The 232655-nt window shown below is 38.1% G+C and overlaps 18 protein-coding genes, 3 long non-coding RNA genes and 2 pseudogenes across 47 annotated transcripts; 9 read left to right on the top strand and 14 right to left on the bottom strand.

Moving 5' to 3' along the window:
• The first annotated feature begins 317 nt into the window (after positions 1–317).
• Positions 318–20266, top strand: LOC122820926 (FH2 domain-containing protein 1-like). 2 transcript variants are annotated; one of them, XM_044098639.1, is made up of 15 exons: positions 318–471; positions 8304–8704; positions 9288–9452; positions 9534–9595; positions 11552–11654; positions 11775–11860; positions 12721–12821; positions 13654–13724; positions 14816–14923; positions 15102–15172; positions 15748–15865; positions 16483–16647; positions 17171–17263; positions 17701–19191; positions 19225–20266. In XM_044098639.1, the coding sequence occupies exons 2-15, from the start codon at positions 8414–8416 to the stop codon at positions 19726–19728; spliced, it is 3429 nt and encodes a 1142-aa protein (XP_043954574.1). In that variant the 5' UTR covers positions 318–471; positions 8304–8413; the 3' UTR covers positions 19729–20266. The 2 variants fall into 2 exon arrangements, with proteins under 2 accessions (XP_043954574.1, XP_043954573.1); XM_044098638.1 differs by having other exon boundaries at positions 17701–20266.
• A 1562-nt stretch (positions 20267–21828) lies between these two features.
• LOC122820966 (E3 ubiquitin/ISG15 ligase TRIM25-like) lies at positions 21829–25245 on the bottom strand. Of its 5 annotated transcripts, XM_044098727.1 has the most exons (4): positions 25059–25245; positions 24346–24449; positions 24022–24113; positions 21829–23742 (listed from the first exon to the last, which is right to left on the bottom strand). In XM_044098727.1, exon 4 carries the CDS (start codon positions 23680–23682, stop codon positions 21985–21987), a length of 1698 nt encoding a protein of 565 aa, XP_043954662.1. In that variant the 5' UTR covers positions 23683–23742; positions 24022–24113; positions 24346–24449; positions 25059–25245; the 3' UTR covers positions 21829–21984. The 5 variants fall into 5 exon arrangements, with proteins under 5 accessions (XP_043954662.1, XP_043954663.1, XP_043954661.1 ...); XM_044098728.1 differs by lacking the exon at positions 24022–24113; XM_044098726.1 differs by lacking the exons at positions 24022–24113; positions 24346–24449 and having other exon boundaries at positions 25045–25245.
• Positions 25246–26431: 1186 nt separating this feature from the next.
• On the bottom strand, positions 26432–29492 carry LOC122820978 (tripartite motif-containing protein 16-like). The gene is made up of 2 exons (XM_044098748.1): positions 29331–29492; positions 26432–28178 (listed from the first exon to the last, which is right to left on the bottom strand). The coding sequence occupies exon 2, from the start codon at positions 28104–28106 to the stop codon at positions 26442–26444; it is 1665 nt and encodes a 554-aa protein (XP_043954683.1). The 5' UTR covers positions 28107–28178; positions 29331–29492; the 3' UTR covers positions 26432–26441.
• Positions 29493–36322: 6830 nt separating this feature from the next.
• LOC122821026 (coronin-2B-like) lies at positions 36323–41789 on the top strand. The gene is made up of 13 exons (XM_044098850.1): positions 36323–36532; positions 36718–36834; positions 37003–37152; positions 37227–37427; positions 37510–37626; positions 38708–38812; positions 39074–39170; positions 39598–39713; positions 39780–39870; positions 39962–40098; positions 40611–40778; positions 40863–40931; positions 41481–41789. The coding sequence occupies exons 1-13, from the start codon at positions 36332–36334 to the stop codon at positions 41541–41543; spliced, it is 1632 nt and encodes a 543-aa protein (XP_043954785.1). The 5' UTR covers positions 36323–36331; the 3' UTR covers positions 41544–41789.
• Positions 41790–41958: 169 nt separating this feature from the next.
• On the bottom strand, positions 41959–49466 carry LOC122821053 (acidic leucine-rich nuclear phosphoprotein 32 family member D-like). Of its 2 annotated transcripts, none has more exons than XM_044098890.1 (7): positions 49311–49466; positions 46774–46923; positions 46123–46245; positions 44993–45170; positions 44824–44912; positions 44675–44753; positions 41959–44228 (listed from the first exon to the last, which is right to left on the bottom strand). In XM_044098890.1, exons 1-7 carry the CDS (start codon positions 49362–49364, stop codon positions 44149–44151), a joined length of 753 nt encoding a protein of 250 aa, XP_043954825.1. In that variant the 5' UTR covers positions 49365–49466; the 3' UTR covers positions 41959–44148. The 2 variants fall into 2 exon arrangements, with proteins under 2 accessions (XP_043954825.1, XP_043954824.1); XM_044098889.1 differs by having other exon boundaries at positions 42992–44228; positions 44675–44756.
• Positions 49467–50551: 1085 nt separating this feature from the next.
• LOC122821023 (endophilin-A1-like) lies at positions 50552–77202 on the bottom strand. 10 transcript variants are annotated; one of them, XM_044098837.1, is made up of 13 exons: positions 72495–72613; positions 71470–71612; positions 64645–64789; positions 62529–62635; positions 62404–62417; positions 61724–61792; positions 60766–60838; positions 60530–60673; positions 59628–59761; positions 59383–59541; positions 58475–58578; positions 58264–58394; positions 50552–57524 (listed from the first exon to the last, which is right to left on the bottom strand). In XM_044098837.1, the coding sequence occupies exons 4-13, from the start codon at positions 62545–62547 to the stop codon at positions 57328–57330; spliced, it is 1044 nt and encodes a 347-aa protein (XP_043954772.1). In that variant the 5' UTR covers positions 62548–62635; positions 64645–64789; positions 71470–71612; positions 72495–72613; the 3' UTR covers positions 50552–57327. The 10 variants fall into 10 exon arrangements, with proteins under 10 accessions (XP_043954772.1, XP_043954771.1, XP_043954769.1 ...); XM_044098836.1 differs by having other exon boundaries at positions 71470–71647; XM_044098834.1 differs by having other exon boundaries at positions 71470–71679.
• Positions 77203–84967: 7765 nt separating this feature from the next.
• LOC122821034 (gastrula zinc finger protein XlCGF7.1-like) lies at positions 84968–100272 on the bottom strand. 5 transcript variants are annotated; one of them, XM_044098866.1, is made up of 5 exons: positions 100212–100272; positions 99733–99781; positions 98796–99142; positions 98486–98711; positions 84968–85292 (listed from the first exon to the last, which is right to left on the bottom strand). In XM_044098866.1, exons 2-5 carry the CDS (start codon positions 99772–99774, stop codon positions 85092–85094), a joined length of 816 nt encoding a protein of 271 aa, XP_043954801.1. In that variant the 5' UTR covers positions 99775–99781; positions 100212–100272; the 3' UTR covers positions 84968–85091. The 5 variants fall into 5 exon arrangements, with proteins under 5 accessions (XP_043954801.1, XP_043954799.1, XP_043954798.1 ...); XM_044098864.1 differs by having other exon boundaries at positions 84970–85292; positions 98486–99142; XM_044098868.1 differs by lacking the exons at positions 98486–98711; positions 98796–99142; positions 99733–99781; positions 100212–100272 and adding exons at positions 85391–85949; positions 86550–86598; positions 87038–87121 and having other exon boundaries at positions 84980–85222.
• Positions 95812–96694, bottom strand: LOC122821098. Its single transcript, XR_006368907.1, has 2 exons — positions 96377–96694; positions 95812–96118 (listed from the first exon to the last, which is right to left on the bottom strand). It is a non-coding gene; the product is annotated as an uncharacterized LOC122821098 (long non-coding RNA).
• A 4839-nt stretch (positions 100273–105111) lies between the features above and the next one.
• LOC122821069 (butyrophilin subfamily 1 member A1-like) lies at positions 105112–109603 on the bottom strand. The gene is made up of 5 exons (XM_044098935.1): positions 109541–109603; positions 107162–107524; positions 106992–107078; positions 106793–106899; positions 105112–105987 (listed from the first exon to the last, which is right to left on the bottom strand). Exons 1-4 carry the CDS (start codon positions 109593–109595, stop codon positions 106796–106798), a joined length of 609 nt encoding a protein of 202 aa, XP_043954870.1. The 5' UTR covers positions 109596–109603; the 3' UTR covers positions 105112–105987; positions 106793–106795.
• Positions 109604–110023: 420 nt separating this feature from the next.
• On the bottom strand, positions 110024–113709 carry LOC122820955 (tripartite motif-containing protein 16-like). 2 transcript variants are annotated; one of them, XM_044098705.1, is made up of 2 exons: positions 113610–113709; positions 110024–113390 (listed from the first exon to the last, which is right to left on the bottom strand). In XM_044098705.1, exon 2 carries the CDS (start codon positions 113124–113126, stop codon positions 111513–111515), a length of 1614 nt encoding a protein of 537 aa, XP_043954640.1. In that variant the 5' UTR covers positions 113127–113390; positions 113610–113709; the 3' UTR covers positions 110024–111512. The 2 variants fall into 2 exon arrangements, with proteins under 2 accessions (XP_043954640.1, XP_043954639.1); XM_044098704.1 differs by having other exon boundaries at positions 110178–113388; positions 113572–113702.
• A 259-nt stretch (positions 113710–113968) lies between these two features.
• Positions 113969–116941, top strand: LOC122820710 (proline-rich protein 2-like). The gene is made up of 3 exons (XM_044098280.1): positions 113969–114010; positions 116305–116755; positions 116814–116941. The coding sequence occupies exons 1-3, from the start codon at positions 113969–113971 to the stop codon at positions 116939–116941; spliced, it is 621 nt and encodes a 206-aa protein (XP_043954215.1).
• Positions 116942–119107: 2166 nt separating this feature from the next.
• On the bottom strand, positions 119108–142811 carry LOC122820996 (tripartite motif-containing protein 16-like protein). Of its 2 annotated transcripts, XM_044098782.1 has the most exons (3): positions 142729–142811; positions 140063–141514; positions 119108–119632 (listed from the first exon to the last, which is right to left on the bottom strand). In XM_044098782.1, the coding sequence occupies exons 2-3, from the start codon at positions 141312–141314 to the stop codon at positions 119439–119441; spliced, it is 1446 nt and encodes a 481-aa protein (XP_043954717.1). In that variant the 5' UTR covers positions 141315–141514; positions 142729–142811; the 3' UTR covers positions 119108–119438. The 2 variants fall into 2 exon arrangements, with proteins under 2 accessions (XP_043954717.1, XP_043954716.1); XM_044098781.1 differs by lacking the exon at positions 119108–119632 and having other exon boundaries at positions 139473–141514; positions 142729–142806.
• Positions 120672–128634, top strand: LOC122821088. 2 transcript variants are annotated; one of them, XR_006368894.1, is made up of 7 exons: positions 120672–121620; positions 121692–121867; positions 121943–122098; positions 123332–123957; positions 126637–126704; positions 126775–126822; positions 127319–128634. It is a non-coding gene; the product is annotated as an uncharacterized LOC122821088 (long non-coding RNA). The 2 variants fall into 2 exon arrangements; XR_006368895.1 differs by lacking the exon at positions 123332–123957.
• Positions 122111–123573, bottom strand: LOC122821093. Its single transcript, XR_006368901.1, has 3 exons — positions 123507–123573; positions 123338–123424; positions 122111–123245 (listed from the first exon to the last, which is right to left on the bottom strand). It is a non-coding gene; the product is annotated as an uncharacterized LOC122821093 (long non-coding RNA).
• Positions 130989–133935, bottom strand: LOC122820964 (tripartite motif-containing protein 16-like). The gene is made up of 2 exons (XM_044098722.1): positions 133833–133935; positions 130989–133518 (listed from the first exon to the last, which is right to left on the bottom strand). The coding sequence occupies exon 2, from the start codon at positions 133379–133381 to the stop codon at positions 131624–131626; it is 1758 nt and encodes a 585-aa protein (XP_043954657.1). The 5' UTR covers positions 133382–133518; positions 133833–133935; the 3' UTR covers positions 130989–131623.
• LOC122820979 (tripartite motif-containing protein 16-like) lies at positions 135422–138015 on the bottom strand. The gene is made up of 2 exons (XM_044098749.1): positions 137913–138015; positions 135422–137598 (listed from the first exon to the last, which is right to left on the bottom strand). The coding sequence occupies exon 2, from the start codon at positions 137459–137461 to the stop codon at positions 135797–135799; it is 1665 nt and encodes a 554-aa protein (XP_043954684.1). The 5' UTR covers positions 137462–137598; positions 137913–138015; the 3' UTR covers positions 135422–135796.
• A 1890-nt stretch (positions 142812–144701) lies between the features above and the next one.
• On the bottom strand, positions 144702–148654 carry LOC122821043 (myelin-oligodendrocyte glycoprotein-like). The gene is made up of 6 exons (XM_044098877.1): positions 148453–148654; positions 147076–147438; positions 146906–146992; positions 146706–146808; positions 146441–146621; positions 144702–146295 (listed from the first exon to the last, which is right to left on the bottom strand). The coding sequence occupies exons 1-5, from the start codon at positions 148547–148549 to the stop codon at positions 146474–146476; spliced, it is 798 nt and encodes a 265-aa protein (XP_043954812.1). The 5' UTR covers positions 148550–148654; the 3' UTR covers positions 144702–146295; positions 146441–146473.
• Positions 148655–150134: 1480 nt separating this feature from the next.
• LOC122821047 (Fc receptor-like protein 5) lies at positions 150135–161567 on the top strand. The gene is made up of 7 exons (XM_044098882.1): positions 150135–150226; positions 153435–153604; positions 154070–154327; positions 155512–155757; positions 156269–156382; positions 159274–159345; positions 161150–161567. Exons 2-7 carry the CDS (start codon positions 153574–153576, stop codon positions 161200–161202), a joined length of 774 nt encoding a protein of 257 aa, XP_043954817.1. The 5' UTR covers positions 150135–150226; positions 153435–153573; the 3' UTR covers positions 161203–161567.
• Positions 161568–167605: 6038 nt separating this feature from the next.
• LOC122820711 lies at positions 167606–168323 on the top strand (annotated as a pseudogene).
• Positions 168324–168965: 642 nt separating this feature from the next.
• LOC122820982 (tripartite motif-containing protein 16-like) lies at positions 168966–177501 on the top strand. Of its 2 annotated transcripts, none has more exons than XM_044098752.1 (3): positions 168966–169153; positions 173686–173741; positions 173960–177501. In XM_044098752.1, the coding sequence occupies exon 3, from the start codon at positions 174239–174241 to the stop codon at positions 175889–175891; it is 1653 nt and encodes a 550-aa protein (XP_043954687.1). In that variant the 5' UTR covers positions 168966–169153; positions 173686–173741; positions 173960–174238; the 3' UTR covers positions 175892–177501. The 2 variants fall into 2 exon arrangements, with proteins under 2 accessions (XP_043954687.1, XP_043954686.1); XM_044098751.1 differs by lacking the exon at positions 168966–169153 and adding an exon at positions 171928–173359.
• Positions 177502–193782: 16281 nt separating this feature from the next.
• Positions 193783–205232, bottom strand: LOC122821060 (myelin-oligodendrocyte glycoprotein-like). Of its 3 annotated transcripts, XM_044098917.1 has the most exons (7): positions 205064–205232; positions 201031–201065; positions 200733–200923; positions 200588–200626; positions 199019–199126; positions 198504–198581; positions 193783–197661 (listed from the first exon to the last, which is right to left on the bottom strand). In XM_044098917.1, exons 2-7 carry the CDS (start codon positions 201048–201050, stop codon positions 197585–197587), a joined length of 513 nt encoding a protein of 170 aa, XP_043954852.1. In that variant the 5' UTR covers positions 201051–201065; positions 205064–205232; the 3' UTR covers positions 193783–197584. The 3 variants fall into 3 exon arrangements, with proteins under 3 accessions (XP_043954852.1, XP_043954850.1, XP_043954851.1); XM_044098915.1 differs by having other exon boundaries at positions 200733–201065; XM_044098916.1 differs by lacking the exon at positions 205064–205232 and having other exon boundaries at positions 201031–201432.
• Positions 205233–215151: 9919 nt separating this feature from the next.
• LOC122821055 lies at positions 215152–223628 on the top strand. 2 transcript variants are annotated; one of them, XM_044098893.1, is made up of 5 exons: positions 215152–215219; positions 219531–219788; positions 219883–220134; positions 221333–221458; positions 222655–223628. In XM_044098893.1, the coding sequence occupies exons 1-5, from the start codon at positions 215189–215191 to the stop codon at positions 222702–222704; spliced, it is 717 nt and encodes a 238-aa protein (XP_043954828.1). In that variant the 5' UTR covers positions 215152–215188; the 3' UTR covers positions 222705–223628. The 2 variants fall into 2 exon arrangements, with proteins under 2 accessions (XP_043954828.1, XP_043954827.1); XM_044098892.1 differs by having other exon boundaries at positions 221333–221473; positions 222655–223616.
• Positions 223629–227336: 3708 nt separating this feature from the next.
• LOC122821049 lies at positions 227337–228177 on the top strand (annotated as a pseudogene).
• The last annotated feature ends 4478 nt before the right edge of the window (positions 228178–232655 follow it).

Here is a 232655-nt window from a genome sequence, read left to right on the forward strand (position 1 = left end):
CTTCTAGAAGTATTTTTACTGCACTCTACTTTTGAGTTTTACTTTAGTAATGCATACTTTCTTAATTTAGTTCCTAAAATACTAATATTTGCATTTTCTTCATTAACTGTTGTGTTTAACCGCTAAATGCTTTATTTTCTTCACTTTTTGTTGATTATAAACACATTTGTTTTTTGTTTAAACTTATCTGGACCGAACACACACGGGTGGCCGGGTCTGATAGAGCTAGACTCTAGCTCTATCTATCTCTAGCTGCTAGAGAGAGAGCGGGAGAGAGCGGGGGTTCCCTCCGCCTGAGCCAGCGCGCATGCGTGATTCCGTCGCTGTCAGCTTTTCTCCCCACGCGCTGGCAGGTCGGAATCAGACGGTTGGAGACTTTGGCAGCAAAACACAGACCGTGGACCCGGGAATCGGTATTTTTCCCTGTTTCTGGCTCGTTTGAAGGGTTAAAACCAGGAGACATTCATTCCGGTAGGTTTATTTTGTGTTTTAACGTCTGTTAACATTTGATATGTTATTTAAAAACATTGATGTTTGGTGACACTGAGGAAATGTGCAGGTGTATAACTTTATATTTGATCAATTGCTAGCTTATTTGACAACAATAACCGTAATTTATTAAACATATACTTTATGTTTTTAAACACTTTCGAGTTTGTATTTTAGTTTAACTTTAATTAAAAAAAATAATAATCAGCTTCTTTTTGTATTTTCACTTTATCTTCACTTCCTATCAGTTTTGTGTTGCATGTTATTGTGATGATATAATTATAGCGCATCTACATACATTATTACAGTTTAATGACAGAGGCGTCTTTAGGGTCCTGAACCTCTGGGGCCCGAGCCCAGCCTGGACATAATATTCAGTTTATTTAATGCTGAAATAGTAGCTGTACTATGTTTTGTTTGGGATTTTTCATGTGAGTTCAACAAAAATTAGTACAATCTTTTTTTCTTTGCTGTATTATTAGCAGGTTGGTTACAATAATAAAATTGTAAAACTTTGACATTGAGGACAAATAAATTAGATTCTGACAATAGTTTGTATGGAGCTAAATTGGGGCCTTAAAGGTTCTTTCAAAAAAGAAAGAAGGAATCTGAAAAATACATTTTGAAACTTAAAATCAACTATTTAGTCTGAAAAGCGGTTTGAATTTCCGAGATCTAATTGTTTAAGCTTTAAAGCACCTATTGTTTAAACCAATAAACGTTTGGCAAAGGAGGTTGTAATCTTTCAAAGTAGAAGTCTTTATCTATCCATCCATTCATCCATACATTCATCCATCCATCCAGACTAATCATTGATGGATTGTTGCTCCAGTGATAGACCAAATCATTCTTATAGAAAGTGTTCCTGCCATCCCATGGTCACCAGTTTGTGCCCAGTTCTCCTCCCAGTCCTCCCAGTAAGCTCCTTGCCTGGCTCAGCGCTCCAGCTTGACCCCCTGACCCTCCTGTGGCCGCGGCGACAACACTTAAGGGGGGAGGAGGGGGGGATGACATTTTAGAAATGGGATGCTGTTTGGGGGTGTCTGTCCCCGTTGCCACGGTAACCCCAGAGACCAGCGGATGCTCAGCCAGCTCCTTTTGCTTGGCAGTAATCATCTTGTTTCCCTCCATCGCAGAACAGAGCTGAGAAAACAACTTAGCAGGGATTTGCTTTCATTTAGCTGTTTTTCTATTATCAGAGTCCCATGATGCCGTTCAGCAGGCGGCTTGGATGTTTGCCTGGTTTCCGTCCAGTTGGGGGGTCCAGGTCCAACCCAGAGCTTCTTAAACACATGCCTTTGGTGCTGGTTGGCTGTGAAACGAGGCAGATGCTTTCTCCTCCTCCTCAGGGAGTTTACCTGCTGCTGTGGAAGTTTGGATGTTTGTCAGAAAGTTTGCTGCTTGCAGCAGAACTCCATGTTGATGTTTTCCTTCTTTATGGAAGTGAGAGAACGTCATTCTTAATTTATGGTGTGTCTTTGGATGGTTTTCTCTGTTTGGACTCTTTCTTCACCAATAAATAAAATGTGGATGTTTGTTTGTGGAAATAATCGCACTGCTGATGAAAATAATAATTAGGTGTTAAACTTTGGTGATAAGTTGTTTTAATAAATCACAGGTTGGTTTGTCTCCTCACCTTCTCGGCCCATTCAGTCGATATTAGTTGGTACTTTAGTTGGTTTTTGGATGGTAAAATGTCATTTATTCACAAATTGTTTTGTAAGTAGATAGATTTATGATTGTTATTGTTGTTGGCATTTATTAATTATATTAATCTGAAATGGATTTATTTCATTGCCAGCAGGTGCAGAGTGAATTTTTGGTTTTGTGTTTCCTGTTTGTATTGTCGGATTTTTATTTTTTTAGATATTCTCTCTTTATTTGTATAAATGTTGTGGATGAATATATCAAGTATTTCTTGGTTGATTCTGTTAACGTTATTTGATGCATTTGATGCCAATCTGACACAAATGATCATCTGTTTGTGTTTTTCTGGTTGATCATGTTTTACTGTAGATTCTGTAGTATTTACAGATAATTTGTGAATGGTCTCATAAATAGTCATGAGCAACAGCTGTATAAATACTTGTCTGTATTTCTTTTAGGGCTGCAACTATTGATTATTATAGTAATTGATTATCCACATTTAAAAAATTGTCACTTTCTACATATTATTACAGAATTAGAACCAGGTGAAGCAAAAATTGATAAAAGACAATTTTATCAATTTTTTGAGTTCTGGGTTGAACACATTTATAGACCAAGAAGTTTTTTAATCTTATGCAAAATATTCATATTTTCTGTATAGTTTTGTCTTCAATACTGCTCTGATTCTGCAATAGTGGCTAATGAACTACACTGTAAATGCATCAGGATTAACCAAAAGACTATTTTTCATTTGACGATTCTCAATTTGTCCTGCTAAAAACAATCAAAGGCAAACAAAGTTAAAATGACTTAACTACGCTAATGTTGTTAATTAATACAAACAATAAATACAAAACAAGGAAACTACAACACGTGTATCATAAAATGTTTAAGAAGTAATTAAAACTGGTGACCAGAAAACATGCAAGTGAATTTTTTGCAGGTTTCTGGAAAAAATAAATCATATTTACATCTGCACATGATAAAAAAAATCAGTGTTATGAATTCAATGTCTAAAATGTCTTCTTCACCATTAGTTTATGTTTTTATATTTAAATATTTCCACCAATCAAGGAAGTTTGTGATTAATTTCTGGGCTTTAAATCCGTCCCTTCACATCTCTGAACCGTTTCTGCAGCGCTCCGATTCCCCGTTTGGAAATCTGTCACAAACAGTGTGGGAGCAGTAATCTGTCAGAGCGCTCAGCAACAAACAGCCGCCATAAAAACCTAGAGAAAATTTTAAAAGATGTTAAAGATCGCTATGACTCAGTGTCTGAAAAAAAAACACTTTTTTTGCATCCCTTCCTACAAACATCCTAAAAATGTTGAGAAAAATGTAAAATTGAAAATAATTATTGGTTCAAAGCGTGAAAATGTAGTAAAACAAAACCAAAAAGCAGTTATTGACATTTATTGTAAGAAATTGGAAGAAAATGTTCAGTCAGGGGATTAATTTACAGAAGAACTGAACGTTCCCGTTTGTAAAATCTTGTAAAAACGGTTCATTTATCATTCATTTGTTGGATAAAAGATTTGTCTTTTATCTGAATTGTTTCTATTCATCTGCAGGTTAGGAATACATTAAAGATTTAACAAAACCACCAATAACAACATATTCCTCCCAAAAATGTGTTCCAGATTAAAAATTTTTAATCATATTGCATCAATTTATTATTGGAAACATGAATTATTATGTTATTTTTGTTTTTTAATTCAGAGCTGAGGTTCACCAACACTTTGACCGGCTGTTTTTAGAACAGCGTGTAACTTTTCCTCACACATTTTACAACAATTATTAACTTTTCTTTCATGCATATAAGCTGCAACGCCTTGCAGAGAAGTGTTACAACCGAGCAGAGATCATGTTTGACTTCAGATAATAGAATAAAGCTGTTTACATAAAACTCTCCCTCTGATCCGTTTGAGTTTTTCACTTTTAATTTATCAGCAGCACAGAGAAACCTTGAGTTCTCATCATTTCCAGATGAGCTGCTTGTATTTTAATAACGTCCCACAGATCAGATTGTCTCTCTGACTGCGTTACGGTGGATCACATAATGACTTGTGTGCTTTTCTTCGTCCTCCTTTGTGCCAAACAGAAGAAGTCAGATTCATTTTTAGTGTCAATATTTGTCCTCGTTTTGTTTCTCAAACAGGTTTTTATGAACCGTGTTTGTTTTGCCGTACACTTTCACATCCCTGAGGAGTGGTGACCAAATTCAGAGCTCACATTGTTATCCTTTTATTCAGCTAACGTTGCAGCTGCATGAACAAATACAGGATTTAACCTCTACCAGCCTCTAACATGGCATATTAGGGGCACTCAGATAAAAACAGAGTTAATATAGAAAAACAAGAAAATTTCTGAGCTTGAAAAGTTGAAAATTGGCTAGAAAAATTAATCTACATTTTCTAGAAAAAAATATGGAATTTCTTTCCAAAAATGTTTAATTTCTGAGCTTCAAAATGCTAGTAAATAAGTAAAAAATCAAAGGTCAAAAATTTGCCAGGAAAAAAATCTAAAATTTTGATGTTATTATCAGAAATTGTTAATAAAAACCTAAGAAACATTTGAGTTTAAAAAGTTGAAAATTTGCCAGAAAAAAATAAATCAATTTGAGGTTAATCCCAAAGATTCTTGAGCTTCTTGAGTTTCTAAAGTGAAAAATGAAGGTTTTTTTTTTAAGTAAATCACTTTAAGCTGCCTTGTTGCTCTAAAATAAACTTGATTTCTGCGACACAAAACGAGTTTGGACTTTTAAACTCCAGTTAAATTTTATTCTCTCTGCATATTATTTACCAACACTCTGTGAGTGCGCCCAGTCGATGTTCATGTGACGAAGAGGAGGAGGAGGAGGAGGAAGGGGTCGGTCACTCATTCACCCATCCTGCCTCCTTCGCCATCGAGGTCGCTGCTGCAGGAATGCGGAGCGAGTGACGGACGGATGCGTGGATCATAACTGGGTCGGGTGAAGTGAGGTTTTGTTTTCTGAATGAGCGCAGTGTGGCCCAGTGGATTTCCCAGCATGCCTCTGGGGCTGAGGCCACCAGCACTGGGTTGTAACCAGTTTGTGAAACAGAGCTGCAGAAATTTGAATCTTTGACATTTAGATCAGGAGTCTGAGGCGTTTGGATAGATATCGTTTTTCACTTGTGATCTTTTGTTCTAAATCTTTTGGTATTTTGGTGTCATATTATGTCTGTAATATTTGGGTTCATGTCTTTTTGTTTCAGTACATTTTTTATTCCTTCCTTTGGTCTTGAGTTCATTTATTTTATGTTTTTGTGTCTCTGTGGTTGTTGTGCATCATATTGTGCTGGTTTATTTATCTACTTTTTCCTTTTTCCCCACATGATACTTTAGTAGCTTTGTTTTTATTTTCATGTCTCCGATTATTTTAGTAATCAATCAATTGATTATTCTGAGAATTAATTGATTAATCAACTAAAAATAACTTGGCACATTCTAAAGGCCTTTTATTTAACCACATAAGATTTTTTCTTAACAGTTTTTTGTGTACGTCTCTTTGCAGTAACATGCACTAATGGTGGCTTGTGAATGTTTATGTTATATTTTGTTTTCTTATGTTTTGTGGGGTTTTCTGTTTATATCTTTTGTGCTTTTGTTGCATTTTTCCCTAACCCTTTCAATATTTTGTGTTTATTTGGATGTTGACTAAAATAAAAGCAACTCTGGATGGTAATAGTAGTTGTGAGGCTGCAGAAAATTATCAAAATGATGTTTCTGAAAATGTGTACGTAGTTTAATCTAAATGCGGTTCAACAAAGCATTAGAGATGTAAAATTTATTGATATTTGTCATTATCTTCCATATCAGACATGCATGCTTGGCTAATAAGTATTGTATTTAAAACATATGATGTTATAACTTTCAATTAGTTGTTTTATTCCCACATTTCTAAGCTTGTATTTGTTGATTCTGATGTTGTTTCGTAACTGAACTCCCCATCATGGCTGGAACCTTGTTTATTTTCATAATTTGAGGCCAAAACTGATGATTTTCCCGGGTCGGCGTCGGCGCTGCCCAGCTGTAAACCTTTATTCTGCTTCCCTTTGAAGACAGGCGGATGAAAGATGTGAGGAAAAAGACGGAGGCAGCTGTGATGTTAGCGTAGCTTTCACACACACACACACACACACACACACAATCACACACACGCTAACTGTGACCCTGTTTTTGTTGTGCGCCACATAAACAAACTGTCATTGTTTGCTACGCGGTCTGTTTCCACGGCAATCAGCGGGGCAATGACCTGCAACCAGAGCAACACATGGCATCCCTGGCATCTCCTGCACTCTGGACCACCAGCATTATCATACAGAATATCAGTCAGTGATGGTTAACTGATAACATTTCATAGTGATGGAAGTGAAACTATCAGAGGGGAAAGTTCAGGTTGAGCCGTTTGGAGGTGAACTTGGTGAGGCTCATGTCCATTAATGTGTTGAAGGTAGAAATGGAGACGGTTGTTGTGGCAGAGGAAGTGTTTTTGTGTTTTTGATCCGCTGCCAAAAACACAAAGAAATGAGCCATTTTATAAAAAAGAAACAACACCACTTTGTAGTCTGAAATAAAATGTGATTTTAAGCTATTTTTTCACTTTTCTGAAAAGAAAACGATATGAAGTGAAAAATTAGTTGCATCCTAATATCTGGGAAAATAAACTGTTTATTATAATTAAAAACAATTACCATCATGTTTAAATCCCAACAGGAAGTAGTGCTTTTAATTTACTGATTGGTTTTAGTTTTGCGCTACACTGCCCCCTAGGGGTTTGGCATGTTTAAAACAACTTTCAGGGTCGGATTTGTATGGATGAAAACTTTTGTGAAAACTACTCCATGTGACGATACCATTTTCTTTTTTTAGAAAACATTTTCAGATAGTAACTGTTATCTTTACATTTTTTTCTTATTTCCAGGTAAAGATTGACTCACAGCTGTGGTGAAAATGGTCAATTAGAGGACAGAGAATTAGTGAAAAAGTAACCAAAGTCCAAAAATAACACTTTGTTAGGTTCAGGAAGGAATGCGGATGTTAAAATAACAGCAGGAGAAAGCAGCAGCAGTTGGGTCGGGTCGCTGGTTCTCACACACTGGGTGGTTCCGGTTGTTAGCACGATTGAGCAGAAAATTTGATGGAAGGATTCAGGCAATCAGAGATGTGAGATTAGCTTATGTAACGTCGCTGTCGTCTTTAATTCACCAGCAGGAAGTGGAAATATTTGTTGACGTGAATCCAGAACTTCACACGGTGATTTCCTCCCTTAGTGAGCATTAAATTATTAAACCCTGCTGGACGTTGGCCATATTTGGACTTCCTGTCACAACTCTGCAGCCGTTTGGTGGAGTCAACAAGGCAGCTGTTACTGCTGAGATCAGGTCTTCATTAACCTTTGAGCAGCAGGAGGTTTGATGAGAAAAACCTCAAATCAGAGGAGAAAAGGAGTTTTCACCAGTAGAAAAACAAGATTTAAAAAGAAAATAATTAAAGCTGCAAAAATACAAGTTTAATTTGGTTAAATTTAACTACATGATTACAAAGAGACGTTCATATGAAAAAAAAATCATCCGTCTTTTTGTAGATTCTGTCTTCATATCCTGACTGCTACATTTTTTATTTATAGTGATTTTTTAATATTTACTGGTTTAAAATGGGAAAATACAGAATATTCTGGGGATTTGAGTCCAGAATGACTGAAAACCTGCAGACAAAATGTCTAGAAACTCTAGTGTTTGTTGTGTCAGTTTCATTGGTCATCACCAGTTTAACAGGATTAAAAAAGAAATCAATAATATAAAACTGAGATAACATTGTTCTAGTAGATTCATCCAAACAGTAATAAAGTTTCTAAACGTAGCAGCGTGAAATTTAAAACGGGCTACATGAGACCAAACCACCAAACTAAAAACTTTTATCATCCAGCTTTTACTAGAAAGATAACAACGATAAATCATTCAAATTGAAATGATTACATTTGCTTTAATTTATCATGTGATTAGTTGATTAGTTGATTAGTTGATTAATTGATTATTGCGACAGTATTGCTAACACAAATTCAGTCAGACGTCTTCAACATCCAAGGTTCAATGACGTTGTTTTCTACGTGTTTATTTTTGTTTCTCTTCAACTTTTCTTTCCAGACAACTGATCTTCACCCGCTGATGTTTCGAATGATTCTTCTCCACTGTTACCATGGTTACCCGTGATCCTGGTGACCCTTCAGTCTGCTCCCGTCCAATCAGACGTGGCGATGCACGTCATGGGCAGCGTCTCCCCGGCCAACGACATCCAGGGGTTTTCCTTCCAGGAGGACGCAGCCGTCGCTGAGGCCATGTCTCCGCCGTCCGCGCTCAGATTTTCACACAACACTAAAAATGGAGCCCAACTCGTAGAAAACCTTCCTCCTGCTGCTCCTCCTCCTCCTCCTGCTCCTCCTCCTCCACCGCCGCCTCCTCCTCTGCTGCCTGCAGATAATCCAGGTGGGATGAAGAAGAAGAAGAGGGTGAGGAGTTTCTTCTGGAAAACGATTCCAGCGGAGCAGGTAGACTGTAAAACACAATCAGTGGACTTTACTTCAAAATTTACACAAACTTATACTGTGCAACATGTAAAAACAAATTAAGTTGTTCAGTTTATGTATTACAAACCTAAAATAATGAGAGAAGTTGTTTTTTGTACATAAACTAAATAGCAAAGACATCTTGATGAGTTATATTTGTAGCTTTTATAAAAATATGTTTTTTTTATTTGTTAAAATTATCTCCATGTTGTGACAGTTTGTTATAAGACAGATAATTTCTGAAAAGATCGATCTCCTTGACTCTGGGCTACTATTCCTGTCTGAAGAAATACACAAAAACAACCAATCAGATCCACTAGGTGCTGTCAATCATCCTCATGTACTTGCTACTAAATGTGCTAATGGCTAATACCATTACAGGAGAACCGTTTATCTGCTGTCAACCACTAACCTTTTATAATCTAAATCCTCACCACGTTCAAAAATTAAACTTTTTACCAAACATTTTTTATCCATCAGTTGACGGCGCCTGTTAAAGATGAGTGCAAACAATAAGCTGATAAGAACTCATGCTTGAGAACAAACAGTTGAATCTTTGCTTCAGGTCAAAGGTCACGCCAACCTCTGGACTCAGGGTCCAGTCCAGCAGGAGTTCCAGATTGATGTCCAGAAAATCGAGGAGCTTTTCACGCAGAGCGACGGCCCGCCGGTTTCCACGCCGACCAGAGGAGGAAAGACCCGACTGTCGTTCAGGGAGGCCAAAGACGAGGTTCTGGTTCTGGTTCTGGTTCTGATGCCTGTTGGTCGACACTTTGGACCCGGACTCTGACCATCTCTTTGTTTACACCAGGTCTCCATCCTCGACTCGAAGCGAGGGCTGAACATCGCAATCTTCCTCAAACAGTTCAAAAGGTAAATAAATGGAAATATTTATTTTTAATTAGTGGAGAAACTCAATTATAAATTATAATCAGGTTGTCAGGTTCTGTAACAAATAGTTCTCAAGTTCTAGGAACTTTGTAATTGACAGCCATCTTGGTAGGCAGTTGCTATGGAGTTGCTATGACAACAGTAAACAGGCTAAATTAATTGATACAATGACGCCATTTTGAACATTTGAACATTTAGTACCAAAGAGATAATTCAAAGTCCTTCCTGGCCCTTTTGCCTGTTTTTCCTGTCTAAGCTGAGAGATTAATATTTATTGAAACTTAATTTTGGTTGCAGAGCCTTTATAATCCGTTTTAGTCACTGTTGTTTCAGTTGTTTTCTTTATTTTCTTAATTTTAAATGTTTTCAACTTCCAGTGTTAAATGTTCTTCAGAAGTGAAAGTTTGTTGTAATTAATTGACCTGTCTGCACCAGCGCTAAAGGCTTTTATACAAATAATTTCTTGATTTTAATCAACTCCTGGGGCCTTTAAGGTAAATAAATAAATCCAACAAAAACACCTTTCAGATCATTTAAAGCTTCAAGTCTTTGATGGTAAGGAAATAAAACCATTAAACTGTCTTTAATACATGTGTGTTTTTTCTGTAGGGGAAAAAACAGTTAGTTTGTGAGTTGGAGTCATGCACTGAGCTGAAGCTGGTATATTTATGATCTCTGTCCAGGGTGACTGGGACTCAGGAGGAGCGTGACGCGTCTCCTCACGCTACTCCTGAGGTGTTGTGGGTAAAAGCAGAGGCCATGATGCTTCTCTGCTATGCAGGAATGCAAACAGGTTGAACGTTAACGACACGTCAGAGATTTGGTTCAAACTGAAACAAAAGTCACAGAATGAGACCAGTTATCACAGCGAGGGATGAAATACAAAAACAAAGACTCTAAATGTTTCTTCCTAAATTTATTTGGAGGCCAGGATTACAACAGAAAGAGAAAACCACAAAAAAACTACAAATGCATCCAACAGGAGACATAAAACTAACCAGCATTTGCTAACTTATGCTAGCTAATCCTGTCGCAATAAGAAATAAATCCATTAATCAGAAAAAAATTAAAACAAGCTCAATAATTTCCATTTGCACAATTTATAGTTTTTCTCTTTCTTCTCTCTCTGGATGATAAAAGTTGCCAATCTGGTGATTTGGTCTCAACCAGCCTTTAGTTTGAAGGATAATTTTGTTTACAGAGACTTCATAATTTATTTTATTTGTTGCTCATTTTGGAAATTTAAAATGTTCCTTCCAATTTAAATGTATTGATCTTTGGAATCAATTCTGAGTTATTTTTGCATTATTATACTGTTGTCATGAAAATGGTCTAAAACAATAAAATTACTGCGATAAAATATAATTTATCAGTAACTTCTGGGACAATTTAGCATCCAGAAACTTTATCAAAACATTAATTTTCACATTTTTTTTGTTAGAAAGCAGAACAACTTCAAAACTTACAGAACAGCTGCAGATTCTTCCACTTTTATTAACCTTAAACTCTTCTCTTATAAAACATCAATTACAGTAGTTAAATATGTTTGTGTTGTAATTTTGGCTGAGAATGAAACATTTCCTCAAAAACAAATCTTTAATTTTCGTTTCTTTAGCTTCATGTCCAGGTTGTTGGTTTGGACCTGGAGGAAAACGGGTCACAGCGTGTTCTGATCGTCTTTATGATGCTTAGAAAACACCAGAACATATGAGGGAGGCGCTCTGACCAATAATTATTTTACACTGATATAAATAGTCATATTAAACTGTGCAAAAGTTTTAATTCATTTCTTCTATTTGACTCCAGATGAACTTGTTTTAGATCTGAGTTTGGTTTATTTTTATTTTTTTACGACTGATTAACACTGACCCAAGTGTCATTTTAACACATTTGGAGTGTAATTTAGCTGTTGATTAGATAAAGCATTTTCCCCTGCAGGTCCAATCAGACGCTGGTGGATGAGATTCGCCATGGCAACAGCGAATCATTTGGGGCGGAGCCTCTGAGAGAGCTGCTGAAGCTGCTTCCAGAAAAAGACGAGGTGAAATATTTCATCTGACGTCTGAAACACAAACCTGCTCACTTACAGAGAGAAATATGATTGTTTTATTTATTCATAAGAGTTTTGTTTTGATTAAACTCTGTTTCTGTTCCTCTGAAGGTGAAGAAGCTGACGGCGTACCGAGGCGACGTCTCCAAGCTCTCATTGGCCGATTCCTTCATTTATCTGCTGACTCACCTGCCCAGGTGAGCTCACTGCTTTATCAACACATTTCACAAACTCAGAACCAGCAAAACCTTTTAGCTAAACATGCTAACATTCAGAATTAATCTGTCAAGCTTACACGCACCTTTAAATAAGATGTTTTTTAAAGTTGATGTTAGTAATCAGATTAGACAATAAAAACTGTTTCAGTCAGCAAACTAATCACAAAACACCAAAACATTACCAAGCATTTTTAGTCAAATATGTTAGCTCACTTAAAATAAAACAAAACAAATTAATAAGCAACTTTTCAGCAAGATAGAGAAGTTTGTCTTAAGTGAATAATTCCTTAATGATGAAAAAGTACTAGTTCACTTCCAACATGGGAAAATGTCTTATTATATGTGAAAATAATACTTTTTCTGCAATTTTGAGAAATTATTGACTTCAAACAAGCTCCTTGCTGAAAGGTTATTTGTAAGTTACTGTGATCTTTTTTCAAGTGTGCTAAGATATTTACACTAGAAACTAAAATAAAGTGTTTGTGTTTTTGCAGTGTAAAAAGCCGAACTGAAAAGAAAATCTGAATTACTTTAAAAAGTTGCCAAGAAATAGACAGAAATATTTAAAAAAAAGCAGTAAAGTGAAAATGAAAGCAGATTCACGTACAGATATAAATAAAATCAAATAAACAAGATTTAAATTCTGCTGCTGAAAACGTTGATGCTGGTGTTACAACCAGCTCACATTCTTCTGTTTCTTTCATTATTATGACGCCATCAATCCATCCATCAATATAAATATACATTATTATCAATATATAATGTCATATTTGACATTATAATGTGAAATGTACCTTTAAATATCTGTAAGTATCCATGTCTCTGATATCCGATTGTAGTTACTCGGTCCGCATCGAGTCCATGCTGTTAAAGGAGGAGTTTCCTGCTTCCTGCGACGCCATGAAGAGAGATTTTAAAATCCTTCGCTCTGCAACCAAAGGTAGCAAACATTTTACTCTGAAATACCTGAAATATTTAAATTCTGTTGGTTTGATTTATTCTGTCTTTAACTTTTAACATTATAGAAGAAAAACATGATAGTTTATTCTACTTTTCCTGAACTCTAATGGCATCATGTTCCTTCAGTTATTTATGTTTAGAAGAATTTTACACATAAAACACATAAAAACTGTGCATAATTGTTCAGCTAGTGGAGAATTATTAATATTTTTAGAGTTTTTCTGAAACTAAAAATCTGATTTTATTTCACTTGAATTCAGATGTCAAAGAGTTAATAATTTGCAGAAACACTTTTTGCTGCAGTTGCAAGAAATAATTTTCAATTTAAGCACCATTCATCATCCTGAACTCTTTTATGATCTGTTACAGAAAATTAGGATTTTAAAGGATTAAAATGACGGATAATTAGACAGATTAATAAATCATGACAATAATTTTCAAAGTGGCAGTGCAGGGTACATTTTAAAGATTCCCTTTGAATGTTTTCCTTCCACTAAACTTTCTGCAGTGATTTTTGTGTTTTTATGAGTGAATGCCACAAAAAATGTGAATCTGAAGACAGATATTTGACAGCTGACGACTCAGTTTCTACTAAAGATAAAACAGCAGAGCGACGCTGAAGAAGCTCACCTGATGTCTTCAGATTCTGTGCAGATGTGCAGAGCGATACGTCATCCTAACACGTTGATTATTTTTAGAAGTGTGTGTGTGAATCTCTGCCTGAGCTGCTAACAAAGCGCTGCCACTGTTAGCTCTCTCTCTCTCTCTTTAACGACACATTTCCTCCCTCCTTTCGTTTTCCTCCCATCCAGAGTTAATGTGCTGTACGGAGCTCCACGCTGTTCTGCACTTGGTGCTGCAGGCCGGAAACATCCTCAATGCTGTGAGTGTCGAATAAAAAACTATTTATAATTAATTAGAAAACCAGCTACAGATTGTTGACTCTGTCTGGCTAATGTCACAGAAAACAGTTTAAAACTGGTTTTTGTTCAGTTTCCATCTCTGGTGCAGAAAACTGCGACATCAGAAAGCTCCCTGCAGCTCAGGATTTTTTTTTATAAGGAACAGATGTTCACTTATTTCCAGGATCATCAGGGAGTGCTAGACTCAAACCGTATCATTATCCCTTATTGTTCACATTGTCAAACTGGAAACTTCGCCTTCACATGCTGTACAAATTACACAGAGGCAGCAGAAACCTTTCATGTTCTGCCTTTAAAACATTTAAATATGTTTATAATCTTTACCTTCAGCCTTTCTCTCATGCGAACTGCTCATATTTCTGACCAAAACCTATTTTATGCAGTTCTTATTTGGTATTACAAGGCTTTAAAACCAAATCTGTTGATATGTGAAGTTGACAGACGAGGGACGTCAAATTACCATAACAATGCAGCGACAGCAAACCACAAACAATAACGGACTGAAATAGACAGCGACAAAAAAAGAGACATGGACTGACAGCAGGAAAATCTGTGTGAAAAAATTCATAAAACATAGAAAACAAAAAGAGCATCAAACCCTTCAAACGTCATCCAGTTTGACACAATAAAACTTCAAATCTGAGTGTTTAACTTAAAGTAGTGCATTATTGTGAAGCTAAATGTATTTTTAAAATATATCTTTAGTGATATTTAGTGACATTTCTGTGTTTTTGCAGTTTGAATTCTAAAGTTCTTCCAGTGAGAGAACAGACTTTAAAATACTTTATTTAGTTTATAAATCACTGAAAGGATCTGCTGCTGTTGCTCTGGTTCTGGTTCTGCTCTGCATCCAGAACCAGAACTGAACTTGGAGAAGCAGCATTCAGCTTCTATGCACCACAAATCTGGAACCAATTTCCAGAAAACTGTTTTAAATTGGGGCTGAAAACCCGTGTTAACTGGATCATCATTAGTTTTAGTCTGGATGATACCAGTGGTGAGGTTTGGGCTGGAAGCTGCTCCAGTTGTTGCTAACTGCTGTGTTCTGCAGGGAGGTTCTGCAGGAAACGCCGTGGGCTTCAAGCTGTCCTCCCTCCTGTCGCTTGCAGACACCAAGTCCAACAAACCGGGGATGAACCTGCTGCACTTCGTGGCTCTGGTCAGTGAAGATGAGGGATAAACACAAACCAACTTCAAACATGTTCTTTTAACTCAAACATTACGATTTTCTCTTCAACTTAAAATCTAAACTTTTTTTCTGTTTTGTTCTAAATATTGCTTATTGTTTCTTTCTGACCAGAGTTCAGGTAAAGTTGAGATTTTAATTTTTTCTTCAGGAAGCTCAGAAAAAAGACCAAAAGCTGCTGGAGTTTCCTCTGAAACTGAGTCACATCCAGGCTGCATCCAGGTGAGTCGGCGCTTCAAAGGGTCTCAAATACAGCTGAGGGTCAGGACTTACACTGCAAAAACACAAAATCTGACCAAGTGCTGTTGTTTCGTTTCTAGTGCAAATATCTTAATACACTTGCAGATATAGGAGTTTGTTTTAGGTCAATAAATCCTTAATATTGATGAACAAGTACTAGTTCTATTGTCAAGTGACCTGTAACTTGTCCAGGTTACAAATAATCTGCCCAAGGATCTGAAAGGATCTTTTCATTAATATTTTAGGGACTTGTTGATTTAAAACAAGCTGCTACATCTTGTTGAAAAGTTACCTGTAAGTTTGTTTTGTTTTATTTTAAGTGAACTAAAATATTTGCACTAGAACATAAACTAAAAATACTTAATTTTGTGTTTTTTCAGTGCATAAATAAAAGATATAGATCAAAAACGTTTTTACAATATCTTATAAGACGGCGCCCCCTGCTGACTTTGGTTGGCAAAGTTTTTTCTACAAAGCCAAATCACGTTCCTCAAATTAAACTGAAATAATTGCATTGAAATAGGAAAAACCTATTCATATTGTGTCTCTTTTGTTAGGATCTCCATGGAAACGCTGGATGCTGAACTGCAGCTGCTGACGTCTCGCACGCGCTCAGTAGAGGAGAGCATCCAGAAAGACACAGAGCTGCTGCAGCAGCTGGACAGTTTCCTCCAGGTAAAACAAAGTTTCACATCATTTTTCAGGTCGATTCATTTCTGCATTTATTTTCACTCAATGACTCAGAATGCAGGTAAAACTAGCTGTAAACATATCACAAAAAAATCTATTTAATAGTTGTAATTAATTGATAAGCACCATAAAAATTCAAACTTGGCTTTTTGAAACACTTTCCTTCCTTCTTATTCCATTTTCCATATTTTAGCAGCTCAAGACTCAGATTTGGTTTTATGGATTAGAAATAAAAAAACAACAACAAATAGAGCAATGGGAACAAGGAGAAGAAAACATTTTTGAATAACTAAAGTTAATCAAGACTTTTTTAGAGAAAGATGCTCATGTCTGACAGGATTATAGGATTAGTCAAAGTAAGATAATTGATAACACTTTATTTTAAGGGGTGTGCATAAGACTGACATGAAGGAGTCTTCATGAACGGCCACAACTTTTATTGCAAAGTTGCATTAAAACTTGCAGTTAAGGTTCATTAAAAGTGTCATGTAACCCCTTCAAATAAAGTGTTACTAAATAATAAAATAAAATCCATGAAACTAGAACCATTAAACATCCTGCAGTAGAACCAGCCTGTAACGGTTTGTGTCGTTGCGTCTCAGAGCGCCACGGCGTCGTTGTGCTCGCTGCGCGGCGGCCAGCAGCAGCTGAAGAAGGAAGGCAGAGAGCTGATCGACTTCTTCTGCGAGGACAGAGACTCGTTCAGGCTGGACGACTGTTTCAGCATCTTCCAGACCTTCTGCACCAAGTTCACAAACGCTGCCAAGGTTTGTTCAAAAATTCTGTAAAACATAAGGGACGAAATTCAAGGGTTCATTCACACCAGCCATGTTTAGTCCGCTTTAATCAAACTCCAGTCCATTTGGGTAGAAAGTCCGGTCCGTTTGGGGAGGAATGAGCACGCAATCAACGAACAAATCAAACTAAAAGCCTTGGGTCTCAGTTTGGTTGAAGTGAACTCTGGTTTGGTTTGAATGCGTATGTGAACAACAAACAGATCAGTGATCGCTTCAAAAGCAGAAAGTGGACTACAATGCAGGGCATTCTGGGTAAATAGATCAGACATTTTGATCTTATTGCATCATTTGAAGAGTAAAGTCGAAGTTAAGTTATACCAGTTAATGTTAAGGACAAAATATTTTCTCATTTATGTGGAAAAAAGATCAAATGAAAATCAAATGAAGTTGGTTTTATAACCTGTTTTCTAAGTTTACGTTTGTCAGAACTTAGAGAGTCAGTTTGGGAACAGAGGAAACAGTTTGGTAAGAAGTGTTTTTCTGGCTCTTAAAGGAGAACAAGGAGAGAGAGGCGAAGGAGGCGGCTCGCCGTCAGCGGATGCACGAGGAGGAGCTGAAGAGACACTCATGGTCCGGAGGAGAGGAGGTAACAGAATCCCACTCTGGATTAAGATTATAAATACAATCCCAGTTCTCTGATTAGCACTTACTTTGTGTCTCACTGACTCCTAGATTGTTTTTCTGACAAATTATCCCTAACTTGCACACGAGGTCATGACTCATTAGATTTATGGGACAGAAATCTGACAACAGGAAAGAGAGGAAAAACTTTGATTGTCCAGTTGGTCAAAGTGGTGGACATTTTAGCTTAGCACCCAGTGGTACAGTTGTATATAGGCTTCTGTGAGAAGTGAAAAGATGTTTTTAAATGACCACTAAGTCCTGTAGTCATGGGACAAGGGTCTTGGCTCCTGCTGACGTAGACGTAAACAGGGCCAGCCAATCAGGAGGAGTGAGACACAAAACCAAACCCACGGACTTCCTGACCAGGTATTATGTTTCTCTTGTGTCATTGTGTTGTAGGTGACCGGAGCCCTCGGGTGGCGCTGCAGAAGTGAAACCGACATGTCAGCAGCAGCAAAGGATGATGTTGGACTTTTACTAGACCTTCTGAACCCAAAGTCACAGTCTCGCTCCTCTCTGAATACCAGGCACGTCGCTCGAGGACATTCGGGAAACTTCCAGCGAAGCCGAAACTCTCCATCCAGCTTGCCATCTCTCGTTGCAGAGCGGAAACTTAGCGCAATGTTGGAGAAATCCAACGACCTCAGAGTTCCTCGGCAGGGAGGAAAGGAAGACACGAAGAAACTTTTCCCACCAACCTCCTCTAAACTTGAGCCTGGAGGTTCAGGAATCTCCCCTACGAAAGTTTTAACCCACTCAGAGACCCCCATCAGAAGGAACCCAGAAAACATCAATGAAGCACGTAAAGATGAAGTTCCAGTCAAATCTACCTCTGATTCAAAGCAACAGTCTGAGCTCAACAACAGTGGGAATAACTCACCCGTTCCCAGTTTCAGCAGTGAAGAAAAACTCCCCAACAGTCCGACTGAGTCTCGTTTGAGGAATGAAACAGCTGATCAGACTGTCTGTAGCACCACTGCTGCTAAAGGAAACATGTCTGTGCTTTTAGAGAGATGCACCCTGGTGCCTGAGCTGAAGGTGTTTGACCGTACCACCACCACCCAGATGGGCGATGGCGACTCGTTGACCGCAGGTCAAGAAGAACAGGGAGCAGACAAACCTCAGAATAATTCCCAGGAGACTGAGAAGAACATCGAGGAACAAGAAGTCAAGGTGATTGTCTGGTGTGTGACAGGTGTGTGTGAAGCAGCCGGTGAAAACACACTTCTACACACAGGGAAGGATCAACAAGGAGGGAAGACTCAGGGAGAAAAGCAGCAAACTTCCTCTGCATTGTCCACTAATGAGAGTTCAGAAGCTCAGGCTGATGGTCAAACCACAGAGTCCGTCCCAATCAGCAGCCAACCAGTGCCTGTCTCCCGCCCTAATGACCCTGGATTACCTCCAATAATCCCTGCATCACCCAATCCAGAACCCACTCTGACTGCAGAGGCACCTGAAACAGCTAAAATGATGAACTCCACCGATCAGAGGACAGATGTGGCACCTGGCTCAGAGGAAACATCTGATAATACGAGCATAAACAAGAAGACTTTGAGGCAAAGGACAGTAGAAAGTTCTTCAACTGGTGGGAAAACAAAACCTGAAACTTCAACCAAAAACTCCACCAAGAAGTCCCTGAACTCCAGAACTGGAAATACTGGAGTGAAACCATCAAACACAACCTCTGCAGGCGGCAGATCGATCCGCACTCTCACCAGCTCCGAGAACCAGAACATGAGGCGAATTGTACCAATCACAAGGATCAACCTAGGTTCTTTGTCCAGAGATAAAAAACCTGAAAAGCCTCCAGCGAACACCCGCAGCTCCTCCAGAAACACTAGTCTGAACATCCCCTCCCCCCGACAAGGAGAGAAACCCAGAACTGCTCCAGCGTCCCAACGATCAGGCGCCACTAAGACCCCAGAGTCCAGAGAGCAGAACCAGGATCCAGAGGGCAGGCCATCCGTCCGGAAACCCCTAAAGAAACCCAAAACCCAAGCAGACGAGAAAATGTGTCTCTCCAAGCTTCGAGCTCTCAATCAGGTTGGAGGGGGCAGCTTCAGTGCTCCTGTCACGCCTCTACACAAATCCAGAATCCCGTCATCATCAGCGCTTCCGGGTTTCACCAGAAACACAGCATCTTCTTCTTTCAGAAGAACCAAACCTCCTCTGTCTCATTCCCCCAACACCGGTTCCCCTAAATCCTCCCCCAAGATCTCCTCATCCTCCTCCAGAGCCACAGATCTCCTGAACACCTCCTCCTCTTCCACTCTGAAGAAGTCTCAGAGCGCCAGATCCTCTGCGCTGTCACCGCTCCACAGCTCTCTGGCGCCCCCTAAAGGCCACAGGCGAAATGACAGCGGCAGCGACAAGTCAACCCATTCCAAAGACTGGAGCAAGGCCAGCAGACCGAGCTGGAGATAACAAGAGATGGGAACATAAACTCGTGGTTTTTGTTGTTCCTCTGATTCTGGAGGTCAAAGTGAACTGTGGAGCATTAAGGATTCTTCCTGAAACAAACATTGACCTTGCTGTTCAGAAATTGTTTCCTCCCTTCCTTCCTTCCAACATGTTGGAAGTAAAATGAAGAACCCTAAATATGTGTTCTTTCTACAATCACTACTAATGATGTACTTTAAAACCCCACAGGCGAAATATTCAGAGATGAAGAATAAGATGTTTTCTAACTGAGATATTTATGTAAACATGGCATTCATTGTTGAAGATTTATGAACTAAAACTGAAGATTTATGAACTACAACTAACTATAGAATTAGACTTTCTTGTCTTTTAAAGCTGATAGGCACCAAACAGTGTAAAGGGGAAAATATCCTATTGTCTCATTATGTTGATTAAAGTCAGTCCCAACATGTTTGCCTTTTAAACATGTTCATATGATCCTACATTTTAATGTCCGTTTCATTTTATCTCAATAAACGAGAAACTTTCTGTCTTCATTCAAGTGATTCAACATGCACGTTGGTGAAAACCTGAGTCTAAATATCTCCAGGTGGCAGAAATGTTCTTGTTGTGGAAGGATTTCTGTTAATGTACTCTTGCTACCCAGCAAGGGGAAGGACAGAGGAAGGAGAAACCCTGGCTGGCTCGCTGGCTTTTTAGCATCTATCATGGTTTAACTGATATTTAAGGGACATAATGTTACACTAAACCATTTAGAAGAATCCAGCCTTTAAATAAGTTAATTTCTTGGGTCAATCTTCAAAATGGGAAGAAAACATGTCATTTAAGCAATGCGTGTCAAAAATAAGAAAATATCTGCTTACTGAAGCTTTGCCAAACGTTTTTTAAGTACCTGAAACTGAGACCAGTTTGGACCCACATTAGCTGTGTTTCCATTAACCATAAAATCTAGCAAATTGAAATTACAAAATACATTTCCTTAATGGAAACACGTTTATTTCAAAAACTCATTCTTTTGATAAAAACTGTTTACGCTAGGATGAGGTAGAGAAAGTTTCATAGATCAGTTACAGAACTGCAGTGAGGAGTGACATCACGTCGTCACCAAATCAGAACCTCTAAACACGACTCTGAATTCTTCTGAACATGAACGACACATAAATGTCCTGAACAGAAATGTTCCTCTGCAGCCAGATGTGAAAGACGGCTGTGGATGAATTAACCAAACTGCGGTGGCACAGTTGGTAGAGCTGCACCAAGAAGGTCCTGGGTTTGAATCCCTCTCTGAGGTCTTTCTGCATGGAGTTTGCATGTTCTCCCTGTGAATCCCGGGGTTCTCTCTGCTCTTGCTTCCTCCCACAGTCCAAGAACATGACGGTCAGGTTAGTGGGTCTCTAAATCCTCGTTGGGTGTTTCTGTGTCGACCTGATTGGCGACATGTCAGGGTGTCCCCCACCTCTCACCTGCTGACCGATGGAAATGGACACCAGTCCCTAGTGGGGTTAACCAGGTGGACATGCTTAACCCCACTAGGGATAAACATGTTGGATTACAAATGGATTAATGTTACTACTTTCCTTCTGCTCAGTTGTGTGCAGCGCCATCTGGTGGCAGCACCTCCACAGTCTTGTCAGTTTATTGAGTTTATTGTCTATAGGAGGTCCAACACCCTTGTTAAATGAAGTCACCTAGATCACATCTAAAACAATGTTAAATTGACTTTTTGGACATATTTATGATTGTCATAACTTATTTAATGACTACTAAATAATAACGTTCCTTACATGTTGGATTTTATCTGTCAAGCCCAGATTAGTTATACTCTGGCTGATTCTTGAAGCTTCTAAATAACTGATCCAGAGAGCTTCATGAACATATTGACAAAAATATTATTTACCTAACAGTTTAAATCACAGGTAAACACTGGAATGAAATGGCTTCATGACCTCCTCCTTGTGTAGATCAGTTCTCCAGAGCATTAATGACCTGATTATTCTGTTCAGGTGGTGCAGCAGAGGCACATCAAAACGTTGCAGGACACCGACACTCCAGGACTGGAGTTTGACACCTCTGGTTTAAATGAAGACACAGTGTTCACGTGAATGAGCTTTATTGCTAAACCTTCAGTGTTAAACTTTACATGCAGTTGGCTATGAATCTTCTGAAAAGACTGAACAGAAAGTTTTCAGCTCTACTAGTACAACTGGTGTCCCAACTGAAAGGAACCAAAAGGAATACCCACAAAGCAACACCAGGATATTACTGTGGCTCAATAAACGAAGCGGTGTCTCCTTTGGACCTTTGGAACCTCAATCCAGGATAAATGGCCTGAGTGAATGTGGTCCAGACTCTGTAGAGGAGAGTCATGGTTCCGGAGACGCTGTAAAAAGACAGAATACCTGCACTGTGATCCAGGTACACTCCAACTCTGGAGGAAACTGGACCCAATGCTGGAGTTTCAACACTGTTGTGATAAAATGTGTAGCCGGTTTGAGTGCAGTTTAATGCCCAGGATATCTTGTTGAACCCAAATGCGTGTTTGGCCACTGTACCGCTTCTGTATGCTGCAGCAACACAAGCTCCACCTCCTCTCCACTCAACCTCCCAGTAATTTCGACCAAACAGACCCAGCTTGCTCATCACCTGAAAGTGATGACTCTGGTTCTCCTTCAGATACCGTGTATTGTGATACAACACGGGGAGTAGGATTTCTCTATACATCGTATTTAGATCCTGAGAGACAAAAACTGAGAACTTCAAGAAATCGGCTCGGCTCATTGCGTCTGGTTGAGCAAGTAAAACGTCCACATCAGAGACGATGCAAGAGATGGTCCTGCAGTCCTCAGTCAGGATGTCCTTTAGTTTGTCTCTAAGCTGTGACACAGCTGCTGTCACGTCCTCAAAGTGTCTCAGAGGACGGATGTTGATGCTGGATGAGCCTTTAGACTCACTGAGTGCTGGCAGTGAGGGGTAGTTGAGGAGAAACTGGGTGTGATCCTCTGTGTGTGAGAGCTGCTCCAGCTCAGCGTCTTTCCTCTTCAGCTCAGTGATCTCCTGCTCCAGCTTCTCCTGAACATCTTTGACTCGACTCACTTCAGTTTCCTGCTGGGATCTGATCTGCTGCTTCACATCAGAGCTTCTTTCCTGGAGGAGACGGATCAGCTCAGTGAAGATCTTCTCACTGTCCTCCACTGCTTTATCAGCAGAGACATTGATGGCCTCCACCTCCTGTTGAAGCAGCTTCACATCTTTCTCTTGGTCCTGGATTCTCTGATGGATTTGTTGTCGACTCTCCTGGAGCTTCTTATGCTTCTCAGCTCTCTCTGCTGCAGCTGGGACTGTTTCATGGTCTTTATGTCCATCCATTAAGCAGAGGTAACAGATACACTGCTGATCAGTACGACAGAAGATCTTCATCATCTCATCATGACGAGAGCAGATGTTCTCCTGGAGATTCTTGGAAGGATTCACCAGTTTGTGCTTTTTTAATGGTGGAGCATCATGGTGAGGTTGGAGGTGATTCTCACAGTAAGAAGCTGGACACGTTAAGCAGGACTTGACAGCTTTCAACTTCCTCCCAGTGCAGACATCACAGACCACATCTTCAGGTCCAGCATAGCAGTGATCAGCTACAGTTTTGTTGAGTCCAATATCCTTCAGCTGCAGCTGTTCCACTAAATCAGCCAACGCTGTGCTTTTTACGAGGACAGGCCTTGGGGTAAAGCTCTGTCTGCACTGAGGACAGGTATAGACTTTGTAGTGATCTTCTCTATCCCAGTGGACATTTATGCAGCTCATACAGTAGCTGTGTCCACAGGCGATAGTTACTGGACTTTTCAGTGGATCCAGACATATTGAGCAGGAGATGGCTTCCTGCTGCAGCTTCGCCTTGCTAGGTGTCTTCTTAGCCTTGTTAGGTGTCTTCTTAGCCTTGCTAGGTGTCTTCTTAGGCTTCATTGTGAGTGAAATCCGATCAAAATGTGGCTTAGCTTTAAATATCTTCTGTAACCTTCAGATCTGTGGAAAAACAATTACTGAAATGATAAATGATTCTTTGTTTCAGCAAAATGCTCTTTTTTTACGAGACTTCTTTTTTTGTTGCTCAACTGCCAAGACAAATAAACTAAATATTTCATTCGGACTAAGTGGAAAGTAGTTTTACACCATTTAAGTGTTTCTTTAAAAATAATAATCACATTGATTTATGGGTTTAAACTAAGCTTTTGCTACTGAACTGTTTTATAAACATGAGATGGTGCATTTTATGTTTTTAACAAAGTTTTGGCTGCAACTTACCCAGCAATGAGTGGATGCGAGACCAAAGTTCATGGCAGTTTTTCATATTCTTTGGTCAGACAAAAGAATCAGAAGTAACCTGACCTGTACAACTGGAATTGCAGATTGATATCATTTTAGGAACAATATGTATTTGCTCACTTGGTGACTTTTTTTGCAGGTTTATAGTACCTATAATGTAATTTAATTGTAAATGTCAGCAAAAAAAACCCTAAAAATAATAAACAGATTCTCATTCCTGCAAAGTTTTATAGAAATCCATATCAGCCTGGGGTCAGTTAACTTCTTCTCCACCTCTTAGAATACCTGTATTAATATTATTACCTGTTTTATATCGGAAAATCTTCTCCCTCCAACTCCTGGCACGTAATTCTAATGTCTGTCTTAACTTTTGTCCTGATTTGAGTTCCATATCTTCATTTTGGCACCTTCAGACCAAGATTACATCCCAACTAAATAGCATGAATAAATCTCAGAGAAAAGGGGAAAAAAAACGATTACTAACCATCTTAAAGTGGTAAAGTTCATAAAGAATTGTGAATATTTATTTTGTGTATTAAGGATTTAAGTTAACACTACATAAAAATTATTCATGTTGTCTCTATTAAACTATTTAAAACATTTCTGTGTCCATGGGACAAAAAGATGAAGGACCACAGAGGCTTGAAACCAAACAATTTAAATTCACAAAGACGAGATAACCATACCACTAAAGTTACCTCACCATAAGGCCATTCATTTTAATCTGAAACGGCTTACATTAATGATCATAAACCTAAAAGACTGGTAGGCTAACACGTTAATATGGAAACATGCAAAACATGGTTTTTAACCCAGCAATACGTACATATCTTTACACGTTTGTCATAAAACGGCATAAGTTACAAATTACGGTAACCCCCTTCCCCCCCCCCAAAAAAAAACAAACACTGCCCTAAATTCCCGCCTCATTTTGTTCACCATAACTCAAACACGTACTTTTTAAATCCTGTTTTAGTTGTAATAAGTCATTATATTTTCTACCTTGTCGGTTTTACCTGATAGAAGATAAGAACTGGGTTGTGAGCCGAGCGGTACCGGATCCGCAGCAGGACCTTGTTTGTCTAAATTAACGGAAAATGTCGAGAACTTGTTCGCTTCTCACCAGCATAGCCTGAGCAGCTCCATGGACGAAAAATTTCAATCTTCTACTTCCTCTACGTCATCGATCTTCTTCTGTCTCAAAACAAGCGAGTGGCGCGTTACCGCCACCTATGGACTGCGTTTAGGTACTACACCAATAATCGACAACTATTGTACAACTATATTCTATTAAAGGAAATATATTAAATTGAGAAAACCTACATCCCGTCAGTGACCCAATAGGCACCTTCCCGTAGTTTGGGAATCAAATATAGATTTAGCTAGCTTATTTAACTTGACGTGTTCTTAAAGTCATTTTATAAAAAGCAAGAAATTATATTTTCTCTTTCCACCTAAACATATTAAGAAAATGTGCTTAATTAGTCTTTGTACATTTGTTTCATACATCCCCTTTTTAAATGTGAAAATAAAATAACTTAAATATGGCCCGTTTTACAAAAGTTAGAAACATTTGATGTTTATAACTTTGGGTTTTAACTAATGGGTTTTTTTGGTACAATGATGCGAACAACGACAACTGTAAATGTGTGTTCTTTATATAAATCAATACTAAATGTTTTGAAACACTCAGATGTAGAGTAAGGTGTTGCATAACAGAGTGATACTTGAGTGATAAATATGACATTTAATATTGGAGATATGATCATATGGAATTACATTTTCTTGTTTCTTAAGAAAAACAAAGTAATGGGGAAATATCTGAGATGCAGGAATTAATCTGCTTCTGGCTAATCAGCCTGAAACATGTTGATTAACGTCAGTCCCTGAATTTGTCAGTAGGGGGTGCTGTTTGCTTCGTAAACATCTTCGTATAATACGGCAGTTTAATATCCGATTCATTTTGTCTCAATCAACAGAAAAAGTACCACCATGCAGAGCTTAGTGTCCTCCTGACAGTCATTAAAGGCAGAGAAAACATTATTATTTAATTTAATGTGTCTTTAAACCATTTAACAGTTTTATGAAAGAAAGTTTCTGAAATCAAGCTCAGTTTTCACTAGACCTGTACTCCTACACACAAACACTTCAACCAATGGAAGAACCTTTTACAGATTGGAATTTCATAAATAATAGTGCATGGCTTGCTAAATATTTACATGAATTTCCCCTCTGACTGTTGAGACTTGACACGTTTATAAAGATTACAGAGTTATAGTATTGATCTCTGAGCACTGAAGAAATTACAGAACAATTAACTCTCGGCAGCAATAATGGAGACTAAAGACAGTGAAACTAAAATACACATTTTAACAGACTGGACATCAGATCACTGCTGACTACTTAGGTTTAATGAATTCAGCAGAGGAGTCACCAAACAGGCAGATCCCAGCATGTAGCGGCTGAGTGAATGTTGTTTGGACTCTGTGGAGGAGAGTCATGGTTTCAGAGACGCTGTAGAAAGACAGAATACCTGCTTTCTGATCCAGGTACACTCCTATTCTGGAGGAAACTGGACCTGGTACTGGAGTTGGAATGCCTTTGTGATGAAATGTGTATTTGTCTGTGGTACAACATATTGTCCAAGATTTGTTATTGAGTCCAAATCCTCCTGCTCTGCTTATGTTCTTGTTTGAAACGGCGACATAAACTAACTCTCCGCTCCACTCCACCTCCCAATAACAACGTGTAGTCAGACTCTCGTTACTAAGGACCTGATAATAATCAGTGAATCTGTTTGGATGATCAGAATCAAACTGTTGTTGATCAATTAATGTTACTTTGGTCATTCCCTCAGATAATATCAAATTCCGATGTGCTGTGTTTGGATCCAGAGTGATTTCTTGTGAATATCTTAAGAATTCATCTCTTGTCTTTGGTTCTGGTTCTGACAATGGAACATCCACTTCATTGACTGTCACTGGGATGTTTGTCCATGGGTCTCTCAGGATTTTCTTTAGTTTATCTCTGAGCTCTGACACAGCTGCTGTCACGTCCTCAAAGTGTCTCAGAGGACGGATCTTGATGCTGGATGAGTGTGTAGACTCACTGAGTGCTGGCAGTGAGGGGTAGTTGAGGAGAAACTGGTTGTGATCCTCTGTGTGTGAGAGCTGCTCCAGCTCAGCGTCTTTCCTCTTCAGCTCAGTGATCTCCTGCTCCAGCTTCTCCTGAACATCTTTGACTCGATTCACCTCAGTTTCCTGTTGGGATCTGATCTGCTGCTTCACCTCAGATCTTCTTTCCTGGAGGAGACGGATCAGCTCAGTGAAGATATTCTCACTGTCCTCCACTGCTTTATCAGCAGAGACATTGATGGCCTCCACCTCCTGTTGAAGCAGCTTCACATCATTTTCTCGGTCCTGGATTCTCTGATGGATATGGTGGAGACTCACTTGGAGCTTCTTCTGCTTCTCAGCTCTTTCTGCTGCAGCTGGGACTGTTTCATGTCCTTTATGTTCATCCATAGTGCAGAGATAACAGATACACTGCTGATCAGTACGACAGAAGATCTTCATTGCCTCATCATGACGAGAGCAGATATTCTGCTGGAGCTTCTTGGAGGGATTCACCAACTTGTGTTTATCAAAAGCAGATTTATAATGAGGTTTGACATGTTCTTTGCAGTAAGACACCAAACAGACCAGGCAGGACTTGACAGCTTTCATTTTTCTCCAAGAGCAGACATCACAAGCCACATCTTCAGGTCCAGCGTAGCAGTGATCCGCTGGAGTTTTACTGAGTCCAGTCTCCTTCAGCTGCTCAACTAAAACAGCCAACATTGTGCTTTTTACCAGAATGGATCTCGGAGTGAAATTCTGTCTGCACTGAGGACAGATGTAGACTCTAGAGTGATCTTCTCCATTCCAGTAGAGATTTATGCATCTCATACAGTAGCTGTGTCCACAGGCGATAGTTACTGGTCGCTTCAGTGGGTTCAGACAGATTGAGCAGGAGATGGCTTCCTGCTGCAACTTTGTCTTGCTAGGTGTCTTTTTAACCTTCATTGGAGATGAAGTCGGCTCAAATCAAGCCGTGGTTTTAGGTTTAAATGTCTGTTGGTCAAAGTCTTCTGTAACCTAAAGATATGTAGATAAAACAAATTATTTGTTTTATCAAAACGCTCTAATTGTGACAACAAAACATCTAATTTCATTAAAGCCTTTTTTTCAAGTAAACTACCTAGAAAAAATTTACTGACTTGAAATGATAAAGTATATGGGCATGAATGCTTCATTTTTGCTAAGCAAAATGTTTTCTTACCATGAAAATGTTTTTTTTTTTTTATTGGTTTCCATTAAACTTTTGCCACTGTACCTGAGGTTTTATTTTTCAAAGTGCATTGTTTGGTTTTTGATTAAGGATTAGCTAACACCAAAGTTCAGGGCAATGATGAGTTTGTAATACAATGTGAGGTTCTTGGATGTAAGAAAAAAATCAAAAGTGATAAAAAAGTTGTAACCTGGCTTGGTACTTGAACAGGTGGACCTGCAGCCTGATATTGTTTGCTCATTTTGCAACTCTTTCATTATTTTATAGAGCCAACAAAGTAATTAAGTTTTAAATGACCACAAAAACCCAAAATCAGACTTTTTTTCCTGCAGAATCTGATACTAAACTTTACCTTTTGTCACTGTCAGGCCAAGACAACAATCCACCACCCTCCAAATAAACATTATAATATACATAAAAGTGATAAGAAAACGAAACCACTTAAGAATAGTAAAACTTCTAAAGATTCATAAATATTTAATTCGTGCAGAAAAAAAATCTAAGTTATTAACTACATAAAAATTTGCATTATCTCCATGAGTCTGAAACATTTCTCTGCCCAAGGCTTGAAACAAAACAATTTTAATTTTCAACGATGAACCACTCATTCCACATGAGTTACGTCACCATAGATATCCAGCCAATCACGTAGAGCCATTCAATTTCAAACTAAAAACGGTTTTAAGATTCAGAAACAAGGGTAGGCTAACTATCGCTACAATTAAAACTTTCAAAACGTGGTTTGTGAACCCAGAGAAAATTAAAACACCAAAACAATTTCTGCATTTCCTATACTCGTCCTCAAATATAAAAAGAGAATATAAATTAAAAATGACAATTAATGAAATACAGATAAGTTGATTATTTTCCGCCTCTTTTTGTTCAGAAACACTAACAAATGCGACTAACGTAAAATGTAAGCAGTAATAATTTCTCATTTTCCACTTTGTTGGTTTTACCTGATGAAACAGAACAACTGGGCTCTGAACCGAGCGGTACCGGATCCTCATCAAGGTCTTTTTTCCCCCCTAAATGATCGGATGATCGGAAAATGTCTAGAATTTGTTTTTATCTCAGCATCACAACAGTCTCAGCAACTCCACGGACGAAATTATTCAAAATTCCACTTCCGCTACGTCATCTGTCTTCTTGCTGTAAAACGAGTGGCGCGTTACCTCCACCTATGGACTGAGTTTAGGTACTGCACTAAGAAATCAATTATTATATAAATGTCTATTAAAGGAAATATCCTAAATTGAGAGAATATACATCCCGTCATTGACCCAACAGCCATTTTAACCGTTTAAATGTAACATTATTTAACTAACCTAAATGATTCAAAACCTGCCATTAAGGTCATTTTATAAAAACCCATTTCGGCCGCTTGTTTCCACGATCTCGTTCTTTCGGTCATGACCCAAAGCTCATGACCATAGATAAAGGTGGGAACGTACATTGACCGGTAAATCGAGAGCTTCACTTTTTGGCTCAGTCATTTTTAACAGTTTTGTATTGGTTGTTGGTGCTTTGAATGGTTTTGTATTGGTTGTTGGTGTTTTGAACAGTTTTGTATTGGTTGTTGGTGTTTTGAACAGTTTTGTATTGGTTGTTGGTGTTTTGAACAGTTTTGTATTGGTTGTTGGTGTTTTGAACAGTTTTGTATTGGTTGTTGGTGTTTTGAACAGTTTTGTATTGGTTGTTGGTGTTTTGAACATTTACATGGATCACTTACTGGGAATTATGTGCAGTTTTTACTGTTTAGATTTATTTACATTACATGAAGATAGCTTAGAGTATTCTGACTTTCACTGATCTATCATTAGCTGATAACAATCTGATCTCTAAAGCAAATTAACTCTTAACCTTCTCCTTAAACTATGTTTATTTTATGTTGCAATATAATTGATAGTTTGAGTCTCTTTGTTCCCTGTAGTTCAGAAGTGAGTGGAAATAAACAAACTGCAATAAAACAGGACGAGAAGAGCAGAAAAGCTGCGAGAAAAGAGATAAACAGCATCATTAAAGTACTGATATGTTTGTCACCACAAGTTCAACTGGAAAAAACTACAGTTTTGTGAACAAATGTGTAAGAATTGTTTTTATAGTATTTTGTTTTCAAATAATAAATTAAAAGTAGACTCTGCATCCAACTAAGAGTCATTTAGTGATGAAGTTATAGTTTGCAGCTGTTGCTATTATGTAAAATCTTCAAAAAGTCAAAATGCGTATCAATTTTCAACATGATTACTCTCTTCCTGGTAGGCTGCTGTGCAACAAACTAAACCCTTTGAAAACCTATTCCCTTCCTCACCTGTGGTGGCGCTGCAGCAAGAACTATTGATAAACAACGCTAAGACACCGAGTGCAACTTCCATCTTTGTGAAATGTAAACAGAAATAGATTGGCGTCAGATTTTAGTGTTGTATGATTTTTCTTTTGCTTTTGGTAACAAAAGAAAGACATTTCTCCCATTAGTGCTAAACTAGCGCGTTTGTTTTAGTTGTATGTAGAGGTTTTCATGTTGTCTCCTTCAGCTGCGCCACCACAGGCGAGGAGGGGAACTGGTTGCTCAAAGGGTTTGGTTTGTCAAAAATAAAGTAGGTTCAGATTTCCTCCAAATACTACTAAAAATACATTCTTTCCATAATGTTAATCCACTGTATCAACTGGACACCATCACCAACACCACAGTAAAAGTGTGAGCACTTTTATTGATAAATTGGTTGCTTTAATCTAATTTTTGTGCACATCTGCGAGCAGTTCACGGACGTCAGAATAGGGGGCGCCACATCTTAATATTTTGGCCCGTATGAGCGGTTTGATGAGGTGAGGGGGCACGCCGCGCCTGAGTGCGTCCTTCACCACGGGGCTGTTCATCATCATGGCCTCCTCCAGCTGGTTGGTCTCCATGGGGATCTCCTGGTCCAGCGACGACGGGAGGCCATCTTGTTCGAACAGGTCTGCCACCAAATCTTTCAGGTCTGTGTAGTTTGACCCGATCGTTTGAAGCCTTTTATGGACTCTCCTGAGGACGAGGTGCCGAGGCAGGTCCATTCTCAGTGCTTCACGGACGATCATGGAGTTTTCTGGAAACGCCCTGGGCGACACGTTGGACAATATTACGTCTTGGTTTCAGTGAATTTCAGCTGCTTGAGATAAACTTGTTGGGGTTTGTGTGTTTCCTACCGCTGTGTGATTTCTAAAGAGTCACAGCTCTTTCCAAAATGGACATTGGAGGTTTGGCTTGCATCCTGCATGTGAAGAAACAAATATTCTCCAACAGCAAAATTCAAACAAATGGTTTGGAGCTGGTATGGTGTGGAGTTTCCTCACCATTAAACGGATGCACATCAACGCTTGTGTCAGCTGGGAGGATTTTGGTAAAGGGCTTTGAGAGTTTGGTTGCATTGACGTACACAAACTAAAAGAGAGAACCTGGTGGATTATGTTGAAATAAATCAGCACAGAATGTTTTTACCACTCAAAAATACACAATTATATCATCAGCATAAAGAGGTAAGTCATGAATTCCTCTAGTTTCTCAAGTATTTTTACCACTCGGCTTTCAGGTGTTCACACTGTAAAAAACAACAACACAAATCTTAAGTATTTTCGGTCTAGTTTCAATTGCAAATATCTTAGTACACTTGAAACAAACTTAAAAGAAACTTTTTAGCAAGATATAGGAGATTGTTTTGAGTCAATAATTCTTCAATATTGATAAAATTTACAACTCCTGGCAGATTATTTCACTTATAACTTCACATTTTCCCATGTCATATGTGGGAAGTGAAGTAACGTGGGAAAACATTAATATGCCTTAATGTTTTCATCAATATTAAGAAATTATTGACTTACAAAAAGTTCCTATATCTATTAAAATGTTAATTGTAAATTAGTTTAGTCTTATTTAAAATTAGACCAATAACACTTGTGTTTTTTGCAGTGTGTATTTTAACACCTGACAGTAGATTCGGTTTACTAACAGAATAAAACCGCTACATTTGTTACATTTTCAGCTGATGTGCAAAACAAGCCAAAGTAATTGAAAAATATGTTCCCCTCCTCGCCTGCTGGGGGCGCTGCACCAAAAACCACAGAAGAAAATTACACGAAAACCTGTGAAGAAGACACTGAGCGGAACTTTCCTCTTTATTAAATATAAACAAAAATGGAATAGCGACAGATTTTGATGGTTGTAGGATTCCATTTTTGAAAACAAGAAGGATTTTATTTTTTTCTTTGGTGAAAGACTGCAAGTCATTTCCGAGCGCTGTCTCGCGTTTGTTTTGGTTGCATTTACCCAGAATGCCCTGCGCTATAGTTCACTTCCGGTTAATGTCTTGATCCACAAAGCTTCAGTTTCAACACTAATTTGTCTTGATTAGAAAATTAAATTTGGTTGAATATATAAAATATATCACCCTGTGATGTCACTGGCAGGCCAGAAGGTTTCAAAACTGATTTGAGATATATTTTTGTTTTACATATATGCAATTTTTTATATATATTCTTTTTTTTTGTTTTGGAAGTGAAGTCATTTTCAACATTAAAGGGAAGTAAAACCACATTTAAATTTCTCTTCATCTTTTTTTGACAATAAAAAAATGGCTTCATTGTAGTTTCATATTTCTTATTTGTAACTAAGAATCAAACGACTGTTTTAAAACTTCATCTACATCCTGTGTTAATTTGTGAATAGTCCAGCCACTTTTATAAGTGAAGACATCTATAAGTCAAATGCAAACTGTTTTTACTGAGGATTTAAAGTTGTTTTCATCTGTTACTAATTAACCAAAAAGGGCCTCATTATGATTCTGTACATAATTTAAATTCCGTTTATTTCAAGCCTTTTTATCTCCTTCAGTCTACAAATATTTTGAAAGCAACTTTATAGTTATTTTTTTTATTTTAGTCAATCTGGATGGTGGAATAATAAAATACTCAACTAAGAAACAAGTTAAAGCAAGAACCCGAAACTGGTTTCAAAACTGAGCTGAGCAGGAAAATATGAGTGCAATTTTACAGCAAAAATCCCCCAAAAATAAACTGTTAAATTAAATTTAAATTTCATTTTCCTTTCCTTACAGGCAGACCTCAAGTAAGAAAACACTTTAAAAAAAAAGTTACGACTCTAAAACGACTGCCTTTACTTTTAAATCTAACTGCAGCAGAGAAAAAAAAGCATTTATTTACTTTAATGACTATTTCAAACCACAAACAGGTGAATAAGTCTTCATTTAGTCAAAAATAAAACTCGTGAATATTTCTGTCATTTTCCACATTAAGCTCAAACTTTTCTGTGTGAAAACTCTGTGATTGTTTTGCAGGTTAACGTTCAGAATCATTCAGATTGTTTCCAGTTTTCCTACCTGATTTTAGTAGATTTAACATGAAAACAGCAAAATCTCCCAACAAACTGAAGCCAAGAGCTGCAGAAGCTGCAGAAGCAGAACCAGAACCAGAACCAGAACCGCTGTCAGCACCGCTGTGACTTCATAAGAATGTCAGAATGTCCTGAAGAATCCGCCCAGAAAAAACACAAACTGTTTTTATTTAAATCCAAAGCTCTTAATATCTCACTGTTTCAAATGCAATTTTAACAACAAAGAAAGAGAAAAAACACAAGAACTGCACGATATTAGAAGAACAGAAAAAATACAGATAAATAAATAATTAAATTACAATTAAATTGGAGAATAAACATTTTATGGCCTAAAATGCAATAAGAGCATTCCTCTAGTGAATGTTTGATTAAATACCTTTAACATCAACATGCGATTAACTGATTAATAATTATACAGCTAAAGGTGATTAATAGGAGGTTTTGTAAAGAGAATTACAGAATATGAACCAGGTGATTCTAAAACGATTAATTGATTATCTCAATAATCAATTTAACTCAATTGATCTTACTAATTATTTCAGCCCTAATAAGTTTACAAATAAGTTGTAAAAGTGTTTTAAAAAAAACAGATTAACAATAACAACCATGAAAGTAATAATGTACTGTACAAAAACAACAGTGTGCAGTTATTGGAGTATAGAAACATGATCTTTTATTAAAAAATATGCATATATATTGAATTTTTAAAAATATAACACAACGTTTTGTTTTGTCAAGATACTTTAATGAGAAGAAAAACTAAAATGTTTCCAATGAAGGAACTGAATAAATTGTTTTATAATGCAGAGAAATCAGATCAGATTCACCGAAAATGTAAATTATTTCACAGTAATTTGTTTGTCTCCCGCAGGTTCATGTTGACAGGCGTCAATTGGGTTTTCTTTGTGTTTGATGTGTGTGTGTGTGTGTGTGTGTGTGTGTGTGTGTGTGTGTGTGTGTGTGTGTGTGTGTGTGCGGCTGCAGTCGTATCAGATTGTAGCTGCTGTTTGTCGCTGAGCAGCCGAGCATAAACGGCTCAGCTAATGAGGAAGCAGAGGCCAGGCGTCATGGATCAGAAGAAGGAGAAGAAGAAGAAGAAGAAGAAGAAGAAGAGGGGAGTCTCCAGTAAGAGGTCAGGTTGGTCTATATTTAGATCCAGAATAAAAACGTTTCACCGACTTAAATTCATGTTAGTTTGGAGGAAGAGGAGCAGCAGGAACCTTCAACCGACTCAAGGTGAGACTTTATCCATCTTTTATGTCAGAGAAAGTTTGTAACTTTCAATAACTTTGTGTTATTATTGTCTTTATTTCCTGTTTTATAAAATTTTTACCAGTTATTACATTTTCTCCGCCCAGCCAGCTGATCTTTAGCAGCAAAAGTCAAAGGTCAGCGGAGGTTGTAGCACAAATATTTAAAAACATTTTGTACAAAAGGTTTTCAATTTGCAAGGTGAACTGATGGTGCGATTAAAAACATGAAGCATGAAAGAAGCTGATTTATTATTTATATAATAATAAATACCTATAACTGCGGCTGGATGCATTATTGATCAGGACCGATAATGAAGCCGCTGAGTTTCACACGGCAAGGTTCTGGGATTTTACTGAGGATCAAAATGGGAGAAAATTAGATTAAAAACTTCTTTTATTTTCATAAACTGCAGGTAAAACAAGTAAAGTAAGGAAGATGTAGAAAACAATAACAAATAAGAGCAAGGGAATTTTTTTAATGTGATACAGGAAGGAAGAATAAGAATAAAATGAAGGGAAAAACAATACAGATATCTTTAATTATATTATTAATAAAATAACAAACACTGCTACTAATGGAGAGGAAAAAAACAGAGAAAAATAATAATAAAGTAATAATTCTAGTAATAATATAGGAGGAAATGGCAGAATGACTGTGATAATTAAACAACGTCAAAGACAATCTGGTGACGGACTGCAAACCATCATTAAATCAGGAAAAACAACTTTATAATTAAATTTTTATTCCAAAATTAAAATGTCCAAATTCCAACTTCAAATTTCAAAAAATTTTCCCAGAAGAAAAAATTCCAACTGGGAGAATATTTATTTGGCTTGTATTATGGGAAACAAGCTACACTAGTTGCTAGTAGAAGTATTTTATTTTATTTTATCATCTCTATTAAGGAATTATTGCCTTAAACCAAGCTCCCAATTTTGTATTATTTCAAAATATTTGCCCTGGAAACTACTCAAGTACTTAATAAGATTTGGTATTATTGCAGTGTAATGTATAAAAGCAACATTTTTTTTAGCTTTAGATCATGTTATGATGTTATTTCCTCATCAAAAACAAAACTGGATTCTTTCACACATGTTTGAGAAATCTTTTAATCTCCATGGCAACCTGTACAAAACGCCTGGGAGGACCTAGCTCCGCCTTTGAGGCGCAGCTCCATTTTTCTAAAGATTTAAAGAGAAATTGTGCTATAAAATGGCACTATGTGCCTGGAAAACACATCATACTGCCCCTTTAAGGGTCCGCTCTGTAGTTGGTGTGAAACTCTCTAAACTTCCTGTTCTGTCACTTCCTGTCCTCCAGATGTCGTGGCGCTCGTCTTTCCGATGCTCAAAGTTTCGCTACGTCTTCGGGAAGCCAGCAACCAAGGAGCACAGCTACGATGGAGTGCCAATCACAAGAAGCGTCCATGACAACCACTACTGCTCAGCCAATCCCTGCTTCATCGCCGTGGTGACGGAGTGCGCCGGGGGCGGGGCCTTCCTAGTCCTACCCATTCAATGTGTATGTAGGTCAAACTTGGGTTACTTCCAACCAACACAACGATCATTTTACTGCTACTTATTAAACTGAAAAGGCCTTGAAGACCTTCTGTCTGTCTACTGTCCAAAGGAAACTAAACAAACTAAACTTTTAGTTAGAAATGTTTAAATAGGTATTTTAATTTAGCAAAGTAAAATGTCTTGCAGTTGGGGAGAGTAGACCCTCACTGTCCGAGGGTTTGTGGTCACAGCGGCCGAGTCCTGGACGTCAAATGGAATCCGTTTAACGATTATTGCATTGCCTCATGCTCTGAAGACTGCACCGTAAGCAGCCATGTTTTACTTTCTTTGTTCACATTTAAAGGTTCTTTGTCCAAAGGTCTTCTTTGGTTCAGACTTTATTTTATGGTTAAGCCTAAAATCAAGGTCAGGTCAACGTTAGTAGAAATTACAACATTTAGGATAAAACCAGGATTATGCGTCTGCATGCAGGTGAAGATTTGGGATATTCCAGTTTGTGGGGTCCAACAGAACCTCACCAAGGCCAGGAAGACTCTGACGGGTCACAGCAGGAGGGTGGCTATCATTGAATGGCATCCAACTGCTGAGAATCTGCTGATTAGCTCGGGCTACGACTACAAGGTCAGACGCCTCTCTAGTCAGTGACATTTCTCTACGGATAAAAGTTTATGTTAGTTTACAAACTTCTTCTCCAGGTTCTCCTCTGGGATGTGTCCCATTCCGGTTCTGTTATCAGACACCCGGTCCGAGTGGTCCTGATGCCCGTCCACCATCGCTACCCGTCCGAGGCGCTGCTGCTTTCCGTCAGCTTCAACATCGACGGCAGCAGACTGGCGGTCACGTCTAAAGACAGGCGGATTCGGGTTCTGGAGCCGCGGACCGGGAAGATCCTACAGGTTGTTTTTGTAAAGAGTGTTTTGTTTTGGATTGTAAATCAACTGGTGGAACTGGTAGTCATGTTACTGTTTGGTTTTACAGGTTTCCAACAACAAGACACACAGGGCTAACAAGGTTTTATACATCACAGGGCTGAAGATGCTCCTGTCCACTGGAAGCTCATCCTGGAACCACAGACAGATCATCCTCTGGGACCCAGTAAGACTTTATTTTAAAACCAGCAGATAGGATTAGTTTAGGGTTCAGCTGGGGGCCGAAATTGTAACATTATTTACATTTTCAGCTGCTGGAGTTCACTTTAACGCTGCACTGAGGCAAACCAGCCAAACCTTTTGAAAAACCTTTTCCCCTCCTCGCCTTTGGGGGCGCTGCACCAAGAACCACTGAAGGAAACAATTTGAAAACCTCTGAAGAAGAACCTGAGCGCAACTTCCCTCTTTACAAAATGTAAACAAAAATGGAAAAACGTCAGATTTTAGCGATTGGATGATTTTTCTTGTCTTCTGTAAAAACAAAAAAAAAAAAAAAAAACAAAAAAAAAAACGAGTCATCTCCCCCGCTAGCGCTAGCCCAGCGTGTTTGTTTTGGTTGAATTTACCCAGAATGCCCTGCGCTGTAGTCCACTTCCTGTTTTTCATGCTTCATATGCATTCAAACCGAACCGAACCTCACTTCAACCGAACCGAGGCTGAGGTTTGTAGGCAAACCAGATTCACTTTTTGGCCGATCTTCCCAAATAAACTAGAATCCAGAAAAACATCTTCCAGAACAACAACACTTTGTTTTTATTATTACATAGAAACTGTGGAGTACTCATTACTTTTACAAATTTAGAGAATACTTTGAAAATCCAGAGAATACTTGCTTATGCTTATTTAGCAACACAAAACAGAGATTAGAACAAATTTAGAATCCAGTAACTCTGAACAGGAATGGAGTACTTTTACCTATCTAGCAATCTAGATCTAGAGGTTCTAGTTTATATACTCTAGTTTCTTTTGCGCTTTCCTTTGGTTTGTTGTTTTGTTTGTATTTTCTTTTAATTCATGTACAGTACTTTGAATTGCCTTGTTGCTGAAAACGTGCTTTCTAAATAAAATGACCTTAGATTAAAATGAATTAGACAGGATTGGTGTTGATGAACCCCCAGTCATGCTGTAACTAGAAAGTGAACCCGTTTGTAATTCTAATACGATGCAAGATTCAGTCCAAAAAAGTTTAAACAACTGTTTCCAGTTGTTTAAACCTAAAACATCTTTTTGACCTTTTCTATGTGCAGGATGATTTATCAGAGCCTCTGTATGAAGAAGATCTGGACGGGTCAGCAGGAGTTCTCTTCCCGTTCTACGACCCTGATACACAGATGCTCTACTTGGCCGGAAAGGTTTTAAAAATGCCAATTAAATCCAGAATAATTAATGTAACATGTTGGATCTGAACACTAAAATGTTTTCCAAGTTCAATAAAGTATTATTTACCAATCATTGGTTCAGTGTAATTCCTGTGATGTTTACAAGGTTTTGGGTCTAAATTGGTAAACTAGAAGTACTTCTGATTGGTTTCTGATAGTATTTACCTCTAAATACTTTAGTATTAAAAGCAGCAGCAATGAGGTTTCTGCATGAATGTTGTTGTTGTGTTTTAGGGGGACGGGAACATCAGATACTACGAGCTGAGCTCTGAGAAACCCTACATCAGCTTCCTGATGGAGTACAGATCGCTGCTGCCACAGAAAGGACTGGGTTGGATTATCACACTCAGAACAACAGTATTTAAATCACTTAAAGTGGAGAAAACAAGTTCGGTTTGAGAAATGCTGATGATAAAGACGCCTACATAGATTTTGAATATAGTGGAAGTAAAAATGGGGGACAGACATCCTTAAAATTAGTTACACAGGACACACAGTTTTGGCAACACAAACCAAAAACAATGTCATATTGTATTGTGAAACACTAAACAATGAGTTAATATTGTAGGACTCATGCTAACTAACTTTGGTTTATCGTTAGCTTTAAAGTCATTTCAAGGGCCACAAATGGCCCCCAGGCCACATGGACACTTTCTGAAAAGTAACTTTTGATAAAGTTAAAGGAGTGATAACTAACAATGTAAAGAGCTCAGATGAAATCTGTTGGGAAACATTTCATATTTGTGTTGTGGTTTCAGGTGTGATGCCGAAACGCGGCCTGGATGTGAGGGTGTGTGAGATTTTCCGTTTTTATCGGCTGATTGCTGTCAAAGACCTGGTAGAGCCTCTGTCGATGATCATACCACGGAAACAGGTACCGATCATCCCGTCGTGTCGTTATTGGTAACAGCAGCTGATGAGGTGAGGTTTTCTGTTCCAGTCTGAGGTTTTCCATGAGGATTTGTATCCAATGACGGCTGGAAACCAGGCAGCTCTAACGGCTCAGGAGTGGCTGCTGGGCATCAACAGGGGTATTTAACCCTCACAAACATTACCGATGGTTCCAGATGGTTAGGGTTAGGGTTATGTCAGAGGGTAGCAGGGCTCTCTTCTCCTCTTCAGGTCCGGTGCTGATGTCCTTGAGGCCAGAGGCTCATGTGGAAAACCCGTACGCTGAAATTCCTGCGAATAAAAACCAGTTGAGGCAGCTGAGCACCGTCAGGTTCCAGACAAACACATACCTGGACTTTATGGAAAAGGTACGCTGATACGCTAATTATGAGAATAATAAGAGGAGAATAAAGTCGTATGAGGACAAAGAGAATAATGAGAATAAAAATAATACAATAATAAAGTCATAATATTACGAGAATAAAGTTGTATGAGAATATTACCAGAAAAAGGTCATAGTATTATGAGAATAAAGTTATAGTATTTTAAAAATAAAATAAACATTATCAGGATAAAGTTGTACTATTATTAATTTATTCTCGTAGAAAAAAAATCTTTATTTTTATCTATATTTGGTTGCGTTTTTGACCTGAATTCAAAGTCAAGTTAAACAGAAGCTGTAAAACAAGATGGCCGCCGGGGGGCGCTCACATCACCCTGAACCACGGAAACCAAGGGAAAAAATAAACATTTCCAAAAAGTTTTACCTTTAAGAACTCAAATATCTGATTAATTGATAAAACAACAATTGAGATGACTTTAATTTCTGGTTGTGTAAACGTCTCCACTTGGTTTTGTTTAAATGTTTTATTGTTTTCAGGCTTTCCTGGAGGAGCAGCTGGCCTATCAGGACGCCAAATACCCCGGAGAGCTGAGCGATCTGTCGGGCTGGCAGCCGGATGAGACGGAGAGTCCGCTGTGGTCGTACCGCTGCACGCCTCACTGCCGCGAACCGGCCGAGAAACCGCCGCCGACAACCGAGAGCGAGGTCCGACAGAACCGCAGATTCATAATTAAAGACAACATTCCTTAAACTCTCAGAATAAACTCACTGACAGACTCAATGCTTCAGCTCCTGCAGGCATTTTACAAACAACAAGACGAGATCAGAGGCTTGAAGGAGGAGCTGCATCAGAAAGAGGTCGGTTCAAAAACAGAAAATGTTTTTATAGTCTATAAAGACGGATGGAAACAAAAGACTTTTCACTTTAACATGTGGAAGTTTGTCTGCATTTTGTTTGACAGGTTTAGAAAATAATCATTTTTCTTGGTCAAAAATATTTGAAGGCCAACTCATTGTATGAAAAAACTAAATAAAAAGAAAGAATAAAAAAATGAATAAATATAAAAACAACATTTGGTTAACATTTATACCATATGCTGAGTAAATCTTACAAAACATAACAAAGGCAAACACATTTCTTTGTTATGGTTCCCATGACGTTTTGTTTCAGTGTTTATTGGTCGGCATTAAATTTAGAGAAGTTATTTATGGACAGAAATAGCTACTTTTGATTAATACTATATTAAACAGTATCAATTTATTAATAATTGATCTTTGATGATCTGAGTAATGACAAGAAGCTTTTTTATAGGTCCAGCAGCGATCTATACAAAGTTTAGGCACTTAAATATTAATAATAATAAAAACTGTATGAAATGATTCTGACTGGTCGTTTCCATCCTGCAGGTGAGAATCGCTAAACTGGAGCTGGATATAAAGAACCGGAGCAACCTGAGGGCGACCTTCTGATCCAATCACATTTATTCACACTGACTTTAACAACATGGAAGCTGTTTCACTTTTGCTCCGGAAACAAAGAACTGTTTAATTTATATGTATAAAAATTGTGAAAATAAGATTAAAACTTGATAATTAAATGAAACAAATAGGCAGAAAACATCAGTATTAATGTATGTTTGTACTAAATGTTATAAACTGGTGACTCTTCTCTCTGGAAGTGTTTTCTAGTGCAACAAAGTCACATCTTGGTGACAAATCCTGAAAATTTCCAATATTTTCACAGCATGTGCAAAGTACAAAGTTATTTACAGTAAAAATTAGAAACAATCTTTGAGTAAAGCTGGACAACTGAAGTCCACCTGAGAGAAATTATTAAATCTGGAAAAAATTCTCTGAAAAAAAACAAGAAATGCATAAAACAGTCAGATATTGAACTACTTTATTTTTGTGTGTGATGATTCAAACAATGAAATGAAAACTATTCAGCGTTCAATAGTATAGATAATTTTGACTGACATAATAAAAGCAAATGATGTAAAACATAAAACAAAAGACAGAAGCAATTGATGTAGATCCTAAATAATTAGCAGTTTGCTGAAAATAATGAGAAACTGCTAAATGTTGTGGCGGTTAAACTTGATAAACCAGTTTAATCAAATCAAATGTATTCATAACAATTAAATATTTAAAAAGTCGCTTTTACAGATTTTATTTAGTTGGACTTTGAATTCAAGTCAATTACCAGAAGAAACAATTCAAACAAAGGCAGCTTTTAGAAAATTATTTTCTGTAATTTGAAATTTATATTTAAGGAAAGTTAGAGAAGAAAAAGATCTAACAAAATTTAACTTAATATGAAAAAAAGATTTTTACCGATTTACCCATGTCGTTCAGCCCCAGGCCGAACTAATATTGTCGAGAGAAATGAATTAATTTCGTCTTAAAAACGTTGATTTGTTGCCCCCTTGTGGACAAACGTGTCACAACTAGAAGTTACAGAAAATTTATTTTGTAACTTCTTATAATCAACATGCAACATATGAAGGTCATTTCACATAGAAAAATAATTTCCACCAAAGAAATCTTCAATTGAAAGATACTTTATTGATCCCAAAGGGAAATTAAATGTTGTAACTCATTAATTCAGATTCTTCAGTTGTATTTTTGTAGAAAAAATAAAGGAATTTCTGAGTTTAAAAACTCAAAAATCTCTAATTTTAAGATTTTCACATGACAAATTTTTTACTTTTGAAACTCAGTCATTTTATGATTTTTTTCTAGAATTTTCTTTAGATTAACTTAAAAAATTTAGAATTTTGGGGATAAATTTCTGTTTCTCTGCAATTTACAACTTTTTGTGTAGAAATTTACCAATAAAAGATTAACCATACAAATCTTTTTATTAGGAACATTTTCATGTAAATTCAGAATGAAAACATGAAGAGACACCAGGAGGAAAATGTTAAGATTTTATTTACAGAGTCCTTTTGTATGATTTCTCATTTTTAACTTACAGAAAGTAATAAAAATAAAACAAGCAAACGACCTCATGGCTTCGATGCGAGTGACGGATCTCTCTGGAAACGAACGCCGAGGCAGAGAGAGAGAGAGATGGAGAGAGAGAGAGACAGAGAGAGGGAGAGAGAGAGAGAGAGAGAGAGAGAGAGAGAGAGAGAGAGAGAGAGAGAGAGAGAGAGAGAGAGAGAGAGAGAGAGAGAGGGAGAGAGAGAGAGAGAGAGATGGAGAGAGAGAGATGGAGAGAGAGAGAGAGAGAGATGGAGAGAGAGAGATGGAGAGAGGGAGAGAGAGAGAGACGGCGCCCTGAGGCAGCCATACAAAAGTAAACAAAACTTTCTCTGAAAAAATAGATTTTTTAAAAAGCTCTGCTGGCAAAAAAAAAAAAAACACAAACAAAACAAGACAGTTTGCCCTGAGCGCAGCTGGCTGCGGGGAACCGGGACGACAGATCGGGTCAAAGGTCAAAGGGGGGAAAAAAAAAAACGAGAGCCAAACCTCAACATACAATAACCTGCATCCACCGACCTGAATTTAATCATTTCACATATTATTATTTTACATCATTACACAAACGGCTTCTGATGGAATCGACCAACGAAACGTTAATTCAACTGAGGCTTTATTTTATGACTGCAGACGTTTCCAAGAGGAAAATATTAGATTTCATGTTTTCTGTGAAGACATTACGATCTTTGTGTTGCTATTGGTAAAATATAGTCGGATATATTTGGAGAAAGAAATTAAACTGGTAAAAATTAAATCTGGTCATTTTCCACCTTGAGCTCCTGAAAAAGTGACGATTGTATAAATATGACAAAAAATTAAAAAAAAGGGAGGAAAACCCATATTTTAAAAGGAAAGAAAATGTTTATAAATGTCTCCTAACTTTTGAGTTTTTATATTTTATTCCTGAGTTTATAAGAAATCTACAAAAAAACGTAGGAAGAATCTGAGGAGTTGAGCGGATTGTTGATAAAAGATACACGTGAAGCGTAGAGGAGGAAGTTATTTTGGTTCTGAAGGATTAACGGAGGGGAAGCAGCCCAGTGGGAGTGGAAGCAGAGCTGGTGTTGGCTGATGGGAACAGTGGGAGGGTTCACTCATCATCTTCATCATCATCTTCATCTTCAGGCTCTCTCTTCCTCTTCTGTCCCTTTTCTGGAGACGAATTCTCATCTGAGGAGGAAACAAGTCACTCATTGAATTTCACTATTTACTAACTCAGGGCATCTGCAGGTTTCAGAAAGTCAAATTTAAGACTTTCAAGAACTTTTTAATGCCAGTTTGAATAAAAGTGAAGGCTGACATTTTTTCCCCCAAATGCATAGAAGCTAGCTAGCTAGCTAGCAGGGACGTACTGTATTAGCAGCTAGTGAACCTAATGAAGATGTTTGTGTGCAACTAAAAGTTTTGCCTGACAGAAAAGAACCACAAGGAAAACACATAACTACATATGAGATTAAATATTTTTCCACAACAGAATTTAACAGCAGTGACTAATGGATTATTAGAGAGGGTTGAATATTTCAACCTTTCCATGGTTACAAAGGTTATTTAAGGCGTTTTAAAAAGAAAATCAGGTTTTTATCTCAGACTGGAGGTTAAACCACTCAGCTACTCACCATCATCTTCCTCGTCATCCTCTTCATCATCATCCTCGTCATCTTCCTCGCTGTCCACCTCTCCGTTCACCGCCCCGTCCTGCCAGAAACCAGCATGTTAATGTGGTGACCAACGTGATGAAGATGAGGAGAAGAAGCAGGAAGCTAACCTCATCATCACCGCTGTCGTCGTCGTCCACTTCCGCCACCACATCTTCATCATCGTCCTCTTCCTCCTCCCAGAACTCCTCTGACTCTCCTATTAGAGCGCAGAAGATTCAGATTAACGTCAAACACGGTGAACCGTTCGTTGAGCTTTGGCGCCGCCGCCGCACAGACCTTCATCATCGACGGCGTCGGCCTCGCCGTCCGAGTCGGACGCCTCGCAGTCGTCGGCGTCGTATCCGTCCAGGTAGGTGAGCTGAGGCAGCAGCGTGAAGATGGAGTCCCGGTAGTCGCCCAGGTTGGTCACCTCGCAGTTGAACAGATCCAAACTCTTCAGCTGAGAAAGTTTCTTCTGCAGCAGCAAAAAAAAGTAAAGACTTAAATAAAGCTGGCTTGTGAAAAATGAAACGTTGTTTAAATGACAGTACAGCTTTACTGCAGTCTGTTTCCATGCTGCCATGGAGCCACTGTTGGAATCCACATGCAGAAAATCCAGAATATCTACCTTCACTCATTGATCTGGAGATGAATAGATGTTTAACATTCTTATTCTAATTTAACTGAGTTGTGTTTATTTGATGCAGTGAGTCGTTAGCACAGAGCTATCAGGAAGTGTCAACAACTGGGATGTTTACATCAGTTTTGTTCAACTGGAGGTGAGGTGGGCTGCAGTCCATGATCCATTCTTGCGTTATTCCAGACTCCTCGTTTTTTTGTGGAAAGGTAATGAATTATATTCCACCCTCTACATGTTCTGGGTAACGTTTGTCAGAATCTTATTTTAAGCCACTGAAAACTTGGGCCATTATTATCTGCTATTTTCCTCTAAATCTCTCTGACCTCAGCGTGTTTTCTATGATAGATACTGTCAATATTGTTGGAGTACTTGAAACGCTGATTGGTCAGTTCCTAACAAGAGCCCTGGAATGATTGGGGGAGGATTGCTGGGGGCGGAGCCGGCGTCCTGTCAATTCAGATATTTAAGATAAAAGACTAGATTGTGTTTTCATTTAGTTAATATTATGACTATATTCCTGTAATTAAACAATTAAAAATAATTGCAGCCTGACCCTAATGCAAGTCACAGAAGAGATTTGAAAGTACTTTGTGTCATTTGTAATATTTTTTCTTAGAAAAGAAAGTGAGATAACCAAAAAAAAGTCAGATTATATGTTTAAGTCGTTACGTCAGAATGCTTCAATGTTCCAGTTAGAAGGTCGACTGTAAGCTAACACAGCCAGCAGGCCTCATGTCTGTCGGTAACCAACCAAACTGGAGGGGTCAGCGACTCATTTCTGACCTACCAGTGGCTCCAGCGTGCTGATGTCTTTGAACTTGTTGCCGCTCAAGTTGAGGTGCGTCAGATTGACGAGCCGCTCTGCCAGAACCTCCAGACCGCCTGATATCCTGTTATCACTCAACTCCAACTACAGACACAGAGGGGGGTAAAATTGAGTGTTTAGTGGGATTTAAAGCTGAACTCTGCAGTAGTAAAAAGTCTAAATGTTCTCATCATCACAACAAACCTCATAGATCAACAGCTCATTTAAAACTGCAGCGTGCAACTTTTATAATGTTTATGAGAATCTGTGAAAAAACGGATCTCCTGCAGCTCCTCTCAACAAACCAATCAAAACCAGAAGGAGGGGCTTAGTGCTGTCAATCATCCTTGTGTACGCTCCATTAAATGTGCAGTTAGCAGAGAAACAACTAGCATCAGCACTCACAACATTCTCTGCTGGCTGCGGCGTAACAGAGAGCATAAGTGATTGACAGCACTAAGACCCGCCTCCTGGCTCTGATTGGTTGTTTCCAGTAAGCACTGGGTGAAGGTGTTGTTTTCCACAGATCATCTGTCTCATGTTACGGTACAGTGACAGTTTCAGCACTTATAAAAGTTACACTCTGCAGAAACATCAGTTTATTGTTGCCAGGGGATTCTGAGTAGAGTTCACCTTTTTGAGCTTGTCCAGTTTGGGGATGTCCGCTACGCTGGTCAGGCCGACGTTGATGAGGCTGAGCAGCTCCAGGTTGGAGAACTCCTCTGTGATTCCTTCAATCTTTCCCTCACTGGAGCGGCAGTTGTCCAGGACCAGCTCCTGCACCTGAACGCATCATCAGAACCAAACCATCACTTTTCCGTTACACGTTACAGTTACGCATCCAAATTTAAATTAATCAAATATTATTCAGCTTCTTCAAAACTTCACAAACTCTGTTGCAAATGCTTCAATGTCACAATACGGTTTGTAGTGGTGATGCAGCAAAGGATTGAGGAGTTTAACTGACTAACTTTTTTACATGGTGGGTTGGGAATAGTATATTTAACATCAATAAATATCAGCCATGACTGGGATATTAATATCAGAACTGGCCACAAATTTCAAATCAGTGCATTCGAAATGTGTCTGTTTTGAATCCTGGAATCACTAAATTAATAATCTGTTTAGTTGATGCCTAAATAATAAAGTAATTAAAGCTCCTAAAAACTACAGAAACACCAGCAGACCTGTTTAAGTGTCTCCCAGCCCACAACAAATTAGCAGCTAGAGTGTGCTTCTTTGTGCATTTCTTATCATGTAAGGAGTGATCTGATCACTCAGCAGGACTTTATTTTCAGGTGTGGAGGGTTTTTATTCACATGTAAAGCTCTGCAACTCAACAGGGATGCATTTTAATTCCAGGGTTTCAATTTGAAAAGGGGAACATCCATCTCTTTTCAACGACTGTCTGACGCCTTGGTAACTCCCTGATACATCAATCACCAACCCCTCCAAGTGGTGCACATTCTAGACAGGCAAGCTACTTGCTAATTAATAATTTACACACCTATCATTGATTCCTCTGTGGACCAAGCTACAGCTAACTAAACCTGCCAGAGTGAAAATGAGTCTGTAATGGTTGTAAAATATATTTCACTACAATCTAAATGTAAAACACCCCTCATCAATTAGATACCGGAACAGAGTAGTTTTATAAATAAAATGGATCAGTTAGCAGTTTTATAAATATAAAGGATTCCTGAGTAGTTTTATAATTGGAAAGGTTTCCAGATCAGTTTTAGAATTGGAAAGGTTTCCAGATCAGTTTTAGAATTGGAAAGGTTTCCAGATCAGTTTTAGAATTGGAAAGGTTTTTAGAATTGGAGCGGGTCCTGATCAGTTTCAGAATTGGAGCGGGTCCCGACCAGGTCTTTATTGGAACCCAGCCTCCTTTCTGTTTGTAAACTCCCAACGCACGAGCGGCGTCACGTGGGTCTCATATCTGCTAACCGTCGCCTTGCTCTTTTTAACCTCCATAAACGCTAAAAAAAATAAACAACAACAATATTGTTCTTCTAAGTTTAATGTTAGACCTGAGAATTTTAACTAACATGAATAACATGTCGGGCAGAGCGCAATGAATTACCATTAAGCTACTTTAGCTTCAAGCTAGAGTTAGCGCGCACTTAACGGCATGTTACAGCCATGGGATCCGACTACTTTCTGACACAGCGTTGGTACAGGCAGCTATTAAAGTAACAGAACGTAAAAATACACAAAAAGGGCACAAAGTTCAGTGTAGGCAAACTCAAAAATTAATATTTTAAGCGTAACCTTCTATTTTAATTGTATTTAATGTAAAAAGATTAACATTCAAAACTCATTTCCTGCCGAGTTGAAAATGTAATACGTCGTAATGTTCAAACGACACATATTTATTGGTTTATAAACATATTTAATAACTTCCATGAATTGAAATAAAAAATGAAAAGCTATTTTAATAATTTGCGGTAATCATCACTTTATATTAACGCAGTCAAATACAGCTGCGTAGTAATGTAGTTCCAGATATTAGCTAGGCCCAAGACACAAACACGGATGTACGAGGCTGAAGTTTGTATCCGATTCAGAGCTATAGTAAAGGGGTACTTCACTAGTTCAGGATTTTGAATTATCAACATCGTTTATAATTGTACAAATACTCTTAAAAACTTTTGTTGTTGTTTTAATTTTGTGAAATTTTAAAAATTACAAAATATAATTATACATTTCTCTAACTTATGTCTGTTTTTAAGAATGCATATGTTCCCAAATCACCAACTTTAAAATATTATATTCAAAAAAATAAATATTCAGTTTAGAATAATAAAGTCCGGGTATCTAAGGAATTTATATTTTGATCCATAGTTCAATAAAGATAGCTCAAATTATCTAAACAACCCTTTACTAAAGTTTCGAAACAGACGCTAACTTCAGCGTCACCAGCACAAGTTTATACTCGCAGTAGATACATGATAGAGTGAACAACAGCAAATAAATTTACCTCCAAAAATTCAGAATTTATCTGTTATTTTAGAACAACTTTGATTTCAAGACATAAATAAATTAGTTTGCAGTTTGGTGAAGCTGCAGATCCAGCTGCCATGTGCTTCACCACCTCTCCTCCTCCCCCTCCCGCTGCCGGTTGAGTTCACACCGCAGTCAAATAGTTAAAAACCCGGGACTCTCACCTCCGCTGGAGACCGGTGTCTCAACTCTAAAGAAACCCTCTTCTTCATGTCCATTTTCCTCTACTTCTGACTCTCTGCGATGCAAAAACACTCGTTTCTACACGATCCTCTCTTCAGCATCAACACGCGGAAACAGAGTGAAGTTAGCTACAGCTAGCACAAAGAACTTCCAACGAAGACTACAACAATAAAAGTCTGAGGCGGTCCAGTAGACGCGCTGACCATTAACTTTACTTATTTTACATTCTAGCTCATAATTGAAAAATATATTAGCTTATTTCATATATAGGCAAAATAAAAGCCTCGTATTTATGAAATAATCTACAAAATATGTTTAGCGTTTTACATTTATTTTGAAAAAGCAAACAGTTTCCGGAAGTGCGCTGTTTTTGTATCATAAAGCGATACAGTAACACAACGTTTACATAGCGTGTGTGAAAGTGGGTCAAGGCGTTGTTGCTTTCAAGTGCCAACAGAAATGTGGCTATTTTAAACGACGAACAGCAAAATGAACACATGTAACTCGAGTTAGATGACTAGTTGGTGGGATGTTTAAGAAAATTATAGCAGAAATATTGCTTCAAGGCGTAAGTTAAAAAATAAGTTTCATGATTTTTACATTCTTTTCGAAACAGATTCCGGGCTTCTCTTGAAGCACCTGAACATATCACGTATAAAAACCGAGGGAAACTGCCTTCTGGCGTCTCTAGTGGATGTTTGTATATTAAAATCAAACAAAAATTAATTTTACAGTGAAAATAATCACACCTTTTAAACTTTACAAAGACACTCATAAAGTTTGAGATTAATCTAATACATTTTTCAGTAAAAAAACCCCAAAACAAACAAAAAAAGACAGTTTCTGAGTTTGAAAATTGTCATTTTTTATTTTTTTGGGGTCTGTTCTAGAAAAACTCAGTGATATTTCAGCAGAAATGTATTTCTTCTTCTAATGATTTTTATGAAATCTAATGACCTCAACATGCCGTCATATTTTACCCATTCTGGACTCAATTAACTCGCTGTTTTATTCATTTGCATTATTCACTCTAAAAAGCAAAATCTACCCTGATGTGACATTTTTTAAGTTCATTTGCTTTTGCTAGTTGTTCTGGAAAACAAGCATTAAAAAACGCATAAATCTTTACGCTATAACAAATACTTTTTTCTCTTTTATTCAGATTTTGAATAAAGACTCTGTATCTAAAATAAACCATAGACACATTATACACAGCTTTTGATTGTGGTTTTAGTTCTTTATTGTCATATCACTGTAGATCATCTTCACAACAAGCAGTTACACATACAGTGGTCTTAGAGTATATCACTGTCCAATACGAGGAGAGCAACAGTTAGAATCACAGCTATGGTTTCTTTCTCCACCCCACCCACAGACCCTGAAAATAACCACCTCCTCCTCTCCGCTACACCACAAACCCAAGTGATTACAACCATCAAAGTAATGTCACAGGTGCCTGACGAATAAACAGGACTCTGGAATAAATAAATCAATAAATAACCAAATGAATATGTACAATACTTAAATAAATAGTAATGAGTTGTGTATATATATTTACATACACACAAGTAGCTCACCAGAGAATGGCAGGTTCCACAGGCATAGAGCTATTTTATTTTTTATATCTCATTTTTAATACAGCCACAAGGCGTACAGCTTCATTATGTAACACAGCCACAGATCAGACCAAGGCCAAATTATTATGCCTCAGAAATCATAGTGCAAACATTTTCAGAAAGCAGGGCAGGTTCACAGGTTGAGCAACGTCAGTTTAGATCCAATATGGCCGCCACATGCATGACATGTGGTGACAGATGGAACTGTCCAACTGCATTTATGACTGTTGAAAATTTGCTAAAACACACACATAAAACTGTATCTATTTTCAAAAGTCGTAGATAAATGCAGAGAGAAAAAAACCTGTTGCTGTTGGTTGGCATTGCTAGCATTCAAAGTGGTCACTGAAGACGATTAGACTCTAATCTGACTTTTACTGGAAACCAGTTAAACTGGGACAGATGTTATTCTCAGACTGAGCCCCAAAAGTACTGTAAGACATACCTTTATCAAATCCTAAGTCGTTTTCACAGCATCTGCAAGATTTTCCAATATTTTGCCAGTTTTGTGAGATTCCAAATGGCTTAAGGAAGATTCTGACATTTTTTGTTTCATAAGATCCCAAAAAAGGGTCGCAAGATTTCTCAAAAGTTCTCAGAGATTCCATACATGTTCAGAGATCCTGACTTGTTTTTTGTTTTTTTTGGAAGATCCCATAAAGGTTTGGCAGGTTCCTGAAAACAATGAGGGTTCAAGAGGCAGATAAGAGAAATACTCTGCATCAGAAATGTGTAACTTCCACCTCCATTAGCCATGGAAACAAATATACTTCATGATCATAACCCGCTCTCAAAATGATCAGAACATGTGTAAAAATATAAATACAATTATTGTAATTTGTTGGTAAAACCGTAATAGTTTCAGGATCTCTAATAATTCAGTAATTGTTTATAAGAAGATTTAACCATGTCTTTTTATAAACAAATCTCTCCGCCACATTGATAAAAAAAAAAAAAATATTACACATAGAATCAGTTTCGTATACGTTTTCATCCAGTTGAACACAAACAAATCGGCCCCTGAGCGTTGTACTAAGCATGCCAAACCCATAGGGGGCAGTGTAACGCTAATCTAAAACCTGTCAGCTGATCAGATTGTTTCAAAACAATCACAACTTCGTGTTAGGAATTAAACATGGCGCCAGGAGGTTCATTTGTGTGGACAGATTTATGGGTTGAACTATATTTAAATAATGTATTAGAATATAAAGTTATTAAAATAAGACTGTTGATTGGGAATCGTGTCAAACGAGGTTCATATTGTTGGTTTTTTGTTAAATACGGAGTTACCCCAAATCTCCACTTTGGTGGGAGTTTTTATAATCATTTTAGTGATATTAAACAGAGTTTTTGTGTGGATAAAAGGCAAAAACACATAAAAATGTATTTGTTTGACCAGATACTGACCTACATGTGGTCTAGGCCTGAGACAAGACAAATAAATCATAAGTTTGAGTTTCATTTAAATGTTTATCAATGTAGAAAAACTGCAACAACTCTTGGGCAGTGACTAGGCCACTACTAAAGACTAATTACATTAATCCTTCTCAACGTTTGCTTGATCTAATAAAACATTTGTGGGATTTCATCACTCCTCTTAATCTTGCAAATCTTTGCCTGATGTCACAAGAAAACATGGAGGGTTTTGCAAAGCCTTTCTGGGATCTTACACAACCAAGTCAGATGAAAACTTTGCTTTTTCTTCTTTGGCTCTTTCGGGGCTCACAGTTCCTTTCTGTGAAGTAAATGGAACGCTGCACTAATTTTCGTCATGATGATGCAATTGAACTACAGAAGAAAAATGTCTGCTTTGGCGCCGTCGAAGCAGAAAGAGGCTAACTCCATTCAATAAAATCTTTTGATGCCCCCACAGAAAAACTAACACACCAAAGCAGATGAAAAAGTCTCAATTTAAACTCAAACTGAAAAAGCATTGCATTTTAATATCAATGCTCAGCTTTTTTCCTTTCCTAAATAGTTTGAAGGTCGTCCCAGATGAGTGTTTTTGCTAGCTTCCAACCGATGAAAGGTTGAGATGAAACCAGGTTTGGTTTAAGTGCTACGTTTTATCCTTCAGTCCAGACACTACGCTGAAAACTAAGCAGAGGCAAGTAAAGTCGCCGAGGTCTGACACTCACTTAAGTGAATAGTGAACATGGAGAATAACACTGTACAACAAGTTCCTCATTGAGGTTAGAATACGTCGCCATAGAGGGCAAATCAGCAAGGACAAAAAACAGAAACAGATAAAAGTAGGGCCAAATCAAATTAAGACATTTAACAGAAAATATAAAAGTCATAAAGCACTTTGTAGTTTAAATAGGAATGCTTAGACCTAAGTGGGATAAAAGCTTGCCCACGGAGCAATTATATAGCACTTTCTAAAATAAGCTAATTGCTCACAATGAAAGCTGAGACAGACGTCTCACCAGTTGTATTTTTACTGATTTTGTGTTTGGACAGCCATCCTTGACAGCACACATTAAGCGCTTCGGTTGCATGCAGCTCACAAACTTTCCACAGACAGAATCTGAAAATCAGATTTTTAGACACCGAAGTTCACGCAGTGAAAAAAAAAACCAAACAAAAAAACAACATAAAATAAAAAAGAAAAACACTGAACATACATTGTGCTCCAAACCTCCATCTTCTAAAACCTGCAACAATTAAAGAGTAGCTAGGATGTGGCAGAGAAAGTTCATTACTCTTATTTTGGTGTCGCACATTGGACTGTTAGCTAGAGATTGCTAACTAGCATGCAAGCTAGCTAGCCAATAGATAGATAGACTGTTAGCTAGGGACCACTAGCCAGCATGCAAGCTTGCTAGCTAAAAGATAGACTTATCTACAGATTGCTAGCGAGCTAGCACGCAAGCTAGCAGATAGATAGATAGATAGATAGATAGATAGATAGATAGATAGATAGATAGATAGATAGATAGATAGATAGATAGATAGATAGATAGATAGATAGATAGATAGATAGATAGATAGATAGATAGAGTTCTTATTGAAATGTTCAATTTTATTGTTGCATCATAATTTATTGCCATGGTGTTTATTGTTTATTTGACAGTAGATTTCTGTGGTTAGCTTGACACTGCAGTTTCATAATATTAGCATTCATGTCTAAAATACTCTAGTTTTCGTTTTTACAGTTTCACTATTCTCCAGCCAAAATAGTGTATGACATGTTAAATCCTTTCATCACTGGCGTGATTCTCATGTCATTCGAACATAAAGCACTAATGAGTAGGTTAACCACAAAGCCGAAGAACAATGCAAATATTCTGAAGACAAAAATCAGTAGTCTGTGTTGTTATTATTAAAACAACTGGAAATTTAGAGAGAAGTAATACTTGCAATATTTTTCAACTGAATTTAGCTGGATAGTGTATGAAGGGTACTCACTTGTTTGTTTTAAAACTCAATACAAAAGTCAATACAAAAACCATGATATTTTACTGGTATTGAAATCCTTACTAATGGAAATAAGTCCATGTATTCTAAAATGTTACCACAGACGTTAGATTACCTATTTAAAATAATTTAACTAATAAGACGTGACAAAAGCGAGCAGTGCTTATAAATGAAGCATGACCCTCTGACAATCTAATCCAACTTCACTTAATGTTACATGAGGTATTCAGTATTTAGCCAGTGTATACTGATGAGCTCTCTGCTCAATACTGTGTCATTACAGCACTAATATATGATGCTAACGGCTGCGTGTGATTAGCCACCCTTTACACAGTTAGCATTAGCTTTGCTAGCACAGATTCCTGCTGATATTGCTTGTTAAATGCAATTATTACCAGGATAAAAGAGTTTCTATTTGAAATTAAAAAAGTCTTGATGTAAATTTGGAGCTGTTTAAAAATAGCACTATGGTACAAGAGGAAGCCACAAGTACAACATTTAGCACTCTGGTTGTATTTTTTGCTAGCAAAACTCCTAGAAATGTAAAAATGCCTTTTCAGTTTTGCAAAATCAAAACTTTGAAACAGTTACGCCTCATCAGTATGTAAATTTCAACTGGCTTCTGGAACACATGCTAATCTTAAACCTCTAGGTCTTAAAAACATGTAGCTAGCATTAAGTCACAAACCGAACATCTCAGATGCTTCACCAAAGCATTTAAGTGAACTAAAGACTTTTTATGAATGTATTATTTTTATTACTACCAGTATAGCTTGACTGCTTGATAAACTGCTGCATTATTGAAGATCTATATGCAACAGTTACCAACTTAATCTCTTCCATGAAGTTGTAACAAACACCTTTAAACCCAATTAGAAAGAACGCGACTGATGCAGAAACTAAAACAAGTAGCTGCAGTACCAGTCCTGTCCTGTCTAATTCTACGTCAACTAGAAGAAATATGGACAATATTTACCACCAACAATGAAACTGTGGTTTTATGAACAAACCCAAACTATATTTTTTATATTTTCTGTTGAAAATTCTAGAACCAGAACAAAATTCTCGGAGCACCATTGAGGTTCTAGGATTTTCCCATCCAGCTGTTTCCGACCGGTGACGACATTCTGGCACGTTTAATGTTTTAATGTTTATGTTGACAAGTCAAAAATAACCTTCTGATGTTCTGTACCATTGATGATAGAAAACCTAATCCTATATTTTTAAATGAATATTGTTAAAGAATAATTTATTGATCCCAAGGGGAAATTAAATATGATATAAAGTTAAAAACATAATAAGTTTGGTTTAACCCAAATAACATTAGGAAACAAAAGATTAGCAATGGTTGCTATAGTACAGGAAATGGTCAGTGTATAAAATTAGAAAGGAAAACAAGATTTAATTATGTTGTGATGAAATTGTGTTTTTTTTTTTTCCCCACCAGGGGGTCTTTTTGTGGGCTCTAGTGTCCCTTTTTTCATAGCAGGCTGACAGGAAGGGGGAAGGAGAGGGAGGAAGACATGCGGCAAATGTCGTCGGGTCCAGGAATCGAACCCGCGACGGCCGCGTCAATGACTGAAGGCCTCCAAACATGGGGCGCGCTAACCTCTACGCCACCAGAGCACACCCTGTGTTTTGGTTTTTTTAAAGTATTGTTTATATTTTAGGCCAGAATTGGTCATTGACAGTTTTTAGAGTTCACTCGTTCAAATAAATCTCATTAATGCAGAAATCAAAGTCGAACTCCTTCAAGCGCCATTTTTTATATGATAGAGATGATCAGAAATTGCCTTTTTGTATTCCTAAGAGCTATATTAATTATTTTAATTTTACGTTAAAATCTGACTGATGGCAAACTGGTTGTTGGTGAAATTACTGAAAATTGTAATTTCTGCAGGCGATGAGTCTTCTGTAAACTATTTTGTTTCCTACTTCAACAGTTATGTGTCGTTTTAGGGAGGCAGTGATCAACATCCGAACTGAATGCATGTTGGAACAAAGTCCTGAACTTTAAACGTTAAGATTTCAGTGAGTCAGTCTCGCGTGCAAAGGCAGGGAACTAGACAAATCTGCAAGCAGCTCCACACTTTAAAATCCACAGATGTGATTCTAAAAGGACAGAAAAACAAAACCTCTCTGTAGCTCAGTGCAAATCTTTCTACAAATGGTTACCAGTTTATTTTAGCCGCTGTAGAACACGGCAATCCAACATGGCTGCTGTCTTCTAAAACTCCGCTAAAGTTTCCAACCAAGACAGATAAACTCAAAGATTAAACCTCGTATTCTCCCTGGAACTGGATCTCATCTCCTAAATCGTTGATGTGGCTGGTCATGCATTCAACCACTGAACTGAAAATCTACGCCGACTCCGAGAAAGGCAGAGTTAGTGAAATGAACACAGCTGTTGCTCTGTAGGTTACGGAGCCATGCTAAAAGGCAGAGCTAGTAAGACGGAGAGAACAAAAATGAAAACTTCTAGAAAAGCAGAAGAAGTCAAAGCAAAGATGAGGAAAAGCTGTCGGGTTGGTAACCGATGAGCAGGAATTTGTGCTGGCTTCGTCATAACGGAGTCCGGACATTTTGAAACACACATTCAGACATGCACGTACATAATACACTGTGCCTTGTTTGCAAGTCTCCAAAGCCTCGTTGGTGTCCAATGCTGCCAGGCTATGCACCATGCTTTAACAGACCAACATCTCTCCATCTTCTCGTCTCTTTCAGTCCTCCGTCGCTGCGCCGCTTACTCTATAGTCTCCTCCTCATCGTCTCTTTTTGAAAGTCCTGTGTTGTCCAGCGTCTTTCTCGGTTCGGTCCGTTGTAGTGAAAGCAGAATTGCACAGAAGCACAGAAGAAGAAGAAGTAGAAGGAGGGCGTGGTTTGTCGTTTCTGCAAATACAGGCTGTTTCACGGGTGTCCGGATTGGTCGAGAGGGAAGAACCGGGCGGCCGGCTGGACACTAGTGGGGCAGCGGCACCAGGATATCCACGTAGTTGATGGGGAAGAATCCCGACTGGCCGTTGATCATGCCCTCGTACCAGTTCTCGTCGATCTGATTGGTCAGAGTGATGATGTCGCCCTCCTTGAAGCCCAACTCGCCCTCGTTCTCTGGCTCGAAGTCGTAGAGCGCTCGACAGCAGGGCTGGTCCATCGGCGCTGAGAGACGACGACAAAACACAAGCTGGTCACTGGACCAGTCAAAGTCTGCTCCACCAATCAGAAATACACAGAGAAGCACTTTATATTCATGTAATCCATAATATTTTATACCGGAGGTCAGCAAGGTAACAGAAATTACACTCAAGTAAGAGTAGAAAATATTTCATAATAAAATTAGTCAAGCAAACGTAAAAAAAACCAGTAGTAAAAATACTCCCAAAAGTTACTCAGGTAAATGTATCCAGTTACTCAACTCTCGTCATTATAGCACAAAATATGTGTTGGAGTTTTGGTTCGTACTCTTTACTGACGTTAAAATTATTGTCAAGGTTTGTAAAAAAATATAAAAAGATAAATTTAACTAATGTCTGAATGTAAATGACAGTGTATAATTAGTAAAGCACATCTCTGATCCCACTGATTCTTTTTCAATAGACATAATTATGAGGTGATTGGATGAGTCTGCCACCTGCTGGTAGAAACTGGCAACTGCATCATATTTTCTTAAAATTGAAAGCTAGAAAACAGCCAGTTGGCAGAAAATGTGCCACTTTTCTCAAGGTTACTTCAACTAAATCAATAAACATTTAAGTATTCTCAATGTTAAAAGGCAAAAAATGGCAGATTTTTCTTTCTGTGCTTCATTTCTAACTCTTTTACCAGTTTTCAGGTTAATTTCCATTGGATTTAAGCCTCAGTGTGACTTTATTTCTCCGGTTGGACGCATGTTGGATACCTGGTGATTTCCCCGGGGATTTGGCCGAGTGGATCCCCCCGTTGTGGCTCTCGCTGGGGGGCAGGAGCTCCAGAGTCATCTTGGGTTTGGGTGTGTACTCCTTCCTGGGTTTACTGGACACTTCTTTTATCCTGGAGACGGGAAAAGACAAACGTTTCAGTGAAAACACGAAGATCTACGTTCTCTGGCTGACGTCTGGTCGGATCCAGACCTGTCCTCCATCTTGCTGGAGAGCTGCTGGAGGATTTCTGAGGAGCGGCTGTGGTATTCCAACTGGGCCTGGACCAGCGCCGCCAGCTGGCTCACCTGCTCTATCTGGAGCACACACACACACACACACACACACACACACACACACACACACACACACACACACACACACACACACACACACACACACACACACACACACACACACACACACACATAAACACAGGTTGTTATGGTTCTGCTCTGCAGGCCTGAGAGTCTTTTGTTTTCCTACTTCTCTGATTCGTGGAACTGACAGAAGAAGAAGAAACTGTCTACAAATAAAAAATATTCAAATATCTGATTACGTTTCTGTTTTTAGGAGAATTTTTTTTTAATGAGAGTCACAATTTGTTATTTTGATTATAAATAACAGAAAATATGAAAACCTAATCCCTAAAGAATAAAAATAAATAAATAGAGGAAAATACATAAAAAGTGCTAAAGATTTTTTTTTTATAAATTAGCTACAAATTAAAATCTAAAAACAAAAGTGTGAGAGTAAAATAAACGAATAAAATACTAATATATTAAAAGAAATAAAGTAACTAAGAGAAAAAATAAAATAAATCATATAAAATTTAAACAAATCAGGCAAAAATCTCAGAATTAATGAAGTAATAAAAGATGAACCAGAAATTGTTTTAAATTTAAACTTTAAAATATGCATGAAAGGAAGATAAAAAACTAAAAAGTCATAAAATATTAAAATGATTGCAGATAATATAAACACAGTGAAAATAACAGGAATTTTTCCATGAAACTGTTTAAAGCTGTTTGATTTTATTATTTATTAATTAGTATTTTCTGTTAGCCTGGATTGAAGCGTCTCCTAGCAACAGCAGGACAGGCTTCGGCCATGTTTCTTACGTCGCTCTCCAGCAGGTTGAACATGCTCTGCTCGGCGATCTCTTTGCTCTCGTCGAACTTCTCCAGCGCCTGCTTGATCTCGTCGTCCTGGACTTTCCCCTGACGTTTCTTCTTGTAGTCGAAGTCCAGACGCCGGCCCTCCATTTTCTTCAGATGATGCTGCAGCGATCAGACACAAGACGTTAGCCGGAGCCGGTTCTGGTCGCCGTTCGGCCCGTTCGGCGTCTCCTCAGCGGTCGGCCCACCTGGATCTCCTTCAGGTCTTTGTCGTGGAGGTTCTGCAGCGGGTCGATGAAGTTCTGCTTGACCTCCATGTCCAGAGCGTCCTTCACCTCGCCGAGCTCCCTCATGGCCTCGCCGGCGTCGATCAGCGCCAGGCCTGGACGAACAGAACCGAACAGAACAGAACCGTCAAGTCACAAGGACTCATGAGTAGAGTTGGGTAGTAACTAGTTACATTTACTTAAGTAACTTTTTTACTGCACTGCACATTTTACTTCTACTTGGGTAATTTTAGTGTGAAGTATTTCTACTCTTAAAACAAACATGTTTTCATAAAAATTCACCCTGCAGATCCTGCTGATTTGTGACGTTTCATTCTGGAAACAGATTATTTTTCAGACACCAACAAACATTAATTCATTACAAAAAAACAGCTGGGTGATTTTTAAAAGCTTCGTCTCTTCTTTTGTCTCAGTAGAAATGAAAATGGAGGAATAAAAACGTACAAAATCTGCACTTGTAATCAACTAAACTGTTTTATTTATTAATGGTTTATCTGTATTGATATTTAGTACATTTCCCAGAAGTCTTGTGGTTTTTGGAGCAGAACTTTGTAAACTAAAGTTCTGCTCCAAAGAACCAGCCACAGTTTTCATCTCCTCTGAACAAGACGGACTAGTTCAGTTTAAATAAAAACACTTTATTACGGGTGAACACAGACGGTCCTGGAGGCCCGGCATCCTGCATCCTGCATGGTTCAGTTTTCTCCCTGGTGGCACCAACAACCTTTTCAGCATGTCAGTGATCATTTGATCCAGGTGCGTTAAACCAGGGAGAGACTAAAATGGATGCCGGTCCTCCAGGACCCACTTTGGGCCCCCTGCCTTAAACCCAGTTCAGTAGATGGGAAGAGCTTCCTGCTTACCAAAGCAGGACTCTTCTCCCAGATCCCGCCCAAACTTCAGCATGGCGTCTCCCAGGATGGACTCGGCCTGCGGGTAGCCGGGCCCCTTCTCCTGGCCGCGGATCTTCGACATGGTGTTGATCATACTCAGCTTGGCTCTGGATGCTGCCGGCAAACACAGGCTCTGACTGTCAGCCATGTTTTCATACAGTGTGTGTGTGTGTGTGTGTGTGTGTGTGTGTGAGAGGGAACCACACCTGGATTGGGCTGGAGGTACTCTGTGGTTTTGGTCATGATGTCCAGCACCGCTCTGCTGGTGATGTCCACCTTCTGCAGGAGAAGAAGAGGAACAAACTAGAACATTCAGAACCAATTAGTACAAAAATAAGTGATTTTTATAAGTAAAAACATAAAACAAACTTAATTTTGGTGTCGCCATGGTAATAAACCAGGGTGTCCAAGTTGTGGCCTGTGGGCCTTTTGTGATCCAGAGAATAATTTTTTCTGGCCGCCAGTAAAAAAAAAAAAAATTTGTACATTTTTAAGAGAAAGTTTACACCTTTTTAAAAACCAATTACTGACATTAATATAAAACTGAGGATCTAAATTTAACTGAACATTTTTAGTTTTCAGTAGATTTATTCAGCTGCTGATGGTGAAGTAATATGGCCAGGAAAAAACTTTTTTAATTTATTTATTTTTCTTCATTTTGAAAATAAAGTCTTAATATTACACAACAAAGTCAAAATAAAACAAGTAATATTAGCAGAATAAAGTTATATTGCCAGAATGAAGTTCTATCTTACTAGAATGCAGAAATTTTATGAGAAATCCTCCACTAAAAGTAATTAAAAAAGTAAAATAAGGATTATTGATACTTTGGTATCGGTTTTACAAATTAGGGTATTTAAAATATTTAATATTTTAGCACATTAGAATCAAATTAGGACTTTTAAACGATTGTATAAACAACTGAGTTCATTTAAAGAAAAAATCATGTCAGTTTTTAAGTTTATCAAAGCTTATTGATCATTAATCAGAATCAGATCAGGATTTTTATTGATTGATGATCGGACAGAAAACTGCAGACTGTGCATCACTAAGATTAAGTTTTATTTTGTTTAAACTATTAAAATAGGCAATTCAAGCATCACAAACGCCTTGATTCAGAACTTTATAGATACTTTTAAACAGTTTATTGATATGATAAATGACCTTTTCCATTTCCTTGAAGTCATCGTCCAGCTTGGTTCCTTCGGCTCCTCCAACTTTCTCGCTGACTTTCTGTGACGACGGACGGAGAAAAACAGGAAAGACAGAAAGAGAGCGAGTTATTATTCTCATCCAGCGAACATTTTACAGCCAACAACCTTCTGCAGGAGATCTGAGAGCTAATGGACGGAAAACAGAGGAGAGCTGCTGCTGCCGAGGAGGAAGATGGAAAAATGAGCTGATGAGTCTGATTATTTATGCAGGAAACATAAAAACAAAAAAACGTTTTGATCTGATAAACATCAGATCAAATACATCTGTAATTATTATAAGATTTGTAACTTTTGACATATAGATAATATCCTGAACTCCTCTCTCCTCTGTAGCGACTCCAAATGTAAAATCTTCCCTTTAATTACTTCAAGACGTCTTCTTTTATCGCCATTTGTTCATTTAAAGTCATAAAAAGAGCAATTAACCCTCCTTCACTTAAGGCCAAGTGACTCATTAGTCATTTTCTTGTTTTGTTTCTAAGAAAATTAATTTCAAGGCGAATCCTTCAGTCTTTAAATGCCTCAGTGAGCAGCAGCAGCGTCTCTGTTTTCATCATTTCTGCTGCTGGACAGATGAATATATTCCAGATTTGAAGGTTTTCTAAATAAAAATCTACATCAGAATCTCACCTGCAGTAGATAACCTTTCAGTCGATTAAGTGTCACTTAATCAAATTGTCAGAGTTGGAACCAGATAAAACGTGATTTATAGTCTTATAACATTTTTATAATTTGCACACACATAATTTTCTAACCTTCAAACTGTTGCCACATGTTTTAAAGTTGTTTACATAGAAAGCTGAAGGTTACAGTCTGCAGAAACATCCATGTTGATAAACAGCAAACAGGTCAGAATAACAACCTGATGGAAAATAAAGGCAGATCAGAAATGTTATGGAATCAACCGGTTAGCTTAGCCAGTTAGCAAAAAAGTTGACCTGAAGCTGTAAAATAAAATGGTGGACGCTGGTCAAACTGGTTCGTTTGTGTAGAAAGTTTAGTGTGTTTGGGGAGATGTGAACAAAAAGTGAACCTACAAACTTCGGTCTCAGTTCGGTTGAAGTGAACTTTGACGTGGGTCGAATATATACAAGCAGAATGGAGACCGCGCCAAAAGCACGAAGTGGACTACAGCGCAGGGCATTCTGGGTAAATACAACCAAAATAAATGTGTCTAGCTAGCGAGAGAAATGGCACTTGATTTTTTCCCTAAGACAAAAATAAATAAATAAATCTAACAGCTGATAAAATCTGACTTTGTGAAGAAGGAAGTTGAGCTCAGTGTTTCTGTATCATTTCCTTTGGTGGTTCTTGGTGCAGCGCCCCCACAGGCGAGGAGGGGAACAGGTTTTTCAAAAGGTTTGGTTTGTTTGGTTTCGATGCAGTGAGAAAAAAAATCACACCAGCTGAAAATGTAACAAATGTTGCAGTTCTGGTCCCAAAAAAAAAAAAAAAAACAAACAAAAAAAAAAACACACCAAACTATAAAGTGTGAAAACACAAATCTCTGCAAACCTCGAAGAACTAAAGCAATATTGTAAAGACAAGTTTGACAAAGTCAGAAAGTGCAGTTGACTATTTGGTCAACAAATCAAGCATATAAAAACAACATAATAAATATAAATAAAATAGTCCATTCAATTAGTTATCTAAGCTGACAGAATCCACTCTAAGTGTTGTGAAGCTGTTTAATTCACATCTAAAGGTTACATAATGGCACCAGTAAGGCAGCTGGTTCAGGCCTCTTGGGTCACTGTGGGAGCAGGAAGCTGCAGAGCGACATTATTCCCTGCCATCGCCTCAGGCTGCAGAGTGGGCCATCAGCCGCCCACGCTCCGTTCACACACACTAACACCCAAAACGTTGGTAAACAAACACATAAAGGCCTCGCATGGCACCAGCAGCACCATGATCCGGCCCATAAATTACTGTAATGAGGCTACTTAGCAGAACAAAATATTTATATATCGATGGAGGGATGGGAGAAAAGTGTAGCCAGCTGGAGTTTAGGAGTTATGAATCGGTAACCCGTCCATGCATCCTGGGATTCCTGCAGGAGGGAGATTATAGCGTCTGGTTTTACAGGAGCTTTTGGGGCATCAATCCAACAAAGTCTAATTGTTTACTGGAATTATTGGAATGTGAAGAGAATTTTATGTAGCAAAATTCAAAAATTCAAAAGCTGGGCGTGCTGTGGTGGCGTAGGGGACAGCGTGACCCACATTTGGAGGCCTTCACTCCTCGATGCGGCGGTCGCGGGTTCGATTCCCGGACCCGGCCAACGTTTGCAGCATGTCTTCCCCCCTTTTCTGTCAGCCTACTTTCAAATATGGGACACTAGAGCCCACAAAAGACCCCCTGGTGAGGAAAAAAAATATAAAAAATTCAAAAGCTGTACACAGATATTTCAACTAGTGTGAATGTGAGTGTCTGGGATCTGAAGCAGCTGCATCCATCAAACAAACTCTCTAGACAGACATGAACAGCCTGCACAGCTGTGAGTGCAGGTGTTAGCGACGATGTGTTCAAAGACGCTCCGACGGAGGAAATATGTCACAGAAAACCACGGAACGTTTTTAAGATGAGGAGCTTCTCAGAATAAAAAAAGAAGTCAAATTTAAAATTAAAACAACGTGAGACCAAGGCGGGAATGAAAAGTGTGAAGGACCGACAGATGGGGATGCAGTTACCATAGAGACAAGGATGTGAAAGCTTTCTATTATGTTTCCAGGAAGCAAACACAGACAAACCTATAAGAGTTTTTTTGCCTGCTAGGGAGGAAACCTCAGCCTGGTCTCAGTGAGGTGTGTGTGTGTGTGTGTGTGTGTGTGTGTGTGTGTGTGCGTGTGTGTGTGTGTGTGAAAGTCTTACATAAGTCAGCCTATCTCAGCAGTTTCATCTTTACCATCCTTTGTTGGAGGGAAACCTAAAGTGTGTTTGACCTGTTTTTCCTGCCAATATTATACAACAGATGGTTCAGTTGTTTGGACCCTGGATCATGAGGAGAAGATAAGAGCTGCAGAGAGTAGACAACAGACAACAATCACATCAATGTGAACAATTAGGCAGAAAATAGTCATCAAGAAGTCGAGCAAACCGCTAATTAGAGTCGAGCTAACGACCAATGAGAGGTGGTGGTTAATCATAGTCAAACCAGCTAACAGCAGTTCATCAATTGAGTCAAATTTACAGTGAACCAGAGTTGTGCTAATGTCTAACTGGATTCACTTCTTACTTATCAGAGTCAAGAATCAAGCTAGCAGTAACTCAAGCTAACAGCTGATCAGACTTGAAAAGTCACCAACAGTCACTTTAAATCAAAAATAGTGAATCCTAAGGAGATTTTCTTTCATCCAATACAAGAAATGCAAACATTTATTTTCTCTATCATTCATCTTTATGATCCATAATTTGTTTTATGACAGTTTTCTCAGTGGTTCAGTCTAGAGAAAGATACTGTAGAAGTTCTGAAGGAAATGGGAATGTTGTGTCTGTTGGGTATTTGTTAGGATTTTTCCCCAGAGGGCTAACAACTCTGCAGTAGGTTGTTTATTTTACAGACATGATAACTCTTACAGCTTGTTAGCCGCCTGTCCAAGACTAAGGCATGGTGGCCAAACAATGTGCAGCACAAAACCCCCAAAACCAACGTAGAAAGGTTAGCAGGAGTTACATCACAAAAGAAGGTTAAATCTCAGCTGTAATGTGATAAAATGGCAGAAAGTTGTAGGAGCATGAAAAGTTAAACGGACTCTTTAACAGGCCCATCCGTTCTGCTTCTCTCCTCCTCCTCAGTCTCTCTCTCCCAACATTCAGGACTCTCGCTGCCTCTGCTGTTTTTTCTCCTCCATCTTCCCTCTGTGGCTCTCTTGTCCTTTTATTTCTCGTCTTACATCCACACTCGCTTTCTGCTGAGTCACAACCCGCCGAGGCCTGCAGGAAAATCAGCTTAATTACAACGCTGCCGTGACAAATGTCAGAGGTCGTGGCACCCTGACAGCAGCTGGAGGCCGCTGCTCTCCAAGGAGAACTGGACTATCAGGAGACGGAGAGCTTGGCAGCCGGAGTCGGTTCATCTTATCGGTCACCAGACGCCATCTTAGACGGTGGATACCAGAGGACTGATGGACAGTTTGACCAACGACGGATTAGTGTTTGAACGTTGGTGCAGGATTCTTTTGGATCAGAGCCCAGAATCGTCCTAATGAGACGCATTTCTGCATTTTAACTTTGGATTTGTGGTCCAGAATGTTTAATGAGTCAAAACTGCAGCGTCAGCAGCAAACTTTAGATTTCCAAGCCTTTATTTTAAGGTCTTGTTCTTATATTTTCCCCTTTACTGCAGGATCATTTATCTTTATTGGGTGTTTATTAAACATTTTTAATAAAAATCACTCGGCCTTCACTTATTAACATCCTAAACTCCACGATTATCTCCAAAGTTTGACGTAAAAATTTTGCTAAATTGTCCATTTTATGTCCTGTTGCAACACTGAATCGGATTTATAAAATCTTTACAGAAGGGATGTCCAAAGTGTGGTCCGGGGGCTGTTGGCAGCACTTTGGAGCAAATCTCCAGGCACTTTCATATTTAGGGTCACATTTTCACAGACAAAATCTTCTTAAAAGTGACGGATTATGCTTCCTTGAACGGGTTAGGATAATTGTTCATCACCTGTTTTTGCACAAACTCATTCTTAGATGATGAGATTTCAGTCTATTTTGTTCTTGTCACTTTGAATCCAGATAAGCTGCTGCTGGATTATTTACATATTTTAATGTGAGATTTAAGAGGTTAAATAAAATAAATCTGCAGAATGTCTCAACCTGACTGTAATTTCCATTAGTTTGTAGAAAAGGTAACAACATTTTTACTTTTTGGCCATCAATGGTTCTATATTTTATTTTTTTGTGCCTCTTCTGAATTAAAAAAAAAGAAACCACTTATGTTGGCTGCTAAAGTGTTGTAGTTTTAGTTAAAGCTTCAATCGTTTCCATTCGTCTTTTCCTTCCCCCTGTAATGATTTTATTGTCCATGATGCCGATTCCTTCGCCTGCTCCGTTTGTTTCCGCGGCAGCCGGGTCGCTTGCATCATCTCTCGGTTAGATACTCGACCAGAAACCCGAACAGAAACGGCTTTAATTAGCCGAGGAAACGTGACGACCCGACCCAGAGGAGGAGAGGCGGTTCGGCCGTAAACCACTGAAATGTTTCAGTGTTTAGACAAAGACAACGCAGGGAGGCTTTAAGGTTCAGGTTTTATGATGTGGAACTGAAAACATCAATAAAAACCTCCAGGAACAGAAAGAGAAACAACATAAACATCGAGCTTTTCCTCTTCACTCATGGAACATTTTTAGGATTTCAGGGTTTTATGTAAATTATTACAGAAATGTGACACATTCTGTGCGACTATGAGCTGTGATGATTAATGGTTGCCATTTATTTTGTCTTGGGAATCCTCAGCAGGAGGTTGAGAGGCTGGAAGGGGATGGAGAAAAGAAACGTGACAGAGAGACGAGGCAAAAACTGAGATTTAGATGAGAGAAAGAAAAGATCAGATCTGGTTCATTCAGAGATTTACACTTTATTATTAAAACAGATTAAACCATTAAATCTGTTAAATGGGACGCTTAGCCAATCCTGATCATGTAATCCACCATTGTTATTGCTTTGAGGTCAAAGGTCAGGTCAGAAGCTGAAATAATACTTCAGTTTTTCCACAAAGTCGTTTAGATCATCGTCTACATGAACACATGAGGGGAAAGTTTTCACTCTGTAAAAATTAAAAAAATAAGGTTTGGCCTTAAAAAATGCTGTTTCCATGGGAACGGAGGGCAAAAATTGTTAAAAACTTTTTCATTTTAAAGAAAAACATTCCCGTGTGGAAAGTAGAGAGATTTATTGCAAAAAACAGAGATTAATTTCCAAAAAATAAAAATTATCAAAATAAATTGGTGCACTAACATAAAATATAAAAAAAACATGCAAAAGTTCTTCATCATTGTTTAAAATACAGATTTATGAACTAATGAAAGAGTAGGAACAATTACTAAAGTAGAAAAGTTCATATAAAAACTCATTAAATTAAAAATGCAAAAATTAGTCTATTGTGATTCTTTTCCTTTGTTTTAATTTCCCAACAAAAATCAATTTTTAATGAAATCTGCATGTCATTAAAGATTAAAACATTTAATCTTTTTTTTTATTTTTTTACTTTAATAATTGTCAGAATGTTTCTGAAGTGTTGAGGATTATTCAGTGTGTTTAATCTCCTGCAGTGTGTAAACACACCAGCTCTTCAGCTGGTTACTCGTCATCCGCCCCCAGTTTAAACTGGGTTCACAGTGGAGGCGTACGACAGGAATGGAAAACTAAATTCTCACCGAAAGCTTCAAGAAATATCCGGAGAGAGTTTCAGGTTTGGAGAGGAGAAGCAGAGAGGATTTTATCTCTGTAATCAGAACCAGAACCGATCAACCAGATTGATCTGAAGGCGGCTTTAATCCAGACGTGACAGGAAAAGATGTAAAAAATAAAGAGACTGAGGAGCTGGGAGCAGAAACGAGGAGGAACCCTAACAGCAGCAGAACAGGTTGGAGAGAGTTTCTCTGAGACCTGTTTGGGTTCCTGCAGGAATCCGGACCAGCTGCACTGCAGCAGCTCCAACTGCTGCAGCAACATTAACTAAACATGAGAGCAGAGGGGAAACCTGCAGCAGCTCCTCAAGATAACATCACAACTGCAGGATGTAGGAAAAAACTTTAAAACCTGCAGAAACACCCAGATTCACTGAAACTAAACAGATACCACAGCAACGTTTTCTACTGTTTTATTATTCCAAAACTTATTTGCAGCAAATCCTCTGAAATTTTTTGACTTTTGAAACTTCCCAGATTTTTGTCAGCTGATCATAGAAAATTTGCATTGAACTCAATAATGTGCATTAGTGCCAAAAAGGTGGGAATCTGATGACTTTTTTGTGAACAGAATAATGTGTGACTTTTCATTGAGCTAATATTTGAAAATGACTCAATAATGTTTGAGTTTCAGTGATTAAATACAAAAATACCTGCTGCTCTTATGTTATTTCTGAAATAAAATGTAGTTATTGTGTGGAATATAACTTCCTTCTGTTCAAAGTTGATTCAAATGTCTTCTAAATGTGAAGCTAGCAGCAACAAGTGGAGGAGGGGGAGCACCGTTTCCTCTCTTAGGCATTAAAACTAATATAAACAACAGGAATGATATGAGAATGACTTCTGTATTTTAAAAACGGTAATGCTTATGTGACACAGCAGCTGATTCCTGTTTGAAACATGAATTATCTGTGGCTAATAGAGACGATTAAAGCGAAAGGAGAAGAAGAAAAGATGCAACAGAGCAGGAACAAAAACACTCAAAGCCTCCGGATCCATTTCTGCCCTCATTAGTATTCACACCATGAAGTCGGACATAAAGCGGCGCTGGAGTCACGACTCGCTGGCGGTAAAACAGAAACACATCCGACACAAAAACAACCAAATCCTGCAGCTTACGGAGCAACCAGATGGTCCAGAACCAAGACTTTTGATTTTTACAGTTCACATTTTTATCATAAAGCAAACAACGGCTAAATAAAAATAAAAATAAAAGTATTGTTATTTTAAGAAACCAAACTGAACACAACGCCAGTGTCCCAGCTTGACCAGACAGTGGCGCTGTTTTGTGTCAGTTTCACTGCGTAACCTCACTTTATGATGGAAAGTTTGGTTTTATCAACTGAAGCTATTTAACGTTCAACAAATAAATGCACTGACAGAGGTTAGTTTGTTCAGAACGATCAAGTTTGAACAAAGATTTTCCTAAAACACGACAAAAACGCCTCACAGGTCCAACAAACATCAACGGATCAGTTCAGGCAGTCGGATGTGATCAGAGGCTCATCGGTGCCGTTAGCCAGTCGTTGAGATTTAATTAGTTCAATTTATCAGTTTCCTCCGTTTTCAGCACCAGAACTTTCCTGCTGCGTGTTTCTGGTCCGCAGAACCAAACGCTTATTTTGTAGGAAACTGCGTGGCACAGCATTCATAGAAAACATGAATCCTGTTTAATTTACAGCACACATTTAATCATATTTTCTTATTTATTGATATTGTTTGATATGCTCATGAAAAAAACTGGAGAAATCTGTAAAATTAACATTTCCAATAATATTGCCAGTTTTTATTTTTAATTGTCGTTATTTGAAATCCAGTTTTTCATGATAAATATGATAAATGTGGTTATGTTATAATGTGATGCTGTTCAAAAACGTTTTAAGCTCCTACAGCTAGCTGTGAAGCTAACAGCAGATCTGTTCATTTTATTAAAATATCACAACACAAACAATCAAATGTTCTCCAAGCGTCCTTCCTGATGTGACCTTTGACCTCCGCCTAGCAGGAGTTTATCAGAAACAGTCGTCATCGTCTGTCAGCTGATGATAAACTCAACGTCTTTCGTCGTCGGAGTCGCACAGAGACAAGGTCAAAGGTCACGGTTCAGCTGGAACAGAAGGCGGTTCTTCCTCTGCCTCCCCGTCACGTGCGAAGCCCTCAAGGATGATTAATTATTGAGCTACAGAACGAGCCAAAACCGTCCCAGTGTGTGTGTGTGTGTGTGTGTGTGTTGGCATCACGCCTCCTCTCTGCTGACACGCGTGTGGTTGCCATGACAACACGGTCCATGGAGCCGGCAGGAATAGAGGGAGAATTAAACACGTTTACATTGTTAACGTCCTAAATGTCCAACTATAAATGTCATATTTAATTCTCCTCTAATAAAAATGTCAGTTTGTTAAGAAGAAAAACATAAATAGACAGAATGTAGAGTCATTTTATAGACTTTGGATAAATTTACTTAAAATCTGAATAAAATTACTGGATTTAGTTTAATTATTGATTATAAAGTTAATCATTTTGAGTCTGAACGAGCGATATCGGCAAAAAGTTATATTTCTTTAAATACCTCAATAACGATTTCAGACAATATTCTGCATTTTACTTTTGGCCACATCTGTGTGTTTTTTCTACTTTCCTTTTTAAACAGTGGCCAGAATAAAAAAAGATATTAATATGTAAATATATATATAAAATAATCACACAATACACTCAGTGTGTCAAAGAAATCAAAGTGTAAATAAGTATTAAATGAGTGTTTTTGTTTATAGCATTTATGTTCCCACAGCCAAAACCGACACAAATAGATTTTCATTAATAAATTACTCTTAATTATTAATGAATTAATAATTCATTAATAAATTTTTATCCAATTTATTGATTAGATAAAAATAAATCAATGAACCACTTCAATCTTTTTTAACAATATTTGAAATACGTTAAAAGATGCATAATTCCTTTTTTCAGTAAGATGGTGATTCATTTTTGGATCAGCAGATTAATGATTGGATATAAAAATGAACTTAATGTGAAATTTTTGCAGAATTTGAATCAGGTTAAGTTCTGGGTTGAACATATTTACAGACAAAGAATTTTTTTTTAACTGAAAAGTTAAATGTCTATAATCTTTTGTACAGTTTTGACTTAATTAGGATTTTGCTGAAGGAATTTGTTCTTTCATAATCAGATGAATCATAATTAACTGTTTCTGCCTTTTCACATGTAGAGAAAACTGAGCAGAAATTGGAAGTAAAAATCTACATTTCTAACTTTGACCTCATTTCCTCGTGGCTCTTTGTGCTTCTTCTGCGTTTCTACACCTGGACATCGATCTGTTCTCGCTCTCGGGTTTCATTCAGGTCGCCGGTGTCTCGTTTCCCGCTCCGTCGCCGTCGCCAACGCCGCCGCTCTGCCCTCGGCTGCGTGAGGAAACGCCGTCATGCTGGGACGTGGCCTACATTCAGTTTTAGTTTTCAGATTCCTCTGCTGTGTTCGGATTCCAGCACAAACGAATCCATTGATGTGAAAAGGAAGGAAAACACCGAGCAGCTCAGTTCTGATTGGACAAGCATTAATATTAAAAAACTGAGAATTTAAATGGAAATGCCAAATCCATAAATGATCCTATTGCTGTTAAAATGATTAAAATGTTGATTATTACAGTTTTAATAACTTTATCTAAAACTGCGTCATAATCAGTGAAATCTACTCACTTCACAGTAAAAGTTTAAAAAAATGAATAAAAATAGTGTTTTATATGCAGCTAATGTTTACATAAACTGCATAAAAACTATTTCCATTTAATGTTTGATAAACAGTTTTTAAAAACTGTTTATTCTGGATTTCCTTCCACAAATTTATTGGAGTTCTGGCCCATACAGAACTGGTGGAACTGGGTCAGGTTCTGGGGTCAGAGGTCAGGGGTCAGGTTAAACTCTGTCTAAAGGAAACATTTTTCCAAAATGTTACTCAAAAGTAGCAATGCTTGGTAATACAGTTAGTTACTCCAGTAAAAGTATAAAGTAAAACAATAAAAATACTCCTAAAAGTTATTAAATAAATGTAATTAACTAATTCTGGTTATGCTCTTTATTTTAATTAGGGAATTAATAGGAAAAGTCTGGAAATTGACCAAAACTACAAAAAACAAAACAAAACAAAAAAAAATCAAAGTAGGAGTCCAACAAAAACTGCTGATGTTGCTGAACTGAGGTAGAAACACGTATCAAAAGAATTGGAAATATTGGTCCTTATCAATAATTATTGATTTTCTTTTTGCTTTAAATATCTGAAATACTGACCAGATGTTGATGTGATGTTTCCTGTTTCATCCAGTTTTCTCTTCACACCGTTTAATTTGAATTTTTAAGAAGTTATGAGTCAAAATGGCCGAACTTTAAACTGCTACTCAACAAGTTGTTGCTAGGCAACCAAAGAATGAGTTAGTTGCTAGGTAACTAAAAAAAGAGTTAGTTTGTTGATTCTAGCTGGCTAAAGTCTTCCCTCTGCCTTCATCTCCCAGAATGCTGTGCGGTTCTGGATCAGAGTTCAGTGAAAACTCTATCGATTGATATTGATCTTGTGTCTATTGCAATATTGTTATTGATTTATTGTCCAGCCATAAAAGAGCTAAGGTTTAGCTAACTTGCAGCTCCAGCTCTTGTTTACGTTTATAAATTAATGTTTTTTTAATTATAATTACCTTTTAAAGATGGAGGACGTAATGTGGCGTTGTGTTTTTAATCAGGATAATCATGAGCCAGCCGTACGCCGTTCTGCGCTCGGTGTGCGAAACATGAATAAAGCATGTTAGCGAATCAGATCACAGCGGCCGACATCCGCAGGGATCATCATCATCATCATCATCATCATCATCATCAGAGAGATGACCAATCAGCTTCCAGAGCCGCCAGCCGCTCTCCCATAATGCCTTGTGTCAACTCCCTGATCTATTTCAGGCGACATCTCACCTCACTTCAAATATCTGATTCAAGCTTTGATTTTCTTTTTCTTTCATCTCAGCATCAAATCAGATCCTTGAACTGATCAGTGGGATTTCCTCTGCTTCTGAACGCAATAAAAATGTTTATGATTCAAAGTTACAAGTTTTTCTTTAAAATCTAAGTAAATAAACAGAAAAATATTATGATTACCACCTTAAAAATGAATATTTAGACTAAAAGAAGTTCTTTAAAGAGGCTTTAATCTAATATTTGTACCATTCAGAGAGTTTTATCTGTCAGACCAACACAAAGTTTCTTTATGTTGGTTTATGTTTCTTTAGCTAGCCGTCTTTCCTCTGCCTACATCTCAGTTCAGTGAAACTATTAAATATTTTATGTTTTTAAATCGATCAGATGTTTATTGCAGTAGATACTGTTATTGATTTATTACCCAGCCCGTTTATTAATGTATATTAATGAATGTTTGATGTTTAAACTATTAAAATATTAGCTAAATATCTGCATTTTTAGAAGGCAGGTTGGCTGTGGTTCCTAACTCCTGTGGGTACCGGGGGTCTCCTGTAGGTCTGGACTTTGACTAGACCATTCCAACACATGGATATGCTTTATTGTAAACTATCCTGTAACTTTTAGATGAATCTCTGCTCCAACACAGAGAACGTTCCACATGTCTGCTGAACTTTTCAGATTTTTATTTGTAAAATAAAAATGAAACTATTTTACTTCACAGTAAAAATATAGACCAGTTTGTGTTGGTTTATCACATAAAACCCAGTTAAGACACGGTGTGGCTCCAGAGGGATGAATAATTTAGCAAACAGAATGAAAACTAAAGTCACGCAGAGCAGACTGAGCAGGACGGTCCGTGCTGTCCTCTGCTGCTGTGCTTTTTATTTTTATGTTTTTGCTTCCTGCTCTGCTGCAGTGACCCAGTTTTCACCCTCAGGGATCAATAAACATCATCTCCTCTCTTTATCGGCGCCGCCGCCTGACAAACGCCACAGAGATGCGCAGGAATCCGTCCTGATGACAGCCAGACGGGAAACAAGAAGATTCCTCCTGGAGTTTATCTGTTCGCAGACAGAAAACATTTAATGATGCTGCAGAAGCTCAGATCACCATAAAGGTGGAATTAATAAGATTTTTATTCATTTTTGACTATTTTTAATGTTTCCTGAAGCCACAGTTGAAGTTTTTATGATGCCCCAGATTTTAAACTGCAGAAATGTTTCAGACGTTTTTGTCTGAAAAACAGCAGAGACCTTAGAGAAGCAATTGCTGCTGATCATCAACCTGGGAAGGTTTATGAAGATATTTTCAATCTTTGTGAAGTTAAAGTGAATTGAAGGCGAAACCTACAGCTTTGATACTTTTCAAGAAGTAGTTTTTAGAAAATAACTACTTCATTCCTCAAATATTACAACTGCATTCTCATAATATTATGACTTTATTCTCCACCTGAATTTAAAGTCCAAATAAACAGAAGCTTCAAAGCCAAACAAGATGGCCGCCCTGGGCGCAGTGACATCACTTTGAACTTTGGAGACCCAAAAAGTTCATTGATGGAAAAAATATCCAGATTTTCAAAAAATAGGGCATTGCTTGCTAGCAAACATCAAATCAACAATCAGGAGTTTTTATCGGCATGTAAACATCCAGACGAGAAGCTGGACTTTCCTCTGACGGGTTTCCAGAACCAACAGCAGCAAAGAGAAGAAGAAGAAGAAACCGGAGGACTAACGAGACGGAGACGGAGAGGACGCTGAGCGGAGGAGACAGGATGTCCGTCCGCGCTCCGGCTCCGTCTCCTAAACAGAACCAACAGGCAGCTGACAGGCAGAGCTGCGGGTCAGAGGTTCTGCTCATCAACAACCGGGTCTGCCGCTTCGCCTGGTTCTGATCGCACAAATACACAAACAGACGAGCTTCAGTCAGAGGTAAAGGCTTGGTTTGAAAGACGGAGAGATGATGAAAGAATGAAAAGAAGAAAGAGAAGATGAAAACATGGAGCGATGAATGAATGAGGAGCTCTAGAAATCACAGAGGAAGAGAGAAAAACAGAGAAATGTAATATCAAAGCTCCGTGTTCAGATTAATAACGAGACCTGCTGTAAAAAAAACCTGAAGAAACAAGATGACAAGAAACGACGGAGCGCAACAGAAACAAACATAAAGTCTATTAAATTTCTGCAAACAAAGAGACGACAAGAAACATCTGGAAAACAGGAAGGATCAGAGAGAAAACCAGGATTTAAACAATGTCACAGAGACGGAGGAAGAAAATATTACACTAGAGGTTTGATTATTAAAAACTGAGAGAAATCCACGTTCCCATTCTGCTCCCACCATCAGTACAATACAAAACCAATCTATTGATCATTTTTCTGATAAACTGATCCATAATTGAATAGCAAAAGATGCTTAATAAGAGATTTATTTTTTACAGAATTTGAATCAGCCGAGTTCTGGCAGAACAGATTTACAAACATTTATTTTATCATAAATGTGGAATGTTTGTTTTTTGACCAGTTTTTGGCTTTTCTTTAGACTTTGGTAACTTTTAATATTTCTTCTGGTTAACCCTTAAAGCCCAGCAGGACAAAATTAAATATTTCAGGCAACGCAAAAATAAACTCTAGCAAATAATCAGGATCTCAAGGGTAAATATTGACAAAACTGTGAAAAAATAATTTTAAAAAACTGAAAGAAAACCAGAGTTTTCAGCTAATATCTAAAAATGTTTTTTCTCTGCTTTATTAAACAAAACACACCAGACCCGACCTTTGCCCTCATTCTAACCACTTTCATAAACGCTCTACCAAACTTTAATCAAACACAAACAGCATCCAGGGTCTGTAGCTAGCACAATGTGGTCACATGGTTTCTGAAGCTCTCATTTGATTGGCTGATTGGCCACCATGACGACTCCTTCCCAGGAAGTAGCAGCTTAACTAAATACAGTTAAAAAAAATAAATAAATGACGGATGGATTTAAGTTAAAGAAACACTTAAAATTGTAAACAATAACAGTAAAAGATGGTGATAGAGAATAGCATGAATTAATAGGTTAAAAGAAAAAAATTGCATCAAATGGATGAATAAAGGGTACAAATAGATTAATTAAGAGATTTCTTCATATAGAAAGGTGAGAAGGAATGATGGAGTGATAATAGATGGGAGTTTGGATGATCTGAAACGAAATAAAAATCGAGACATGCTAATTAAGACTGATGAAGAAAGTAAAGAAAAAAAGGAAGGAGGGAAGATGGAGGGATGACGGCAGAAGAATGTGGAGGAGGATGGAGGGAATTCCCTGTTGCTTGAAGCAACAGCCAATCAGCTCTGCAGACTTCAGCACATAAACTGTTACATAATGTTACAGAAGGGGGTTCACCCTCATTTTAAGGCTAAAAACGCACAAAATATCGCGAGAATTGTTCAAACGTCTCAATAAAACAACAACCGATTGAGAATTTAATTTGAAAAATCTAAAAAAAGAAATATTATAAACTGAACATATGAGCAAATATATCTACAGAAATATCGCCAAGAAACACATCTTGGCTGTTATTGGATAAAATAAACATAGAAACTATATTTATAAAGAATTGGAGCGTTTTATGAATAATGAAGGAAATGAGATTCAGTGTTTACCTCGCAGCTCTTCAGGTTTCAGTAAATAAACTGACTTTCATCAAATTCTGGCGCATTAATGTGTAATTATTGCTTAAAGAGAGACCCAAACATGAAAAAGTAACACATAAATGAACATGTTGTCTTCTTACCTGGGTGGCTTTATGGAACTGCTTTTTCAACCCCGCAACAGACATCCTCTCTTCGGCTTCACAGGCAGAAATAAACAGCGGAAATAAAGATTTCAGGCTATTTCCGGCGGACTGGAGGCTTTAATTCGCGCTAAGAGGAGAAAGTGTCGGTAAATCCTTCAGGTAGCGGCGGATACAGTCCGATTTTCCCGAGGAAACTGGAGGAAAGAGGAGCCAGCGAGGATGATGATGGTCAGACCAAACCCAGCTGGATCTATTTTCAGGCGGACACAGATCGTCTAATAACAAGATGAGTCACTCCAACTGAAAATATGGGGCAGTTTCTGAAACGAGCAAGAAAATGAAAAACCTCAGTCATTATGAGTGGGATAACTTTGAACAAATTATTTAAATCGGATATTTTATAAAGTTTACATACTGTTAATTTTTATATGTGAATTTTTATTACTCAATTAATTTAAGATTGTTTGAAATAAATTCTTTAAAATGGGACTTTTAAAATTAAATATAACTTTAGGTATATTTTTCAAAATTAAAAGAATTATCATCATCATTATCATCATCATTATCATTATTATTACATGATAAAATATATTTTAAAACAAGGTTTAATGTACTCTATAATGCAGTGGTTCCCAAAGATTTTCTTCTAGGGCCTTCCTATGGATTACAATGAAACCCCAAAGAAGTGTAGAGGAAATAAAATTAAATTCCAAAATAAAGTAGTAACACGCAGTGATTTGGATAAGTAATCTGATTACTAATAGTAACATGTTAGATTACTTGTTACTGGAAAAAAGTGACCTGACGTCAGTTACTGACATCACTGCTGGGCACACACATTGTTCATCCGGACATAAACATAAACACATTTCACACTTTAGGTTGCGACAAAACACACTACAAACCATCCTTACAGTGAAACACTTTTGTGTAACTGTTTATTTCATTCATCCATACTGCTTCCCCCCCCTGATATGGCACACTTTGGGAACCACAGCTATAATGTCATAAATTAAAAGAAAAAGTCAAAATTTTCTTCTTTTTTTTCGGTGGCTATTATTCTCTTCATTATGTGTAAATAAGTAACAATTTTTGCATTTGTGATGTAATTAACTAATTATAATTAGTATAATAGTTCTAATTTGGTTAATGTTTCTTTTCTTCTGTATTATCTCGGATAAATTCATCCTATTAGAATACCAAATAAAGTCTCTGACTACTTCTCTGACTTTGTTTAAGTGATTTTTTTTTTCATCACACACTTACAAGAATTACCAATATGTTTATTTTTGTTTCACTTTAAACCGACATTGAATCTGAGACTGATCTGTTTTTTATTTTATTTTATTTTATTTTTTAAACACAAAAACATTTTAAATTTCTTTAAAAAAAGAAAAGAAAAAAAAATCTACTTAAAGTTTTGTAAACACACAGAAGTACTCTCTTTTGAACATAGACGATCTTTGGCAGGGAGGGAGCTGAACCGTTCTCTGTCACGTGAACACGCCGCCCTGAAGCAGCATCCACGCGCCGCCCTACAGAGCACGAGACGTTTACCTTTGATGTGGGATCTTAGACTTATAACTGTGACGTCCGTATAATGATTAAAACAGCTGTTTATAGAAAACAAAAGGTTAAAATAAAGAGAGAAGAAGAAGAAGAAGAGGAGCTGAGTTTAGTGTTTCAGCACCATGGACAGCTCAACAGGGGGTCTCATGGTGCTTTTAATTACGGCTGGGAAATTAGAGCGTCGATAAGAGAAAAATTAATAAAAATGAAAAAACTCGCTGAGAAGAAATAATTAAATATAGCACAATAACACCAACAACTCCTTTAAAATGAATTAATTGTAGATATCGTCAACAATCTGCCATTGAGTCGATCATTTATTGATTTATTTGAGACACACACATATATATATATATATGAACAAAAGATATATATATATATATATATATATATATATATATATATATATATATATATATATATATATATATATATATATATATATATATATATATATATATATATATATATATATATATATATATATGTATATAGTGTGAGTGATAATATATATATAGGAAATATCAAACTTAACTTTCACGAATCTGAATTTAAAAAAGTGAGATTATAATTTTTATATTTTTCAAAATAACTTAATGCTTGATTGTTTTGCACTGAAGCTTATCAATAGATATAAATTATATAAACTAGAAATAAATCTAGGGAAGTCCCCTTAAGTTAAATGTTATATGTTTTAAGGTAGGTAGTTTTGTAAAGACAATCATAGTGGGTTTTGGTGTTTAAATATTTACCATAATTTTATTTGTTTCTATTTGTTGCTGTTTTAAATGTACAAGATATGTTTGTACTGACAATGAATAGAATATAAAATCTTTTATTGACCTTCAGAGGGGAAATTCAGGCAACACCTTGCTTTTGTTGTTTTGTTTATCATGGTTAAATTGTGGTTTTCACCATTACATTCGGAAAAATCTTTACAAATATATGTTTAGCAAATATATGTTTCATTGTTATTTATTTTAAATTTAAATTTATTATTATCAATACAGCTGTTTTATACGACAGAAAACATCGGTCCGGTTTTTAAAATTTTTTTTTAGTAGCATCTGAACTGGATACAAATGTTGTACTTCCTTTGTTCCACCACCAGAGGGCGGAACTTCCCATCATTTTGAGCGAGGAGTTCCCCAAACATTCCTAAAGGTAAAGATATATCACAGATTTCAAAATAAAAATAAAAACTGGAGACCACGGAAAGCATAGAAAATAGCGCCCTCTTCATTTCCGGAGTGCAATGGTCAAATTTCCAAATAAGGTATGAGACTGCCATGTGGTCCGTCCTTTCTGTTTGCTGCAGCGAGGTCCTTCTCCCTGCTTTTGCTGAATGAATGAAGTTACTCTCTGTTTTGTGTTGATGGTTGATCTCAAAATCAGTAAAGCCAAACAGAACCGGACCGGACCTTGGTTCTGGTCTGGGAATGCCTCAGGATTCCCCAGAGGAGCTGGGGTTATTGTTGGATGACGGTTGGATGATGCATATACGATGGATGGATGGATGATGGATACTCTTGTGTCACTCCATTAGCTAACCTTGCTTGGTGTTTCATGAGCAACAGTCAGACCTGAAGCAGCATCAGGCAGCCATGCTGCTGTCACCTGGACAGGTGACCTGGCCAGGTGAGATGACGGTGGACTGACCTGAACCTTGTCTTCCAGTCAAATGTAACCTGGACTTGCAGTCCGGCTCCACCCAGATGTCGTTGCTCCTCTGTATCAGGGGTGCCCAAAGTTGGCCCTCGAAGGCTGGCATCCTGCACGTTTTAGTTCTCTCCCTGGAGGTAGTAACAACCTTTTGGTTTGTCAATGTTCTTCTTAGACCTTCTAACAAGCCATCATTGGATCCAGGTGCATTAAACCAGGGAGAGAACTAAAGCATGCAGGATGCCGGCCCTCCAGGACCGACTTTGGGCACCCCTGCTCTACATCCTCGGCTCCTCCTGTTAGTTGGGGGAGCCTTGGAGGCCCAAACAACAGAACAAGTCTGTGTGCTTCCTTGTGGTGTTGTTACCATGGCAACAGTGTCTTCCGGGTTCACCTGCATGGCTCCTGCATGCTCAAACACACCTCTGGGTTATTTTCAGCTGCAGGCAAACCGGACTGATGAGCCAATCGCTCTGCAAAGACTCAGTTCAGTGACCTGGTTCAGAGACTTGGTTCAGTGACTCAGTTCAGTGAGTCAGTTCAGAGGTTTAACCCTTTAGCTGCTGTGGTTCTAGTGAACCCTGTGACTAAGAGCTTCCTGCTGGGCGGAGTCTCTGGACTGGGAGACCTCCAGTCCTCTGCCAACAGGAAGTCTTCTCATGTCTGGTTCTGATTTGGTTTTGATCGGGTCCAGCTGAAGTCCGGTTCTGCAGCTGGAGGTTCTGTCTGTTAATCCATAATTGGTTTATTATGGATCAGATGTTCTGAAGGTTCTGTTCGCTCTGTCTCTGAGTGCTGCTGGGTCAGTTCCAGATTAATCTTAAGCTAAATGGATCTTTAATGGAACGAACAGAAAAGGTTCTGGAGAAACTGCGGACCAGGCTGATCAGAGAACTGGACTTCCTGTCAACAATTAATGTTACAGATCAGAACCCGGCCAGCGCCTGCATGGAGACAGATGATTGGACATCTCAGAGGTTGGACCCTGGTGGTCCAGAGAGACTTGTCCAGAAGATAAACACAGCCTGGACAGAAGAGTTTCAGCAGAAACGACCGATACAGGACACGCCACACCTCAGCGCCCTTATATGGCTCTTCCTGGGAGAGAACAGGGCGGGTCCTGTAGGACAGGGGGCGTGGTCACACCAACAGGGGGCGCGGTCACGTGGCCATGGTTTATCTATGGAGCCTGGAGGCTGCCTCCTTCACTGCTGTTTCCCTCCGTCTCTGATCCTCCGTCTCTCGGTTCTCTACGCTCCAGTTTTGATTCTGAACCAACAGGATGGACAAACTGCAGGTGAGACACAGAGCGGTACCAGCAGCTCAGAACCCGTCCAGAACCAGAACATTCATCAGGCTCAGTGAAGAGAGCTGCAGGTCTGCAGCCTTTAGCTGCCTGTGAAGTCCAGACTCTGGTCCAGGACAGGAGGATAGGGTAGGTCTGGACCTTTGGTTGTTTCTGGTTCCGGTCCAGTTCTATTGATTTTAATCTTGTCTGGTGTTTATGGGTTTATACCGAGTCAGAGGGGCAGAGCTTCCCCAGGTATGCAGGTAACGGCCTCTGGTTGCTAGGCAACGGAAAATACTGCAGAGGCTCTAAAGGTTACAGATAAAAACACAGTGAGTCCGACTTCCAGGCTGGTTCTGGTTCTCATTGCTTCTGGTTCTGATCGGTTCTCATTGCTCCTGGTTCTGTTTCCAGGTTGGAGTGGTTCTGCTGATGATGTTGGACCCAAGTTCTGCTCAGTTACCGAGACTGACCTGTCAGCCATGTCCAGAAGGTAAAGCACAGATGAAGATGATGATGATGATGATGATGATAATGACTCACGGTTCTGGTTCTGGTTCTGACCCGTAGGTTACTATGTGACCAGGAACTGCACGGTCCGGGACGGAGTCGGATACGGAACCAAATGTTCTCCCTGCACCGACTGTTCAGGTGAGACAAGCCGCTGCTGACCCATTGGTTCTGTTCCTGATCCTGGTTCTGATCCTGCTCATGGTTCTGGTCCTGACTCGGTTCTGTCTCCTTGGGTCCTCCAGAGTCTCTCCAGCAGACCGTGGTTCCGTGTTCTGCCTACACCGACTCTGTCTGCATGAACAGAACCACACTGGTACCAGCACTGGCCCAGATGGCAGGTAAGATCTGCACCATCAGGAAGGGGCTGACTGATCACCTCTGACCTCCTGTGACCTCTGACCTCCTGGTTCTCATGTCCTCAGGTTCTTCTGCCTCCCTCTGGATCGGACTCGGTGCTGCGTAAGTATCGCTCATGTTAGTGGTTCTGAAACCAACCGGTTCTGGTCCATTAGCAGCTCAGACCCAGCAGCTATCGGATCATCTAGCTTCAGTCTCACTGGATCAGTGGATCAGAACTTTGCATTGACACTGACCCTGGTTCTGGTCCTAGTTCTGGTCATGGTCCAGGTTCTGGTTCTGGTCCTAGTTCTGGTTCTGGTCCTGCTGTGGATCAGGATGGTTTCCACCAATCAGGTGGTTGGTGGTTCAGTCCTGGTCTCTGATTGGCCAGCTTGTTGCAGTATGGTTCTGCTTCTGTTTGTCTGAAGATCTCTGATTGGCTGAATGCTGCATCGGTCTGGCTTCTAATTGGCTGGGTTAGTGGGGTTGCCATGGTGTGGGTTGCCATGTTGCTAAAGCTTCCTCTGCCTGCAGGTCTTCATTGTTGCTTGTGGTCGTTCTCCTCCTGGGTCTGGTCTTCACCTGGAGGACCTGCAGGACCGAGGGCTTTGAGAAGCTCCTCCCCCTGAACACCAGTTCACCTGTGCAGAAGGCCCCGCCCCTTCACCAGCCCGTTCCAGTCTGACCAACAACAAAGCTCTTTTCAGCTCAGACGCTGCTGCAGCTACCTGCTGTGGCCCCGCCCCCTCAGTGGCCAGGTGTGGCAGTAGATAGGGTCAGGTAGAGCTAGGACAGGGTTAGGTTAGGGTTAGCCAGGTATGTGTCAGGTTAGCCAATCAGAAGTCAGAAAAACTGTGACATCACTTCCTGCAGCATTCAGGTGTGATTTTAGGACAGCTCAAATGTGTTACTCTGCTGGTTCTGACTCGGTTGGGCCCGGTCCAGACCAAATGGGAAGTGGCCACTGAAACAGGAAGTGAATCCTCAGAGGACATTGTCACAAGATGACATCATCACAGCTAGCTAGCTAACTAGCCAACAGATAGACTGTTAGAGCTAGAAATAACTAGCTAGCACGCAAGCTGACTAGTCAATAGAGCTTTGGAGCTGACGTCACTGCGTGTGACGTTTACGTCGCTCGGCGCCGTCTTGTATGGCCACAGACCAAAAAAAATTTTTTCCGGTGTTTTCATTGTGTTACTGACCGCAGTGAAGTTGTTTTCAAGTTGGATATTGGATATCGGTGCTCTGCGGAGTAAGGGGAGTTTAGTTCAAGGTTGATCTGATTTATGAACGCTGATTCTGGCCAGCTGTCCTCTATCACTCCCTCCTCAAGCGCTCGGAGATTCACATAGGGACCGTCCATTTCTGAACCAAACAATCCTGTAAATAAATGTCTTACGACCAACTGATACAAAAAAAGTGGTAATTCATGTTATTACACGACACACACTATCCTATATTAAAATTTTAAGTGACAGACCAGAAAGTAAGATAAAGTTTATTAGTGATTTTCTTGTGTGTGGTTTGATCACCTAAAATATACTTTAATATATATATAAAAAGTGATTTAAACAACCCATAAATCAGATGACAGCTGATAAAATACACACATTCCTGCTGTGAACACAAGCCGTCACGAATATCATTTCCACATCTTGTTTCCTTCATTTCTTCCAGTTCAAATTGATCCTTTATGGGCCACTTAGGTACAGGAGTTTATGCAGCACAGTCATGTATTAATACGATATGCATTCCCAGTTCAGGTTCCTGTTTGGATGAGAAAGGTTGGATGATTATGATGAATCAAATGGCTTCGACTCACATTAAGGCTGCTTCCCGTTTTTATTTCTTTCATTTCACAAACATTTCTAAAATTAGACAAATGGTCTCCAGAGTTGACCTGGAGAAAATCATTCATGCTTTCATGTCATCTCCTCTGGAATACTGTAATGCCCTTTTCAACTGCCTGGATAAATCCTCAATTTCACCTTTGCAATCAATACAGAAAGCAGCAGCCAGATTTCTCACCAAATCCAATAAATTATGTCGTATCTCTCCTGTTCCATTTTCACTCCACTGGCTTCCAGGTGATTTTCAGATTTGTTTTAAAGTACTTCTGCTGACATACAGAACATTAGAAGACCAGGCTCCTGATTATCTTTGTCAGATTTAAACAAAATATTCTGCTGTTCATGGTCTTCGTTCTCAAACTATGAATGTTTTGGTTGTTCCACCAACACGGTTAAAAACTAACTGGGGCCTTTCAGTCGGTGGCGGTGGAACAGTTTACCCTTGCAGCTCCGCTTTTTTGACTCTGGAGGTTTTTAAAAAGCAACTAAAACATTTTATTTTCCCAGACTTTTATCTTTTGATTTTACTGTGGTTCTTATGTTGGTTTTATGTTTTCTATTGTTTTAAGGCTGATTTCTATTGTGATTTATGATTTTATGTCTGTGACAGGCACTTTATAAATAAACTTTACTTAATTACTCAAAGGAAGAACAAAAGTGGAAAATAAAGCAAAAATAGAAAAATCTAAGGAACACCAAAAATGACAAAATTCCAAAACCAAACTCAAACAACCCCAGATCCTGACAGCATCTTTGTTTTTGCTACAACAAAAGGACGACATGACAATTTGTTTGCATGCTTGTTATTATTATTGATATAAATGTTACTGACAGCACCGACTGTTGTCGCCGTAGCGATAGAAGAAATGAGGAGAGAAAGAAGTTCCCTCACATTCCAGATGTTACTGCTGTCTTATGTGGATCAGGCTTTTTCTCCAGTGTGGATTCGCTGATGACGCGTCAGATGTGAGGAACGTTTGAATCTCTTCTCACACTGACTGCAGCTGTAAGGCTTTTCACCAGTGTGGATTCGCTGATGGCTGTCTAAATGACCCTTCTGAATGAAAGTCTTTCCACACTGGTCACAGAGATAGGGCTTTTCACCAGAGTGGATTCGCTGATGGGTGTTAAAAGAACACTTCTGCGTGAAAGTCTTTCCACATTGGTCACAGAGATAGGGCTTTTCACCAGTGTGGATTCGCTGATGGCTGTCTAAATGACCCTTCTGAATGAAAGTCTTTCCACACTGGTCACAGAGATAGCGCTTTTCACCAGTGTGGATTCGCTGATGATGCTTCAGGCCTGAGGAGTCTGTGAATGTCTTCTCACACTGACTGCAGCTGTAAGGCTTTTCACCAGTGTGGATTCGCTGATGGCTGTCTAAATGACCCTTCTGAATGAAAGTCTTTCCACACTGGTCACAGAGATAGCACTTTTCACCAGTGTGGATTCGCTGATGATGCTTCAGGCCTGAGGAGTCTGTGAATGTCTTCTCACACTGACTGCAGCTGTAAGGCTTTTCACCAGTGTGGATTCGCTGATGGCGGTCAAAATTACCCTTCTGAATGAAAGTCTTTCCACACTGGTCACAGAGATAGGGCTTCTCTCCAGTGTGAATGCGTTGATGAATTTTCAGATTCGTCTTCCATCTGAAATGTTTCAGACACGTGTCACAACGGTGTTGTTTCTGCAGCCTCTGGCTGGGCTGAACCTGCTGTCCATCACTGGGACCAACTGAGGCTTCATCATCATGTTCTCCTGGGTTTGTGCAGGTTTGGTTCTATGAAGGGAAGTACAGTAATTATAACCAACAGTAAATATGATACACAAACACTTTAATAGTCAACAGCTTTATTGCTTTCCAAAGATTAAAAGCATCCTAACACATCTCCCAGTTTAGTTTAATCAAATACAAAAGTATAAATTTGTCTTTCTCTCAGGTGGACTAGAGGTCTGGAACCTGTGGCCCCACGAGTGGCTCTTTGGACATTTTATAATGGCTCCTAATTATTTAGTTAAAAATGCAGAAAAACCAACTGACGGTCTTTTAATCTAGGCATAATGACTAAAATACATTTTAATAAAATGGTAAATGACTGAACTTATGTCGATCTTTTCCAATCATTTTGACCACTCAAAGCTCTTTACACTGGAGTCACATCCACCCATTCAAACTCTCACACATTTATACATCAGTAGGGGGTAAGTGCAATTCAGAAAACCCAAATGAAAATAAATGTCATGTTTTTGAGGTTTGGCATGAAGCCAGAGTACCCAGAGAAATCCCATTCATGCACAGAGGGAACATTCAAAGTAAAAGCAGAAAGAATATTAAAAACACAAAAGTAGCACTTAGTTCCCACAAGTTTTAATAACTAACCTCTTCCAGTGATGCCTTCTCTTCCTGGCAAAGTTTCTCCATTTCAGTCCTACGGAAAACAAACATTCATAAAATGTAAAATTGAATTTAGGATATTTGTGCAGCAGTGGCAGCAGTTCCAGATGTAGTTGAAATCAGATATTTATTAGAGACAACCTGATTTCACACATTATGATTTTAAAACCGTCTTAACTTCCTGCTTTATGTCAGCCTGGATTAAATACGTTCCCTAATTTATCTGAAAAGTTTTCATTTCTGTTTTTCATTTAGAAAGTTTTCATAAACTAACCATGAATTTAAACAGATGCTTTGTAAACTTCTAGCACTTTTAACAGAAATAAATGAGATTCATGAAACAGAGGGATGATTTCTGCTTCACATGTTGCAGTTTTAGTAATGACATGATTCTACATTTTGTAAAGTGAATTATTAAACATCAGTATGAATTATTACAAATATATGAGATAATGAAATAAGCCTTTACTTACAATTTCTTTGAGCTGCCTCTTCAGATTATCTTTGTCATAATATTTACATTTGACAGATGCTCTTATGGTTTCCATGGTAACATTGTTCAAAGGATTACAGCTCCATAAACATTTAACTCTCTATGTATTTTTAAAACTGAACAGACTTTATTCTTCTGTGCACCAGAAAGTTTCACTTTAATGTTAAATCTATTTTATTTAAACAGATCTGGAAACTTGTTATGATGCATAAAGTACTGTTTCCATGGAGACAGGTTGTTTGGATATTTTAGATCTTAATGTAACCATAGTTGTAACAAATGACTATATTTGTTATGTTTTGTTTTGTAAACGCCACGTCTTTTAAAACAAGCTGCATTCGTATGTGTGTGCCTCTGTGTTTATACGAGGAAAACAGAATTATTTATTCCCAACAGTCCTGCTGTCGGAGTGGCAGGAATATCACAACAACAATCACTAAATGTGGTGCAAATAGATCCTGAGATAAAATATGGCGGCCCGGTTCTTCTGGCCGTCGTTGCCCCGTTGGCCCCGACCCGGATCGCCACGGTAACAACCCGCAGCCCTTGGGGTTGCAACCCCCTGGACAACTAAGCTAATGTGATACTAAGACTGAAATAATTAAACTAAATGTAAAAGTTTAAGCGATTTATTGTAAATCATGAGAAACAAAAGTCAGACATTCCTGAGAAAGTCAATGTCAGGATACACTGCAAAAACACAAAATATTACCAATTTTATTTTTGTAAAGATAAAGGTAATTTTATTTCTATAGCACATTTTCAGCAACAATTTTCATCAGTGACCTTTGACCCTGTTAGCCTCAGGCTAGAGGTTCTGTTCATGTTAATCAGTAACAGCAGTTGATTCCTGATGGGGTCAAAGGTCAACATCTAGCTGTAGACACAGTTAGTTGAACCTTTATTCCTTGTTAAATTTCAGCCAAACAGGAAAAGATTTTCTGGGTTTGATTCTACAGTAAAAGTAATCTGATTACTCTAGTTTGAAGTATTTGAGAGAAAGAAAAAGAGCAGGAAGTGAAACGTTTGTTATTATAGTCAGAAATATTTCCTTCATATTAGAAATACGATGATCAAAGCTGTGGGGTCAAAGTTCATAGACCAGCAGAAGCTGTAGAGCCTACATTTCCCATGATGCACCTGGTGATGGTCAGGGTTTACTGGGTTTACTGGGTTTACTGGGTTTACTGGTTCTGTTCTGGAACTCAGTTCTTGTCTTGAGAGACCATGAACCGCGTGGTATTTATTATGTGTTTCTGCTTTGGTTTTATTGTTTTATTGAATATTTTATTTATTTATTGTGATCAAACATGTGAATGAAGTGAAGAACCGATTCGCTGTGGAACTGAAGCCACGCCCACTCTGTCCTGGATCTGCTCTCTGATTGGCTCACCGCTTCATTTCTAAAACTGTAGTAATGACTTTTATTGTTGATAAAACTGAAACTACCTGAATGTCTCTGATCAATAAAAACATTAAAAGTTTGATTTTTTCCCTTGTTTTCTTTATCAAATCAAGTAAATTAAAGTTTCATCAATATAATCTGAAATGTTCAGACAGAAACTGAAACATTTTTACAGATTTGTCCTGGTTTTCTGTTTTAAACTACTGAAAATCTAAAATAATCTTACCAGACCAAGGTGTTGGAGTGGCCTAGTCAAAGTCTAGTGCTGAAGCCTGACCTGAGTCTGAATTAAATCAGTTCAGCAAAGAGGGTCAAAGGTCATCAAACTGACGCTAGCGAGTCTGTGGTCGGGTTTAGGGCGTGAAAACTTTCCCTGGTCGGGTCAGCTGGGAGGGAAAGTTCTGTCCTTTAGTAACAGAAACCATCATGTGTGTTATAAACTTTATTTATCAAAACTCAAACTGATGGGATGTGAAAACCTTTCCACAACCTGAACAGAAAATAACTGCATAAACATTCTCAGTCAGAAATAATAGAAACCAAAATAAATCTTAAATGTGTCGTGTTTTTAGGAAGAATGCGCTGAGTCAAACTGCATCATCGTTATTGGTTTATTCGGCATCACCAAAATCCAGCATGGGCTCCATTATAACAATCAGCATCACCTGGACTCCTTGAGCCTGACGCTCCTTTATGATGTCACCACAGGTGGCCATTTGTAGTCTTTAATCATGCATAACATTAACACCACATCTCCCCTCCCTAGAATCAATGGGTGGACTGCCATTGATTCAACAGACCTTAGAGGATTATTCTGCCTCTATAGCTGGAAGGTCTGTTTCTACCTACAGCTAGAAAAAAAGCTACAATAAATAGAAATACATATTTAAACTTTCAGCATACCATTTACATCAATCATTTTATTTCCCTTAGCTACAAATTCAGTCTATCTGGTTTCACAACCTGTCTCCCAAACCTGGTTCTGGGAGTAGATGAATGTTCAGGAAAGCTCTGCTGTGAAGATTCCTCAGAACTCGGTTGAACTTGTTCTGCACCAACATCACCTTCCGGTACTTCTAGCTCTGTCGAAGGCTCCATGGTAACCAAATGACGACGATTTCGCCTAATCAATCCATGGGGTCCCTCCACAATGTATGACCGTGGAGTAGAATGACTGGTAATCACTGCTCCACTTGTGCCTTGATCTTTAATCCACACGCCTTGTCCTGGAGTAAGTTTACTAAGAACTCTTGCTCTGTGGCGTGCATCATATCTCTCTGCATCCTTTAACTTTCTCTCCTTTTCTTTTTGAGCAATGATCTTACTTTTTAGAAGAACTGGCCTCAACAAAGATGGAAGTGTTGGCACAGTCGTGCGAAGCCTTCTTCCTATAAGGAGCTCTGCTGGACTGGACCCATTCCAAAGTGGTGTTGCTCTATAGGCGAGTAAAGCTAGATATGGATCAACTGCTTTTTTCAACAAGTTCTTTATCGTTTTAACTGCACGCTCAGCTTCCCCGTTACTTTGTGGTTATCTTGGGCTACTTGTAATATGGCTAAATCCATATAACTTGGCAAATGTAGCAAAAGCAGCACAGGAAAACTGAGGACCATTATCTGTGATCATTACTTCTGGAATGTTGTGACGTGCAAACACAGATTTCAGGAGAGGAATCACATCTGCTGATCTTGTGGGACTTAGTTGAGCAATTTCCACAAATCTTGATGCATAATCCACAACCAGAATATAATTTTTCCCTTGCAAAGTAAACAGATCGGCCCCAAGTTTTTGCCATGGTCTGTCTGGATACTGTGATGGCATCAATGGCTCCGTGGGATTTTCTTTCTCTCTGTTGCAGGTGTGGCATTTTAGAACCAGTCCTTTCAGCTGCTGGCTCAGTCCAGGCCACCACACTGACTGCTGTGCTCGTTCTCGGCATTTCACCACTCCCTGATGTCCCTCATGAAATTTCATGAGCACATCATTTCTCATAGTTGAAGGAATAACAAGTCTTTCTCCTTTTATCAAAAGACCATCATTCACCGTAAGAAATGCCTTTTCAGCCCAATACAGTCTGAGTGCTGGTTCACTGTTGTAATGTGTAGGCCATCCTTCCTCACACAGCTGCATCACACGTGCACATATACTGTCCCTTTTCAGCTCCTGCCTCAGCTCTTCAAGGTAGCCAGTGCTTGCAGGCAAGTTTTGGATCACATTATCTACATAAATATTTGAATCTTCAACCAACTTTGTTTCAGTTGTTGATAAGTTTTCTAACATGGGGGCACGTGACAGTGTGTCAGCTGTCCACAGATGTTTCCCTGGCACATATGAGATGGAATAGGAATATCTCATGAGACGTATTCTAAAACGCTGAATATGTGGTGGAAGATCATCTAACATCTGGGAACTCAAAAGACTCAGAAGTGGTTTATGATCTGTCTCCATTTGGAAACGTTTGCCAACGAGATAATTACTGAATCTTTCACAAGCCCAAGTAAGACTCAAAGCTTCTTTTTCCACTTGTGCATATCTCTGCTCAGTCTGTGTTAGAGATCGTGACACGTATGCAACAGGTCTCCACTCCTGACCCCATTTTTGGAGCAGCACACTCCCCAGACCATAAGCTGACGCATCTGCTGAAACTTTACATTCCCGGTTTGTATCGTACATGGCTAACACTGGCGGGGATGAAAGCAACTCTTTCAGTTCTTGAAATGCTCTAGCTTGATCAACTCCCCATATTCAACAGTTTTTCTTTGACAAGAGATCCCTCAAAGGCTTGTCTCGCTCTGCCAACTGTGGAATAAACTTCCCCAGCTGGGTAACCATTCCTAGGAAACTTCTTAGTTCACTCACATGTCTTGGTTCTTTCATTTTTCTCACAGCTTCTGTTTTATTTGGATCAGGACTAACTCCATTAACAGAAATAATATGGCCCAAAAATGTTACACTCTGCTTTGAAAGATCACATTTATCAATGTTCAATGTAATACCGGCTTCTTGAATCTTTCCAAGAACGGTATACAGACGAGCATCATGCTCCTCCTGTGTCCTCCCCCACACCAACACATCATCCATGTGGCAAACTACACCATCTAATCCCTCCGTAACCTCTGTTACCATTCTGTTCTGGAAATGCTCAGGGGCAGAAGCAATACCGAAGGGTAGCCGTTTAAAATAATAACGACCAAAAGGTGTAATAAAAGTTGTATATTTTGCAGTATCTTCCGTTAAAGGGATCTGCCAGAACCCCATATTAGCATCTAATTTACTGAAAATGTTAGCTCCTGCTAGCTTACCGAGTGTTTCATCTACAGAGGGAAGAATATACTTCTCTCTGCAAACAGACTCATTCAGCTTTGTGAGGTCAACACATATGCGTACAGCCCCTGTCTTTTTAGGAACAACCACCATTCCTGAACACCAATCAGTTGGCTCTTCAACTCTGCTAATCACCCCCAAACTTTCCATACGGGCCAGTTCTTGCTAGACTTTGTCTATCAAAGGAAGTGGAATCCTTCTGGGCGTCTTTAATGAAAATGGTTGAGCTCCTGGTTTCAGTTTGATGGCATAAGGCTGTCTCACCTCTCCCAAGCCACTGCATAGCTTTGGATAGCTAGTTTTTAATGTTTCAGCAGTTATCTCGTTTAATCTAGCTACAAGCTCCAGCTTCTGAATGGCTGGTCTACCCAAAAGTGCAGTTTGCAGGTGTCTCATAATGTACACACTTTCTTGTATCTCTTTTTCTCCTTTTTTCATTACCATCTCAGCCACCCCCACAATATCCATTGCATTTCTCCCTGGTCCCAGCAGCTGCCTGGTGGCTTTTTTCAGAAGGGGGGGGCTCTTGTCTCTGACACGGGAGGCAGACGACAGGAGCAGCTACGATTGGCTGAGACGAACCAATCAGATGGAGGCTACCTGGAAGCACAGGGAAGATTTTATTATAACATCAATACAATACATAATTCTAGGGTGATGTCACACTTCCAGGAACTTTCTCACCGACAGCCATCTTGGTAGGCAGTTGCTACGACAACACTAAATCAATCAATCAATCAATCAATCAATCAAATTTTATTTGTATAGCACATTTCAGCAGCAAGGCATTTCAAAGTTCTTTACATCAAATCAAATAGAAACACAATGCAACAGAAAATCAATAATCAAAACACAACATCAAGTCAGGTTTTGTCAATAAATTTGTAATTGATTACGTTTCAAATACAATCCTAAACAAGTTGGTTTTTAGTCAAGTTTACATCCATGAAAGGTTTACCTGTTACACTCCTACTGTGTTATATGGAACAAAATACCTGTCACTATTTTTATTCCCACTCGCTCACAATCACACAGTTTAAAATGATGTAAACAAGCTTAGAACCAGCTCCTGCCTCCTTCCTAACTTATAAACAATATAAGTACTTTACAGATATTAATCTATCGCAATATTTGAGCAATACTAAGATAAATATCGGGTGATATATATTGTAGCTTTAACCTGCTAGTTAAGATATGTTTTTATTACATGTACTGACTCCACCGGTCAGCAGGATGCTAAAATACAATGTTAACAGGAGAAACTTGTGTTGCTAGAACAGTAAGGTTTTCATGTTAAAGTTTGACTATTTCCTTTAGCTTTCTATTAAAAACACATCATCCTATCAGCTCCACTTAGGGAGGCTCAGGAGACGATTTTAGGAGGATTTGTTTTGTTTCTGGATTCCTGATTCAGTTTTTAACATTGTGAGACCAAATTGATCAGCAGGTTACCTTGAACAAGAGTCCATGAAAAGCAGAAAGTAGAAATCCACAATGAAAACATCAACATCCCAACGCCTGACTGGAGACCTGAGCCAAAGACAAACTGGGCAGTTTGTCCAAATAAGTCCAGATCAGTCTTTGTTTTAGTGAGGAAGGCGTGACATTCGTAGGGGAGAGAAAGATTTTGTGATGAAACAGTGAAGTTTTGTATTGTGAGGGATTTATCCCTCTTTAACAGATGGTGTTTTATTTTGTGCTCTTTGTCTTATTTTTTGTTTGGGCCCAGCTTGTTTTTTTTGTTAAATTGTTGGTTGTAATTTTGTGTGTATTTGTTTGGGGATATTGTTTAACACCAAGGTTTTTTCTTTCCTACCTGGTAAGGTAATTGTCTCCACCCCTTAATCAGTTCAGGCACTTTTTTAAAAGCCAGGTGTATGTAATTAGGGGAGGGTGGCTCCCTCCTATTGTCTGAAATGTTGGTGAGGCTGGGGATTGTAAAGAGATCTCCAGAGTTATATAAAGAAACAATTTAGAGCTCTATGACGGCTGGATGTTGTATTTTTTTCATCGCAAACCAACATGTATCCAGACAATAGAAACAGTTAAAACTGTATTCATGTCTCTGTGGTTCGATACAAACAGCCAGAGAGATTTGAGGTTTTTCAGCAGATGCTCCACAGCAGCTGGGAAAAAAAAATCAGTCATCATTTTATTAAATAGCTGTTTGCATTTGATGAGTTCTAAAAATTAAATAATATGGAGGATCTTTTCACACTGATCAGTCTCTCATGGATTATGATTATCACCTCTGATCTCCTGTGACCTCTGACCTCCTGCTTCTCATGTCCTCAGGTTCTTCTGCCTCCCTCTGGATCGGACTCGGTGCTGCGTAAGTATCGCTCATGTTAGCGGTTCTGAAACCAACCAGTTCTGGTCCATTAGCAGCTCAGACCCAGCAGCTAGCGGATCATCAAGCTTCAGTCTCACTGGATCAGTGGATCAGAACCAGAACTTGGCATTGACACTGACCCTGGTTCTGGTCCTAGTTCTGGTCCAGGTTCTGGTTCTGGTCCTAGTTCTGGTCCAGGTTCTGGTTCTGGTCCTAGTTCTGGTTCAGGTTCTGGTCCTTCTGTGGATCAGGATGGTTTCCACCAATCAGGTGGTTGGTGGTTCAGTCCTGGTCTCTGATTGGCCAGCTTGTTGCAGTATGGTTCTGCTTCTGTTTTCTGAAGATCTCTGATTGGCTGAATGCTGCATCGGTCTGGCTTCTAATTGGCTGGGTTAGTGGGGTTGCCATGGTGTGGGTTGCCATGTTCTAAAGCTTCCTCTGCCTGCAGGTCTTCATTGTTGCTTGTGGTCGTTCTCCTCCTGGGTCTGGTCTTCACCTGGAGGACCTGCAGGACCGAGGGCTTTGTGAAGCTCCTCCCCCTGAACACCAGTTCACCTGTGCAGAAGGACCCACCCCTTCACCAGCCCGTTCCAGTCTGACCAGCATGACAAACAACAAAGCTCCTTTCAGCTCAGACGCTGCTGCAGCTACCTGCTGTGGCCCCGCCCCCTCAGTGCCCAGGTGTGGCAGTAGATAGGGTCAGGTAGAGTTAGGACAGGGTTAGGTTAGGGTTAGCCAGGTATGTGTCAGGTTAGCCAACCAGAAGTCAGAAAAACTCTGACATCACTTCCTGTAGCGGACAGGTGTGATTTTAGGACAGCTCAAATGTGTTACTCTGCTGGTTCTGACTGGGTTGGGCCCGGTCCAGACCAAATGGGAAGTGGCCCCTGAAACAGGAAGTGAATCCTCAGAGGACATCGTCACAAGATGACATCATCACAGCTAGCAAGCTGGAATGGACTGGCTTCATAACCTCCTCCTTGTGTAGATCAGTTCTCCACAGCCTTGCTAATGACCTAATTATTCTATTCAGGTGGTGCTGCGGCGACACATCTAAAAGTTGCAGGAAACCCCTGGTGTAAGAAAATGGGTGGATAAATAATTTTAATATTAAATATGATTTCTTGAAATTGTTCTACTAGACTGTATAGATGAAGCACACTCATCTTTATTACATTTGACTCCTTTTTTATTTAACTAATTTTATATTTTTAAAAAATATAAAAAAATGTTCATAAAATGTATTACCTCAGATGATCATCACATTTGTTACCTGTAATGTTCAATTGCATAAAATTCTAGGACAGGATCTGTTTCATCACATATTCACTTCTAACCTGAAATGTGTTAAATACAACAAATATTTCCTTAAAGTGTGACCTATTTCATAATATTTACCTTTATTGTTTACTCTGAAATGTTTAATTACACATTAAATGTTCTTTCATTTGGTTTGTTACATTAAATGTTTACTGCAAAATGTCTGATTATATAATTGTTTACTTTAATCACAAAATATTTATTTAAAAACATAATCTTTCATTACGTGCATGTTTATTACCTGAAATATTTTAAATATCAACGTTTTACTAGAAATGTGATTCATTTAATCACCTGTTTACATGCAACTTGAATCAAACGTTTTTCATAAATGTTTACCACATTAAACTATGAAATGAGAGAAAACAGCCACTTCCAACTGAACACATTTATTTCAACACAAATGGTTCCTGTTCCTCTTCAAAGTGTGCAGCCTTGCTGAGCTCTTCTCCAGGGGTTTCCTCCTCTTCTACAGCCTTCGCTGCTGTGTTTTCATTATTTACCTCTTCTTGGGTAAATAATTGGACTGATGGAGTTACAGTCTCTGTAACTTGTTGATCCATGATGGTCTTGCTCTATCACCTCTGTAACTGACGTGCATGTCGGTCCGATGTTGTGGTGTTTACCTTACAGTGACCCAGATTCAGTCTGGATTGAATCCATTTCATACGTCAGTTTGCCTTGAAGAGGACATATCAGAACACACGTCAGTATTATTACTGTAAATTTGATAACACTAGTAAAATAGTTTACTTCACAATAATGGAATAACCTTGATGTCCGGTGACAAAACTCAGATTATACTGCATAAAAACAAGCCAGACCTGAACAAGGTTGATCCACTTAAATGCACTCAATGTAACTGAACATGAGTCACCCGGACAAAATCATAGCAAAACATTATGACCAACACCAACAAAGCGAATTTAGACACTCACCAGAATGGACATGTCTGGGGTAAACTCGTAGATATCTTGGGTTGTTGGAGAACGTAACATCAGGACGTCTCAACGCTGATACCCGGGACTTTCGTCTCCATTTTGTTAGCTCCGTTAGCTTAGCCTCGTCGTTTCCAGGCAGGAAAACAGAAAAACGAAAGCCCGTTTTCCATCTTTTTATCGTTTCGGTCGTGTGATCGGACATTACATCCAATAACGCAGCAAGTTCGAACCATTGCTAATTAATTTTAAGTAACTTAGATTCAAAAATTCAAAATATCTGTGAGACAGTCGTTTTCTCGGTTATATTTATGGCCATACAAGATGGCGCTCAGATCCCTACGCCTAGAGCAGTGACGTCACGTTCCAAAGCTCTATAGCAACCCTGAACAGGACATGAGCAGTGGAAAATTGATGGATTGATAAAAACTTAATTTAATTTTTTTACAAACTAAAATTATAACCCTGTGCAATTATCAATTTATATTTTTTACTCTAAATGCCCCCCAAAAAATTCACATGCAAATGTTTTTAAAAAAATGTAATTTTTTAAATTTTATTTAATATTTTCAGGCTAATTTTTGAAAGCAAATTTCTGCAGGTGAATTTTTTGCAGTGAATTTAAAGTATAAAAAAAAAAAAAAAAAACATTGACAAAATTGCACAAGATAAAAATTTAGTGTCATAAATTCAATTTGTAAAAAAAAATCTGATTCCAATCAGGTTATATTTCTTCCAAAATTTTGAAGGATATGTTTAAAATTTCACTAAGCACTAAATGCAGACCAGAAAGTAAGATAAAGTTTTTTAGTGATTTTCTTGTGTGTGGTTTGATCACCTAAAATATACTTTAATATATATATAAAAAGTGATTTAAACAACCCATAAATCAGATGACAGCTGATAAAATACACACATTCCTGCTGTGAACACAAGCCGTCACAAATATCATTTCCACATCTTGTTTCCTTCATTTCTTCCAGTTCAAATTGATCCTTTATGGGCCACTTAGGTACAGGAGTTTATGCAGCACAGTCATGTATTAATACGATATGCATTCCCAGTTCAGGTTCCTGTTTGGATGAGAAAGGTTGGATGATTATGATGAATCAAATGGCTTCGACTCACATTAAGGCTGCTTCCCGTTTTTATTTCTTTCATTTCACAAACATTTCTAAAATTAGACTAATGGTCTCCAGAGTTGACCTGGAGAAAATCATTCATGCTTTCATGTCATCTCCTCTGGAATACTGTAATGCCCTTTTCAACTGCCTGGATAAATCCTCAATTTCACCTTTGCAATCAATACAGAACGCAGCAGCCAGATTTCTCACCAAATCCAATAAATTCTGTCGTGTCTCTCCTGTTCCATTTTCACTCCACTGGCTTCCAGGTGATTTTCAGATTTGTTTTAAAGAACTTCTGCTGACATACAGAACATTAGAAGACCAGGCTCCTGATTACCTTTGTCAGATTTAACTAAATATTCTGCTGTTCATGGTCTTCGTTCTCAAACTATGAATGTTTTGTTGTTCCACCAACACGGTTAAAAACTAACGGGGGCCTTTCAGTCGGTGGCGGTGGAACAGTTTACCCTTGCAGCTCCGCTTTTTTGACTCTGGAGGTTTTTAAAAAGCAACTAAAACATTTTATTTTCCCAGACTTTTATCTTTTGATTTTACTGTGGTTCTTATATTGGTTTTATGTTTTCTGTTGTTTTAAGGCTGATTTCTATTGTGATTTATGATTTTAGGTCTGTGACAGGCACTTTATAAATAAACTTTACTTAATTACTCCAAGGAAGGACAAAAGTGGAAAATAAGGCAAAAATAGAAAAATCTAAGGAACACCAAAAATGACAAAATTCCAAAACCAAACTCAAACAACCCCAGATCCTGACAGCATCTTTGTTTTTGCTACAACAAAAAGACGACATGACAATTTGTTTGCATGCTTGTTATTATTATTGATATAAATGTTACTGACAGCACCGACTGTTGTCGCCGTAGTGATAGAAGAAATGAGGAGAGAAAGAAGTTCCCTCACATTCCAGATGTTACTGCTGTCTTATGTGGATCAGGCTTTTTCTCCAGTGTGGATTCGCTGATGACGCTTCAGACATGAGGAACGTTTGAATCTCTTCTCACACTGATTGCAGCTGTAAGGCTTTTCACCAGTGTGGATTTGCTGATGACGCTTCAGGCCTGAGGAATCTGTGAATCTCTTCTCACACTGATTGCAGCTGTAAGGCTTTTCACCAGTGTGGATTCGCTGATGGCTGTCAAAATTATCCTTCCGAATGAATGTCTTTCCACATTGGTCACAGAGATAGCGCCTTTCACCAGAGTGGATTCGCTGATGGGTGTTAAAATGACCCTTTTGAATGAAAGTCTTTCCACATTGGTCACAGAGATAGCGCCTTTCACCAGTGTGGATTCGCTGATGGCACTTCAGATGTGTGGAACATTTGAATCTCTTCTCACACTGATTGCAGCTGTAAGGCTTTTCACCAGTGTGGATTCGCTGATGGCGGTCTAAATGACCCTTCTGAATGAAAGTCTTTCCACACTGGTCACAGAGATAGGGCTTCTCTCCAGTGTGAATGCGTTGATGAATTTTCAGATTCGTCTTCCCTCTGAAATGTTTCAGACACGTGTCACAACGGTGTTGTTTCTGCAGCCTCTGGCTGGGCTGAACCTGCTGTCCATCACTGGGACCAACTGAGGCTTCATCATCATGTTCTCCTGGGTTTGTGCAGGTTTGGTTCTATGAAGGGAAGTACAGTAATTATAACCAACAGTAAATATGATACACAAACACTTTGATAGTCAACAGCTTTATTGCTTTGCAAAGATTAAAAGCATCCTAACACATCTCCCAGTTTAGTTTAATCAAATGCAAAAGTATAAATTAGCCTTTCTCTCAGGTAGACTAGAGGTCTGGTACCTGTGGCCCCACGAGTGGCTCTTTGGACATTCTATAATGGCTCCTAATAATTTAGTTAAAAATGCAGAAAAACCAACTGACGGTCTTTTAATCTAGGCATAATACATTTTAATAAAATGGTAAATGACTGAACTTATTTAGATCTTTTCCAATCATTTTGACCACTCAAAGCGCTTTACACTGGAGTCACATCCACCCATTCAAACTCTCACACATTTATACATCAGTAGGGGAAAATGCAATTCAGAAAACCCAAATGAAAATAAATGTCATGTTTTTGAGGTTTGGCATGAAGCCAGAGTACCCAGAGAAATCCCATTCAGGCACAGAGAGAACATTCAAAGTAAAAGCAGAAAGAATATTAAAAACACAAAAGTAGCACTTAGTTCCCACAAGTTTTAATAACTAACCTCTTCCAGTGATGCTTTCTCTTCCTGGCAAAGTTTCTCCATTTCATTCCTACGTAAAACAAATATTCATAACATGTAAAATTGAATTTAGGATATTTGTGCAGCAGTGGCAGCAGTTCCAGATGTAGTTGAAACCAGATATTTATTAGAGACAACCTGATTTCACACATTAAGATTTTAAAACAGTCTTAACTTCCTGCTTTATGTCAGCCTGGATTAAATACGTTGTCTGAAAAGTTTTCATTTCTGTTTTTCATTTAGAAAGTTTTCATAAACTAACTATGAATTTAAACAGATGCTTTGTAAACTTCCAGCACTTTTAACAGAAATAAATGAGAATCATGAAACAGAGGGATGATTTCTGCTTCACATGTTGAAGTTTTAGTAATGACATGATTCTACATTTTGTAAAGTGAATTATTAAACATCAGTATGAATTATTACAAATATATGTGATAAAGAAATAAGCCTTTACTTACAATTTCTTTGAGCTGCCTCTTCAGATTATCTTTGTCATAATATTTACATTTGACAGATGCTGTTATGGTTTCCATGGTAACATTGTTGAAAGGATTACAGCTCCATAAACATTTAACTCTCTATGTATTTTTAAAACAAAACAGACTTTATTCTTCTGTGCACCAGAAAGTTTCACTTTAATGTTAAATCTATTTTATTTAAACAGATCTGGAAACTTGTTATGATGCATGCAGTACTGTTTCCATGGAGACAGGTTGTTTGGATATTTTAGATCTTAATGTAACCATAGTTGTAACAAATGACTATATTTGTTACGTTTTGTTGTGTAAATGTCACTTCTTTTAAAACAAGCTGCATTCGTATGTGTGTGCCTCTGTGTTTATACGAGGAAAACAGAATTATATATTCCCAACAGTCCCCCTGTCGGGGTGGCAGAAATATCACAACAATCACTAAATGTGGTGCAAATAGATCCTGAGATAAAATATGGCGGCTCATTCCTTCGCCCCCCCCCGACCTGGATCGCCATGGTAACGGCCCGCAGCCCTCAGGGTTGTAACTAAGCTAATGTGATACTAAGACTGAAGTAATTAAACTAAATGTAAAAGTTTAATCAATTTATTGTAAATCATGAGAAACAAAAGTCAGACATTCCTGAGAAAGTTGATGTCAGGATACACTACAAAAACACAAAATATTACCAATTTTATTTTTGTAAAGATAAAGGTAATTTTATTTCTATAGCACATTTTTAGCAACAAGGCAACACAAAGTGCTTTACAGGAATTAAAAGGAAATAAAAAATAAAAAAACAGACCAAGGGAAAGAGCAAAAAGAAGAAGAATCTAATGTATCTAATGTAATAAATCTTTTCAAAATTTTTAAAGTAGATGCTCCTTTTCAAGGTTGCAAGTATAAGTAAGTATCCTCTGGTCTAATTCCTTTGTTTATTTTGTAGTTCAAATATTTTAGTAAACTTGAAATATGAAAACTAACATACAAGTAACTTTTTAGCAAGATATAGAGGATTGTTTTGAGTCAATTATTCCTTAATATGGAAATATTGGCAGATTATTTAACTTGTAAAAGCCATTTTTCCCATAAGTTAATTTATCAGCCAATAGAACTAGAATAGATAGATAGACTGTTAGCTAGGGACCACTAGCCAGCACGCTAGATAGATAGATAGATAGATAGATGGATGGATGGATGGATGGATAGATGGATGGATGGATGGATGGATGGATGGATGGATGGATGGATGGATGGATGGATGGATAGATGGATGGATGGATGGAGGGATGGATGGATGGATGGATGGATGGATGGATGGATGGATGGATGGATGGATGGATGGATGGATGGATGGTTCTTGTTCCTCAGCAGACTGAAGAACCTGGGTGAACCTCTCTCTCTCCAGGCTGGTGGTCTCTGTTGGAGGTCAAAGGTCAAACTGGTACTTTCTTTTTGACATGTTGAGTCTCTATTATCAGTGACCTTTGACCCTGTTAGCCTCAGGCTAGAGGTTCTGTTCATGTTAATCAGTAACAGCAGTTGATTCCTGATGGGGTCAAAGGTCAACATCTAGCTGTAGACACAGTTAGTTGAACCTTTATTCCTTGTTAAATTTCAGCCAAACAGGAAAAGATTTTCTGGGTTTGATTCTACAGTAAAAGTAATCTGATTACTCTAGTTTGAAGTATTTGAGAGAAAGAAAAAGAGCAGGAAGTGAAACGTTTGTTATTATAGTCAGAAATATTTCCTTCATATTAGAAATACGATGATCAAAGCTATGGGGTCAAAGTTCATAGAGCAGCAGAAGCTGTAGAGCCTACATTTCCCATGATGCACCTGGTGATGGTCAGGGTTTACTGGGTTATTGGGTTTACTGGGTTTACTGGTTCTGTTCTGGAACTCAGTTCTTGTCTTGAGAGACCATGAACCACGTGATATTTATTATGTGTTTCTGCTTTGGTTTTATTGTTTTATTGATTATTTCATTTATTTATTGTGATCAAACATGTGAATGAAGTGAAGAACCGATTCGCTGTGGAACTGAAGCCACGCCCACTCTGTCCTGGATCTGCTCTCTGATTGGCTCACCGCTTCATTTCTAAAACTGTAGTAATGACTTTTATTGTTGATAAAACTGAAACTACCTGAATGTTTCTGATCAATAAAGACATTAAAAGTTAATTTTTTTTCCCCTGTTTTCTTTATCAAATCAAGTAAATTAAAGTTTCATCAATATAATCTGAAATGTTCAGACAGAAACTGAAACATTTTTACAGATTTGTCCTGGTTTTCTGTTTTAAACTATTGAAAATCTAAAATAATCTTACCAGACCAAGGTGTTGGAGTGGCCTAGTCAAAGTCTAGTGCTGAAGCCTGACCTGAGTCTGAATTAAATCAGTTCAGCAAAGAGGGTCAAAGGTCATCAAACTGACGCTAGCGAGTCTGTGGTCGGGTTTAGGGCGTGAAAACTTTCCCTGGTCGGGACAGCTGGGAGGGAAAGTTCTGTCCTTTAGTAACAGAAACCATCATGTGTGTTATAAACTTTATTTATCATAACTCAAACTGATGGGATGTGAAAACTTTTCCACAACCTGAACAGAAAGTAACTGCATAAACATTCTCAGTCAGAAATAATAGAAACCAAAATAAATCTTAAATGTTGGACAGAGAGAAGCTCCACGACCAGAACCAGCTGGAGTTCCCCAAGGCTCCATCCCAGGACTCCCCAGCTAACAACAGGCAGCTAACAGCAGGTAGCTAACAGCATGTAGCTAACAGCAGGTAGCTAGCAGAATGTAGCTAACAGCATGTAGCTAGCAGCAGAACCAGAACCAAACATGGAAAAGCAGCATTCAGCTTCTATTCACGACAATCTAGTAAACTGTTTAACAGCTGAAACACTGAGTTCCTTTTGATCCAGAATAACCGGATCATCATAAAATCTGGTCTGGATTTCAACACGTCTCTGTTTTTCTCTCTGTCAGTGGTTTGAACTTTGACTCTTCCGGTTTCCATGTGAGGCTCTTTGAGTGGCTGATAAACGGCCTCACTGAGCGACAATTAGCCCAGAACAACGACATACAGTGTTAACCTGAATTAATCTGAGTTAATCTGAGTTAATCTGAGTTAACCTGAATTAATTTGAATTAATCTAAGTTAACCTGAATTAATCTGAGTTTATCTGAGTTAATCTGAGTTAACCTGAATTAATTTGAATTAATCTAAGTTAACCTGAATTAATCTGAGTTAATCTGAGTTAATTTGATTTAATCCGATTTATTGTCCCTCACTCCGGTTGTCCAGTCGATCTCCAGAGTCTCTGCAACAACAGCAACCTACAGCAGGGGGCGGGGCCAGGCACACTTTACCAGGTTACCATGGAGACAAACAGGAAGCAACACAAGCCATTGCCATGGTGACAGTGTTGTTTTTACTGTCTGATCTAATCAAAAACCTGAGGCCCGGTTCTGTTCTGACCCGATACCAGCTCTGGTTTCAGCTGGCAGCGCCTCACATGCTTCTCCGGTTCTGGTTCAGAGTCCAGAACCGGAACAGAACAGACTGAATGGACTTGAGGACGGCTGCCAGTACACTCTCCTGCAGGGGCACATGTCCACTGGTCTGGGTCTGGTTCTGGTTCTGATCAGGTTCTACAGTCTGCTGCCTGTCGTCTCCATCTAACCCTTTAATGAGTTACAACATTTAATTTCCGTTTGGGATCAATAAATTTCTCTGGAACTGATTCAATTTGATTGGACCTGATCAGAACCGATGGGCTGCAGACTGACTCTGTCCTCAGTCCGGTTCCTTGAAGAGAAACAAATGAATTAAAACCAGCTGCGATGCTTCAAGAAAGATAATAATAATTTATTGAATAAACAAAATTAATTATTTTATTTTTATTCATTAATTTTGATAATAAACAGAAATACTTGTAGAATAGTTTACCGCATCAGTAAAGAAAAAATATATAAAACTGTTTAAAACCTATTTAAAGGTGTTTGATTTTAAAATGTGATGTTAATCTGCCAAATGAGCCAGAATATTGAATATGAACGTTATGTTTACTGTTGTGCTTCTAACTATTTTTGTTAAACACCGCCATCTAGTGGCCGTTCTTGGTAGTTGTCAAAACGCAGTAGAAAAGCAGCACAGTTGCCGCCACATGGCTTTTCCTAGGGTGACCAAACGTCCGTATTTCCCGGGACATGTCCGTGTTTCACGTCCTGAGGAAATGTCCTGTTTTTTGCAGGACCCGGTCCAACGTGTCGTGGTCTCAACCCCCCTGCCCCCGGTCAAACGTACAGTTTCACAGAAAAATTGATGTCAGTAAATTCTGTAAGATGTCGTTTCTGAGTCTGTGGAGTTTCTGCATATATTCTCTTCAGCTGTTTGGATAGTTGGTATCATTTGGCTGGCAAATGTAGTTAAATCTGTAAAACAAGTTGAGTTAAATGCAGGCTGGATTATTGCAGAATGAGTTAAATCTGTTCTCCATCAGAACTGGGTCAGCTGAGGTTCTGTTGGGTCCAGTTTAACTCAGAACCAGGCTGTGGTTTTGATTTTTCTGACCTAGAATGTCTAAACCTGAACATTTATCATCAAGTTGAAAAAGTAAAACATTCAAACTAAAGAGGTCAGAAATATAAAGTCAGTTCTTGTTTTTTTTCAGTCTGAGGCGTGGCTCTGATGTCGGACGTATCTGAGGCGTCGCAGCTTCAGCCGCTGCTCAATTCAGTTATTTTATCAGATTTAACAAGGAATATGTTTTCAAACCCTGAACTTTCACACAGAGAAACACAAACAAGTTTTGGTTTCTAAACAAAACTTCATGTTTTAAAAAACAAAACCCAATGTTCAATTAAAAAAACTCATTTATTCCCTTTAATAACTTTAGTTGTTCTTTTCATTAATGTCTTTATTCACAGTAATAAAAAACAAAACCCTCTACATTCAGTCAACATTTGATCAGAAATCAGCAAAACAAACATTTAAATCTTAGGCTGCGTTCACATTGCAGCCTGAAGTGACCCGATTCTCACTTTTTGTGTAGTGTGAAAGTGTCCCGCAGTAGAGGGCGCAATAGCGTCAGCGTTCTCAGTGTTCCACCAATGGCCATAAGAAGAAGAAGTGCTCAGCGTTTACTGAAGTAAACATGGATGTTAACAGCAGAGCACAGCTTTACATATTTGAAGTTGTTGTCTGACTGGAGCAGCAGATTAACAACTTAATCCTGATTACGGTCCGTCATGGTGGCTGTTATACTTCCTGTTTGCGCGTATCGGGACGCAGAATAGTGACGTTTGTCGAATATCGGTGACCTTCAGGTCAGGTGAACATGACCTTGACATTAGGTCACATCTGAAACGGAAACGTAACGGATAAGTGACCTGAGTCACATTCAAAAAGAATCCGACTTGTGCTGTTTAGATTGTTTTAAAAAGATCGGATGCAGGTCGCATTATGTCAAAAAACAAAACAAAAAACAATCGTCTTTGGGTCACTTCAGTCTGCAGTGTGAACGCAGCCTTAGTTCTGGAAAAACGTTAACAAACAAACCTGATCACAGTGATACTTGGTAAACATTTCACTCACTGAATTTTGAACAATTGCAACAATCAAACGTCAAACTTTGTTCCTGATCCGGATCCAAGCAGCCAAAGTTCTGGATTCTGGATTCAGGTTCTGGTCTGGGAACAGAACCGGTTCCTCTGCAGAACCGAGGAGTCTGTTGATCTGAAGGTTTGGGCGATGAAAAGCCTTCAACAGAACGAAGAGCAACAATAAGAACAAACCACAGAGTGAAGAGTTCAGCTTTAAATCTGAATGAAATGTTTCCATTTAGAGTCAAACTGCTTAAATATTTGCAGAAGAAACAGAAAAAAAACTGATTCCCAGAAAAAATTTAATTGAAAACTGGACTAAAACAACTAAAAACAATAATAAAATGAATTAGTTCACTGTCTCTTGAAGTAAATAATAACAGAAACCTGAAATGTACAACATATTGACTAAACATTATTATTAGTTCGTCTCCAGGCAGAAAACTCCAGAAAGCAGATTAATAACTTAATCCTAGTTAAGGATTAACTAACTAGGATTAAGTTATTAATCTGAGGTCAGCAGGTCAGCAGTCCTGACCTGCTGACCTCTGGAGGAAGGAAGTTCCTGCCGTCAGCATCAACACATGGCCGACTTGTGACAGAGTGACCAACCTGCTGATCAGCAGGCTGTTGGTTGTGTAAGACAGGAAGTACTGAGGCCTTAACTTGTGAAATAATAAAATGAGTTAATATTAAAATAAAATGTTTTGTTCTCAACTCAGAAAGCAAAGAGTGATTGACAGCGCTAAGACCCGCCTCCTGGCAATGACTGTTTCTAGTTAGCACTGAGAGAAAGCAGAGGAGATTTTTTCTTTTTTTTACAGATTACATGTCTCATAACAAATAGTGACGATTTAAAAAAATACGTAAACAATATATTCCGGCTGGATACGGAATATATTTTGGAGAATATATTATTTTCATGGAGAAAATAATATATTCTCAGAAGAAATTTGACTCACTTCCTATATTTGTCTGGATTTTCTTATGACGCAAATGGAAACCGGACCAAGACAAATGATGAAGAATGAAAAAACAAAAAGGCAAAGATGGAATCTGGTCCGTTGACCTGAAACAGAAACAGGAAAAGTCCAAATTAGTTAACGGAAAACATTCATGTTGACAAGTGATTCTGAAACGTTCTGGTTCCTGCAGACTCACCGATCGTCACGGTTTCCTCCTGTGGCGTCGGAGTGATGAGGTTTCTGTGAGGAACCGTCTCTATCGCCGTGGAAACAAAGTTTGGATCTGAAACAGCAACAATAACAGGACTGATTAGGAAAACTGCAACAGATCCGGATCAGAACCTGCAGCTTGGACCCGTTCCTCACCAACAACAAGCAGAAGTTCTGTGTCTATCCCGAGGCGTGGGATGAAACATCGGAACCTGCCGTGGTCCTGCAGGCTGACGTTCCTGATGGTCAGAGACACGTCTCCTCGCCTCAGGCCGTCCTGGGACAGAGACGTCCTCTGGATGTACGTGTCCATCATCATGTCTCGGTCCGTCTTCCTGAAGCGGTACACGAACACGTACTCCACACGCTTCTGAGGGCCGGACGGCTTCAGGTCCGGTCGGGACCACTCCACCGTCTTCCCCACGACGTCCCACTCAGGATCCACCTGACACGGGAGGACGACGTCATCTCCAGGAGCAGCTACGATTGGCTGAGATGAACCAATCAGATGGAGGCTACCTGGAAGCACAGGGAAGATTTTATTATAACATCAATACAATACATAATTCTAGGGTGATGTCACACTTCCAGGAACTTTGTCACCGACAGCCATCTTGGTAGGCAGTTGCTACGACAACACTAAATCAATCAATCAATCAATCAAATTTTATTTGTATAGCACATTTCAGCATCAAGGCATTTCAAAGATCTTTACATCAAATCAAATAGAAACACAATGCAACAGAAAATCAATAATCAAAACACATTAAGTCAGATTCCATCAATAAATTTGTAATTGATCACGTTTCAAATACAATCCTAAACAAGTTGGTTTTTAGTCAAGTTTACATCCATAAAAGGTTTACCTGTTACACTCCTACTGTGTTATATGGAACAAAATACCTGTCACTATTTTTATTCCCACTCGCTCACAATCACACAGTTTAAAATGATGTAAACAAGCTTAGAACCAGCTCCTGCCTCCTTCCTAACTTATAAACAATATAAGTACTTTACAGATATTAATCTATCGCAATATTTGAGTAATACTAAGATAAATATCGGTGATATATATTGTAGTACTTACCTGCTAGTTAAGACACGTTTTTATTACATGTACTGACTCCACCGGTCAGCAGGATGCTAAAATACAATGTTAACAGGAGAAACTTGTGTTGCTAGAACAGTAAGGTTTTCATGTTAAAGTTTGACTATTTCCTTTAGCTTTCCATTAAAAACACATCATCCTATCAGCTCCACTTAGGGAGGCTCAGGAGACGATTTTAGGAGGATTTGTTTTGTTTCTGGATTCCTGATTCAGTTTTTAACATTGTGAGACCAAATTGATCAACAGGTTACCTTGAACAAGAGTCCAGGAAAAGCAGAAAGTAGAAATCCACAATGAAAACATCAACATCCCAACGCCTGACTGGAGACCTGAGCCAAAGACAAACTGGGCAGTTTGTCCAAATAAGTCCAGATCAGTCTTTGTTTTAGTGAAGGTCATGAGAGGACGGCGTGACATTCGTAGGGGAGAGTCAGTCTTTTGTGATGAAACAGTGAAGTATTGTATCCAGACATTAGAAACAGTTACAACTGTATTTATGTCTCTGTGGTTTGATACAAACTGACAGAGAGATTTGAGGTTTTTCAGCAGATGCTCCACAGCAGCTGGGAAAACAAAATCAGTCAACTTATCTGGCCAAATATTTGTAAGCTGATACTTTTGCTATTTTTTACCTTCTAAAGTCCAAAAGCTAATTTATGATCTAGACTTGAGGTGTGCAAACATCATTCAAGAGATTTAAAAACATGTTTTTGTGGTCTAATAACACATCATCAGTGACAGTAAAGACAACAACAACAACAACAACAACACAAAATTACTCTGAGGTTTTCATTGTGTCTGTGGTTTCCTGACGGGTATTCCCCGATACTTTGTTTATTGTTGTTCTGTAAAGTACCTAAAGGCATCATCCTAGTAAAAGTAAAACTGCTGCAATCAAAATAAAATGTCGGATTTTGAACAATGAAACAAGTATTAGTGTTTAACATGAGTACTTAAATGTGAGATAGGATTTTATTATAATAATTTAAATCATTATGATAAAGGTCCATAGGAATGCGATTAAGAGTTACACCAGTCAGTGAAACATGTCATCAGCCTTCTAATGATTCACTGCTGATTCACTGTTGAGTAAAACTGTAAAATCCAATTAATGCGAAAAACACAAGAGTTATGAAACTATAAAAACACATAATCATAAATTAAACTCCACTTAAAAACAAATTTAAAGTTTTTTCTAAACTCAGTCCTCTGAACTTAACGTTTGTTTATCACCGCAGAAACATTTATTATTATAAAATTATATAATAATAAATGTTTATAATAATATTATTATTATTAATAATAATAATAATATTATTATTATTATTATTATTATTATTATTATTATTATTATTATTATTATTATTATTATTATTATTATTGTTGTTATTATTATTATTATTATTATTATTATTATTGAAACTCACCGTGAACCAGAGTGCAGTAAAAATCCACGATGAAAACATGAGCGACCAGGAACATGTTCAGACGAGACTGGACGGCTTCCGTGAGTTTACAGCAACTCACACCTACCCGGAAATTACGTCACCGCGGCCCAATGGCAACTCACAATACGGCGAAAAGTTCTGTAGAACTGTATAGTGCCATGTTTTTAAAATGTCCAAAGTAACAATAAAAATTTTCGAAAAAAAAAAATTTGTGAGTGGCAACTGTAATCAAAATACTGAAAACATGAACCTCAACATTTAAAGCAAGAAATGTTAAAACACATTTTTAAGTTCTATTGGTTTTGTTTTAAGGCTATATTTTTTTAAAACTAAAGAGGTCGAAGGTTGAAGCTGTGGATCTATAAGTTAAATATTTTTAATACAGTTTCAATCAGATTGATTCTCTGGATGGATTTTCTCAGTCATTCTGTGAGCAGATGGACAAGATGTAATGAAACACAATTTATTACACAAAAACCTTTTTATTAACAGAAAAAATACCCAGGTAGGTTGTAAATATAGCAAGTGTCAATAAAACAATTTAATGAATATTTTTCTATATTTTGTATGACAATAAAACATTCATGTGAAGTTAAATTCAGGAGAGGCAGAAGAAATATAACATAATATAAAATATAACAATATGAAACCAGTTAAAGTAGGAGGAGTTTGTCCTCTCTTTGTTTTTCACATCAACAAAACTAGGTAATAAAATGTATAGCTGACTAGCGCCCCCGTGTGGAGCGCTAGTTAAAATCTCTTATTAACAGCCTCTTTAATAGCATTTGTTTGATCATATGCTAAAACTAAAGTTGTTTTTAAGATTGTAGCCGTTATTTTATGTTGTAAACCTTTTAACATTATGCTTTGTGTGAATAGCTGTTACAATGAAACTATGATTTTATTGCAATGAAACCTTCATGTTCATCTGTAAAGTCTCATCCTTCATCAGGCGGGTTACGCTACAGTTTTTAATTCACAGAAGGTTAAAAAGAGAGACGATGGAGTTGATGCTAATGCTAACCTGCTTCTCCTGTTGTAAAAAAAAACCCTCATTGTTGCCATACTTTCTGACACATTAACACATTTATGCATCATCTGTCGGACTTCAGCCATGTTGGAGGATTTTAGATTTGACTTTCAGAGCCAGAAATCAGATTTGAACAGTTTAATCTGTAATAACTAGCAGTCAGTAATCTACTCCACTGTAATCTCTATATTTTATTTCTACGTTCTTGAATCTTGTAGATGTTTACATTAAAATGTAAAGAATAGCAATTCACCCATCCAGTGTTCAGAGATATAAATCAGTCATTTTTCCCTCTGATCGTTTATTGACAGGTTTATGCTAAAATTAATGGACTTTTCACCATAACAGCAAAGTGAAAACTCTACCATAAAAATGCTTTATGCCAAATAATATGACATATATGGAGTTCTAAAGTAGATATTAAAATAAATCAGAGCATTTTGTCTGCATTTACAAACAAAACAGCTGGAAAAAATGAGAAAAGCAGTAAATCAATATCATGTTTAAGATGCTTTAACAATCCACACTTTGCAGTTTGTTACATATTCAGACTAAAAGCAGGACAGTAAGAAGTGCAGGGAGATTCAGGAGGTACAATAAAAACACACTGAAAGCAGAGCAGAGAAAAAACACTAATGATCCAGATATAACAGTTATTAATGGTTCATTTAGAAATAATCAGAAACTCCAGCAGATTCTGGTGAAATCAGAAACAGAAGAGATAAATGTCATAATAATGCAGCTAAATGTGGAAAAAAAAAGAAATTAGAGATTCTCATCACACATCAAACATTAATAAAACCAACAAATATGAAAAGTAGCTCCACTAAAACAGCTGATCTCTCAGCAACAATAATGGAAACTAAAGGAACTGGGACTAAAATACACATTTTAACCAACTGGACCTCAGATCACTGCTGATTATTCTGGGTTAATGAACTCAGCAGAGGAGTCACCAGGACAGGACAGTGAGAAGTAAAGACCAACTCCAGCATGTAGAGGCCCAGTGAATCTGGTCTGGACTCTGTGGAGGAGAGTCATGGTACCAGAGACGCTGTAGAAACACAGAATACCTGCTCTGTGGTCCAGATACACTCCCAGTCTGGAGGAAACTGGACCTGGTGCTGCAGTGTTGTTGTGATAAAATGTGTAACTGTCTGTGTAACCATATAAAGACCAAGATCTGTCATTGAACCCAAAGGCTTCTTTTCTGTTGATGTTCTTGTATGAAACGGCTACATAAACTCCACTCCCAGTCTGCTCCACCTCCCAGTAACAACGACCAGTCAGACTCTCTCTGCTCAGGACTTGATAACAATCAATGAATCTGTCTGGATGATCTGGATAATCTTGTTGCTGGTTCGTTAATGTTACTTTTCTGTTCTGCTCAGATAATAACAGATATTTGTTTGCTGTGTTTGGATCCAGAGTGATTTCTTGTGAATATTTTAAGAATTCATCTCTTGTTTTTGGTTCTGACAGAAGAACATCAACTTCACTAATTGCCTGTTCGATGTTTCTCCATGTGTCTCTCAGGATTTTCTGTAGTTTGTCTCTGAGCTCTGACACAGCTGCTGTCACGTCCTCAAAGTGTCTCAGAGGACGGATGTTGATGCTGGATGAGTGTGTAGACTCACTGAGTGCTGGCAGTGAGGGGTAGTTGAGGAGAAACTGGGTGTGATCCTCTGTGTGTGAGAGCTGCTCCAGCTCAGCGTCTTTCCTCTTCAGCTCAGTGATCTCCTGCTCCAGCTTCTCCTGAACATCTTTGACTCGACTCACTTCAGTTTCCTGCTGGGATCTGATCTGCTGCTTCACCTCAAAGCTTCTTTTCCAGAGAAAACGGATCAGCTCAGTGAAGATCTTCTCACTGTCCTCCACTGCTTCATCAGCAGAGACATTGATGGCCTCCACCTCCTGTTGAAGCAGCTTCACATCTTTCTCTTCGTCCTGGATTCTCTGATGGATTTGTTGTCGACTCTCCTGGAGCTTCTTCTGCTTCTCAGCTCTTTCTGTTGCAGCTGGGACTGTTTCATAACCATCCATCAACATCTTCATCACCTCATCATGACGAGAGCAGATGTTCTCCATGAGAGTTTTGGAGGGATTCACCAGTTTGTGTTTTTTAAAAGCAGGAGATTCATAATGAGGCTGAAGATGTTTCTCACAGTAAGAAATTAAACAAACCAGACAGGACTTGACAGCTTTCATCTTCCTCCCACTGCAGACATCACAGCCCATATCTTCAGGTCCAGCATAGCAGTGATCAGCTGGAGCAGCTTGGAGTCCAGTCTTCTTCAGATCCTCCACTAAAGCAGCTAACATGATGTTTTTCTCCAGATCAGGTCTTGGTATGAACTCTTTCCTGCACTGAGGGCAGCTGTGGTTTCTCCTCTGATCTTCTCCATCCCAGTGGTTTTTAATGCAGTTTTTACAGTAACTGTGTCCACAAGGAATAGTCACCGGATCCTTCAGTAGATCCAAACAAATTGAACAAGAAAAGTTACTTCTGTTTAGTAGAACTATTCTCTGCTCCATTTCAGCTCTCAGTAATAGTGACTCTGAATTTCTCTTCAGTAGATCAGTAACGACTGCGTAGTTTCCTCTTCTGTAGAACAACAGCAGCTCTGAGCTCTGATCTAAACATTGTGTGTTGCTGCAGTGAATGAGGCCTGGAAGCTGAAAACTTCCAGGTCTGAACAGAGATGTGTTGGCAGGATGCAGCCTAGGAGGAGTTATCAAACCTCGGGAAACACTGTGAGGAATGTCTTCCACTGTGCCGGCTTGTTTTCTCAAGTTTCTCTGTGGAGAACAGAAATCAGAAAACAGATTACTTAGAAAATGCTTAAAGTGGAGAAGAGATTTCAGTTTTCACCTGTTTATGGCTATTTTGAAAATGTTGAATGCTGCTGAAGTAATGTTACTCCTTATAAAAAATAAGGGTTGGACTTGATGAATTAAGACTGATGAATATGAGACTTACCCCATAAAATGTTACATAATTAAATATTTCATGCTCGCCTGATTGACAGCAGATGTCAGTTTTCTAGCTGTATTTTCTTCCAGCTTGGTGAACTTAAGACCCTTGGGTTGACTCTCCTTTTCCTTTTGTCAGGTTCATCTACATTATACAGAAAAAGAAGAAGAAAGACAATTAATTGTAGATTTTACACTCAGAGCGGAGAACGGGGTAAACAAGACTTCATCCCAGTCTTCCAAACCCACACTCTGAAAAACGCTCTTCTGCATTACAGTTTTTTTTCTCAGAGTGATCCTTTGTTACAAGATTAGCAGCTGTTAACTAGGGGAGAGGCAAACAGAAAACCCAGCTGCCAACACTGTTACAAATCTTTTCTAATACAATAAAGTTTCTAGTCTTGATGCAGCTGTGGCCTCAGGCGCCGCTCCCATCTCTAAGGGTCGTAAAGCATGACCCTTGACCTTGCTAAGATATTACCAAAGCCAAAGATTTGAGAACAACAAACATGAAGCTACCGAGTTGCTTGTCAACAGATCAAGAAACTGACAGACTCCATGAATGAAAGGCTTATAACTGTTATTGAAAAGAAGGGTGGCAATATTGGTAACTGATTTATTTTTTAAATGTTTGTCAGTTTTGAATTGTATGCTTATTATTCTTTAACGGATGACAATGAACAAGAAAGATGGGAAAATGTTCCGTTTTAATTCAGTTGCATAATAATTCTGCACACTAATAGTTGCCCGATTGGCAGGAGAAAGTCCGAACTGGAGCTCCTCTTTCTTCTAAAAAGGTTTTAAAAGCCCTTTATTTCTATTAGATCTGCTCTGACTGGGGTAATAAAAACCTGATCCATCTGCATTAAGTTCAGTTTCAGCATTAAGTTAGATTTAATTTTATTATTAAATATTCTGTGACACTGAATCGAGCTGCACTGACCCCTGCTAAATCCGACTCATCTGTTGTATGAACTCTGCGTTGTGTAATGGGCAAAAAATAACCACACTGGCACAGCAAACTCAATAAATGTCACTAAAGTGGGAATTAAATACCCACACAGTGCTGCCCTAAACATAAAGCAGTTGGGGAACAATATATAACAACTTGTGAGTTTGACAAACATACTTTTTAGGACATTTTGAATGTTTTAATACACAAACAGATGACAGTTATGTGCGCTCACCTCTCCTCAGCGCGAACTGAGGGCAGCGAGCTCGAGCACACAGGATATGACGCGGAAACAGAAAACAAGAAAATAAAAGCTTCTCCGCCAAAATAAAATATAAATCAAAAACTAAGAAAAACAAATAGACATAGATGAGGATGGATTTGAGGTGAAATATCAACAGTTTTACACACTTGCTACAGAAGCATATCATCTTATAGGCCTTTAGAGGTGACTTTCGTTCCTATCCAGTTTTTCAACAGCAGTAAAACAGTTTTAGTGCACAGTATGCAATTAATGGAAATATTAAGAGGTTTCCTTAGTCCAAAGTTATTTATGTAAGTTATTCCTCACTAAAACATTCCATAGATCAGAATGAAGAGCCAGCTAAGATTCCAGAATTTACCCAAAAAGCCAGCTCTTTGAAATTAGCTCTATTAATTAACGATGATGATAAACCACCTCAGCAGAGCTGCAGCTGATTGTTGATCATGCAGAGGAGCCCCAACCAAACACTGAGTACATGAGCTGATAAACACATGATTGTATTAAAATCCTTTATTATTGATCCCAAACACTAAACATTGAAAGAGATTTTTTTTCTGTAACCTATAATCATCAAATTTATCAGATTTTCTTTTTTAAAAATAAACTCAGTTTTGGTTGAATGAATCTATTTAATAATACACATATATTTGAATTTAAATAATGAACAAAATTAAGTTTCTGACTGTAATCTGTTGTAGTACATTCGCATAAGTCAGCTTCGTGTTCTGTTGAAATTCTGGCGGGATCTTGGTAGCAAACCTGGACCCAGGTGGACAGCAGGTATTTGGCGCCATCTGGTGGCCAACTTTCAGGTTTCTCCGCAGTATTATCTCAGCCTTGTCTTCCAAGTATGAGTCCTCACACAGATATAAAACCCGGTAGATTCAGTGTCTGTTGGGTCTTTTTAGGACCATCTTGGACTCCAGCCGTCAGGAGACAGAAAACAAATCTCAGCCTGAAGCAACAAAAACTCTGATAACTCAGTTTGTTCTCATCTGAAAACCACGACTGATCCTGCTATTTGGAAATGTTTAAAAACTTCCTCTGAAGAATAACTTTTCTTACTGACATATGATAATAAAATGTAATAAAACACGAATGTTGTGTTCTGTGTTTTTCTGTGTATTTATTTCTAGTTTTCCTGTGTGTCTGAGTCTCTGTGTTGTCCTGTCTCCCCGTGATTAGTTCCCAGGTGTGTCTCGTTTCCTGATTACCTCATGTGTATTTAATGTCACCTGTGTCTCCGTGTGTTTGTCGGATCCTCGTCACGTCTCGTCCTCTGCTACTCCGTCGTCCTGCTCCCTGAGATCTGGTTTTTTGTCATTAAATTCATTATCTTACAATCAATCCGGTCCAGCTGCGTTTCTGCCTCACCTCCACCACCGCTAAACATGACAGAAGGATCCGACCACAAACGAGGTGAGGTAGCTACCTTTTTGGCTCAGTTGGACCGGGAGGTTTTTCGGGGGACTAGACTGGTCTTGGCACCCCCCGGATACGGTCCCCTCCGTTACCTCCGCCAGGGAGGCAGGCGACCTGAGCCGCCGGTGGACCCGGCCCCTGGTCGCTTCCCGAAGTCTGCCCGGAAGAAGCGGCGTGAGCCGCCGGTGGATCCGGCCCCTCGTCGCCTTCTGGGAACACCACCTCCGCTGTCAGCCCGGCAACAGCGACGTGAGCCGCCGGTGGACCCGGCCCCTCGTCGCCTTCCGGGAACACCGCCTCCTCTTCCTGCCCCGAGAAAGCGACTTGAGCCGCCGGTGGACCCGGCCCCTGGTCGCTTCACGGAGCCATTACTTCCCCCCGCCCGGCCCGGGCGGCTCGCCCCGCCCCGCAGCGGCCCGGCGGCTCGCTCGCACTTCCCCGCAGCGGCCCCGGCGGCTCGCCGCACTTCCCGCAGCCGGCCCGAGGCGGCTCGCGCTTCCCCGCCAGCCGGCCCGGCGGCTGCCGCCCTTCCCCGCAGCCGGCCCCGAGGCGGCTCGCCGCACTTCACCCGCAGCCGGCCCCGAGGCGGCTCGCCGCACTTCACCCGCAGCCCGGCCCAGCGGCCAGCGGACTTCCTCCGCCCGGCCCGGCGGCCAGCGGACTTCCTCCGCAGCCGGCCCCGAGGCTGCTCAACGGACTTCCTCCGCTCCTGCCCTCAGTAAGTCCCCAGTTTCCTAGTGCCAGTCCCCAGTTTCCTAGTGCCAGTCCCCAGCTTCCTAGTGCCAGTCCCCAGCTTCCTAGTGCCAGTCCCCAGCTTCCTAGTGCCAGTCCCCAGCTTCCTAGTGCCAGTCCCCAGCTTCCTAGTGCCAGTCCCCAGCTCCTTCCCAGTGCCAGTCCCGAGCTCCTTCCCAGTGCCAGTCCCGAGCTCCTTCCCAGTGCCAGTCCCGAGCTCCTTCCCAGTGCCAGTCCCGAGCTCCTTCCCAGTGCCAGTCCCGAGCTCCTTCCCAGTGCCAGTCCCGAGCTCCTTCCCAGTGCCAGTCCCGAGACTCCTAGTGCTTCCCCCGAGACTCCTAGTGCTTCCCCCGAGACTCCTAGTGCTTCCCCCGAGACTCCTAGTGCTTCCCCCGAGACTCCTAGTGCTTCCCCCGAGACTCCTAGTGCTTCCCCCGAGACTCCTAGTGCTTCCCCCGAGACTCCTAGTGCTTCCCCCGAGACTCCTAGTGCTTCCCCCGAGACTCCTAGTGCTTCCCCCGAGACTCCTAGTGCTTCCCGAGACTCCTAGTGCTTCCCCGAGACTCCTAGTGCTTCCCGAGACTCCTAGTGCTTCCCCGAGACTCCTAGTGCTTCCCGAGACTCCTAGTGCTTCCCGAGACTCCTAGTGCTTCCGCCGAGACTCCTCGTGCTTCCCCCGAGACTCCTAGTGCTTCCCCAGAGACTCCTAGTGCTTCCCCCGAGACTCCTAGTGCTTCCCCCGAGACTCCTAGTGCTTCCCCCGAGACTCCTAGTGCTTCCCCCGAGACTCCTAGTGCTTCCCCCGAGACTCCTAGTGCTCCTCGTCGCCGCCCCCGTGCGGCCCCAGAGACTCCTTGTGCTCCTCGTCGCCGCCCCCGTGCGGCCCCAGAGACTCCTTGTGCTCCTCGTCGCCTGCACGGCCCCAGAGACTCCTTGTGCTCCTCGCCGCCGCCCGTGCGGCCCCAGAGACTCCTTGTGCTCCTGCCGCCGCGTGCGCCCCAGAGACTCCTTGTGCTCCTCGCGCGACGGCCGCCCGGCCGCCTCGTGGTTCCCGCCTCCTGCGCGCGCGGGACGGCCGCCGGACAGCCTCCGTGGTTCCCGCCTCCTGCGCCGCGGACGGCCGCCGGACAGCCTCCGTGGTTCCCGCCTCCTGCGCCGCGGACGGCCGCCGGACAGCCTCCGTGGTTCCCGCCTCCTGCGCCGCGGACGGCCGCCGGACAGCCTCCGTGGTTCCCGCCTCCTGCGCCGCGGACGGCCGCCGGACATCCTCCGTGGTTCCCGCCTACTGCGCGAGCCTCCGTGGTTCCCGCCTCCTGCGCGCGGGCGGCGCGGACAGCCTCCGTGGTTCCCGCCTCCTGCGCGCGGGCGGCCGCGGACAGCCTCCGTGGTTCCCGCCTCCTGCGCCGCGGACGGCCTCCGGACAGCCTCCGTGGTTCCCGCCTCCTGCGCCGCGGACGGCCGCCGGACAGCCTCCGTGGTTCCCGCCTCCTGCGCCGAGGTCGGCCCCCTGACCTCCTCCGTGGTTCCCGCCTTCCTGTGTTTCCGCCCACCCAGTTGGGTTTGTTTTGTTTTTGTTTTTTGGACTTTGGACCCTAGTGTCTCCGCCTATTTGATAGGTTGTTTTTCGTTTTTTCCATAGACTCTGGCCCCCCGTCCAACTCCCCTCCACCCACCCTTGTTGTGTTTCAGTTTTTGGGCGTCTGGGAGCCGCCCGTTAAGGGGGGGGTACTGTTGTGTTCTGTGTTTTTCTGTGTATTTATTTCTAGTTTTCCTGTGTGTCTGAGTCTCTGTGTTGTCCTGTCTCCCCGTGATTAGTTCCCAGGTGTGTCTCGTTTCCTGATTACCTCATGTGTATTTAATGTCACCTGTGTCTCCGTGTGTTTGTCGGATCCTCGTCACGTCTACGTCTCGTTACTCCGTCGTCCTGCTCCCTGAGATCTGGTTTTTTGTCATTAAATTCATTATCTTACAATCAATCCGGTCCAGCTGCGTTTCTGCCTCACCTCCACCACCGCTAAACATGACAACGAAATTACAGACTCCTCATTATATATTCAAACAGTGAATCAACCTGATAAATGTACAAAAACAAACACAGAACCACAATCTGAGTCACAAAACGACTTTATTGACACACTTTGATCTTTTTCCAATAAAATAATGACTCATTGATAATGCTAATAATTACAGTTTACATTTGAACAACAACAACAAAATATGGTCTGACAAAGCAGTAAATATAAATGTCAATCAATCAGTTCAGTCAGTTGATTTAGCAAATTTCATCATTAACTTATGAACATTCTCTTAAAACACTTTCTATACACTATGTTCAATAAACATGGTTATTATTTTAGGTGAAGCTTGGTCAACTCCATGGCTGAACAGAAACAGGAGGGGGCAGCACCTAAACAAACTCCAACATCAACAAGATGACACATTTCTCAGCAGTGAGGAAAAGACAACAATGATGGAGACAAAAGGAACTGAAACCAACTGGACCTCAGGTCACTAATGACTGTTCAGGTTTAATCAGCTTAGCAGAGGATCCATTATAAACACAGATCCCAGCATGTAGAGGCTGAGTGAATCTGGTCTGGACTCTATGGAGGAGAGTCATGGTTTCACAGACGCTGTAGAAACACAGAATACCTGCTCTGTGGTCCAGATACACTCCCACTCTGGAGGAAACTGGACCTGGTACTGGAGTTTTCCAGAGATGCCCATCACAGCAGCTGTTCATGCAGGGCCGACCCAAGGTAATATGGAGCCTTAGACAGAACCCCCCACCCCCAGAACCCATCCTACTAAGAACCTCAGCATCACTAACATGTTTAAATATCAATAAGGTGAATCTGTGAGAGGGAGAGCAGGTTTATTGGCCGAGTTTAAAATCAATTACTGATTATTGGTTATTTGCTGTGATGTATTTGTGAACAAACCCAATTCAAACACAAAGATTACATCATATTGTAGCCATAGTAACAACAATCAAACTATCAAGATGATTCTTTAAACTTTTACAAAGTAAACATCCTAATTAAATCCTAAATGTACTTTTCCATTTACATTTTGCATTAAACAAAATGTAATAACAATGTTATTCTCTATAAATAATGCTACAGGTTTAGATCTATGGTCTGTGTTACAATTAAACCATTTCTAGGGACCCCTGAGTGTCTGGAGGCCCCTGAATGGCCCCTACCAGCAGCTACTGAGTTTTCTTTATCTTGATATTCCAATCTTATAATTCTAGGTCTTAGAGGTTTAACATCAAACTATTTTAAATAGAGTTAACCCCTTTGAGCTTTTGGGATCTATAAATCAGTCTGCAGCCAAGTTGTTCTAGAGCAGTGGTCTCCAACCTTTTTAGTACAGCGGACCGGCTCAACCCTTTGTAAATTTCCTGTGCGTTCTAGGGGGGGTGGGGGATGGGGGGGGGGGGGGGGGGAGGTGCGTGTGCTGGTGCAAGACGCAACCCACAGCATCCGGTTTAGGATTTTCAAAATAAAAGCTCCTCCAGACTCAATACATAGAACAGACATATTTAATTATTTCTTGCGCGGCCCGGTACCAATTGGTCCACGGACCGGTACCGGTCTGCGGCCCGGTGGTTGGGGACCACTGTTCTAGAGGTTAAATAGATATTATTAGGGCTTAATTAGCAAAATGGCAGCAATTTTGCTTATTTCATAACTTTAAAACAGAAACTTTCTCTCCTCTGGTTTGTTTAACAGCTACAGTCTCAGATCAACTCAGACCTCCAGGACTGTCAGCAGCAGAAACAGAAACTTTATACTGTTGGGGAAAATATACAACATTTGCTTTACATTGTTTCATTGGCTGTCTGCTTGACCTCATATTCATCTTTGTCTCAGAGACATTATGTCCTGATGTCTGTTCTAATGACCAAGAGTTGCTCAACGTTCCTCCTACATCTGTTGTCTGCACAACCTTTTCTTTGAGAAGTTAAAGCTGTTCCACAATCTATTTCCAAATAAGGTATTGATCATCTCTGCTCTCCTGTTAGTTCCCTTTCCGAGAGTCAGAACTAAACATGGTGAAGCAGCTTTTAATTTTTATGCTCAAACTTCCTGCTCACTGCAAGACTACTCCTACCTTGAGTTTATTTAAAACAAGATTAAAAACCTTCTTATTTGACATTGCCTATTCTTAAATGTTTGTTTTTAACTATATTCAAAACTGTAATGTTTATTTTGTTCATTTTTAATCTGCTTGATCATTAGCAAAAATAAATTCGTCTAATTCTTTATAGGCTCCAACATCAGTGATGTTTAATTATAGTTACACCTTTTACACCATTTCAAGTTCAATGTCAAAATCACATTTATAACTTCTTTGGCTTCTTTGATTTAGTATTCATTTATAATTTTATGATAACCATAACTTATTAGTTACTCTTAATGTGAGTTATTACAAGAAAAGAAACCATGTATAATCCATGATTCTAATTATTTGATACAAAGTTACAGTTACTTGTTTTACTTGTAAGAGAACCCACCAATTGTTAGGATTCAAGTTGGTGTGAGTGCTCCCCTGACAGACGATCTTCGTGGGATAGTTTCCGGCAGGCTGGCGCACCTGCAGCGGATTCCCGCAATCGGCTGCAGGATTCTTAAGAAGCGGTGGAGCAGCTATTCATCGCTCGATGGTCCCACTTGTTGGTCAGAGTCAACCCCAAGTTCTTGTCATGTCCATGAGTGATCAAGTTAATCTTGTTTCTGTCATTTCACAGATCTCGATCAGTTGTCTGGATCAAGCCAGGAACCACGCCCATCACAGCGCGCAGCAGCGACTGCTCTTTGTCACCAGGACTCTACCGCCTGCCGATCGTGCCCCTGTCACTCTCTCAGAACCTCTGTGCCTCTTGGATCCTTTCCCCTTCCTCAGCAACCCTGCATCAGACGAACTGTAAGCGACACTCTCCATTTCCCTGTCAAGATTCTCTCCACCCGGTTCTCACTAACCTCTCCCCTCTCCAAGCAGAACCTGACCCGCCCAACCGCTGCCGATTCGAGAGTCAATCTGGATTGAGTTTCATTCAGCATTTATTGTAAATGAATAATTTGAATCAAGACTTTCCGGCCTTTGTGGTAGAACCTGCATATGGGTGAAAAACCTCAAATCCAACATGACACCAATGTAAGTATAAATGCAAGTATTCTTACAATAAACCAATATTAATATAAGTATTTTACTTTGAATCTTATCCAATTACTCAAAATGTCAAAATGTTCTTTATACCTTTCATGCTTTGAAATAAGGAACAGTTTAAACTATTTTAATAAATCTGCAGGCTGGGAACTTACTTCCTTTTTTTTTCAGGAAACCTGCTCTTCCTGTTTTATGACTCGCTCTGTCTGACTATGATTTCTTATAATTGGATAGAAAAAAAACAAATAATTAAAGCAAAGTTTGCAGGAGACATAAACAACACACACAACCAGATTGATTTTATGGAAGTTTAAGTCTACTGCTGGGTCTAGATGTCACTTGTGTGATTAATTTTAAAGATAACTTTAATTATTTTTTATTGTTGAACTTAAATCTTCAGCATGGGGAAGTAGGAGGATCTCAGTTTTCTTGACACCGTGCTAAGATCTGACTTAGCAGGTTGCTGGTTGTGTAAGACAGGAAGTACTGAGGCCTTTACTGGCAAAATAATAAAATGAGTTAATATTAAAATAAAATGTTTTGTTCTCAACTCAGAAAGCAAGGAGGGTGATTGACAGCACTAAGACCCGCCTCCTGGCAATGACTGGTTGTTTCTAGTTAGCACTGAGCGAAAGCAGCAAAAGAGACCCGTCAGAAAACCACAGACACACTGAAAACCTCAGTCATTTTGTGTTGTCATTTTTTACAGATTACATGTCTCATAACCCAAAGTGAAAAAAATATGTAAGAAATATATTTTTATAAAAGTTACATACTGCAGCTTTAATAGGAGAAAGGTTGAGTGGTTAAAAAAAAGAGAGAATTTGTTTACACTGGATATTTAAAGTCTCCTGTGATGAACTGACGTGTCCACTGTTCACATTCCTTTCACTATAAGTGATTATAGACTTCTCCATCTTGTGGTTTTCTTTAAATTAAATTAATACATCAGGTAAGTTTACCTGAAGACGGAAAATTTAAAGATTTCATGGAGAAAATAATATATTCTCAGAAGAAATTTGACTCACTTCCTATATTTGTCTGGATTTTCTTATGACGCAAATGGAAACCGGACCAAGACAAATGATGAAGAATGAAAAAACAAAAAGGCAAAGATGGAATCTGGTCCGTTGACCTGAAACAGAAACAGGAAAAGTCCAAATTAGTTAACTGAAAACATTCATGTTGACAAGTGATTCTGAAACGTTCTGGTTCCTGCAGACTCACCGATCGTCACGGTTTCCTCCTGTGGCGTCGGAGTGATGAGGTTTCTGTGAGGAACCGTCTCTATCGTCATGGAAACAAAGTTTGGATCTGAAACAGCAACAATAACAGGACTGATTAGGAAAACTGCAACAGATCCGGATCAGAACCTGCAGCTTGGACCTGCTCTCACCAACAACAAGCAGAAGTTCTGTGTCTATCCCGAGGCGTGGATGAAACATCGGAACCTGCCGTGGTCCTGCAGGCTGGATCGCCTTGATGGTCAGAGACACGCTCTCGCCTCAGGCCGCCCTGGGACAGAGACGCCCTACGTGTCCATCATCATGTCTCGGTCCGTCTTCCTGAAGCGGTACACGAACACGTACTCCACACGCTTCTGAGGGCCGGACGGCTTCAGGTCCGGTCGGGACCACACCACCGTCTTCCCCACGACGTCCCACTCAGGATCCACCTGACACGGGAGGACGACGTCATCTCCAGGAGCAGCTACGATTGGCTGAGACGAACCAATCAGATGGAGGCTACCTGGAAGCACAGGGAGGATTTTATTATAACATCAATACAATACATAATTCTAGGGTGATGTCACACTTCCAGGAACTTTGTCACCGACAGCCATCTTGGTAGGCAGTTGCTACGACAACACTAAATCAATCAATCAATCAATCAAATTTTATTTGTATAGCACATTTCAGCATCAAGGCATTTCAAAGATCTTTACATCAAATCAAATAGAAACATAATGCAACAGAAAATCAATAATCAAAACACGTTAAGTCAAGTTCCATCAATAAATTTGTAATTGATTACGTTTCAAATACAATCCTAAACAGGTTGGTTTTTACTCAAGTTTACATCCATGAAAGGTTTACCTGTTACACTCCTACTGTGTTACACAAATATTCTAGCCTCAGGAGACAATTTAGAGCATCTTCTCTCAACAGTCACTTCAGAGATTAGTAAGTTAAAGATATGGTTTGACCATAACAAATTATCCCTAAATTTGGACAAGACGAAATTCATGGTCTTTGGGAACTGTTATAAAAATACTGAAATCCAAGTTCAAATAGAGGATGTAACTCTAGAAAGGGTTTTTGCTAATAAGTTCCTCGGTTTAATAATAGATGACAAAATCAGTTGGAAACCTCATATTCAACATTTACAGAGTAAACTCAGTAGAAGTATATCCATATTGGCTAGAGCTAGACATGTATTGAATGCTAAATCACTTCATATTCTATATAACTCTCTGATTTTACCATATCTATCATATTGCTGTGAAGTGTGGGGAGTTAATTACAAGAGCTCTTTACATCCGGTAACCGTCCTACAGAAACGAGCCATTAGAATCATCCATAATGTCGGTTATTATGAGCATACAAACCCGCTCTTCATAATATCCAGAATTCTCAAATTTGACGAGCTTGTAGAATTTAAAATGGCTCAATTTATGTTCAAGGTATCTAAAAAGTTGTTACCTGAGCACATACAGAGCACGTTTTCTGAAAGAGAAGGGGGGTATAACTTAAGGGGTCACTCAAACTTCAAGATCCGCAATTTTAGAACAACAAGAAAAAGCTTCTGTATTTCAATTAAAGGTGTAAAGTTATGGAATAAGTTACATGAAGATTTAAAACAAAGCAATAGTTTAACACAATTCAAAAGAAAGTACAAAGAGGTAATTTTCAATAGATACACACATGGGGACAGAAAGCAATAAGGTGTGTATTGAAGATAACAACTTGGTGTAAGGGTTTAGAAAGATAAACCAGCATAAAATGGGAAAATGTATAGGTAAATATTAGTAACTGTTACTTCTGACTGCCACTTTGATTTTGATTTTTTTTTAATGACAGTAGGACTCTAAAGTCTCAAGTGTTTAGGGGTAGGAGTTTATAAGTTCTCACTTCTTCCTACCCCATTTTGAGCATGATATGTTAACTGAAACTAAAAATCTGTATTTTCTCTTCTTTCTTATGCACTTCTTGCTACTGTGCACTATTTTATTTTTATATTTGTATCATGTTCGAATAAATTTCATTTCATTCATTTCATTATATGGAACAAAATACCTGTCACTATTTTTATTCCCACTTGCAGTCACACAGTTTAAAATGATGTAAACAAGCTTAGAACCAGCTCCTGCCTCCTTCCTAACTTATAAACAATAGAAGTACTTTACAGATATTAATCTATCACAATATTTGAGCAATACTAAGATAAATATCGGTGATATATATTGTAGCTTTAACCTGCTAGTTAAGATATGTTTTTATTACATGTACTGACTCCGCCGGTCAGCAGGATGCTAAAATACAATGTTAACAGGAGAAACTTGTGTTGCTAGAACAGTAAGGTTTTCATGTTAAAGTTTGACTATTTCCTTTTGCTTTCCATTAAAACACATCATCCTATCAGCTCCACTTAGGGAGGCTCAGGAGACGATTTTAGGAGGATTTGTTTTGTTTCTGGATTCCTGATTCAGTTTTTAATATTGTGAGACCAAATTGATTAGCAGGTTACCTTGAACAAGAGTCCAGGAAAAGCAGAAAGTAGAAATCCACAATGAAAACATCAACATCCCAACGCCTGACTGGAGACATGAGCCAAAGACAAACTGGGCAGTTTGTCCAAATAAGTGCAGATCAGTCTTTGTTTTAGTGAAGGTCATGAGAGGAAGGCGTGACATTCGTATGGGAGAGTCATGTAGGAAGATTTTGTGATGAAACAGTGAAGTTTTGTATCCAGACAATAGAAACAGTTACAACTGTATTTATGTCTCTGTGGTTCGATACAAACTGACAGAGAGATTTGAGGTTTTTCAGCAGATGCTGAACATAAATTCGGTTGTACCGCCTTTACGTTCCAGATATAACTGTAAAATGCCATGTTTTTAAAATGTTCTAAGTAACATTTTTTGAAAGAAAAAAAAATATCTCAAATTGCAAAATGACTAGACGTTTTAGCGATTTAAGATATCTCTAATTACATTCTGACTAGTTGAAATGACGTCAGATTTACCATTGAGTTGTATGGAGTATGGCAAGCCGTTTTAACATAAATTCGGTTTCGTCCGACTATCCGTAATTACATTCTAGATATCTAAAATTGCATCATTTGTTGTTGACAAACAAACTGTTGTTTGCCAACAACAAATGATGATAACTCTCCAGAGGCTGAGTACCAACAGACAACATTTGGAGGAAGAGCAGGTCATTCATTTCAAGAACAATATACGCATTTTAGTTTTATAACTTATTTCTGATGTTGACTTTAACAATCTCTGTGCTGTACACTTCTAGATTGGCGATCTCTGTGGTCCCAGCAAGACGAAGAGTATGAAGAGTCTTTTTTAGCAAACCAAGAAAATGTGAGTTAACATTTTAGTTATCATCACTTGTTGTTGTTGTTGTTACTCACATTTTTTTTTTTTATACTAGGAAAGGAGAAGACAGTTTTACAAGGCCTGGGAGGAAAGACACATAAAAGTAAGAACTATAACATTGTTAGGATGATAATGGTTTATAGATTACCTAAAGGCTTTAGTTCTCATGTTTTAGGCAATTGAAGAATGCCAGCAACGACTGGCGGTATATAAAGAACCGTCAAGTGACCGATTTATCACCACTGTCCAAGAAGAAGAAATCATAGTTTGAGTCAAAAACAGTTAAACTACTAGAAAAGTGTCTTTCCTGGGATGTCGTTTAGTTAAGCTGCCATAGAAATTGTCTGTCTTTTACCAGTGAATGTGCATTGGGTAATTTGTTGCATAATTGCATACTTTTACATACTATTTACAATGATCATGCTTAGTCATGGTTCGTCTTCAAAATGTTTATTGATTAATATTTACTAATAAGAAATGTAATATTATCATTGAGAAGGAACAAAGACAGACATTTGACACATTTTCTTCCATGTCTTTAAGAGTACAAACTGGATACTTTATTACAAAGGTCATAATTTCAACATTTTGTCTTTCAGAAGGAGAATGCAGTCCCATTACCCTTGGAATGATACTGGAGTTTGCTTCCGGAGCATCCATGGTACCTCCACTGGGCTTTCCCCATCGTCCACAAATTGAATTCCTCCATGAGGCTAACAGATTCTTCCCAGAAGCAAATACTTGCCTGATAGTACTCTGCCTTCCTGTACACCCAGACTATGAGTCTTTCACAAAGTACATGACAGACGGGGTGCTGCAGGGACCTACCTTTGGTGTTGCATAATCAGCTAATAATTGTAGTAAGCATTTCTTTTAAAAAAGAGTTGGAATGTTTTGAAAAGTTAAGTGTTTTAAAGCAAGTTATAGTAAAGGTAATGTAATGGCCGAACTTGGAAAATATTTGAATGTAAATACAATATTTGCTTCTCTTTTTTTGCAAAGAATAGATGTCTTTTTAACCACTTTTTGCTTTCACAATTTAAAGGTGGATGTTTGAGCCACACTGCAAAAACAAAAGGTCTACTCTGGTAATGAACACTGCTCATTTGGATTAACAACAAAATCCAATTCTAAAGAAGCTCAAAGGGTCCAAAAGATGCATTTGACCTGGGGGTTGGGAGATACTAGTTATTTGTACATGAACATTTTCAAAAGTAGTTTTTATTTTTCTGTCCCTCTCCAGAATGTGTAATTAATTTGTCATGCTTTTAAACACCTTAACATTTATAATTAAATCTGAAAGGTTACCTACTCATGTCAATTCTGAGTTTTATTTGTAGTAATTGTAGCTTTAGAACAATGCATTTGATCAAGTGTTCTGTGACATGTACTTGAATCAATAAAGCATTTGCAGTTTCTACACAACAGCCCTGGTATTTCTCCTTCAGATCTGAAATATGATTGACTGCAAGATTAAATGACTGAGGTTGGTGCTGACTGAGCCTGGTCCGAGGTGGTTCTACAACTACACTAGGAACCTCTTCAGCATCAGCGGTTGGTAGTGGCCAAAGGCCATGCTGTTGCAGAGTCTCTGGTGCCCTGGGATTTTCACCAAACACGTTGTTAGTTGCTGTGCTGTTTGCCAACATCTGTTCAGTGCAGATTTGTGTTGGTGTTTTATTGTTTTCTGTACGCAAGGATTGATGGTTCCATGACTTTCTGAATTGTTCCAGTCGGCTTTGAATCTCAGGAAGAAAAACCATGTGAAGAGAAAGTTTGTTTGCTGGGATCCAAGACATAATGTTTGCTTTATACATCTGTTTTTATCTGTTTGTCTATATCTGGAGGAGAAGCAGCATTTAGCATCTATGCACCAAAAATCTGGAACAAACTTCCAAAAAACTGTAAAACAGCTGAAACACTGACTTCCTTTAAATCTCAACTAAAAACCCACTTGTTTAGAGTTGTATTCAAAACGTAATCAATTGCAAATTTATTGACGGAATCTGACTATGTTGTGTTTTTATTATTGATTCTATGTTGCATTGTGTTTTTGTGTTTGATTTGATGTAAAGCACTTTGAAATGCCTTGATGCTGAAATGTGCTATACAAATAAAGTTTGATTGATTGATTGATCTGTCTATCCTTTGCAGGTGTCCCTGTGTCTTCTAAAGGTGACACTATGCATTTCACACAATGTATAAATTTATTTTGATATACATAATTTCCTGTTGCAAATGCATGAACATAAAGCTTTAAACTTTTATAGACGCTGGAAAGCAATTTAAAGTGTGAATCAGACATGAACCGGGGTTCGCTTTTATTTTCAGAGGAGCTAAAGGATGGGTGTAGTGCCGTGTAGTATGTCAAAATCAAGAGCTGGCTGGCTTTACTATAATTTCCAAAAAGGCAGATAGCTTTATCACAGTATAAAAACTACATGTGGTTATTACTTGAACTTGCCCGGGCTGCAGAATATTAATATTAATACAATAAAATCGCGCTCTCCGCATATCCCATTCTGAAGAGCTTTTTCTATATTGTGGCATTTTCTTACAATTTTGTACAAAACTGTCAGCACCATTGAATTTGTTCAGGCAAAATACAGCCAAAGAGGGGCTTAAACAATTCAGATATCTAAAATTGTAATTCTGACTAGTCATAATTACTTTCGAGATATCTTACATTATAATTACGGATGTGTGACCCTTCCAATGACGAATCCGGTGACGTCATTTGAGATATCTTGAAAGGAATTTTGACTAGTCAAAATGTAATTGAAGATATCTTGAATTATTATTCTTCCTAGTCAGAATGTAAATAGAGATATCTTAAATTGCCATTCCGGATAGTCAAAATGTAGTTTTGTCTAGTCAAAATGCTATTTTAGATATCTAGAATGTAATTACGAATAGTCAGACGAAACCGAATTTATGCTAAAACGTCTTGCCATAATTCAGCCGCTTTTCCCCGAACGCGGAAGCTGAGGTGCAGAGCCCACTAAAGCATTTCTTATTTGGTAAGTTTTCTGTTAGTTTCGGTTCTAATGTTTTAATTCAGAGGCAAAAACCAACAATAATTGCAGATTCAAATCCGCTTTAAATTGACCTAATTTATCTAATTTACCTTTCAACTTATCTTTATACTAGCTAATTAATTTAGATAATTAAAAAAATGATAAATATAAAGGTAAATGTAAAATTTTCAAATCTTAATTTTTAGATCTAAATGATTTACTTCTACATATTTTTATTATTAAAAATAATAAGTTTAATTTGCATATTTTCCTAGAACGTTTTTTTCAGAGTACTTCACAGTTAAAAAACAAACAAACAAACAAACAAACAAACAAACAAACAAACAAACAAAAAACACCTGTTGAATCTTTTTCCTGTCTGACAATAAAGCTGACCTCACTGTAACCAAATCTACATACTGGTGTAAATAAAGTTCATTTATTAATTTACATATAAAGGACAGAATTCACACTGAAAACATGAACAATAATGTGTCAGCAAGAAATGTTAAAACCTTTTTTTTTTTCTTTTTTTTTTAGCGTTAAGCTCTGATCTTTTAAACTAAAAAGGTCAAACGTTGAAGCTGTGGATCTATAAGACAAATATTTTCAGCACATTTTCAGTCAGAGTAAAAACCTTTACATTAACAGAAAAATATCCAGGTAAGTTGTAAGTATAACAAGAGTCAAACAACAACTTAATTAATATTTTTCTACATTTTGTATGACAATAAAAGATTCCTGTCAAGAGAGAAATATAAGCATGAATCATTTACAGAGAATGCAATACATACTAACAATATGAAACCATTTAGAGTGGGAGGAATTTTTACTCTCTATTTTTCATATGTAATAAAAATGCATAATTAACTAGCACCCCTATGGTTCTAAAAATAATCAAGAAACTGTGAAACAGAAGCCAAGTCAAATTTATTTGTACAGCAAGAGTCAGCAACAAGGTGCCTCAAAATACTTTACATCATAAAAAAACAACAGAAATACAAAGTCCTGAAACACACAGAAGATTTATTTAGAATGTTTCCAAAGCAACTCTAAACATGTGGGTTTTAAGTCTGTACAGGAAGTCAGTGTTTCTGCTGTTTACAGTTTTCTGGAAGTTTGTTCCAGATTTGTGGTGCATAGATGCTAAATGCTGCTTCTCCATGTTTGGTTCTGGTTCTGGGGATGCAGAGCAGAACCAGAACCAGAAGACCTGAGAGTTCTGGAAGGTTGATACAACAACAGATCTTTAATGTATTGTGGTGCTAAGCTGTTCAGTGATTTATAAACTAACAACAATATATTAAGGTCTATTCTTTGAGCTACAGGAAGCCAATGGAGGGTGATGTGCTCTAACTTCCTGCTTTTAGTCAGAACTCCAACAGCAGCATTCTGGATCAGCTGCAGCTGGTGGATGGATTTTTTAGGCAGACCAAAGAAAACGCTGTTGCAGTAATCAATGAGACTGAATATAAACACATGGATGAGTTTCTCTAATGCTGAGACATATGAATCAATATATTTTGATGACGTTAAAATGTGTTCAGTTTTACAAGAAAATCAATATATTAGAGACTTCTCCTCAGTCTAACAATGTCCTGACTGATGATGTTGAGGAAAAGTGGCATTTCCATCAACAACAACATTTGGTCTGAGAAGCAACCAGTGTAAATAGGTTAGGTGAATAAAAATCCTCCTTAGCAGTGATTGCCTCCGTAGCTAAACAGAAACAGGAAGGGGCAGCACCCAAACAAACTACAACATCAACAAAACAACAAACAAAATGATAAATTTCTCAGCAGTGAGGAAATTACAACAATGATGGAGATAAAAGAAACTTAAACTAAAATACACATTTAAACCAACTGGACCTCAGATCACTAACAACTATTTCAGGTCAATGAACTCAGTAGTGTCTCCATGAGAGTAAGGCTCAACTCCAGCATGTAGCGGCTGAGTGAATCTGGTCTGGACTCTGTGGAGGAGAGTCATGGTTTCACAGACGCTGTAGAAACACAGAATACCTGCTCTGTGGTCCAGATAAACTCCTATTCTGGAGGAAACTGGACCTGATACTGGAGTTTGAACTTTGTTGTGATAAAGTTGATTTCTTTTCTTCTCTGTAGTACAGTATAATGACCAAGATTTGTCATTGGAACCAAATGCTTCTGCTCTGCTGATGTCCTTGTATGAAACTGCTACAACAACTCCTCCTCCTCTCCACTCCACCTCCCAGTAACAACGTTCAGTCAGACTCTCTCTGCTCAGGACCTGAAATCTATTAGTGAATCTGTCTGGATGATCAGGATAAGACTGTTGTTGGTTTTGAAGTGTTGCTTTTCTATTTCCCTCAGATAATAACAGCTTCTTGTGTGCTGTGTTTGAATCTAGAGTGATTTTTTGGAAATATTTTAAGAATTCAGCTCTGGTCTTTGGTTCATTTGTGAGGTGGAGATTGAGAAAGAAGGGCATGCCCAAGGTATAGCCTGACTTTCGTGCGATGGGAGGTAAGAAGTGTTCAGCTGTGGACTTTGGTTCTGACAGAAGAACATCAACTTCACTAATTGCCAGTTCGATGTTTCTCCATGTTTCTTTCAGAACATCCTGTAGTTTCTCTCTGAGCTCTGACACAGCTGCTGTCACGTCCTCAAAGTGTCTCAGAGGACGGATGTTGATGCTGGATGAGTGTGTAGACTCACTGAGTGCTGGCAGTGAGGGGTAGTTGAGGAGAAACTGGTTGTGATCCTCTGTGTGTGAGAGCTGCTCCAGCTCAGCGTCTTTCCTCTTCAGCTCAGTGATCTCCTGCTCCAGCTTCTCCTGAACATCTTTGACTCGACTCACTTCAGTTTCCTGCTGGGATCTGATCTGTTGCTTCACATCAGAGCTTCTTTCCTGGAGGAGATGGATCAGTTCAGTGAAGATCTTCTCACTGTCCTCCACTGCTTCATCAGCAGAGACATTGATGGCCTCCACCTCCTGTTGAAGCAGCTTCACATCTTTCTCTTGGTCCTGGATTCTCTGATGGATTTGTTGTCGACTCTCCTGGAGCTTCTTCTGCTTCTCAGCTCTTTCTGCTGCAGCTGGGACTGTTTCGTGGTCTTTATGTCCATCCATTAAGCAGAGATAACAGATACACTGCTGATCAGTACGACAGAAGATCTTCATCACCTCATCATGATGAAAGCAGATGTTTTGGTGGAGGTTCTTGGAGGGATTCACCAACTTGTGTTTTTTAAAAGCAGGAGATTCATAATGAGGCTGAAGATGATTCTCACAGTAAGAAATTAAACAAACCAGACAGGACTTGACAGCTTTCATCTTCCTCCCAGTGCAGACATCACAGACCACATCTTCAGGTCCAGCATAGCAGTGATCAGCTGGAGCAGCTTGGAGTCCAGTCTTCTCCAGATCCTCCACTAATGAAGCCAAAATGATGTTCTTTCCAAGGACAGGTTTCGGTATGAACTCTTTCCTGCACTGAGGGCAGCTGTGGATTCTCCTCTCATCTTCTCCATCCCAGTGGTCTTTAATACAGTTCATACAGTAGCTGTGTCCACAGGGAATAGTCACCGGATCCTTCAGTAGATCCAAACAGATGGAGCAGGACACCTTATCTCGGTTTAGTTGAACTACTCTTTGCTCCATTTCAGCTCTCAGTAATAATAACTCTGTGAGTTTCTCCTATGTAGAACTGGGGCAGGTCTGAGCTCTGATTTACAAAACATGTGTTACTGCAGTGAGCAGGCCTGGAAGTTGATAGCCTCAGCGGTAAACTTCCAGATCTAAATGGGAGGGAACAAAGACGTGTTGACAGGAGATTTTTATAGAGCTCTGTTTCCAGGGAGAGCTTCGAGGTTTGTCTTAGACTAAGTTGGCATTTTTAAGCCCTCTCTGTTTTCTCTGGTTTATATGGAGAATCACAGAGATTTGCTACAGAAATCAGACAGTGGTTTGATTGAAGAGATTGAACCTTTTAGCTTATTTTGGTTGCTTTACAAATTTTGATTGCTGCTGAAATACTGCTTGACATTATTCACACTTATGTATATAAGATTTAGCCAATAAAATGTCAGCTAGCTAACTATTCCATGCTTACCTCATTGGTAACAATTGTTGGTTCTCTAGTTGTGTTTTCGTCCAGCTTGGTGAGCTTTAGACTCTTGAGTTGACTGTCCTCCTCCTTTGTATCTACCCAGTGTAAAGTTGCATGAGCTCCTCTTCGAGGTCTCAACCAGAAGTAGGCGTGGCTTCCAGTTCAGAGTCCCTCCCTGCTGATCAAGTCCTTACCCAGCACAGACTTTGGAGTTTGCTTCATGAAGTGTATTGCATTGAACAAAATAGACGTTGACTCTTAATAATACTAAGATCAAAAAGTCAACATGGAAATATTTTTGAATAAACAGAGTTGGTTAAAAACAAATAAAACAGATTTTTGGTAACCTAAAAATAAAGTAAAATATGCTACAGTTTGCACTCAGACACTTCATCTTATTCCTCATCTTCACATCTCTCATAATTCTTCTTGGTTTTGTTTTCATCAGTACAATCATTGTCTTTCACAGAAATTTCAGGAGGAAATGAAAAGTTATTATTGTACTGAGTGAGAACCTTAAATAATATTCTTCGTCTGCCACATGTGTTTGTTGCTTTCAAAGAGAAAACTGACTGCTTTAACCTCAGAAACAGACATAAAAAACATCAAGTTCTCGATCTCCTAGAAGATCTGCATAGAAAAGAGTCCAGGTTGCAGCTCCAGAACGTTTTCAAACCGTCTCTCTGGAAGATTGGCAGGAGAATGTCTGGACTGGAGCTCCTCTTTCATCTAAAAAAGTTTTTCAAGTCCTTTGTTTCTAGAAGATCTGCTCTATTTGAATTTAAACAATAAACAGAATTAACTTCCTTAATGTAGTCTTTTGTAAAACACTTGTATTGAGTTAGCGTTACATTCTGATGCTGAATAGTTGGGTCCAGACAGAATTTGGTAGGGATCTTTATAACAACCCTGGACCCATTTGGACAGCAGGTGTTTAGTTTTAACCCGTTTCATAGGTATGCAGAAAAATGTGAACTTTTAGTATGAAGTAGATAAAAGTCTTTCTAAATTGTAAATAGTTTGTAGAAAGAGTAATGCCTATTATGTGCCAATCTGTTCAAATGTAGTTTGGGGTTATTCTAGCTGGGGAAATCATTTTTTATTTTTGTTTAATCCATCTTTTAAAACAAAACTTCAACTGCGTTCATGATTTCTCCTTCTGAGGAACAGTGTGGTGTTTGGCGCCATCTGGTGGCCAACTTTCAGGTTTCTCCGCAGTATTATTTCAGCCTTGTCTTCCAAGTATATGAGTCCTCACACAGATATAAAACCCGGTAGATTCAGTGTCTGTTGGGTCTTTTTAGGACCATCTTGGACTCCAGCCGTCAGGAGACAGAAAACAAATCTCAGCCTGAAGCAACAAAAACTCTGATAACTCTCTTTGTTCTCATCTGAAAACCACGACTGATCCTGCTATTTGGAAATGTTTAAAAATTTCCTCTGAAGAATAACTTTTCTTACTGACATGTGATAATAAAATGTAATAAAACACGAAATTACAGACTCCTCATTATATATTCAAACAGTGAATCAACCTGATAAATGTACAAAAACAAACACAGAACCACAATCTGAGTCACAAAACGCCTTTATTGACACAGTTTGATCTTTGTCCAATAAAATAATGACTCATTGATAATGCTAATAATTACAGTTTACATTTGAACAACAACAACAAAATATGGTCTGACAAAGCAGTAAATATAAATGTCAATCAATCAGTTCAGTCAATCGATTGAGCAAATTTCATCATTAACTTATGAACATTCTCTTAAAACACTTTCTATACACTATGTTCAATAAACATGGATATTATTTTAGGTGAAACTTGGTCAACTCCATGGCTGAACAGAAACAGGAGGGGGCAGCACCTAAACAAACTCCAACATCAACAAAACAACAAAATGACACAAAATGATAAATAAGTTGGTTAAAATACAGATTTTAACCAACTGGATCACTAACAACTATTTCAGGTTAATGAACTCAGTAGTGTCTCCATGAGAGTAAGGCTCAACTCCAGCATATAGAGGCTCAGTGAATCTGGTCCAGACTCTGTGGAGGAGAGTCATGGTTTCAGAGACGCTGTAGAAACACAGAATACCTGCTCTGTGGTCCAGATACACTCCTATTCTGGAGGAAACTGGACCTGGTATTGGAATTTTAACTCTGTTGTGATAAAGTCGATTTCTTTTCTTCTCTGTAGTACAATATAATGACCAAGATTTGTCATTGGAACCAAATGCTTCTGCTCTGCTGATGTCCTTGTATGAAACTGCAACAACAACTCCTCCTCCTCTCCACTCCACCTCCCAGTAACAACGTTCAGTCAGACTCTCTCTGCTCAGGACCTGAAAACTGTTAGTGAATCTGTCTGGATGATCAGGATAAGACTGTTGTTGGTTTTTTAGTGTTGCTTTTCTATTTCCCTCAGATAATAACAGCTTCTTGTGAGCTGTGTTTGAATCTAGAGTGATTTCTTGGAAATATTTTAAGAATCCGTCTCTGGTCTTTGGTTCTGGTTCTGACAGTGGAACATCCACTTTAGTAATTGCCAGTTCAATGTTTGTCCATGTTTCTCTCAGGATGTCCTGCATTATGTCTCTGAGCTCTGACACAGCTGCTGTCACGTCCTCAAAGTGTCTCAGAGGACGGATGTTGATGCTGGATGAGTGTGTAGACTCACTGAGTGCTGGCAGTGAGGGGTAGTTGAGGAGAAACTGGTTGTGATCCTCTGTGTGTGAGAGCTGCTCCAGCTCAGCGTCTTTCCTCTTCAGCTCAGTGATCTCCTGCTCCAGCTTCTCCTGAACATCTTTGACTCGACTCACTTCAGTTTCCTGCTGGGATCTGATCTGCTGCTTCACATCAGAGCTTCTTTCCTGGAGGAGACGGATCAGCTCAGTGAAGAGCTTCTCACTGTCCTCCACTGCTTCATCAGCAGAGACATTGATGGCCTCCACCTCCTGTTGAAGCAGCTTCACATCTTTCTCTTGGTCCTGGATTCTCTGATGGATTTGTTGTCGACTCTCCTGGAGCTCCTTCTGCTTTTCAGCCATTTCTGCCTCAGCTGGGACTGTTTCATGGTCTTTATGTTCATTCATCAAGCAGAGATAACAGATACACTGCTGATCAGTACGACAGAAGATCTTCATCACCTCATCATGATGAAAGCAGATGTTTTGGTGGAGGTTCTTGGAGGGATTCACCAACTTGTGTTTTTTAAAAGCAGGAGATTCATAATGAGGCTGAAGATGATTCTCACAGTAAGAAATTAAACAAACCAGACAGGACTTGACAGCTTTCATCTTCCTCCCAGTGCAGACATCACAGGCCATATCTTCAGGTCCAGCATAGCAGTGATCAGCTGGAGCAGCTTGGAGTCCAGTCTTCTTCAGACCCTCCACTAAAGAAGTCAAAACGATGTTCTTTTCAAGGACAGGTTTCTGTTTGAACTCTTTCCTGCACTGAGGGCAGCTGTAGATTTTCCTTTGATCTTTTCCATCCCAGTGTTGTTTAATACAGTTCATACAGTAGCTGTGTCCACAGGGAATAGTCACCGGATCCTCCAGTAGATCCAAACAGATGGAGCAGGACACCTTATCTCGGTTTAGTCGAACTACTCTTTGCTCCATTTCAGCTCTCAGTAATAATAACTCTGTGAGTTTCTCCTATGTAGAACTGGGTCAGGTCTGAGCTCTGATTTACAAAACATGTGTTACTGCAGTGAGCAGGCCTGGAAGTTGATAGCCTCAGCGGTAAACTTCCAGATCTAAATGGGAGGGAACAAAGACGTGTTGACAGGAGATTTTTATAGAGCTCTGTTTCCAGGGAGAGCTTCGAGGTTTGTCTTAGACTAAGTTGGCATTTTTAAGCCCTCTCTGTTTTCTCTGGTTTATATGGAGAATCACAGAGATTTGCTACAGAAATCAGACAGTGGTTTGATTGAAGAGATTGAACCTTTTAGCTTATTTTGGTTGCTTTACAAATTTTGATTGCTGCTGAAATACTGCTTGACATTATTCACACTTATGAATATAAGATTTAGCCAATAAAATGTCAGCTAGCTAACTATTCCATGCTTACCTCATTGGTAACAATTGTTGGTTCTCTAGTTGTGTTTTCGTCCAGCTTGGTGAGCTTTAGACTCTTGAGTTGACTGTCCTCCTCCTTTGTATCTACCCAGTGTAAAGTTGCATGAGCTCCTCTTCGAGGTCTCAACCAGAAGTAGGCGTGGCTTCCAGTTCAGAGTCCCTCCCTGCTGATCAAGTCCTTACCCAGCACAGACTTCGGAGTTTGCTTCATGAAGTGTATTGCATTGAACAAAATAGACGTTGACTCTTAATAATACTAAGATCAAAAAGTCAACATGGAAATATTTTTGAATAAACAGAGTTGGATAAAAACAAATAAAACAGATTTTTGGTAACCTAAAAATAAAGTAAAATAGGCTACAGTTTGCACTCAGACACTTCATCTTATTCCTCATCTTCACATCTCTCATAATTCTTCTTGGTTTGGTTTTCATCAGTACAATCATTGTCTTTCACAGAAATTTCAGGAGGAAATGAAAAGTTGTTATTGTACTGAGTGAGAACCTTAAATAAGATTCTTCATCTGCCACATGTGTTTGTTGCTTTCAAAGAGAAAACTGACTGCTTTAACCTCAGAAACAGACATAAAAAACATCAAGTTCTCGATCTCCTAGAAGATCTGCATAGAAAAGAGTCCAGGTTGCAGCTCCAGAACGTTTTCAAACCGTCTCTCTGGAAGATTGGAAGGAGAAAGACTGGACTGGAGCTCCTCTTTCATCTAAAAAAGTTTTTCAAGTCCTTTGTTTCTAGAAGATCTGCTCTATTTGAATTTAAACAACAAACAGAATTAACTTTCTTAATGTAGTCTTTTGTAAAACACTTGTATTGAGTTAGCGTTACATTCTGATGCTGAATAGTTGGGTCCAGACAGAATTTGGTAGGGATCTTTATAACAACCCTGGACCCATTTGGACAGCAGGTGTTTAGTTTTAACCCGTTTCATAGGTATGCAGAAAAATGTGAACTTTTAGTATGAAGTAGATAAAAGTCTTTCTAAATTGTAAATAGTTTGTAGAAAGAGTAATGCCTATTATGTGCCAATCTGTTCAAATGTAGTTTGGGGTTATCCTAGCTGGGGAAATCATTTTTTATTTTTGTTTAATCCATATTTTAAAAACAAAACTTTAACTGCGTTCATGAATTCTCCTTCTGAGGAACAGTGTGGTATTTGGCGCCATCTGGTGGCCAACTTTCAGGTTTCTCCGCAGTATTATTTCAGCCTTGTCTTCCAAGTATATGAGTCCTCACACAGATATAAAACCCGGTAGATTCAGTGTCTGTTGGGTCTTTTTAGGACCATCTTGGACTCCAGCCGTCAGGAGACAGAAAACAAATCTCAGCCTGAAGCAACAAAAACTCTGATAACTCTCTTTGTTCTCATCTGAAAACCACGACTGATCCTGCTATTTGGAAATGTTTAAAAACTTCCTCTGAAGAATAACTGACATATGATAATAAAATGTAATAAAACACGAAATTACAGACTCCTCATTATATATTCAAACAGTGAATCAACCTGATCAATGTACAAAAACAAACACAGAACCACAATCTGAGTCACAAAACGACTTTATTGACACACTTTGATCTTTGTCCAATAAAATAATGACTCATTGATAATGCTAATAATTACAGTTTACATTTGAACAACAACAACAAAATATGATCTGACAAAGCAGTAAATATAAATGTCAATCAATCAGTTCAGTCAGTCGATTGAGCAAATTTTATCATTAACTTATGAACATTCTCTTAAAACACTTTCTATACACTATGTTCAATAAACATGGATATTATTTTAGGTGAAGCTTGGTCAACTCCATGGCTGAACAGAAACAGGAGGGGGCAGCACCTAAACAAACTCCAACATTAACAAGATGACACATTTCTCAGCAGTGAGGAAAAGACAACAATGATGGAGACAAAAGAAACTGAAACCAACTGGACCTCAGGTCACTAATGACTGTTCAGGTTTAATCAGCTTAGCAGAGGATCCATTATAAACACAGATCCCAGCATGTAGAGGCCGAGTGAATCTGGTCTGGACTCTGTGGAGGAGAGTCATGGTTTCACAGACGCTGTAGAAACACAGAATACCTGCTCTGTGGTCCAGATACACTCCCACTCTGGAGGAAACTGGACCTGGTACTGGAGTTTCAATGTCATCAATAAAAAATGTGCTACCATCTTTGGTGCAATATAAAGACCAAGACTTGTCATTGAATCCAAACCCTTCTGATCTTCTGATGTTCTTGTATGAAACTGCTACTCCAGCTCCTCTCCCAGTCCACTCAACCTCCCAGTAACAACGTCCAGTCAGACTCTCTCTGCTCAGGACCTGCTTATAATCAGTGAATCTGTCTGGATGATCTGGATAAAACTGTTGCTGCATCATTCTTATTACTTTTCGGTTCCCCTCAGATAGAAACAGATTCCTATTTGCTGTGTTTGGATCCAGAGTGATCTCTTTTGAATGATGTAAGAATCCATCTCTGGTCTTTGGTTCTGGTTCTGTCAGTAAAACATCCACCTCAGTGATCTTCAGTTCAATGTTTGTCCATGTTTCTCTCAAGACGTCCTGCATTATGTCTCTGAGCTCTGACACAGCTGCTGTCACGTCCTCAAAGTGTCTCAGAGGACGGATGTTGATGCTGGATGAGTGTGTAGACTCACTGAGTGCTGGCAGTGAGGGGTAGTTGAGGAGAAACTGGTTGTGATCCTCTGTGTGTGAGAGCTGCTCCAGCTCAGCGTCTTTCCTCTTCAGCTCAGTGATCTCCTGCTCCAGCTTCTCCTGAACATCTTTGACTCGACTCACTTCAGTTTCCTGTTGGGATCTGATCTGCTGCTTCACATCAGATCTTCTTTCCTGGAGGAGACGGATCAGCTCAGTGAAGATCTTCTCACTGTCCTCCACTGCTTTATCAGCAGAGACATTGATGGCCTCCACCTCCTGTTGAAGCAGCTTCACATCTTTCTCTTGGTCCTGGATTCTCTGATGGATTTGTTGTCGACTCTCCTGGAGCTTCTTCTGCTTCTCAGCTCTTTCTGCTGCAACTGAAACTGTTTCATGACCTTTATGTTCCTCTATGCCACAGAAGATTTTCATCCTGTCTTCTTGACGAGTGCAGTGGTCAGCTTGGAGTCCAGTCTTCTTCAGATCCTCCACTAAAGCAGCAAACATGAAGTTCTTCTCCAGGTTAGGTCTTGGTATGAAGGTTTTCCTGCACTGAGGGCAGCTGTAGATTTTCCTCTGATCTTCTGCATCCCAGTGGTTTTTAATACAGTTCATACAGTAACTGTGTCCACAGGGAATAGTCACCGGATCCGTCAGTAAATCCAAACAGATGGAACAGGAGAAGTTACTTCGGTCTAACTGAAGTCCTCTGTGCTCCATTTCAGCTCTCAGTAACAACGACTGGATCAGTTTCAATTCATCTACTGAGGAGGGAACAGAGACGTGTTTACAGGAAACAGCGTAGGAGAAAACGCCACTCCTCCGTTCCCAGGAAGGGCTGTAAGGTTTTTCTTAGACGTGCCTCAGCCTGCTTGTTTTTCCAGGGTGTGGAGGATTAATGCAGAAATCAGATAACGACTCTGTTACAGAACCAAAAAAAAAGAGAAGAGCTTCAACTTTTTAGCTGTTTTTGGTTATTTTAGACGCTTGATTTCATTCACAGACAAAAAATAACAGAATTAAAATAGATTGTTGCAACATCCCAATCTAGCTTATATATGTCCATTGGTATGTCAAAATAGTGATAAAGAATCAGTTTCACAAGGTCATTGATTTCTAATTCATAAAATTATTAAATTAACATTATTCTCTCAAAATAATACTCGGTCTTCCTGTATGCTTTGTGTTTTTGAACTGGTTGTTTGGAACCAGATGTTCATGATCTCATTCTTCTGGTCACTAATTAAAACATCTACATGTGTTTGATCACAGATGGAGGTAAAACTGATCATTTAACATTTAATTTCTTCACTAAGACAGACCAGTACTCTGCTAATAGCGTTCAATCCACCTATTGATCTCCTGCTCTGTTTTTACATTATCTGTGAACAAGAACCCAAACTTAACTGGACCTCTTTCCTGTTGTGCTGCTGAAGTGTAGAGTTATCTATTAATATTTGACATAATTACTTTAGTACTTTAACTAAAATAGTATCATAGACGCGGCCCTGCTAGCTTATGAAGAAACTAGTTCAGTCTCAGTTATTACTGAACTGCCTGATGAGGCCGAAGTTTTAAAATAACAGATGAAAAGCCAAAGTTCAGCACTGGTGTTATCTGAACAGCAAGATGCTACCAGAGTTTATTAACAATACGAATTGAACTAAAACACACAAATCACTTAAAATCATCACCCTAAGCTACTATTAAAGTCCAGGCAATATATTGAACAGAGCTGCAGAGAACGAAACAGGCGTTCAGTTAGTGACTTTAATGCTGCAGTCGTTAGCTTCTGCAGCTAACAGCTCTCAGTTTGTTGGCAGCGCCTGTTTCCTGTTAAAACAGCTGCAGCCACAATCTCCTTTTCTTCCCAGATCATCAACATATTTCTGGCATGATTAAAACTGAGGCAGCTGCTGGTCATCTGCTGCCCAGTGTTGCGGCGGTCAGCGCTCCCTAACCATTACTAGTATATTCCCGACTCTGAACTTTATGAAAAACAGATTCAAACCTCTGAACTTTTCCCCTAAACCTAAACAAGAGGTTCCACCATGTTATGATCAGGTGTTTGTCCCAATAAACAATAGATCTTCAGAATGTTAGTAATGATGCCAGAAAAGGCCTGAATATTTACCGACGTTCTGAAAACCTCTATCAGTTTGAACATGCCAGTCGTCCCATTGATAAAATCAATTTACAGATGAAACACTCCATTCTGTCTCTTCTGGAAAAGCAAACCCGTCTCAAGATACGTTTCACTGATTGTAGCTCAGCCTTTGACACAAGTATCTGCCAGGTGGCTGATAAACATGGAGAGCCAGACACACAAACCTTCCTGGTGAACAATAGTCCCCTGATGACAACAGATCCAATAGAGCTTCTGCAGCTGCTGATGTTCACTGGCGGCTGAATCATGATGCCCGGAAAACCTCACAAAGGAGATGACATCATGAGGAAAGAGCTTTGTGTGGAAGAACTGAAAGGCATCCAGACATCAGACAAGAAGTTACAGAGGATTACTAACTGAATAAGAAAACAAGGCCCAGTTTGTCATAACACTTCGCACAATTAGCACAACACCTCAGCCAAAGCTCTGAAAACACATCATCTCATTTGGTTTGAGTCAAGTCAAGACAATTTTATTTATATTGTACTTTTTAACAAGGCATTTCCAAGAGCTTTACATCATAATATCATCATAGAGTCAATATGAACCAAGCAATAATCTCAATGTTCCTGTGAAGGTTTGTTAGGGTTAGGATAAGGATACGGGCTGGCCACTAGATGGCAGCAAAAGTTTCTGTTTCTGACATTTAAACAGAATTTGCTTCAAACAAAGCAGCACAAAATCAATATCAAAACAAATCAGTGAATTTGGTTTTGAGCTGCATTCATGAACAAAACTTACAAATGAGGAAAACAATAAATCAGTATCACGTTTATCACGTTATTATGACTCAACAGTTTATGGTTTCTGTAAGAAGTCCAGGGAGATTCTGACTGTATAAAAACAAACAGAGAAAGTAAAACTATGATGCAAATATTTAATCATTAGTCAATTTGTTTTGAAAGTGATCTAGAAGTTCAGGGGCATTCTGGACACACATAATGTGAAACTAACATTATAAATGTGATAACATTCATTATCTCAACACTATTAATATATTTGGATGTTAAAATGTATTCAGTTTTAAGATAAAATCAGTTGTTAAGATGATAACTTAGAGTGAAACTTGTTTAAAGATTACAGTATAAATTCTGACAGCTCATTTAATCCTAATAAAACTTTAGCCAGACAATGACTCATTTATTATAATTACTTGGTCTAGACATTTTACCCCAACAGGCTGTTTTGGGAATTTACAGCCAATTTCTTTGTTATTTCTGGTCTTAACTTGTCACAACGGCGCTGATGGGATTTTGATTTTGTATTTTTGATTCCGTAAAAACTACTAAGATTTTCCACTTTGATTGGATTTCCCCTGTGGGTTTTAATTCAGAACCAGGAAGTAAAAGAAGAGACAGTTTAATTTCCTGGAGCTGAAACCCATCAGGGTTTTGATGAACATGAGAGGCCTGTTGTTATCTCAGGTGATTCCCGGCAGGTAAGTGATCTACTGGGATCTGTTTCTACCCGTCGCCTGAAGGTTTGATCTTTCCTGAGACAAAGGAGGTGGGGGTAGGGGTCATAGTTCACCTGGATTTTAAAGCCACAGGAAGTTTACAGAAAACATTTTGATTTATTGGATTTCAAAGGAAAAAGAAGCTAAAGTGATTCAGGTCGACATTGAAAAGTATTCACATTCCTTAAATCCTTTCACTTTTTGTCTCGTTATATACAAACCAACAGAAAAAGTTTTTCTTTGTCCATTTCAGTTTGGATGGCCTAGTTAAAGTCCAGACCTTTAACTCCAAGTAGGACCTTCAGAAAGCTGCAGATCATGAAATCTTTCATGGACAACAACATTTGGATCACAGCAAAGAAACATGTTTATGTTCTGATCAGAGGTCAGAGGTCACCTCTATTTAAAATCAGATCATTGAACAGAGGTGCAAATTCAGAGCAACAGAAGAAAACAAATAAATTTAAAGAAATCTGAAACACGGTACTTCAGAGTTCACTTTATTGCAAAAACTATTCAGCAGTAGAAAAAATAAATATTCAAGTCGGAAACATTTCTGGCTTTATGTTTAATTTATAAACTTGATAAGTTTTTTTTTATCAGCCAATACTGAGAATCATTTAGTACCAATTCAGTTTTAAGAGTCTAAATAGTAAAATAAGTTACAGTTTTTAAAAAAATCCATATAATCCCGGCAGATTAAAATCTCCAGAGTTTAACAACATTTCTCTAAAAACGCCTCTTCTCCAGGAAGTGACAGGAAAATAAATTACATCCATCATGTAACACAGCAGGTCATCCACAAGGAAAACAACTCAGACTTTATCTTTTCACATTGAGGTATTTGTTTTACTGTTTAATATAGACATTAAAACAAAAAAGTGCAAATATTGTGTTGCAGCATTAATGAAAAATGGTTTCACATCACTTTTTTTTCCCATACAGACATTTAAATTATTTTCTAATATTTCACAGCTTGATCTGGTCTGCAGATCTCCTGTAACAAATGTTTGAGGTTCATATTTAAAAGAAATGACATGTTCTTAGACAGCAGCGCCCAAAATAAATGGATTAAATAAACATCAAACTGAAAGATGATACCAGATCATACAATAAGTTAAAACAAACCTAGAAAATTCCAATTCAAAATACTTTATCAATCCCAAAGGAAAATTAAATGTTGTAGCTTATTAATTCTTCATAGTTACTGTAGATGGTGATGGAAAGAAAGAGCTTCTGTAGCAGTCTGTACTGCACTGAATCTGAGGAAGCCTCTGACAGTTTTATGAAGAGGATGGTCAGGATTGTTCATAGTTTCATCATGATCTCCAGCCTCTCTTCCATCTCTGATTCCCCCAACAACTGCAGACTCATCTGAGTATTTCTGTACATGTTGGACTGGAAGTCTGGAGTGTACAGAGTGAAAAGGAATGGTGAGAGCACAGATTCCTGTGGTGCTCCTGTGCTGCTGACCACCTGGTTAGACACTCAGTCCTGTGGTCTGTTGGTCAGGTAGATCCAGGTGATTGTTGAGGCTCCACTTGAGTCTCTGGAGTTTCTCACAGAGCAGCTCAGACTGAATTGTGTTAAACGGACTGGAGAAATCAGAGAACATGATCCTCACAGTGCTGCTGCTTTGTGCAGATGACAGAGGGTTTGTTGAAGCAGGTTTATCACGGTGTCTTCACCTCCGTCTCCATGGCGATAAACAAACTGCAGGGGGTCTTGACATGAGTCAGTCTGCTTACTCAGGTGGGCCAGCAGGAGTCTCTCCAGGACCTCCATGCAGGTCTGTAGTGGTTGATGACTGATGGGTGAGTTTTCTTTGGACCTGGAACCAGGCAGGATGTCTTCTAGAACAGTGGAACCTTCTCTTGGGTCAGGCTAAGGTTGAAGAGGAGCTGCAGGATCCCAGAGCTGCTCTGCACAGGAACAGTTCAGCCAACAGCAGACGAGCTGTTGGCTGAACTGTTCCTTGTCGGAACTGAACCTTGTCGGATCAACCCAGAACATTTTCTCATGTTTATCTGAAAGTTTGTGGGAATCCTGCAGAATCTGAAAGCTGCTTTATGAAGAACCTTCAGGAGAACAAAAGAAAAAGTCCAGAGTCAAACAAAGAGCGTTTTATCAGAACATCACCTGCTGCCTCACCATGACATCATATGACATCATATGACATCATGGTGTGACATCATCATGTGACCACTGATGAGTCAGGCTCACCTGGTTTTATCGATACGCCTCAGACTGATCAACTCAACCTCCACAGTTTCTATGATGCTGCAGTTGATCAGGAATCACAGTGAGAGACTGGACGGAGTTCTGCTCCACATCAACGCAGGCCTGCCCTTGAGCAAGGCATCCAAACTGCAAGGCAGAGGCTCTCAGCAGGTTCTGTTGAAATCTGTAACAGGTTTATTATTTTTTATTAATCTGATGATGATTATGAGAAAGAAGCGCTGAAGTATTTTAATTATTTCTGACTTACTTTGAGTTTTTGGAGCATTTTGTTAAGCTGAAGATGAAAAGTAAACTCAGAGAAATGATGAAGAGAATAATGGGAAAAACAAGAACCAGCCTGGAGCGACGACCTGAAATAAAACAAGAAAATGTCAGAAAACCTCAAATCAAAGTAAAACTTGGTTTATTTTCAGAACCTGAAGCATCAGTTTGGACCTGCAGACTCACCGATCGTCACGGTTTCCTCCTGTGGCGTCGGAGTGATGAGGTTTCTGTGAGGAACCGTCTCTGTCGTCGTGGAAACAAAGTTTGGATCTGAAACAGCAACAATAACAGGACTGATTAGGAAAACTGCAACAGATCCGGATCAGAACCTGCAGCTTGGACCCGTCCCTCACCAACAACAAGCAGAAGTTCTGTGTCTATCCCGAGGCGTGGGATGAAACATCGGAACCTGCCGTGGTCCTGCAGGCTGACGTTCCTGATGGTCAGAGACACGTCTCCTCGCCTCAGGCCGTCCTGGGACAGAGACGTCCTCTGGATGTACGTGTCCATCATCATGTCTCGGTCCGTCTTCCGGAAGCGGTACACGAACACGTACTCCACACGCTTCTGAGGGCCGGACGGCTTCAGGTCCGGTCGGGACCACTCCACCGTCTTCCCCACGACGTCCCACTCAGGATCCACCTGACACGGGAGGACGACGTCATCTCCAGGAGCAGCTACGATTGGCTGAGACGAACCAATCAGATGGAGGCTACCTGGAAGCACAGGGAAGATTTTATTAGGTTTCATAAAAATGATCATGAAACTAAAGTAAAACCCTGAATCTTCTCAGTGTTTGGGTGACAAATTTCTGAGTAGTTTCCGCAAGAGTGGAAAACCCCAGAGATGGAAACAGAATCCACCTGTGGAGGGTTGGATTTCCACCAGGTTTCCTCCGGGAAGTTTGTAATATAAGCAGCTTTAGGGAAATCTGCCAGAATCTCACATTTATCATTTTACCCAAACGAAAGCAAACAAGTGGAAAAAAGAAGCTAAAATATTACTGGGTGATTTCTGATCGCCACCAGTGATGTCACCAATCGTTAAGGTCTAGTTGCTCTCACCTGAATCAACAACTGATTATTTTAATTATTTTATCATTTAAATCATTAAAATGATATTGAATCTGGTATGAAAAAAAATTATAATTTTTATTTAAGACATGATGTCACGCCCACTTTTCATTATGACTAAGCTCTAATTCATTATTGCTGATTAAGGTCACATTTCGGTCATGAGTTAATGAGTCATTATTGTGGCGGACAAATGCTGAGTCATCAAATATCAAGAGTAAACATTAAATAATGGAAAACATCACTGACAAATAAAAGTCACAACAATTATTATCAGACAACCGGCGGATACGTTTAAATATCAATGAATAGCGGTTTTTAAAAAATAATTTTAATCTCTTTAACTAAGTTTATGAATTTAGATTCAGATTTGAAGACTATTTTAGTCAACCAATGTGAAAAATGGTCGATGTAGTAGTTTAGACGAACTCTGTACATGAGTTTTATATCTAATAATATAAGTATAAACAGTAGAAATGAGATCAAAGGAAAACAAAGACACAAATAAGTAACTTAAAAATAAAACAGAGACGGCCAGACCGTCTAAAAACAGCAGTCATTCATCGTTCGCTGTTCAGTAACAGTTTGAATGAAAACGTTTCCTGGTTGCTTAGTAACAGTTTAACGTAAGTTGAGGAGAAAAGCAGCAGCGTTTACCTTTAACAGGCGTCCAGACCAAAACCATGAAGAAGATAAAAGTACAAAATCCTGAACGGCTGAAGAAAATCTCACAGAGACCAGCTGCTGCGGACATTACGACAGAAACGTTCTCACCGCCTCTACAGAACCGAGGATTCCCTGAACTGTGAAAGGACCAACTGTGGGCTACGTTCTTAACGTCAGGGGGTGGAGCTACGGCTTACGTCTTACGCAATGTCTTACGGCTTACGTATTTGTTTACGTATAAACAGCGTAGGGAGGATACCATGGAGACCACAACTAAATGTTTATGGCTCCAATTAAAAACAAATAATCCAGATTAAATTAATCTGTGTGTTGGTTTTCTGTGTTTATTTAATATTTCCCATTTTTATGATCACATCCTTCAACTAGGTCCTCTGCTCAAAGATTTATTATTTTCCTGTGAATAATTAGCAATAGCAGGAATCCTGATTAATTCATTTTATTCATATAAACATTTGAAACCTTATAACAAATTGATTCATTTCAATTCATATCTGTTTACAAAACAGTTAAAATTAAAAGTAAAAAATGAAAGCCGGTTCATATTTATTAAGACATTTTATCAATCAATTTCAATGTGGCTTTAAACAATAACAACTGATTTGTGGAGGCAAGATAAATACTGATTTACCTGAACGGAGCTGAGATAAAAAGAAATAAACATTTAATTTAAAGGAGTAAAGTTCAACTTTCCCATTTAAATGAGCAGACTGTTGTTTTTATCCTGCCTCTTCTTAACTCTGCTATAATATGGAGGCCTGGAAGTTTTTAGTTTTGAAACATTCAACAATTCCTTCATTGATAAAGATATTATTTTCTCTGTTATGGGTCAGAACGTAGATAAAAACAGTATATTTCATCCAGCTTCTTCTATTTCTTGGAAAGTTTCACCTTCACAAAGTAAGACGGACAGATACAACCATGAACCCTTTAGTCTAATGCATCTGGACTGGGCAGCAAGGAAAGGAAATATCATCACTAATACAAATATGAAGGCTGAACGCCATTTGCTGCCCAACCTGCCAATCATAATTAGCAGCAACCAATCACAGCCTCGGTATTCTGGGACTTCCTGGTGTCTTAGACAGACTTTATTGTCATTTTGTATGCACAGGGTGTATACATAACGAAATTTCGTTGCATACGGCTCAGGACAATGTTTTGAGGTTCCAATGAGGTTACTCCAGAATTACATGATGTTGCATGTTTACATAACAAATATGGAAAGAAGATAATGTCAGGTTTATGCAGATGTAAATTTTCTTTATCTTAGGTTATAGTATTGTTCATTTTAGATTTAGTTTCCTATCTATTATCAGTTGAACTGTTTCTACATTTTTGGAAGATGTATTTATTTTTCTGTTCGTGTCTTTCTTTCCTCTTTTGATTTTATATTTTTGTTTTATATTTTTTTCCTCTATTCCCTTCAGAGATTCTTTATATATGTGTTTTTAAACTTTAATAGAAATTTTGGGGGAAAACAAGAAAAAAAAAAAACCCAAAAGCAAAGGAACAAAAACAAAACATATTACTGAGGTATCATTATTTTTTTTTTTTTCATAATGGAAACTGTAACCAAAACTTGAGATAATATTAGGGAGTAAAAAAAAAAGAAAAAGTCACAACTCTCTGTTTTGGTTGGTTTTCAGCCAATCAAAACCAGTGACATCAAGAGGCGTTCACTGTTGCTGCTGTGAGAAACTTACTTCCTTCTCTGTGGTCTCAGTTGGTGTGTTGAAGCGTGAAGGTAAGAACTGATCAATTGTTTCTAGGATATTGACAGACAGATTCAGGAGGAAAGTTTTATCAACTTAAAGTTTGAGCATTTTAGTCAACAACAGACCTGAGCTGTTTTTATTTGTTTATTATGACTTTAAGAATCTAAAGTTTTACTCTGCTTCTAGTGAAGGTGATTTAAATGTCCACATTGTGATTTAAATGTCACTTAAAGTGAAAAATCAAATCATATCAGACAGAATTCATGGTGAATGTTGATGTTTTAGTGACCAATTCAGCCACAAACCTGGAAACAGAGAGACAGAGTGAAGTGATACTGAGAGATAAGAGTAAATATTTATCTGACGTTTCCGGGGAAACCAAGCCACTCCCTGTTAGTCATGGGTATCCCTGGGTGTCTCCCAGTCAGTGACGTCACAGGATTCCCTGCAGAAGTGAAAGTCTCCACGTGTTTTCACCACATGACTTGTCTTAATAAACCACCTGCACACACATGAAAAATAACAATTTCTCTCCAATATATGAGAATTTATTAACAAAATACCTCAATACTTCAGTCAACTTTAACCAGGCAAACAAAAACTAAGCTATTAAAGTAGGGAAGAGAATAATAAAAACTAATAAACCATGAAAAAATAATAAAAAAGAAAGCAAGTTTTGTTTTGAGAATTGGTCCTGAGGCCATGCTAGTTTTGAAACTAGCAGAACGAGTGGTTGGTGTTTAAAAACCCAGTTCAGAACGCAGCAGAGAAAATCAAACACTATTTTAATAAAATAATGTTTCAGAAATAATTTACTGAACAAGAAACACTGAACTACCATTTTGGACAAGTGGTTAATAATGTTGTGTTAGCCGTCAGTAGCTGATTGAATGGAGTGATGAACTACCAAGACGGCGGCATTGCGATAAGTTTAAAGTCTGTTCAGATATATTTTTGGGCTGATTATTTGATAAAAATGCAGGAAAACCAGAAATAAAACAAACAAGCTCACATCATCACTTTTCAACCACTTATTGAAAACGAGGTTAGTCACAACTTTAAAGTAAAACCCTAAACAAATCTAGCCGAATTAGATTCAGCGGCCTTATTCACTCACACAGTTCAGCACATTATTATTAACAAAATTTAAGTGAACAAATAATAGTTCACATGAGAAGGAAAACTGGTTGAGTCTGATACTGAGCGGAAACATGGCTGCCGCTGTCGGCCTGCTATCTGGGGGAAGCATCTGGTTGGACTGGGGCGCGTGTCAGACACAATGCTGTGGTTTCAACGCTGTGCTCCTCAAGTTCGCAGGAGGAAAACCACTTCATGATTAGTCAGCCCCTCACCTCTTTCAGAGCCTTTAACTTAGGGTGACCATATTTCCATTTGGGAAAACCAGGACACCTTGGACCGGGTGGGGGGGATCTCTGTTCCCATGCATAAAGATGTCTGTGGCATGCACTCACTTAACATAGGCCTACGTAATCCTACAATAACATGATATTTACAGTTGGTTTATTAAAAATGCTTTTCAGTAAAAGTCAACAGCAATAACTCCAATAACAAATGATAATTTTATTCAAAATGTAAACATCCCTCACTTAAAAATAAAAGTTAACAATAACTCTCAACTCCCAATAACACATGATACTCAGCCTCAGTAAAGAACGAAATAATGACTGTTCTGTAAACCAATTGGAAAAACTTAATTAACAAATGAGCTAATTAGCAAAAAATACCTCTTGTGTAGCAAAAATAACTCAAAATGTACCAAAAACGAACCCGGTCTGAAAGCGGGGAAACTTTTTTGTAAATCGTCGGTAAACATACATTTGCGCTTTGGCATGTTGTTGGCGTACTAACAGCCACGCTATATATCTTCTGATTAAGAACAGGGCTGCCCGCACTGACGCGGCTCAGGGATTACGTCACACGCAGCGCAGTGCGCAGTGCCCTAGTGCCTGTAAATTTAATGGTCCAATGAAGTTAATTTAAAAAACAGGACATTTCCTCACTTTCTAAAAAAAACCCCGGGACACCCGGGACAGGACGTGAAATACGGACATGTCCCGGGAAATACGGACGTTTGGTCACCCTACTTTAACTCAGATTTTATCAGGCAGCTAGCTTCAGGCCGTTAGCCTTTTGGACGGAGCACAGCCACCGGATCCACAAACAGCAGAGCAAACGTTACCATGGAGCCAAAGTTTCTCCAAAGATTCTCTCTTTTACTCACCGAGGTCAAGATGTTCATGTGCCGCTGCTCCTTAACGCAGCCTGTGGAGAGCTGAGGGAAAAGACGAACTGGGTTTCGTAGAGTTATGATGTCACAGTGATTCCAGCTGCAACAACATCAATAAAACAGATTAATACCGTTAACAGATTATTAAAATTAACAGATTATTGTCATTTTATTCAGTCCTTGTTTCATCCAATGGCTCAGTTAAACGTGAGCTAGCATGAAAATAACTTTGTACTTTATGCTTGTTGCTAACTGGTTAGCATTGGAGGATAAACCGAAACACCAGAAAGTTTATTTACACCTTTTAGTTTTTTCTATTTTTAATCTTAATTTAAACAACCTAATTCAAACAATTAGGTTAAACATTAAATTCTAAATTAATTTAGAATTACCTGGTTAAAAGCCACCAGCCGCTCTGCACTGAAGCAGGAAGTCATGAAAGGAGCCACAGCCAAACATTGAGCACATTCTGATGGAGATCATTTTCTGTATGAAACATTTTATTGATCCTAAGGTTTATTATAATTTATGAAAACAAACTGAATTTTGGCTTTTGCTGTAATCATCAGTAGAAATAATTAGTTGAAAATGAAGCAGTTAGTGTTGATTTAGTCTGTATAATACATGAATTTCTATTTGTATTTAACTAAAGCAGTAAATTAACTTCCATATTACATCATAATTTATTGTGGTACCTTGAACAGAGTCAGCTTGACGTTCTGCTGTTAAATAGTCGGGTCTAATCAGCAGATAGTTGTGCATCAACCCTCGGTCCGCCCTCGCTCTTTAAAGGCTTTTGAACTTAAATGTTTGGGTCAGCGCTGCCTGTAGAGGAAGCTTCTGTTCACCTCAGGCTGAAATCACATTTATCTGTAAATTGCATCAGAGGTCACAGTGACCTCCACTTTCCGCCACTTCCTGCTGACTGGTGGACCAAAATGTTTGACCTTTTCTGAGCTTCTCAGGGTTTCTCTCTTCTTTTTTCACAGCTCTTGCACAAACAAAATGTTCACAGATTTGAACCCGGAGATGATCGCATCAGCAGGAAGCTGTGGTGTCTTTGACACAACATCAGGGGTGTGATGTAGAAACCCCCCATGGTGAGATGCCTCAGTGCAGCGGCTCAGGATGGAGATAACAGCTCTCTGCGCTGTTATTGGTGAGTAAAAATCATATTTAATGTAATTTAAAGTCTCTTATTTGTGATTCACCTTCTGGTTCATTGATTCTAAAACTCACTTTTTAGATTTTGATTTTAGTTCTTGTCTCATGTTAAGATCTGAATTATTTTCTTTCACTGAAATAAAATGAAAACTAAAATGGGAAACATCTTCAGCTAAATGAGCTCTTTATTCATGGGAATCATGAAGATCAGAGAGTTTCCTGCTTTGGTGTTTCCTCTGTGATCGTTGGTGTTGTATCGCGGCAAATCGATTATGTCAGCCGCATCAACTCGGCTTCAGTGGTTGAGTCTGTCATGACTGTGAATCAGTGTTTTATTTCAAAATAATTATTTCATCATTTAAAAAGTCGGCAGAGAAAATAAAGTTGTTTTTTTCTTTCTGAATTGATCAGAAACATTTTGAAAACATTTCCTCTCTGAAGGTTTTTCTCCTCTTTGCAGCTTGTCTGAGGCTTTTTCCCAGCAGATTCCAGTTCTTCCAGTATGAGTCTGTTACTCTGAGCTGTGAAGGAAACTCATCTGAGTGGAGAGTCAGGAGAAATACATCAAAACAAATAAGTGAACTCTGTCCCGAGTATTTAACTCAAGCTAATGAATCTGAATGCTACTTATCTGAGCTGTATGAAACCGACTCTGGACTTTACTGGTGTGAATCTGCAGCAGGCGAACGCAGCGATTCAGTCAACATCAGCGTAACAGGTGGGTTAAAAGCGAGCAGAAGCTGATCTGATCTAATTCTTCGCCGTAACTGATTCAGGTTGACCTGTTTGTGATCTGGCAGAGAGGAAGGTCCTCCAGACACCAAACAGGATGTAGATAAATTCACACAAAAAGCTTCAGGTTGAGGTTTGGTTCCTCAAACGTCTCTCAGTCTCAGATTACGGCCAAATTTATGTCATGATAAAACATCAGCAGAGTTTGGATCTGATTTGATGCTTTCAGACGAGTTCAGTTGATTCTCATGTAATCAGAGAAACACTGAGAGCTGAAATATATAAAAAAATCTTATATCTTGTCATATAAAAACTTGACTGTGACCATATAATTGTGCAAATTGGAAAAAATAAAATTAGTTTAATAAAGATACGACACTTTAGAAAAACACAAGTTTTCTATTAAAAGGTTTTGCACCAAGTTGAGCTTGTTTTACAGACGTATCAAAATTTGTGTAATTTTTAAAGCTGCAATGAGAAAACTTTCGTGATCAGCAACCGGATGTTCCTATTGGTGGGAAAGATGAAAAAGAAAACAGGAAGTGGTACGACAACAATGTTGGCGTGACATTTTAGTGATTTATTGTGTGAACAAACTTAGTCAAGTGTGATTTTATTAGCATTTTTTATTAAATGGAATCATCATAATTGCAAAATTAAGTATTTTTCTTTCTTTTTTTAACATTACTTGCATATCGACAACGTTTTTCATACATTTGCAATAGAAACGCTGCTGAACTGCAGATCTCCTTCAGTGACAGACGGCTGCATCCAAGGTGCACAAAGCAGCGTTACCAAAGATCCTTCCTCCCAAACTGAAAACGTGTTTACTGTACATGCTGTTATTTGCACAGTTTTATTGTTACTAAATGTAACAATAATGTTTTTAATGCATTTCATAAAAATAAAAAAGATATATATTCTACTCACTTGCACATTCCTTTGAATCTGCAGAAGATGCTGTTTTTCATAATGTTGTTCTTAGTGTTATGTTTATCTTTGGGTGAATCTGCAGTTTTCTATTCTAGAGTTTTTTAATGATACAGCTCATCATGGTTGCATCATGTGTTATGTTTATGAGTTTCTTCCTGTATGCAGGAGATAAAAATCCTCATGACATTTTTTTCTGACTCGTTTAAAATTCGTTTTCTTCCACATTTTGTTTCTCAGATGGACCACTGATCCTGGACAGTCCTGAACATCCAGTTAGTGAAGGAGAAAACTTGACTCTTCACTGCAAATTCAGGCCACCTTTTTCCTCCAATCTCACTCGTTTCTATAGAAACGGGGTTCTGGTCGGGGACAGCTCGGCGGGAACCTTCACCATCCGAAGCGTTTCTAAATCTGATGAAGGCTTTTATAAATGTAACGCCTCCGGAGTGGGAGAATCAGCAGAAAGCTGGGTGGCTGTAAGAGGTGAGAAATGTTTCTTTAAATGACTTCTGCAGTTTTATGGAATGACAATAGTGCCAAAAAACGATCTCTGTTTTATTATTATGTGCTAAATTACAATCTCTACTGAATGTACATTTTTCATTTCTTATTCTTTTTCTAAAATGTGTTGATTAATTCTAATGAATAAAATACTTTAATATAATTTTTAGTAAATTTGATTAGACTGGTGTGAATTCAGTTGATATGAATTTGGAGCAAATTAAATTCTACAACTTTTTAAAGATCCTTGAGATGACTTATAATTTGGGACTTTGCATTTAAAAACTGAGTTACCAGATTATTAATCTCCAGCGGCCTCATTAAATATGATTTAACAGAAAGAAATAACATTTCTTTCATCGATAAATGTGAAAAGGATGTGATCTCTTCTGGCGTTCAGAGCTGTGGGTTTTATCTGCCGCCCTCATTTGTGTCGAGTTGCTGGTATTGTTTGTATGTAGGCCAGCTAACCTGCTATCTTTGTATTTTAAAGGGCGCAGGCCTCAAACGCCTACTGCTCCACTCACACTCATACTACTTCCTGTTGTGGCTGGCGTTTTGTTGTTGATTGCGCTGATGCTGCTCTGCCGCTGGAGAAACCACAAAGGTCAGTGTGTTTTCAAGTAAACACTCAGAAATTACACATCCTGCTGCTTCTGTGTGTTCAGGTGTCAGAAGGAGGGAGAGGAACAAACGGAGGAGTTTACGTGAAATGAGCAGCTCTGTGACCTACAGCTGAAAACAGACAGAATAACTCAGACTATTTAGCTTCAGAGGATCATTTAACTTAAAGTTAATGATTCTTAGAGGTCCGACCAGAATCCTGGTCAAAATTAAGACATTTTCTAAATCTAAACCTGGCAGAGATGTGAGTTATTCTAGGTTTTTCTGGTTTTGAGTGTTCAAACTGAGGTTTGTATTGTTGACAAAAATCCTCCATTTTGAATCTCAACTCTCTGATTTTTATTTTGGTTCTTGAACGCGTCGTTGCTAATTTGTAGTACTGTAGAAAGCTGCAGGTTGGAGGTTTTAAAACTTAATATTCGCCATGTGTTGATTCACTAAATCAAAAACTGCCATAAAAATTTCATTCTCAAAGTCTGAAGTCATTTGTTTCCACATTTTCTTCATGTTTATGGAACTAAATGTAGCTATAAAATGTCTAAATCTGAAAAATAATCTTAAACACTTAAAGACAATCACAATCGTCACATTTTAAATTATTCTTTTCATTTCATTGTTGTTTAGTTTTTGTTTTAGTCACTTTTAGTTCCCACCATGAGGCATTTACTGAGCATAAAACTGAAAGGGGAAAACAGAGCCTCTTGTTAAACAGACATTTAAATTAAACCACATGAGATTATTTATCGTCTGCACTGACTCAGCCGTAAACTTTCTGAAATAATTTATTTTAGGGTCATGTTATTTTCTCACTGAGGAAGTGAAAACATGAGGAATGAGGTCTCATCCTGTGTTGAATTTAATTACAGATGTGCTGAACAGAGAGCATAAAGTGATGTTAATGTTCCAGCCTGTTTGATTCAGATCCGTCCTCAGTGTTTGTTTTAGTTCAGGCTTTTCTTCTTACTGTTTTCTTTTTTTCCAGTCCGTGTCGTGAGAACAGCAGCTCCACCTCACATCTATTTATGACACAATAAATAAATATCTTTCATTACGGGGGTGAAAGAATGAAGGGAGTTAAATGTCAAACATGAATTGTGATAATCTTTGACGCAGGAGGAGGTTTTACTGCGTGGCTTTCAATATTTGCATTAATATCTTTGCTGATAACATCAAAGGTTATTATGAACTATGTTCCTCCACCTCACAGCTATGAATGACATGTAAAACTAAACATATCTCTTGCTTTGCTTTGTTTTCATGCCCTATTATGAAGAATCTTTCTTGATTCTGTTAGTCGTCACTGTCTGGTGCATTTCTATGAAAGGAATTTTATCTCAAGGCTAAAAGTGAACTCTGACTTCACACCTACAAGCAATTTAGAGACTAATTAAGGCCTTGAACGTCATGATGTCACCAGTGATGTCACCAGTGATGTCACCAGTGATGTCACCACAGGTCGACCCGCTTCATTTTTAACCCTCAGTGTGAGTCACATCATCTTAAATACTTTAGTCTACATGTTTAGTCGCAGCTGAAAATGTTTTTTTTATTTCAAAAACACAAAATCTTATCCAGTATTTTTGTCCGTTTCTGGTCCAAATATCTTAAAACACCTGAAATAAGACAAAACTAACATACGAGTAAATTTTCACCGAGATATTATAGCTTTTTGTTAAGCCAATAATTTATTAATATTAATTTTAAAAAAGTACAAGTTCTAGTTCCAATGGAAAAAGTTTTCACTTAAAATATGGAAAAAATGTCTTGTTATAAAATAAATCTGCCAGTGGAACTAGAACTTTATAAAAATCAATATTTAGGAATTATTGATCTAAAACGATTAAATTTAGTGAGGTATATCAGGAGTTATGGTGAACGAATGAATAAATGAGAACATAAAAAAACAATAAATAACAAAGAAGGTTTAATAATGCATGTTTTCAGTCAGTCGGGGACAAATGAACCCTGATCTGCTTCAATCACTTCCACTGCAAAAACACAAAATCTCACAAAATCTATTTCTTTGTCTTGTTTTTGGTGCAAATATCTTGTCAATCATTTTTAAATTTTGGTGAAACAAAAGTACCAGTCCACTGGTAGATTATTTTAAATTAAAACACGGGGAAATGTCTTGTTATCAAAAAGATCTGTCAATGGAACTAAAACATTTTAAAAAATCAATATGAAGGAATTATTGACTTATAATAAGTGTTGCATTCGACAAGCTAGCCAGGAGTTTTGCTGTGTGTCTGAATAAATACAATAATTTGTAAGTTTTAAATCAATATGAAGGAATTATTGATTTACAAAAAGCTCAGATATCAGATATTGCAGTAGAATCTAGTATTATAAACACTTTATAATTAGTATTTTTGTGTTTTTGCAGTGTAAGCACTTTGTCAGCTGAGACTGACTCAAACTGTGACTCACTAAAATCCTGTGAAGTTTCTCTGTGAAAAGGTTGAGTGACATCATACAGGCTTTAGATCTACTGTCAGAAAAATATCAGCTACAAAGTATTTTAATAAAATATGAGAAATTTATCTACCAAAGCAAAACCCAGGTATTAAACTGCTTGAAAGCTGAAAAGTGTAGAAAATAAAGTTTAAACATAGAAATAACAACTTAGTTTAAGAGACAAATGTTACTGACAAGACAATGAAATCATGTAACTGCAACAGATTCTGGTTCAGAGACTTTATCAGTTTTTATTAGTTTGAATCTATTAAGTTTTAATTTTATTTCCATACATGATTCTAGGTGCCACAAGAAAACATTCATGAACTTTAACCTATAATCTGATGACAGCTTCTAGGTCAAATGTTGAACTTTGACCCCCATCCAGCTGTCACCATGATTGGTTGGTCTGTGCAGGTGGAGTGAACCGTTCTGTGTCCTACACCGACGTCATCATCTCAGCGGACAGGAAACCTCAGAGAATCACTGGTGAGAGTCGTCAGTCGCTCTGGGTTCATCTGAGTTTTACCAACAGATCCGTTCTCTGGAAAACCACTGAAATAAACAAACGGTCCCTGAACGCATCACAGCGTAAGAGCTGGTCGCGTCTGACGTGGTTTGGAAACTGTTTGGGCCAAAGTTCAGTTTCCTTCGTCATATCGTTCCAGACAGACAGCATGCCTTTGTTGACAGTCATAAAACAGGAAGTACTGAAACCAGAGGCGTGTCCATCACCATGGTAACAGTTCCTACAACAAGCAGCATGACATACAATAACAAATAAAGCAGGTCAAATAATAATAAAGCAGGTCAAATAATAATCATTACAAATGATTATTTTCCTTTTCTTAATAGGATTTGAAATAAACCTTTAGAGAAATTGGTGTGTTAGAAATGATTAACCTGAGTGAGAGTCTGGATTTAGTGATCATGTGATTTAGACGGACTGTTGTTTATTGACCCAGCGGATGTTACTGTTTACATCCAGAAAGTTTGTGCATGTGCTCAATGCTGGAGGGCAAAAAGACGATTCTTTTCCTCGCCATCTGCAGCCGAACGACTCCGTTAGCTGAAGGAAACCTGGAGATGTAAATATTATTATTAATTTAGTGTAGTGCGCCACACCAACGGGAAAACTAATGCAGAAAAACCGTTAAAGAATAGCTCCAAACCGCTACACGCAGACTGGTTGTCATAGCAACTGACAACAACAACACTTTATGTTTCAGGATTTAACGCCAAAAAACACTCAAACATTTCCCACACAAAGAACAGAACATTCAGTCCGTTACCGTTTTATGTTTTTAGGCCTTTGCGATTATTAATGAGTGACCGCTGTGGTAGATTAGCCACTGCTGCTATTAGCTAAGCTAACACTACGCTGGCTGATTTGTTAATTTAAACACCTGAACCCCTGATGATCTGTCAGAGAGATGGTGTTTAGGTCTGTGTGTTGACAGTTGGTGTTTAGGTCTGTGTGTTGACAGATGGTGTTTAGGTCACACAATATTTTGTAACTGAATCAAAACACGTTGAATTCCACAACACATCCACATCTTACAGTTGTCATAGTCAAGCTAGCATAACTGACCTTCTTCCCTCTCCCTCACTATTTTATACTTGATTAGATCTTTTTTCTGACCTTGTTTCTAGTTGTGGTCGTGTTGACAGTTAGTAGCATAGCACTGTGTCCCTTTTTCTTTTACATATAGTTGTACATTTAAGATTTAGCGCATTATAATGACAACTTCATGGCTAAAATCAATGCTAGTCATTGTCAGCCAGCAGCTTTTTGCCCTCCAGCAGGAAGATGGCTGTTGGGTCTTGCACGCATGATGCCAGGCTGGACGGGGTCCATATGTTTATTCATATTTACTGGAAAATAATTAATGCTGATTAAGCACTTAATGCTTCTTGCTACAAGGAGGATCGTCAGTTTTCTCCTGCTGGAGAGTGAAGTGTCTTTGACTAGTCCTCTCTGGTGACCAACTCCAGTTGTTAAAACCTGGTCCAGGTTGTTCATGTTCCCCTGTTTCAACACTCATGAGAATCTTTGAATATCACAGCAATATTTGGAAAGACTGACCAAACTGGACTTCCTCAGGAGATTCAAAATTAGAATATATTATTAATAAAACTGCACATCTGCCCCGACTACAGAGCAAAAAACCCCTGAAAGCCCAAAGTCTCAGGACTTTATCTGCTGTCTTTAGCATCATTTCTGTAAATGAGACTCATTTACCATGAAGACAGTTTCTATTCTGGTGTAAATCTTCTCTTTGCTTTTCCCCAGATATAGGTTCTGTCCCGACCTTCTATTCAGGAGTGAATCCACAGAGTTGCTGATGAGAACCAGTTTTATGGGGGCTCTCTCCTGTGTGTCCAGAAACACAAAGCATTCATTATATTGGGGTGTGTATATTTTTGTAAACTTTTTAAACTCATCAAATGATGCTAAGAAGTTCAGTCTAAAGTCCTGGTGGATTTTCTGGTATTTCTCTCTCCGTTTTGGCCAGTTTGTGATTTTATGCATTATATTAAAGCCTAACTGTCCTCTCAGTTGTTCAGCATCTTTTTGTTATCACTTTGTATTGCACAGGTACTGGTGCTATGAAAATGTTTAACTTTTTTTATTGAATTGGTTTGCTTTAAGTTTGAATCTATTATGATTTTTGAGTCTTAATTTCACCATAAATGTTCATTGTTGTTTTTATGAGAGTCCTGCATCTTATTGGTTAGGTTGTGTTTGGTTGATTTTTACTTCAAAACCTTTTTGAACCAACATGTTTCCTTTATATCCATTCTGACACATGATGGTGGAATGAAATCTTCCTTTGAACTCAAAGACAGTTTCAGAGAAACAAAGTTCACCAGGTGGAGTTTGTTATCTCAGTTTCTGTGTTTTATTGCTAAATGTGATTATAGCATGCTTTGCTGGTTTTCCTGATCAGATCAGTTTTGTCGAACAAACTCCTCAGTATTGTTGGAGTTGTGGCCCCAGTTGTGCGTGGTGGAGCTGTAGAGCTGGGGGCCGGATACACACCCCTGGGGAACGCCGGTGTTAACGACATCACCTCTGAAATACTGTGTAAGAATAAATTCTGTGTCACTTTTTTTTTCCGCTTTCTGGTAACATTTTTAACACTCACTATATATAACTGGCACCTCTCCAAAGCCTTAAAACTAATGGTTGCTATGGAAACACGGTGAGCCCTGATTGCTCTCTCTTTAACAGAGTAATCCTTTCTTACCAGCCTGCATGTTGAAATATGTAAATGTTTTTCTGTTCCTGTAGATTAGATAAGTTTAGATGTTTTTCTTTTACCTTTTGCCTTGATGCCAGAGTTGATATGGCTGTTGCCCAGGGCGACACTAGAACGGGTGGGAGGTGGTGTAATAACATACTGACATACTGTCCTTTGTGATTTGAAAACCATGCTGGTGGCTAGAAATATGGAAACTATTTCACATTCTTAGTGCAGGATTGATATTTTGAATTAGCCCCAGAATTTAAAATATTTCCTGCAGTTTGATTGGTTAGCAGGCAGAACGACAGGATTACCCAGGAGGGCATCGATGTAAGAGCCACCAGTGCTTAAGGCCATTTTAGTGGTTTGTTGTCTTTCCCATTTTGCACAGTGGCTAAGTGAAGTGAGTTTTTGCATTCATGAATTAAAACCTCTGCTGATCTAATCAACTTGATTTTTTCTGATTTATGCTCTTTCTTTAATGCCGGTGGCGACATGGAGGACATTATGTTGAAAACAAGATTTTCTACCCAATTTTAGGTCAGAGATTAGAAGTATGATATTGATTTATTTTATTTAAAGACTTTTTGCACATCTCTACCTGGGATGCTAGTAACTTGGAGGGTTTGAATATATTTTTATCTTCACCATTAAGCAAAACGGAAACGTCTCCCTGAGCCTTTTTATCTGCTGTCACACATCAAGGCCTAAAATATTCATATAGAGACTGAAAGGACTTTATCAGATCTGACTGAGTTTCTGTTCAGATGTTTCAATTTATCAAGAAAAACAAACATTTCTCAGAAGTTTCAGGTTTGAAACTTAAGCGAGTGACAGATTGAAGATGAGGGATTTTGTTAAACCGTATCCCTTACAAAAAAATACCATGAAAATCACATGTGGATCACATGTTACTTTCACATGTGATTTTACCACGAAACGTTCCAAAATCACACGTATTCATGTGCTTTCACATGTGATTCACATCCTTCACATGTAAAGTTTGTGTGAACCACATGTGATCACATGTGAAAGTCACATGTGATTTTCATGGGATTTTTTTGTAAGGGATATTTACTGGTGGAGAGTTTCTGTCATCAGACACGATGAAGCTGAGAGCTTCAGTAGAAAACAAGCAGCTGCAGAACCTCAACCAGAACGGATTTGTCTTCTCTGGTGAAACTTTGTGCCACTTAATTTAAATACAGAAACTTCTGACTGCTTCTGACACAGTTTCACCCGCAGTATGCAGAGAAACAGGAAAAAAAGAGCTGAAGTAGTTTCATCAGAACTATTCTGAAGAGTCTCAGAATAGTTTCTAAAATTTACCGTAACTCTGATGCACCATCTGTTATCGGAAAAAAAAAAATACCAAAAGAGAAGTTTTAACTCATTATTTTCAGTAAATTTAAGAAATGATCTGCAGTGGTCATTTACCAAACTATTACTATTAATGTAATAGCTGCTAACAGCATTATTACGTCTCAGAAGGAAAACGTCAAACCAATTATTAAATATATTTGCATTTTATTTTTTCTTTAGGAGTTTGGAAGATACTCTTTGGATTCTGATTGCTTCCAAATTTCATTTGGATTTTGAAGCAACACGACACCAAACACTAAACAAATTACCTTGTAGTTCTGATAGGATCACAAAATACATTTGTTTTATAATCAAACAGGCTGGAAATGACTGACGGATGGTTGTTTTATAAACTTTGTGTCGTGGTTTTGTTACATACAAGATGGCTGTCAGGAGACGGAAGGAAAAGTTTAACTGGGATGTTGATGCAGGAAATGAAAATAGTTTTCCTCCAAAAGGACAGGAAAGTAAAAACCCCAGAGCTGGACAGAAATAAAATACCAGTTAATAAAACTAAACTCAGATGAATTTCCTTGGTTTCTGTCTAAAAGCTCCAATATTGGAATGAATTTCCTGGAATCTTCACTGGTGGAAAGTTTGACATCTGCCCTGAAATGTTCCTCTGTTTTGTAAAAGGAGGAAGTTGTTGCGTATCGAAGCTATTTAAAGAAACTGAAATCTGAATATGGAAATCGGAACAGGAAATAGTAGTTTTAGCTTTTTCCCCCAGTTTCGTTTACTTTGAATTTCAGTCTTTTTATGTTATTTGCCTGCAGCTTATTTTAGCTTTATTTTTTTGCATAAATATTAATGATCTCACCCCATTTCTTTTCTAATTTTGCTAAATAAGGCCAGTTTCCCATTGAAGAAGTGATTTGCTGTTTGTTATTCTAAACTTATAAAATAAAAACATAATTGGATAGTTTAATGTCACAATAAAACAAATGTAATTTGTTTTATTGTGTTAAATGTAGATTTATTTCAATGCATAGAGGAAGATGATGAACCCAAAGAGCAGATTTAGATCCACAGTGAAGCTTCTTGTTCATTGTTAACTTCTTCCTGTAACAGAAACTTTTATCTGATTCCCTCAGAGATAATATATTCACTGATTTGCAGTTTCAAAACAAAGATCTTCACCGTCTCCTAATCAAAGCGGCTTTGATTCGACTAAATGATGATAGAGGGTTATTTTTAACATTAAATCTCCCTGCTGCCATAAACCATCAGCGGCTTGTTTTTATTTGATCACTCAGGTTTTTATCACCTGCAGATCTACAAGTTTTATTTGTGTAGTTTATGCAGCTGAAGCTGAACTTCCTCATCTGAGGGCAGGAAGAAAAAACAAACCTTCATAAAAGACAATATTCAATTTCTGAATGAGTTATTTGTGATCAGATTGTTCTCTCATTTAAACCATGATTGTCTGACATTTTACAAACATTTCACTCATTATTTATCAGCCTGACCTTAAACTGGGGTGAAGTTGGACTTTATCTGAACTGAACCTGCTGCTGACGGGACCAAGAAACCCAAAGGCTCAGTGAAACTTTTCAGGAGTTTTTACCACCTGAGGAAACCAATACTTTATTAACAAACTGTTTTTATCCACCGTTAAACAGAGTGTCTGAGATTAAATGGGTTTTTTCTTTGCTCTTTTTTTACTACAGTATATAATTTGTAAGAAGAAAAGCGAAGGATGAAATAAATGACAGATAAATCCAGCAAACTGAAAAACCTGACAGCTGAGTGGGACAGAGGTTGAGATGTTAAAGGTTAAGATTAACACAAACCAACTGAACTCAACATTTCAGCTGCATTGAATAAAATATCTGAAACAAAATCAGCTCAAAAGCCAAAACTTCACGTGTTGCTGACTGTGTTTAAAACGTCACGTTTCTGGATTCACTCATCAGTTTTTCCTTCAGCTGATTTTCCGTCAGTCGCTCTACAAACTGGTTCCTCCGGTAGTTTCTATTTTCAGCTGATCTGTTAAGTTATAAATGATTTCATGTGACCTGGTTTCACCTGCTGAACTGTTTATATAAACACTTAATTATGAGGAAGAAAAAGACAGGAACACTTTGATATCATTACAATAAGAAACTATATAAATATTTGGGGTAATAACATGTAAATCCTGCTGATTTATGATATCATAAAATGATTGTTGTTTTTCATTGGTTATTTCTATATTTCTCTGTTTTGAGTTAAAAAGATCATTATTGATGTTTAAAAGTAACAATAATGAACCAAAGCAACAAATGAAAAAGTTTAGTTTATTCCTGTGGTTCTTCATGCATCCTGATTGTTTGGACTCGTTTCCTTGGATCAGTGTTTCTTTCTTTTAGTTTGAGTTTTCTCATCTTTCTTTCTCCCTCAGCTGCATCTACTTACCTCTGATTATCCCTCTGGTTCCTGTTACATTTCATTTCCATTTATTCTGTATTTCACCTCCTTGTCCTTCACCATTAATTCTTGTGAGCTTCCTTTAATTCATTTTTATTAAACTATTTTTTTAATTGGTCCCTCCATGATACTTAATGAAATGTTTTTCTCTTAATTGTTTCCTGAACCAGAAAAGCTCTAAAACTAGAACTATAAATAGAAATAACCTGTAATCTAAGTTTAGCATGACTTGCTAAAAATAACTGCTGGTGTTTCCTTGATGGTTTCAGTGTAGTAAACAATCCCAGGTTTTACTACAGCTTCAAAGAGAAGCTACATTCTTTCATGGTTAATAATCAAACACGTGGATCAGATTTACTGTCACTGACTCTTCATTTACAACTCAAAGGAATTAATAAACAATGAAAGAGTTTGAAGTTTCCTCTCTGGTGACACCGCGCTCCTCCCCTTCCTGGGAATAATCAGACAACAGTAGTAAAGCATAAATAATTATGTAATAACATAATAATAATAATAATAATAATAATAATAATAATAATAATAATAATAATAATAATAATAATAATAATAATAATAATAATAATAATCTGCTTGAACAAGTTTTTTGCACATAAACAAGGATTATGACTTCAGTTACACTGTTTTCAGTTTTAAATATCCATAATATTTAATGGGAGATTAAAAAAGCGATGTTTAATTATATTTTCTTATAAATATGTACAGTTGGTAAAGTTCAGTTGTTTCTTATATTAATGACAGACTGATGTTTTAAAGTCTTTATTTTAGGTAATTATGATGATTTCAAAGGTAATAAGAGTTTAGACACAAAATTAAAAGAAAGCAGACTTTAGTGTTATCAAGAATATTTTTAGATGTTTTGTTCCAGGAATGAATGAATGAATGAATGAATGAATGAATGAATAGAGGGACTGGTGCCTCTCCAGTGGTAAATGTTTTGTTAATTAAAAAGAAATAAAACGTTATAAAACTCCCCAGAAAAAATGTCTCCTTGTGATCAATTATTGAAATCAGTTGATCAAGTTTTGTAACATTTTCTAAAACGTTTACAAAAATGTTACAAAACATGAATTTTATTATTTATTTTGAGTTTTTGGTGTTCCATCAGATTTTAAATGAGATGAAAAGTAAAACAGGTTCTTTCCATCAAGCATCAAATTTTTACTCTTCATGAATTTTCCTGCTAATTTTTCTGCTTTTCAAGAATCTTATTTTGGTGATTTTTGCATTAATTACAGTATCAGACTGTCAATAATCAATCAAAGCCGACTGAAAGAAAAATCATCTGATTTCCATCTCTGGAAGATTAATATACTTAAATATAAATGTCTCCAAAATTCAAAGATTTACAAATGAAATATAAAGGTTACATTTGTGGAGATGGAAAACTTCTAATTATTGAAGACGAAAATGTTTCAATCCGTTTCCTGCTGTGAAATCATCCAACCTGGCTGAAGACTGACGATGAGAACAGTGTTGATGTGTCAGAAAGTTCATCATCAATACAGATTACAATCGATGAGTCAAAGCTTTGAATCCTGAGTCAGAGATGAACAGGGACATCTAGTGGCCACGTCCCGCTACTGCAGCGGAAAACTAAATAAACGCGTCAGGTGTGCAGAAAAGAGACATTTCCTTCTGATCAAACATCTGCTCTTCATCAGCTACAGGATTATTTTAAACTGATGATGAGGTGATGAAGATGTTGATGGATGGTTATGAAACAGTCCAAGCTGCAGCAGAAAGAGCTGAGAAGCAGAGAGAAACTACAGGATGTTCTGGAAGAAACATGGACAAACATCTCACTGAGAGATATTGAGATGCATGTTTTACTGTCTGAACTTGAACCAGAACCAAAGATCAGAGCTGAATTCTTACAGTACTTCCAAGTAATCACTCTAGATCCAAACACAGCAAACAGGAAGTTGCTTTTATCTGGTGATAAGAAGAAAGTAACATTAACAAAAGAACAACAGTCTTATCCTGATCATCCTGACAGATTCACTGCTTATTTTAATCAGGCCCTGAGTAGAGAGAGTCTCACTGGACGTTGTTACTGGGAGGTGGAGCGGAGTGGGGAGTGGGGTTTATATGGCAGTTTCATACAAGAATATCAGCAGAACAGGAGAATCAGATGAATGTAGGTTTGGATTCAATGACAAATCTTGGTCATTAAACTGTAACTCAGAAAGTTACACATTTTATCACAACAACGTTCAAACTCCAGTACCAGGTCCAGTTTCCTCCAGAATAGGAGTGTATCTGGACCACAGAGCAGGTATTCTGTGTTTCTACAGCGTCTCTGAAACCATGATTCTCCTCCACAGAGTCCAGACCAGATTCACTGAGCCTCTTCATGCTGGGATTAGACTTTATTTCTCATGGTTACTTCCTGTTGGATCCTCTGCTGAGTTCATTAATCTGAAATAATCAGCAATATTCTGAAGTTCAGTCAGTTAATATGTGTATTTTAGTTCAGTTGTTTTAGTCTCCATCATTGCTGCTTAGAGTTTATTGTTGTAATTTCTTCACTGCTCAGACAACAGCTGTCTTATTGCAGCCATTTTGTCATGTTGTTTGTTTTGTTTATGTTGGAGTTTGTTTCCTGTTTCTATTCACTATCATTGCTCAAGATGAATTTAGTTCACCTGAACTAATATTATTTAGACCAAACATTGTTTAAATCCATGTACAGATGAACTGATGGGAAATGTTATTATCATCATAAATCAGGATTTCAGTAATTTTATTGGACAAAGATCTGATTCTGATTCAAACTGTGTGAATAAAGTAATTAAGTAACTCAAATTTTAACTTTGTATGTTTTCATTTTTTGGAGTCTAAGTGTTGTAACCAAAACAAAGATAATTGAGTCTATATGTTATAAAAATGTCATGAAAAACCTCTCCGTGCTTCAACATTGCAGCTCCAGAGGGTTTATAAAGGTCACCTTTGTGCTTCAGCTCAGGTTGTTTACAGAGTAAACCTGAACCATTTCTGGGAGTGGGAAGGACACTAACAGCTGATTAACATACCAGGTTTCAATCACTATTCACACGCTTTGGTTTTTTTGTTTTTCAGCCAATATGTTGCAAGTTTGAAGTAAACACAGGGTTCATAAACATTACCAAAGGTATAACACAAAGATACTTCCAAGATGACAACATCCACCATAAAGATACTTGTGGAAAGAAAACAACGGCAGGACTTATACAACCAGAGGTATTCACGTCTGCAGGAATGATTTTCTATTGACTGGGGTGAGTTGCAGAACTTTTATTGTTTTTAAAACACTATTAAAATACACAGAAAGTCACTGGCAGGCAGATCTAAGTGAGGCTCATCTGGGGCTGCAGCTGCTGCTGTGATAATTGTGACGGTGATGAAGCATTAAGCAGCGCTGCACCCCACACTGCCTAACTGCATCTAGAAGATGTAACACTTAAAACAATTATTGACATTATTTTATTTTTGAATTAGATCTATTTTTATATTTATAACATAAATATACATGCTCTATTTACTATAACATGTGTAATAAATGTAGCATGTTATAGAGTAATGTTTTCTCCCTCCTCCACAGGATCACAGTGTTGGTTAAAATGAACATTAATCACCATGATAAGGAAATATTTGCTTTGTGACAAACACAGATTTAATGTTTAATAGGTATTGAAAATGTAAGAAGCCATTTAAATCTGCAGACTGACTGTTAAATGAAGATTTGTGGGAAGGTGAGTAAAATAAGTGAATCAGTGGATTCAGACTGAAATCAGCTACTAATAATTATGAACAGATGAATTCTGCTTGTTAGAACAATGGAGTTTGGACTAAGAATGACATCTGAGTTAACTATTGTATTAAAGTGTGAGCAAAATATGTCAACAACAACAAGAAAGAGTTGATACGTTTAGAAGATCAGCTCTCTGCTGATCCCACTTCCTCTAGATCAAATTCACCAAACTGTTTAAATCAATTATTATGATTATAACTAAAGTGATTCCTAAGTTGTCAAATCAAACACATTAGATGGGATAAGTTGTGGTTAATGACTTGTGATTTTCCATTAAAGTATTTTGAAGAGAATATAAACTGTTTGGTGTCAGGTCACCTGATCTGACCTGATTTGATGATCATGAGAATAATATGTAAAAAAGTGTTGATTATGTTTCATCATGTGACAGAGAAAACAATGAGCCAGAAAATAGAAAAGGGAAATAGTCTGTGAGGTTTTTGGGAAGCAAGGACATTTAAAGTTCTAGTTTATTTGTATTTCAGCTACAAGGCAGAAATGCTCTGCATCATAAAAACATCAACAGTAACCAATTTAGAAAATAACCAAACATTAAATTCCATCAATACACCTAGTATGAATCAAAGGCAGCTCTAAACAGGTGGGTTGATTTAAAGGAACCCAGTGTTGCAACTGGTTTGTAATTTGCAGTTTTGTGGTGCAGAAGCTTCTCCATGTTTGGTTCTGGTTCTGGGGATGCAGAACAAACTGGAACTTAGCAGATTATCAATAATATCATGATTTAAAACCAACTCAACCCAACATGTCTGACAGCAGAAAACAGAGATGAGTTGAATTGTCAGAAGGAGTTTATGTCACGTGATCCACGAGTCACAGCTTTGAATCCTGTGATTCAGATGAACAGGGACATCTAGTGTCCACCTGTGGGTACTGCAGAGGAAAATTTAATACTTTTCACATCAAACCCTGTGGAGTTAGCATCCGCCACTGGCCAAGATCGAAGTATGAAGTGGCGTGTAAATTGGAGCAACACACCCAGTTTGAACTTCTGTCCAGGGGAGAACTGACCGTCTGGTTTACAGACTCATTTACTGTCCATATCTGGTGACCCCAGGCTGTCAAAATTTAACAAAAAGACAAAAACTATATTACATATAATTTTTATCGGCCGCAATACACCATTTAGACCAGGGGTGTCAAAGTCAAATGGACGGAGGGCCAAATTAAAAATTTAGCTACAAGCCGAGGGCCGGACTGATCGAATGTTCATTGAGACTTTTTTAAATGACGCATTTGGTCTAGTAAATTTACTGCGGACCAGGGGGGGGTGCGCGCGTTGTGAGGATCGAACGGGGGGGGGGTGTGCGCGCGTTGTGAGGATCGAACGGGGGGGGGGGGGGGGTGCGCGCGTTGTGAGGATCGAACGGGGGGTGCCGGCTTGCTGCGGGCCGGTTCTAATAATAAATCAAGATCATCCCAGGGGCCGTAGAAAATCTTCTCGCGGGCCGGATGTGGCCCGCGGGCCTTGACTCTGACATATGTGATTTAGACCAACTACGACACTACGACAACAAAAACTAAAAAGCGTACATGCCCATGCAGAAAAATATGTCAAGCTAACTGATATGTTTACCATACAAACGTTAACGACTTCTTTTACTTTTATTTATTCATTCAAATAAATGTTGGTTTTATTTGACTGGATTCTGTGCTTTAACCTGAAGCTTTAACTTGAAGAAATAATTAACAATTTCTCATGACTCTCAGAATAAAATCTTGGCCATCTTCATGAATCTAAACTTCAAATGTCCTCAGTTTCCTTTACTTTATGATATGATTTTAATTTTCTTTCAGTAACATCCTAAATGTTGCTTTGGCCTCTTGAAATATATTTAAAGTAATTTCTGTCCTTCTCAAAACAGAGTATACATAGATTTTTTTTTACAGTAGTAATGAACAAAATATCCAGTTCAATTAGCTGTTAATCCGATCAGACTTTAAGTTGATAAAACTCCTGAATCTGTGTTTATCAGTCCAGAATCACATTTCATGGACGTCTTCAGATACGATCAGATCTCATCTTAGCTTCAAGCTGTATCATGTTTGGCTCAAGTTTCAGAGATCTCTACATGTTCACTGTGAGTTTATGAGTTTCTCATCTTTGTTTGGCGACATCCATCCAGAATTTGATCATCACATTGATGTGGATACAGTGGATACAGATCTTATTGCTCCTCCTAGACAAACCGGACCAGACAAAAGCAGACGTTGGTTATCTTTAGGAGAACGGCCTGGAAAACCAGTCACACTGCATGGAGCCCTCTGTGTTTGCCAGCAGCTGAGCCTGATGGTATCCTGTGACCTTGTACTGATTTCCCTAATGCTGTTTTAGTTAACGACTCGCTGCCTCTCCCTCACATGGAAGACTGTATTGACAGTGTTGGTTCAGCTGCATTTATCATCATCAGGCCAATTCAGAGCCCCAGCATGGAGCAGACAGACTGAGGCAGGCACAGATCTTCAGGGCAGATTGTCGGAGACCTCTCTTTTTATGCTGACAGCCAGTCATCAACACATGACTAACGAATCCTTGCCTTAACCTTGAGTGTTGGGTTCCTCAGGCCTCAGCTTTTGGCAGAGTCTCAATTTTGATTCACAGTCATTGATGGAAATTCTTGAAGTGATTTCCTCATACTTGAAGCAGCCCTCTGTTTTCCTGCAGCACCTGGATCCTCTTCACCTTGTTTCAAGGTCTCTTTGTGCATCCAGTTGTAAGCGAGTTGACTGATAGGAAGGAAACCCCAAAGTTCCTCTTCTCTGCAGTCAACTTTCTGAGCTCCTCCTGACTCCCATAGCCTCGTTGATCACAGCCCTGCAAAAGGAAATCATAAGTAGGCTGCAACTTTGATTAGCTGTAATTAACTTGCTTTAGATGAAGTTCTCTGCTCTGCTTGGGGGAGTCTTGTCCTGAGATTGCTTAAAGGTCACTCTCCCATCTCAGTTCCTTCTTTGGACCAACCATCTGCTTTCTGATCAGCACTCTCCTTTCCTTGGTTCCTCCTTTGTCTGGGTTTGTACATATCATGCTCAGGTCGGTCACCCTTGTTCTTTCAGTTCATCTATTTCCTGACATTTCCTTTACCATCTACTTGTGACACATCACACCTCTACAAGTTGCAACCTCCATGAAACTCTAATCAACTTTGACTGCAGTTGCATGCTATTTCTGATTGCAAATATTTTAAACATGATTGTTGCTCATTATAAATATATTGAACAGAATTAAACAGGGATCCCTGATCACTTTCTTCAGCATATTGTCATGGTTTGGACCAGTCTGTCCAGTGGAGACTAAAGTGGACACAGTGGTTGCACATCGTTTTCTCCCGTTACCACTTTGTGTAGCCCTGAAGTACCTTTTTGTGGACCAGTGAGTGTGAAGAGACTTTCAATGCAGCTAAATCTGTTGTCTGTGTTGCTGTAGTGCTGCTCCTGATGTCAGTCGGCCTTCCAGAGTGGATGTCTGTGATGAAGGTGCTGGTGCAGTGCTATTCCAAGATGGCAAGGATTTAGATTAAATATTAGCAGATGAACTATTCCACCCTTGAAAAAGAAACTCTCATACCTATCAAGTTTTGGATTTGAGAATTTGGGAAATGTCGCCGTCTGATGCTACTGTTATAAAAACAATAGTTTCTCAGAGACTTGACAGGTATGAACTCTTGTGATGCTCTTTGCCAGGGGTGCCCAAAGTTGGTCCTTGAGGGCCAGCATCCTGCATGTTTTAATTCTCTCCCCGGTGGCACCAACAACCTCTTCAGCATGCTGGTGTTTTTGTTAGGCCTTCTAAAGAGCCATCATTTGATGCAGGTGCGTTAAACCAGGGAGAGAACTAAAACATGCAGGATGCCGGCCCTCCAGGACCGACTTTGAGCACCCCTGCTCTTTGCCTTGCAGCATTTTGAGGTGTATTTTGGCTCTGCATCAACTCCAGTGACTGTGCTTACTGACCACAACCCTATTGTCTTCTTGTCTCAGATGTGTAACCATAACCACAGGCTGATGCACGCTGATGACAAAAAGCACGACTGCAGGTGAGCACACATTTTTTATTTAGCAGACATGTGCTATTATTGGCTAAATCTTTTATTTGTAAGTCTAAAATCTTTAAATTATAACCTTATTTTTATGTCTCTGAATGAAATCAGTGTATCAGCAGCAGCCTGAATTCCCAAAACAACGACAAAGCTAAAAAAGTTCAACCTCCAATTTGTGTTTAACGTGGTACAGTCAAACCATTGTCTGCTTTCAGTTTCAACCATCTGTAACTCTACACCGAAACTTGGCAAAACAAGCAGGCTTAGACACGCCAGGACAATGGCCTCAAACCTTTTCCTGCATAACTCCTCCTACGTTGGATCCTGTAAACACATCTCTGTTCCCTCCTCATCAGATCTAGAGGTTTATTGCTGAGTGTAACACCTGCAAAGCCTCATTCGCTGCAGAAACAAATGGTGTGTAGATCAGAGCTCAGAGCTGTTGCTGCTCTGCAGAAGATAAACAAACACAGTCATCGTCACTGAGAGCTGAAATGGCAGGGAGTGATCAACCAGACCAAGATAAGTTGTTTTGTTTCATCTGTTCCAATCTACTGAAGGATCCGGTGACTATTCCCTGTGGACACAGCTACTGCACCAACTGTATTAAAGACCACTGGGATGGAGAAGATCAGAGTGGAACTCACACCTGCCCCGAGTGCAGAGATATGTTTGGACAGAGACCTGGGTTGAGGAAAAACACCATGATAGAAGAGTTGATTACATATCTGAAGAAGATGGGAGCTGCTCCAGCTGACCACTGTTATGCTGGACCTGAAGATGTGTCCTGCGATGTCTGCACCAGAAGGAAGATAAAAGCTGTCAAGTCCTGTTTAACCTGTTTAGCTTCTTATTGTGAGGAACATCTCCAACCTCACCATGATGCTCCACCATTAAAAAAGCACAAGCTGGTGAATCCCTCCAAGAATCTGCAGGAGAGCAAATGCTCTCGTCATGATAGGGTGTTGGAAATTTTCTGTCGTCCTGATCAGAAGTGTATCTGTTATCTCTGCACTATGGATGAACATAAAAACCATGAAACAGTCCCAGCTGCAGCAGAAAGAGCTGAGAAGCAGAAGAAGCTCCAGGAGAGTCGACAACAAATCCATCAGAGAATCCAGGACCAAGAGAAAGATGTGAAGCTGCTTCAACAGGAGGTGGAGGCCATCAATGTCTCTGCTGATAAAGCAGTGGAGGACAGTGAGAAGATCTTCACTGAGCTGATCCGTCTCCTCCAGGAAAGAAGCTCTGATGTGAAGCAGCAGATCAGATCCCAGCAGGAAACTGAAGTGAGTCGAGTCAAAGATGTTCAGGAGAAGCTGGAGCAGGAGATCACTGAGCTGAAGAGGAAAGACGCTGAGCTGGAGCAGCTCTCACACACAGAGGATCACAACCAGTTTCTCCTCAACTACCCCTCACTGCCAGCACTCAGTGAGTCTAAAGGCTCATCCAGCATCAAGATCCGTCCTCTGAGACACTTTGAGGACGTGACAGCAGCTGTGTCAGAGCTTAGAGACAAACTACAGGATGTTCTGAAAGAAACATGGACAAACATCGAACAGGCAATTAGTGAAGTTGATGTTCTACTGTCAGAACCAGAACCAAAGACCAGAGACGGATTCTTAAAATATTCACAGGAAATCACTCTGGATCCAAACACAGCTCACAAGAAGCTGTTACTATCTGAGGGAAACAGAAAAGTAACATCAACTGACCAACAGCAGTCTTATCCTGATCACCCAGACAGATTCAGTGTTTATAATCAGGTCCTGAGCAGAGAGAGTCTGACTGAACGTTGTTACTGGGAGGTGGCGATGAGAGGAGGAGCTGGAGTTGGAGTAGCAGTTTCATACCAGAACATAAACAAGGCAGAACCGTTTGGATTCAATGACAAATCTTGGTCATTAAATTGTACCACAGACGGTTACACATTTCATCACAACAGAGTTAAAACTGCAGTATCAGGTCCAGTTTCCTCCAGAGTGGGAGTGTATCTGGACCACAGAGCAGGTATTCTGTCTTTCTACAGCATCTTTGGTACCATGACTCTGATCCACAGAGTCCAGACCAGATTCTCTCAGCCTCTGTATGCTGGGATTCGGCCGCTCTTTAGTAAGGACTCTGTGGAGTTCATTAAACTGAAATAGTCAGCAGTGATCTGAGGTCCAGTTGGTTAAAATCTGTATTTTAGTTTCGGTTGTTTTAACCTCCATCTTTGCTGCTGAGAGATATTTGTTGTAATTTCTTCACTGCTCACAATCAGCTGTATTTATGAAACTACTTTATCATCTTGTTTGTTTTGTTGATGTTGGAGTTTGTGTGGGTGCTGCCCCTTCCTGTTTCTGTTCAGCCATAGAAACTATCACTGCTCAGGAGGATTTTTATTCACCCAATCTGATTTCCTTTAGATTTATTGCTTTGTCAGATCAAAAGTTGTTGTTTGTTCAGATAAATGTACAGATGAGAAGATCAGATTATAAATCTATATAAATTAATAAAGTCGTCATGTGATTCAGTCGTATTTGTTCTTAGACAATGATCTTATATTGTAGTTTTGTTTCTTTCTATTTTATTATCATATCCCAGTACTAGAAGTTATTTTAATGAAACATTTCCTCATATCAGAGTTTAACACAGAAACAATTGTAGCTGCTTTAGGTTTGTTTTTTATTTCCTGAACTTCCTGCAGTCCTAGAAAGACAAAACAAACACTGAGAGACTTTTTTTTAAAACTTTTTTTAGATTTTTAATTGGCATTATGTTAAACCAACTGAAATGTTGAGTTTACTCAACTGAATTTATATGTATTTACTGAAACGATTATGTTGAAAGTAAACCTGTAATACTCTTGATTTATTTAACTAGGATTAGTAGAAATAAGTTGGTTAAGTAAATTAAATTTAGAGTCTAAATGTGGAATTAAAACATCCCAATAAGTAACATTCCTCTCAGGTTTAGGATTTATAAATAAGGGAAGTTATTTTTTAAATCTGTTCCAGAAGAAACTTTTTAAAGTCTGATAAGTTTTTCTCTGTTGACACTGAAACCCTGTTTACTTTTCCATGCATGTAATTCCTATAAATTAAAACACAAAAGGAAATTTAAGCAAAAAAAGAGAAATGTTTTTACATATTTACTGACCTTGTCTATATGATATAATCTATTTGAGTGTAATTACAGACAGAATTACTGCTAAACGCAAATATAATAGCACATCTTGCAAGTCAATGCTCTGCTCTCCTATGCATTGCTACTGCAGCCCCAATAACTTAATTGCATCATTAGTTTTGTAAATTGTATCTGAATATTTGATTTATTTCTACCCAAAGATTAAATGCTTTGAATTATGTTTGTGTTTGTATTAAATATGTTTTTTTAGGGAATTTTATGTCAAATGTTTCTGTTCTTCATGTCACATCAGGTGATTTGAGTAAAACCATTTGAATTATTTTGGCCAGCGCTCAGCGTGCCCTGAGGAGATGAAATATGAGGAAAGGTAAAGTAGGTCAGTCTGCTTGCTGCAAAAACAAACAGTACGAATTTATAAACATACCTGAAGACAGACTGAAGACGATTCAAGTGTTATTGCAGCTGGTGAGGTTTACTCTCACATTTATAATGTTACTAAACTTTTATGTTTTTAAGACACAAAGAAAACTAAAAGTTTTCCATAATCAACGCTTCCAGAAACATAAATAAGACTTTTCCACCTTGCATGAGTCAGTTGTTTGTTCTGAGTGAAGTGAAAGTATTTGCAGATCAGCAAGTTATTTTTTACCTGTCAAAGTGCCAACAGGTTGGACCGGATTGACTTCCTGTTTAAACCTGCAGGAGAGAGAGAGAGAGAGAGAGAGAGAGAGAGAGAGAGACAAAAAGGGTTTTGTTGTTATTTCTAGATATTATTACTGACAAACGTATTAAACTTTGTATTTGTGTCAGTGTTTCCTGAGAGTTTATGAACAAAATATTCAGTCGTTCAACTGAATATTTGAACAATTTCAATAATTGAAGACAGAAACAACAAAATTTTCTGGGACAAAGTTTACAGTATAACCAGTCAAAGCTGTAAACCAGAGTCTAGTCCCATCCATCCATTCATCCATCCATCCATCCATTCATCCATCCATCCATCATCCATCCATCCATCCATCCATCATCCATCCATCATCCATCCATCCATCATCCATCCATCCATCCATCCATCCATCCATCCATCCATCCATCATCCATCCATCCATCCATCCATCCATCCATCCATCCAACCATCCATCCATCCATCCATCCATCCATCCATCCATCCATCCATCCATCCATCATCCATCCATCCATCCATCCATCCATCCATCATCCATCTATCCATTATCCATCCATCCATCCATCCATCCATCCATCCATCCATCCATCATCCATCCATCCATCATATGTATCTATAGATTCATATATATATACACATACATCTATATAGGAGAGTAGAGCCGCTGCTCCTTCACATCGAGAGGGGCCAATTGAGGAGCATCTGGTCAGGTGCCTCCCTGGTGAGGAGTTCATGTCCCACCGGGAGGAGGCCCCGGGGAAGACCCAGGACACGCTTGAGGGACGATGGGATTCCTGCAGGAGCTGGAAGAAGTGGCTGGGGAGAGGGATATATATATATGTTTATATATATATATGTTTATATATATTTATATATATGTATATATATGCATATATATGCATATATATACATATATATATATGTATATGTATACATATGTATATGTGTATATATATATATATATATATATATATATATATATACATATTTATATATATATATATATATATATATATATAGATATTTATATGTATATATATAAATATATACACATATATATATATATATATATATATATATATATATATATATATATATATATATACATATATATAGATATACATATATATCTATATATATATATACTAATATTGGTATATTAATATTATTATTTATCATTGTTATAAACAAGTTAAAATTTTCTTCCTTTGCCAATTCATTATCAAATTTGCACAAAATCTTTTTGGACTGATGGAGGAAGCCTGAGAAAGTTCCTGAAACAAACAAAGGAGATGATTGTTGATTTCAGGAGGAACAGGATTAGATCAAAGTTTGTTTCCATCATGGGAGTAAAAGTGAAGGTGGTTGAGGAATATAAACACCTCAATGTTCATCTGGACCACAGACTGGACTGGAGACGCAACAGGGAAGCGTCTATGAGAAGGAACAGAGCAGACTGGAGTCCTGGAGGAAGCTAAGGTCCTTCAAGATGCTGCAGACCTTCTATAATCTGTTGTTGAGAGCGCCATCTGGTGGGGCAGCAGCATCAGCACCAGGGACCTAAAAATGCTCAACAGCCTGGTAAAGAAGATTGGTTCTGTTCTGGTTCTGTTCTGGGAAACCTCTGGAGATGGTCATGCAGAGAAGGATTCTTCATAGGATCAAGAAAATTAGGGACAATCTTGATCATCCTCTTCATCCGATTGTCTTGGATTGTCTTGTTCTCAATGGCTCTTTGAAGAATCCTGATGAACATTCAATTTTCTTTGGGATCAATAAAATAATTTTAAACTGAATCAGGAAATTTAATGACAACTGGTGAATACCTTCCCCCAGTTGTCATTAAATTTAAAGCAAAGCATCCAATTCTTGGCATGGTACTGCCAACACATAAGTCAATCCACAGACAGAAATTAGAAAAAAATATAAGAATGAAAAATCACTAATCCAAAAAATAACCAGCAGCAGGCAAAATAAGCACAACATTAACAATAATATCTCCCACTTAGATATATTCTTACATATATTTTCACAAATAGATATATAGTTTTGGTTATTAAACAGATTTTCTCTCTCTTTTAAAATAATCTCCACAGACTCAGAAACGGTTTCTGCCTTGATTTCAGCGACATCTTCTGATGATTCTGCTCTCCCTCTGCTTTGGAGAGGGAGAGCAGGGTAAGACGTTACACTTGCTGTTTTCTTCTCATAAATGTAAACAAATCCCGTTTCAGAAATTACTTTCTTGCAGTCGCCACCTGGAGTTATAACAAGGTCATCATCAGCCATGAATATCTGTTGTCCCCGGATCAGGAAGGTGTAGAAGTGTGTCAGCTTCGAATTACTGCAGATGATGGAAGAAAGATGGTATGTCTGATTTCCACCTTTTCCGGGGACGTCAAGCGTTGCACTTGGAGCCAGTATTGGATTCCAAGCCCTGGCCGACAGTTGCCGGAACAGGACAATCGCTTCATTATTGCCTAGAAAGTTTTTTCTGTTGAATACCCTTTTGCAAACTGAACAGCGAGTTTCCCCACAAAAATCCAACCAACAGTTAAACAGAGAAGTGAAGCTCTCTGCACGTAGTGAAGGCAGAGCAACGAGGGGGCTGCTCTTCAAGAGTCCAATAAGATCTCTCTTACACTTCATGCAGGTCTTTTCTCCTGTCATTAGCATTTTCATGTTTCTATCACTTGAATTTAGCCAGGTTAAAATAACTTCCAATAAGTACGAAATGTGATAGTCTTTACCCAAGTCAGACCACAGTTCATTTTCTCTCAGTTCCATCTGAACTCGGGCCATTTCCAGTGGGGTAAAATATTTTCCTGGATTGTGAACGGCTGTAGAGATGAGACTGGCACATAATGGTGTGGCTGATGATGCCTCAGAAAACTTCTTTGGATTTTGAAAAATGCACTTTCTGGTAAAATTCAAATTCAATATACCTTGAAAACTGGCGTTAATCCAACCATTTTTGCAAGGGTTGGAAAACTTACAAATATTGTCAATGTTGCCTTCTTTGTTTTTGCTGACTTGGTTATTTAAAACATCTGTTTCTGAGAGAAGCTGCTCATCTGCTAAGCAAACATCCCCGGCCGGGGAAGTTGGTTCTATTGAGTGATTGGTGAAATCGTTTCCTACATCAGCTTTCTCTTCATTGGTGCTGTCTTCAATTTTCTTGTTCTTCAAAGCAAGACAGTTTTCAGACTCAACTGTCTCAGTTTCAATGGAAACATCTGCAGCCGCAGAAGTTTGATCCTTGGGAAGATTAAAAAAATCATTTCCTGCTACAGTTGTCTGAAGGGCACTCTCATCATTGGTACTTTCTTCAAATGATGTCTTCATCAAAACAGAAGAAGAGCTTTCCGACTCAACTGTCTCTGTATCAAAGCAATCCTCCCCAGCCGGGGAGGTTTGCTTCTCTGTTGGACAAGAGTTGATGACAGATGCATCACATCCAGATAAAGTGCCCTCATCCTGAGAGCAACTTTTCTCTACCTCCCCAGCCGGGGAGGTTTGCTTCTCTGTTGGACAAGGAAGGAAGACAGATGCATCACATCCAGATAAAGTGCCCTCATCCTGAGAGCTACTTTTCTCTACCTCACCAGCCGGGGAGGTTTGCTTCTCTGTTGGAGAAGGAAGGAAGAGAAATGCATCAAAATCATCGTATTCAGGAAAAGTGCTTCCGTCTTGAGTGCTACTTTTCTCTACCTCCCCAGCCGGGGAGGTTTGCTTCTCAGTTGGAGAAGGATTGTAGAGAAATGCATCAAAATCATCGTATACAGGAAAAGTGCTTCCGTCTTGAGTGGTACTTTTCTCTACCTCCCCAGCCGGGGAGGTTTGCTTCTCAGTTGGAGAAGGATTGTAGAGAAATGCATCAAAATCATCGTATTCAGGAAAAGTGCTTCCGTCTTGAGTGCTACTTTTCTCTACCTCCCCAGCCGGGGAGGTTTGCTTCTGAGTTGGAGAAGGATTGTAGAGAAATCCATCAAAATCATCGTATTCAGGAAAAGTGCTTCCGTCTTGAGTGCTACTTTTCTCTACCTCCCCAGCCGGGGAGGTTTGCTTCTGAGTTGGAGAAGGATTGTAGAGAAATCCATCAAAATCATCGTATTCAGGAAAAGTGCTCTCATCTTGAGCACTACTTTGTTCTAAACTGCTTCCAGGAACTAGTTGGTCAAACACTCTCTTCATACTGGTAGTTACTAAATATCCAAGGCCAAAACCGAGGGGAAAACACACGTTGACCAAAATCTCTGCCATCCTGAAAATCCTTGCGAGAAACAATGTTGAGGTTCGAAGAGCTGCTTGGATCTGAACTGAGGTCTTGGAACACAAGCATTCATAACCTCAGATGTTCTTTGATCTAGAACCGCATGTCATAGATGAGGTCATAACTACAATGAGGTCACTGGGGGAATGTCTTGTTTCTTCTTGTTGCTATGGAAACGGTCAGATCATTTCTGCTTGAGCCAAACTATTGCCCCTCTGCAACGGCGTCACTTAATGGTTCGAGGAGCCATGATGAGAAGTGAGGGACGGGAGTATTGAACTGAGCAACTGAAGTTGTTTTACAAAGTTGTTAGGAGTCAGCGTGTTTTTTTAATTTAAAATAAATGTATTAATAAACTTTCATTGATAATCAGTACTGCAAGCTTCTCATCTGGCCTCTCTCTCTCTCTGCATATATATATATATATATATATATATATATATATATATATATATATATATATATATATATATATATATATATATATATGGTTTATTATTGTCATATATAGTCTTACAGTTCGATCTCCTCCCTGTTCATTGAGTCTTCATTCCAATAAATGAGCCCCTCAACTGTGAAATCACCCATAAAGTAAATTTCCAGGCCTTATCTGTGAATTCACTGCTGTGTGAGAAGCAGTGGGCCGAGAACACAACCTTTAGGTTTCCCAGTTATCCGTATTGGGCTGACTTTGGTCTCTCAATCTAGAAATTTAAAATTCAGATTAAAGTTTTCTGTTATTTCTTTATAATAGCTGTTGAAAAATGTTAATGTTAAACATTGAGCATGACAATCTTTTTAAATGTCCCTTTTCACAATACACACATTGAGTGCAGTCTTATTGTGATAACAAAAAAGTTGCAATATATTTTTTCCCAGCCCTACTCAAAAGAAATCTGGTTAGAAAAGTTAAAGTTCGCAGAAGTACTTTAAAATCTGTATATATATTCACCCAGCACGTGGCAATACTAAATTTAGATGTTTAGCTTAAACTGGATTTAGTTTATTTTTCGCTTTTTTGGCCTAAAATATATTGTGGAAAGATTGAGGTGGCAATTATAATTATTAATAAGTTAAATATTTAATCAAGAAAACTTTTGGGAAAAAAGAAGCCATTATTTTAGGAATATACGTGAACGTTGACGATCCCATTGCGACCCGTGTGCGCAGAAGACGAACGTTAATGACGTCACAGGGGGGCACTGTTTACGGAAGTAATAATGGATGCCGCCACGTATGGATCGATCTTAAAGTTGTTGAGCAACGATAGCCGACAGTATCGTCTCAGAAATCACAAGACGAAGGAAGCTAACAAAAAGAAAGCTAAGCGAATAGAAATTGCGTTTTGTGGAGCATTGACTGCAACTTCAGTAGAGAAGTCAGTTTTAATGTGTAATTGGAACCAAGACAGTGTCTTCTTTCATTATTTCTTTATTTACAGCTATAAATATACATCTAATCTTGGACAGAGCAACCCTGATTTTCATCATGCAGACACAGTTTAGTTTTCTTTCTATATATATATATATATATATATATATATATATATATAAATAAATAAATATATATATATATATATATATATATATATATATATATATATATATATATATATATATATATATATATATATATATATATATATATATATATAATTAAGCTCTACTTTTACTTATTAAATAAACTCATTAGACAAGGAATTACATCTTTTCCAGTGTAGGTCAGAAGCAATGGATCATCGAGATCATAACACAGTGACACCTAGTGGTGAATTTTATAACGTTTCTTTTCCATTTAATCCTTAGCTGATTGTGATGGATATTTTAGAGGAATTCCAAGGCGTTCCTTGGCCAGCCAAGAGACATAGTCCCTCCAGAATTTCCTGGGTCTTCCCCGGGGCCTCCTCCCGGTGGGACGTGCCCAGAACACCACAGAAGGGAGGCGTCCAGGAGGCATCCTGACCAGATGCTCCTCAACTGGCCCCTCTCGACGTGAAGGAGCAGCGGCTCTACTCTGAGTCCCTCCCGGATGACTGAGCTTCTCTCTCTAAGGGAGAGCCCAGCCACCCTACGGAGGAACCCATTTCGGCCGCTTGTATCCGCGATCTCGTTCTTTTGGTCACGACCCAAAGCTCATGACCATAGATGAGGGTGGGAACGTAGATCGACCGGTAAATCGAGAGCTTCGCTTTGTGACTCAGCTCTCTCTTCACCACGACGGACCGGTACAGCGCCCGCTTGATGGCAGACGCTGCACCAATCCACCTGTTGATCTCCCGCTCCCTTCTTCCCCCATTCGTGAACAAGATCCCGAGATACTTGAACTCCTCCACTTGGGGCAGGACACCCCCCCTGACCCGGAGAAGGCACTCTACCCTTTTCCGACTCAAGACCAAGGCCTCGGATTTGGAGGCACTGATTGCCATCCCAGCCGCTTCGCTCGGCTCCGAACCGCTCCAGCGAGAGCTGCAAATCACGTCCCGATGAAGCCAAAAGGACCACATATTCCGCAAAAAGCAGAGATGCAATCCTAAGGCCACCAAAATGGATCCCTCAACACCCTGGCTGCGCCTAGAAGTTCTGCAAAAAGATTTATATATATATATATATATATATATATATATATATATATATATATATATATATATATATATATATATATATATATGAATAGATAGATAGATAGATAGATAGATAGATAGATAGATAGATAGATAGATAGATAGATAGATAGATAGATAGATAGATAGATAGATAGATAGATAGATAGATAGATAGACAGAAATATATATATATATATATATATATATATATATATATATATATATATATATATATATATTTATAGATATATGTATATGTGGTGCACCTAAAAATCCCACCACAATCTTTAGTTTTTTTTTAAATAAATTTTTAAATAAGTTTCAGATAGAATTTATTCTATGTTCTAAAAGAAATGTAACAAATTGCATTTTTGTTTACAGTTTTAATGCTTTCCTGGGGTGGGGACTGGAGTGGTAGCGGTGAAGCGGAACCTTCGTTTGGGGGCGGGGCGTTGCTTCCAGGTTGGTTTTGGGATGGACTTCCGCTCTGCCCCAAAAGTAATCTGGAAGCTAAAGACAGCGCTATACTTCACTGCTGACTCCTCTGTTTTTCCCTCTAGGTCAGTATATAGTGAAGAAAGCCTACCGGGACGACTTTGTGGGATGTTTGTGTGTTGCCTGACGTGATGTGTCTCTGATCCGTGGTTTCTGTGTACTGTTGTGTTGGTGTTTTTGGGCGAGGGTGGTGTTGCTGTTGTGCCCTCTCGCTCTGGGGACCGTTATGTTTTGGCTTCTTCATTTGGGACCGTTGAAATATAACGTCTTTTTTTTTTTAGGACCGTTATATTTTAACGTCTCTATATTTTAGAAGTTTGATTTAGTTAAAAAAAAAAAAAGGAATATAGTAGAATTACTCTCCGGTTTTGCGGCGGTTGATTCCTTCTCTTTGATGTATATGCCTCGTTTCTCGTCGACATTCAGGTTGATTTTTTTTTTGCATTTCATGAAGCTGGACCAGTTGTAATGTGGAGTGATTTGCTTTTGTATAATATAAAGGTTTTGTGTGTTCACAAATAAAATAGAAAAAGCAATCTGGAAGCTAAAGACAGCGCTACGCTTCACTGCTGACTCCTCTCGGTTTTTCCCTCTAGATTGCATCAATACTATTACAGTAGTTCTGATACTCAGGACCTGTAATATATATATATAGATATGGATATATAGATATACTAATATTGGTATATTAATAATATTATTATTTATCATTGTTATAAACAAGTTAAAATTTTCTTCCTTTCCCAATTCATTATCAAATTTGCACAAAATCTTTTGGACTGATGGAGGAAGCCTGAGAAAGTTCCTGAAACAAACAAAGGAGATGATTGTTGATTTCAGTAGGAACAGGATTAGATCAAAGCCTGTTTCCATCATGGGAGTAGAAGTGAAGGTGGTTGAGGAATATAACCACCTCAATGTTCATCTGGACCACAGACTGGACTGGAGACGCAACAGGGAAGCGTCTATGAGAAGGAACAGAGCAGACTGGAGTCCTGGAGGAAGCTAAGGTCCTTCAAGATGCTGCAGACCTTCTATAATCAGACTGAACAGCGAGTTTCCCCACAAAAATTCAACCAACAGTTAAACAGAGAAGTGAAGCTCTTTGCACGTAGTGAAGGCAGAGCAACGAGGGGGCTGCTCTTCAAGAGTCCAATAAGATCTCTCTTAAACTTCATGCAGGTCTTTTCTCCTGTCATTAGCATTTCCATGTTTCTGTCACTTGAATTTAGCCAGGTTAAATAACTTCCAATAAGTACGAAATGTGATAGTCTTTACCCAAGTCAGACCACAGTTCATTTTCTCTCAGTTCCATCTGAACTCGGGCCATTTCCAGTGGGGTAAAATATTTTCCCGGATTGTGAACGGCTGTAGAGATGAGACTGGCACATAATGGTGTGGCTGATGATGCCTCTGAAAACTTCTTGGGATTTTGAAAAATGCACTTTCTGGTAAAATTCAAATTCAATATGCCTTGAAAACTGGCGTTAATCCAACCATTTTTGCAAAGGTTGGAAAACTTACAAATATTGTCAATGTTGCCTTCTTGGTTTTTGTTGACTTGGTTATTTAAAACATCTGTTTCTGAGAGAAGCTGCTCATCTACAAAGCAAACATCCCCGGCCGGGGAAGTTGGTTCTATTGAATGATTGGTGAAATCGTTTCCTACATCAGCTTTCTCTTCATTGGTGCTGTCTTCAATTTTCTTGTTCTTCAAAGCAAGACAGTTTTCAGACTCAACTGTCTCAGTTTCAACGCAAACTTCTGCAGCCGCAGAAGTTTGATCCTTGAGAAGATTAAAGAAATCATTTCCTGCTACAGTTGTCTGAAGGGCACTCTCATCATTGGTACTTTCTTCAAATGCCGTCTTCATCAAAACAGAAGTAGAGCTTTCCGACTCAACTGTCTCTGTATCAAAGCAATCCTCCCCAGCCGAGGAGGTTTGCTTCTCTGTTGGACAAGAGTTGAAGACAGATGCATCATATCCAGATAAAGTGCCCTCATCCTGAGAGCTACTTTTCTCTACCTCCCCAGCCGGGGAGGTTTGCTTCTGAGTTGGAGATGGAAGGAAGAGAAATGCATCAAAAGCATCGTATTGAGGAAAATTGCTTTTGTCTTGAGTGCTACTTTTCTCTACCTCCCCAGCCGGGGAGGTTTGCTTCTCAGTTGGAGAAGGATTGTAGAGAAATGCATCAAAAGCATCGTATTGAGGAAAAGTGCTCTCATCTTGAGCACTACGTTGTTCTAAACCGCTTCCAGGAAGTAGTTTGTTAAACACTCTCTTCATACTGGTGGTTACTAAATATCCAAGGCCAAAACCGAGGGGAAAACACACGTTGACCAAAATCTCTGCCATCCTGAAAATCCTTGCGAGAAACAATGTTGAGGTTCGAAGAGCTGCTTGGATATGAACTGAGGTCTTGGAACACAAGCATTCATAACCTCAGATGTTCTTTGATCTAGAACCGCATGTCATAGATGAGCGTATTCCTGGAGCACCAGCAGCTTCATGAGCCAAATCTCTGTCCAGTTTGTTTTCAAAGGTTTGATTTCATGTTTCAATCAGCTTATTTTATATCACTAAGAGCAACACTGTTGTAAATAAATTTAATATTTAATAATTGTCTGTTCAAAGATGATCAATAACTATAGATTATTAAAGGACATCGGGCTTTTAAATTCCAGATACAGAAATGTAAGACGAGAAGAAGATCATCTATTATCAATGACCAATATGTCAATTTACTAAATTCAGTTTTTAAACCAACTGCCCACTTGTTCATCGAGACAAATCATTTTTAATGTGTCCATCCATCCATCCATCCATCCATCCATCCATCCATCTTCTTCCGCTTATCCTGGTCGGGTTGCGGGGGTAGCAGCTTCAGGGACGTGCCCGGAACTCCTCACCAGTGAGGCGTCCAGGAGGCATCCTGACCAGATGCCCGAGCCACCTCCACTGGACCCTCTCGATATGAAGGAGCAGCGGCTCTACTCTGAGTCCCTCCCGGATGACTGAGCTTGACAGCAGCTGTGTCAGAGGTCAGAGACAAAACACAGGAAGTCGTGAGAGAAATACAGACAACAACTTGTATAAGAATCATTGAAGTTGATGATTTACTATCAAAATCAGAACCAAAGACCAGAGATGGATTCTGAAAACTTTCATAAATTATCACTCTGGATCAAAACACCTTAAACAGATTTCTAATTTTATCTGAGGAGAACAGAAAGGTAACATTTGTGAACCATAGACAGTCTTATTCTGATCATCCAGACAGATTTGATGGTTTTTGTTATCAGGTTCTGAGCAGAGAGAGACTGACTGGATGTTGTTACTGGGAGGTGGAGTGGAGAGGAGGAGGAGCTGTAGCCGTTTCATACCAGAACATCAGCAGAACAGAAAGATTTGGATCAAGTGACAAATCCTGGTCATTATATTATGACAGAAACATTTACACATTTTATCACAACGATATTAAAACTCCAGTAGCACGTCCAGTTTCCTCCAGACTAGGAGTGTATCTGGATCATATAGAAGGTATTCTGTGTTTCTACAGCGTCTCTAAAACTATGACTCTGATCCACAGAGTCCAGACCAGATTCACTGAGCCTCTACATGTTGGGATCAGACTTTACTTCTCATTTTCCTGTCCTGACGGATCCTCTGCTGAGTTCATCAACCCAGAATAATCAGCAGTGATTTGAGGCCCAGATTTTAGTTTCAGTTTCTGTTGTTTCCATTATTGTTCTGGAGAGATTATTGCTGTCATGTCTTCACTGTCCAGAGATCAGCTGTCTTTATGGAGCTACTTTATTATCTTGTTTGTTATTTAGTTGGAGTTTGTTTGGGTGCTGCCCCTTCCTGTTTCTGATCAGCAATGGAGGCAATCACTGCTCAGGAGGATTTTTATTCAACTAAACTAGTTACATTTATTGCTGTGTCAGACTAAACGTGACAAAGCAATAAATGTTGTAAACTGTGATTATCATCATTAATCATAAAATAAGGACATCAGTCATTTATTGGACGAAGATCAGATTCTGGATCAAACTGTCAATAGTCGTCTTGTGACTCAGATTGTAAAATCAATTTAATTTTAGACAAATATCTAAATATTGTTTGAATATAAAATGACTGTCTTATCTTGTATTTTGTTTGTGTTTTAACATTTCCAAGTTTAAGAAACTGCTGTGGTTTTCAGATGAGAATAAAGAGAGTAATCAGAGTTTTTGTTGCCTCAGGTTCAGATTTGTTTTCTCTCTGCAGACGGCAGGAGACCTGTGGTCCTAAAAAGACACAACAAACACTGACTTTCCTAGTTCTGTAATAAGTCTCTTCCTCTTTTATTTGGTAAGACAAGACTGATAAAAGTGTGGTGAAACTTGAAAGATTGGCCACCAGATGGCGCCAAATACGTCGGTATTTCTCTGCAGAAGAAAATGCTGAACGTCTGCAGTTAAAGATTTTCTTTTAGAAAAACAAAAAGATTAAAAATCCAAATAAAATTTAATCCATAATTATCAAAACCATGTAATGAACAAAGATTGACACAATACCTGGTTCACAATTTGATTTAAGACACAGGGATTTTTGAATCATAAACACATTTATTTATTTATTTATTTATTTATTTATTTATTTATTTATTTATTTTTTCACAAAAAATATATATTTTTTCCAATAATTTTCATTTCTAATGGCCACAATGAACCAACTGGTTAAATCAAGGCACCAAATATCCAAATACACAAGAGTTTAATTTAAAATCAATTATAAACTCTATTAAAAATGGCATCAATCAAGTTCAACAGCTTTCAACAAAAACACACTCCAGTCTGATTATTTTTATATTGATCTATTGTTAGAAGTAAAACATCATCTAAACTGGTTTCATCATGGATGTTAAATAAATGTGGTTTGACAATTAAACCTTCAGAAAATCCACATTTGAACTTTGATTGTATTGATTTAGAATTAGGACAATGTTTTGAGGTTCCAACGAGGTTACTCCAGAATAAATAAGATACAATATAAAATATAAATATTAAATATAAAGTGCAGGAATGACAGTAAAATAGAAGTTATTTAGCTATGTACATGAAGTGAGACCAGTTTTCAAGTGCAGTCCAGTTTTCAAGTGCAGTCGAGTTAAGAGTTTAGCAGTCTGATGGCAAGTGGGAAAAAGCTGTTCCAGAACCTGGTGGACCTGAAGCTGTTCCAGAACCTGGTGGACCTGAAGCTGTTCCAGAACCTGGTGGACCTGAAGCTGTTCCAGAACCTGGTGGACCTGAAGCTGTTCCAGAACCTGGTGGACCTGCACCGGATGCTGCGGAACCTCTTTCCAGAGGGCAGCAGGGAGAACAGTCTATGGTGGGGGTGTGAAGGGTCACTGACAATGTTTCGGCCTCGGGACACGCAGCATTGGAATGAAACGTCCTGAATGGAGGGAAGGGGAGCCCCGATGAGCCTCTCTGCTGTCCGCACCACTCTCCTCACGTTCTTCCAGTCGAAGGTGCTGCAGCCTCCACACCACACAGAGAGGCAGCTGCTCCACCTCCTCTCTGTAGTCCAGATCGTTGTCATCTCTGATGAGGCCCACCACCGTTGTGTCGTCCGCGAACTTCACGATGTGATTGGTGGCGAACCTGGGGGCGCAGTCATGCGTCATCAGAGTGAACAGCAGAGGGCTCAGGACGCAGCCCTGAGGGGAGCCTGTGCTGAGGGTGATGACATTGGAGGTGTGTTGTCCGATCCGGACTGACTGAGGTCTGTCGGTGAGGAAGTCTAGCAGCCAGTTTCGCAAGAGGGTGATGAAGCCCAGGTGTCCCAGTTTTCCTGCCAGATGTTGTGGGATGATTGTGTTGAACGCTGAGCTGAAGTCCAGGAACAACATCCGCACATGAGTGTTCTTCTCCTCCAGGTGAGCCAGGCTCAGGTGTAGGGCGGAGGAGACGGCGTCCTCAGTGGAGCGGTTTGGGCGGTAGGCAAACTGGAACGGGTCGAATGTGGAGGGGAGTCTGGAGACGATGTGTTCTTTTACCAGCCTTTCAAAGCACTTCATCATGATGGGAGTCAGTGCCACAGGCCGATAATCGTTGAAAGAGGTGACTTGAGGTTTCTTTGGCACCGGAGTGATGGAGGCATTCTGATGTCCTACATTCAACATCCCTCACATTAGAAGAAATCTAAAATATCTACATTTCTACCACTTATAAACTAGAATTAGTTGTTCAGAATCTGATACCTTTGTTGACAAATGCTGGATATTTGTATGTAAATCCTATAATAGAGCCTAAATGAAATACAAAAGGTTATGTTCATATTCATGAACCATATCTACATGATATAATCCCTCTGAGTACCAATTCAGGCAGAAATTAGATTTCACTGGGCAGAAAAGGGTAAACGAGACGAACCTTTGTTGTAACCTTGGTCATAAAACTGTTATTGATGTAAACATAATTAGTCTTCAAGAACTAAACGACAGAGAAATTCATTCAAAACCATTTGATGAGACATGAACCAGGCAGAAGGAGCTGCAGCAGTAACATGTTTTTATATGGTTGTTTTAGAGAAGAGCAATGGTCACATTGTTTTGGGTGCAGTCAGAGAAACTGGAGCTGTTTAACTCTTAATTTCTCACAATTGGACAACAATGTGTCAGTTGTTCTCATAACTGTTTTTATTGACTATTGATCTGTTTGAGTAATACCAGTTGATCAAGACTTTTCTAGCATTTTACACCAAAAACAATAATAAAAGAATGTGTAATTATTAACACGGATATTTCCGGTTTGTACTGGGAGTGGAAAACCTTTTTCAGGACGTCCCTAATATTCAGCGTATGTTAAAATGGACGGACTGCTCACTGTGATTCAAGATCAAGTTTTAATCTGTCCTCTTTCTGCTGACAGTTGTTGATGAGAAAGATGTCAAACTGCTGAATGTCTGAAGACCTCAGGATGAGCTGCATCTGTGGAGACCTGAACTCAGAAAGAAAGAACAAAACAAAACAACAAAAACAGCCAACACTGAACTTTCTTCACTGCCATCTGGTTTCAGTATTTGTTATTTCCACCTGCTGGAGTCAAACAAGATCCAGATGAATTATGACTTGGATGGAGACCAAAAACTACGGAGTGACAACAGGATCTTTCTGATGCATCTGTGAAATGTTTACACATTTTACTGTCATTTATTTAATGCTAAAGTTTAATTTTTATTATGGTATTTTTTTAGACTTTTTTAACATTATTTATATTTGTATGTTTATTTTACATTCAGAGGAGTTGAGGAAATTCAGTGGAGCCGACTATTAAAAAAAAAATCTATCTTTGTATTTAATATTAATGTGAGGAAAATATTTAGATATTCCACTAATCTGTTGAATTATTCTGTAACAGATTTATGAAGGTTCAAACATCAGTGTTACTGAAACACTGATGTTTGAAAATATTAGTGTTATTTTTAAAAAAATAATTATTTGTCAAAAATATTACTTTTTTTTTAAATAATCTGAAGAATGCTATTTAGAAACACCAGTTATTGTAAAAGTAACATGTTGCACATATATATATATATATATATATATATTTATTTATAAATATATAAATATATATATATATATATATATATATATATATATATATATATACTAGTCTTTTTGACATTAAATAATGTCAAAATTTTGGTGAATTGTTCTATTTATTTAACTCAACATTCAGATTTCAACGTCAAAATGGTGCTGGACTTCAGGAGATCCAAGTCTGCCCTGCTGCCAGTCACCATCGAGGGGGTCAAGGTGGAGGTGGTGAACACATACAAGTAACTGGAAGTACATCTGGACAATAAACTGGACTGGTCAGCCAGCACTGATGCACTCTACAACAAGGGGCAGAGCAGACTGTACTTCCTGAGGAGGTTGAGGTCCTTCAATGTCTGCAGCAAGCTCCTCTGGATGGTCTACCAGTCTGTTGTTGCCAGCGTCCTCTTCTATGCTGTGGCACTATTGTACAATGCTTCACTGAAGGGCAGGGGGACGTGGACTTCTCTGCATAGTCCATCGACACAGCAGACTTCACCTCCACACTCCTTATAGTGTCATACAGACTGATGGACTGACTGACTCTATGGGCTACATTATGAGTCAACATGCACTCCTCCATTCTGGCAACTGTCTTAAATTTAAATTTAGCACTTAGGATTTTAGTGTTTTTTAGTATTTTTAGCTCTTAGTAATGTTGATCCGGTACTTGTGTTAATTTAGTATTCTAGTGTTTTTGTAATATATTGTGTGAACTGTAGTGTACGTTGTGTGTAATGTCTTAAGCTGCTGGGACCTTGAATTTCCCCCAGGGCACGGGTGTCAAACTCCAGTCCTGGAGGGCCACTGCCTTGTAACTTCTAGATGTGCCTCTACTGCAACACACCTGAATAAAATAATGAGGTCATTAAGGCTTTGGAGAACTGCTCTACAAAAGGAGGAGGTAATTAAGCCGTTTCATTCCAGTGTTTTGTACCTGAGGCACATCTAAAACCTGCAGGACAGAGACTGGAGGACTGGAGTTTGACACCCCTGCCCTAGGGGATTAATAAAGTATTCATCATCATCATCATCATCAAAAAAATTTATTGATCCCAACCTAAATATTGTTGTAACTCATGACTACCTATAACTTTTACTTTTATATAACTCATATATGTGGCTTCATGTTTTGTTTTTCCTGACTGGCTGCTAATAACAGGACAAACAGGTTGGCTTTGACAAAATGGCCGCTCTGCTTCCTGCTCCATCTTAAATTTGAATTTAATCACATATTGACCTTTGCTTGAATAATACAAAATACAACAATGATTTAAAGGGTTTTTATTAACAAGAGTCAAAGTTTAACATCAGTTCACATTAAACATAAAAAACATTTATTGATGCTCTAAACAAAAACAAAGAATGAAACACACAAAAAATAATTTGTCTAATTTCTTTGGTTTAGTGGAGCATGTTTACTAGTAATGTGACATTTCAGTTTAATCACCAACTCACAGTTTGTTTCGAACCTCTATTCAATCTCATTATTATTTAAACTAATTCTTCATATTTTAAATAATATGAAGAAAGTGAAAATCTCCCTAAAAATCCCAATAATTGTCTTGACCAGCATCCACTGTCTTTGTCTTTATTATTTATTTGTTTATTATTTATTTGTTTATTATTTATTTGTTTGTCTCCCCAAATCATGACTTCACCAGAAATACACCAGATATTTAAATATCAGATATTTAACTCAAACATAACAAACAATCTCAACCTACTAACCTATCATAAAATGATCCATCAAGTTTATTTATATAGTTGGAATAAACTTCATCATCAAAGCATTTCAAGCTGCTTTTCCTCATAAAAACACAAAAGTACAAAAACAGTCAACAATGGAAACGTTACATTTTAACATTTAATCATTTTATTTGTAATGTTTCCAAAGCAGCTCTTAACAGAGATAAAGTGTTTCAGCTGTTTTATAGCTGCTCATCAAGACAGTTTATTTAGTTCATCTCAGGATTTAAAGACAGTTTTATTGTTTGCTGGTAAAACCTACAAACATAAACAATATTCAAATGTAAACATACTCAGTATATGACCTGCATTAATCTCTGAAAGTTTCTCCCTGAGTTGAGAATCTGCTAAAACTAGAGATGGAGTTTAGAGTTTATCCACAAACAGGTTTCTACATATTAATAAATCTAATAATTTTCTTCTGTGCATCTTTAATGTTGATCTGATGATCTGCAGGTTTGTGACTTTAATATATAAAAACTGTTGACTTGTTTTATCTTGTTTATCTGCAATCAGGTTGCAGCTCAGAAACTTCACTTGTTCCAAAATGTTACTTTAAAAATTGTCATAAATGCAGTAATAAGGTCAATAATTTGGTTGTGAGGTTCAATCCTTCTCATTGAAGAGTTAACAAGGAGCAGCTTTGATCATCTCTAAACTTAAATGTTTTTGGTGAATTTAAAAGTTTTATCATTTAATAATGCAGTGGTGGATCTGAAGAGGTTTTTATTCATCCATTTGTGTTTTCATGCATCGTTTACTGTAATGTTCTGCTTTCTGGTTACTGAGGAAAAGTTTTATGATCTGCAGATGATTCAAAATGTGGCTGATAACATTTTTACCAAAACCTGGAAATATGTTCACATTTCTGCTTCTGTAATATTTTCACTGGTTGCTTTAAGTTCAAACAAACTTTGATGTTTTGCTGTTTATTTACAAGATTTAAAGTTTCCTGATCTTCTGTAGTTTTATGTCTCATGTTCTCCCATCTCCAGACAATGACCTTTGATAAACTCTGACCTTTGATAAACTCTGACCTTTTACAAACTCTGACCTTTTAAAAACTCTAAAACCAGAAGAAACCGTCTGGAGAATGTTTTCTCCTTTTGTGCCTCATCATCATGAGGAACAGTTTGATTTTAAGACATCAGACAAGAATGTTCTTTGAATGATTCTAAGGTTAAATTAAAGTTATTTATATTCACCCTGTTTTATTTTATTGAGTTTCTTTGTGTTTTAACTGTTTGATCTGATTTGTTTTAAACTCTTTATTGTTTAGAACTTTGAATAATGTTGTAATAATGTTGATTATAATAATCATAATAACTATAAAGTTTGACTTTTTACATATTTAATGTGACAACAGCAGTTTAATATTGTTTAGGATAAATGAACAACTTCCAACTAGAAGATAAACAGATCTGTAGATCTGAACACAATCATGTTTCACATTTTCTATTAAATTTGGCATCAACATCCCAATAAAGACTCGTGATTTATCAGAGTAATACTCTGATTTAACCACTAGATGTCTCCCTCCAGTTTTACTTTGAGTTGCAAAGTAAAACTTCACCAGACAAAATAAAAATATCAGATTCTGATAGAAATAATATATAATATTTACAAAAGTCAACAAAAGAACAAAACATGCCTCTTACTATAAAAATGGCTTTTTAATAATAACTTGGTTCGAACAAAAACCTTTTAATTCAGGCCCCAAAACCTTCACTTTGTAGAAAGTATTTTGTTTGTTTTTGTTTTTAAGTTGTTTAAAAAAAATCCTGCATTGAAAAGTTTTTACAGTTTCTATTATAATTATGCAGCTATTGAAAATGAATTGTCCTTTTATTCATTTATTCATTCACTGTGTAAAACAGACGAACAACTTCAATCTCTCCAGAAAGATTTGAGTTGGTAACCCTGGAGAGCCGCCATATTGGATTTAGATGTTGGTTAATTGAAAAACCTGATTTTTAAAATAAGAGCCATTTGATTTCTGAGATGTTAGTATAAAGTATAAATATCACCGTTTTATTCACAGTCTTTAACTTTGCAGCAGACATTTATTCCTACATTAAACATCAATATGAAGCCAGGCTCAGTTCAAGATGATTAATTTAAAAAAGGCTCATCGGTTTGAAAGTATAAATGTCAAATGGATTTTTCTCAATGTGTGCAGATCACTGGACCAAAGTTAGACAAAGATAAGAGACTCTGGAAACCTGAAGAGTTTGATTCACTTCACCATAAATCATCGTTTCTCAACCTTTGACCTTTGGACTCGTTGTCTTTCATATATCTGATCAAATGAACAGATGATTAATTTACCAGGACCAGATTAAAGAAGAACAGCTCTAAACCTCCAGAAATAAGAGACATTTCTTTATGTTCTGATCTTATATATATATAGATATCTATATCTATATATAGATCTATATATATATATATTTCTATATCTTGTGTTTGTATGGTTTGTGTTTCCATGGTGACTCATCACCAATCAAGTGGCAAAGTTAATTATAAACAATCTTTACTCTGACCAGATCATAAAACATTCATCAACAAAACTTCTCTACCTTCTTCAATCTGAGAGTCTGAAATGAAAAAGTTACTGCAGCTGATTTACAAGATAAAGTTAATATTCAATCTGTTGGGTCAATTTTCAAAGTAATCGATCAATTTATAATTATCTATGTTAATAAATAACCCCTGAGAACATATTTTAATAACAATCTGACATAATGTAACTACAAGGATGTTTATAAAAATATAATATCAAAATATTCTTTTTTGCACATTTTTTAAGGTTTCTGTTTTAAGGAGGGAATAATAAATATACATCACTACTGGGGGCTGGATGTTGTAGAAAAGGTGAACTAATGAATTTACTGCTGATTCATAAATTAAAAAAACTAGACAACAAGTTATAATAAAATCCATAAATATTTGGTTATTTATGTAACAAGAGCATTAAAATTAAGATTCACTGAGAAAAATTAAATTAAAAACCTTTTTTAGGATCAAACTGGGGATCAAATCTGTCAACTTTTATATCTATTAAAAATACTTTTCAAGAAAAATCCGTTTTCAAAAGTTGAATAAGAAACTCTAAACTACAGAAACATTTATGGACTTAAAATGTTCTTTTTTAATTAACATGATTCTTCATCCTTTTTAATCTAAAAATAAAATAATTAAATCTTTGATCTAATATGAAGGACTTGCTTTTGGTTTTAATTCACACAGTTTTTTGTTATTATTCACAGTTCTACCAGTTTTTATACCAACAAGTTGAAGAGATTTCAGATCAGGATGGATGATTCACACACTTTGATTTGGTTCTTCCTGGTTCTGTAAAGGTTCAGCTTCGTCTCCTTGGTTACTGTTTCCTCTGTGATCTATGAAACACAAAACAAAATGTTGTCAATAACATCTTCTTCTTCTTCTGATTGGTTGAAATCCCAAAGTTACATTATTATTAAGATGGCTTGAATAAAAACAGAAATCTGTCATTTTTAGAAAATTAAGAAAGAAGAAAATTATCATCAATTAGCAAAAAATAAATAAAATATATAAAATAAAGCAGTAAAGTTTTGACTTTCTCTGAAATTATTTGTCTTTCATTTGTTTCCAGATGTTTGTTGACAAAAATAAGAGAATCCAGAAACTAAAACATATTAAAATAAAAATGTAAACATTCATATTAAATTGAATATGTAATTTATATCCAGATGATTCTTGTCAGATTAAATGAATCTTTTGAATTTAACTTTCACAAAATAGAAGAAACGTCTTTCATTAAGATCTAGTTTCTATATTTAATTGGTCAGATGTAATTTTTATCTTAAACATGTTTTAATTAACTATAAACTTCTCTGTTGAAGAAACAAAGAGAAAATCTGAGTTATGAGTTTACAACTTTTAATAGTTTTATTTCTATTGTTGTTTTTGTTTTCTTGATTCTTGGCTGTTTTTCTTTAGTTTTTTCCAGATCTTCTGGTCTAAACCTTCATTTCACTGTTCAGGTCAGTGGGGAAGCTGGTGAACTGGGATTAAACCAGTAAGGTCACCAGTTCATTGCTGCTACATCAAATGATCTGGTCAGTCAGATTCAGTCACCAACAAGAAGTTCAGTTTCCTGGTTTGATGTTCAGCTGTGATGTTCAGTGACTACAGTCCTTAGTTTAGTTTATCAATGAGCAGGAAAATAAAAAAGTCAATAATTAATAAAAGTTATTACTCTGGAATTGTTCTGTTTCCATCTCTCCATCATTTCTCACTTCTTCATTTCGAGAGTTGTTGCTCCAGCGTTGAGAATCTGTAACCAACAGAAAGTAAACAGTGAATATTTATCTTAACACAAAATATAAATAAGTGACAATATTTAATTCTTCTTAACAGTTTTTGTCTGTTAAAATGTTTCATCAACCTGGGCAGCAGAAAGGCTACAATAAACAACAAAGACCTAAAAGAGAATAAAGTTACTCATAATGGTTTCTAGTTTTATTATTTTATTTTCAGACAAACACCAACAGATATTAATAAATATGTGAAAACTGCAGAACTTTTCTTCATGTTCATCAAAACAGATCCATGTTTCTGTTTTATTTCTCTTCAGCTTCACATCAGATTTAGGAAAATATTAAAAACTATATTTTCTATCAATTTAAATATGCATTTATGGAGATTATTAGTTATTAATTCACCAAAATCCTGCAAGATTAACAAAGACAAAGACTGACTTATTTTGTTTACCTCTGGGGCGACGAACAACACAGATTGTGATGAAGATGAGGATGAGTAATACAAAACCACCAACAACAACAACAACAACCCAACCAACATTAACTCCACCATCAGGTCCTGTGACAAAAAAGAAAAACAGGTTTTTAAAATTCCACTTTTGAATATTTTGAATTCAATTTTGCATATTTTTGTTTATTAATGAGATCAAAGTTGTGAACCAACAGTCACCTCATCATTCAGGGGTCAACATTTACTGCACCACACGCACACACACACACACACACCTACACACACACACACACCTACACACACACACACACACACACGCACACCCACCTACACACACGCACACACACACACACACAGATGAACCCAGAACCTTTTTATTTTTACTGTCTGACTCTAAATTGTATGAAACCTAACTATTTTTTTTAGTTTAGTTAGAAGGAACAAAAGCTAAACTTTGTTAAATGCCAGTTTATTACTTTTCTTAAATTCAGAAGTTTTCTTATCAATGTGTCTAGATGATGTCATAGTTGTGAATAATCTTAAAGATTGATTCACATCTTCTTATTTCAAAGTTGGTCCAGTTTTGGATGTGAGATAAAAGTTGAAGAAAAAACTTCCTGAAAGGCAGGAAGATTAAAAACTGGATTTCCACTAGTTTGGTTCTTTATTTGGTTCCTTTGTTCCAGATTTCTGAAGATGGGATGTTGATTTATTCAAATAATATTAATCAAGTTTTCACACCATAGAAATGCTTTAATATGTTCAGGAAGGAAAACAGGTTTAGTCATTTTATTTGTTATTTACTTCAACAATTGTACAAAGAAATGTGATTAACCTGATAAATAAATGATCCATTTAGAGATCAAATCAACCAATCTATTGAGAAACAAAACATTTTACCTTTCTACTAATTTATCCACATTTAATTAAAATACTAATTTAATCAAGACAGTTATTGACTTTTATTGTCTGAGTAGGTAAAGATAGAAACATATTATTATCAGTTCCTGTGACAAAAAGGAAAAACTGTCTTTACATATTCCTATTTTGGAAATAATTCTCTTTTGCCCAGAATTGTTTTATTTGTAGAAGTTCAATTATTGTTCAAATCAACCAGTTTTTACAGAAACAGAAACTTTTAAGCTTTCTACTCATTCATCCACATTTATATGACAATAAACTGAAAAAGCAAATTTAGTCAAGACACTTTTACTATTGTTATTATCTCCTTTTCCACCTAAAAAAGAAAAATATAAAATAAAATATGTAAAACATAAATGAACTGAAGTTATTTAAAGTATTTCCAGTCATGCTGACCTCTCAAAGCTCTCAACACTGCAGACACTTTCACCCATTCACTCTCACTAACACACATTCATACACCTGTATGCAGATCAATAAGTATTGAGGAGTTATCTGCCTTGCCCAGCTGCACATCAACATGACAATAGGAAAAGCTGGAAGACGAATATTCAACCCAATGAGCCTCAATGGCTTCAGGTAACAAAGAAAATCTAAAACTAAGTCAGAGTCCCAGTAACCACTGGTTATCTAGTTAAACATATTTACCTTCAGGACCAATCACGATGTCTGGGGCTCCATTTTCACCTGTTGAGGAATTACATTAAGTGTTAATGTAATATTAATATATTTATCTAAACATCAATATATTTATCTAGTTTGTCTTAAATTATCTTAATTTTATATAACTCACCAACGTATAGAGTAACGTTCCCCTTCCTGACTTGACTTTGCAGTTTGGGAACAAAGCAAGTATAATTCCCTCCATCCTCTTTGCTTACGTTGGTCAGTTTGAGGGAAATGTTGCCTTTTTTAAACTCATCATGGAACATAGAGGTTCGGTTCTGGTACTTTGGATCTGAAGTTTCATCCTTTTCAGCTTGGCTGTGATGAACAAGTATTTCTTTACCCTGGAATCTCCATTCGATTGTAAGATTGTTCACATCAAATGGAGGCTCCAGATGACATGGCAGAGTAACGTCGTCTCCCACCTTTGCATGTATCGGCTCATGACCGACCACCTCCCCTTGAATTGGAAGAATAAACAAAGATTAAAAATAATCAACACTAATATTCCTGTTTGTTGTTCAGTTAACATTCATACTTATTCTCTTGTAGGATCTTTACAATTGTAAAAAAACATGTAGCTATCCCATTAATAAAGGTTTTTCAAAATAAATGTGCTTTTATTTGCTTACAAATGTATATCTACTCATTTTTTATTTACCTCAGTAAAATTACTCATGTTTAAAAAATAACAAAAACTGATATCCTACTGGAGAAAAAGTTAGGACACCCTACCCATCAACAGTCTTAACCTTTAGTTGATATGATGTTACTATATCGGAAAACTCACCAAACTTTGTGGATCCATCAAGCCTTTGGGAAATTTACATATTGTAAGATTGTCACAAAAATCACAACAGAAATAGTATATATACATATACATATACATATATATATATATACATATATATATATATATATATATATATATATATATATATATATATATATATATATATATATATATATATATATATATATATATATATATATATATATATATATATATATATATATACATGGTGCTTTTGGAACATCACAAGCCAAACTTGTTATGAACGGATCCCGTTTGGTTACAGCTGAATTCAACAAAACCACCTGCTTCTCCTCCGCCCGATGCGCGGCAGGAAGCTCTGCTGACTCAGCAGATTGAACCATTTAAGATATTTTCTAGTCAACGTCAACATGATAAAAGTCGAGTCGATGTCGATTTGACTAGTCGTTGTGACGTCATAGCAACGCAAGACGCCAAGCTTTGGAATAACGTACAGGCTTTATTACCCGTTTTCACGGAAAAATATGGCATTTCCACAGAACAGCAACAAGTGAAACAACAAAACATCGGGATAGTTTATGATAAATAATAAGTTGCTGGGAAACCAACATTCAAAAGGAAACGCACATCTTTTAGATGACATTACCACAGATCTTTATTTAATCAGCAACATAACATCATAATGTATTAGTTAGATCGTCGTGACAAAGACACTCGCGAGCCGCTAAGTGACATCCTTAGCGGGAAGGGGGCGACTTTTAGACGGCTCGTGTTTTGTAGTTGACTGCAGCTGCAACTCCATCTCCTTTTAAAAACACTGTAAAACCACAAATATGCATTCATCTACATATCATTTAAACTAATGTATTAACTTATTTTTCTTGTGTCTTGTGACGTATACTGTGCTGTCAGATCAGCACAGGCTGTCACCACCGGCAATCACATGACTGCGACTAGTCGACATGAAATGTAAAAACTCGCGAGACGTCCTAGAGTCGACTAGTCGACTAATTGGTTCAACCCCTACTATACATATATATGTATATATGTATATATGTATATACATATGCTATGTACATCACAGATGTACATAGCATTTTGAATTTTTGATAAAACAACCAAACATAGAAAAAAAAGGGTTGTTGAAAATTTACCATTTTCCATTTGACAATGGACTGACAGCAGCTTTTTTTTTTTTAGCTTTTCAAAGCTTTTTTTAAGTCCATCATCTTTATCAAAAGTGAATAAATAAGATCATATGGGGACAATGCAAAGAAAGTGCAGTCTATGCTCCCCCCATAGGTTTAACGTTGCTGTTGAGGGGTTTCTGCTGACAGAGCTGGAGGATTGTGTTGGTAGCTGTACTGTAGCTGTTAAACAGACTACAGGAGAAAAGGTCTCTGGGTTTATTTACTGCTGTTTTACTAAATAAACCCTAAGAATTTCTGACTGTTGAATCTCCACAACAACTTGACAGCAGACGACTTTAAAGACCAAAATAGTTCAGAAGGGGTAACTCTACATAATTTTTTTGATGTTAACACCTAGAAATCTAGAATTTAATTATTGAGAATGATATTCCTGTTAAATTTTATTTTATTAATCAATCAATCAAATTTTATTTGTTTAGCACATTTCAGCATCAAGGCATTTCAAAGTGCTCTACATCAAATCAAACGCAGAAATACAACGCAACATAGATTCAACAATCAAAACACAACATCAAGTCAGATTCCGTCAATAAATTTGCAATTGATTACGTTTCAAATACAACTCTAAACAAGTGGGTTTTTAGTCAAGTCTATTCTTTGAGCTACAGGAAGCCAGTGGAGGGACTTTAAAACTGGTGTTATGTGCTCTATCTTCCTGGTTTTAGTTAGAACTCCAGCAGCAGCATTCTGGATCAGCTGCAACTGTTTGATTGATTTGTTGGACAGACCTGTGAAGACGCCGTTACAATAATCAATACGACTGAAGATAAACGCATGGATGAGTTTCTCTAGATCTGGCTGAGACATTAGTCCTTTAATCCTGGAAATGTTCTTCAGGTGATAGAAGGCCGACTTTGTGACTGTCTTTATGTGGCTCTGAATGTTCAGGTCAGAGTCCATCACTATCCCCAGGTTTCGGCCTGATCACTGGTTTTTAGTTGTAATAACTGAAGCTGTGCACTGACTCTAGATCTATAACTCTAGATCTATAACTCTAGATCTATAACTCTAGATCTATAACTCTAGATCTATGACTCTAGATCGTTCCTCTTTAGGTCCCAAAATAATAATTTCAGTTTTGTTTTTGTTCAGCAGGAGGAAATTTTGTCACATCCACACATTTATCTGTTCTAAGCATCTGTTCAGTGATTGGATGGGGTCAAAGGTCACCTGGTGACATCGTAATGTAGAGCTGTGTGTCATCTGCATAGTTATGGTAGCTAATATTATTTCCTCTTATAACCTGAGCCAGTGGGAGCATATAGATATTGAATAAGAGGGTCCTAGGATTGAACCTTTATGCTTTCTGCAGAGATAAATAAAAAATATACATTAAATTAAACAGTAAATTTAGGATTTAATTAGAAATTTACTTTGTACAAGTGCAAAGAATCATCATTATAGTTTTGGCCACAATATGATGTAATCTTTGTGTTTCAGCTGGTTTGTTCATAAATACATTACCATAAATAATAACTAATAATCAGTGATTGATTATTGGTCTATTAACTTGAGCCCCACTTGACTTCACTAAATCTATATTTAAACCGTTTTAGTGATGCTGAGGTTTTTAGTAGGAGTATCTCTGATTTATTTAATTGTGGCTTCTTTGGCTTTATGCTGAGGTCCAAATTGTTGGTACAGTTTTCAGCAAATGTTTGTGATGTTTTGTGACCTCCAAATGCTATGGTACCGTTTCTTTATATCAGGATATCTGGTTCTGACCCACAGTAATTGGACCGACTCAGGCTGCTTGTAGTGAACCGGACATGTAAGTATTTTACCTTGAATCTTATCCAATTCCTCAAAATGTTTAGATTTCATTCTTTAAAACTTTCATGCTTTGAAATTAAGAACAATCTCAACTATTTTAATAAATCTGCAGGCTGGAAACTTACTTCCTCTTTTTTTCCATGAAACCTCCTCTTCCTGTCTCATGACTCTCTCTGTCTGACTGATTTCTTATGATTAGATAGAAAAAAGAAAAAAAATTAAAGCAAAGTTTGCAGTAGACAAAAACAACAAACACAACCAGATTGTTTTTTATTAAAGTTTGAGTCTACTGTTGGGTCTATACATCACTTGTGTGATTAATATTAAATACAACTTTAATTATTTTTACTGTTAAACTAAAATCTCCAGCATAGGGAAGTGGGATGATCTCGGGTTTTCTTGTATAAATACATGAGAGAGAGTATACAGTATAATATTTCAAATATTTTTATACTGTAAAACTATTTTAATTTCTGTGGTCCTAATCCTCACCGGGGAGCGGATAATCTCGGAAAATATGGACGGAGAGAGTATAAAAGTACCTGGACGTAAAACAATACGTACCTGCTTATTCTAACAAATTCAGGAAATGATAAAGCCGTTATAAGGTTTCACCGCTACACTCTAACTTACACCGCGTATCAAGTTGTACACGACTGGGGGAAGAGTTTTCCTTTACAGAAAAATATCTTGACTTACCCTGATTCACTGCAGGTACCTGACTGATCATCAAGAAAACCAAAACCTTTAAAAATCTCTTCATTTCCACCAGATAGAGCAGATTTCCGATTCTCTTTTAAGGTTTTTAACGAGTATTTGATGAGTGTTTGAAATGGTCGCGACGTTGTTGAGTTAAACCTAATGACACTTTCTCTTTCATTTGTGTGTTGTGTGTGTGTGTGTGTGTGTGTGTGTGTGTGTGTGTGTGTGTGTGTGTGTGTGTGTGTGTGTGTGTGTGTGCGTGTGTGTGTGGGTGTATGCGTGTGTGTGTAAGTGTGTGTGCGTGTTGTGGGGGCGCACAGTTGCACAATCCGGAAACGATAAAGCTGCTAGACATGAGCGAGACAGCAGCCATGTACTCTGCGTTAGTTTACTGTTTAATCGTCAGAACGTCCATTGAGCTCATCATCATGTAATAAACACGATCATCATGCTGAGACAGAGGATTCAGTGACGTCCAAGGAACTGGATAAAATGCATCATTTAGATAAACATTTATATTCATAATTCTGGTTGAGCTAAAAGAAAAGTGCCGGTCTGGGATGAAGACAAAGGTTTTGCTGTATGTTGTGTCACAAAGTCTAGAGACTAAACTCAGGGACCAAAGATGCTGCGGAAGCAAAGAAGATGAAATGACATCGAAAATAAATTAAAATATATCTCTTTCAAGATTATTTTTATTATTTATTTTTATTTTTCCAATGTGCTTTAAAAAATAAATCCATTTTTAGGACAAAACAATTGAATTAAACTTGATGACCAATGATCTGTTTAAAATGTTATAAAGCTCTAAATATTGATTTAATTTATTAGGACACTAGTTCATTAAATTAAAAACACTGTTAATTATTAATTTTTGTCAAATTAATTTTTGGGTCAAATTAACCAGGATAATCTGGTTAGCAAACATAATCATCAAAACATGATTTTGATGATTATGTTTTTATTAACCTAATTTTAGCTTCATTTCACTGAGAAGTAGCCCAAATAACAAGATCAGCAATTCCACCATGTGTGTGCTAATTGGTGGTTGCTAATCTGAAGGAGCTGATTGGGGGAGTGAAGGGGAGGGCGGCTCTGTGAGGCAGAAGGCGGAACTAGAACCCACCAGGCGTTTCCACAGCTGAATGGTTGCCATGGATATTAAGGGATTTTTCAAACATGGTTGACAAAACCAAGGCAACAATTCAGGTAAGTTTTGGATGAGAGAAAAACATTATAACATGATGCAAAGCTAAAAAAATTAAATAAAAAAATAAAACTACCCCTTTGATAAACAACATATTTACTTGGATAAACTTTTTTTGAGAGGGCTGCACAGTGGCGCAGTTGGTAGCACTGTTGCCTTACAGCAAGAAGGTCCTGGGTTTGATTCCCAGCCCATGGTCTTTCTGCGGGGTTCATAACAGGCGTTATGTCATATTTATGACAATGGAGTTTGCATGTTCTCCCTGTGCATGGTGGGTTCTCTCTGGGTTCTCCAGCTTCCTCCCACAGTCCAAAAACATGACTGTCAGGTTAATTGGTTTCTAAATTCTCCCTAGGTGTGAGTGTGTGTGTGAATGGTTGTTTGTCTTGTGTGTCTCTGTGTTGCCCTGCGACAGACTGGCGACCTGTCCAGGGTGACCCGCCTCTCGCCCGAAACGTTAGCTGGAGAGGAACCAGCAACCCTCCTGACAAAGGGTGATTAGAAAATGGATGGATGGAACTTCATTTGATTTGACTAGAGCCCACAAGAGACCCCTGGAGGGGAGAAAAAAGGTTAGATCACCTGCTTTCTTTTTTCTGTGGCATCTTGCATCCTGTTAAGATTTTCCCAGCTGTTGCAGCCAGTGAGAATCTTTGTTCTTTCCTTTATGACTTTAAACCAGCATTTCTCCAACTGTTTCCTCCTGAGGACTTACCCTTTACCCCTTTTATCAAACACTAGTGGACCACCGGGGCTGCACAGTGGCGCAGTTGGTAGAGCTGTTGCCTTGCAGCAAGAAGGTTCTGGGTTCGATTCCCGGCCCGGGGTCTTTCTGCATGGAGTTTGCATGTTCTCCCTGTGCATGGTGGGTTCTCTCCGGGTTCTCCGGCTTCCTCCCACAGTCCAAAAACATGACTGTCAGGTTAATTGGTCTCTCTAAATTCTCCCTAGGTGTGAGTGTGTATGTGAGTGTGTTGTTTGTCTTGTGTGTCTCTGTGTTGCCCTGCGACAGACTGGTGACCTGTCCAGGGTGAACCCGCCTCTCACCCGGAACGTTAGCAGGAGAGGAACCAGCAACCCTCCTGACCCCATTAGGGATGAAGATGAACAGAAAATGGATGGATGGATGGACGGATGGACGGACGGACGGATGATAATCCTCTCTCTGATGGCTCCCCATGTCAAGCAGACGCAGTTATTAGAGTTACAAAATGCAAGGCTGGAATATTTAGTGAGATAAATCCCACAATCCTTCCAGACTGGACGGGTTGTGAAACAATCAAATTAAAACTTTCTTCCCTTGTTTTGATTCCACAACCTTAAACTTTAGCTGAACATCTTCCTCCTTCTCTCAGTTCTCACTTACTGAAAATAAAAAGCACAACTGACAGAACGGTAAACAAATGTCTGCTGAAGGTCATTTAATAAATGTCACACTAACTGTTATTGTTGTTTCAGTCTAACTTTGGGTTGTCTGGTAGCTTTGGGTCTTAAGAACAGAAGAAGTGACTTAAACCCACACTGTGAACATGAAGGTTTAGTAAAAAGCATTTTGTTAAATCTATGCACTTGATTTTATAGAGCTTATTGAGAAATAGTGTTATGATCGGCCAAAAAGACACATTGGTGCTTCTAGTGCAACGTTTCTGCTAACTCACCACTGCAGGAAGCTGCAACTTGAGATAAATGAATTTGTGTTCTTGCTTGAGGCCCAAATGTTCCTTTATGCTGAAATGTGGAGCAGTCAGATGAGAGGGCCGATGTTGAAACCAGAGAGTAAATGTGTGGCTCCTTAATTGTGCATTATCAATCAATAATGCACTATATCGGGGGTCTCAAACTCCAGTCCTCGAGGGCCGCAGTCCTGCAACTTTTAGATGTGCCTCTGCTGCACCTGAATAGAATAATTAAGGCTCTGGAGAACTGATCTACACAAGGTGGAGGTAATTAAGCCATTTCATTCCAGTGTTTTGTACCTGTGCCACATCTAAAACCTGCAGGACTGCGGCCCTCCAGGACTGGAGTTTGAGACCCCTGATTTGGAGAAACTTTGGGGGATTGTTGGTTTGTCATTCTGGCTAAAAGCAGAATGTTGTTGAGATCTTCATTGTCTTTTGTTGCCTGTTAATCCTCCTTTTAGTGATCTCCATCTCATCATTCACATCTGAAGTGCAGCTCATGCTGGTACTAGTTGCTACACTTATGTCTGATTACATCTTTGTCAAAGGCCATCTTCACTGAGCTTCAAATATAAAAAATAAAATGAGCTTCTAGCACCACCGAACCACCACAGTCCTAGATATAATTGATCATATCATCTTAATTTAATGGGCATATAGTTTGAAACATGTTCCAGAGGAAATACTGAGGCTTTGCCTTCATATAATCTCTTCAAGCTCATGTTTGAGTATTTCCTGCTCTGCAGGTCAAATCCTGACCTCTTGATGTCTCAGACGGGATTTTCTCCATCAGTAAAGCTCTGAGTCCTTTAAGGAATGCCTGGATTTCTACTGTGATTAAATTACAAACAGGTGGTCAGCAGTGATGTCAGTAACGCGTTAATTTGTAACGCGTTACTGACGTCGGACCATTTTTTTCAGTAACGAGTAATATAACGTGTTGCTACTTCAAATCCAGTAGTCAGACTACAGTTACTTATCAAAATCATTTTTGCGTTATTATCTTCTTTTGTTATTCAATCGTGTTTCCTCTACTCTTCTTGTCGAGTGACCGACGTCTCTATGCAACAGAAATGTAAACAATGGAGGGAGATGCGCATTTTGTTGGTGGAAAAACTGGAACTATTTTGAGTTTCTGTCGCCAAGTCCGATTATTACAAACGGCTTTGGGCTTCATTTTTTTAAAGTCGCTTGCAGATTTAATGAGTGGCGGGTTGCGCCTTTTTGGGCTCGATTTTGAACGTGAAGTTGCTCATTTGGGTTTGGAAATAATCAGAGACTCATAATAAATCCCAGAATTTGTTCGTCATTAAGGTAGTTTTATTCAGTCTCTCCCTGTTCATCATTTCCCGGATGATCCGTCCCGCTGTGTCTTTGTTAATGTCAAGTTAATTTATTACCTCTGAATGACGTCGAGCTTCACGTTGCGCTCCAGAAAACTGCAAACATCGAGACCAACATGAACAGCGCAATAAACGTGAAAACAGTCACGAATGAACGTGTCCGTAGTTGGCAATAATTATAATGGCAACTTAATTCTAATTATTAATACTAAGATAAGTGTCACAAATCTGTGCAGCCATCTGAGCTGTGAGCTGCAGGAGGAGCTCTGTGCGCAGTGACACCAAACGCAGGGCCGTAACGCAGAACGTGGAGGCTGGGGGGGGGGGCGCTTTAAAATCCTTCTGAGTTTTCCAGACAACAGTGGACCACACAAACTACTCACGTTTTTTATTTTTCTACAATCTCCTCTTCAGTTCAACCTTATCAGTGGAGACACATTGTTGATGTTACCATTATAAAATAGCTTACAAAAAAGTATTGGCAAAGATCAATGTGATTTTCACAGGAGGCAGAGCGTTGTTGTTAACAGCTGCTGAAAGTAACTAAAAAGTTACTTTTAGTGTAACTTAGTAACTTTCCAAATCAAGTAGTCAGTAATCTAACTAAGTTACTTTTTCAAGGAGTAATCAGTAGTCTGATTAAAGTTACTTTTTCAAAGTAACTATGCCAACACTGCCTGCGAGTTTGATATGATTGGCACTTTTCAGTGTTGTGTGCGGAGCTGAACTAACTTACCAATCACAGTGCTTCAAATGGAGCTCATTGACCCGCAGTGCCACTCTGAATTCAAAGCCAAGTTCAGGGAGGTGAGTGGAAAAGCAGACAAGCTTGGGCAATTTTTGAGAGAATTGCCACCCAGCTTCCCTGAGCTTTCCCAAATGTTCAAGCGGACCATGTGTCTTTTTGGGAGCACATACTTGTGCGAAAAGCTCTTCTCTACCTTGAACTTCAATAAGTCCAAGTACAGGTCCAGACTTACTGACGAGCATCTTCAAGCTCTACTTAGGGTCTCGACTGCCTCCTCCCTTAAGCCAAATGTGGCTCGGCTATGCGAGAGGAAACGCTGCCAGACCTCTAGCAGTAAGAAGTAGGCAGAAGAAACAGTTTATAAACTGTTATATTCATAACAGTTTATAAACTGTTATATTCATAACAGTTTATAAACTGTTATATTCATAACAGTTTATAAACTGTTATATTCATAACAGTTTATAAACTGTTATATTCATAACAGTTTATAAACTGTTATATTCATAACAGTTTATAAACTGTTATATTCATAACAGTTTATAAACTGTTATATTCATAACAGTTTATAAACTGTTATATTCATAACAGTTTATAAACTGTTATATTCATAACAGTTTATAAACTGTTATATTCATAACAGTTTATAAACTGTTATATTCATAACAGTTTATAAACTGTTTTATTCATAACAGTTTATATTCAATGTTCCATTCATGTTCAGAAAGTTAAAGGTTAAAGAACTGTTAATACAGCCATTTGAATCTGAATTATAATAATTACATTTATCTAGTCTTCTATAGCTGCTGTGTTATTATTAGATTTTATTTATTTATTACTGATTAATTTTTTTTCTTATGAATTGTTAATTTATTTATTTTTTCATCTTATTTTGTGTTTAAAAAATAAAAATAAAGACATTTGATAACATTGGAATGTTTTTGTGAGAGCTTTTCTTGTGGAAAACCCGATGCGGCCCAGCCTCACCCAGACTCTACCTCCTTTGGCCCCCGGGGAAATTGAGTTTGAGACCCCTGGTTTAAAACATTCATCAGCATGATCTGTTTTAACCAATAGCTCTCCCATTGAATGGTCATTTGCTGTTTGAATTAGTTCCACTCCTTTTGATTGTTTAGATGAAATCCCCTGTTGTTTACATTGATACAATTCACAGTCAGCGATCAGGTGTCCAGGCTTAGAACAGAAAAAACACTTCCTCTCGGCTTTCAAGCTCGATGAAGATGGAGGAGACCAAGAAGCTGATACACTGTCAACATGAGAAGGTTGGTTATGGAAGGATAGATCACGCTTCCCGAAAGTTGACTTGTGTGTCAAAGAAAACCCATCAGCCAAAACAGCAGCCTGCTGTAAGGTGCTGGTTTTTTGTTCATTCAGGTAAATGGCAACCTTTTCAGTTACACAGTTTTTAAACTCCTCAAGCAGGATTAATTCTCGGAGGGAAACTTTATCTTTAATTTTACATGCTGCACACCATCGATCAAAGAACAACGCTTTTCCCGTGCAAAATCAACATGGGTTTGACTCACGTTCTTTCTCAGAGTTCGAAAACGCTGCCTATAAGCCTCTGGCACCAACTCATATGCCCGCAATACCGTAGTTTTAAGTGTCTCATACGATAAGCCTTCCTCCATGGAAAGTGAAGCACAGGCTTCCTGAGCTTTACCAGTTAGTTTACACTGCACCAGTATTGCCCACACCTCTCGGGGCCAGTTTAATGCCAAGGCAATCCTTTCAAAAGCGCCAAAATGACTATCAACCTCAGAATCACAGAAAACAGGTACCAGGGGAATGCTTTTGGTGATATCAAAGGCAGGAGATGCGACTACTTGAAACTTAAAGGGAGTAACTGGACCAACCTTCAGCTCCAGCTCCCTCATCTTAATAGCTGTCTCTGCTTCAAGCTTCTTTAATTCCAGTTCTCTACGAAGCTGAAATTCCCGTTCACGATCCTCTTTTTCCAGCTGAAGGCGAGCAAGACGAACCCTCAACCGAGCCTCCATCCTTGAACCGGCGGATGATTCTTCTGAAAAAGTTTCATATTGTGGCAATGTCACAGGTTTTTCTTCCAGTATATTAACTTTAGGAGTCACATCAGTAAAGCTAGTATTGTGACTAGGCACCTTTTCTTTTAGAACCACATGGTCGTCATCACCAGAATCCTCAACTTTCAAGCTAGAATCCTCCGATGCTTCTAGACCAGTTCAAATGCCACTACTTGTTAAACTCTTAAGTATGGTGGTATAAAGTTCTTTCTTCACCATTGCACTAGAAAATGGAATGCTATAATGCAGAGCTAGCTTATGAATATCTTGTTTTCTACAACAACCTAATTGACTAATGGAAGGGTCATCTACAAAACTAGCCAAGTCAAAAGATGCCATTTCTCAAAATACACTACTTAGAAACCTCTCCAAAAAAAACAAAGGTTATAAAGTGTGATGGGACAGCCAAAAATGAACAAAAGAAAAGAGATCACACAGACCAATCCGCTCATAGGACCGTCAGATCTGGCAACTCTCTCTCTACCCTACCACACCAATAACCAGCTTACCTGACAAAATAAAAGAAACAAAGCCACGGAAAATGGGACAACTGAACCCACCACAAAACAACAACCAACAAAAAAACCCCAAAAACCCTTCACAAGTTCAGCTAAAAAAAAAAAAAGATCCCGGACGAGCCCCCAAATTGTTACATCCCCAGGGCAGTCTAGGGGTCTTGGGAGGGGAGCTGTAACAATAGATAAACCAGGAAAAAAATGAAGAGACAAAAACAGGAAGGTAAGGTTAAAGGTTTATTGTGTAAGTGGAAGACATCTCAAAGGTGAAGAAATGAGACCCTAACAGGAAAGTAGTGATGTTACGTGATGAGCCGAGGCTTCGAGGCGTGTGTCGAGTAATGGAGGGGGCGTTTCCGTAAAGCGCGTATCGAGGCTTGCTTCATTTAGGGGAGGAGCCGAAAACGATGACGTCCGAAGCCTCGCTGCCCGGCTGTACCACGTGACTGCTTCGGGAAGTGGCTCAGATTTTGGCGCGGGGTTTATAAACCCCACAGGCTCCATTCAAAATGTGGGTTGTTGTAGTCGAGTTGCGGTCAGTTGAGAGAGTGGATAGAGTTTTGATAGTTTGGATTGTGGTTATTTAGTTTGAGACAGGTAGGGAGAATAAATAAATAAACACTACAACTTCCCCCAGCCAATAGGGCAGTTTCACTAGGAAGTCATAGGAAAGCACGTCGTCCACAACTCCTCGTCCTCTGAGAGAGAGAGAGACAGAAACAGACAGAGAGACACAGATACAGAAAGAGGGAGAGAAAAAAGACACAGGCAAAGAGAGAGAGAAAGATATATAGATCTAGAGATAGAGAGAAACAGAAAAATAAAAAATAGATATTTACAGAGAGAAAGAGATAGATACATACAGACAGAAAAAGAGAGAGAAAGAGAGAGAGAAAGATATATAGAGATAGAGAGAAAAAAAATATATATATATATACAGAGAGAGAGGGAGACACAGAGAAAGGAAAAGAGAAAATCCTATCCTGTCCCACAGCTATCCTATTTTTAATTTTAATTTTAATTCTAATATTAAGGATACGTGAGTTTTCACCACTTGATTTAACTTGAGTTACCTTGAACTCCAATACCATCATCACACAAATCATAAGCAGATTTGCTCTGGAATGAGCAAGGTATTGATCTAAATAAATTTAATTGAATATTTAATGTTTTTAGACTTTATTATTTCAGGACTTATAATTGGGTTATTTATTTAATTTGAGCTTTTTACTAATAATCTCACTATTATAAATAGGATTGGTTAGTTAGTTTTAAAGTTCTTAATTTTTATATTAGGATTTTTAAGATAGCTGTGGGACAGGAAAGGATTTTTTTGTATATATATTTCTCTCTATCTCTATACATCTCTTTCTCTCTCTCTTTGTCTCTTTTTTTCTTCACCTTTTGTGAAGTCATTCCCAAGAGCCATAATAGACAAAAATTTAATTCATCACACGTGTTAAGATACAGCTGGCTGTGATTATACACCTGGCCAGTAGGTGGTTTCGTGTGCACATGAAGCCTCAAGAAATGAACCCTTTCTCGAACCAGTTGGCTCAAGTGGTTCAATGCCTCATGAGGCTTCATCTCACCATCACTACAGGAAAGAAAAGGGATAATAACAACAAAACCAGGGTTTCTAGCAGAAAAAGCCTCCAACACAGGCACCACAAAGCTGCAGCACATATGCTGCCCAATTGGCCATGAGGCCCTGAACCTCAGTTTCCTAGCTAGCCTTATACTCTGCTAATCAAGAGGCAGAGTGAAACCAGCTGGGCCTGCTTAACCCGCCGGAGCTCAGCAGCAACCTAATTGGGGGGGAACTCCCACATGCAGCCACCACTGCATGTAACACCTCACCAAATGACAGCGTGTGTGTTTCTCTGTGACTCACTGTCTCAGCTGTATCCTGCCTGCTGAAGATACAATCTGACATGTGACAGTACATGGATGATCAATAAAGGATGGATGGAATTCAACAAAATATTCTAAATAAGGGGACATGGACATTAACACAGATAAAGCAAACAGAGAAGCAGTAATTTACAGGTGGAAAATGTGCTAACTGTAGTAACGTCTGTTGTTGTGACTTAGGGAGATTCTAAGTTTGACAGTTTCATCACACATTTATATAAAGTAGCAATAAAATATGCCTGCTGAAGAGTTCAAAAAGCAGAACTGACTTCACAGGATGTGAACAGTCACAATGTATCTCATGTCTCAGTGGTTTCAGGCACAGACAAAAAAGGTATCTAACTTTCTGACATGCAGCTCAGCTCATTTCCTGTTTCTTAAGAAGTTCAAGTTCATGTTTATGTGGTTTTTAATACAGCTCATAAAGATCAGAATAGAGTGAAATTTTTACTAAGTCTGTAAACATTTGTATTGTATAAGAAAACACAACATATTTAACATGGTCACATCCACTAAAGAACAACAAGAGTTTTCTTTGATAATGATTGATATAATTTTTACTGTTATATTCTATGTACCCTCTGACTTCCTGAACAAGCAGAGGTGAGGAAGAAAATACTTTCTGATTTAGCGGAAGAGAAGATCATAACACGATGGCGTTCTCTTCACTCTGCCTCATGCTCTGTAAGTAGAATCACTTTAATATTTATTTATTACATTTAGCCTCCAACTGTCTGGTAGCATTTCTTAATAACATGTTTATCTGTTTAATTTATAGAATAATTCAGTCTGTAACCATGTTCCTCTTAAATATCCACTTTACAATCTCAATAGCCAAATTATATCTATGTGATCCATTTGAACTATTTTATGTTGACTAATGTATATGTATTATTTTACTTTCTACCTATTTTTGTCAATTTTCTTTTGTTTGAGGATTCGGCAGGATGTAGGAACTATTGTTTCATAAATAAAATACATTTCATTTATACAAAATGAAACAAACAAAAAAGACAACAACTGCACTTTTATCTGCAAAACAATTTCATCCCCTGAGTTGTGGAGAAGTTATTTGGTTCAGAGATGCACAATTTGATTTAGGACAGATTGTGGTTATTGACCAAAGCTGGAAACAAAGTCAACAGACCTGATCCTCTGTTAACTCAGAGGGTCAGGTCTGTTCCAACTTTTAATGCACATATGCATTAAAAGTTGCATTAAATGTGTGGTTATTTACAGACTACTGCAAAATTGACACTTTGAATCGATTTTTAATGCTTTTAATGACTGTTAATGACCAAAACATAAACATTTATAAAGACTCCTTCATGTTCCTAACAGGCGTTATGTCATATTTATGACAATGTCATGTTAGTCTTGTACACATCTCTTCAAATAAAGTGTTACCGAAATAACATTTATTGTAATCTATGAGCTTGAAGTATCTAACTTCAAACCCATAGATTACTACCATAATCTTTCCATCTGTAAAGATAGAAACAAAACAGGCACATAATGTATTTATAGAAGTTTTAAAAACTTTTCTTTTTCAGTTTTGTGTGATTACATTTTCACTATAGTCCTGTTTTTGGCAGCCTTTTTAGTTTTAGTCAAAATATTTTTTGTATACAGTCCAGAATTTAAAAAAAGGATTATGTCAAGTTTTAGTTTTAAAAAGTATTGGTCTTTACAAATGAGTTTTAATAATTGATGGTAACAGAAAAATTGATTATTCAAAAAAAGGCATTTATTTCTGGGAGCTTACTTAAGTGCAATCAACATACACATGTCCAAAATATAAGTAATGGATGAAAAACATTTATGCTCAACTTTAACTGTTCTGCAAAGGTAATTAAGATGCATATTATTTATAAAACCAGAGACAAAACCCCGGTCTATTTTTAGCTTGTAAAAACCTTCTGAACCAAAGCAACAACATACGTCTCTTATTTTTATACTCTGATCAAAGTACAGAGAAACTCCTGAGGTGTTGAAATATTAAATGAATAATGCACTGAATACTGTAAATACTGTAAACACTACAAACTGGGTCTTTATAGCAAATTAGATAAAATAACAAAAATATTTAACAACATGGTTTGTGGGAGGGGATAACCCAGACATGGGAAAACTGCGGCCCGTTAGGCTTTTTAATCCGGCCCGCCAAACTTGTCCAAATTATAGTAAAAACCCATGGATGTGTAAAATCCTGTTTCATTTCCCTTTCCCCTGCCACACCCTCGTTTCCCCGATAGACGGCGCTCTAGTCTAGATACACTTTGCATCTGCCATTTCCCCCCTTCGGTAAAATTGAGCGGACCAAAGAAAAGAAAAGTGGACACTGAGTGCCGATTGTTTATAAAGGAGTGGACAACAAAATATTTTTTTACTGATGTCCGATCAACAGCTGTATGTCTGATATGCCAAGAAACGGTTGCAGTTTTTAAAGAGTACAATATCAGCCGTCACTTTGCCACAAAGCATGCTAACTCCGCTAGCAAGCAGTCAACACAGGAACGGTGTTAAGCCGAGAAACGCATGCCTGCCGAGAATTGCATCCCCTGTCGCGGGAGCGCGCATCGCTCTAAACTCTCGCATTTTAATGAGGAAACTGACAGAAATATGACCGAAGACGAAACTTTTAAAGATATTCGTAACAATATCACGTTTCTTAACCATATAAGCCTTAAAACGGTGGGTTTTATATCGCAGATTAATTGAAATAAATACGGTTTTTACACATTTATTGAGACAAATGAGTCGAACGTTTTTCAGTCAGTGTCTGGAGAAAATGCTCTCCGCATTTGGTTTGAAATTTCCCGATTTTTCTTTTAACATCATAATAGCTTAAAGTATTACAAAACAGAAGCCCATTATGTAGAATATTTATATCATGCTTAACCGTCTAGTCTATTAATGCGGGATGCATTTTAATTACTGAGCCTGCCAATATTTGTATCCCCTGTCTATTATTGATATGAAACGTATAGCAGTAGCACAGAAAATAAGTGTCATTACGTAGAAAAGGTGAAATCCCTCTTAACTCTTCATTTCTTCAAGTTAGCAGAGGGTTGCATTTTTTGGCATAGCAAATTATTAGCTTGCCAATATATATAGGGCTTATATATTTTCCACAAATATAATTCTACTGATACAAAACGTATACCAGCAGTTCATAAAAACAAATGTGATTATATAGAAAAAATAATTTCACTCTTAACTCTATTTCTCCATGTAAGCAGGGGATGCATGTACAGCAAAGCCTATTATTAGCCTGCTAAAATATGCATGGCCTCTCCATGTTCTTCAAATATTATCCTATTGACATAAAACTCATACCAGTGATTCATAGAACATCTCTGATTATGTAGAAAAGGTGAAATCCCTCTCTAATTTTTTATTTCTCCATGTTACCAGGGGATGCATTTTTTGGTAATATGGATGTTGAGCCTGCCAAAATTTGCATGCCCTATCTATTTCCTCAAATATGATCTTATTGCTATGAAATTCATACCAGTAGTTCATAGAACTACTCTGATTATGTAGAAAAAGTTATTTCACTCTAAACTCTTTATTTCTTCAAATTAGCAGGGGATGCATTTTTTGGCAATATGGATGTTGAGCCTGCCAAAATATGCATGCCCTATCTATTTTCCTCAAATATTATCTTATTGATTTAAAACTTATATCAGCAGTTCATAGAACAAGTGTGATTTTGTAGAAAAAGTTATGTCACTCTTAACTCTTTATTTCTCCATAATGTAGCTGCAGGAAATGCTGAGTTACCACCAATGATTTGAGAATAAATGTGACAAGTAGTCTAACTTTGCCCAGCAGTGAGTCAAACTGGCATGTTCATGGATTATATTCACCACGACTTGTAGCACGTGGGCTCCACAGTGGTTCTGTTGCCTTGCAGCAAGAAGGTCCTGGGTTCGATTCCCGGCCCGGGGTCTTTCTGCATGGAGTTTGCATGTTCTCCCTGTGCATGGTGGGTTCTCTCCGGGTTCTCCGGCTTCCTCCCACAGTCCAAAAACATGACTGTCAGGTTAACTGGTCTCTCTAAATTCTCCTTAGGTGTGAGTGTGTGTGTGAATGGTTGTGTGTCCTGTGTGTCTCTGTGTTGCCCTGTGACAGACTGGTGACCTGTCCAGGGTGAACCCGCCTCTCGCCAGGAACGCAGCAACCCTCCTGACACCATTAGGGAAAAAGGGTGTAAGAAGATGGATGGATGGATGGATGGATGGACGGACTTGTGGCACATGGAGTCCTATCAATGGCTATGAATCCAGATAGAAAGAACAAAGACACAGAAAAAAGGAGTCTTTATTAATCTTACAATTGCTAAAAGTGATTATAACCTAACATAAATAAATGTGACTGACATACTGAAAGTGTTTATTTAAAGCAAATAATTTGCCTTTGATCTTGAATAACTACTTCAGAGTCTTAATGTATCTGTTCCTGTTCTGTGTTTGTTTTGAGTCTCTGTGTCGTCCTGTCGCCCCTTGATTGTTCCCAGGTGTTTCTTGTCTTCTTGATTACCGTCTGTGTATTTAACCCCACCTGTGTTCCTCGTCGTGTCTGTTCAGTTACCAGTTGTCACGTTTTTGAGAGCTTTTGCATCCACTCTATGTGCTGTCTGGAGTTCGTGTTTTTTTTTTGGATTCTCTGGATTACTTGTTATCATTAACTCATCACCATTCATCTTACCTGGGTCTCAGCGTTTGCCTCCACCACCCACACCAGCAAATCTTGACACTTTGGTTTCATTCATCTCAATCTATCTTCAGAAATATTGAATTCATTCACTCCATTAGTTTTGAACACTGCAATCATGAGGATTCCACTATTAGCTATGAATATCAGTTGTTTGAGTTGTGGTTTACCAAATAATGTTATTGTTGTTAACAAAAGCAACATTACTTCACTATAAAGCCAGTTATTGTCAATCACGTGAATCCAAACTCTTTACTCTTTACATTCCCTCTGCAGCTACACTGACCGTCACTCCTGACCGATCCCAGTTCTTCCAGTACGACCGAATCACTCTTACCTGTGTGACAAACTCCAGTGGCTGGAAAGTGATGAGGACGATAAATAACAACCCTCCTCAGGAATGTCAGTTTGGTGGGGCAATCCCTGGAGAATCCTCCTGCATCATTGAGGATGCTTATCCAAAATACACCGGTGAATACTGGTGTGAATCTGAGAGAGGAGAATGCAGCAACAGGGTCAATCTCACTGTTACTGGTAATGGACATGCATTTTGTCTGACTTTACTCTAAACTTGGATTTTTCTACCTTTTTAGAAAACATGTTTCTTATAAAATGGTTTTTATTTCAGATAGAAATGTGATCCTTGAGAGCCCTTCACATCCTGTATTTGAGGGAGAAAATGTGACACTTGGTTGTTCCTACAAAGAAGACAAAGATGATCTGAGATCCACCTCAGACTTTGAAGCTGCGTTCTACAGAAATGGTTCCTTCATTGGGAAAAACAAACCAGGGAAAATGATCATTAAAGCAGAGGAAGGTTTCTACAAGTGTATCCATCCTTCTAATTTAGAGTCACTGGAGAGCTGGCTGGCAGTGAAAGGTGATGATTTACTGCTTTGTTTCATTCAGGCTGTCAGAACTCAGTTACCTTTAAGAAAATGTGAATTTTGGTTAAAATTTTTAAACAAAAATTCAACTCTGAGACTCAACCACTCTGTGATTCAGCTCAATCTCTAAAGCTTTGCCTCCAACACACAAGAAGCCTGTTTTTCTTGGCTATTTTCTTTTATTTAAGTAGAAATTTGCTGGAATTTACTGGAAGTTACATTTGTTCAAATTTTATGAATGTTCTGACAGGAGTAAAATAATGTTAATTATCCTGTAATAATTTTCAGAAAGTTTTGGGAAAATGCAAATTTCTTTTAAGTTTATTTCAAAAAGTATCTCAAATACACACTCCAACAAAGTCCTGTAATAAAATTATTACTTTCCAATAAATCCTTATTGGCACTGACGTTTTTATGCCTTAATCTTATAAATACATAAACAGATAAAAATATTAAGCATATCGGTTCTAAGTTCAATTCAATTTATGTATAATCATCTAAATGTTGTTTCAAGGCACTTTATAAAAAATCATTTCAATTCAATCATTCCAATTGATCCTAGCTATCAAACAGTTCAATTAATTATTCAAAACAGTTTAAAAAGTTTCTATCTAAGGAAATCCAGCAGGTTTCTTTAGACTTTTACAGATGAAAACCTCTGCAGACTCCAAACACTCCGTCCTCAGCAGCTTCCATTCTGCTTCTTCAAGATGCTTTGTTGCTCCAACCTGAATCAGTGACTGACTCCTGACCAAACCAGTTCACATCTGACTGACTGCTGGTGAGGGAATTCAGCCGTTCGATGCTAGTCTGTTGGAGTAGAAATGTATCTAAAAGTTGCAGGACTGTAGCTCTAAAGCAGGGGTGTCAAACTCCAGTCTAGGAGGGCCGCTGCCCTGCAACTTTTAGATGTGCCGCCGCACCACCTGAACAGAATAATTAGGTCATTAAGGTTCTGGAGAACTGATCTACACAAGGAGGAGGTAATTAAGTCATTTAATTCCGGTGTTTTGTACCTGTGGCACATCTAAAATCTGCCGGACAACGGCTCTAGAGGACCAGACTTTAGCACCTTTAGTGAACACAAACTTGCTGGATAAACCTGATTTTGTATTGTGACTGAAAATCTTTTAGCTATTGTTTGCCACAAATTAAATAAAATATTTTATTTATTTATTTATTTGCTTATAGCCAGAGCAGACGTTTCTCCTCGTCTTCCTCCTTCTGAACCTGCTGTTCCTTGGACCAGAGTGATTTGTGGCATCGTGCTCTTCATCCTCTATAACATCATATTAATCTTGTGTATATATACATACCGTAAGTGGGCTAGAGGTAAGTTTCTGTAAAATATAAAACAGAAAATTCTTGTGAATCTGTTTTCTGTCCTAATTTAACAGTAGCTGTTTTTTCTGCTCCTTTTATCCTGGAATATCCGTGTTTTACTGAAAATGTTCTAAAATAAAAGTTATTTTGAAAATCAAAGCTCTCTAATGAGAACAAATGGATTCTTTCTAAAGGGATTTAAATATTGGTGTGCAGCTTGTTCTCTTTTTACCACTGGTCAGTAAATCTTTAGTTTCTGTTCCCCTCTAAGTGAATCTGACAATAATTAAAGCAGCTGGAGGTTTTGGCAACATGGATACATTATTATTGATGACAACAGTGTAGAGAGGAGCTAAAGGAAGGGCGAGGACAGAACAAGATTTTTCAAAATAAAATAAGATGTGATTCTGGTCAAGGTAAAATTCATTTAATCAGAGCGATACAGAATTTATATACCATGTTTAATTTATATATTTTAACTACATTATGTAATTACAGCCTTGAATATCTTACTAATTGTTAAACATTCAATTACTTTTCAGTTCAATTCAGTTTATTTTCTACAGCATCAATTCACAACTAATGTCATCCTGACACTTTACAAAAATATTTTCATTGATCCCAGTTATCAAACAGTATGGGGAGGGGAGGTCAGTTTATTGTTGAAACAGTTTTATATCTCACACACACACACAAACACACACGCACACACCCCCCCCCCACACACACACACGCACACACACACACACACACGTTCCTATAAACTCCCCACCCCTGAAACTCATATTTCCTCTGCTCCAGACAGAGTTGGACTGAAATGAAATTTCTTTGTAGTTACATTGTGACAGTAAAGACATTTGGAGTTTTAATCTTCTCTAAAAAGTCAAAAGTTTGAAGATCTTCTCACTGTAATTATCCTGAATGTGTGTTTTTAGTTCTGTGAGTTGAAATGAAACAAGAATATCAATGTGGTAAACATGTTAAATCTGGTGACTTTAGTGGTAATGGAGGTTTTTAAGAAGTCAAAAGACAAATGAAATATAAATTTTAGTAAACTCTAGCGCCCTCTGGTGGAATTCATGGGAAAGTAATGAGCAGCAGTTATTTAACGTGCTACTGTCTCTTAATTATTGAAGTAATTTATTAAATTTATCTTACATGTTAATAATTGCTGACCTTTTTTCTTGCAGCCAAGACTGACATGAAAAGGAGAACTGCTGATCATGTTTTGGTGAACTGAAGACAATGAAGACAAAACAATTTATCATCTGTATGTTGAAGCAAAAAGAAAAATAAGATGAACAATATTAAAAGTATAGAGGAATGTGATTTATTCTCCCATTCAAAACAGATTATTATAATATTTTCATTTTGATCTCATAGAGTTTAGATAATGTGAATCTTTAAACAGCTTGTTAGTTAAAAAGCAGAAACTTTGGAACATTTAACATCTTTAATGATCTTTACATGAGCAAAAGAGTTTATCTTCAAATGTGAATTTAAAACATTTTATCTTCAGATGTGAATTTAATAGTTATTCATGTCATTCTGACTCATTGTGTTATTCTGAAATGTAAATGCAAATATTTTAAGTTCCACAATCATATATGTGGAAATATTACAGAAGAAAATTCCGCCTATATTCTACATATAAAATATTCTATATTCTAGATATATAAGTCTAGATGTTTTGTTCTGTTTCTATGTTGTGCAGATTATCGTGTTGCAGCTTAATGAAGCTTCCAGAGCAGCAAATGAATGAATATTTCAAACAAACAAGTTCAAACTGATTTGATCAAGAACAACATTTTTTATTTTTTTTTATTGAACAAACTGTATACAAAGACTCGATGAGGTACAAAAACATTACAACATGGGTGTAGAAATTAAACAAAAACAAAAACTAGGGGCTAAGACTAAAGACAAGCACATAAAACAGTAAGACAAATGAATAATAATAGAGCAGGAATTTAAAACAAAAGAAAAGTTGAGATACTGGCAGTTACTTTTCTTGCAGAAACAGATTTCAAAAGTTTCAGTGAGGTGAAATAAAGTTTAAATTGGTTAAGAAAAAAATCAAAACAAGGAGTAGAACTTCTCCATTTACAGCAGAGTATGTGATATTTAATAAGTAAAAAGATAATATTAACCATGTCAGATATTTTATTATCAAGGCCATCAATATAATATAAAATGTGGGTGATGGTTATCTCAGGAATGTCATCAATTTTAAGGGAAAACCAATTTTTAATGTCTCTCCATAGTTTAAAAGAAAAGGGACAGGAAAAAAAAAGATGATTATTGGATTCTTCTAGACAATCACAAAAGATACAACATGCTGAATCAAATTTAAATCTTTTGTGTAAAAATTCAGCCACTGGGTAAAAATTGTGAGAAATTTTGAAGTGAGTTTCTTTAACCTTTGGTGAAATCGGCCATTTTACGTACTTGGAGAACATCTTCTCAATTCTAGACAGATTGGTTGTTATCAAGATATTATTATTGTAATTATTAAATAATTTAGATTTGAAGGCAGTCACAAGCAGAACATTGTTGCACTTTGTATCAGTCACACTATATTCTCCAATTTTTGATTTGGGTAAAGATGAATATGAATATCTTAAGGAGTTTTGGATGAGATGGATCAGAGCTACAGGGATAAATTTACATACTTTTAAATATTCATTACATGAACAGTTCAGATCAAATTTGTTAGTGAAATCTCTATGATTTAATAAAACACCATTACTATCCATTAAGTCAGTTACAAATAAAATACCTTTTTCATACCAGTCAGTTTTAAAAACAGATTTTCTATTTATCAATATTGATCTGTTATTCCACACTACAGATCCATGTGGGGGAAAGTTGTGGGTAAATATCATTTTCCAAAAATGTAAAACTTGCTTGTGAAAATTAGACAGTGTAATATTAATCTTAGTTAATTCAAAATCACATTTAAGCAGGAAATCCAAGCCACCAAGTTTATTAAATATAGATTTAGGGATATGAAACCACATTGAGTTGGAATGAGACAAATAGGAATGGGCCAATCAAAGCCTCAAAATCTAAAGCTCTAGTTCCTCCTTTATCATAATCTTTAATAAGATCAGATCGTCTTAAATAGTGAGTTTTGTTTCTCCAGATAAATTGAAAGATTATTGAATTGGCTTTCTTAATATTCTTGCCGGAGATAAAAGCAGAATGGCACGGAGAAATTAACTTGGACTCTCCTTCAGCTTTGGACAGAAGTGTTCGTCCAAAAATAGTCAGATCTCTAGTGAACCAATGACTCAAGGATCTCTTCATACCATCTAAGCAACTACAAATGTTTTCCTTCTCTCTTCTAATAATGTCTTTTGAATTCAGCATTCCCAGATATTTATAACTGTAATGGAGGCAACAGACGTCTCAGAGCTGGAATGAATCAGCAAAAGTTCATATTTATCAATATTGAGAGACAAACTAGATGCGCTAGAAAACATTGAAATAGATTTTAGTGCAACGTCTACCATAGTTTTATCTCTTAGGAAAATTGTTGTATCGTCAGCAAATTGACTAATCTTGAATTCCTTATCAAAAATTTTGATACCATGCAAATTTGAATTTTCATTATTAGTAAGGTTTGCATTTGAGTTGTTAATATAAATAATTTAGGTGAAATTGGGCAGCAAGGTCTGATTCCTCTTGACATACAGAAACTAGGGGTCAAACTCGTTCCCATGGAAACGGAGCTACTTATATCGGTATAAAATAATCTGATTATATTACAAAATTTTTCCCCAAAGCCAAAATATTTTAAGGTTTTTATTATAAAGCCGTGTTCCAGTGAGACAAAAGCCTTGAAGAAATCCAGGAATAAAATAAAACTCTCACCATCAATAAAGCTACGATAATCAATCATATCAAAAATCAGTCTAGTGTGATGATGGATATTTCTTCCCTTTAAAAATGCTGATTGACATTCATTAATAATTGTTCCTAATCCACTGTTTAAGCAATTGGCGTAAACAAGAGCTAAAGTTTTATAATCTGTACATAAAAGAGTGATGGGTCTCCAATTGTTTAAAGATATAAAATGTATAAAATGTAGTAAACTGTAGTTAACTGTAGTAAACTGTAGTAAACTGTAGTTAACTGTAGTAAAGTGTAGTAAAGTGTAGTAAACTGTAGTAAAGTGTAGTAAAGTGTAGTAAAGTGTAGTAAACTGTAGTAAAGTGTAGTAAACTGTAGTAAAGTGTAGTAAAGTGTAGTATTTTGCCCCTCTCCTTGTCATTTTCTTCATTGACACATTTTTCTCTTTGTTAAATAACATAACAGGTTTTATAGAGTCTCCAGTCAGTTATCAGATGTTCTGTTTATATTTTTCTAAATGCAGTCAGGAAACATTGTTACTTGAACTTGAACTAAAGACTCAAGCAGGTACTTAATTTGCTTTTGCCTCAGGCCGGCTCAGCATCCTTTTGCACATATACCTTTACAGTATTAAGAGATTGTTTTGTAATTTGTTTTAAATGTTTTTATTTTTTGCTTAAAAAAATAAAATTATGGTTCCTGGATTTTGGGTTGTTTGTGTTTTGGTTTAGTTTCTGTGTTCCTTAGTTTCTATTCTTTGAGTCGATCAGCTTGTTATGGCAACAGATCCAATATCTGGAAGTAAAGGACGCGTGCAAACCATGAAGTTTAACAAAAAATTCTTTATCTGTAAAAATAGTGAAAAATGCAAAAACAAAAATGACGATACATCAGTTTTACAATTCCTCTTTTTCCTTTTCCGAAACATACACAGCTGACACGATCAAATACCGTATTGCTCCGTGTCTCGGTAATCCGTCAATAGTTTCTAATACAATATATGGCTTGACAGGAAGCAAATCTTTCAAAATAAAACTAAATTTCACAATACAAATGGTCCGAACAAATATCAGTCTTCTTTCTAAAGAAGATAAAAAACAAACCATCATACAAATAACTTAAATATTTCCTATTTATGGCTCTAACAGCTGTTTCTGTTTTCCTTTGCTCCAGTCTTTTCTTTCCCTGAATCAATCTTATTTGATTGTCGCTGCTCTGATTTATTATACATTTATAATTTTATGATAACCATAACTTATTAGTTACTCTTATTATAATCTTAATGTGAGTTATTACAGATGTTTTCTAAAAAGAAACCGAGAATAATCCATGATTCTAATTATTTGATACCAAAGTTACAATTGCCCACCAATGTAAGTATAAATGCAAGTATACTTATAATAAACCAATAGTAATGTAAGTATTTTACCTTGAATCTTATCCAATTCCTCAAAATGTTTAGATTTCACTCTTTAAAACTTTCATGCTTTGAAACAAGGAACAGTTTCAACTATTTTAATAAATCTGCAGGCTGGAAACTTACTTCCTCTTTTTTCCATGAAACCTGCTCTTCCTGTCTCATGACTCTCTCTGTCTGACTGAATATGATTTCTTATAATTAGAAAAAAGAAATAGAATTAAAGCAAAGTGTGCAGAAGACAAAAACAACACACACAACCAAATTGATTTTATTGATGTTTACGTCTACTGTTGGGTCTAGATTTCACTGGAGTGATTCATTTTAAAGAAAACTTTATTTATTGTTACTGTTAAACTAAAATCTCCAGCATGGGGAAGTGGGATGATCTCGGGTTTTCTTGACACACTGCATTTCTGGATGCAGTGTGTCAAGAAACACACTGCATCCAGTGTGTTTCTTGCCAGATCAGATGTTCTGATCAGCCCAGAACATCTGATCTGGGCTGATCAGATGTTTCACTCATCTGATCAGCCCAGAATCGTTAGAATCACTGAGCTCATCAGACAAACTGCTGAAGATCCGTAACAACCTGGAGTTTGGCTTCTTTTGGGACACATGTATAGGAGAAAGAGAAACTAGAGACATTCAGTGTTGTTGGAAAATGAAATGGCTCAGGGAGGAAATAAGATTGAGTCAGGTAAATATTCTTGTTCCATCTGTTTGGATCTACTGAAGGATCCAGTGACTATTCCTTGTGGACACAGTTACTGTATGAACTGTATTAAAAACCACTGGGATGGAGACGATCAGAGAAACCACAGCTGCCCTCAGTGCAGGAAAGAGTTCATACCAAGACCTGATCTGGAGAAGAACATCATGTTATCAGAGTTAGTGGAGGATCTGAAGAAGACTGGACTCCAAGCTGCTCCAGCTGATCACTGCTATGCTGGACATGAAGATGTGGTCTGTGATGTCTGCACTGGGAGGAAGATGAAAGCTGTCAAGACCTGCCTGGTTTGTCTGATTACTTACTGTGAGAAACATCTGAAGCCTCATTATCAATTACCTGCTTTTAAAAAACACAAGCTGGTGAATCCCTCCAAGAACCTCCACCAAAATATCTGCTCTCATCATGATGAGGTGATGAAGATCTTCTGTCGTACTGATCAGCAATGTATCTGTTATCTCTGCACTATGGATGGACATAAAGACCATGAAACAGTCCCAGCTGCAACAGAAAGAGCTGAGAAGCAGAAGAAGCTCCAGGAGAGTCGATAACAAATCCATCAGAGAATCCAGGACCAAGAGAAAGATGTGAAGCTGCTTCAACAGGAGGTGGAGGCCATCAATGTCTCTGCTGATAAAACAGAAGCTGGAGCAGGAGATCACTGAGCTGAAGAGGAAAGACGCTGAGCTGGAGCAGCTCTCACACACAGAGGATCACAACCAGTTTCTCCTCAACTACCCCTCACTGCCAGCACTCAGTGAGTCTACACACTCATCCAGCATCAACATCCGTCCTCTGAGACACTTTGAGGATGTGACAGCAGCTGTGTCAGAGCTCAGAGACAAACTACAGGACATCCTGAGAGAAACATGGAGAAACATCTCACCAAGACTCACTGAGGTTGATGTTCAACCATCAGAACCAGAACCAAAGACCACAGACGGATTCTTAAAATATTCTCAAGAAATCACTCTGGATCCAAACACAGAACACAAGAAACTGTTATTATCTGAGATTCAACCCCAGAAAAACCTTAACGATGTGACAGCAGCTGTGTCAGAGGTCAGAGACAAAACACAGGAAGTCGTGAGAGACACATGGAGAAAAACTTCAGTAAGATTCATTGAAGTTGATGATTTATTATCAAAATCAGAACCAAAGACCAGAGATGGATTCTGAAAACTTTCAGAAATTATCACTCTGGATCCAAACACTTTAAACAGATTTCTAATTTTATCTGAGGAGAACAGAAAGGTAACATTTGTGAACCATAGACAGTCTTATTCTGATCATCCAGACAGATTTGATGGTTTTTGTTATCAGGTTCTGAGCAGACAGAGACTGACTGGATGTTGTTACTGGGAGGTGGAGTGGAGAGGAGGAGGAGCTGTAGCTGTTTCATACCAGAACATCAGCAGAACAGAAAGATTTGGATCAAGTGACAAATCCTGGTCATTATATTATGACAGAAACAGTTGCACATTTTATCACAACGATATTAAAACTCCAGTAGCACGTCCAGTTTCCTCCAGACTAGGAGTGTATCTGGATCATATAGAAGGTATTCTGTGTTTCTACAGCGTCTCTAAAACTATGACTCTGATCCACAGAGTCCAGACCAGATTCACTGAGCCTCTACATGTTGGGATCAGACTTTACTTCTCATTTTCCTGTCCTGACGGATCCTCTGCTGAGTTCATTAACCCAGAATAATCAGCAGTGATTTGAGGCCCAGATTTTAGTTTCAGTTTCTGTTGTTTCCATTATTGTTCTGGAGAGATTATTGCTGTCATGTCTTCACTGTCCAGAGATCAGCTGTCTTTATGGAGCTACTTTATTATCTTGTTTGTTGTTTAGTTGGAGTTTGTTTGGGTGCTTAAATCTATTTAATTTTAGACAAATATCTAAATATTGTTTGAATATAAAATGACTCTGTCTTATTTTGTATTTTGTTTGTGTTTTATTTTATTGTCTGTCAGTAACATTTCCAAGTATAAGAAACTGCTGTGGTTTTCAGATGAGAATAAAGAGAGTAATCAGAGTTTTTGTTGCCTCAGGTTCAGATTTGTTTTCTCTCTGCAGACGGCAGGAGACCTGTGGTCCTAAAAAGACACAACAAACACTGACTTTCCTAGTTCTGTAATAAGTCTCTTCCTCTTTTACTTGGTAAGACAAGACTGATAAAAGAGTGGTGAAACTTGAAAGATTGGCCACCAGATGGCGCCAAATAAGTCGGTATTTCTCTGCAGAAGAAAATGCTGAACTTCTGCAGTTAAAGATTTTCTTTTAGAAAAACAAAAAGATTAAAAATCCAAATAAAATGTAATCCATAATTATCAAAACCACGTAATGAACAAAGATTGACACAATACCAGGTTCACAGTTTGATTTAAGACACAGGGATTTTTGAATCATAAACACATTTATTTACTTTTTACAAAACATATATATTTTTTCCAATAATTTTCATTTCTAATGGCCACAATGAACCAACTTGTTAAATCAAGGCTTCAAATATCCAAAAACACAAGAGTTTAATTTAAAATCAATTATAAACACCATTAAAAATGGCATCAATCAAGTTCAACAGTTTTCAACAAAAACACACTCCTGTCTGATTATTTTTAAATTGATCTGTTGTTAGAAGTAAAACATCATCTAAACTGGTTTCATCATGGATGTTAAATAAATGTGGTTTGACAATTAAGCCTTCAGAAAATCCACATTTGAACTTTAATTGTATATTATTATAATATTTGTAATAACTTGGTCTCTTCTTAACTGTCCAACTCATAAACAGGAGGATTAATTGTTTACATTGATTTCTCCACTTCTTCCTCATCATCTTCTCTTTTCTCCATCATCAGCAGCATCTGCTCCGTTAACATCAACTCACACTGCAGGAGAAACAGAAACAATCACAGATTGTGCATTTAATTATCTTAAAATAAAATTAAGTAAAACATTGCCTCTGAAACATGTTTTCTCTTTTGCAACATCAACACTAGATGATGTCAGAGAGCCATTTTTATTTTACAGAACATTGGCCTGAATATTATACCTGTCAAGTTAGTACCAATTGAGGCAGAAATTACATTTCACTGGGCAGAAAAAGGTAAATGAGACGAACCTTTGTTGTAACCTTGGTCATGAAACTGTTATTGATGTAAACATAATTTGAAATGAAATGAAATGAAATTTATTCGAACATGATACAAATATAAAAATAAAATAGTGCACAGTAACAAGAAGTGCATAAGAAAGAAGAGAAAATACAGATTTTTAGTTTCAGTTAACATATCATGCTCAAAATGGGGTAGGAAGAAGTGAGAACTTATAAACTCCTACCCCTAAACACTTGAGACTTTAGAGTCCTACTGTCATTAAAAAAAATCAAAATCAAAGTGGCAGTCAGAAGTAACAGTTACTAATATTTACCTAAACATTTTCCCATTTTATGCTGGTTTATCTTTCTAAACCCTTACACCAAGTTGTTATCTTCAATACACACCTTATTGCTTTCTGTCCCCATGTGTGTATCTATTGAAAATTACCTCTTTGTACTTTCTTTTGAATTGTGTTAAACTATTGCTTTGTTTTAAATCTTCATGTAACTTATTCCATAACTTTACACCTTTAATTGAAATACAGAAGCTTTTTCTTGTTGTTCTAAATTTGCGGATCTTGAAGTTTGAGTGACCCCTTAAGTTACACCCCCCTTCTCTTTCAGAAAACGTGCTCTGTATTTGCTCAGGTAACAACTTTTTAGATACCTTGAACATAAATTGAGCCATTTTAAATTCTACAAGCTCGTCAAATTTGAGAATTCTGGATATTATGAAGAGCGGGTTTGTATGCTCATAATAACCGACATTATGGATGATTCTAATGGCTCATTTCTGCAGGACGGTTACCGGATGTAAAGAGCTCTTGTAATTAACTCCCCACACTTCACAGCAATATGATAGATATGGTAAAATCAGAGAGTTAAATAGAATATGAAGTGATTTAGCATTCAATACATGTCTAGCTCTAGCCAATATGGATATACTTCTACTGAGTTTACTCTGTAAATGTTGAATATGAGGTTTCCAACTGATTTTGTCATCTATTATTAAACCGAGGAACTTATTAGCAAAAACCCTTTCTAGAGTTACATCCTCTATTTGAACTTGGATTTCAGTATTTTTATAACAGTTCCCAAAGACCATGAATTTCGTCTTGTCCAAATTTAGGGATAATTTGTTATGGTCAAACCATATCTTTAACTTACTAATCTCTGAAGTGACTGTTGAGAGAAGATGCTCTAAATTGTCTCCTGAGGCTAGAATATTTGTGTCATCAGCGAATAAGATAAATTTTAATACATTGGACACTTTACTGATATCATTTATATAAAGATTAAATAAAACTGGTCCCAATACTGATCCTTGTGGTACTCCACAGACAGTCTCCTGCCAATCAGATTCCACATCTCCCAATTTCACAAATTGTTTCCGGCTCTTTAAATAACTCCTCATCCAGTCAGAAACTACTCCCCTAATTCCATAGCGTTCTAATTTTTTAAGTAGGATTTCATGATTTATTGTATCAAAAGCTTTCTTTAAATCTATAAATATCCCTACTGCCAGTTTCTTACTATCTGTTGCGTTGGTTATTCCTTCTATTAAGTCAGTTACGGCCAGCGATGTTGACCGGTTTGCTCTGAATCCATATTGACTGCTGATAAGTAGCGAATGTTTTTCTATGAATTGTTCCAGTCTTTTCTTAAAGAGTTTTTCCAGGATTTTAGAAAATTGTGGGAGAAGAGAAACAGGCCTGTAGTTAGTGAAGAGGTGTTTGTTGCCAGTTTTATACATTGGTTTGACCTTCGCTATTTTCATTTTGTTGGGAAATGATCCTGTTTGAAATGATAAATTGCAAATATAAGTTAGTGGTTTAGAGATTCCTTTAATTACTATTTTAATAGTTTTCATGTCCAGATCATCACAGTCAGTGGAAGTCTTATTTTTACAGTTATTCACAATGTTTATGATTTCTTCTTCTAGTACAGGGTTGAGATATAAGGAGCTGGGATTATTCTCAATTAGATATTGCCGAGTTGCAGTTTTTGCAGTCGGTATTTTTTCTGCTAATTGAGGTCCTATATTAACAAAAAATCTATTGAATTTATTGACGACACTTTTCAA

Source organism: Gambusia affinis, linkage group LG18 (assembly GCF_019740435.1).
Source record: "Gambusia affinis linkage group LG18, SWU_Gaff_1.0, whole genome shotgun sequence".
NCBI lineage: Eukaryota > Metazoa > Chordata > Actinopteri > Cyprinodontiformes > Poeciliidae > Gambusia > Gambusia affinis.

Coding starts and splice junctions, on each gene's coding strand:
- LOC122820926 (XM_044098638.1), top strand. CDS start 8,414: ATGCACGTCATGGGCAGCGTCTCCCCGGCCAACGACATCCAGGGGTTT. Junction 11,655..11,774: donor TGCTTCCAGAAAAAGACGAG/GTGAAATATTTC, acceptor GTTCCTCTGAAG/GTGAAGAAGCTGACGGCGTA. Junction 13,725..14,815: donor CCGGAAACATCCTCAATGCT/GTGAGTGTCGAA, acceptor TGTGTTCTGCAG/GGAGGTTCTGCAGGAAACGC.
- LOC122820966 (XM_044098728.1), bottom strand. CDS start 23,682: ATGAAGCCTAAGAAGACACCTAGCAAGGCTAAGAAGACACCTAACAAG.
- LOC122820978 (XM_044098748.1), bottom strand. CDS start 28,106: ATGAAGGTTAAAAAGACACCTAGCAAGACAAAGTTGCAGCAGGAAGCC.
- LOC122821026 (XM_044098850.1), top strand. CDS start 36,332: ATGTCGTGGCGCTCGTCTTTCCGATGCTCAAAGTTTCGCTACGTCTTC. Junction 36,835..37,002: donor CATGCTCTGAAGACTGCACC/GTAAGCAGCCAT, acceptor GTCTGCATGCAG/GTGAAGATTTGGGATATTCC. Junction 40,779..40,862: donor CGCCGACAACCGAGAGCGAG/GTCCGACAGAAC, acceptor TCAATGCTTCAG/CTCCTGCAGGCATTTTACAA.
- LOC122821053 (XM_044098889.1), bottom strand. CDS start 49,364: ATGGACATGAAGAAGAGGGTTTCTTTAGAGTTGAGACACCGGTCTCCA. Junction 45,171..46,122: donor TCAGCACGCTGGAGCCACTG/GTAGGTCAGAAA, acceptor TTGCTGCTGCAG/AAGAAACTTTCTCAGCTGAA. Junction 44,757..44,823: donor ACGACAGCGGTGATGATGAG/GTTAGCTTCCTG, acceptor GCTGGTTTCTGG/CAGGACGGGGCGGTGAACGG.
- LOC122821023 (XM_044098833.1), bottom strand. CDS start 76,987: ATGTCTGTTGCGGGGTTGAAAAAGCAGTTCCATAAAGCCACCCAG. Junction 59,762..60,529: donor GGGAGAAGAGTCCTGCTTTG/GTAAGCAGGAAG, acceptor CTGTTCGTCCAG/GCCTGGCGCTGATCGACGCC. Junction 58,579..59,382: donor TCAACCTGCTGGAGAGCGAC/GTAAGAAACATG, acceptor TGTGTGCTCCAG/ATAGAGCAGGTGAGCCAGCT.
- LOC122821034 (XM_044098864.1), bottom strand. CDS start 99,774: ATGGAGAAACTTTGCCAGGAAGAGAAAGCATCACTGGAAGAG. Junction 99,143..99,732: donor AGAAAGCATCACTGGAAGAG/GTTAGTTATTAA, acceptor TTCCCTTCATAG/AACCAAACCTGCACAAACCC. Junction 85,293..98,485: donor GTTCCTCATGTCTGAAGCGT/CATCAGCGAATC, acceptor TCTTTTAACACC/CATCAGCGAATCCACTCTGG.
- LOC122821069 (XM_044098935.1), bottom strand. CDS start 109,595: ATGTTCCTGGTCGCTCATGTTTTCATCGTGGATTTTTACTGCACTCTG. Junction 107,525..109,540: donor TTACTGCACTCTGGTTCACG/GTGAGTTTCAAT, acceptor CTGTGCTTCCAG/GTAGCCTCCATCTGATTGGT. Junction 106,900..106,991: donor GGAGGAAACCGTGACGATCG/GTGAGTCTGCAG, acceptor TTTCTGTTTCAG/GTCAACGGACCAGATTCCAT.
- LOC122820710 (XM_044098280.1), top strand. CDS start 113,969: ATGCAGCTGTGGCCTCAGGCGCCGCTCCCATCTCTAAGGGTC. Junction 114,011..116,304: donor CGCTCCCATCTCTAAGGGTC/GTAAAGCATGAC, acceptor TACCTCCGCCAG/GGAGGCAGGCGACCTGAGCC. Junction 116,756..116,813: donor CCGCAGCCGGCCCCGAGGCG/GCTCGCCGCACT, acceptor CTTCACCCGCAG/CCCGGCCCAGCGGCCAGCGG.
- LOC122820964 (XM_044098722.1), bottom strand. CDS start 133,381: ATGGAGCAAAGAGTAGTTCAACTAAACCGAGATAAGGTGTCCTGCTCC.
- LOC122820979 (XM_044098749.1), bottom strand. CDS start 137,461: ATGGAGCAAAGAGTAGTTCGACTAAACCGAGATAAGGTGTCCTGCTCC.
- LOC122820996 (XM_044098782.1), bottom strand. CDS start 141,314: ATGGAGCACAGAGGACTTCAGTTAGACCGAAGTAACTTCTCCTGTTCC. Junction 119,633..140,062: donor CATTGAAACTCCAGTACCAG/GTCCAGTTTCCT, acceptor CTCCAGTACCAG/GTCCAGTTTCCTCCAGAGTG.
- LOC122821043 (XM_044098877.1), bottom strand. CDS start 148,549: ATGTCCGCAGCAGCTGGTCTCTGTGAGATTTTCTTCAGCCGTTCAGGA. Junction 147,439..148,452: donor GGTCTGGACGCCTGTTAAAG/GTAAACGCTGCT, acceptor CTGTGCTTCCAG/GTAGCCTCCATCTGATTGGT. Junction 146,622..146,705: donor AAATGCTCCAAAAACTCAAA/GTAAGTCAGAAA, acceptor AACCTGTTACAG/ATTTCAACAGAACCTGCTGA.
- LOC122821047 (XM_044098882.1), top strand. CDS start 153,574: ATGGAGATAACAGCTCTCTGCGCTGTTATTG. Junction 155,758..156,268: donor AAGCTGGGTGGCTGTAAGAG/GTGAGAAATGTT, acceptor TGTATTTTAAAG/GGCGCAGGCCTCAAACGCCT. Junction 156,383..159,273: donor CCGCTGGAGAAACCACAAAG/GTCAGTGTGTTT, acceptor TGGTCTGTGCAG/GTGGAGTGAACCGTTCTGTG.
- LOC122820982 (XM_044098752.1), top strand. CDS start 174,239: ATGGCAGGGAGTGATCAACCAGACCAAGATAAGTTGTTTTGTTTCATC.
- LOC122821060 (XM_044098915.1), bottom strand. CDS start 205,127: ATGAAGAGATTTTTAAAGGTTTTGGTTTTCTTGATGATCAGTCAGGTA. Junction 200,627..200,732: donor GAACGTTACTCTATACGTTG/GTGAGTTATATA, acceptor ATTCCTCAACAG/GTGAAAATGGAGCCCCAGAC. Junction 198,582..199,018: donor TGTTGTTCGTCGCCCCAGAG/GTAAACAAAATA, acceptor TGTTGGTTACAG/ATTCTCAACGCTGGAGCAAC.
- LOC122821055 (XM_044098892.1), top strand. CDS start 215,189: ATGGCGTTCTCTTCACTCTGCCTCATGCTCT. Junction 215,220..219,530: donor TTCACTCTGCCTCATGCTCT/GTAAGTAGAATC, acceptor TTCCCTCTGCAG/CTACACTGACCGTCACTCCT. Junction 219,789..219,882: donor GGTCAATCTCACTGTTACTG/GTAATGGACATG, acceptor TTTTTATTTCAG/ATAGAAATGTGATCCTTGAG.